Source organism: Meles meles, chromosome 10 (genome assembly GCF_922984935.1).
Source record: "Meles meles chromosome 10, mMelMel3.1 paternal haplotype, whole genome shotgun sequence".
Taxonomy (NCBI): Eukaryota; Metazoa; Chordata; class Mammalia; order Carnivora; family Mustelidae; genus Meles; species Meles meles.
In genome coordinates this window covers 32,848,228-33,097,619 of record NC_060075.1, presented here as the reverse complement: position 1 = coordinate 33,097,619, position 249,392 = coordinate 32,848,228, and the positions used below count along the sequence as shown (strand labels likewise).

The following is a 249,392-nucleotide window of genomic DNA, read 5'->3' as shown; positions in this document are numbered from 1 at the left end:
CCCCCACTTATGTTTTTCTCTCTCTCTCAAATAAATAAATAAAAGCAAAAAAATAAAATTGAGCATTTAAATATATCTTCATTTCCTTTCTTACCAATGGTCTCTGAGGTACCATATTTTATAAGAGCTAGTTCCATTCGTTGCTTGAAATTTGGCACATTTTTATGGCTCTATTTACATAAACTATTACCCTAAGTAATTGTAAATTCTCTGCAGAAAGTGAATTGTACACTTTGTTGCTATTTTTTGAAAGAAATTAAAAACTCACTAATACCATTTATGTCAAGTAGTTTTTTGGTTGGAGTTCATCTTTTATTTTGTTTCTTGTAATCAAATTAATTTTCTTCCTTACTAATTTCTTTCTATTCTAATAGGCAACATTGATTTTTAAAATTTCTACAAAGTTTTGTAAACAAACAAAATAGATCATTGTATCCCTTTAGTAGATTTCTTGTTAGCATATCACCATATCAAACAGCTTTCCTCTTTCAGTGTTGCGAGTTTATGGAAGATGTCAATTTAACTTTGGAAAATTGATTTATGCAGTCATTGCTGCCATAGAATGCACGTAAAACAGTTGCTGTGAACTTGCAAAAAGAGACCTCTGGCATATATCATTTTTATTTTTTAAAAAATTTGTATTTATTTATATGTGTACAGTAATTAAAGCTAACTATAACTTGCATGTCATCAGCTTGAAGCTATGTTTGGAATTATTACATTAACATAGACCAGTAGTGCAGATGGAATTTTTCTGGCCTTTGAGAAAAATTTCAGAAATGTACCTCTGGCAGTTTGTTATTTGGAGAACAAACAGATCTCCAAATGGGGGCCATTTGAATGGTATTTATTACATTTTGGGAGAAAGAATCAGCTGTCTCCTTGCTCACACCTGGCTTTATGGCCATTGTTTTTCTTATCTTCTTATACATATCCAGATTGTATAATATCTAGATTGGCCAGCCTATATGAGTTATTAATATGTAATGAGCTAAAGAATAGATCTTTTAAGGCTCCACAGATTTATGCTGAGTGTTATCAGCAAGATAAACGGAAAGCAACAACACAAAGAAGAAAAGGCATATTTAAGGTGGAATTGGAGTTACTATTGAGCACCTACAATGTGTGGGACATTTAAATTTTATTTAATGCTCTTTTATTTAAGTCAGGAAATCACCCTGAAAATTATGTGTCAGCCCTATTTTGCTTGAGAAAACTGAAAATGAGAAAGTTTAAATACCTTGATTAGAATCTCTAAGCCTGAGATGTGGATTTGAATCTGGTCTCTTTTGCTCCACAGTTGTTCAAATATTGCCTGACACCAAGATAGGCTTTGAGAGGGGCATATGACTGGCTCAGTGGATAGAACATGTAGCCCTGGATCTTGGGGTCATCAGTTCAAGCCCATTTTGGGCCTAGAGTTTTAAAAAATATGCTTTGAGAAACACAAGGAAGGAGAATTTCATTTTATACTGTAAATGTATTTCCTATGAAATATCATTTGCCAGGTAGAGTCATTTTATCAAATTCTCCATTTTTAAGAAGCTAAGGTGGACTATTATTTGCTGGGCAAAGGTACACAGAAAAGCCCTGTTTAATGCATTTATGTTTTGATGGGAGTTGCCTACAAAGTCAGACTGCAGCACCCACCCCTTAGCATGGTGAAGAATACAATAGTGGAACACACCTGGACCCGGGGAGCATGGAGGTGGAAAGGCTAAGGACAAAAATAGGCTAGTTAAAGGAGAATCCCAAACTTGAGCATGAGTTAGCACCAGGGATAAAAGACAGTGTACTGCATTTAATCCCGTGGGCACAACACAACCAAAGGCAAGTGCAGGCGAAAGATGACCCTCAACAGTGGAACAAAGCACAGCTGTGACTTCTAAGCTGTGGCTTCTAATCTAACGGGGAGCAGGAGCCAGGCCAGAAAAGAGAAGATGAGGAACAACCCCACAGGGTCCTTCCACTTTTAATCCCCTGCTGCACATGTCACTGCTGCTGCTTGTCACTCTCGTGACCTCATTTTACCACTCTTCCCTTACATTCCTCTCCTTGCTTTCCCTTGAACACACCAGATTCTCTGCTGACTTTTCTTTGCTGTAGCTGTTCCTCTGTCCAAAATGCTCCCCCAATACATCTATTAAACAACTAAACTAAGCCTATCACCTCCGTTATGTCTTTGCTCAAATCTTACCCTCTTCTGAAGGCCAATCATGACCAACCTGTATGTATATATTATATATACTATATATATAGTATATATATATATATACATGTATATATATTATGTATATGTATATATATATACATGTATATATATTATATACATGTATATATTATATATACATGTGTATATATGATGGGGAGAAGTGACATTAATATTGTATTTATTCATTTTAGGTAATGATTTGATGTATGTATATATAAAGAAATGATGACCACAGTAACTTTAGTTAACATGCATCATAACACATAGTTATAAAATTTTCCTATGATGAGAACTTTGAAGATCTACTCTTTTAGCAACTTTCAATTATATAATATAGCATTGTGAATGATAGTCACTATGCTGTACATTACCTGACCACTTTATTTAATACTTCAACTCCTTCATGCCTTATTTTACTCTATTTTTAATTCCATAGTATTTACCACCTTCTAACATACTGTAGGATATTATTTGTTTGTTTATTATATTTATCCCCTGCTAGGTTATATGCTATAGCAGGCATCTGTGTTTTATTCCTGATGTATCTTTCTACCCTAGAATAGTGCTCCAGGTGAGCCAACTGAACTTGATGTCAATCACAAATGTCACCTGTCAGCCTGTATCTATAAGTAAGGCAAACATCCCCAACATTAATAGAAATGACAGTTCTAGTCCCTAGGGATCCATTACTATTCTTCTTTATCTGACTCCATCACCATCCCCTTGCTGGTGTACGACCTGAGTCTTGTGTTGGGTGCAAACTCCTCCCCCAACAGTGTGTCATATGTCTTAACAAATACGTTTGGTCAGCTATGACGTGGGTTCAAACATTTTCTCTTTTCTTCCTGTTCTAGTTCCCTTTTGCTGGGTGTTATGACTTCTGCTGGTTATTCCACATCTTCTGGGCAAGGCTGTTGCTCTCATGTAAATCATAGCACTTCCCCTGCCATCGTGGCTCCATTGAGTGTTACCACTGAGTTGCTGGGGACTTTGTGGTTATGCAGATGTCTGTGAAAACAGGCAAGATATCTTTATTGTGTAAGCTTTGCAGGAGGGCAACCCCAAAATATTTCCTTACTTGTAGAACGTAGCTAAGCAGCAAGTCCTATTAAGAGAAATCCAATAGATTTCTATTCTGTTCTTTCAATCACTTCTGCTTTCTAACTCCTTAAAAATTTTTAAAGTATCTGATTAGCACTAGCCCAAATGCTAGGATTGCATTTTTTTTTTTAAATTCTCAAAACAATCTCAAGAGACAAATGTTATTTTCCAGTTTTATACATAAAGAAGCCAAGGTCAGAGAACGATTGTTGAATGGCTAGCAGCTATGTGGTGGGATTCAAAGCCAGATTAGTTGGATCCTGTAGTAGATGCTGATCCTGCAACCTGATCCGCTTTACTCTGCTGACCCTCCCATCCTCCAGCAGATATGACTCAATGGATTGCTCTCTCCCAGGAGACTATGATTCCTCCTGCTCCTACCAGTAGATGTTGACCAATGGCTGAATTACAAAGAGGGTTACAAAGGGCTAAACACTTGCATCAGGTAAGCTGAATTCTGTGGTGTAATTTATGGTCCAGAGGTTCCTGTGGGATCAAACTGAAATTAGTCTCTATCTCAGACACATTCTTGCTTCCTTCAACCTATTCTGTTTCTTTCACTTTTGAGAGGACACCCAGTGAAACCCATCTTAGAGTCTTCTAAGGAACCTAACCTAGGACAGACTCGTAATCCATTTTCTTTCTTTCTCTTTTAAAAGATTTATTATTTGAGAAAGAAAGAAAGAAGAGCGAGTGGGGGATGGGAGCATGGGGGAAGTAGAGGGACAAGCAGAAAAAAGAGCCTTACACAGGGCTTGGTCTCAGGACCCTGAGAGCAGGACCCTGAGATCGGGACCTAAGCAGAAACCAAGAGCCAGATGCTTAATTAACTACACCTACACCATCCAGGCACCCCTCTTAATCCTGTTTTCTGACCACCATAATACACCGCCTTCCCCGCGCCCCCCCCACCAAGAGAGTTTTACTCAGTTCTCTCTTTCCTTAGAATAAATTCTCTCTCAGAAGTTTATGTAAATGGATAAGGCAATAGATTGAATGCCTGTGGTGAATACATCTTATGGTCAAGCTCAGTTGCTCTTATATTCTGTCCTTTATATTGAGGGTAGTTTAGAGCCAAACGTAGATTCATTTCTGTAATCAGGCGTGTGAGCTGCTGGCCCAAGGATATCCAGTGGAGGGGCGCCTGGGTGGCTCAGTGGATTAAGCCGCTGCCTTCGGCTCAGGTCATGATCTCAGGGTTCTGGGATCAAGCCCCGCATCGGGCTCTCTGCTCTGCAGGGAGCCTGCTTCCTCCTCTCTCTCTGCCTGCCTCTCTGCCTACTTGTGATCTCTCTGTCTGTCAAATAAATAAATAAAATCTTTAAAAAAAAAAAGGATATCCAGTGGAAATTTCAGAATATATTCCTCTGAGTAGAATTAGGTTTAATATTTTGCATTTTTTTTCTGTTAATGAAAATTATATCCGTGAAAACAAAATTGGAATACTTTCTGATAGCAGAAAACTAGGTTCTGTGGAAGAGAATGTATTTTCTCTATTTTGAGTGTTGTGGGGGTTTTGCCTCTTCAGCTGCCTATTAAGTATTAGGTGGAATATATAGTTTTTGAGAAACAAGTAGGATTTTAAAATGTATATGGAATAATAAGTATATATTAAAACATGTCAGATTAGGAACTGGAAATACTAAAGATTAAGAAAAAAAAAATTTGGCCAGGTGCTATTCATGAAGGACTTTGTATTTTCAAGCACGCATTAATGTAACTACCATTGGTGACTAAAATGTATATCTTATCATTACAAACAAATTCTGTGTAATCGATCCACGCAAAGCATTCCTTTGGAGGCCCTTTTTGATTACAGATTGCTTGCTTTTACTTCAAGGTCAGGGAAGCTGGTAGAATTTGTAAAGAATGGTATAATTGTTGAACATTTAAGCAAACACAGTCTATTGGGGGATGAACACAATGATTTACGTAAGGGAAAATCATGCCACCCAATCAGGGTTAGTTCAGTGAAGTGATAAATAGCTATCTGAAAAAAAAGGAACAAGTAGATGTAACTTATTAACATTAGAAAAAATGCCTTTGATGAACTCTTCCTTCTCCCTGCTGTGTCCCACCGATTCCTCACACACATCCCAAAACACATAAACACATACCCATCCACACCAGAACCTATTTTTTTTTAAATTTTTAATTTATTTATTTTTTTCAGCGTAACAGTATTCATTGTTTTTGCACAACAGCCAGTGCTCCATGCAATACATGCCCTCCCTATACCCACCACCTGGTCCCCCAACCTCCCACCCCCGACCCTTCAAAACCCTCAGGTTGTTTTTCAGAGTCCATAGTCTCTTATGAGAACCTATTTCTTAATATAGACTGTGGGGTTGGAGGAAAACTTTGTTTAATTAGGAAATGACTTAGAAATCAGTAACAAGAGTTGGTACGGTAACTTATTTAAAAAGAAAGTTTGGGAGCACCTGGCTGGCCCAGTTGGTGGAGCACGTGACTCTTGATCTCAGGGTTATGAGTTTGAGCCCCATTTTGGGCATAGAGATTACTTAAATAAAAAGGAAAAATTTGGTAGCTGGCTTTCTTATAAGAAGTGCTGATGTTAGTGTTAAAAATTTATAAATCAGGTAGTTACACTAAATCACCAAGTTCATAATCACATAACAAGTGCTTTATATGGAAGTGATAAAAATTAACAAAGTGGTTTTTAAAAATCTGAAATGCTTGAAGACAGAAAAAAGATAGTTAAACTTTTGTATGGCTAAGTATAAGATAAGGTGTATGTCTAAGAAATTACTCGAATTCTCATTGCGGGGACATGATCTTATGAGAGTCAGTGTAGACCTTTCCTAGAGATTTTGGGAAGGTAATAATGTTAGTTTAAACATTTTTAAAATTTAAACATTTAAAAAATTTTGTTTATTTAATAGTTTTATTGTGGTAAAATATATTTAACATAATGTTTACCATTTTAACCATTTTAATGGTGTAATTAAGTAGCATTAAGTACTTCACCATGTTGTGCAACCATCACATAATTTTTTCTATATCCCTAATTTTATCATTCCAAACAGAAACTCTATACCTATTAAATAATAATTCCCTATTTCCCTTTACCCTTGGCTGCTGGTAACTTCTATTCTACTTTCTGTGTCTATGAATTTGCCTATTTTAGATAACCTCCTGTAAGTGGAATCATATAATAGTTGTCCTTTTGTGACTAGCTTGTTTCACTTAGCATGTTTTCAAAGTTCATCCATGATACAGCATGTATCAGAACTTCATTCCTTTTTATAGCTGGGTAATATTCCATTGTATATACTTTTTTTTTTTTTAAGAAAGTATGTGCTATCAGCTATGTACTATGTTAAATATTTTATGGACAATATCTTATTTAATCCTCACAACAAACAGGTAGTACTATTATTAATTATGGATGAGAACACTAGGGCCTACTAAGTTTAAATGACATGTTCTAGTTAGTGGTAGAGATGGAATTTGAACTAGATCTGTCTTTAGGGTCCAATCAATTAAGCAGTACAATATACTACTATTTTACTATTATGTTCTCTCTTGAAATATTCATATAGTTTTGATAAGTGAATTTCAGGAAATACACAGAGCTTTAGGAGAATGTATAGAAAATGACATTTTAGAATAAAGAATTGGAGGATATTTGCTCTCCCCGATTCCAAACAATTAACAAATAGAGGACTTTTCTTCTGAGTAGATGAAGGTAGAAAGGGAAAGGACTGGAGTTAAAATCTGAAGGCTCTCCTCAGGACAAATAGAATCTTATTTGACAGATCCTGGAATATTAGAAATAGAGATTTTCATCACTTAAAAATTTTCAAAGTAAAAAGTTAAGATGAAGAGAATTACCATACTATTTTAAAAGTGGAGGTCACAGAGACTGTATGTATAAATAGTAGCAAATACAAATTTACATAGGTTTATGTGTTCTATTAAGAGAAAAATAAAGATGTTATGGGAGTTCTACCCTAACTTCATTCAAGTGGTGGCACAGAGGGCATCATGTGCTGTAGCCACTCTTAAAGCCAGGTGTATTGACTTAAGGGTTACGTGTTAGGACATCCACTCTAAGCAAACCATTCCTCAGTCTGTAGTTTAAGTAACAAGGAGAATGTACAATCTCATTTCATTACGAGGCCAGTCAAACATAAAATTAGTACAAATGTAGCTTTCCCTTCTTTGGCCTTCCAGCCTGGGGTCTTATTTATTTATTTATTTGTTTGTTTGTTTATTTATTTATTTATTTTTCATGAGACTTCACAGAGCCAGCCTAATGTTTTCATCCCTGTGATAGCCTTTCCACTATTTGAAGACAACAGCAGGTCTCTTTCTAGCCCTGTGTTCCCCAGTTCAAGATGATGGATTAGCAGGCAGGACTTGAGAAGCCAAGATGGCAAAGAAATAAGCCTGGGTTTTTGCTGTGAAGATCCTTGTACATATCTAACAGGTTACAAAAGCTTTTAACTCTTAAGTAAAAGATTAAGAAATTGGACTTCATCAAAATTAAGTACTTCTTTCACCAAATGATACCAGTAAGAGAGTGAAAAGTCAACCCACTCAGGGGAAGAGAATAATTGTGATATATCTGCTGAAAGACTTCTACCAGAATAAATGGAGAACTCCTAAAAATCAGTGAGAGAGAGGGAACACATAATCTAATGGGAAAATGATCAGGTAAACTGAATAAGTATTTCATGAATGAACACATTGAATTGTCCTAAAAATGTGCTCAAAATCATCAATTATCAGAAAATGCAACTTAACTACTGCTTACTCACCAAAATGACTCAAGTTAAAAAAGAGAAAAGAAAAAAAAAAAAACTCTGGTAATGCTCAGTATTGTGTTGGATGTGGAATGACTTGTGCTGCCACATGCTGTAAATTAAGAATGGGGACTAGCACTTCAGAAAACAATTCCAGTTTCTACTAAAACTGAACATAGGCAAAACCTATGAACCTGATTTTCTACTCCTCCTAGATATTCCAAAAATAAATGCAAAAACTGCAAACAATCCAAATGTTCATTAGGAATAGAATGGATATATTTATTAATATATACATACAATGGGACACTATGTAGCAATGAAAATGGACAAACTACTTTTACATACAACGGTATGGATTAATCCCACAAACATAATTTGCATGAATGAAGCCACATACTAAGGAGATCATACTGTAGAGTTCCATTTATGTGATGTTCAGGCCAAACAAACCTGTTGTGATAGGAATCTGAGTAGCAGTTTCTTTGGAGAGGAGGTAAGATTGAGAGGAGGTAGGAGGGAGGCCTTTGTTTCTGGGTCACTCTATTTCTTGATCTGGTGGTCATTACTAGTATTCACTTTGTAAAAAGTCACTAAGTTGTCATATATGGATTGAGTGATTTTCTATGTGTATATTAAATTTCAAAAAAAAAGAAATGGGTCTAAAAATGTCAGTTCCCTAAAATGCAGGGCTAACTGTGATTAAAGAGTCCATATTTTCATAGTAAGCACAACCATAAAGATACTGAAATTTAAGCTGCACCCAAAAAATTAAAGTTTGTATAAAGTTTCTAACTGAGAGAACATCATTTTTAATCCTCCTTCCCCAGGAATTTTATGGTTCATCCCTTTTAGAGAATGAGAGCTGGGCAATTAATGAGCCAATCACAAATGCAAATTTGCATTATTCTGAGGTTTTCTAATATATGTGAAGTGTTCAGTGTAGATCTAGCCCACACAAAGTGTTCAGTGAAGGCTCTTGTTAACTTTGTTTGGCACTGCATCACACTGTAAACTTATTTTGAGTTTCCTAATCACAGAAACATCAAAGTCTCCACAAGTGGAAGTACTGGGAACAGGAAGCTCGTGCAAAATTTCAGATTATCCATAGGAGTTCCTGTTTTATTTTGTCCTGGTAGAATCTTCAACGTCCAGACTATTGAGATCTTTATAGTTTGGAATTCACTGAGCTTCATTCTCAGCATCGGTCCTCAAGAAGAACTAAAGATAAAGCCCTGCAGACCATCCTTATCAATCATCATTGTGGCCCATAGTGACCAGCAATCAGACCCTTTTGGATATGGTCATTCAGTCCTTTACAAATACCACTGGTGGGACTCTCAGTCAGTCCATGTTAACTTGGTCAGCAAGGATGTGAAGATAAAAATGACACAAGTACTCTTCCATTCTGACATTTTCAGATGTTTGTATTCTTACTGTAACACAGTTGTTTATCTGAGCTATGTTAAATAGTGAAAATATGTCCAAGTTACAAACATTATTTTTTTAATACTTCAATCTTAACTCACATGTGGGCGGTGAGATATGATGACAAATTAATCTGGCTTTATGAAAAATATTAGAACACTATTCATTTCTTGTTATAAAATGTGATTTTTCACTATGGGTGAAGCTTCCTTACTTTTCACTTTTCTCTCTTTTGCCAGCAGAGGGCAGGCGAGGAAGAGAGAAGAAAATAAAAGCATCTCTAACTGGATTCCAGCTAAACATGCCTCTGAAATATTTACAAAGCAGGTTATTTTGTTCTCTCTTTAATTATTCTATTTTGAAACAATTTAAGTAGAAATTATAATTTTTTTTAAAGATTTTATTTACTTGACAGACAGAGGTCACAAGTAGGCAGAGAGGCAGGCAGAGAGAGAGAGGAGGAAGCAGGCTGTCTGCAGAGCAGAGAGCCCGATGCGGGGCTCGATCCCAGAACCCTGGGATCATGACCTGAACCAAAGGCAGAGGCTTTAACCCACCAAGCCACCCAGGCGCCCCAGTAGAAATTATAATTTTTAACAGATACATCTGGCCTAGTGAATTTCAGATGAAATTAATTCTTTGAATTTTTAGTCGTTTATGAATCAGTGATTATATTGAAAGTAAGAATATTCTTCATATTTTGAGGTCATAGGTCCAAAGGTTCGTCTCTTAGTTTGGGTAATGCTGATTATCTAGACTCCTTTTGCATTGGTTTTCTAATTCAGTTATGGATATGTTTGTGTGCTTATTTTGCGTATGTATGTTAATACAGCCATTTGGTCATTACTTCAATAAGCAGAGTTGTTAAGGATTTTTACAGTTTTATTGTTTATAGTTTACAGTTTTATAGTTTACAGTTTTAGTGATCAAATGATGAGTCTATATAATTGAAGGAGACCCAAGTACAGTACTGTACCCCACAGGAATGTTTAAATAAAGTTTTATTAGGTATATTAAGATGTTTTCTCTTGCAACTTTAAATTTGTTTAATCAATAATAAAACATGCTTTTCAAAACACTAGGTGGTATGATATACTATGTAATTCAGCAGCTCAAGACAACTTGCATGTAACCTTTGTTGAATTAGAAGTCAAGCATTGGCTTGGATTTTTTACTTCTCCGCTTGCTTGAATAATTCCTTTGTTCTTAATGTATGTATAGGAGCAGAGAGAAACTCAATAGTTTCTCTCATGGGGAGGATACATCTTCATACTGCTTATTCCATGTACCGGGAATTCCTTCTTACCTCTCCTTATTATGAACCTCATCTGTAAGAATCTTTTTTTGACCTGTCAAAATTATATGCAGTGCTCAGAACACTGCTGGTACATAGTGAGTGCTTTATAAGCATTAGCTATTATTACACAGGCACCTACTTATCTTAACTTTAATCTGTTTATTAAATTAGCCTGCGGGATCATGTGAAAAATTGAGAAAAGTTGAAAAAAATGGATCCTTCTGTAAAGGCAAAAACCTAAAAAATAATCTCATTCTCAGAAGTCCTAATTCCATTCTTCATTTATTCAGTGGGGAAAAACCTTGACTTGAGTGACTCTGAACACCTAACTCTATTGAGCAAGTGAAAGCAATAATGTTTGTCATTTAGTTGTCTTAGCCTGACTGCTTCCTGGTATTGTGAATTGGTGTTGAATTTCCTGACTATGTGTGATGAATATGTTATGGGATAAGATCTGGTTGTTTTAAAAGAACTAAGCTGGATGAGGAAGAAAAGCTACACTTTTGAGGAGGAGCCCCCCCCCCCCCCCCGGTCTTAATAAGGAGTATTTCAAAACAATGAATAAAAAGGGGTTGCTTTTGATTATCCCTCCAAGGTAAGCTTAAAGCTTGGGAAGCAGGTGGCAGGAGAATACAAGGCAGGGGGCTTCAGGACTAAGGAAAAAGGAAAGTCTTCCAGATGGCAGAGTGAAGAGCCCTCAAGCTTAGGGCTGCTATGGCCTCCTCACTGGTTCCCAATGTCATCTCTTCCTGCTCAATCAGGCCACTGTGTATATGTATTCCTGTTTAATCTTCCTGAAGTACAGTGCACTGACTGATGTTACTTCCTTGCTCACAACCCCATACTGCCTTCTTTTTGCCAATGATAGTAGGAGGGGGACCCTGTCATTTGTGATTCTGAACTGCCTGGTTCCAATCTGATTTCCTGTGTTCATGTCCTTCTCTACTTTTCATACATCAACCCAACAGTGTTGTTCTAAATATGTCTCTCTACTGGCATCTTTCTCACCCATTTCTTGCTGTCAGTGGCTCCTTGTCTTTCAAGATTCATCTTCAATGACATGTCCTCTTGAAGACACTCTAATTCTTACCTGGAAATGACCTTTGGTGCCATTGAGTCTATTTACATTTGTAGAATGACTCTTATCTTATCCTATCATCTATATGAGGTATTTTCATTTTTATTTCTTTTTTTTTTTCTGCTGACAATAAGCTCTTTGAAAGCAGAGACTGTGTTTTGTCCCCACAGTTCACACGATTTCCTGCAGAGCCTGTCAGATATTCAGAAAAGTCAGGGGCATTTGTGGAGGCTTTTTTTTTTTTTTTTTGAGGTCCTCAATATATTAAAAACTGAAGAAAATGGCAGGGTGACAAAATTGTGGTCTATTTTAAATGTTGTATTAGACAAATGGATGCAATTAAAACACATATATTCAAACAACAATCCCCAAAGGAATTGTGGTGTTAGTAAGACAATCATAAGATTTCTAAAAAACTGAACTCATAGTATACTTAAGTTCAACACAAGTTCAACGTTGACTGGTGACTGTTCTTTCTGTCTTGTCAGCATATGTGTGGAACTGTGTATCACTTGAGGCCTGGGCCTAAGGATCCTCTTTCTGTGTGAGAGGCCCTAACACATGCTGGGCACCTGATATATATTAACTGAAGTGAGTTAAACTTAATTATATGACCAAAAGGTACTCTATATAAATATAATGCATTAATTCCTATTTTTTAATTTGGTCAGAATATTATTCAAAAATAAGATTGAAAGTTAATATTAACCTCCAATTTAATGTCTATAATTTAACTTCTACTTGTTTTACACTTGTCAGATCAAAGCACTAGACACCAGGGAGGAGAAAATGTACTCATTCTTACTGACTGACTGACTGCGTATTTCCCTGTACTATGTATGAGACACATAATGAGAATTGTGTTCTCTGTGACTCTTCTGAATGACTAACAAGGACTTGATGAGAATCAGCATAATTTGTTTCTGGAAACTAGGCTAAGGATGAAAAATAATAAAATTCCTAAAATACTTGGAATTCATTGCCGCAGGGATCAAAGTTGGTATCAATACTAAATAATTCTCTGCTATTAGTATAGCTTAAATTTACCTGGTTTAGAGGTATTCCCACTGAGGTACATAAATATACGAATTGGTATCTCTGTGATCCTCGTAATATAGTGCATAGAAATTAGGCATTCCTAAAAGCATGGACTCGTTACTAGAATTACCGTTGTTTACTTTTTGAAATGTATCTACTTACTTAGGTATTCATTTCTGATCTCATTTTCTTAGACTAGTTAGTAGAATGATGTGTTTTAGGCCCTTCTTTGCTATATAAATATAAACCCAATCTTTTCTATAAAATTATTTTATAATGAAAAGGAGAAGAAGAAGAAATAAAGAGGACCCAGTTACTTGTGATAATTCAACAGTAAGAAAGAAAATTTGGTTATTTAAATATCAGGTATCAACCTTTTCTCCTATTCCCATACACCTGAGGGATTTGACATATTCCTATAATATCAGTTGTTCAAGGAACAGGGGCAGAGATGGATCAGGAACCAAGGAGTAGTGAAGTTAGAATTAATTAATTTATACAATATAAGTGATTCTGAAGTCTCCCCCATAAGAATCATTCCTAAGTGATAATAAAATGCATGAAAACTTGGAAGATAAGATTATTTGTCAAGTTTACTCATTACCTGAAATACATTAATTTATTTACTCTTATTTAAACTTTATTATACATTACAAACATTTAAAAAATCTGTAATATCACTAAAGGTTTTTCAGTGACTGGAAGGAAAATGCTATGTGAATAACACATACCCTATGTCTTTCATAGTCTCATTTTTTTTAACCTATAAATTTTTAAATTTATCATGAGTCAAATGCATTTTGTTAGGGGCGCTTGGGTGGCTCAGTTCACTAAGTAGCTGTGTTTGGCTCAGGTCATGATTCCAGGGTTCTGGGATCATATCCTGCATTGGGCTCCCTGCTCAGTGGGGAGGCTGCTTCTCCCTCTTCCTGCCATTCCCTTGCTTGTGTGCTCTCTCTCTCTCCCCTCTATCAAAGAAATAAAATCTTTTTTTTTTCAAAAGGCAATTTGTTAACCTACAATTTGTTTTTAAGTGTGGCACATGAAAATGTTTAAAATAAAATGCAGTATAACTTAAGAAAACTATTAATATGCAAATTTTATCAATCTAGAATTTTACAGAAAAAAATAAAGATAGTTTTATAAAACCTGAGGACAAAACAGTTTGCATATGCAGAAATATGCCTGAGTGGTTCTCATAATGACTTAATGACATTTTCTAGTTAAGTAGAAAGTACATATACATGGCTAACAGGTATTTGAAATTATGTGTCTGTATGTGTGCAAAACTCTTAATTATATAGCTGTGAAATATGCAAGGCAATCTCAACCATTCCAAAGATTATAAAAAGAATTTTAAATTTCTTATTTTAAAAAACTGTAAACTTAAATATTTCTTTGCAATGTTACAAAACAAAACCCTGTCCATGTCCTTATACACATATAACATGTCCTTATATACATGTATACATATATATATACATATATCCATGCTAAAGTGCAAAAAACTGCCATTATTCTGCATACATATAATTCAGGCTTTACCCTTTCTGTCATTTACATATCCTACAACACTGGTTTGAGCTCTGGCCCAAATTTCTGTATAGGAGATGCACCATCAAGCAGGAAGTGTAAGAAGAGGGTATTTTCCTTAATTCTCTTTACTTCCCCTTTGTTCTGTAGCATGGACCTCTTGGGACTCAAGGAAACAACCACACAGAATTCTTTTTTGCTAAATGCCAAAAATCTGTGTGATGTTGGGCCAGTTGAATTTTCTAGTTTAAATTATTTCACTGGTATTACACAGTAAAAACTTAAAAATTCTTTTCTCAGTTAAGATCTCTTGTTAAAAATATAATGGAAATTAATACAACTTCCTATTCTCAATGATTTTGCTTCACTGAATGACATTTTACCCCACAACAATGTAGTGAAGGAGAATGGTCTTGGGATTGGCTAGATCTAATCCAGGACAACCTGTACTCAATGATAAGTATGTTAAAGATTCTTTTGAAACTTCTTTTCTTCAAGAGTAAAATTGTATAATAATAATTATCTTATAATAATAATTATAATAATACTGAGAGAGTTAAATGAGGAAAACACATAAAAGGTATAGCACTTTAGAGACTCCATACTAATTAATTTCCTGCATTTAGTTAATCCTGGGTATACAAGTGGGTTTGATTCAGTTGGGAAAACAAGCCAGATACAATCAAGGGAGGAACAAAGATGAATGTGCCTCAATGTCTTCTAATATTAGTGGTTCCACAAAGAAAAATATTGTGTTTTTGAAAGAGGTGTTACTACACATTTTTCAATGGAGATGTCAAACCTATGGCTGAACAACTATTTCCAGAATACTTTTTTTGAGGTAAATGTGATAGCTCTTTTTCAATTCATAGTGATCCATGTAAACATTTAAAGATTAAAATCAGGGACACCTCGATGGCTCAGTTGGTTAAGCATCTGCATTTGGCTCAGGTCATGATCTCAAAGTCCTGGGAGTGAGTCCCACATCAGGCTCCTTGCTCAGCAGGAAGCCTGCTCCCCTCTCTGACTCTGCTCTCCCTGCTTGTGCTTTCTCTCTCTGACAAATAAATAAGTAAACTCTTTAAAAAAAATAAAAATAAAGCTAAAAATCAGTAACAATAACTATAGTATAGGAATGAGAGAACAGAGTGAGTAGAAAGGTGGAAAGGGAATTACACAGATTGAATACAATTATTTAAGTAAAATATTCAAAGAAAATATTTAGAGAAATTAAAGACTAGACGCTTGAAGGTGCATGTTTTAATCCATTTTATTTTTTAAGAATCCAAAAATTTTTTATGCAGTACTTGGGAGTAAAAAGGTGTTATCACCCTGTGGCCAAATTCACTTTTATTTTTAAGTCATACAACTTTTATAGTGAGTAGGTAATACTACCTTGAAACTTTGGCATGATTGATGAATTCCATCTTCTTAAAAGTAGCTATAGATTATTGAATAATTGCAGACCAATTTGATGGTCTTGAGTTGACAAGGGAACACGAGGATTTTATTTTTCTTGTGAACTTTCATGGGATCAAGAAATTTAGTAAGGTTTTATTTAGTTTTGATTTATTTTAAAGAAGTGTTCATTGACTCTTGTTTTTTACATGAATTATTTCCCACTGGGGATAGGAAGTTTTTTTAAGGTCAAAGAGGAACTAAATTTGAAACCAGTTTTCCAGACCTATGAGGTTTTATGTTCTAAGACCCAGATCCTATTGTCACCCCTTCAAAAGAAATAATTAATTGAGAATTATAAATGTGAAGAGTATTAACTTTGAAAATGCTAAATATGAGATAAGAGGATCTGACTAGGCTTGAGATATTATTATTAAATATTATTTTCTTAAAGATTCATTTATTTATTTTAGAGAGAGAAAGAGCAAGTGAGTGCAAGTGGGAGCAGGGGTAGAGGGAGAGAACCTTCAAGCAGATTCCCCATTGAGCACGAAGCCTGAAGTGGGGCTTGATCTCAGGACCCGTGAGATTATGATTGAGCCAAAACCAAAACTTGGGTACTTAACTGACTGAGCCACCCAGGCGTCCCTATTAAATATTACTCATGTTCAAATTGTTAATAATTTGTTGTTACATGGAAAATGTGCCACATAAAAAACATTTTCCTTAGCTTTTAAATAAAAATTTTAATTTTTATATCAAAACAGTTTTAGGGTGTCTGGGTGGCTCAGTCATTAAGCGGCTGCCTTTGGCTCAGGTCTTGATTCCAGGGTCCTGGGATTGAACCCCGCATCGGGCTCCCTGCTCAGCGGGAAGCCTGCTTCTCTCTCTCCCACTCTCCCTGCTTGTATGCCCTCTCTTTCTGTCAAATAAATAAATAAACTCTTTAAAAAAAAACAGTTTTAGATTTATGGAAAAATATGAGGGTACTACAGAGAAGTCCTGTATACCCCACACTCAGTTTTTAATATTATTGACATCCCACATAAGTATGGCACATTTGTCAAAATTAATGAACAAATATAGATACATTATTATTAACTGAGTTCCATGCTTTATTCAGATTTTCCCAGTTTTTACCTAATGATCGTTTTCTGCTCCAAGTTCCCATCCAGGATAACACACTAGATTTACTTCTCTTGTCTCTTTAGGCTCCTCTTGGCTGTTACAGCTTCTTAGATTTTCCTTATTTTTGATGACTTTCAGAGTTTGGGATTTGTCCCCCTCCCCACTCCCATGATTAAACCAGGGTTATGGATTTTTTGGGAGGAGGACCACAAAGGGAAAGTACCATTTTCATCCCATAATATCAAGGGTATGTACTATCAACATGACCTGTCACTGCTGATGTTGATCTTGATCATCTGAGATAGTGTTTGTCAGGTTTCTTCATTGTAAAGTTACTCTCTCTCCCCTCAAATACTTCTTTGGAAAGAAGTCATCATGTACCGTCCACACTTAAAAGGAGTAAAGAGTTGAGCTCCACTTCCTTGCGAGTATAGTATCTTCATAAATTATCTGGAATTCTTCTGTATAGGAAATTTATCCATTCTCCCCTATTAATTTATTCAATTATTTATTTATGTCAGCATGGACTTGTGGACATTTATTTTATCCTTGGGTTATAATTCAGTTGGTTTATAATTATTTCATTGGCAGATTGTTCTAACTTTTACCATTGGGGGAGGCTTTTACACCTGACTCTTGTGTCCCTTTAAAATACACATCATTGTGATTTTTGTTGTTACTATTTATTTGCTTGTTTTTTTAAAAGCACTTCCTAGCACTACAGGTTGCTCCACACTCATCTTGTGCATTTCCTGCCTTGGTCCTAAAAGGAATTCTGGTTTTCTTATTAAGGAATAGTATTACAAATCAAGATCTGGGTGCTAGGGTGTGTTGGTTGCTACTGAGCTGACAGAGCAAGAAAATATATACATGTATACTCACTTTGTGCATACACACATCTCTAAATATTTCTGTATGTAAACATCTGTATCTTTATTAAGCTAAATGTGAGTTTGTACTGCTGTCTCTAATTCTAATTCATTACCAGACAGATCATTCTAACCTCCTCCCCTTGCTTATCTGTAACTTCCCACTCAAACAGTGGGAAACCTGACTTCCATCATCCACTCTCTGTTTATTTAATTTTTCATTTCCATTATACGTGCATGGTGTTTTCAGAATTGCTCATCGGTACCCCATGGGATACAATTTCATCAGCCAGAGGTGTGCTTCATGTTGGCCCTTCTACTGTTAGCATTTCCAAAGTTACTTAGTACACAGCCTTTTCCTCCCACTCTTTCCAGTGACATTGTTTCATATATTCGTAATACATTTAGATTTCTCGTCACATTCTACATTCCATCCTGGAATTCCTCCCCATCCCACATCTCCTAAATGATTTTTAAAAAATTCATATACTGAATAGTTTCATTGTCCTAAAAATATTCCTTGTGCTTTACCTATTGTTAACCTTAAAAAATAAAACTGTCAGTTATTTTACCAGTAAAAAGGGTTCCTCCAGGAATAATAGAGAATTGCAACTCAGGACATGTAGACTATGGAAAAACAAAAAGCAAGTCTGGAGTCCTCTTTTATAGAGGAAAGGCTGGGTGTTGGGGAGGAACAGGGGTTGGTTGGGAGGGGCTGTTATAAAGAAAAAGCCCATTGGAGTAAACTGGGAGTTCTAAGTTTAGTGGCTTTTCATTGACTGTGTTTTGATATTCTCTCATTGGCTGGTCTGTTTCTGGACAAGGAGAAAGTATTTCTTCTTCCTGATGGGATATAGACTTCTTTCTGTGAGGAATGCAGGTTAGGTGCCTTCCTGTTTATATCTGCAATTACGGAGGAGTCTTAGGGCATGAGAGTTCCCCTGATCACCAGCTCCACTTTAAGTGAAGTTTCATTTTATTAATTTTCACACTATTTAACCCTTACCTTCCTCATCCCAAACTCCTGGCAACCGTTGATTTGTTACCATCTCTATATAGCTGTGCTTTTTCCAAGATATGTGTAATTGAAATTATACAATATGTAGGCTTTTCATTAGCAATATGCATTTATGTTCATTCATGTCTTTTCGTAGCTTAATAGTTCATTCCTTTTTGGAGTGCCTGAGTGACTCAGTCTGTTGAGCTTCAGACTCTTAATTCTGGCTCAGGTCATGAACTCACTAAGATTGGACAATTGTGGGGCTTTGCACTCAGCGGGGAGTCTGCCAGAGACTCTCTCTCCCTCCTTCCCTCTGCTCCTCTCCCTGCTTCTGCGTGCTCTCACTCTCTCTAAAATAAATAAATAAATCTTTAAAAAAAATTTGTTCATTCCTTTTCATTACTGAGTAGTATTCCATTTTGTAGAGGTACCCCAGTTTATCTATTCACTGATTGAAGTATACCTTGTTTACTTACAGGTTTTGGCAATTGTGTATAAAACTATAAACATTTGCATGGAGATTTTTGTGTAGACTGAAGTTCTCTAATCAGTTGGGTAAATATCTCAAAGTGTGATTACTAGATTATACAGTAAGACTATATTTAACTTTGTAAGACACTGCCAAACTGCATTCCAAAGTAGCTATACCATTTACACCAGCAATCCTCCCCAGTGACTGGAATTGTCAGTTTTTTGGGTTTTAGCCATTCTAAAGGGTGAGCAGTGGTATCTTATGGTTGTTTTCATTTATAATTCCCTGATGACAAGTGAAGATGAGCATCTTCTCATAGGCTTATTGGCTATCTGTATATCTTCTTTGGTGTAGTATCTGTTCAGATGTTTGGCTTATTTTTTAAATTGGGTTATTTCCTTATTGTTGAGTTTTATTTTCCTTTTTTTTTTTTTTTTTGAAGGACTAAATAAAAACTGAAATTGGTTGAGGAGATGTGCATTTCAAAAGTCATAAAAAAATTATCCCATACATGTTTCCTTCTTTCTTGTTATAAAAAATCATGGAAGGGGGGTGTCTGGGTGGTTCAGTGAGTTAAGCCTCTGCCTTCGACTCAGGTCATGATCCCAGGGTTCTGGGATCGAGCCCCGCATCGGGCTCTCTGCTCAGCAGCGAGCCTGCTTCCCTTCCTCTCTCTCTACCTGCCTCTCTACCTACTTGTGATCTCTATCTGATGAATAAATAAAATCTTTAAAAAAAAAATCATGGAAGGACAAGTTTAGCTTTTAGTAAATCACTAATGTGAGGGTGTGATGTTTGAAACACACACACAGACACACACAGTATTATTGAGCACTTATTCTATGTCAGGCAATGCATTAAATTGTTTTCCTTATAGGAACTCATTTAATTCTCATAACAACCCTATGTAATGGAAACTCTTGTTTCCCCCATATTACAAATGAAGAAATCTTAGCTTCCAGCGGAAGAGCTCTGATTCCCTGTGCCATGCTATCTGAGAGAAAATAAATTTTAAAATGAGATAATCTAAGGTTTGTTCTCTTACACAGTCAAATGAAAGTATATTTTAAAATTAAGTCTGAGTGAACATAGAAAGAGATTCCATTAAAATATGGAAAAAATTCCATATTTTAAAAATAGTCCATTTTTAAAAAATTATTCAGATTGTTACAAGCCTCAGATTGGTTCAGGTTTGTGTGAGCATCCATTCAGGAGATTGAATAGAGGTTTACACTTTCTCTCAGATCTTTAAATCTAAATTTACTTTGCAATTTTTTTTTTAATCCTCACTTTCTTGAAAGCAAACAAGATACAATGTTAATCATCAAATAGGCTGGTCTTCCCTACCTGATAATTTCCAAGACTCATTAGCTTTATTATTTAATAGGTATTAACAAAAGGAATTCCTAAAGACAAGTAGAATCATAACCAAAGTTGGTCTTCAAAGTGACAATAGCACATTTGCAGCTGGGGGCTGGCTTGGAGCCTGGCAAGGAGCCTGTAGCATGGGACTGTGTGTTCCACCCAGCCTGGCTGTCCTCCAGGGAGCTGTCAGTTGCCGGGTTCCCACAGTGCCAAGCACTAGCAGGTGCAGAAATGTTCAAGGTTTCTGTTCCCTAGTAGTGTTGAGGGCATGCAGGTTGTCTGACAGTTAACAAGACAAGTACCCTGTGGGCCCTGAGGGGCATGAGGAGTGGAGCTCCTGCTTTATTTTGGGGGATTGATGTTGGCATTGACAGGTGTGTGAGAATCCACTACTGCTCCTCACAGGCTTCTGAGAGGAGTGAAGAGTTTGCACAGTCTTCTGGAGAAACAGAGGACTGGGACATTCCCATTTTGGAGGCTTTTAGTGTTTGTTTGTTTTAAGGAAGAAATTGCCAAGATAGAATTTTTAAAATTGTGTTTTATTTTATATTTTTGTGTTTTAAAAATTAATGCTCCTAACATGCTAAAAATAAAATGTAGTGTACTGTGCACTTACACAGATATGTAAAGATACATAAAACTCCTAGGATTTATCAGAATATTATCTTCTAATGAACTGCTGGTGGTGGGAGCAGATTATGGATCAAATGTTAAAAGTTACTTGAAGCAAGGATGTTTTTTCTACTCCTCATAGGGTATCTTTGTGACTAGATGTAATGATCTCTGAGATGATTTTGTTTTCAGTCCCCAAACCAGGAATGGGGAAAGAATGCAGGCCTGCCTTTGGAGTTAAAAGAAAGGGAGGTGAAAGAGATTTAGGGAGTTACTGTAGATTTTGCAGGGCCAACAATAATCCAGAATAAATGAAAGAAACATTGATGCTGGTCATTTCCTCTGGGCTCAGGCAACTAATGCTTTGCTTTGTCAGTTTGAGTAGCAATTTAAGATCCAAGAAGCCCTTTGAATGTTGTAACAGAATTCTGTCTATTCATTTTTCCCCTTTCCTGGCAAAAAGCTGGAACACTATAGGCTTTCCAAAAATATTTGTGGAATGGAATGAGAAAGCCACTTTATTTCTCAGGATGCATTCCTTTTGCTTGTTCTGCAGAAATACTTGAAATGTTTAGAAATTTATGGCATGAAATGATTATGACATCTGTCCCTCCAATGCTCATGCCAACATATACATGCAACTTGTATGTCTCTTTTCACCTACTTTTTGGGATACAAGTAAGGTCACATGGTTTTTTAACTTTTAAATGTTGAAGTTAGCAAGAAGCCTGGAAATTTTTTCGTAAGTTGGACTTCCGAAGTTTCTTCAGTAGTTTTAAAAGCTTACCCAGCATCCCATGCTGGGTACGTAAAGGCAGACTTCCAGTTTCCTCAGCTAAGTGGCGCATCTCCCACCAAACAGTAAGCATTGGCATTAAACTACTTCTCTCATGGTGTGTCATGTCTTCTTTGGGCACCCTTGGCATGCATATCTGAACAATTCAGTCAGGATCATCTCCACTCACGAAATAATTTCTAACTATGCTTAATCTCAAAAGAAAAGAAGAAGAAAAGGTTTTCTTCAGTCCTTCCTACCCTGTGGATCCCTACCTACTTTACATTCCTATAACGAATAGTTGTCTTAGTGGATTCTGAAGAAAAGAAGAAAAAAAAAAAGGAAAAAACAAAACAAACTCCTTTGTGATAAATACTTGTTTTCAGCTAAACAGAGAAGCAAATGGGCAAACTGTAAAAGGCAGCTCCTCTTAAAACAATCCTATATGGTCCAGTTATACACCCAGCGTGGTGATCACGTGCCCAGCTTTGGAGCTTCATTCAAATTCTGGCTCTATTTCTTGAACTGATGCTTGGCATTTAAGCTTCTGTATCTCAATTTCTTCTTCTGTGAAATGGAATGAGAGTGATAATCAAATATGCCAACTTTTCCTGAGGTATGCAATACAATTTATGCAACAAGCTGGTATATAAAACCTGTATTTTTTTCTTGCAAAAACAGGATCATGCTAAGCTTGATTTGCTATCATAAAAGTTTACCATTTTTATATTTTTAGGTAAAACCTTGTGACTGTCACATTTGTTTAGAGGAAAGCTATGACACATATTCATCAATTTGATTTTCTTTAGTTAGCATGATATGCTTTGTTCCAAAAATGATTTAGACAGTTTTCATACCTATCTTTACATATAATTTTTTGCACATGTAAATAAGAGTTCCAAAGTCTTTTGCCATAGTTCATCAGTGCTGCCTCTTAACAGCCTTTGAAATGAAGACATTCCAGTCACTCTGGGAGATGTGGAGATGTGGGCAGTAGAGGCCAATGAGCTGTAGTCACAGAACCAGGAATTGGTTGTCCTTCTGGTCATATGGATTCATCACCATGGTTTCACCCATTGTATTGAACTGGAAGATCAATAAATGACCAGCATAGTGTCCTAAAAGAGTAAGATCTCACAGATTCTGTCTATGTAGGGTAAGTTAAATCAAAGCAGAACCTGGGGGCTTTCAAGTTACAGTTTCCTGGGCTGAACAAGAACTCCCGTGAATAATTGACTTCCTGTTGTATCCTTGACGTTCATCAGTACAAGAAATGACTGTGAAACAAATGATTCTGAAAAAAAAAATTATAGCTAAAAATGCTATTTCTGATATCAGTCAGTGACAATTCTACAAGCTTTCAGGGGCAACTCTTCCAAACTGGGTTGAAGGGAGGATGGTTTTTCTTTCCAGGTGAACTTGAGCAATAACTTCTACCAAATACTAGACAACAGGAATAATACAACATGTTAGGGTTTGAGGGTCAAGACATTCATAATTACTTCTGGTTCCTAGGTGCATTAACAGTCTCCCACTGAGTCTCTCTTATTCTTTATTTCACATATTTCTTTATTTATATGTTATTATTATAAATTATCTACTTGGGGTAAAATAGTTATAACTAACTACCTGCTGTACTCCAATGCCTTTCCAAATGTGACTCTTTTATGTAGCATATAAGTTAGTATAGAATTCACCTGAAGAAATAAACTATCACTTTTCTTCCCAGAGTCTATATATATAAGACCACAGTTTCAATGCTGTAGATTGCACCTGGCTTTCAGCCTGATATTGCTAGCGAAAATTTAATCTGGTGTTATAAATTCTCTTGTTTCTAAAAAAGCTTCAACAGGAAAGTGAAAAGAAAACCAGCATAAATATGAAACATTTCATCAACAGCAGTTTTAGAAAACCCCAGAATTATTAGCTTTTATACTCATGACAAAGCTGTATCACTGAAAATATTGTTCATAATCATTCCAGTTTATTAATAGCACTAATAAGTTCTCATTTTGTACAGATTGAGGATCATTAAGATTTCCTTTATGAGGAAGAGCCTTTAATTTACAGAAGACCCATCAGGGTACCAAATTCTATCTGGACACCGTAGTTAACAATATAACACTGGTGATGAGCTGAAAATTTAAGGAACTGAAAAACAGAGGTTTCAAATGTCATTTCAGTGCAAAGGTGTGAGGACTTTCACCATACAAAAATCTAGTTCTGCCTCTAAATGTAAATTACCATATAGTTGGGAAAGTACCTAAATCTCCCCCTTTTCATTTTTCTAAATACAAGCAAATAACCTCAGAGGGAATGAGAGAATCCAATGTTCCTGAGAATTCTGATAGCCTTAGGGAGTTCAGTTTTCTGTAGCATTTTCTTTTGCAATGCTATACTGATTTCTGATTTATCACCAATGATATATAACAACAATTTCTAAAATTCATTGAGTGCTTATTCAGTTTGAAACACTTTATGTCTGTTACATGCATCATATTTAAGTAATTTCATCCAGTGATTCTAAACAAAGAGCAGTTTTGCCCTTGCCACCTTCCAGCGGATTTGGCAATCTCTGGAGACAGTTTTGGTTTTCACAACTTGGGTGGTGGTGGGAGGCTAGTTCTACTGGTGTTCAGCGGGTAGAAGTTAGAGCTGCTGCTAAACATTCTATACTGCACAGGACAGTCCACCACATCAGTGAATTACCTAGCCCCAAATGTCAGTAGTGCCAAGGTAGAAAGAACCTGACTTAATCCATTCAACAACCTGGTGAGGTGGGTATTTTTATCATTTTTGTTATTAAAATATACTTGACATGTAACATTGTGTAATTGTAAGGAGTACGAAATATTAATAACACACATATTGTAAGATGAGTGCCACTGTCACGATAATTAGCGCCTCTATCACCTTACCTAATTATTCTTTCTAGTAATTGGAATAGTTACATTCTAGTCTCTTAGCAAGTTTGATGATTATAGTACAATATTGTTGTCTGGATTCACTGTGCTGTGCATGAGGTAGGTATGATTAACCTCGTTTTCAGGGAAGAGAACTGACACGGGAAATGTGACCATATAGCCAAATAAATAGTGGGCCAGGATTGAAAATTTAGCTATTTTCTCAAAGCTCAAGCTCTTTCAATTATGCTGTGCTACTATCTTCAGAGAATTTTAATAATCCCTGGTAGAGTCTGAGTTTTGAAGAGTGGAGAGATTCTGCCATATTCTGTGTACGTGCCTTAGCAGTGAGCTCTTGCCTGCCAAAAGATTGGTGGTAATCATTCATCTCTTGAGCACCTTCAGATTTCCCCTTGAGGGTAATATTTCAACTCTTAGTTCAGAAAGTCCAAGAGAAAATTGTTAATTGATTGCATAGACTGTATAACTAAACAAAAGATGAGTAAAAGGAAAACAGAAGACACAGTTCCTGTCTCCAAGGAGGTTGTGGGGCAAAAAGGGTTAAGTGTGTGTATATAAATAAAAGTATGTGTTATGCGTATCTATAAACATATATAATTGTCAGATCAAACATAGTGGTGAAAGCAGTAAAAGTAAATGATCATCTGGCCTCCTCATGTGCCAGGAACCTCTATCTGGGTCTGAAATGTCTTTGTAAGCCTATATAATGTGTCTTTACATATTCTTGGTCATCATTGCAGCACACTGAAGAGCCTTCGCTGCCCTTGCCCTTCCCTCTTAGATGAGTTTATAAGCAGAACCAGCCTATGAAGGTGAAGCTAACAAGGCCTTGCCTTTCTCTTTTTTTATGAGCTTTTCTTCCTGATGGGGGCGACTTTTCCCTTCCTCGTTTTACTTGGCCTGTTTCAGTGTACTCAAGGCCACTACTTACTTATCACAATTAAAGCCCATTCTCAGAGAGTGTTCTCTGAGGAACACTCTCAAATGAAATGGAACCTAATGGATAGTAAAGTATAGTGAAGTTTTGCTCTGGTGATATCTAATGACGGGACTTGAGCCATCATCTGGCAGAGTAACCTATGACAGGAAGGTTATCTCATAAGCTTTCATATATCGAGATCATTTGTAGGAAGCATATGACACATTGCTGAACACATAGTAGGTACTAAATAAATGTTGGCTTCCTTTTTTCATCTTTTTTAATTAATTAATTTACAAATATTTAATTTATTTATTAGAGAGGGAGAGAGCACAAGTGGGGGTGGGGCTGGGGGAGGGAGAGGGGCAGAAGGAGAGGGAAAAGCAGCTCCTGGCTGAGCCAGGAGCACAACAAGAGGGCTTGATCACCAGTTCCAGGGATCATGAACTGAGCCTGAGCAGAAGGCAGATGCTTAACCAACTGAGCCACCTAGGCATCCCTTATTAACTCATTTTTTTAAAGTCATTTCCATACCCAGCCTGGGGCTCAAACTCACAACCCTGAGATCAAGAGTGACATGCTCCTTCTACTGAGCAAACCAGGCACCCCTCTTTCTTCCTTTTAACATACCTTTAAAATGATGCCACACAATTTGTACACCACTGTTCATAGCAGTGTTAGTCAGGAGAGCTAAAACCCAAGTGTCCACCAGTGGATGAATTGATAAACAAAATGTGATATATACATACAATGAAATATTGTTTAGCCTGAACAAGGAAAGAAATTCCACAATATGCTACAACATGATTAAATCTTGAGGATATTATGCTAAGTGAAATAAGCCAGTCATAGAAAGACAAATACTGTCTGATTCTACTTCTATGAGGGTACATAGAGAAGTCAAAATCATAAAGAAGAAAGTATAATGTGGTTGCCAGGGGTTAGGGGGAGGGGAGAATGGGGAGTTACTGTGTAACAGGTATAGTGTTTCAGTTTTTCAAGATAAAAGGGTTGTAGGGATGGATGGTAGTGTTGGTTGCACAAAAATGTGAGGGTATTACCACTGAATTGTACATTTAAAAAATGGTTTTAGATGGTAAATTGATATTATGTATATGCATTTTACCACAATAAAAAATGCTATACAAACGGCCACCTAATCTTTTTAAGATTTTTAAAGTAATCTCGGTACCCACTATGGGCCTTGAACTTAGAACCCCGAAGATCAAGAGTTGCATGCCACCATGTAACCAATTGGCCAACCAGGCAGGCACCCCTAGTCCCTCTAATCTTCTAAATTGAATATCAGTTCTGCTTACAACAATAGGAAATTCTGTCAGGGAAGTATGTGTAGTGGGTAAAAGCTTGGCTCTGGCGACAGAATGTTTAGGTTCAAGTCTGTTTTCTCTGTTATATACTGTGGAACTTGCTTGGGAAAATTGCTAGCCTTTTTGTACCTTAGTTTATTCACCTGTAATGTGTGGATAGTGAAGAAGATACCTATCCCATGAGAGTGTTATAAAGATTAAAAAAGGCAAAGCATGTCATGTATTTGACACAACAGTTGGCATATATACAATAAGTGCTTAACAAATACAAGCTATTATAATAAAATTTTATGAGTTGATATTTAGGCAGCTTGGAGGGAAGAGCATCACAGTTTCTTACTACCTCTTTCCATTCTCATCTTTGATTTCTTTCCTATTCCTGACACCTCAAAGCCACATTTAGGATTTCAGTTATGACCTGCAGCCATGTTTGAGCACTTTCCTGGAGCATAAGTCTGCATTCCCTCAGTAGGTATGTACCTATATGCAATTTAGAGTATCATGTCTCAGTTCATTTGTTCATATCTACTAACAGTGTTAATGTTCTGAATAATAGTGGCATCCTACTTATGCCCAGAACAAATTTGGGGTGTAATCTTTTATGATAAAAATCTGGGGTCTTCCTATATGCATGCATGTGTACATGCTTAAAATAGAATATCATAATTAAATGTCTTTTATTAAAAATATAAAGCTTCAATAGCTACTTCGTTTGTAGATTTTTTTTTTTAAGATTTTATTTATTTATTTGACAGACAGAGATCACAAGTAGGCAGAGAGGCAGGGAGAGAGAGGGCGGTGGGGGGGTAGCAGGCTCCCTGCTGAGCAGAGAGCCCAATGCAGGGCTCAATCCCAGGACCCTGAGACCATGACTGGAGCCGAAGGCAGAGGCCTTAACCCACTGAGCCACCCAAGCGCCCCGGTTTGTAGATTTTTGCTTTCTTATCTCAGTCCTGAACAGGTCTAGCAGTTATGATTTCATGAAACCAATATGAGGAGAAAAACTGGGTGGGTGTGTAAGTTATAGTATATATCAATATAGGAGGGATGATTTGATTAGAACCAATGTTATACTCTGGTAGGAGTCCTGGTTTGGAATGAGACCAAGTTTGAATCTTATCTCTACCATTGCAGACATTTACCTAAGTGCCCTTATCTGTTTCCTTAACGAAAAATTGGGGAAAATAACACCTGTTTACATGGTTGTTTTAAGGTTTACATGGGATGGTGCCTAGCAAATAGTAAGAACTCAAGAAATAGTCACTGTTTTATTTATTCTTTCCAGAGGAAGGTGATGGGTTAACATACTTGGGGTCGTTTCAAACCATACCACTTGGTCAGCTTCTGTGTTCTTTGGACATAATTGTTAATCCCTTTATTATCACTTGCTCTTTGGTAACAAAGAGGAACTGATTGCTAATTCATTTCAAAATGTGTGTACTATATTTGATGGGTCACACTAGCAGTTATAAAGCAAACAATAGAGTGGGGGTGGGGAAGTGGATGGAGTGAGTTCAATCACATACCTGGGAAAAGTCAATAACAAAGACTGAGTGAAAGAACCTTGATTTGTATGTCAAACTGGAGAGAGGAAAACATGGGTACAGGATTTGAAGCAAGGATCATGAATTAGAAATGCTGAAGTTCTTTCTTGGTATCTCACTCCATGCATTTTGGTTTATATCTTTGCTCTATTTTCTCTACTGTTAAAGTTTAGCATAACGGAATTTCAATGTTTATACAACCTAGATTAAGACGGAAAAAAAAGGTAGCATTGAAATTGAAAGTGTAGCTATAAAAACTTGCTGAATATGTTTATTAATTTAAATGTGTATTCCTATTACTGTGAAATGCACCTTTTATTTGTACTGTATTTGGGTGACCACAAATCAACAATATGGCAATTTACAAATAAACACCCTTTCCTTATTTGTAGTTTCCTTAATTGTAGGCAGTTATCAGACCAAAATTGTTACTTTCATTTGAATTTTAAAATTTAAATTCAATGTACCCTTGTTTTTACACAACAGGATTCAGGGTTGGGGTTAACACGCTACCTTCCCTTCAAAGACTGGATTCCTTTCGGTGTATTAGTCAAGATGTTTTGCTGACCGAGACTAGGAAATCTATAGGAGGGCGGGTTAGTTTACACACTGTCGATTTGTCATCTTAGTCGCTAACACACACAAAAGCCTTCCTTTAGAACTTAAGCCGGGCTGAAAATTTAAAACAATGAACAAATCCTGAGCGCGTACAGGACAAAGCGATTACCATCTTATAGGATTTCCCCCCATGAGTGCGTCTCCCAAGGGTTTGAGCGAGCACAGCTCACCTAAGCCTGAAACTAACAAGGCTTGGTTCTTCCCTCCGACACTCGAAGGAAGCGCTAAGGTGAACACAGCAGACGCTGCCGCCGAACTTTTCTGGTCTCTAAGGCTGCATTTTGTTACAGCAGAGACATATTTTCGTTCCCCCTTCAGAATGCACCTTGCAAAAACGGAACGCGAGCCTGGCTAGGCTCTCGGAAGAAGCGAGAGGAAGAAGGCTCAGAAGTTGGCTGCCGCGTGCCTTGCGTCCCCCCGAACCTGGCGCGGAGGAGGATCCAGGAGGCTGCCCCTGGGCTGGTTTTTGCTCCCGCTGAGTGTCGGAGACAGGACCCAGGGAGTGGCCGCGACTGTCCCCCACCTGCAGGCTGGGTAGGGGCTCGACGGTAGGGACACGGGCTTGGAAGTGAACGCGCATGAGGGAGGAAGGCTGGGAGTCAGAATGGGAAAAGGGAGACGCAGAGCAGCCAGGGAGCGAGGAGAGAAGGAGCGGTCAGGGTGCGCAGAGGGTGGAGAAAGCCGCTAGGGCAAATTGGGGGCTGGACCAGGCAGCGCCCAGCTTTTAACCTGGGCAGTGGAGGCGGGGGAAGGAGCTAAAGGGAAGGGGAGGTGTGTGAGGTAGGAGTGGGGTGGGGGTTGGAAGCAAATGACATCACAGCAGGTCAGAGAAAAAGGGGCGAGCAGCCTGTGCCAGAGGAGTAAGGTGTTTGGCATTAAGAGCTGAAGTCCAGCCTGCCCCGGCAGGGACCCCGACACCCACAAAGACCATGCAGAGGTCGCCTCTGGAGAAGGCCAGCGTCCTCTCCAAACTTTTTTTCAGGTGAGGGGGTGTCCTGCCGAGTTTTGGAAGGACACGTGCCCACGAAAGAAGAGGGCATGTGTGTATGTATGGGTTGGGTTTTGGGGAAAGAGTAATAGTTTTTCTTTCTTTTTTTTTTAAAGATGCGCTATCATTCATTGTTATGGGAGAGAATGTGGGTTTTGTGAACAAAATAGGAAACGTGAAAGAGATTAAAGAATAAAGGGAAGCCAGTTGTTTGGATAGAGAGCTTTAGCTTAACTTTGAAGTCTGAACTACTTGGAACTGAAAGTTGCACTTTGAAGACCCAAATCTGCTACTGTGCAAGGGTTTTCTTTAAATTTTCTAAGAAATTAGTGAATGAAAACCTTGTTGATAAAAAATACTTCAATTTGGTCTCTTATTGTCACCACTCAGTGCCTTGGAAACTTAGATGTCTTTGGCATCCTATTCCAAGTGCCATATTTGCATGTAGTAGGTGCTCAGAAAACACTTTTTTGGGGGGAGATATGTGACGTGGGTAAGATGACCTTAAAGTTCTTATTGGTATGATACTGAGTAAATCTAAGAAGTATTTGCCACCATTCCATTATTTTTTTTAAGGATGAAAGCAAATCCTTTGAAATATCTTTTTAAATAAAAACAAATTCTACAAGTTAATTTTTTTTTTTTTTTTTTTTTTTAAAGAGAAGGGAAGGAGCAGAGGGAAAGGGAAAATCCCAAGCAGGGCAACACTCCCAGACCCTGGGCTCCATCCCAGACCCTGAGATCATGACCTGAGCTGGAATCAAGAGTCCAGTGCTCAACCAAATGAGCCACCCAGGCACCCCTGCAAGTTACACATTTAAGCGTGGGGTGGGTGGGCGGGGGCTTGGAGGGTGGGGGGTGGAGTGGGGAGTGGGTGGGAGATCAGAATGATCATGGAAATGTGAAGACATAGGACAGGATACTGAAGTTATGCACAATTGACATGTAATAAATTTTACTCTTATCCTACTTTGCATGTGATGAGTCATAAAAGCTTGGAACTTCATCTAATGATGTTTTTAAAAATGCAGTCTAAATTCAGAGTCTTAGGCAAAGTGTAATTAGATGTAGCACTTTAAATTTGAGGTGTTCTTTGGATACTGTATCTACTTTGTTCCTGTTACATTATGTGAATGAATGAATAGGTATAGCTCTGTCATGGAATATTACTTGACTCATGATTATCCAGTCAATCAGCATACTTTGTATCAGAAAAGCCAAATATAAATATGCCCATATGTGTGTGGGGGGGGAGGGACTCTCTTATCTATATTTTATTCTCTGCATGTGCAGTAAGTGTGGAACTCAGGTGCGAAGGAATGACTCCTGACCACTGATCATCCCTGTGGATAAGAGAAGGACTTTACTCTTTAGAATTACCTTTAGTATTTATGTTTTCAGCACCTTTTGTTACCCCATCTATAAAAGTTGGATTATCTGTCCATTTATTTTCCTACTATTTACAAAATCAGAATGCTAATTGTCATAAATTGTAGACTTTTTAGCAGAGCACATTGAGGAACATTAAGTGCCCATCAGTCTAAAATGCAGTTTTCAGAAAAATGAATATCCTCGGGCCTACTTCTAAGTGTTAAGGAACTTTTAATTAATACATTGTTGATTTAAATTATATCACTGTTAATCTATCAAAATATTTTTTAGCAGATCACCTCATATATTTTAGGATAGTTTAAAAAAATGCCTTGAGGTTGATTTATTAAAAAAAAGTATTATAATCACTACTGAGTTTGTTAAGAGCATACTCATTCTCATTCTCCAAACTATTTCATAATAAATTGTTCTAAGAAGAGGTGTATTTTTTAAAAGTTAAGTTTCTACTATTTATGGGAACTGACAATCACCTAAAATAGCAGTGATTATAAACTTTCTACTTGGTTTTAATTCTAAAAGGGTAAAAAATTTATTTTCTGCATAGGGTCAGAAATTTACTTTCTGCATTGACCACTACTGCTCTGGGGTCAGGGGTTTTACCTTTGCATTCAGACTGTTTGATTTAGGTTGTTTAGATTTAGCTGTGTGACCTGAGGCAAGTCCCTTAACATCTCTGTATTTGTGTGACTTGACCTTTAAAACTTGAGACTAATAGGACCTAAGGCCTAGGGGGTAATCTGTTGAGAAAAATGCATGTAAAGTGGTTAGCCCAGTAAATGTTAGCTAGTTTTATTATAATATTTTTACATTCATTATAATACCAAGTACTTTGTTTATATAAGATCCTCAATTCATCTTTGTTGAATATAATTTTGTGCCTATCAGCCTGCAAGAAAAGGCCTGGATGATAATTTAGGTAATATCTCAACTAGAATGGCAGGTTAACTACTTTAGAATTTAACTTTATGAATATGATCCATTCAGTTTCAGAGTCAGCAAAGAGTAAAGCTATTATGGTCTGGGATATAAATTATATTAAATCCTTCATTGTTCAGGTTTTATTATTAGAAAAGCTAGTAAAGTTTGGGATAATTTTAAGTAGTGCTTTCTTAATTTTGCATGGGTTTCACATCAAGTACAAAATTTGAAAGACATCTGAAGTCTTGAATACCTTGAATTGTAGTCATGGCATCTATACCAGGAGTCTAGATCAATGCTTGAAGAATTGTCAGAGCCCCACAGAATCCAAGTGCCACAGAGTCTTGTAAAACTGGATGGGGTTCCTGATAAACTCCACAGAGAAATGTCAAATAAGATCAAAGAGTAAATACAGTAATATTAGGATCTAAGGCCAAGAATTACATGTCACAGTTTAATAATAGAATCATTTAAGACACTTTAATAAGTACTAAATAATTTAAGATACTTTTTTTTTTTTAAAGATTTTATTTATTTATTTGACAGACAGAGATCACAAGTAGGCAGAGAGGCAGGCAGAGAGAGAGAGAGAGAGGAGGAAGCAGACTCCCTGCTGAGCAGAGAGCCCGATGTGGGGCTCGATCCCAGGACCTGGAATCATGACCTGAGCTGAAGGCAGAGGCTTTAACCCACTGAGCCACCCAGGCGTCCCTTTAAGATACTTTTAAAAAAGATTTTACTTATTTATTTGTCAGAGAGAGAGAAAGAGAACACAAACAGGGGGAACTGGAAGGGCAGGTGGTGGGAGAAGCAGGCTCCCCACTGAGTAAGGAGCCCAACCCCGGACTTGATCCCAGGATCCTGGGATCATGACCTGAGCCGAAGGCAGCTGCTTAAATGACTGAGGCACCCAGATGTCCCTAAGATACTTTCATAACTACTAAACACAAAGTAATGAGAGGTTTTTAAACAAACTAGAATTTATGTATTGGAATGGGTATGGTGAATCAAAATAGCTATCAATGAAAACTAAACTCTCATTCTAAACATTCTGCTTTGGATCAAAATAGTTCAGATTCTTTTTATGAAATTACCTTTAAAAATAGTATGTAAGTTTCTTCTCATGGGTATAGAGTGGGTCCATTACTTTTTAGCCATTATTTTTAGTTGTAGCTTGCATTGGATTATTAATCCTATTACTCAGACTGGAACTTGCCCTAAAATGACTTATGGCTGTGTCTTGAAATCAAATCCACACTGATAGTATAAAGATTCTTCATCTGAATTTGCTTTGTTAAAGCCAAGTGCTACTTAAGTTTAGGTATTTTTCACTCAAAAAAAATGTATTGCAAACTTTAGACATTTCCTAATGAAGAGAAACATAAGTGCTTTTTTTTTTTTTTAAATATAAGTGCTTTGAGCAACAGAAGCATACTTGCAATCAGTTTATAATGAAAACCATGAAGATCACAGTTCTGAAGGGGACCATACTTGTTTGATTATATAAATTACGGCATATTGTAAAAAAATATAGTGATTTCGTATTTACATTTCACTACTTGTTGGTAAGGCATGAGGAAATCTAAAATCACAGCAGAATCATAAACATTTTTGCAGTTTGTTGGCAGGCATTTGTAGAACCACTACAGAGAAAGACGAGTTGGCCATTCAAACAAGGGTCTAGTCTTATCCTGATCAATACACATGCATTATCTCAGGTTTGTCTCTCAGACAAAGCTGAGCCTCTGCAGATCAAAAGACATAGATGCATGAAACAAAAGGCCAACATGAGACACACAATTCTTCTTGAGATGTCCAGCTGCCAAGGAGGCCTGAATACCATGAGTCCATCTAGTCAGTCCGTGCACAGATGTCTTCCAGTGAGGATGACCCAGGGTTTCCTTATGCTCTCTTGGCTTTGTCTCCCAGAGGAATTGAAGGAGACCACTTTTGGAACAGACACCTCTTTCTGTTGGACGGTGTTGTCTGAAACTGTCAAATGTTGACTCCCTACATCAGTCCCTGACTATCCCTTTCTATCCATCCACCTTTTGCTGATCATCTATGATACAGTTCAGATTTTTCAACCTGGGATGTGTCAATCTTGATTGATTTAACTTTCTGAATTCTAAAATTATCTCTTTCGTGTAATATGACTGAAACTGAAGTTATGTATATATATTAATATGTAAAATATATGTATATATAATTAAATTCCTTTTAGTTAATTTTGCTTGTTTAAAAAAATTCCTCCCTTTTTTTTTTTAAAGATTTTGTTTATTTATTTGACAGAGATCATAAGTAGACAGAGAGACAGGCAGAGAGAGGGGGAAGCAGGCTCTCTGCTGAGCAGAGAGCCCTATGGGGGGCTCGATCACAGGACCCCGAGATCATGACCCAGCTGAAAGCAGAGGCTCAACACACTGAGCCACCCAGGTGCCCCTCCTCCTTGGTTTTGAAGTGTATTTCAGTGGTTCAAATTATTACTTACTTGACAGTCCAGGAGTATTCTTATACACTTAAAAATGCATAGAAAGGGTGCCTGGGTGGCTAAGTGGGTTAAGCCTCTACCTTCAGCTCAGGTCATGATCTCAGGGTCCTGAGATCGGGCCCCACATCCAGCTCTCTGCTCAGTGGGGAGCCTGCTTCCTCCTCTCTCTCTGTCTGCCTCTCTGTCTATACTTGTGATCCTCCTCTCTGTCAAATAAACAAATAAAATATTTAAAAAAACAAAACAACAGCAAAAAAAAAAAAAACACATAGCAGATGGTTTAGCTTTTTTTTTTTTTTTAAATATTTTATTTATCTATTTGACAGAGAGAGAGTTAACAAGTAGGCAGAGAAGCAGGCAAAGAGAGGGGGAAGCAGGGTCCCTGCTAAGCAGAGAGCCTGATGTGGGGCTCGATCCCAGGATCCTGAGATATTGACCTGAGCCGAAGGCAGAGGCTTAACCCACTGAGCCATCCAGGTGCCCCATCAATATTTTATGTTTGATGTGACAAATAAAATATACCTTGGAGCCAACTGATACACTAGGGAAATCACGGTTTTCCAGTTTTCTGTTTGTGTTTTGTGGGAGGAAGAAGGACTTAGTATGATAATATTCAATGCATAAATGTTCAAACTTGTTTAAAAGGCCCTTAAAGGAGCACCACTATAAGATATATTATTATTGTTAGTGTTGTTTCACAGCAACCTGTAATTTCAGTGTGATACAGTTACAATATAAGTATAGGATTGCGAAACCATCAGGAAAGGGTGTTAACCATTTAGCATGCAGCTATATGTTGTTTGTTAAATTTTTAAAAACACCTCTGACTCAGCAGCAATTTTGGCAATTTTGATTCCACGGATTCCTGACGCATCTGTGTAAAGCACGTCCCTGGAACCAAATCCCGGAGCTGTAATGAGGTCAAGAGGGGAAAACATGTTACAGTGGAGGTCTGGTTGTGGACCCTGCCTGAAGGTGTATTGTATCCAAAACGTTAAGTACTTTATCGCCAGAGCAAAACATTACCATTTCTCAGAGGCTTCTCACCAGCTCTGGAAGAATTTACCTGGTAGTTGTTTGAGAGGGAAATTAGCATTACAAAGTGGCTTAACTATTGAGTTTTGTGTCAGCCGGGAACTTAGGCTTCTTTTAGCAAGGAACCTGTAAAAATTCAATTAGATTGCTCTCTGTAGAGAATGAATTTATTTCTTATAGAGCTCTGAAAGATCTGGCTTTTGCAGCTGTTTCCAAGTGGCAATGCTTGTCAAGGTTGCTATTCTCTTTGCAGCTCCATTAGCTTATTACTGTCTTTTAACATCAATGATGATTTTCTAACATAAAGCCCTGGACGTCAGGACCTTCTATGACTCGTTTAATGTAGTATTCAGACCACAGCATGTGATGGTTTAGTAAGTATTTCTTTGTGATAATGGTGATTCCATGGTGATCAAACTGAGAGGCTTATAGGTACTGTACATTCAACAGTTTTGTAATGCACCACTGTTCTGATAAAAAGGGGTCAATGCAAGTAGGGCCATGGACAGATTTTTTATTGCCCAGAACAATTATTCTGTCAAATGTTTCTTGTGTCCCTTTATGGCCAGGTCTTAGCCTTTCTGGGGGAAGACTGCTTGGTTGTTTCTTGCTTATGGGATAAGGAAATGATTTAAAGGTTTCTGCTAAGTTCTTATTGTTAGGATTCTCAGCCCTGAAACTGGGCTTTACTCTGGTATAATCAGAGAAATCTCCCAGAGATTGCTACAAGGAGCTGAATCAGAGCATTACTTTCTTTGTAGGTTCATTCATTCACCACCTTCTGTATGCGATGCAGGGCGTTAATAGAGTTGAGATGGACAAGAAAGAAATTGGTGTTGCCTTAGTGGAATGAATTCTCTGAAACCCAGAGTCACAGAGGCTTGTAAAAACACTCCGCGGTGCATCCAATCCAATCTAAGGCTGGTTAAGAAAGGTTTGCTGGAGAAGTGACTCCTGAGTTGACACCTAAAGGAGATTGTCCAGAGAGGGCAGGGATGCGTTAGGAAAAATGTAAACATGGAAGCAGCCGACTTTGTATAGGACTGTCAGCAAGAGGGAGCATGACACCTTCAAAGAATTCAGAGACTTTCCCTGTGACTGGTGCATAGGATATGAGACAGATTTGTGGGAGATACATGTGAAATTCTAGCCAGGGCCTGATTAAAAGGGACTTGGTGAGTTTCGTTTGGGCTTTATCATATTAGAAATGAAAAGCCATGGATTTCAAGAAGAGTGATATGACCAGTTCAAAGCTGTTGCAGTTTTGCCAAGGAAATAGGGGGCTGTAGGGATAGAAAGACGAATTTGAAAGACATTGTAGGGGCGGGGGTGCACATGGCTGGCTCAGTTAATTAGAGCATGTGACTCTTGATTTTAGGGTCATGATTTCTAGCCCCATATTGGGTGTAGAGATTACTTAAAAGTAAAAAATCTTAGGAAAAAAAAAGAAAAAGAAACATTTGGGAGCGGGAGTAGGCTTGGCAATAGATTAGATGCGGAAAGTGAACGCTAGAGAAGCATCAAGGATAATGTCTAGATGTGCTGTCTTGGGTAATGGGGGGATGAAATGTGCTGGGTGAGGAGATTGGGAGAAGGCTTGGGGGTGGGGGATGGAGGCCTAGTGGACCCTCAGCTTCCTTTTAAACTTAAAAAAGAAAATGATGTATATGGCTCAAGGCCAGTTAATAAGGCTATTTGAAAATATAGTAAAGTGATTTCCAGCTTGAGGTAAAAGAAATTAAGAAGTCCGAAGTGACAGGATTATAAATACATTCCTTGTGCTGTTCAGTAAAGTCCAGGACAGTGTCCAGGGAAGGATTTAGAGTGGCTCCTTGTTTGGCTTTATTGTGCTATAGAGTCACCTTGAGAGTGTCAGGAGTCAGCAGCTGTGTTCTAGGGATGGCAGGAGGTAAGGTTTACTTAGATATTCTACCTTCCCCCCTCCAAACTCCAGGTGGGGTCTGAAGTGCCTCCATCTCACTGAAAGTTCACTTCTTTCAGTGGTTTTTACATATTTGATTTCTAAGATCATAGACATTCAGGGAGGTATGAAAATCGGCTGGGGCTGCAGGTCCTGTCTGCAGTGACTGAGTAAATAAAAGCACAGCTACTAGCATGAAATATTTTGTGTTTGTGTTAACAAAAGATTCTCATTACTCTGGAAAAGATCATGTATCATTGTTTCGTGTTCAAACTTTGAGCCTGTTAAAATACACAGAGCTTTCTTAACACTGCCTACTGAGCTTCTACCCAATGTCACCCCCTCACTCCCTCCTCTCCCCCAAATGCCTAGTGATTTTCTTGAAGTTCTTAATTTGAAAGAGAGACCCACAAATTTCATCTTGTACCAGTCAGGTCAGTATGTGAAAATGAAGCTGAAAAGGCAGAATCCCAGATGTCTGACAGCTGTGTTTAGAAGAAGTTCAAGGCCAGAGTTTTGAGGCCAGTGTTGGTTGTGGGAGCAACAAAAGAATAATCTCCTACTAGTGGGGGATTTACCAGTCCTACTTCTAGAGGAAGCATCTTGGAGAAACTATATAGGAAGCTCTCTCCACATCTTGTTTATTTTAAACATCCTTGTGAACTCTGGAAAACAGAGCTAACAAAGCTTCACTTTCTCAACCCAGGTTCATTGTTATACTTTATTATTTATTTATTTAAAGTAGGTTCTATGCCTAATGCGGAGGCCAATGCAGGGCCCAATGCAGGCCTTGAACTCACAATCCTGAGATGGAGACCTGGGCCAAAATAAAGAGTTGGATACTTAACCAACTAAGCCACCCAGGAGCCCCAAGTTCATTGCTATTCTTTAGATTAGAGTTTGGCAAACTTTTCCTGTAAAGGTCCAGATAGTAAATATTTTCAATGCTGTGGGCCATGTGGTTTCTGCCATTGTGGAAAAGCAGCCAGAGACAATATTCAAACAAGTGGGCATGGCTATGTTCCAATAAAACTTCATTTATGGGCACTGAAATTTGAATTTCATGTAGTTTTCTTCCTTTCTTATTTTTTTTTTTTAAAGATTTTATTTATTTATTTGTCAGGGAGAGAGAAAGAGAGAGAGAGAGAGCACGCATGCACAAGCAGGTAGAGTGGCAGGCAGAGGTAGAGAGAGAAACAGGCTCCTGTCAAGCAAGGAGTCCGATGTGGGGCTTGATTCCTGGACCCTGGCATCATGACCCGAGCCCAAGGCAGCGACTTAACCAAATGAGCCACCCAGGTGTCCCTCATTGTTTTCACCTATAGTTTTCAACAGTTAGACATTAGGTATTTACATATTCAGTCACAATATATTCTTTTTTAAAAAAGTCTATTGTAAAAAGCTTCAAAATGTACAGCTTTAAAATTACTTAAAGATCTAGAAAAAGTTTCTAAGGCTTGTATATAATTCACATTATTGTTATTCAGTAATTTAATAATTTTAAAAGGAAGTAAAACACACAAATTTTAAAAGTGAAGCAAAATGGACTTTTCCGAAGAAGAAAATAGTAACTTAACAGCTATTAATTTCTCAGAATAGTTTTTTCTCTTGGGAAACTGTTGACCATTTCTTCTTGACTTCCTGTTTGCCTGAGCACCTTTTGATGTGTCCTTCAAGGCACAAGCTCTTATCCATTTTTTTGGTACTAGGCATCTGTCTGACTCCTTGACCTAATAGGCCCTTAACGATATACTTGTTGAATTGAATAAAACTTGATTAATTCAGTTTATGGATATACTTCTAAAATTTAATTTTTGATGGAAACGTAAAAATTTACTCGTACACATGGACATTAAACTTTGATATTCTGAAGATAAAATGTCTAATTTTGAATAAAAATATTAGTTGTTTTTACCAAATCCATGTGTTCTGAAGTATTACATGAAATAGGAAAATCAGTTTCCTTTGTTTTCTTGTGTAATGTATGGCACTTCATAGGAAAATTCCAGCTTAGTAAGCTATCATTTTTCTTCAGAAGATCGATGATGACCAACTTTGCTATAGATAGACTTTTCCCCTGAAGTATTTTATTCTTCAGATCTCATGTTAGTCTTCAGTGTGTCTGACAGTTTAATTTTAAATCAGGTTATTAAAATGATTATTTCCAAAATGTCTTCCTAAATGTATGTACCACCATTTAGTCTTTTAAAAAGAAGACCTTTAATTCATTTTAGTCTTGGACCTCTGAATACATTTTTCAACAGAATAATAAGCAGGCTAATGAATATTTGTTACCAAAAGCACTTCTTTCAACTCAAAGATAGGGTTAACTTCTAAAAACTCCTATTAGCTTCTTTCCTACCCCTTTCATCTGATATTTAATAGGGTTACTCTATTTTATCCAGAAAAGTCAATGTATAGCTGGTATATATGCTCTGTGAATGAAAGTACACAACACAAATAAATCCCCCATGGGTTAATTTGATTCTGGAGTCAACTGGGACCAACATCATTAAAACAATTAGACATTAGGTATTTACGTAAATCAGTTGACTGAGAGCATAAAATATAAAAAGAGAGAGAGAGGCAAACCAAGAAACAGACTCTTCACTATTGAGGATAAACTGATGGTTACCCAAGGGGAGATGGGTGAAGGGAGGGGTTAGAAAGGTGATGGGGAGGACGCTTGTGATGAACACTGGGTATTGTATGTAAGTGATGAATCACTGTATTGTACATCTGAAATGAATATTTACACAGTATGTTAACCACCTGGATTTTAAATAAAAACTTTAAAAAGTATGTATATGTCTATAATGAGGTCCAAAATTGTATTCACATATTGAAGAGTTTATAAACTGATGAAATTAAAGCTCAGAAGTAGCTTTAATCAGAACTAAGTTTTATGTAGTGGAATTTTATTAGGAAGACAATCACTATAAAATGAACTAATTAATGTAAAAGTAATAACTTTGAAATGCCTATGTGATTGTCAAGTCATTCATCCTTAAACACATACATGCATTTATTTAACATAAATATTGAGTGTCTAGTATGTTCCAGGAATATAGTACTTTGAATTAGAACACATCAAAACTTATTATACATGTTAATTATTCTTCTTTTATGTTTGTATTTTTTATATAAAAATATAGAATTTTTATATAAAATTCTATATATAAAACATAAAAAAGAATTTTTATGTTTATATTTTTAATGATTCAATTGTTTCCCCTTTGGAGCACAGGAGTCATCATCTATACATCTTTCCCTTGCCCCATTTAATGAAGGAAACTTAAATATTTTATTGATTTATAAAATTGACTGAATAAAGATCGTCTCACATAATAAAATTAACTTGAAGTCAACAGTACAATTTCTTGACAACAAAAATTGATGCATTTTTTAAATTAAAAAAAATTTCCTATGAAATAGAAACGTAAGGTGATTACATTTAGAAATGTATATTGGAATTTTTTTTTAAAGATTTTATTTGATAGAGTGAGATAGCACAAGGAAGGGAAACAGCAGAGGGAGAGAGAGAAGGTGGTGCTTGATGCGGGGCTCGGGGCTCAGGGTTTGCAGGACCCTGGGATCAGGACCTGAGCCAAAGGTAGATGCTTAAGTGACTGAGCCACCCCAGGTGCCCCTATATGTCAGATTTAATCCTTGAACAGAGTGTTTGGATCCCTTGAGGTATTAACTTGGTAATTTGGCAGTCTTTTGAACTCATGTAAACTTTTGCTGATTCAGTTGTTTTGTTTTGTTTTTTAAATTTTATTTATTTATTAGAGGGAGAAAGAGAGAGAATGTGTGCATGCACAGATGGGCACATGCATGCAGGTTTGGGGGTGGGAGTGGAGGGTGGGGTGGAGCAGAGGGGAAGGGAGTGGGAAAAGGAGAGAATACCAAGCAGACTATGCAATGAGCACATAACCCAATGTGGAGCTCAGTTTCAGAATGCTGACATCACAACCTGAGCAAAACCAAGAGTCAGAGGACGCTTAGCTGACCGAGCCATCCAGGTGCCCCTGATTCAATTGTTTTTGCTGCTGTTAAAGGTAGCAGCACAACTAATGGCTTTCCCAAGTCACACTCTGTCATGCTAGCCTCAATTACGGCAGGACAGAGTCAAATTCTGGGATTAGGAGATATGTATAAGTTATTATGAAAAAAACAATGAGCATTAAATCTGCTGCTTCTGGAAATTTGATCAAAGTTTAGTTATTCTGTTGAAAGGGAAATCTAACTATCTAACTAGAAACAAGATAAAGAAATTCTTTTTTTTTTTTAAGATTTTATTTATTTATTTGACAGACAGAGATCACAAGTAGGCAGAGGCAGGCGGCGGGGGGGGGGGGGAAGCAGGCTCCCCGCTGAGCAGAGAGCCCGATGTGGGGCTCGATGTGAGGCTCGATCCCAGGACCCTGAGATCATGACCTGAGCTGAAGGCAGAGGCTTAACCCACTGATCCACCCAGGCGCCCCCAAGATAAAGAAATTCTTAAGGTGAATACATGTGCTCTGAAAATTAGGAGCCTCTTCATAATTAACAATATTTGTATAGCTTTAGGGAAGTGCTTATCAGACTGCCCTGCCAAATACCTGCTTTAAAAAATATTGACATATTATTAATGGATTATTAATTAAATAAATTATCAATTTCTCTGTCAAATAAATAAATAAAAAAAAAATCTTAAAAAAAAAAAAAAGTAAACTTAAATTAAGATAGAAATACCACATCAAATACGCAGATTCCTAGATCTCACTCTGTCCTTACTAAGTCATAAAATCTGGGAGAGGGCAACCACATTTTTCTCAACATTCCAGGTGATTCTTCTTGTCTACTAAAATCTGGAACCCTTAGGTCAGTCTTAAGAAACTATATTTAAATGGCCTGACTAGGGGTGCCTGGGTGGCTCAGTGGGTTAAAGCCTCTGCCTTCGGCTCAGGTCATGATCCCACGGTCCTGGGATCGAGCCCCGCATCGAGCCCCGCATCGAGCCCCGCATCGAGCCCTGCATGGGGCTCTCTGCTTGGCAGGGAGCCTGCTTCCCTTCCTTTCTCTCTGTCTGCCTCTCTGCCTACTTGTGATCTCTGTCTGTCAAAGAAATAAAATCTTAAAAAAAATAAAATAAAATAAATGGCCCGACTACTGCTTCTCAACCTTAGTAAAAGATTGGAAAACTATAGATTTGAGGACAAACAACAGGATTCCACCACATAATCATAAAATGAGGGATATGGAGGTGATTCCATCTTCTCCCAGCTCCAAGAAACTTCTCTTTCCCAACATTCCTCTTTTCCAACCTTAGTGTCCAAGGAAAGAGGATTTTGAATTTATTGACATTTTTTCAGTAAATTAACAACAGAAACATAGATTAGTTTAATGTGCCACAGAATTCAAAATTTCCTCTCGCATAGTTAATGAGAGATCTGTACTTTGGTCTCCCACTACCTCCTAACATATTTCTAAGCACTTTCAATGTACCAGGGATTGTCTATAATATCTCGGTGAATTCTTCAATTCCAAAATGATTCTACATCTAAGAAATATGTGGTTTAGAAAGATTATGAAAAGTTTATACAAGGTCACCCAGCTAATTACTGTGAAGTCAAGATGTGTATTTATATTGGTCTAAATCCAGAGCTCTGCTCTTAACCAGTACAACACACTATCCAAAAGCCTAGAATGGAGTTGGTGAATTTAATAATTTCACTTCATTCTTATATAGATTTTCTTAATTTTCTTGCCTCTAAAATTTATTATTTTTGATAGAAGCATTACAAATAATGTAATTTAAATAAGGCATTAGACTCTATTCTTCTTGGAAGTGCCAGAAACATGCCTTCCCACTATGTCCATGTGACAAGCTGCTTGGAGTTGGGGTTTGGGGGATGAAGATGAGAGGGTGGGGAGGAGTGAAAGGGCATTGTCTTATCTTGGGTTAATGGTGTCTTTAAAATTCTAAAGGTCCCATTGGAGAATGAAAGATGTGATCAGGCAAAAAGCGTGCCACTAACCAACCATTATCACATGGGAACACCTCAGTTGTACAAAACCAGACTGCACTTCTTATCCTGATTTGTCCCATCCAGGTACTAGCCATCACCCTTCATTGGTTTTGTTTTCCAAATCCACCTTCCTGTCATTTTCCACTTCATCACACCTGATGCTCCAGGCTGCCTGGCGAATTTTGCATCCACTCTTCACTTAACAACTTCAGCCCTCATCTGCATCCCCGGTTCAGTCACTTCAGTGTTCCCCTCCTTGGGGTCCAGCTGTGATCACCAAGTCCTAGATGTTCATCATTTTTGTCTTCTGTTTCTGTGTACTCTTATTCTGTTTCTTTGGATTGAAGGAAGAGGCAGAGATACCTGTCAGATGGTTCTTCAACTTGATGTTTGACACTTTGTTTTAAGTAGGTCTCAGATTTTCCTACTTGTGGTGGTTTTCACAATTTTTTAAAAAAACAATAGGTTCATAAATGAATCCCAGCTTACAAATGGAATCTCCCGTGAAACTGCAATATATACAAATAAAAGTGACAATGTAAGACAACAACTCTTCCATAAACAAAAGATACAGTTATTTTCTTGCTCCCAAATAAAGGTTGAAATGATTATATAACATTTATGCATTATTTTCTTGGTCCCATATGTTTGCCTTATGCACAATGTTTCTGAAATTGAGATGCCTCTTAAAACTGATGTCAAAGGAAACTTGTCAGCTATCAGGCCCAGGAAGGAATTATAATATGGAAACTTAGCAATATATTGAAGGTATATTCCTGTGGCCTCAGTTGAATTATTTGTACTAGTTGTACCTCACAAGGTTGACTTTTAACTTAGATTTAGTTTCTTGATTGCATTTTCTTGAGAAAGATTACTCTGTGGTTTAGTTTTGAAAGGAACAGTTAATATTTAGTGTGAAGTTTGTCAGCCCAGACTCTATAATTAAAGTTAAAGTTGCCCAACCTCAGCACTTCACTGTGCCTCAAAATTATCTTGCCTGTCCTACAGGAGGCTCTGTTATGATTTTAGCTTGTCACTGTAACCCTCTTCATAGCTGTGAGTAGCCAAGAGTGAGTCAAAAGAATATTTTTGACCTGAATGTGAAGAAGCCTTAGAATAAAACTTAGATTATGATAATAAAGAGAAAAGGATAGGTAATTGCCTGAGTAAGTGTATAATGTTGAAAATTTCTTTTAAAAAGGATTTTTAATGTAGTAATTCTTTTTGGAAAGGCTAGTACTAAATTGATGGTGAGTTTTATAATCAATGTCACTGTATCGTGGTGTAAACATGATAAAGTATTGTAAAACCATGATGATACCTGATGTGGTTTATTAGTATTCCCTGGAGATTGCACAATTCTGTTAGTGCTTGTGTGAGCAGGAATGCAGAGATATGGTGGGCTGTTAACTGAGCTTGGCCCACGTGCATCCATAGTGACACGCTCACTTCTGAAGTGTAAAAATAACCAATGCACATATTTTAAAATGTGTGCAAAGAGATGTCAGGGGAACCCTTCCTCCAGAGTGGACACTGAATGAGTTGGCCTGACTGTCCAGGAACACATTTGGATGAATCTAGTAGGCTAAAATTTTCATATAATACATACAAAAAAATACATATATGAAATACATATATGTATGTCATAAATACATATATGTATTTTCATATAATACATACAAGTGTGATGTTTTTAATTCCTATTTTTAAAATAGTTAAACATGCTTAAAAACATTGACACCTCAAATCAAAAGTTGGTGAGCTCCTTGAAGTATTTCTGGGGAATACCAGATGGTGGGGTGCACAAGTTGAAGATCACAGAGCTAGTCTTCCCTCCCATAATTGTTGTTTTTGACCTTCTCTTGAGTTTCTTAGTTCACCCACTCCATACTCTGAGAAAATAATCTCACATTCTACTTTGTGTCTAACCCTTATTGTCAACTCCTAGGTGGCAATATATAGTGGAAGAAGATGTACTTTGGAATCAGACAAACCTGGCTGGAATCCTTAATTTGTGACTTATTAACAGTGTGATCTTGGGCAATTTACTTATCTTCCAATGATGATATTATGCTCGTCAGTACAATCACTTGTCCTCATTTAACACAGCTCAGCATTCATATGATATCTGACATTCATTGAGTGTTTACTGTGTGTATTAGTCAGGGTCAGAGATGTCAGAGAAACAGACCAATAGGATATACATACATATATATATATATGATTTATTCTAAGAATTGGCTTATCTGATTATGAAGACTGGCAAGAGCAAAATCTGCAGGGTGGGCTCTTAGACTAGAGACCCAGGGGAACTGATGTTCCCAGGTTATTCTGAAGGCAGTACATGGGGCAATTCTCTCTGGCTTTGGGTGGCCAGCCTTTTGTTCTGTTCAGGCCTTCAACTGACTATATGAGACCCACCAACATTCTAGAGGGCAATCTGCTTTACCCAGAGTTCACAATTTAAATATAAATCTCACTCAAAAACACTCTTTAAGTTAACACATGAAATTAAGTACTGTCCATATATTAAATGACAGCGAGTAATGCCAGCCAGTATACTTTAATAAATGCTAAAGACTGCCATCAGCACGATTATTATAGTTAATCCTTATTCATCTTCATTGCCAGGCTTTAAGAAAATACCTTTCTTCTCTAAGTTTAACCCTTCTCTTTTGTGAACAAGGCCCAGTGAATTCTCTAAATTATGGAGGTTGCATTCTCCCAAATGCTCCTGCTTGATTCCACATCTGCACCCTGTACTTTGCCATTGGCTTTTATCTCCAACTTTTTTTTTTCATTTTTCGTTTTTTTTTAAAGATTTTATTTATTTGACAGAGAGAGGAAGCCATGACAAGTAGACAGAGACACAGGCAGAGGGAGAGGGGGAAGCAGGCTCCCTGCCAAGCAGAGAGCCTGATGCGGGACTCAATCCCAGCACCCCAGGATCACCACCTGAGCTGAAGGCAGAGGCTTTTTTTTTTTTTTTATTTGACACACAGAGATCACAAGTAGGCAGAGAGGCAGGCAGAAAGAGAGAGAGAGGAGGAAGCAGGCTCCCTGCCAAGCAGAGAGCCTGATGAGGGGCTCCATCCCAGGACCCTTAAGTTAAGTGGGTTAAGGCAGAGGCTTAACCCACTGAGCCACCCAGGCGCCCCTTATCTCCAACTTTTAACCTTATCTTAAAACCTCAGAGTATCCCCTTTGTTCATTTGTCCCTTTGCATGGGCTGTCCTAACATGGAGTTTTTCTGTTGCTGGTGGCCAGGATATTCGTTTGCTAGAGCTGCTACAAGGCACTAAAAACTGGGCGGTTTAAACCACAGACATTTATTGTCTTACAATTCTAAATTTGAAAAGTCCAAGATCAAGTTGTCAGCAAGTTTGGTTTCTTCTGAGGCTCTGAAGGGGAATCTGTGCAGTGCTTCTCCCCGAGCTTCTGGTGATTGACTGGCACTTTTGGCATTCTCTAACTTGAAGAGGCCTCACTTTGACCTGTGCCCTCATCTTCATGTGACATTCTATTGGTGTCTCTGTCTCTGTGTTCAAATCTCCTTTTTAAAAATAAGGGCACCAGTTGTATTGGGTCAGGGCCCACTCTGCATGAACTCATTTTAACATGCTCACCTCTGTAAAGAACCTGTCACCAAATAAAGCCACATTTTGAGATATTGAGAGGTAGGATTCCACCATATCTTTTTTGGGGGAATACAGTTCAATTCCCAGTAGTAACAGTGGTCAGAACAGAATGAAATAGAGAAACAATTTGAAACTATAAAATGTAATGCACATAAGGAGTTACACTTGTTTATGAATCTTTTAAAAAGTTATATGTATTTCATCTTTCATGTACAGAAATGACATGGAGATAATGGAGAAGATGACATGATTGTCAAGGAGAGTAGAATAAAAGGGACCATTTCCTCCTAGTAGAGTGAAGAATTACTTTCCATTTATGAAACTTTGGTATATCTCCAATAAGAATAAACAGAATGAAGGTCAGATATTTGGAAGAAAGTTTGGTAATGAAGGGTGTTATATGAAAATATTTTTTTGAGTAGAATTAAATAATTTGGGCTAGAATTTTTAAGATTATTGGCTTAGGTTATGACTCAGAAATCTTTTTCAAGAATGGTCACTAAGCCAGCCCTAACATTTGAGTGTGTGTCATATGAGGATATAGACCCCTTGACATTTGCATTGCATTTACCATAGACTTTAAAAATGTGTTGACTTTGTTTTTGGCTTTTAATTCATTTTTTAAAATTTGTTCTTGTTTTGTTTGTTTGTTTCTTGTTTTAAGATTTTATTTATTTATTTGACAGACAGATCACAAGTAGGCAGAGAGTCAGGCAGAGAGAGGAGGGGAAGCAGGCTCCCCACCGAATGGAGAGCTTGATGTGGGGCTTGATCCCAGGACTCTGAAATCATGACCTAAGCCAAAGGCAGAGGCTTAACCCACTGAGACACCCAGGAACCCCCTTTTAATACATTTGGATAGATGTATTGGCTGAACAGCACTTATTTGCAGTCATATCAGTGTCCTCAGATGGGCTATAAACATCCCATCTTTGAGTAATTAGTTAATACATTAACTTATTCTAGTTGTTGTTGTCCTAAACACTGAAGAAGAAAATGGAGATATAAAGATTTATATGACACTTACATTGTTCAAGAAGTCTGTCTTATAAGGAAAATAAACTAGCAAACACAGTATAATGTAACGTTAATTTAACAGTTTTGAAAATAATTATTGAAAGTTATGCACTGTATGATAGGTGGAGGGGATACAGCAGGAAAAGAAAAAAATCTATAAGGTCTTTGTCCTCATGTTGCTGACAGTGCAGTGTGTTTGGAGACAGGGGATTTTAGACAGGTAAACAGACAATTTGTGGTTATGGCTCAGGTGGAGGAAGTACAGGCGAGAATAGAGCACACAGGAAGAAACTTAAACCTGGATTGCAGAGAGGCTTATGCATACATAATTTATATGAGACTATTTCAGTGCATTTGAATTTTCTTGGAAATAGAGGTCCAATTTTCTTTCAAGGAATTTATTAATTTTTCTTCAGGGTAAGCTGGCACCTAGGTTGGTATTGGTATAAAACCAGAAAATGCCCTGTTAGGTGATGAGAGTAGGAGAATCCCTGCAGAGTTCAAAAGGAAGAGAATCTGGTTCGGTATTTCCTTGAAAGTTCATTTTCCTAAAGTGCATATGGAAGCAAGAGATCATGACATTTTAAGATCACAGTAATTCCTAAATGCCTGTAAAATGAGTTTCACTAAACTATCATGATTTGTTATGATTTGTGTTTTCAGTGACCTGACTGGAAAGGTGATCGTTTTGAACTCTTAACTTGCTTATTAGGATCAGTTAATAATTCAGGCATCTATTATTGTGTATTTTACTATTGGGAGAGAAAAGCTACTCAGGGTGTTTATCAACCTTTATTTACCTATATGTTTCTTATATGATAAAAGATGTAAATATTAAGCGAAGGGGATTTAAAGTAAGACTCTTACAGTAGAGTTTTATTTCCTTGGTCAGCCTTCAACCACTGGCTGTCTCCATGTCTTGCCTCTGTCAGGCTCCTTTATTTCTGGGATTCACAGTGAAGCAAGGGTGAGGGTATAGCCACCTCGCCTCCTCCCTGAACCTCTCAGGAGTTTGATTGTCAGTGTCTTCTACCTGCCTCCCCGCAGGAATATCAAGGCTCTAAGAAAATGAGAAATAGCATTAGCATTGCTCCACAACCTTAGGAACGGGATGTAAAATTTAAATCTTGAGTTATGCAATGTGTCACCAAAGGGAGAAGACATAGAGAGGCTACTAAATTTACCTTTCAGTGCTATAATTTGCAATAATATTTGAAATAGCAATAGAAGCATAATATGGGTTAAAATGCCACTGATAACCAAATTCCACATATAGTTTGAAGATGGGAAATCATCTGAAGCTGGGAAGTCTGAATCCATTGCCATGGTCCTCTTTGAATCATTCTGAGAAGTAATCATGAGTAACAGAGAGCAGATGGCATAAATAAATTAAGGTGGAGACAGAGGCTTTAACCCACTGAGCCACCCAGGCGCCCTGCATCTTGCTTTTTAAAGCAGGCTGTCCTACAGTCAGGACTCTATCTGGCCTGGAGACCTCATCTGAGGGAGAAATCTGGCAAGATGCTTTACTCAGAATTTAGACTTTACCATCAAAATATTCCAAGAGACATGGTATCAAGGCAATGAGGTTTTTAAAAGCTGTGATTGGTTGGGGAGGCTCGGGTCATGATCCCAGGGTCCTGGGATTGAGCCCCACATCAGGCTCTCTGCTCTGTGGGGAGCCTGCTTCCTCCTCTCTCTCTGCCTGCCTCTCTGCCTAGTTGTGATTTCTCTCTGTCAAATAAATAAAATATTAAAAAAAAAAAAAAAGCAAGATGCAGGGGTGCTTGGGTGGCTCAGTGGGGTAAGCCTCTGCCTTCAGCTCAGGTCATGATCTCAGGGTCTTGGGACTGAGCCTTGCATCCGGCTTTCGGCTCAGCAGGGAACCTGCATCCGCCCCGCCCCCCCAATCTTCCTACTTGTGATTTGTCAAATAAAATCTTAAAAAATAAATAAATAAATAAATAAATAAATAAATTAAGGTGAAGAAAAGGTTAAGATAAATGAGAAAAAAATCTAAAATGTGACTGACCATATCTGGCTAGATGATTTCAAGCAGAACCTTCAAGACCAACTGTATCATGACTGAATTTAAAAAATCACCAACCTTGTTTTTCTGCCGCAGCATATATCAGTGTTACCATGGGAGTATTATTTCTTAAGGGAGTATTATTTCCAAGGTGGCCTCTAACCTCCATTTTATCATTTCATCTTTCAAGCAAAATAAACAAATGAGTGAACATCAGAATAAACTGTGTTGGGTTGGAATCACACTGTATTTTTATTGTATTTTTTATTTTATTTTATTTTTTATTTCGGGGATAAGTTTTGTCAAGGCAGTGAGTAGAAAGTCTATTTCAGAGAGGATTGAATAAGTAGTGATACTTGTTGTACAGAGAGATATCATTAAGTGATTTAGATGTTAAAGGTCATGAGGGTTAGCTTCTGCTTTGCCTGTGGTGGCTCATACCAAATACACCTCAGAGCTTCTCAGAGAATTACTGTCCCCAGGAGAGGCGTATCATCTCCACACTGTGAGAAACATTTTAACAGAGAAAAATCAAGTACCTTTGATTCCAGATGTTGTTAACTCTAGAATGAAAACCAGGCCTTAGAAAGGATGTGGATATTTTATTGCTGAAGAATGAATGCAGGAGTCCATCAGAGACTGTTTACTTTGGGTTGCAGTCATGGGGTCCAACCAAACAAAGAGCTTCCATAAAGGATTCAGGGTTTTAGAAAAAGGGAGGGAATACCAGGTAAATGGGATAGTTATAAAATAAATACCAGCAAAGTTAAATCAATATATCATATGGTTGATGTCCTTAATATATCATTCCTGTGAGGTAGGTTTTGTTCCTACCTCAGAGAGAAGAAGAAACAGAACTTGTTTTCTTTCTTTGCCTCTCAGCTCGCACTGAGCATGCTTGGAACCATTGCCCCACTTTGTTCTCCGGAATGCAGTTGTCTAAAATAACAGTAAAAGTGGTGAGGTTCTGACAGTAACACAGGTTTCTCTCTGTAAGCTTTTACAAATGCCAGCCAGTAACCCAGTGACATTTCTACCGTAAAATCTTAAGGCCAATCCATTTCCCTGCTTCCTTATTTTCTTGGTTTCAAATATATTTTTTATTGCCAATGGAAATAAAACCCAGAAATTAGAGAGCGATGGTGTTACTTGTCTTTCTTAGTTGGTAAAGAGTTCCTAAAAGTGAACTTATATAGGATGTAGCAGTTTTAGCGGGTAGTTAATCATCCTATCTTTCTGGCAGTTGTTCCAGCTATGAAAAATTATGTGGCTTTTATTGGTGGCTTCCTGCCCAGATAGAATAAAAAGCAAACAGAAATCATGGAATACCACTTGGAGGCTGCTTTTCAAAAATACATGGGCATAGGCTATAAATCACAATGCTTTGTTTCTTCTCTGTTATCTTTCAAGATGGATGGGAATTTTTGTACCATTGCTTATTGTCTCACTTGCTTGAGTTCCTGAAATCTAGTGAATGAGGAGGTTGAGCTGGTACAAACGGTTTTTCGTCAGTGGTACCCATTCCTCGGTTTCTTTACATTATTATCACTATGGTCACTTTTTCTGTATTATAGTAGTTTAAGCTATGAAGCACCTTGCTTCTGGGAGTGGGCAGGAAATAAACTATTTGTACAGCTTACGATGAGTGTCAGCAATCCTTAGATCTGTTTACAGAAAGGGTGTTAATCACTTGCAGTACCTGCCCATGCACTAACCTGTTTGAGTGGGCTTAGAGTGTCAAAGTCACCTAATAAGAATTTGCCTTTTGCGAGTTCTAAGGTTGAAAAATAAAATGTGGTAAAACTTTCCAAAATCGACACTGACAGTCAATTCTGTATGCTATTTGTCTTTTTTTTTTTTAATTAATTAATTTATTTTTATTTGCTTATTTACAGCATAACAGTGTTCATTGTTTTGGCATCACACCCAGTGCTCCATGCAGTATGTGCCCTCCCTATTACCCACCACCTGGTTCCTCAACCTCCCACCCCACCCCATCCCCCCCCCCCCCCCCCCGCCGCCCCTTCATAACCCTCTGGTTGTTTTTCAGAGTCCATAGTCTCTCACGGTTCATCTCCCCTTCCAGTTTCCCTCAACTCCCGCTCCTCTCCATCTCCCCATGTCCTCCATGTTATTTGTTATGCTCCACAAATAAGTGAGACCATATGATACTTGACTCTCTCTGCTTGACTTATTTCGCTCAACATAATTTCTTCCAGTCCTGTCCATGTTGCTACAAAAGTTGGGTATTCGTCCTTTCTGATGGAGGCATAATACTCCATTGTGTATATGGACCACATCTTCCTTATCCATTCGTCCGTTGAAGGGCATCTTGGTTCTTTCCACAGTTTGGCGACCGTAGCCATTGCTGCAATAAACATTGGGGTACAAATGGCCCTTCTTTTCACTACATCTGTATCTTTGGGGTAAATACCCAGCAGTGCAATTGCAGGGTCATAGGGAAGCTCTATTTTTAATTTCTTCAGGAATCTCCACACTGTTCTCCAAAGTGGCTGCACTAACTTGCATTCCCACCAACAGTGTAAGAGGGTTCCCCTTTCTCCACATCCTCTCCAGCACACGTTGATTCCTGTCTTGCTAATTTTGGCCATTCTAACTGGTGTTAGGTGGTATCTCAATGTTGTTTTAATTTGAATCTCCCTGATGGCTAGTGATGATGAACATTTTTTCATGTGTCTGATAGCCATTTGTATGTCTTCGTTGGAGAAGTGTCTGTTCATATCTTCTGCCCATTTTTTGATATGATTATCTGTTTTGTGTGTGTTGAGTTTGAGAAGTTCTTTGTAGATCCTGGATATCAACCTTTTGTCTGTACTGTCATTTGCAAATATCTTCTCCCATTCCGTGGGTTGCCTCTTTGTTTTGTTGACTGTTTCCTTTGCTGTGCAGAAGCTTTTGATCTTGATGAAGTCCCAAAAGTTCATTTTTGCTTTTGTTTCCTTGGCCTTTGGAGACATATCTTGAAAGAAGTTGCTGTGGCTGATATTGAAGAAGTTACTGCCTATGTTCTCCTCTAGGATTCTGATAGATTCCTGTCTCACGTTGAGGTCTTTTATCCATTTCGAGTTTATCTTTGTGAACGGTGTAAGAGAATGGTCGAGTTTCATTCTTCTACATATCGCTGTCCAGTTTTCCCAGCACCATTTATTGAAGAGACTGTCTTTTTTCCATTGAGACCCATTTTGAACCTAAGGATACACCCAGACTGAAAGTGAAGGGATGGAGAAGCATCTTTCATGCCAATGGGCCTCAAAAGAAGGCCGGAGTAGCGATTCTCATATCAGATAAATTAGATTTTAAACTAAAGACTGTAGTCAGAGATACAGAAGGACACTACATAATTCTTAAAGGTACTATCCGCCAAGACGATCTAACAATTGTGAATATCTATGCCCCCAATATGGGAGCACCCAATTACGTAAGAAAACTATTAATCAAGATAAAGAGTCATATTGATATGAATACAATAATAGTAGGAGATCTTAATACGCCTCTCTCAGAAATAGACAGATCATCGAAGCAGAAAATTAATAAAGAAATAAGAGCATTGAATGAAACATTGGACCAGATGGACCTCATAGACATATACAGAACATTCCACCCTAAAACAACAGAATACTCATTCTTCTCAAGTGCACATGGAACCTTCTCCAGAATAGACCACATACTGGGTCACAAAGCAGGACTCAACCGATACCAAAAGACTGACATTATTCCCTGCATATTCTCCGATCACAATGCTTTGAAACTGGAGCTCAATCACAAGGAAAAGTTCAGAAGGAACTCAAACACCTGGAAGCTAAAGACCACCTTGCTTAAGAATGCTTGGATCAACCAGGAGATCAAAGATGAACTTAAACAATTCATGGAAACCAATGAGAATGAAGACACCTCGGTCCAAAACCTATGGGATACAGCAAAGGCGGTTCTAAGGGGGAAATACATAGCCATCCAAGCCTCCCTCAAAAACATTGAAAAATCCAGAATACACCAGCTGTCTCTACACCTTAAAGAACTGGAGAATCAACAACAAATCAAACCAACTCCACATGCAAGAAGGGAAATAATCAAGATTAGAGCAGAGATCAATGAGGTAGAAACGAGAGATACAGTAGAACGTATCAATGAAACTAGAAGCTGGTTTTTTGAAAGAATCAGTAAGATCGATAAACCATTGGCCACACTAATCCAAAAGAAAAGAGAGAAAGCCCAAATTAATAAAATTATGAAAAAAAAATAAAATTATGAATGAAAAGGGAGAGATCACAACTAACACCAAGGAAATAGAAACAATCATCAGAAATTATTACCAACAGTTATATGCCAATAAGCTAAGCAACCTAGATGAAATGGATGCATTCCTGGAAAGCTACAAACTCCCAAAATTGAACCAGGAAGAAATTGACAACCTGAATAGACCGATATCTAGTAATGAGATTGAAGCAGTGATCAAAAACCTTCCAAAAAACAAGAGCCCAGGACCTGACGGATTCCCTGGGGAATTCTACCAAACTTTCAAAGAAGAAATAACACCAATTCTCCTGAAGCTGTTCCAAAAAATTGAAGCAGAAGGAAAACTTCCAGACTCTTTTTATGAAGCCAGCATTACCCTGATCCCCAAACCAGGCAAAGACCCTACCAAAAAGGAGAATTTCAGACCAATATCACTGATGAATATGGATGCCAAGATTCTCAACAAGATCCTAGCAAACAGGATCCAGCAGCACATTAAAAAGATTATCCACCATGACCAGGTGGGATTCATCCCTGGGTTGCAAGGTTGGTTCAACATTCGCAAATCAATCAGTGTGATAGAACACATCAATAAGAGAAGAGAGAAGAACCACATGGTCCTCTCAATTGATGCAGAAAAAGCGTTTGACAAAATCCAGCATCCGTTCCTGATGAAAACGCTTCAAAGTATAGGGATAGAGGGAACATTCCTGAACTTCATAAAATCTATCTATGAAAGACCCAGAGCAAATATCATCCTCAATGGGAAAAAGCTTGCAGCCTTCCCGTTGAGATCAGGAACACGACAAGGATACCCACTCTCACCACTCTTGTTCAACATAGTATTAGAAGTTCTAGCAACGGCAATCAGACAACAAAGAGAAATAAAAGGTATCCAAATTGGCAAGGAAGAAGTCAAACTCTCTCTCTTCGCAGATGACATGATTCTTTATATGGAAAACCCCAAAGACTCCACCCCCAAACTACTAGAACTCATACAGCAATTCAGTAACGTGCAGGATACAAAGTCAATGTACAGAAATCAGTGGCTTTCTTATACACTAACAATGAAAATACAGAAAGGGAAATTAGAGAATCGATTCCATTTACTATAGCACCAAGAACCATAAGATACCTGGGCATAAACCTAACCAAAGAAGTAAAGGACCTGTACTCGAGGAACTACAGAACACTCATGAAAGAAATTGAAGAAGACACAAAAAGATGGAAGACTGTTCCATGCTCTTGGATTGGAAGAATAAACATTGTTAAAATGTCTATACTGCCTAGAGCAATCTATACTTTTAATGCCATTCCGATCAAAATTCCACCGATATTTTTCAAAGAGCTGGAGCAAATAATCCTAAAATTTGTATGGAGTCAGAAGAGACCCCGAATTGCTAAGGAAATGTTGAAAAACAAAAACAAAACTGGTGGCATCACGTTACCCGATTTCAAGCTTTACTACAAAGCTGTGATCACCAAGACAGCGTGGTACTGGCATAAAAACAGACACATAGACCAGTGGAACAGAGTGGAGAGCCCAGATATGGACCCTCAACTCTATGGTCAAATAATCTTCGACAAAACAGGAAAAAATATTCAATGGAAAAAAGACTGTCTTTTTTTTTTTTAAGATTTTTTTTTATTTTATTATTTATTTGACAGACAGAGATCACAAGTAGGCAGAGAGGCGGGCAGAGAGAGAGGAAGGGAAGCAGGCTCCCCGCTGAGCAGAGAACCCAATGCGGGGCTCGATCCCAGGACCCTGAGATCATGACCTGAGCTGAAGGCAGAGGCTTTAACCCACTGAGCCACCCAGGTGCCCCGCTATTTGTCTTAATACCAGCTTTATTGAGATATAATTCACATGGCAAACCATTTACCCATTTTAAAATACTCAATTCCATGGTTTTGGCAGATAGTGAAACTATCTCTATCAGTTTTAGAATGCTTTCAGGGCCTGGGTGGCTCAGTTGGTCAAGCATCTGCCTTTGGCTTGGGTCACAGTCTCAGGGTCCTGGGATTGAGTCCCTCATCGGGGGCTCTGTTCGGTGGGGAGTCAGCTTCTTCCTCTCATCCTCTGTCTGTGCTCTCCCTCTTTCTCAAATAAGTAATAAAGTCTTTAAAAAAAATTTTTTTTAGAATACTTTCATGACTCCATATCTGTAAGCAGGCATTCCCTATCCTCTACCCCATCCTAGACAGCTGCTGATTTGCTTTCTATCTCTGTAGACTGATGATTCTGGGCATTTCATATGCATGAACCATGCACTTTTTATGACTGACTTCTTTCACTTAGTGTGATGTTCTCAAGATACACCCAATGCTGTACTATGTGTCAGTACATCATTCTTTTTTTATCACTGAGTAATATTCTATTTGTAGGAATACCCATTTATCCATTCAGCAGTTGATATCTGGATTATTTCTACTTTTTTGCTTATTACAAAAAATGCTGCTGTGAGCATTCGTGTTCAAGTTTTGGCACAGACATCTGTTTTCATCTCTCTTGGGCATGTACCAGCAACTAGAATTGCTGGATCATAGGGAAACTTTATGTTTCATATTTTGAGGACATGCCTCAAAGGCCATTTTAAAGTTATTTTTGCAAAGTGCTTACATCATTTTACATTCCCACCACAGAAGATGAAGGTTCTAGTTTTTCCACGTCTTTTTGGACACTTATTATTACCTCTTTTTTATAATAACCATCCGAGCTGGTTTAAGATGGTATCTCATTGTGGTTTTGATTTACATGTCCCCAATGGCTAATGAGTTTTTGAATATCCTTTCGTTTGCATTTTTGGGAGAAATATCTGTTCAGATCCTTTGCCCCCGACTAAATTGAGTTGTCTTATTATTATGAGAGCCCTTAAATACTCGAGATATAACTCTTTATCACATGTATGATTTGCAAAAATTTTCTCCCATTCTTTGGGTTATTTTCCCACTTTCTTGACAGTGTCCTTTAAAGCATAAAAGTGTTTAATTTTTATGATGTCATTTATCTATTTTTTTCTACTGTTGCTTGTGCTTTTGGTGTTATATCTAAGTATATGCTTTTTAAAAAATTGGTGCTAATATGGCACATTTGATACAAGATACACTTTGTATCACAGTCTTATTTTTTAATTCTAACTCTGCTGTGGGCAAATTATTTAAGCTCCCTCAGGCTCAGTTACTTATCTGTCAGAGGGAGATACTGTTAGGACTTATGAATTGTTGTGGAGGGACTTATTAATTGTTGTGGAGAAATCCCTAGCATTTTTCAGGGCTGTGGTAAAACTCTATTAATGTTAGCTGTTAGTAATAATAAACTCTAGCGCTCTGAGAATTAAACTGAAGCCAAGCATTTTCTTACATGAAGAATTGCTTACAAAGGTACATTTGTACTGCTTTACAGACAACATTGCATTTGGCCTCCTTGAAAACCAGGTAAAGTAATCATAGTAGTTGTTCTTTCCATCAGGAGCTGCAGCTGAGAGATCCAGAACATTTTCCAAGATCATGTGACTAAAAAATGCTAGAGACAGGGTCAGAACCTGGAGTGGTCTTTTTTTCTTAAAATCACAAATTCAGTTTCTTCAGTAACAGATTTATAGTAGGAGTCAAGTGACTGGTATTTTGTAGTCTTCATGTTGAGGTAGTACCTCAGACAATTGTATCAGGGGAAAAAAGTTATTTTGTGAGAAATTAGCACTGATAGTGAACATTATGTAAGAATCATGGAGTTAGAACACCTTGACTAGAGGGGAGCCTGGGTGGCTCAGTCAGTTAAGAGTCTGCCTTCGGCTCAGGCTGTGATCACGGGGTCCTGGGATTGAGCCCTGCTATTAGACTACCTGCTCAGTGGGTATCCGACTACCTGCTTCTCTCTCTGACTCCCCTGCCTGTGCTTACTTTCTCTCTCTCAAATAAATAAAAATTAAAAGCAAACAAACACATTTTACTAGAAAGTTTATGTTGGATAGCCATTACAAGTAATGGATTATAACTATATGTTTCTTCTTTAATTAAAGTAATGGATTATAACTATATGTTTCTTCTTTAATTAAAAAGAACTTCCTTATTTCCAAAGTTACACATGCTTATAGTTAAACACTGGAGAATATAGATAACCAAAAAAGAAAATATCCTTTCAGACATTTCCTTATATGCATACATTCCTAATATATTTAGAAGCATCTTATAAAATGGGCAGATAGATTTTTCTATTTAATGTTTGGATTCTTTAGGCATGAAGTTAAGTTAGTTTATATTAGGATGTCTGTATGGCTATAAATTCTGGACTTCCAGAAGATTTTCAGATTTGGTCCATTGTCTTTTTTTAAGCAGCAATTAATTATATTTCCAGACTGTCTGAAATTCATTGACTACACTTACTATACTTTTCACTCATCTAGAGAAAGAAAAAGAACTTAATACAGTTTTCCTGATAAAATTAGATCCTCATAAATAATTAACTCTCAAATGCAAAAATGGCTGATCTTTAGCAAAGCATGTTCTTCCTAAAGGTTTTTGAGCTGCTCAAGTTACTATTACTTATAAATTCACCATTTTATGGATAAGCAGCAAACACTGCTTAAACATGTCCAGAATCAGAGACTGACTCCCTGACCTGACCTGCACCCCAGAGCTTTAACTTTGGGGTGCCCCCTTGAAGCCTTCAAGATTTACAAAGGACTTTTGACAGCCAAATATCACTACTATCTCAAGCGTTATTTTCACTAAAATTCACTGAGAATAATACATCTGACTATGAGATAATGTTGAATCTAAGTTGATAAAACAACTGTGACATTTGAAGTATTATTTCTTTCTTTTCTTTTTTTTTTTTTTTTTAAGATTTCACTTATTTATTTGACAGAGAGAGACAGCGAGAGAGGGAACACAAGCAGGGCAGAAGGAGAGGGAGAAGCAGACTCTCGCTGAGCAGGGAGCCCAGTGCAGGGCTGATCCTAGGACCCCAGGACCACGACCTGAGCCAAAGGCAGACACTAACACCTGAGCCACCCAGGCGCCTCTGAAGTATTATTTCTATGACTTTTTTCTTTAAATCCTTATAAAAATGAGAATGACTTCTGGTCTCAAATCAATTCTTCCCATCATAGCCATTTATCAAAAAACAAAAACAAAGGAACAAAAGAAGCAACTATCCCTCCCCCACAAAAAACCAAAGCAAAATGATAGTGCTTTGCTGCAGAAATTTGAGATTTATTATTACAGTGTGTTCAAGTGAATCCCCATCTTCCGTCTGCATTGAATTTAGCATTCCTTTCAGTTAGGGCTATTCAGATTATTTGAGCTAGTTCAAACTCATGGTAAATAAGTCAGATGATGAGAAAATCTCTGGTATATTTAAATTTGTCTACACAAAATATTTTAGAGTAATTTCTACTTAATTCCTCAAGTATTAATTATTTCATGCAAAAAGGAAAAAGGCTATTAGTCTTTGAGTATATCGATTTGTCAGTATTTGCAAGAAGTGTCATGGAACCAGTGTTTGTTGAATTTGCTCTTTTATTTCATTTGGCCAGTTAAAATGTAAAGTGAAATACTGTGGAAACATGATGGTTTTATAGAGACAAAATCATTTTGAGCTGAAAAGGTCTAACACCTGACCTTAATCTTAAATTCTAGCACATGAAGATGTCAGATGTCTCTGTTGGATTAATAAAGCCAAATGTCAAGTGGAAAAATGATTATGAGCTCTAAATACGTGGTTTTAGGGAGATAGGTTTTGTGAAAACCAAGGCTTTAATAGTGGCTATGATTGAAAAATTATTTTCATTTTAAGAAATTACAAGTCACTCTAGGGGCACCTGGGTAGCTCAGTTGTTAAGTGTCTGCCTTTGGCTCAGATCATGATTCCAGGTCCTGGGATCAAGCCCCACATCTGGCTCCCTGCCCAGCGGGAAGCCTGCCTCTCCTCCCACTCCTCCTGCTTGTGTTCCCTCTCTCGCTGTCTCTCTCTCTCTGTCAAATAAATAAATAAAATCTTAAAAAAAGAGAAATTATAAGTCACTCTGTGCAAAAATTGGAAGTATTATCCTAAGAAATGAAATAAAAAAAAATTTCTTCTATGTGTGTTTTTTAAAAATGAAGTGATAATATCTTTCCTCAATAGAACCTGAAGCCTCATAGAGTTAAGTGCATAGAACAGTGTATCCTGGGTACTAGGGCCCCCCCTTTTTTTTTTTTCAAAATTACTTTCACACTTTTAAGTTATAAAGAACTGTATACCTTAGGGATATCTGTTACCCCATATGTAAATATTAGCTAGTTTTGTTAGAAATAGCCAGAATTTTGGAAACTGACACAATTTCTAAGACCATTTTTAAGCCCATTGTCACTATATACTAACGGATTATGAATGAAGAAGGATAAAATTAATTAGCGATGAGAGGAAAAGATGGTGGGAGCAAATTTGAAGAAGAGAAGGAACAGGGTTTATTGCTTTTGGTTATTCCAGGCATATCTGCTTTGCTTCATGAACCACCTGACGTTCATTGATTCCCAAAGAAAGAAATATGGAAGTAGCAATCCTGACCAGGCATTCCGAAATTCTATCCAAGTATGTTTAACCTACTCTGGATTATTCAAAAGGACTGGCGGCTGGAGTTTTACAGTGACTAATATTTCATAAAGTGTCTAAAGGTGTAGATATCTGGGGAATTTTTTGTTTTGTCTTTGTTTTTTATTTCTAAGATTGGCTTGAGGGAGGCATGGAGAACTCATTGGAGCAGAAATTTCATTCATTGTTTTCAGTTTAACCTAACAGGATACATTTTTGTTTTCTCTAGGGTAAGTCTGGAGATTGCTAGGCAGCCTGAAGTCAATTGATTTTAGTTCTCATAATTCACTTTAAGCCAAGTTTCTATTTCAGAATACAAATATGGGTTTACCGTGGTAAACCTATCAGGAAACACCAAATTTTATTAATAATTGTAAATGGCTAACTTGGGTTTTAATACTACTGAATATGTTTGGTTTGATGATGCTGGGCTATGGAACTCTGATAATCAAACCTAGATATCAAAGTGTGATATACATATTAAAATGGGCACAAATTATACAGGAAGCTTTTTATAGATGCAGCCAACAAATTGTATTACTTTAAAATGAGCTTGAAACTCATTCATGGGAATGATCATCACATCTTAGATATGGACCAAAAGATGTGTGTTTATATATTTTCTAAAGAGATGAAAAGATTTATTTTTTAATTTCCTGCTCATGTCTTATGGTATTTGGAATTTATAGATAGTAAAATTCTGTTTACTTGTAAATTTGGTATATTTCAATAATCTCAAACATACTGAACATGCAATATTTGTTAATAGATGGAGTATATTTTTCTTTTTACTAGATCCTTTAGATCCCTTCCTTTCTGTCTTCAATGCCATTACCCTTGTCTCAAGTCTTTCAACTATCTGGTAGTCATGATCTTCTGCCGTTGGCCTTTTCTGGCTGAGCAGATTGTTAAATTTTCAGGAAGTCTGTGAGCTCATTGTTAAGTACAACAAATATTAAACATTAGGTGATATAAACTTACACTTAAACTATATTAAAACAAATGTAATAAAAACTCAAAAATTGTTACTGCTTAATTTGATATTTTACTATTATCTATGCCATTGAGGTTATTTACCTTCACTGTAGCTGAAAGGTGAACTTAACTATATTATAATATGCAACTGTGTATCTCTTCCAAACTTTATGTTCAATGACTTCACATTTGGTAGTTTGAAATTGGTCACAGTGGGAGTATTTACACCACAGAAATTGGGAAATGACTTAAGTCCCTTTTTTTTCTCTTGGAGAAGGCCTGGTTGAAGATTTGCCTGAGTACCGCCCCACTCCCTGCAGTCTGCCAGCTTTTAGTCTTCCTGTGTCTAGGCTCTTTATCTCTTTGGAGATTGTTTTGTCTTATCCATACTAGTTAGAAACAATATACTTAAAAATAACTGAAAGAAAAGAACCGGGGTATCCTGTCTCATTATTGACCATACTAGCTTCACTAGTTTCCATCATAAATTGTTCTTTATTAGAGGTATAGAGGGCAAGTGTATTGTAGCTGCTGTGGAATGAGGAGACAGAACGTAAAGTCATGATCCCCACCCTCAAGTAATGATTCAGGAGTGATAATTAGGTTAACAAACCAGTACAAACTATTCATTAATCCTTCAGCTATAGTCAGTTCATTTAATAAATAACTTGTTGCTGAGGACCATGTACTACAAGAACAACATTGTGTAAGGATATTGATTGAGGGTCCATTCTGTCATCATTCGTAGATCACTTTATATTTAAAATGATAGAGACTGGACTTCAGCCCTTATAAACTCCTAGTATCTTGTTATTTGGGGCAGTTTTTTTTTTTTTTTTTTTTTTTTTTTACAAAAAAGGATTATTTATTTGAGAAAGAGTTCAGTGGGGAGGGGTGCAGGGAGAGGGAGAGTGAAACTCAAACAGATTCCATGCTGAGTGCAGCACCTGATTCGGGGCTTGATCTCAGGACCATGAGAACAGACCTGAGCCAAAACCAAGAGTCAGATGCTTAACCAACTGAGCCACCCAGGTGTCCCTGGGGTAGTGTTTATTTGTTTGTTTGTAAGACTACTTTTAATATAGAATGTGTAGTGGCTTGTTTTTTCCTCTGGGAAGGAGTCTACTATCATTCTGATACTTTCTCTCAGTCCCATTAGTTCAGAGGTATTGGTGTTTTATACAGATGTGTCCTATAAGAGATGACACACTGGTATTTTTTATACGTTGGATTGTGTATTCTCATATTTATGCATAAACCATTTCCCATCTGGCAGAAGATTTAAAACAGTGTCAAATTCCAAGTCTATATTGGAGACCAAATCAAGTGAATATTTACATCTATCCCATCTCTTTGTTTTAGCTGGACCAGACCAATTTTGACGAAAGGATATAGACAGCGCCTAGAATTATCAGACATATACCAGATCCCTTCTGCTGATTCTGCTGACAATCTGTCTGAAAAATTGGAAAGGTATGTTCATGCACAATGTTCATTAGTTGAAGGGAGGAATTAACACTGTTAATTATTGATATTATTAATACTCTAGATGATGGAGCACTAACTTATTAGATGGCTTAAATCTCAAAATGGTGTCTTCAAAATAGGAGCATCTTAATTTCTTGCTGAAGTGTTGATCAATTAAAAATTAAACAATGAAAGTTTGAAGGATTAACCATTTTCCTGGTAAATGACTTTTTCTCTGAAATAATTCTGAGAAGTTACTTGTCTTTAAAGCACATGAATGGATATTGTAAAGACTGAAGTAGCATCTTTATGAAGCAAATTGTGTATGTTTGCCTCCAAAATCATAATCTGTGAATATGAATACATATACTTGCAAATCTTAAGGTAATGGCTATTGGATATAAACAAATATAATATTTCATATTTTTGAGTACATATTAAATGATAGGTATAGTATTTCCTCTCAGCTCTTGGAAGAAAGCATTGCTGTCTCCTTCTTGCAGAGAGCAAACTGAGACTCAGAAAGGTGATGAAATTTTCCATCTAAGCCTGACAGTGCCACGATTCTAACACAGATCTGCACTTATCTCCTCCTCAGATTCGGTGCTTCCCATTGTAGACAGGTTCTCAGAGTTCCCTTTTCTAGGTATTGGTTAGAAGCCTTTTGATTGCCAGTGATAGAATCCAATAACTAGCTTAAGTAAATAGAAGGAATTTGTTGGCTCTAAAGCCTACCTGTGTGAGGGGCGTAGGCAGAGAACTGGCCTTAGAGACTCAGTGGAACCAGAGATTCTGATGCCACTTGGTGGCATTTGCTTGTGTGGGTTTATTCTTTCGGATTCCTCTGTGCAGTGGATCCTTACAACTCTGCTCATTTCTCTACAAACCACAGGGAAAAGAGACCTTTCTCCTTGGCCAAATGGGAAAAATCCCAGAGACTCTAGGGTCACACACTCACTCCTTAGACCAAAGGGGGGGGGGGGAAGAAACAAAAGAAAAAGAAAAAGTAGCTACTAAATGACCCAAAATTAAAACAAAAAAAAAGTTAAGACTTGTAATTTGTTTACCTTATTTTCAGTCAACTCATTTTCCTTTAAAAAATATTTTCAAGGCAAAGTAAGACATTCAGTCTTATTTTTCTTGATTTTATTCAAAGAATTAGGCTAGTGGGAATAATAGATTCATATTTCCAAGATTAAGGACCAATTTCTGTTATCGAGGACTTAGTGTGTGGAAATGCCATGAAAGGAAGGATATGTTGGTTGGTTTGGTTTGGTTGGGTTTAGAATAGGGTCTGGCATATAGTAGATGTTCAATAAATATTTGTTGACTGAATGATAATTGAATGTGAAATGACTAGCATTATGTAAAGCCTGTAATATTGTTACAGAGATAAGATATATAAATATAATACATTGTAGGTATATCAGCAAGTTCACAATAAAACAGTAGATATTGAATACCTAAGTTCTGAATGGATGCTGAGGAAAAGTTTAATCAGAGAAGGGGTAGGTTAATAAAAGACTGTGTACTCCAGATAAACTTTTATTTATGGCCAAATAAAAGATACCTGGATTTGTAGGATAATCTGGCCTAAGACTTTTTTCTCCTGTTTTTATTATATCTCCCATATCTATTCAATTAAAAATATACCTATTTTTATAATTCAACCATGCTGTGCCAGCATAAGTCCGTAAGTTCTGTCTTTCTTACTTTTGTCTTTATTTTGTATCTGTTTTAACCCTATGCACTTCTTTTCTTCAATTATTTTTATTATAATAAAAATTAAAAAAATAAAATTATTATTTAGAATTTATTGAAACATTTTGGAAGACTGACATACCATTTCTAGTACTTTGTACCTCTGCATCCTTAGAAGTGACCCTTGCCTCCCATATCATAACTGCCTTGGGGGGACAAAGGTCCTTGGTAGTCACCACATTGTTGAGGCCCACTGGCCCATTGCGCTCTGTTTGTGTTATTAAACACTTTACATCACCCCTTCCTGCAATCTGCTCATCTGTTCCATGAAAAGCTACAAAACTGCTAAGTATAGAGCTTCTTCCTTTGTAATTTAACTCTCAGTGTTTGGGATTCTTACTGGGTCCCTCACGGTGCTGCTGAAACCACATCAATTCCTCTTCCCTGCTCATTCCCTCTCTCAAGCTATCCATTGTTCAAATCCTACCCATTAAAATAAATTCTCCCACCTGGTCTTTCCCTCAGGTTGCTGCCTCAATCTTTATTTTTCCCCCTTGTTTCATAGCTATTATTTCTCTGCTCTCCTGATCTCTCCACTTCTTCACCTTTCCTTTATACCTCAGTTCCTAGAAATATGGTTTCCATGTCTTCTGTATTGCTAAAATGAAATTGACCAGGGTCACCCGAGGTCCCTTAATGTCAAATAAATTGGCCTCTTTCCTACGTGACATGAGTTGACTACTTCTTCCCACATTGAAGCCATTTCTTTGGTGTATGTACCACCTCTCTTTCCTGACTTTCTCATATGACTCATTCTTCCTTTAAAAGAGAGGTTGAATCTGACTCTATACTTAGCTACTTACCCTGTTGTGAGTCATTGAATGATATGGATGGGAACAAGTCCTGTGTATTAGTAAAAGAGTGAAGAGGTAGATAGATGGGAGAGGCTGATTAGGCATTGTAGACAGTAAGCTTCTTGGGGCAGCCAGAGTCCATGCACAGAGACAGCCATGTTGTCGTCACATCCCACTTATGTGTTCTTCCTTTGGTGTAAGTTAAAACCACTTCTGATAATCATAGAGGAATAGTGATGGACATAGCTCTTAATGAAATGCAAAACCTTCACTTGTTATTCACTTGAAAATTTCGCCCGTGAAATTTTCATCTCTGTACAGTTTAGTAATGAAGGCTAGGATAACATTTAGAGATATATTTTAACCATTTGGGAAGAGAAAGAGCTTTCATTAACAGAACTGGCTATAATGTAAATATAATTCATTGATGAACTTTCAGTTGTTTTTTTTTTTAACTTTCAGTTTTTAAAAGAAAACTTATTTGATACTACAATTCTTTCAGACTATGTGGTATCTTTTCCTACTGGAAATTCTGTTCTAAATTCTAATTTCTAAAGACTTTTACTCTAATAAATGACTTTAATAGTTGAAAATGAAGTTTGACAGTATTTGTTTCATACTCCTACATTTAATAACAGCCATTTAGACAAGTTTTTCTAATGTTAAATAACAGAAAAATCTACCTGGCTTTTTACGTTGAAGTTTTTTTTTTTTTTTTTTTTTTTGGCTGTTAAATTTTGTAAAATCTACTAAAGTTCTAAACAAGTACAAATCAAAAGGTAAGGGGGAAAAGGTTAAATTTTTGCTTATTTTTCACTTTGTCCCAAGCACAGTAATGTATATTTGTAAGAGTCGTACTTTGTTTGCCCACCTATTGCATTACTCTTAAGCAAGAATCTTCTTTTAATACATAAAATCTGACCTTGTCATGGAGTCAACTCCCTGAAAATTGATATATGGAGAAACATCAAATTCTGCAAGATACCTGACTGACTGTTGGTGTTGGAAGGTCTCCACAAGGTGTTTTTGTCTCTCCAGTCACTTGGGTTAATCTCCTTGGATGTTTTTCTGAGACTAAAACTATGTTAAGGGAAATAGAACAACTCAAATATTTGTACATGCAACTTAGTGGTCCTGTTTTTCATTCTTTTGCAGAGAATGGGACAGAGAACTGGCATCAAAGAAAAACCCCAAACTCATTAATGCCCTTCGGCGATGCTTTTTCTGGAGATTTATGTTCTATGGAATCATATTATATTTAGGGGTAAGGATCTCATTTGTAAATTTATTATGGATAAAGTTTATTCATTATTGTATTCATTATTCATTATTATGATTTTATTCATAATAATGTATTCATTATTATGATTTTATTCATAATAATGTATTCATTATTATGATTTTATTAATCTAAAGGACTTATATTCATTTTTTAAAAAAAATTTATTTATTTGATAGAGATCACAGTAGGCAGAGAGGCAGGCGGCGGGGGAGGGGAAGCAGGCACCCCGCTGAGCAGAGAACCCGATGTGGGGCTGGATCCCAGGACCCTGGGATCATGACCCGAGCCAAAAGCAGAGGCTAAACCCACTGAGCCACCCAGGACTTGTATTCACTTTTATGACAAGGATAACCTCATGTTCAGCTAAAAGGACTAATTCAACTCCAAATACAAAGAAACCACTAAAACTCTAGTAAAGACAAGTAAAAATGCCCTAAGGTGTCCTGGAATGCAGGTGGCAATCTACTTTAAAGTAGGTAAATAAATAAATAAACAAATAATGGTTTCAGTAAAATAAATTTTTTTGAAGAGGTTTATTTTCTGTTATGATCCCAAATCATGTTATCTTACTAGAATGTCAAATTGCTAGTGCTTTTATTTTTCTGTATTTGACAGTAGAATTTTAAGATAAAATATTAAGAGAAGAATGAAGTCAAGTTTAGCCAGTTATCTATATGAATATCTGTAATATTTTGAAATCATATCTGCATACTGAGTTTTAAGGGAAAATAGCAAAAATTTAAAATTTGGCAGTGAGGTGCTACTGCAATATGTTTTCTCAGTCTTCTATGTCTCCATCAGTGAGAAGAGAGTTCTGTGCCTGAAAGCCCCAGGCTTTCTGGTGTTTAAATGCAGTCTGGGATGTTTCCCAGCGTCTGTTAAATTTGACTTGGATCTATTATTTTTTATATCACCAGAGCATCAATTCACATCGTTAGTTATAACCTATAAAGGGCAATGATGGATTGAAAACTGGTTTAGTCTTTAAGTAAAGGCTGTGTATAATATTTGCATTGGTAAAAGTACCATCTGGATTCACAAGTATTCATATTGGTCTTCATGCATTGGAGAATTAGAAGTGCCATCAAGTCTCCCAAAAAGATGTCATTCCAGTTATATGTTTTTAAGAATTTGTAGTTTTGTATATAACAAGAAAAATGCATTTAAAAATTTATCCCAACAAAGATGATCACATTTAGGTCCAGAATGTTCTGTAATGCTCCTGAAAATCACCTGGAAACATCCTTCTGGCTTTTGAAATTATCTGTCATCCATCCATCCATCCATCCACCCTCCCACCCACCCCCACCCACCCACATCTACGTACAACTACCTACCTACCTACCTATATATCTATCTTTCTTCCTCTCTATTCCTATAGAAACCTGCAACAGTTTGGTGGTGAAAATATTTTGTTTGTAAATATGAGTAAGGTAGCTCAAGAACTAATTATCTTTTAAGACGTCTTAGAGGTGATTTTTCTCTGTGAGAGCACTCAGAACTTTGGGAAATAGTTTTATCTACAGCATCTGGCTCTATTTGACTTAATTAAAAAATCTTTTATTGTTGTTTTAATGATTACACTGTATACATTTGAGTCAGTGTATGGCAATACAATTCACTCTGGTCATACATAAGAATGTAACATTCTCAATAAGTTATTGTTGGATTGATGTGAATAACACTTCCAACAATTGTTATGTCATAACTGAGACGGTGGTGGGACTGACAGTTCTCAGTCATGGTCTCCATCACGAGCTACTTCCACTGATTAACATAAGCACTACCGAATAGAAGCAGGAAGAGAGGCCTCATGATCAAGCACCTTTTATGCCTGGCTTCTGAAATAATTTATCCAGCAGCATCAAAGATTCATGCAATCAAAAACACTCAGTAAATGTGAAAGTTAAGATAATACATGAGCATACTTATCGATTTTTTTTGTCATGTGTACAAAACCACGATGAATACAGTTTAATATTTATTGAGTTTAATGTTTATTGTACCTAATCTATTCCAAGTTCAGCATTAAGCCCTTTATGCAGATTGTTTTATTTAATTCTTCTAGTAACTCCATAGAACAGATATTATTATCCCTATTATTATCCTTGATATACAGAAAAGGAAATTGAAACTCAGGGAAATTATGAAACTTCCCAGAGTCACACATATGGTAAATTTGAGTGATAAGTCTCTTTAGCTGCAAAGTCTATGAACCTTCTGCAATAGCAGATTATAATTGTGATATCATTATATTTGTAATGATTATATTTAGCTACTCAACAGAATGGTGTCTCTGGTAACCAGTTTTTGGTCTGCTGAGTTTTCTTTGCATCTTCTCAGGAGACCCAGGTTAACAGAAGCTGAAAGATTGAGGATTCTTCCAGGGTCCTCTTGGGAGCAAATCTGCAGAAAGTTCACAGTAGGAAATAGGATGGGGACTAAAGAGAATCTTCTCCCTTGCTTATGCTCCAGAAGGAACTGTGTGAAATCCACCCAAGGACCAGTAGTGCTAGGGTCAAACTTATAAACAAAATTAAGGGAGAATGGAGTGGGTATGGAGAAGGACTCATTCTTAAACTTCTCAAGTCTTCAACATATCCCAGCAAAAGGATTCTGAAAGCTTTTCCCGTGGGTGGTGTTGGGGGATGAGGCACTCTCCAGCTACCCTGAGCTCTGGGTTATAGGTCTGGAACCATCCACATGTTTGAAAGACCATAGTTTACTTCTGCTAGCTCACCTTCTATTGATAACCAACAGAATATTGGTGAGAAGAGAGGTGGATGGGAAAAGCAGCTGAAACAAGTATGGTGGGCATGGAGAGGAAAATTTACATTGGTCATGGTACAGGTGTGGCGAGACTGGAGATTTCTCACCCTCATCCCAGAGAAAAGGCCTCACTGAGTCTGTGAAGTTTCAAGTAGTGAAAATCTTGAACACTTAAGTCTTAAAGAATTTATATAACCATGTGGTCAATAAGACCAATGGAGCTTTTCAGGGTGCCTCATCTCAGGACTCCATACTTTTTGTTACTTCCAGGAGTAAAGAAAGGGAGAAAATGTCTTTTTAAACAACTTACACCAATGCTTTAGTATTAATGGTATTCTCTTTGACCATTCCTTTTTTTCTTCTCTGTGTATATCATCTTGATAATTGTTTAAAGTCCATGAGATAACCAAAGATTCTTGAAATTGCTGTAACACCACTCTTGGTAAAAGGTGGACATGCTTTCAAAATGTCCTATACATCCTTAGTCCCTCTGAATAAGGGCAGTTGTGATGTAAGGAGCACTTGGTTGGTTTCAGGACTGAGAGAAAAAATACTATGAAATTTGCTCTCAACTGTGAAAGGTTAAAAAACAAAAAGGAAATGCCATCATAAAGGAGCTTGTCTCTTTGTAAGAGTGGGTATAATTTTAAATCATATTAGCTATGGCCTCTCTTCATTAGCTCTGTGCTTGTTTTTTTTCTCCATCTGACTCAGCAGCCAGATAAAACATCTTTCACATTTAAGACTCATAGCATAGAAGAGAAATTAGGAGACTGGCTCTTGAAAAGCTGAGCATGAGAAGTCAATTAAGGATCTTGAGAGGCAAGCCAAGTGCAGGGAGTTCTGTAAGCAGATTACTGAGAGAAGATGGTTATTCTTTCTTGGGTCCTAGGCAGCTCTGGGCATATTTCCATTATCAAGATGAGACGCATGTCAGGGCAGTTTGGGTCAAACTCCTTTTACTCATTAAACCCCAAGAAGGTTAAGGACGTAAAGGAGAAGGTCTAGTACTAAAATGACTAGAGTTCTCAAGTCCGCGGTCTATATTGCAGAAGATCTTTGTCCCTTATGGTTTGACAAAGACATTGAATGGGGATTTGAATACAAGCCTACTGATAAGGAAAGGAGAGTGTTTGGGGAATTCTGCACACAGACCCCGGTTTAGGCTTTGACTTATGTCCCTTTCACATGATTGTCTACTTAAGGACAGCTATCTCCAGCAAATCTCCTTCTTGTAGATGCCTACTAGGTAGGACCCCTTTCTCATCTTCCTTCCCATCCCTACCTCTCCCCATCTGTAGCTCCCTCTCTAATCCCAGCAGTGACTTGCCTGCCATATTCCTTAAACTGGCCCTATATCCTATTTCTACTCCCTACTAGAACCCCATCTCTAAATCACACTTCCTTGTGCTCTCTACCTGAATGAAGACAATCTACACTTTCTCTCAGTTCCTGTGATAAGAAGAGTTTGAAGTTCTTGGGGTTTGGATTTCTTTGAAATATAAGGAATTTTTATATCACTCTTTAAAGTATCCAGCAGTGCCACCCCAGATAATATGATTTAATTCATTTGGGCCCTGGGATACTAGTATCCTTGTCAAGGTCCCCTGGTGATTCTGATTCAGGTAGACAAGCACCATTATCACTGAATGCATCTGACTTTTGCTTGAATCTAAGGGAGGCTTTGGGTGGCCCACTTTGAGATAACTTTTTAGGGTTAGTTTGATTTTTTTCTTAATGATAATATGGAAAAATTTAAAAACATATAAAAATGAATATTAACTCTTAATGACAGAAGAGCAATGCTTCTCAAACTTTAATATACATATTAAAGATTTATCTTTTTATTTGAGGGGGAGGGAGAGAGAGAGAACAGGAGTGAGGGCCAGAGGGAGAGGGAGAGAGAATCTCAGGCATACTCTATACTGAGCATGGAGCCTTGACATGGAGCTCAGTCTCATGACACTGAGATCAGGACCTGAGCCGAAACCAAGAGTTGGGGTCTTAACCAACTGTGGCACCACAGCATCCCACCTTGAAGCTGGGAATCCAATACCATGTCCAGTAGAATACCGTATCTAAGACAAAGTGCATCTCCTGTTCATTCCTGTAGAATTTTGGAACAAAATTGAATTGTAAATTAGGAATTTTTTGTGATCATATTTTTTTAAACTTACGCTGATTATGAGGGCATCCAGGCCTCCCTTTCCTGGTGGGAGTATGCTGCATTTTTTAGCTCTTATAGTTAACCACTATCCAATAGTGACTAGTGAATAAGATATGTTGAAATAAAATAATATATATGGGATGCACTCAAGTATGTATTTTCTTTCAAAAGAGGGATTTTTTTTCCCCCTTAACTCCTCTTGGGTGTGCTCGTGTCTTGTTGCCACAAGTTTGTTTTACGATCTTAGGACAAATCCAAGGACTTGCCTGGATCTCAGTTTCCTTGACTATATGGTGAAAAGGGCTGTAGTAAAGTGTATAACTTCTGTGATCTCTTCAACCTTTTAAATTATGTGTCCATGCTATGGGTTCTAGAGAAGTGGCATTTATCTTAAATCACAGTGATCTAAACTTATAACATGATTTGCTGAATGGATGTTGAACTAATCATAATCCTTGCATTAATGGTCAGTTGAGAGAGAAACAGTTCATGTTATAACTTTTCCATTTCAATTTATGGTTATGAATAAGAGGAAGGCTTTGGAATCAAATGGTTAGTTCAAAGCCTAGCTTTACCACTTGGTAGCTGTGTGACACTGGGTGAGTTTTTCAAGCTTGAATAGATTGCAGTACATAGCAAGTGCTTTGTAAATGATAGCTATTACTAAATAGAATATATACCTACCTGCATGGATACTCATGTCATTTGCATTTCCCTCTAAATGCTGCAAGCAATCTTAAAGCACCCATATGATGTTTATAAGGCACAGAAATATGTTTTGCTAATGTTTAAAAATGATAGCTATATTCTAAGCTTTATTTCAGAAATTAAAATTAATATTTTAATGCATCTTCCATTATTGCATTTTCTGGCTTAAACCTATTATCCCTACTATTCAACAAATCCAAAAACTTTTTCCTATAAAATATGAAGAATATAGCTTAGCTTTCTAGTGAGGATGTTGCTGAAAAGTTAAAGAATCAATAAACCCTAAAAGGAAAATAGCAAAAGCAAAACATTTTGTGTTAAGCATTGAATCTAAAAACACGATTCAGGGGTGCCTGGGTGGCTCAGTGGGTTGAAGCCTCTGCCTTCAGCTCAGGTCATGATCCCAGGGGCCTGGGATCGAGCCCCGCATCAGGCTTTCTGCTCCATGGAGAGCCTGCTTCCTCCTCTCTCTCTGTCTGCCTCCCTGCATACTTGTGATCTCTGGCTGCCAAATAAATACATAAAAATAAAAAAAAATCTTTAAAAACACGATTCAGAGGTAGACAGAATCTTAATATTTTTTGAGATTCTAGTCTTGGTATGGTATACAGTTTTATAAAAACTACAAACAATTGAGGCAGGGAATAGGTGTTATTTTCTATGCCAAATATGGACAAATTCTTCCTTTAGCACTTAGTATAAAGCCAAAAATTACCATCAGACTCTAGTGTATCAAGATAAACAAAAACTTGACACTCTTGTTTATCGTGTCAAAAGCAAAATCTGAAGCATTTGCTTTGGTATATAAGCCAGTGCTCTTTGTATCTAATGAAAACATATAGGCGTATACCTGCATGTGTGTTTACTTTCTTTTATTTTTTTTTTCAAAGATTTTATTTATTTATTTGACAGAGAGAGATCACAAGTAGGCAGAGAGGCAGGCAGAGAGAGTGAGAGGGAAGCAGGCTCCCTTCAGAGCAGAGAGCTGGACTTGGGACTTGATCCCAGAACCCTGAGATCATTACCCGAGCGGAAGGCAGCGGCCTAAACCACTGAGCCACCCAGGCACCCCTGTTTACTTTCTTTTAGAAATGTTTTTGTGTGCATGTTTTCTTTTTACCATTTATTATCAGTAAGTTATGTGCAATTTTCTTTCCAAAATTTTATTATTCTTTTAAGTACTTTTTATGATTATGAAAGCAATGAGATAATTACTGATAGATTTATGTCTATCCATTTTTTTTCCCATGGGAATATATACTTAATAAAGGGAGGGCGATCATTGCTTTATATAATATGTTATAAATCTGCTTCTCTTCTTAATGTGTTTCCTGTCATTAGCTGCTTTTCTACCTAGTCACCTTAATGTTTAATGGCTCATGTGGCTGTGCCATAATTTATCAGTTCCCCATTGTTAAATATTTATATTGCCTCTAATTTTTCATAATTAAAAACAGTCCTTCAGGGGGACTGGGTGGCTCAGTGGGTTAAGCCTCTGCCTTTGGCTCAGGTCATGATCTCAGGGTCCTCTGCTCAGCAGGGAGCCTGCTTCCTCCTCTCTCTCTCTGCCTACCTCTCCACCTACTTGTGATAGCTCTCTGTCAAATAAATAAATAAAATAAAATCTTTAAAAAGAACAAAAAACAAAACAGTCCTTCAATACACATCCCTTTAAAACCTAATTTTAGCAGATTTGCAGATTTTCAAATTGCAAATCAAAAGATATACTAATTTACTTTCTTGCTATTAAAGTGTGCAAATTCAGTCCTCACCAATAGTAGGTATTATCAGTTAAAAAATATTTCTAAATTGATCAGTGAGAAAGAGTATGTTATTATTTTTACTTGCATGATTTTTGGTGTCCAGTGAGTTTAAACAGTTTTCATATATCAAGCATTTGTATTTCTTTTTGTACACACAACTGACATTTTGTGTTTTTTGTCTATTTTAGTACTTGTCTTTTTCTTTTTGACATATGAGAAACTAATTTCCCCAGCCTACCATTTGTTTCTAGTAAGTTTTTACCTTTTATCTTAACAATTAGAAGATTTGGTTTTTAAAAATTTGCTCCCAAATCTATAAACTTTTTCCTTTGTTCTCTGCTTTTGTCATCAGATGTTTTTAAAAGTCCTTCCTACCCAAATATTTATGTTTCTACATGTAAATATCTAATCCATTTGGGATTTATTTTGGTGTATGTTTGAGATAGAAATCTAATTTAAAAAATGAGTGTCCAGTTTCTTCATCATTTATTGCATAATCTAGACCTTCTCCACTGAATTAAAATGCCATATCCTATGTAAAATTTTTACATGTACTTGGACCTGTTCACAGATAAATCTCTCTATTTCTTTGTCATGACACGTTTTGTAACAGCTGTATAATATAACTTCATATGCAGTAGTGTAAACCCTTTCACATTTTTCTTATTCCTCAAATGTTTTGTTTTTTTTTTTAAGATTTTATTTATTTGACAGAGAAAGAGAGATCACAAGTAGGCAGAGAGGCAGGCAGAGAGACAGGAGGAAGTAGGCTCCCTGCTGAGCAGAGACCCCCATGCGGGGCTCGATCCCAGGACCCTGAGAACAGGACCTGAGCTGAAGGCAGAGGCTTAACACACTGAGCCACCCAGGCACCCCTCCTCTTTTTGATTAGTTTCTCATTTTTTCAAATGGAATTTGGAATCCCTTTTCCATTGATTCAACAAATAATCACTGAGTGGATATTTTGTGTTAGATTTTATGCATCATGTTGAGATTGTTGTAGAAACCAAAACAAACTGTCCCTACTAGTTTGGTGCTCAAATTTCAGTTCCAAAGAATCTACTTGAAATTCTGGTGAAGACTGTGTTAGTCTTACAAATTAACTTGGATGAGAATGGAATTTTCATCGTGTTCAGTTTTTCTTTGTGGATAATTTTTAAGTCCTTCAGATTTTTATTTAAGACTTTATGTCTTAGTAATGTTTGGAAAATACATTTAAGATATATATATATATTTGTATATATATACGCATATATATATTTGGTATTTATAATGTCTCTTATTAAATTATATCAATTGTTATATTAATGAGATCCTTATTTAATATTATGCTTGGTATAAAGGAACTTATTTTCTTAGTATAATTATTTTTTTAAACTTCTACCCATTATACTCTTGATTCACATAAATTTGTTGTATGGATAGTCATATTCTATGTTGATAATAATAATTTTCACTTTTTAAAAAGATTTTATTTATTTATGTGAGAGAGAGCATGAGAGGGGAGAAGGTCAGAGGGAGAAACAGACTCACCATGGAGCTGGAAGCTTGATGCGGGACTCGAACCTGGTACTCAAGGATCATGACCTGAGCCGAAGGCAGTCACTCAACTGAACTGAGCCACCCAGGCGCTCTAATTTTCACTTCTTTATGATAATCATACATCGATCATTTCTCTTGAGTTGTATCAGCTAAAAGTTCTGGAAAAATGTTTAATTGTTCTAATAACCAGTATTTCTATTGTTTGTGTTTGCCTAAACCTAAAGGTAATGCTTCTAGAGTTTTATTACTTACTTTATTAGTATTATTTAATTAGGTGCTGATTGTTGTCTTGAGGGAGAATTTCTTTCTTATGTTAATGTAACACTTTTATATTCAAGTGTATTTAGAATGTATCAATGCCAGTTTTGATTGACTCTTTACAGTTGTTTCTTGAGATAATCATAGATTCCTCTATAGTCTATTAGTACTCTATTAATTTCTCAATATTGAGAAATCTTAACTTCTTAATATTTCTCAAATAATTTCTAGTATTGCTGAGATAGACATAAAATATATTTAAAACAAGTTGAGATGATGATGATGATGATGGTGATGATTTTGCTGACCACACACCATAGAAAATCATGTAACTTTAGAAGTTCTTCAACTAATTGTGTACCTTTATCAGAAGAAACAACTGTGCTTTGGACTTAGAAATGTATTTTTTAAAGTAGCCTTGTAATTGCAAGCCTGAACAAAGTTTCTCTTTTCACCTGAATTTTCTTTCATGATCTGAGTATCAGACAGACTTCCCTTTTTCTAGAAGCATCTGGCCCTGTCCAAGGTATGCGGGTAGAACAGAATAATGAAAGGATTTAGACTCATCTATAGTGATTTGAGCTTTGGTATGGAGGATCCTTATGGAAGACCAGATATGGCTCCCAGCAGGTCTTTTCAGTCTTCTTAAATTTTCTCTGGGAGGCTGATCTGAATTGAGACTCAAGATTATTCCCACCAGGAAAGCAATCACTTGTGTATCTAACTTGACTCTCTCTACCCAAATAGTCTTCTGAACTCACACTGTTCTGACCTGCATCCCCCTGAGTAGATGCTGCCTATGGCGGTGGCAAGATACGGACCAGCAAAATTGCCAAAGGAATCTCTAGCCTCTGTCAGGTGACTCCTCAGACTCAGATCATATAAACAGAGATGTTAGCACTGGAGGGGACCTTCAAGATCACCTTGCCCCCACTTGGTTTATCAGTGGGGAAAATGTCCAGAGAAAGGAAGAGATTAAGGTGACATAGATAGTATAGGTAATATAGATAGGAACTTGGGTTTCATGACTCTGAATTTCACTGTTGCAGTAGCTTAAAAATAGATATGCAGGCTTCTATTATCTAAGTGAAACATTAAGTGAATTTCATCTTGGTTTGTGTCATAAAATATGTAATAAATATGTAATAATAAAAACAATAAACACGTAATAAACAATATAATGAAATGTAATCAAATTTTCAAATAAATTTATGTTAGTCCTTACGACATTTGAGGTTCAGTCGGCTTCCACTATTCTATTTGGTGGCAAATTGGGAAATTTCTTTAGTCCCAGAATAGTCCAAACCACGAAGTATATGAAGCTTTCACATTTCAAGAATAGAGGACTTTGTTATTCCTAGTCGTTTATAGGGATGATTTTTGTAAAAGACTCTGTTTCAGAGATCAAGCTTGTTACCATCGTTTTCCTTCTTTAAAAAAAAAAAAATCAGATGTTATCTGTAAGTGGTTCCATTGTAAATACTAGAGAACATGCTGCTTCAAACAGATTAGGGAAAATACTATTGAGGGGAGGGTTGGAGTGCTGACTTTGTCCTTGAATGTTGACAGTTCCATGTTGTGGTGAGATTTATGTTGGTTTGCTATTTGCAGATGATCCTATAATATTGACATTTTTCTCTACCAAAAATAAACTACATTTTTTTCTATGAATATGAACCCTCCCAGAGTAGCACTACTGATGTCTTTGTGGAATAGCCATTACTGTTCAAAGAGATTATGTCATCTTTTGGTTGAGGCAAGATGAAACTAATTCAGTACTGACATAGTAAAATAGATGCCTGAATCAGATTAAGACATATTTTGCTTATTTTGTTAAAAACTGCAGCTGAATAACCACTTACCAAGTAGGTCTGTTGTGAAAGAGATGGCAGGTTATGGGAAAAATATACTGGCTAGACAGTGGCAGGGAGTGTAGTTCAAATTACTCAAGAGGAAGAACACTTAGGTACAACTGTACATTTCTAATTCTAAAAACTCTGTGTACAGCTCAACTGCCCAAATATCTCATGTGTGTCATGATAATCAACTGAAAATATTTCATAAACCCTGCTTTGTAGCTACAGTAGTGCTATGTAGATTGTTATTATGTAGGTCATTAGTAATGAACACACCATTCCAGAAACCACAGCTTTGCTCTATGGTTACTATTCACTTTTCAGTCAAAATACCCTATATGTTAACTCATCTCCAAATGACTTTTGCTGGAACCAAAAATCTAACCTTATTTCAAAACATAAAGATATTGAAAGTAATGTCAAGTGTTTTACATACCGTGTGGCCCTCTGTGTAGTCCCGTTTTAGGTCCTCCTCTAAAAATGAGAATCCTTGTGTTGAAATTATGGGGCCATTTGATGAAAGGGAAATGAAATCTAATTTCTTTGTTTTTCCTGTTTTCAGGAGGTCACCAAATCGGTCCAGCCTCTGTTATTGGGAAGAATCATAGCTTCCTACGATCCAGATAACAAGGAAGAACGCTCTATCGCGATTTACCTAGCTATAGGTTTATGCCTTCTCTTTGTCATGAGGACGCTGCTCCTGCACCCAGCCATTTTTGGCCTTCATCGTATTGGAATGCAGATGAGGATAGCTATGTTTAGCTTGATTTATAAGAAGGTAATGCTTTCTTGCACAGTCTCCGTGGTTTAAATGTCTTAAACATCATGTTGATATACATATGGGATAAACACAAGTCAGTTTTGTATGCTTGTGAAGTAAATGGCAGCAGTAATTAATGTTTCTACTTGGTAATTAATTCAGTTCATTTCAGCTAATAATTATTGATCATCTTCTATAAACTGCCTGTATTATGGATTTCATTTTTTAAAACTAGTCATGTCATCATTTTTTGGAATTTTTGGCTCCCCATTAAAATAATACTTACTGTCTGCATTAAAGTTGTTGACAAAATATTATCTTGTGGTAAAATGCCATGTATCATTATGTTCGATAATGAGTATAGTATGCAGTTGTTAGTGATAATCCAAGCACTAACAGTATCTACCTTAATTAGTTGTGATACTCATCCACTATTTTATTTTGAGTTAGATTTTTGTCATCCTGTGAGTTCTGAAAATTAAAAATTTTTGCAACAACACATGCATGGCAACCCTAAGATCTTTTTCTGCTTTTCTGTATGCATTTTCCAGTCAGAAGGCCAAGTTGCTGAAGGTTGAATTAGGTGAATACAGATTAAGACCTACCTATCTTACAAAAACAATTTAAGATCATTTCAGTGACATGTGTTTTCTAGACTATGTGTGACTGCTTGGCTCTACCAAGTCATTATAGAAAGCTCTTTTGGTTGAATCATTTGAATATTGCTTTACCCTTCTTTTCTTTTTCTTCCCCCCAATGTGAAAACTTTATATACTTGGCTTATAAGGGACACTGATCTGAAATTACCTAGCAAATAACCCATAACACTTCCATAATATAAATGCAAGGTCAAGTGTACTGTAAAACCTTGATAGTCATACTTTATTGTTCAAAACAGCCTTTTATGGAGGCATAAGAAAAAAAATGGAGTCCACAGTTTAATCAGATCACCTCAGCTACAATCTCCTCAGTTCACAAGTACCAGGAAAACATATGTAATATATCAACAAAAATTTTATTTTGATCCAGAAATTTTAGGTAAGTGAATAAATTATCAGGTATTACTTGGGAGGTAGAATTGCATGCATGAATATTAAAAGTAGTTCAATTCAGTCTAAAAAATATTTATAAAAAGTGCTTATTATCATCATAATAAGTGATAGCTAATGACGTACATTACAAGCTTCTAAGTGAGCTAGGTGTATTATTTCATTTATTTCCTCCAAAACTCTCTATGGTAGGAACTATTATCCCTGTTTTATGCATAAAATATTTTAAGAAACCAAGACCTAAAAAGTATAGAGAATTGTGAAAAAACTTCAAAATTTCTGAAATGGGTAAATCATAGTCCTTGATGTGGAGGATTTTCCAAATATTAGAGTGGAAAAGCACTGGAATAATATAAAAGGCAAATTGTGTTATATAGGAGGAGAGAGGTATAAAGTACTCTGGGCTAATGGGGAGGAGAGATCAAAGAAGGAGCAGGTTAGTTTGTAAATAAGTCCATATATAACACTGAGCACAAATACAGCCAATATATGTGCTTTCAGATCCAGAACACATTCAGGAAAGATTTGAAGTTATTTTATCTGTCCTTTTTTCTATGTTATTACCTGGTTTATTTACCCCTCTGGGCACATTTATTGGCCTGCCTTGGCATCATCACCAGAAAATGCAGTTGAATCTTCATGTGGCTGTGGTTGGGTCCCTAAAGTGAGCCTAAAGTTAACTGGTTCCATATCTGACCAGCTCCATCCACATGGCAGGCAGCTACTAACTCTAATAGTATCCCAGATTTTGTCCCACAATGCTGTTTTGCTTTGTTCTAAAGTCTGCAGCTATGATACATTCAAAATTATATTTTAAATAATGAAACTAAATATATAAATGTCAAATCACTATGTTGTACACCTGAAACTAAGACCAGATTGTATGTCAACTATACCTCAATTAAAAATTAAGAAATACAAGAAAATAATGAATCTAAATACAAACTAAATTATCTTTACCTGTGAATTTACCTGTGACCAGAAGATAGAGATAATTAAATGAACAAATATTTACTGAAGTGCTTACTCTGCACATAGCTCCCTGGTAAGCCCTCTGGAGAACTCAAAATCACCTGAGACAGACAGTCTGTTACTGAATCATGTGTAATCCAGCTCTATGGAAATTTCCCTGTCATCTGTTCTAATAGTGTTTTGAAATTAACTGCTTTGATTCCTTCATCTGTGCTTATCTAAATGCTAGTCACTATTCCACACCTATCTTAAATTCTACCTCCTCAATAAAATCCAGATTTTCATAACTAGATATGTGGACCTTCTCTTAACCACCCTATTAATATATACTCATTTATATAAGTTTATGTATATAAATATAAATTAACTCATTCATTGTATCATATATGTGTACTAGGTTACCTTGAGGCAACTATTCATATCTTTGTCTTCTCTTTGTCATGATCACCTAACTTCCCATTTTCCCTTTAGACTTTAAAGCTGTCAAGCCGTGTTCTGGATAAAATAAGTATTGGACAACTTGTTAGTCTCCTTTCCAACAACCTGAACAAATTTGATGAAGTACGTACCTACTGATTTAATCTTTTCTGCATTATTGTTATAACTCATACAAGCCCAAGGGTTTTCCGGGTCAGTTAACAGTGATAATGGGGTTAAGTTATACACACCCCTACCTTGCCTATTTCTGCCCTCGATGGTTGTATAGCAGAGCACCATTCTGGGGTTTCATAGTACCACCCAGTGCAAAGACATCTTAGCTCACTGTGTATTTAATGAAGTTTTTCAAAATTCAAGTTTTATCAGATCTTTCCTTTTAATACTTTAAGTTTCCTTTTAATACTTTAAATCAGTTATTTACTTTGGCCGAATATGATACTCTGAACAATTCTTATTCAGTGCTCTCTTATTACACAAATAAATGCAAGGTCTTCGAGGACAGACCGTGTAGTGTATTTTATTTAATTAATTAATTAATTAATTTATTTTTATTTATTTATTTAGTGTATTTATTTATTTATTCTCGGTATTTAACAGGTTGTTAAACCCACAGCAGGCACTAAATAAGTTACTATTAAATTAAGCATGCATTTATTCTTAATATTTTGTCAGGTGATAGAGTTGATATACTGAGAGCCTTTGGAAACCCCTTTACTCTTGCGTGTTTACACCATGGCTCTTGCATTAGTCAAATAGAAGTAATGGGGAGGGCACGTTTTGCATGGAGCACTGGGTGTTGTGAAAAAAGAATGAATACTGTTACGCTGAAAAAATAAATAAAATGGAAAAAAAAAAAAAAAAAAAAGTAAGTTATGAAAAATAAATCCCTGACATGCTACTTAAGATAGTTCATCTTAAGCCCATTTAAAAATACACTGAAAAATGCAATGACTCGAAATTTGTTCCTTGGGAAATCCTAGTCTATTTGTAGAATGTTTAAGCACGTTGCTGTGTGCTCCATGGAATGAATGCCTTGATGTTAGCATTTTGAGAACCATGATGTGTTTGATTGTCTAAGTTCTCTGTGCTCACTTTCATCTAGGCTTGTTTGTCTGTCCATCACTGGTTTTCACTGTGATTTTATTTTCCAGGGACTTGCATTGGCACATTTTGTGTGGATTGCTCCTTTACAAGTGACGCTCTTGATGGGGCTGCTCTGGGATTTGTTACAAGCCTCCGCCTTCTGTGGTCTTGCTTTCCTCATAGTCCTCGCCCTTTTTCAAGCCGGGTTGGGGAGAATGATGATGAAGTACAGGTAGCAGCACTCTAGTTATATAGCTTGGAAGGGTTTTAAATTAGATTTTCACAAAGTCTATTGTAGTAAATCCAGGACCACTCTATTTACTGAACCAGGATCTACTTACTGGGTGTCACTGAAAAAGAATTATTTTAATGGTGTATATAATACTCCCTATATCAACAGGGCATTTTTTTGGTTTATCAGCCTGTAGAATTTCTTTTTGAATATGTGAAGATTCAGTTCATTTGTATTGATCATAAGGGTTAGGTAGAAGGGATAATGCGTGTATGTGTATGGGAGGGAATGCATATATTTTGGATGGAGTTTCATAAGTTTTTCTTACTCTGGTTCATGGATCATCACACCAGAACCTTAGTTACTTTTTATTACAGAATGAATCAGTGATACCAGTCCCAGTGTATGATAGAGGACTTCTAGAGTATGTCAGCTAGAAGATGATAGAATGTATACAAATTTTGGAGTCTGTTAGCTCTTGGCTTGAATTCCAAGTCACTTTGCCTCACTGAGTCTCTGGTTTTTCATCTTTAAAATGGAGATAACCACTTTTTGTGGAGCACCATGAAGTGTCCTATACTGGGGCAGTCTATGGAATGTGTCTAATAGTGTCTGGTACATAAAGGGCATTTACTAAAAGATAACTATTATTTTTGTTACCATCTATCGGATAGTAAAATAAATGTCCACCTGTTTAGTAAGTGTGGCCTCTTAAAAAAACTTTTGTAGTTCTTAGTGACAATTTGACTTGGTTTTACTAAGTATTTGATTGATTTACAGAGATCAGAGAGCTGGAAAGATCAACGAAAGACTCGTGATCACCTCAGAAATGATTGAAAATATCCAATCTGTTAAGGCATATTGCTGGGAGGAAGCAATGGAAAAAATGATTGAAAGCATAAGACAGTAAGTCCTTCTTATAATTTCAATATCATTAACCAGTTAATGTTTAATATTTTAAAAATGAGTATATCACCGTGGACTTACTTCCAGTTCATATTTGAAGTTTCTATCAATTGTTTTAAGTTATATCAATATTCATGCATCACTATTAAGTGGCATAAAGTCACTTTCATGGGCTGTACTTTCATGTAGTTGGTAAAGTGTGTTATTTTTCATTACAAGGATATTTATGCCTTATAGAAAAATCTCCTATATGTGTTTCTAGCTGTTTATTATACTTGCTTGACTAAAATAATGATCACGATGCTGGAGGGTGAATGAAACCTTAAATGAACTACCAGAGTCATAACTGTATAATTCTGAACCAAATAAGCAGTTTTCTGTTACTCCATTTCACTTAACTTCCGTTACGGCTCATGAAAAATGAAACCCTTCTCTTCGGTTAAAATACCATGTCATTGGGGCACCTGGGTGGCTCAGTCGGTTAAGCCTCTGCTTTCAGCTCAGGTCATGATCCCAGGGTCCTGGGATCGAGTCCCACATCGGGCTCCCTGCTCAGCAGAGAGCCTGCTTCTCCCTCTGCCTGCCACTCTGCCTACTTGTGCTCTCTATCTCTCTGTCAAATGAATAAATAAAATCTTAAAAAAAAAAAAAAAAAAAGAAGTAGAAGCCTCAGATAGGAGTTCCCATCACAGTCATGGGCTCAGTGTCCTTACTCGCAGGAATCTGATCAGAGTTTTCCCTAAAAGTAACTGGTTGGGTTGTTTGTTAAAAAAAAAAAAAAAAATCATATCATTGTTCTTCTTTAACCTAAGAGTAACAGTGCAGGTAATATCCATAAACTGTGTTTCTAAAAACCTCGTTATAGAGAGGTCAGCTGAAGCAATGAAAGCCATCACCTGAGATAGAATCAGTAACTTGGCAGCTGTCTCTAGTCTTGTTTCACCTCAGATATCCTCTCTTTCACGATCAGTAAAGATTATATCCAGCAAAAAGTACGGCCCAGATTGAGATATGATTCCTGACAGTCTGGGACACAATATAAATTAGGACATTTCTGCAGCCGTGAGACCATTTTTTCTTCAGTCAACGTCCACGTTCTACAAACTGCAGTCGAAAAGGATTCTAGGAGACTGAGTGATAGACGTACTACTGTTGAAGACCGATAATTTCAGGTCCTATAGCACATGAGAGTTTCACAGGGAAAAAGTGTACAAGCAGAGTACCTCTTGGATGGTGTGAATATGGTTATGAGGAATTGGGGCTGCTGATTCTGGTAGACAGTGCTAACTGAGCTGCAGGTGTGTGATTGGAACAACAAAAGAAATGCTGAAATATTAAGTCCTTTGCCATGTAAATAGAAGGAGTGAAAGAGTAAATATTTCCCAAACATCATTGGTCACCTGTTTTTATTATGCCTTTTAAGACAAATCCAGGAAAGGAATTGTATTTTCTTTCCAGAAACATCCTTAAAGATCTTAGGGAATTGTTTAGTCAGTAAGCACAGGCATACCAAGAAAGGGATGAGGAGTTGATCACAAGATCTGGTTGTCTCGGACCTGAAGTTAAACTCCTGGTCATTCTAGGTGCTGACTTTTCTTGACTTTGGTTTTTATTTTTCTTCCTCAAAAGATGAAATTCATCCTTTCTATTTCGTATTTCTGTCTGACCAATTCTAATACCAAATGGTTGGTTGTAACGTGTATAATCTAATTCCTTAATCTGGCATGAAATTGTTACCCAAAAAGGCTGGGAAGTGCTGACATAAATATGGGAAAGCAAGAGTTGTTTCTACTCAAAAAAATAAAATGTGATATTCTGGAAGAAATTGCCAGGATATGCTTCAAAGGGGTGATTACCTCAGGCCCAGGCCTATTGAACTGGGCAGAGACTGTGTAAAACTCCCTGGCAATCTGCTCCTTTACTGCTCTTCTGTAATAAAGTCACTTTCAAGTTCTTTTTTTTTAAAATAAGAAACTGATAAAATATTTTTATGACTCATAAAGTACAAGTGATTTTATTATGGAGAATACTGCTTTCTACAAATGTGTTCCCTATAAATGTTCTTGAGTCCATTATTCTTTTCTTGTCATACCACTTCTTCCATTTTCCTCAATGGTTTCTAACACATTTCAACAACAATTCTCACAAATTTGTGAACATTTTGGTGAACAGGGTTTTCTAGCATTTTATTAACATCAGCCTAGTCAATATTATTCTTTTTTTTTTTTTTTTCTGTTGAAGATTAAGGATTCTAAGCATAGATTCTTAGTGCCAGGCCCTCTGCTGTGCTCTCATTTATCGTGGCAATGACTCTCCCTGAGAGATGGTGTGTTTCTCTTCTACACATGTGGATGTATGTAAGATGGCGTAGCTATCACTGGCAGAACCAGGAGTCAAACCCCAATGAAATTCCAAAATCCCAGTCTGCCTTCAGTTCCAAATGATTGAAATAAGTAAGCCTTAGACCACGTTAGAATGTGAATCACTGTCTAGGTTGGGCACATGGAACTTAATTTTCTTTATCAGAATGCTTAGGATTAGACTTTTTTTCAGCCTAAAAAAAGAAAAAAGAAAAAAAAAATTTTTCCCCCTGAATTCTACCACTTGAGAATGAGCACATCTCTGAATTTTACAAATGTGTGAAACTAGCCCCCAGATGCCAGGCACAGTTCTTGTGTTGCTCCTTCACCACAGAACCCTCTGTTTCTCTGTTCCTGGCTGCCTTTCCCCCAGCAAGAGCCGAAGAGGAGGATCACAACTGACTTTAATTTTTCTGGTCCTGGCAGAGTGGGGTGGAGGTTGAAGGCAGCTTTGTTCTCTTATTACCAGCATCGGCACTCCCTGTTTTCTGTCTGCTAGAGTACTGAATCCTCTTTGATATGTGTTAGAAAAAAAAAAAATGTTCACATTTGCAGTTCAGACTAGAAGGCCAGAAGTAAAAATGATTGTTGCAGGGGCACCTGGTTGCTCAGTCGGTGGAGTGTGCAATTCTTGATGCTGGGGTTGTGGGTTTGAACGCCAGGATGAGTGTAGAGATTATTTAGAAATCAAATCTTTAGAAAGATGATTTTTGCAAGTAATTATACTAAAGTGAGAGACAGAGAGGATAGAGTAGCTATTCTTTTCTAACTTTTCAAAAGCTACCTGCAACAGAATCGCTTGGGTTCTAGTTTAAAACATGGATTCTGGAAGCCTATTGAAGACTCAGTATCTCTCAGTGGTGGGCCTGAGGCTGTATTTTAACAAGTCTCTCAGGTGATTTTTCACCCATGCTAAGGTTTGAGAAACCATACCTTTGTTGCTTAGATGTTGTTTTCAGTGTTCCCCAAAGCCAAGCTAGAATTTCTAAAATGTTAAGAATCCATTAGGAAATCACAAAGGAAAAAACCACATTTTCCTTTATAACTCTTACAATGTTGTCCTCATTTCCACACTTAATTGCTTGAAACACCAACCAACAAATAAAAAATTGGAATCAAAGTCTTACTAATCTGATGAACTAATAATGAAGTGATTAAAGATATTAACATATTGTTATCATAACAATAGAAATAATAATTGAGATTATGAATTATAATTTAAAAATAATATTTACAGCTATGATGTCCAAGACACTGGTGCATTCATTACCATCCCTCTCTCAGAGAAGGTAACTGAGGCCCAGGGAGATTAAATAACTTGCCCAAAATCACACAGCTCATATAGGGTGGTGCTAGGATCAGAACGCAGACAGAAAGCCTTGAGAGCCTCTGGTTAGGTTTTTACATTCCAAGATGCCTGGTATTTGTAAAGTTAATAAGAATCCCAAATTTTATATATTTTTTTTTATAGAACAGAACTGAAACTGACCCGGAAGGCAGCCTATGTGAGATACTTCAATAGCTCAGCCTTCTTCTTCTCAGGGTTCTTTGTGGTGTTTTTATCTGTGCTTCCCTATGCACTGATCAAAACAATCGGCCTCCGAAAAATATTCACAACCATCTCATTCTGCATCGTTTTGCGCATGGCAGTCACTCGGCAATTCCCCTGGGCTGTACAAACATGGTATGACTCTCTTGGAGCAATAAACAAAATACAGGTAATGTACTTAACTGGGCATCGTATGCAATGATTTTAGAACGGTTTTGAACTTTTATAGCAAGCAAACTCTCTGGAAATGAAGTCTTGGTCTTGGGCTGGTTTGATGCACAGGATTTCCTATCTTGGTATCTATGTGTGGTCTAATGAGCCCTTGTGATGAAGCCCAGTGAAATAAATGAAGGCCTGTGAGATTCTCTTAAATCAAAGAAGTTGAAGAAAATACTGTTTCTGTATCCTGGAGAATTTTATTTAAGTAATCAACCAATAGATCAGTTCTAATGAACTTGTCGAATGTGCAAAGAATTGACCAGGAAGTTATAAAATATTCCAGCTAAAACTGAGAATATTCACCTTAAACTTCTAAAAAAATTTCCAACATACTTTCCAGAATGTAAGATAGATGAGAGTGGCATTTTATGTCACACGCTGGCAATGCTGATGTAGCTGGTAGCTTGGAAGAGAAGTTCTAAAACCTTCAGGTGATTATACCCAGTATATGTAAAGCTAATTGAATCACCAGCATGAATTTCTGTGTGGTTATAATTTTTATAATTAATGTGCAGATCAAAAATATATTATTATACTTTTTTGATATTCATTTAAATATTTAACCAGAAAAAAAATCACTGTGATAGAAGGAAAAATGAGGGTGCACCATGAGCCACTTTTAGGTCATTCTGCCATTATGTAATCTTGGCCAGACTTTGCCAGTGGTTGCCCATAGACCTAATTTTGGCCTTGAAACTGTTTCTACTTGATCTTTAAATTAAAGACAAACAAACAACTCATTTGCATTAGTTGCGAGCATTTAAAAGGTGGGGGATGTTACATATACAATAAATCGTATCTTCAGCCTCTTTTGAAGAATTGGAATATGTAGCAACTGGGTCCTCTTTCCTTATAAGCTGTGGCGACTCCTCCCTCAAAGGGGGACTGCCCTCTCCAGTTCTACACAATCTCTACTCAGGCACCCTCCTTAAGTTTATCTTCTTGAAAATATGTGAGTTTGAGATCTCTGGGTTAGACTAATTGGAGAATGTAGCTCAGAACCATAGCAGCTCTTGGACTAATCTTATTTCGTCTGTTAACCCTTCTCAACTGAGAGAGAGAGAGAAGAGAGAACATGAACATACATACAGACTCAAAGAGAGAACATCGCAAAGACAGGGAGAGTCAGTGAACAGGAACACTGGCAAAGAAACAAAACTGGGAGAAGAGAGAAACCAAAATAGAGATAGTGAGTAAGAGAAGACTAGAGGAGAAAAAGCAAAAGTGAGGCAAGGAGCAGGCTGTCCTCTATACCTGCTGCGGTGAGGACTTCAGGATATAGGCACTTAATTCCTCCTGATGCTCCCACCCTTCCTCATAGAATCCTCCCAATGTCTAATAAAGCCCTTCTTTTAGAGTCAAGGTTCTGATGCTTTAAAATCAGTTATATCAGATCTTCATACGTTTACGTAACCCAGAGAAATGATGCTATCGATGTTTCTAATAAGGAGGGTGCTGCAGATGTGAAAACATTAGCTTTCTGTCTGTCCTAATGTTGAATTGAGGTACATTGGTGGGTAACTCAGGGAGGCCTTATAAATTTATCACCCAGGTTCATATGTAAGAATAGAAGGAAGAATCAGTTGTGTGTTACAATCTAATAATGTATAAAACCAGTTTTATAAAATAGCACACGTTTGAAAAGCGACTTTCAAATGTGATAAATCCAAGTGCTTGGCAAATTAACTTTAGAACATTGTGAACAATTATTTTATTAAGAAGTAACTTCTAATATATTCAATAATCTCCATAAAATCCAAATACAGGGTACAGAACCATCAGAGTATAAAATAGGTATAATAATGCAGTAATGCTATTCTAATTCTACAATATGTTTTTGCCTTCTTTTGTAAACAGGATTTCTTACAAAAGCAAGAGTATAAGACGTTGGAATATAACTTAACAACTACAGAAGTAGTGATGGAGAATGTAACAGCCTTCTGGGAGGAGGTCAGAATTCTTTGTTTAATTGTTTGCTCTAAATACTTCAGCGTTTTCTCCTTTGTGAACCTGGTTTTCATCCTAATAGACAAGAAAGTTAGAATGATAATTGAACTGGTAGCTCCGGGAGGGGAGCTGCAACACTTACTCGATCAATTACAATTGATAGGTTTGGAGCTCGGAAAGAGCAAGGGCGTGAATTCTAGCTCTGCCATTTCTTCTGTGTGTAATCAAGATCAAATTACTTGTGGAGAACTTGGTTCCCCAGCCATAAAATGAAATATTAATATTTCCCTTGCAACCAGTGCCTGGTTTCTTGCAAGTTTGTTATGAAGCATGAAGCGTGAAGTGCTTGGCAGAGTACCATGCACATAATAGTTCCTCAGGAAATGCTCCCTTCTGTGATGTCATGTTCCTGTCCAGTGTGTTTGCAACATAGTGGTCTACATAAAGATGTAGGAAAGACACATGCCTGTGTTCTTTTCTATTTTTACTTATTTCCATTCCCTCTTAAAAATTCTCTTGTATATCTCCAAGTCAGAAAAATATTATCAGGGATATTCAGACTCTCAGGAAGCAATATTTGATGATTGAGAACACCTATTGAGTTCCTATTATCATTTATATCTGTGGAGTAAAGATAGACGTTATGAAACCACTGTCCTATTTCTACATTTTCTAAAATATCTGAAACTGGTTTTATTTATATAAGCAACTTGATAGCCAGGACTACACTTCACTTCATTTTTGAAGATACAGGTTAGAGAATAATTCTTTATCTGCCTAGCAAAATTGTTTGTGGGAAAGTGTCATGTCAGAAAGGGATCAGATTGATTTTACTTCTTTGTTTTTAGGAGTTTCAAAGGCCCTTCTAGGCATGAGGGGAAAATAAGAAGTTTAACATTTTCCCTCCTAATTTCAGACAAAATTGTTTCCCTGCTTGCTGTGAAAATCTTTCATTTCCCCCTTCTTTCATCATGTAAAATAGGTGGCATGTTTGAAACCTTACTCTGTGCCAGGGCCTAGGATAAGTGCTTTAAACGTGTTGTCTCATTTAATTCACTTAACATTCCTGTGACCTAAGTAATTTACTGATAACAAAATGGAAGCTAAGAAAACTTAAGGGTCCTGCTTCAGCTCACACACCTGTCAGAAACTGAAGCCAGAATTTGGACCGAGAAGTCATAGTCTACAAGCCATTCACCCGACTGTTGCCTCCCATCTGGCTACATCCCCATCCTTCAGTCTTTATCATCTGTCAAACTCCGGATACTTCTTGATCACATTTGCTCAGGATAGTGGTGCTTGTTTGCAAATGTTACACTCTGAAATCTTGTTCCCAGCCCAGAATTTCCTAACCGTTCAGCTCTGTTTCTAAATCCCACCTATACTGTAGTCTTTCAGGTTCAAGGTTTCTAGTTTCTTCAGTGCTCCCTTTGGACCCTGCCTGTTTGAACATCTGCTTATTCCAAGACCAGTCATTTCAGTTCTTCTACAATTCTCTCAATTCCCCTTTCCTTCTACTGAATCCTGTGCTGCAAAACATTACTTTATGGACCTTGGTGAATTAGGTGTTGGGAAAAATAATACACCTCAGTCATTTGTAAGCTTTACACTGCTCTAGTTTCAACCTCAGTGGGGCCTGTAAACCTTCTTGGGAAATCTTTTCATTTGTCTTTAGTTAATTTTCTTTACCATTTCCCCAGAAACTATTCCAGATTTTTACCACTTTCCTGAGTCCTTACTTCTCTCTTGATCTGCATGGCCTTTCCTCCTACAAAACAGAAAGAAAGGAGAAGCCATTATCATGTATGAATGCTTCTAGCTTCCTGTTCACCTTCGGAATTACGTGTTCCTCTTTCCTTCATATCTAAGAGAAAGATGGATGTTTCCTCCTGTCCTTGACTGAACTATTATGACCTTTCTTCATCTTCTTAGAACAGAAGGCCAGCAGTCCTTTCTCTAGAAGCTTCAATAACTCCTCTCAACTGACTCCTTTTCCCATTCAACTATTTTCAGTTAAAAAAAAAAAAAAAGTCTTCTCTTGTTTTTGCCCACCCAGCTTCATCCTCCAAACCTTATCCCTCTCTCTGTCCCTGTGTTATCACACCTGTTGTCATTTCCTCATCTTTCATAGGTTGCTCCCTACTGCAGTCTGGATTCTGCACTCGCCAACCCAACAAAACAGTTCCTTTCTTCTTGAATTGATGACTTAGCTTTAGTGTAACCACTCTTTCCATATTATTTTATCCTCAGATCACAACTCTTCCCTGCTGCTTCCATGGTGATGGGCACTGGGTCCCACTTGAGTTTTCTTTTAGTTCTAGGTGACTTCAAGCTCAGGGCCAACTGACATCAATGTGCTGATGGTCTTGAAGGCAAATTTATGGCCCTAGCTTCTTTCATGACTTCTTATATGTATTTCTAAATTTCCTGCGTGCTCCTCAAACACTTTACATTCACCACTCACCAAGCTTCACACACCTGCCTCTTCCAGTGTATTTGCTATTTCCTTTGCTGGCATCACCATTCACCCAGTTACCCAAGGGAAAAATCCTTGGTGAATTATATATGATTCCATACTCAGTCCAAACCTGGCAATGGGTAGAATTACTATTTACTTACTAGGAAGCTGAAAGTTAGTTTAAACTCTGGAACAAAGATAACTAATTAGGGGAGAACTAAAAGGTCAGCCTGTTTCTCTGACTCCAAAACACTTTGCCACTCACCATACTACTCTAAACAAAACAGAGTGACTGTTGCCTTACCGTATATTGCTTTCACATGTAGATGATCTCATTTGATACCCTCAGCAACACCAGAGACTGAAGTTCAGTATGTTACAATGACTTGTTATCCATTAGCCAGATACATGAAAAGATGTCACAAGAATAGGGTAAAAACAAAGGATATCATAAGCATTTCATGTACAGCTAAGGGGACATGTAACCATGGAAACTCTTCAGTCTCATTAGGGAGCAAATAAATAAAAGTGAGATCAATAGTGAGATTCCATTTTCACCTATAAAACCACACAAAAAAAGTTAAAACATGTCTAAATCCAAAATCAGTGTTATGAAAGTAAGCACTCCCGTACAATTATTGATGAAAGGAAATTTAGAACTACAATTGAAAAGACTTGGATTTTCACATATCTTTTGCTCTGGAAACTCCACTTGTGGGAATTTATACCAAAAAATATGTGCTCCCCAATTTATAGCAAAGTACATGCAAATAGTTTATCCATACTCTTGGATACTACCTTACAACTAAAAATTAAATTAAACTTAATATTTAATGGTATATGAAAATATAGATGATTTATTATAAGTCAGAAAAAGTGGGTCACCACCTTATTTTTTCTCAATGTTGTAGAAAAATTATGTATATTTTATTGAAATATAGTTGACATATTAGTTTCAGGTGTACAACATAGTGATTCAACAATTATGTACATTACAAAATGCTCCCCATGCTAAGTTTAATAACCATCTGTCACCATACAAAGTTATTACAATAATATTGACTGCATTTGCTTCCCTGTACCCTTCATCCCTGGTTATATGTATATATTTATATATAAAATCATATATATTTATATATATAGGTAAGAAAGTGGAGGGATTTCTTTCTTCTAATATTTTTTATTCATTCATTTGAGAGAGACAGAATTAGCAAGAACACAAGCGGGGGGAGAGGCAGAGGGACTGCTGAGCAGGGATGCTGATGCGGGGCTTGATCCCAAGACCCTGGGATTATGACTTGAGCTGAAGGCAGATGCCTAACCAACTGAGACACCCAGGGGTCCTGAGAAAGTGGAGGATTTCAGTTGAAAGGTTAAGTATGGTTTCTTCACAGTGGTAGTGCTGCAAATGATTTCTATTTGTTCTGCTTTTCTGTATTTTCCAATTGTCTTGAAATAAGCATCTTACTACTGTAATCAGAAACAAAGATTATTAGCTACAAAAGCCTCCCTTGGTCCAAGTGCTTATTGGTTAAAAGTCCCACTTTCAATGGACTGCATTGCCTTCAACAGACTGCATTACCCTTCTTACCAAGGACACCTTTTGTCATTTTGTCACATACATCTGACCTGGCCACTTACCATTTCCGAGACATATTCTGTTTTTGTTTTGTTTTGTTTTGTTTTAAATTTAGATATTCTGTTTTTTAATCCTGAACCATTGTATATGCAGATCTGTCTTTCCGGAGCACCTATAGCATTTGTTGGTCTTGTGAGATACCACTTCTCTCCCTCCTCACTCAGCCTGCATGTCATTTACTTGGTCAAGTTCCAAGCTGAGTTGCTTTCCTCCCTCCATAATGTACTCCGATAAAATTTGGTATGATTTTCAGTTCTAGCACTAAGCGTGTTTCAGTATTAATATCTACTCATGGTTATTCTCCCATGTGGGATTTTTGAAGTGGTCTTTATTTTTTTTTCTTAAGATTTTATTTATTTAGGGGTGCCTGGGTGGCTCAGTGGGTTAAGCCTCTGCCTTCGGCTCAGGTCATGGTCTCAAGGTCCTGGGATCAAGCCCCGCATCAGGCTTTCTGCTCGACAGGGAGCCTGCTTCCCACTCTCCCACCCTCCCCACCCTCTCTCTGCCTGCCTCTCTGCCTACTGGTGATCTCTGTCAAATAAAAAATAAAACAAAAAAGAAAAAAGATTTTATTTATTTATCTGACAGAGATCACCATAGACAGAGAGGCAGGCAGAAAGAGAGAGGGGGAAGCAGGTTCCCCAATGAACAGAGAGCCCGATGCGTGTCTTGATCCCAGAACCCTGAGATCATGACCTAAGCCGAAGCAGAGGCTTAACCCACTGAGCCACACAGGCGCCCCTGAAGTGGTCTTTAATACAGAGGTGATGTTCAATAAATATCTGTGAGGTAAATAAATAAATAAGGGAGTGGTCTCTGGTTGGCTCCTTTGGTTGAGCATCTGACTCTTGGTTTTGGCTCAGGTCATGATCATAGGGTCCTGAGATTGAGCCCCGGGTCAGACTCTATGCTCAATGGGGAGTCTGCTTGAGATTTTCTCTCCTTCTCCCTCTGCCCCTTCCTCTGCTCACACTCTCTGTTTCTAAAATAAATAAATAAATCTTAAAAAAAATTTAATAACAAAATAACAAATGCCTTTGTCCCATTTTAAAAAGACTTTTTATTGTCTGCTTCTTAAAAGCTTTGCTTTTAGTTGTTTGATGACTAAGGGGGATGTTAGTTGTCCATATCATGAGAACTCAAAGCAGTGGTCTCCAAACTTCATGGCTTATGTATGACCTAAAGGAATTTTGGAATACTATGACACATAATCTCTGACACATTGTGAAGTTGACATAAATTCTTATGTAGTTTTAAGTGGTGGCAAGACATTTAATTCCTGTTTATTATATATTGTCTAAGCATGTTAAATGGATTTTTGTCAAAACTTTGGCATTATAGTTTGAGTGCATTTAGTTTATGGAAAATAAATCAATTTATGAAGTCAGTTCTCATTGTTAAACCTTCAGCTTGCTTTTGTCAGAAAAATTATCATAACCTTACAATGCAAATAATTAATATGTACCAACTAAATTTATTAAATTATTAAAAATTAAGTAAGTTATTAAAGAATTAGTTAATTAAAATGCCTTATGCTGCCACTCATTTCTACAATCTTATTCTAATCTTAGTAAGACCCATAGGTTGCCTTCAGGTGAAATGAGATATTTCCTCCTTCAGTATTTCTGGCTTTGCTTCTGTGGGACCCTCTTTCATGAAAAAATTATTCTTCTCTGGTCCATTTCTGTGTGTCCTAGACGATTTTATACTCCGGGAAGGAGAGCACAATAAGACTTAGGACTGAGGACAAACTCCTCTTCTGTGTTAAGTGAGACAAGTACGATTGTGAGCCGGGAAGTGGGAAAGAAGAAATGATAAACAGCAAGCAGATTTCAGGCAGATTGATTTTAGGAAGGAGTATATTTGGAACCTGAGGATGTGGAATCGATTTCCTTAAGACTGTGCATGAGGTTCCTCCTGATCAGTCTTTGGGGCTGGTTACTCTGGATTGAAGACTGCTCCTCTAAAGCTTCCCATGGGGCAATAGAGAAGCAGGGCACTTTCAAAAGGGAATTCCTTCTTCCCACTATTCTCCTATAAGGGAATTCATCTGAATTATCTGGCAATCTCATCACATTTATATTTAATTATTACTTAAATGCTTTAGGCTTCTTAGAAGAAGGTGCCAGCGGCATGTTAGAATAGAGGTCAGATTGGGTTGTAATTCACTCTGGCCAATTTAGTCATTTCATCTCTGAGTCACAAGGTCTATTGCTTTGAAAGAGGTGGATTGGAAAATCTACCTCTGATATTATTATTGTGCTGAGGATTAGATAACATTTATTTGCTCATCCTATAGGAGAAGGTACACATTTTCTTCAATATTAAATAAAGTTTAATTAAGGGGTGAGTGACAATCTAGGATATTGAGGTTATGTTTCTATTAAATGCTTTATTAAAATTTTCAGTGTTTCGTATCATGTGCTCTAGAACTCATGTATATAATTACATGCTATAGTGTGGATCAGATTCCATGTGCTAATACATGAATCAAATACCTATTGCTTCACAAATACCTGTTGATAATACCTGAAAAACTTACCTTTGTATTTTCTATTTTTTTTTTCAGGGATTTGGGGAATTACTTGAGAAAGCAAAACAAAACAGTAATGACAGAAAAATTTCCAATGCTGACAACAGCCTCTTCTTCAGCAATTTCTCACTTCTCGGTGCTCCTGTCCTGAAAGACATCAGTTTCAAGATAGAAAGAGGACAGTTGTTGGCAGTTGCTGGATCTACTGGAGCAGGCAAGGTAATGTCTCCTATTTCTCATCATTGAGAACTTAATTTGGCACACATTTCTTTCTTTTCCTAGTTTGTAGTGTAAGAGGATCTATTGGAGAAATTGTAACATCGGTAGTAGGAGAATTCTTGGATAGAGTGTCCCTTGTAATATAAATTATTCCACTGATAATATCTCTAGTCTTTTTGTTCCCTTCGTATTACTTCCAGTGACTTTTTCTTCTGCATCTTTATGTGGTACATGGCACACAACACAGTGGTTTTTTTTTCTACATGTTGATATTTATATTTATTAAAAATGTTTTTGTTTTTTAAATTGGAACATAGTTGGCACCCAGCGTTACCTTAATTTCAGATGTACAATACAACAATTGAACACGTGTGTACATTACACTGTGCTCACAAATGTAGCTATCATCTGTCACCACACAAAGCTATGATAATATCATTGGATCTATTCCCTGTGCTGTATCACACATCCATGTGACTTCTTCATCCCATAACTGGAAGCCTGTATCTCCCACTCATCTTCACTCATTTTGCCCATCTCTCCATAACCTCTTCCCCTGGCAAACATCAGTTTGTTTTCTGTATTTACAGGCATTTTGAATTTTTGTTTGTTTATTCTTTCTTTTGTTTTTTGGAGTTCACATATAAGTCAACACAGTGTCTTACACATGGTGGACATTCAGGAACTTTATTGAATAAACGAACTATTCATTTTTACCCATCTTTGGCATAGACATTTTTTCAGAGCTGGTCCAGGAAAATCATGGCATAGATTTTTACCTCAGAACCACATAGGCAGAAGGTCCTTATTTTGTTGATTTAGGATTTTAGGGAATGGGCTCAGACTTGCTTAGGATTTATTATGAGGAAAAATTACTGACTAGGAAGCTTTTTGAAAGAAATACATAGGAATGTTAGTTTATTCATTGCTGGTCAGCTTCCCAGTCCCAGTCAGCTTCCCAGTCCCTACCCCTATCCCAACTTATATAAGTCAAGAATATTTAGAGATATGCCTGACAAAAATTAATAGGTTAAAAAGCAAAAATAGCTAAAAGGTTAAACTCAAGGATGAAAGGGAAGGAAGGGAAGAAGGAAGGGAAGAAAAAAGGAAGGAAGGAGCACTAAAGCTTTAAGATAAAAATGTATACGAAAGTAGAAATTAAGAAACATTTTTGAAAGAAAGAATATGGGAAGAATGATATATTTGGAGAATTTAATGTGAAACTTGGGAAACAAAATGCTGCAGAAAATATCTAGTTGTTAAATTTGGTGTCCACAATGCTACTAATGCAATTTGGTTGTATCTCTCTCCAGTTATGTTTTTTACATGTGAAACAGGCCTTTTATTTTATTTATTTAGAAATAGGCCTTTTTTTTCCATTTTATTTATTTTTTTCAGCGTAACAGTATTCATTGTTTTTGCACAACACCCAGTGCTCCATGCAAAACGTGCCCTCCCTATTACCCACCACCTGTTCCCCCAACCTTCCACCCCTGACCCTTCAAAACCCTCAGGTTGTTTTTCAGAGTCCATAGTCTCTTATGGTTCGCCTCCCCTCCCCAATGTCCATAGCCCCCTCCCCCTCTCCCAATCCCACCTCCCCCCAGCAACCCCCAGTTTGTTTTGTGAGATTAAGAGTCAGTTATGGTTTGTCTCCCTCCCAATCCCATCTTGTTTCATTTATTCTTCTCCTATCCCCCTAACCCCCCATGTTGCTTCTCCATGTCCTCATATCAGGGAGATCATATGATAGTTGTCTTTCTCCGATTGACTTATTTCACTAAGCATGATACGCTCTAGTTCCATCCACGTCGTCGCAAATGGCAAGATTTCATTTCTTTTGATGGCTGCATAGTATTCCATTGTGTATATATACCACATCTTCTTTATCCATTCATCTGTTGATGGACATCTAGGTTCTTTCCATAGTTTGGCTATTGTAGACATTGCTGCTATAAACATTCGGGTACACGTACCCCTTCGGATCACTACGTTTGTATCTTTAGGGTAAATACCCAGTAGTGCAATTGCTGGGTCATAGGGTAGTTCTATTTTCAACATTTTGAGGAACCTCCATGCTGTTTTCCAGAGTGGTTGCACCAGCTTGCATTCCCACCAACAGTGGAGGAGGGTTCCCCTTTCTTGGCATCCTCACCAGCATCTGTCATTTCCTGACTTGTTAATTTTAGCCATTCTGACTGGTGTGAGGTGATATCTCATTGTGGTTTTGATTTGTATTTCCCTGATGCCGAGTGACAGAGAGAAATAGGCCTTTTAAATAAAGTAGTTGTAGTTGTATATTTTCTTCTTAGGAGAACTTGTTCCTCCTTTTAAGTATTATTTTTCGTTCTATTTCTTATATAGTATTAGTAGTATTTTTGCTATTAAAATAAAAAGATAACCATAGGAGGAGCTATTCATCAGCAAAATATCAATGATCTAAACAGGAATGTTTGCTGCTGAGAGGTAATTGCATTTCATTAATTTTTAAAATTCTGTTTATATGCTTAAAGTTACTTCTTTGAAAGGTATACAAAAATAGATTTGGACTCACAAATTATAAGACTTACCAACAATTAAATTTCAAGCAATTCTATTAAAAATTGATGAGCAGATAATTGCTGGCTGGAGTTGTATATTGCATCTTCTGAGAAATAACTCTGAAGACCGAGTCCAAGGAAGTGCCTTTGGGATAAGTTTGAGGGTTTGGCAGCTCAGTCCAGGAGGGAGGCTTTTCATAGTATTAGGAATGAAGTATTTTATAATCTACCAGACAGAAGATCTAGCTAACATATAAGATTGAATAATTGCAAATATTAGCATTTGAAGTCAAGTCCCATCTCACCTAGTTTGATATATCAAGAGCCCTCAAGATAACTGAATAATTCTTCTACTTGTGTGACTTAACCTAGTATGTTTGCTGAGATTTTATAGCATAAAGGTATTCATCACAACATTGCTTGAATAAAAAAAATTGGAGGGACCACTAAATATCTACTATTAAGGAATCGATTAGACAAATTGTAGTGATAGAATGACATGTTATTTAGTAAGTAAAAAGGATGTTTAAAATGGTTGTGAAGGATACGTATTTATATATTGTTAAGAAAGAACAAGTTATAAAATATTATATACATAATGATTTGTTTTTTTTTTCCCCAAAGATTTTATTTATTTATTTGACAGAGAGAGAGATCACAAGTAGGCAGAGAGGCAGGTAGAGAGAGAGGAGGAAGCAGGCTCCCTGCGGAGCAGAGAGCCCAATGTGGGGCTCGATCCCAGGACCCTGAGATCATGACCTGAGCCAAAGGCAGAGGATTAATCCACTGAGCCACCCAGGCACCCCATAATGATTTGTGTTTTTAAAAGCATGTATATATGTATACGTGTGTCTGGAAGGACATTTATGGATCAAGTGGCTATCTCTGAGATTTTGGGTATATTTTGATGAGATCGGGCATGTTCAGGGTGGTATGGCTGTAGACAATTTCGAGTATGTTTTGTATCTCTAGATTTTCCAAAGTTACAACAATTTATATCTATATTAATATATATTATTTTCTTTAAACACTAAGGTCAGGTTTAATTTTATCGCTCTTTCCTGTTACAATTATCTAGACTCTAAGGGAACCATGTCTTTTTTACTCTGTATTCCAAGGAGTATCTTAGTGCTTGATACAAATTTATTTAATTGAACAGTCTTTGGGAAAACAGATTTTTTGTTCTAATCCACATTAAGTGTCTTTTATCTGTGAAACCTCTGTGAATTGTTGTAATTAAGCAAAATTGGCATAAGAGTCTGCGGTACTGGGTACCCTTGACTAAAGACTGACTTTTGGCATCTCCTCCAGGGTGGAGGGATTTTCATTTCTTCTGTTGTCCCCACCATAGCTGAAGGGGTTCTGCGACCTTGGTGACAACCCCTGACACCACATAGATTTGGTCATCCATCCTGACCTTAGCCCAGTACTAAATTTTAGATTGATTTTATAATAATTGAGCAGCAGATGTGTAGAAGAAGCTATTTCGCTCCTACTTCTGTCATTTAAGATAAAATACAAATGTCTGTGAAGTTTTATCAGCATTTTGGGGAACTGATATATATATGTATCTCTGAAATCTATATATCTATCCCCTACGTGTTTTATCAACATTTTACATATATATATATACACACACATATATATATATATATTCAGTAATGGTTTCACTTAATATCCTGTCTCTCAAAATACCAAAATATTGGTAAATAATTTTTATATCTCATATATAATATAGTTATTTTAGTATTTGTATTATATAAATAAACATTAACATTAATATGTAATATATAAATATATAATGTAAATATTATATGCATTTAACATAGTAAGATCCTTTCCATTGTTTGGATTTATAAAGCTCATCTATAGTAAGATATTGTTTCTAAAAATATTTAAAAATAACTATTTTTTCTAGCTTTAATTTTTATACAAAAGGATTTTACATAGAAATAAAATATTTTAGATTTTTCTTCATATAATAAAAATTACAAAATATACTGAAATCTATAACATAAAGAGGTTTGTTACTTAATCCTGCCTTCTTCCTAATGTATTTTATGTGATATTATTATTTATTAAACTTTAGTTGACAATTAAAAACTTTAGAAAATTAGGGGCACCTGGGTAGCTCAGTGGGTTAAAGCCTCTGCCTCTGGCTCAGGTCGTGATCTCAGGGTCCTGTGATCCAGCCCAGCATGGGGCTCTCTGCTCAGCAGGGAGCCTGCTTCCTCCTCTCTCTCTCTCTCTCTGCCTGCCTCTCTGCCTACTTGTGATCTCTGTCTGTCAAATAAATAAAAAGAATCTTTAAGAAAAAAAAAAATTTTAGAAAATTAAAAGATATAAGAAGTTGAAAATTTTCCCTTTCAGTCTGTTTCCGCTCAATTTTTCCACTTTCCACCATTCTCTCCCCCAACCCAGGTAGCCGGTTTTAATATTTTGAATATATATATAAATAACTGTACAGGTGGATGTTATATGATGTAATGAGTCATCAATTGATATTGGGTAGTTTCCAGAGTTTTGCTAACCCAAAATGACACTGAATATCCTTGCATGCATGTCATTTAGCACATCTGCAAGTGTATCAGTAGGATAGCTTCCTTGAAATGGTAAAGCATTTGTTTATTCATTGAGCTTCTATCCCTGAAGATTGCACTAATCTATGCGTGTACCATATGATCTATATAAAAGTGTGGATTTCATCATAGCATCACCAGCAGATGATATTATCTAATTTTTAATCCTTTTCCAGTCTTACTATAGGGGTGAGTGGCATATCCATGTATTTTTAATTTGGGTTTCTTTCTCTTTTTTTTTAAAATTTGGGTTTCTCTTATTATGAATAAAGTACAATATCTTTTCATATGTTTAAAGACCTCCTCTATTTTCATTTTTGGTGAAATAACTATTCACATACTTGGTACAATTTTTAATGGATTTGCGTTCTTTTTCCTTATGATTTTAGAATCACTTCTTTAGAGAGAAATTATTCTTTCGTGTGTTCTAAGTTGTAAAGTTTTACTTCAATTTTACACTCTTTTCCTTTAGCTTTCCATGCATAGTTTTTTTTTAAAATGAGGCTTTAATTTATCTTTTATTTCGTGACTTCTGGATTTTGAGCTATAGGAAGGCTTTCTTACTCCATAGTGGTTTTTTTTTCCCCTTTAGGCATCCCCCAGTGTTTTCTTTAAGGACTTTAAGGTCTTATTTTTGTACTTTTTCTTTGACCTGTTTGGAATTTATCATGAATATAGTATGAAGTATAAACCCAATTTTTTTGTTAGCCCTCCGGATGACAGTCCAGCGTCCAACACTGTTTATTGAATAATCCATCTTTCCCCACTGATTTTAGATGCCACCTTTATTGAATACTAATTCTTTTGTGCATTTGGATCTGGTTTGTAGTTTTATTTCTGTTCCATTGGTTTGTTTCTTATGATCATAATTCATTTTTTAAGTTATTGAGCCCTTATAATTTAATATAATGTGTCATATTCTTAACTTATATCATTTAACAAATTTATTGAGTCTCTACTTTGTGCCAAGTATTATTCTAGGCCCTTAAGATATAGTAGTGAACAAAACCTACAACATGTTCTCATCCTCATCTAAGGAGCTCACATTTTATGAGAGACAAACAAACAAACAAAAAATGAGTATATGTAATATCACCTGATGGAAATTGCTATAAAGATAAAGCAGAGAAAAGAAGATTGGTGATAGGGGTACAATTTTAAATAGGGGAGATAGAGAAAGCCTCACTGAAAGGTAACATTTGAGCAGAGACTTGAGGGAGGTGAGGGTGTGGATTAACTGCAGAAGAGTCTTGCAGAGAGAAGGTGGAGAAAGCCTTGAAATAGAACTTAGCCTGTATGGTTCACAGAAGAGCAGGGAGGTCAGTGAGGTTGGCACAGTCAGCCACAGGGGGTAGAGCCATCAGAGGAGTAATGTAGGCTAGACCAGTACTTGGGCTTTTCTAAAAGAGCCTGAAGGGCCTTACAAAGGGGCTTGTAAAGAGTAAGGCTTTTCCTTCTGAGGAAATGAGAGTCCATTAGAAGGTTTTAAGAGGAGAGTAATATGATTGGAGTTACGTTTTGATGGGGCCGCTTTGAAAATAGGTTTTAGAGAGACAAAGGGGAGCTTTGAAGCAGTTGGGAGTCTTTGGGCTAATTGGGCAGGAGATGATGTTGGCTTAATCCAGGTAGTGATGGGGTAGTAGTCAGATTCAGGACATGTTTCTTTCTTTCTTTCTTTTTTAATATTTTCTTTATTCATCTGACAGACTGAGATCACAAGTAGGCAGAGAGGCAGGCAGAGAGAGAGGAGGAAGCAGGCTCCATGCAGAAGCCCGATGTGGGGCTAAATCCCAGGACCCTGGGGTCATGACCTGAACTGAGCCACAGACAGAGGCTTTAACCCACTGAGCCACCCAGGCACCCCTCAGGACATGTTTCTAAGAAAGATACCACAGAATTAGATTGAAGGTGGCATCTGAAAAAAATGGAGATCAAGGATAAGTCCAAGGGCTAACTGGAAGCTTGAAGGTACAATTACCTGAGAAGATTATGGGAGAAACTTATGCATTAAGTTTATAATGCATATTCAACATCCAAGTTGAGAGTTAGTTGGATATACAGGTCTGATTTCAAGGGAATGGGGTCTGGCAGTGTAACAACTTGAGGTCAGATGAGATTCCGAAGGACAGAATATGGATAAAAAGGGAAAGGGGTCCAGGTGTGAGCCCAAGGACCTTTCAACTTTTAGAGGTGCGGGAGGTGTTTTGTCATAGAGATTATATTTATAATAACTTTATGTTAAATCTTCGGGGTTTTCTTTCCTTGATTCCCTAATGTGAGCTCTGATAAAATCAATGTTTTTTCTTTCTCTGCTGCCTCCTTTTCTACACCATTTTAGTCAGTTGTGTTATCTTTCTTTCTTTCTTTCTTTTTTAAAGATTTTATTTATTTATTTGACAGAGATCACAAGTAGGCAGAGAAGCAGGCAGGGGTGGGGGGAAGCAGGCTCCCTCCTGAGCAGGGAGCCAGATCCCAGGACCCTGAGATCATTATCTGAGCCAAAGGCAGAGGCTTAACCCACTGAACCCATTGAACCACAAGATAACCCTTGTGTTATCTTTCTTAACGCATTATCTTTGTTTTGTTAAATATGCTTATGCTTCTCTTACCCACAGTGTTACCTGTTACGTTTAAGTGGTATCCTTTGACTTCCAGCTTTTCTTGATAAGGCAATCAGCAAATTTCCTTTATACTCTCTTTCCTTTGTTTTGTTTGTATTTTACTTAAAACTTTTCCTATTGTCAGGGCATATAACATATTTAAATTATCTTCTTCAACTCTAATTCCCACATTAGTTTAAATTTTAGTTCACAGCCTTTTATATAAAGTCTTTGCTCACTGATAGTCCTTTTGGTGAAGCTTCTTCAGTCATTTCTTGGATGATTTTATCCTTGCTTCTTCAAGAAGGGCTCATGGAAACAATATTATCTTTTTTTTTTTTTACTAATCTCTTCTTTGTTAGATGAAGATAAAAATGAATCTACACTGTTGGTTTAAATAAATGGACAGAATTTATTTAAGTTGTGATTAAATAAATGAATGCAGTTAAATCACAAAGAACAGCCACCCAGCATAGACCGAGTATCAACAAATATTAGCTGGTATTTATCTTTCCCTGATGTACTCCAAACCCATCCCAACGATCTGAATCAGTGGCCTATGAACCGCTACTACAACACTTACCACACTCCACTGTAATTGTCTCTTTTATTCCGCTTTGTATCCTTTGTGCATAGTAGCATATCTAGAATAGGAAGTGCTTAATAAGTTTTGAATGAAATGAATTAATCTGGAATCCTTTAAAATCAGAACAGATATATCTGCTTAGGATAATAGTTGGAGGCAGGTAGATTCTGAGAATGATTTGATCAAATGACTTAATTTAATAACCATGGTTTTTGTTTCCAGACTTCACTTCTAATGATGATTATGGGAGAGTTGGAGCCTTCAGAGGGCAAAATTAAGCACAGTGGAAGAATTTCATTCTGCTCTCAGTTTTCCTGGATCATGCCTGGCACCATCAAAGAAAACATCATCTTTGGTGTTTCCTATGATGAATATAGATATAGGAGTGTCATCAAAGCATGCCAACTAGAGGAGGTAAGTAACTGTGTGACATAATTCTGACTATGCATATGAAATCTTTAAACTACTTAAGATGTATAATTAGTTCCCTATTCAATCAGTCAGTCTACATATATTAACCGAGTTTCCAACATGGGCAGTCCACTAGGTGGACTTGAATAAATAACTTTATAACGATGATGACATGCATTTGCTTCTGTAGATATATCAAAACCACAAAACTGCCTGCATCCCTCTTCCCCCGATTAAAGCTCTCCAAGACCAAATTCCTGAGATTGGTGCACAAGGCCCCCAGGCCCTGGTCCAACAGGTTCATTCCTCTTTCCACACTCAGTGCCCCCAAGTTATATTCTGGTTCTATCAAGACATGGTTCCCTGCACTAACCAACTGGTTTCACATCCTGTGTTTCTGCTCAGTTCCTTTTGTCCAGAATACCCTTCGCACTTTTACTCACCCCTCAAGTTGTCCACGTTTAGAGAAAGCCTTTCCTGAACTGCTGAGGCAACCCGAAAGCCCTCAACTGGGCTTCCACAGTGCCCTATGAATACCTTTATTCCAATACTTGCTATCTCTTCCTTATGTTTTCCCCCAACCAGCCCATAAGTTATTTGAGGGAAGGGATAATAATGTTTTCATTTTGTACCTGCCCTGACCCCACCACAGTGAACAGTGTCTGGTACAGAGTTGTGTTTTGGGGTGTGAAAGGCACATAGAAACTAGAATCACCGTCCAACCCCATTGCCATTTCTAGAGCATGGAAACAATGTGCCCGGACTTCAAACTGTCCAGTGCCATCTGGTTTCTTTGACAGGATATTCCAACTTCTGTTGTTTGGGTCAGGAAGAACAACTACCATATTTACAGGTAACCACTTTTATCATTTTTCTTATAACCACTTTTGCCATCATTGAAATTCACATTGATGACTTTTTATAGCCATCTTAATTATACCAAGTTCCATCTTATTTCCATAGTAGTCACTCTCTAATAAGAACTAACTCTAAGAACGCATTTATCTTACATCACGTTCTCTAGCAGTATTCGCCACCTCAAAAGAAAGTAGAAAGGAGCTAATATTTATAGAATAGCTAATTTACACCAGACACTATGTTACATACCCTATATTCATCCCATTAAATTTTCTCAATAATCCAGTTACCATTTATTCATCAATCTCCCACTTCTTCGGACTAACCTAAACTTCTCTCTACTTTATTGGCAGCTCTAATGTTCTTAATCAAAAAAATTCCTCCAAAGCCATCAATTTCACCCTTTTGTCACATTGAAATTTCACAGTGAATCATTCTATTAGAGGACATTAACCTTGTACCACCTTTGTAGGTTATTCTTTACATCAGGCAGACGGAGATCTATTCTTATGCTCCCTCTTTTCACTCCTACAGAAATCACTCTCTCATTTTCTATTAGAGCACCAACTACATTCCTTATTAATATGTTTCTTTCCCCTACTGGTCCATGAACCTCTCAAGTATAAGGATCTTATTCTATTCATATTTTTACGAAATGCAGCAAGCCTCAAATGTTTTCAAAATGAAGACTTCTTAACTTTTTCTAGGTTAAAAGTTTATCTGGGCACAAAAGGCCATATACTGAATGTTTGCATTTGTGTTAAAAGTCCACAACAGGAAAATTTTAGAGATAGAATGTAGATTAGTGGTTGTTTAGAGCCAGGTATACGTGTTGGGGGGCAAGGTAGGTATGAAGAAATGGTATGAAGAAATGGAAACTGATTGTTAATGACACTACTTTTAGAGGAATTAAAGATGTGATGGCCTTTCCTTTGGATGGAAATAGTACATAAATATGAATATACTAAAAAAAACTAACTTATACACATTAAAAATAATTTTGAGGTGGGTCATAGAATGAGAAAAAAGAATATGCTCTTTTTCCTCTTATCCTCTTTCATTATTTTTTAACAGCTTTATTATGATATAATTCACATACCATACAACAGTTCACTGAAACCCAGATCACTATAACATGAACCTTTAGAAAATGGACTGCGTATTTTTCAGCTTGGGTTTTCCCACACTTAGCACAATGTTCATGTTAGTAAATGCTCATTTCATGAATGAGGGACACACAGCTCTGAATTTATTATTAGTAGTACAGCTATGGTCTATTTGGGTTAAATATACTTTTATTTGTTGGAATCAGATCACCATTTATAAAATTATTTCTATGAGGAAAGATATATTCAAAGCAAATAATAATAATAATAATAATAATAATAATAATAATAAAGCTCGCCACAAACCTTCCAACACCTTTCAACCGAGTTTCCAACATGGGCAAAGTACTCTAAGTAAATCCACTAATAAAATATATATGTCTAATAAATATATGACCACTAATAAAATATATGACCCCTGCTCTAGGGGACTTACAAAAACATAGAGAAGATACAATTTATTTTTAAAATGATGGGCTGATTTGGTTACAATAAAACCTCTTTATGAAATGGAGAGAATTTTATTGACTCATTCGTTAGACATGTGTCCCAATGGACACTTATATGCTTGCATTTTTTAAAAGATACTTCAAAATTACTTGAGAGGATTTTAATAATTTTAAATAACAACCGTAGCCTAGCAGAATGAGCAGTGACCTGCCAGTAGAGAATCAGAGATAAAACTGTGATTATATTTTATCCAAAACAAATCTGGGTGTTTTTAGAGACCACAGATATTTGTCTAGGTGGGGACTGGGATGTAGGAGTGGTAGTGCCTTGCAAGATAAATCATAAGCTTTATTTGTTAGTTGAAAGGTGTTCCTCACCTTTCAAGAAGAGGCCAGTGTGGGCCTTCCCAAGGGAGGATTTTCTTTTTTATTTTATTTTATTTTATTTTTAAGATTTTATTTATTTATTTGACAGACAGAGATCACAAATAGGCAGAGAGGCAGGCAGAGAGAGGAGGAAGCAGGTTCCCCGCGGAGCAGAGAGCCTGATGCGGGGCTCGATCCCAGGACCCTGGGATCATGACCTGAGCCGAAGGCAGACGCTTTAACCCACTGAGTCACCCAGGCACCCCAGATTTTCTTTTTTAAATGTGGAGGAGTTTGGAGCTAAGGACCATGAAACACCCGCAGTGTCCCCAAGGAGAAACAGCTTGTGCTCGCCACAGTCGCCCTCGCCAAGTCCCCTGCAGGGCCCCCGGCCCTCAGTACAAACAGTTGTGAGTCCATCTGTTTTCATTTTGACTGACAGCATTGATCTGTTTCTGAATGTGCTCCAGCCAGACTTGGAACTGGAGATGAGAACGGGATATTTTCTTCCTCATTTTTGTGTTTTTGTTCAGCTCTAATATCTACAGAGCACTTGCGTATGTAGTGATGCCTGCCGTCATAGGAGCAGGCAGGTAGGGGTAAATTGGCGTGGATAGGAAACAGCACGCACAACATATTTCACATAGTTTTCTGATTTCAGTCTGCTGAAAATGCTTCCCTCAGAGGGATAGCTTAAAGCCTTTATCAAAGGGAAGGGCCCGGAGACAGCTCTGTGCTGATAGAATGACTCGTAGTGTGCAGACCCCAGGGAGCAAGTCACGTGTGGATCCTTAGCCTTCAGCCCTTCTCCTTTACGAACGTCTCCATATCTTGCTTTACGTTTCCTACTTTGGATCTAGATGATGGTACCACGGATTCCTAGACAAATGTAGAGGTGTTTGTTTTCTTAGGTGTTTTTTGTTTGTTTGTTTTTGTTTTTTTTGTTTTTTAAGATACCATTTTATATCCCAGTGCCCATCAACTTATTCTCTTCTTTCCATGTAACCAGACTACTCCTGAGGGTCCTCCTAAATATTTGTACACTTTTGTAACCAGCCCTGGAGATTTTTGCTAGCTTAAAAAAGATGACTCTGTTTAACTGAGCCCTTGTTAACTTACTTACCTCTTAAGGAGATTGTAACCCTGTTTAGTTATTAGAAGAGGGACAGACTTCACTGTTCTCTTGTCTTTCTTTATTTTCAGGTTATTGGTTTTTTTCACACTTCACCAGTACCTTACCCTACCATAGAACCCCACAGCTGACAGCAAGAGAATTCTAGGCAGGCTGGTGTTTGGGTAATGGGTAGTTGGACTGACTATATTCAGTGACTCACTCTCTTGTAAAAGTACCTGGGTTTGGCTTTTATGATAATGTATGGTAGGGCGTGGGATATGAGAAGAAGCTGGGGACTTAGGATATATAATCGGTTTTCACAGAGTTGTTGAGATCGTTTTGTAACCACAAAATGGTCTTCATTAAGTATTCATCTTGGCAACCATTACATATGCATTGTAATAAAAATATTTACTATGTATGTTGCAGAATTAAAATCTGCTTGTGTTTTCTTTACCACCACTGCTTGGCAGTTTTCATCTTTACGTCACTAGAAGAAAGCAAATTAGGAGGAAAATTGGCAAGAAGTTGCTAAAGAAAAAAAAAACTTGGGAGGGAAATTGGCAAGAAATATGAAAAACTTGGGAGGGAAGTAAGCAAAGAAATGAGTTAATGACTGTTCTGGAGAATAAATTCCATCATGCAGATACTGCAAGTCTAATTAAATTTGAATTTGACCTCTGGATATCCAGATCTGGCCAAAACTAACCTGTGTGAACAGAGGCTTAACCTTTGGATGGTCAGTCCACCACTATAGTAGAATTCACGAGCGTTCATTTGAGAAATGTGTAAATAAAAAGGGGCCATAGGAATTAACATCTGCATTCAGTAGCAGCCAAGAAATAATGGAGACGTAAAACAGATATTTGAAACACATTGAACTATGTCCCCTAAACCAGAATAAACCATACTTAATGACTGTACCTTGAACCACCTGTAATTTTCTCCTAATAGGCAATTAAGTTGGAAAGCACAGCCATTTATTTACTGTAATATGAAGCAAGTACATTTATTTTATAGAATCACTGAGCCAGAACGTAACAGAAATGCCATAGCACTTCCTGAACTGAACTGTTATTTCACTTCATTTGAGCCCTGGAACTTAAAAAAATAAACTCCAGCTAACATCTGTCAAGAGAGTACATGTTGGCATTGCTGTGCTAAGCACTTTGCACACATTGGTTCATCGAATTCTCACTTTCTTGTTATCTAGTGACAGCTTTGCTTAGAGTTTACTGTCAGAGAGAAACTATGCTGAATTCTTAAAGTGTGAACCTGATTTTAGGAATTGAAATTACAAATTATGGAATTAATTATTAGCTTAACAAATGAGAGTTTTACATCTCTAAAACCAAAATAGCCATAAGACTGCTGGTCTCAGTAAGATTTGGACAAGTCAACGGAACAGTACTATAAAAATTTAATTATAATGGTCTGGGACCAGGCTATCTCGGGAATAAATAATGTTATGAAGTTATTCAAGGTAAGGTTTTGTATTAAAAGACAAAACAAAAAAAATCATGACATTTTCCAAAGGTAAAAACCATGATGTATCATCATGTCTATGCTCAAGATTTCATCCCTCCTGAAGAACGGGGATTCTGAGCCATGCACTCTCAGAATTATTTTCTTTGTAGCAGTGGCTAACAAAACAAGATCAAGGGAAGATTTTACACTTTTATTTCATACCTTAGAACTCAGTGATGTTCATAAAGGTCTTTGTAGGAAAGGAAAGTTGTTTTTTCTAGAAATTCTGAGTGTAAGTGTTCCCTTATCAAAACAGCCCTCGAAATGGCAATTGTATTACCACTAGTATCTTTCAGAATGAAGTCTATAATACCTAATTTTTATTCAGAAGGTTTAGCTAGGCTTGATTCAAATTTTCTAAATTAAAAAGTTGACTTCAGCAAATATTTGAGTTCCTCTCATGGACGGTGTAACATTTTAGGCACCCTGGATGCTGCCTTTAATTATAACAAGGGTCCCTGTCTGCAATTAATTTTTGGCTTATAGATATTTGAGGGGAAAGATATATATATATTCATTTAGTAAATATTTGTAAGTGCAAACATTGAACTAAGGACTCTGCCAAACTCTGCAAATTATTAATGAACAAGACACAATCCCTGTCCTTAAGGGGGTTTTATTCTAGTGGAGATGGACAAGTAAAAACCAGAGGAGTTTGATAAATTCTGTGATATTGATTAATATAGTGTCCTTTAATGAGTAGAAGGAAGTAACATTTAATCTGATCTTAGAAGTTCAGGCAAGGCTTCCCTGGAGGACATCTCAGGTGAGAGATGATGATAATGAGAGATGAGAGATGATGGATGAGCAGGAGTCATTTGAGTGAAGAAGAACAACGAGAACATTCCAGAAAAAGAACAGAATGTACCGAGAACCCAGAGGGAGCACTCTATATTTGAGGAGCTGTAGTCAGTTCTGTGTGGCCAGAGTGTATAATGAAATGGGCTTGGAGCCAGGAGAGAACATTGCACTTTTGCAGTAGCTCTAGACAGGGCAGCAAGCCTGGGGTCTGGAAAGACAGGGGTATGTCATGATAGCTGGACTGGGAGAGGCCAGTCAGATCATGGTTTCTATCCTTCCATTTGCCAGCAATTTAAAAAAAGCCAAAAGAGGCAGAAAGACAAAGTCACCCATTTCACTTTGTGTTTCATATAAACCCAGTTGGTGAAATCCACTTCTCATACAGCCTTCTAGCTGCAGAGGAGTGAGAGAAATGTGGTGGTAATTGGTAGGAACACAGGGAAGTACCCTGGGAGGAGAGCAAATGGGTCTCTAGCATCCTCCACTGTGGCGTTCCTTTATTGGAGGAAGTGCCATAATAAAAACAATATTTTAGGAAGATTCATCTAACATAATATGCAAATTGGAGGGGGATAGTGGAAATGTTGTGGTTAGAAGTTAATGAAATATTAGCATTCCAATTTTAAAGAAAAGGAAGTAAAATTTTTAAGGGACTTGTTGAGGATCCATAATTGATGGGACCAGCAAGAGAATCCAAGTCTTCTGACTCAATTTTTTTCTGTACTCTACTAGGGTTATTTCTTATTAGAAAAGAAACTCTAGATTAGACTCTAATGACTTACCCATTGAATATTGCTGGCTTTAAGTTAGAACTTTAGTCTAGTTAATCTCACTGTGATGTTAACAGTATCATTAAACCATTAAGACTATAAATCTGCCAATTATAAAGGGAAGTTATGATAGCAAAGTCTTGTGACCTAATGGCATTGAGAATTCCATGACATAGTTGTGAAAACTATTTGCAGCTCCTAAATAAGCATATCTTGGAAAAACCAATTTTACCACACACTTGAAATTTAAATAAGTCAGGACATTTCTTCCCAGATCCTCTTCCAAATTATTTTCTCCTTTTCCTCTGCCCTTGAGGCAGAATCTCTTCTTCAAGCCTCATAACCTCAAATTTAAAATATGGAAGTCCAGGGGCGCCTGGGTGGCTCAGTCGTTAAGCATCTGCCTTTGGCTCAGGTTGTGATTCCAGGGTCCTGGGATCAAGCTCCTTATCAGACTCCCTGGTTGGCAGGAAGCTTGTTTCTCCCACTCCCCCTGCTTGTGTTCCCTCTCTCACTGTGTCTCTCTCTGTCAAATAAATGAATAAAATCTTAAAAATAAATAAAGACAGGTCCAAGTAGGAGGGCAGTCTGTAGAGGGCAAGAAGCCTGCTTGGAGCGACTTGGGCAGCGAGGCTCCAATGTCAGGTCTTGAGGGAACAAGGATCATGGTGGAATTACTTCAGAGGACATGAGTGAGTACATTTTAAAGCCTGGCAGCTAAGGAACTGAATTCCAAAGCTGACTTAGGCACTGAGGAGCTGGGAGCTGAGTTAGAAGTCCGGAGCAGGAGCAACTGCAGGATAACATAGCAATGTGGCGGCAGAGTACTGGGAGAGAAGTGTTTTATCGGGCATTGGATTTGTCCCAGAATCTTGGGTGGGTAGACCTAGAAGAGATAGTGAAGGAATTAACAGCTCCCTAAATGCCAATTCTTAGACCAACTGAATCAAAATCATCTAGGAAGCTTTTAAAACCTGGATTTTTAAATGTCATTTCAGAGAATCTGAGATCTGGAGTCCAGAAGTTAAATGAATCTAATGTAGAGCCAGAATAGGAGAAATAAGATACTTTAAGTATCTTTTCTAACTTTACTTCCTTGTGAGCATTTACTCAAGGACACTTTAAATCATTGCATTCCAGTTCTTCCTTTAAAAATGCTTATGTTATCTTCAAGTATAAATACAGACCTACATACATACAGAAATAAACACTAAAGAGGCATAGAGGTATTAACAGAATTACGTATATACTCACAAGTTCATACATAAAACCATATATACGTATGTATATCCCTGAATGTTAAGCAATAGTTTAATATTTGTTACAGGACTGTAACATCCATTATATAAAAGAACTAGCTTTTTGTATTTTTGTTGTCTGCAATAAAAATTATATTGGAATTTGAGTTTTCTGCTATAGATTTGGTCCATATCAAATCTCAATGAAAGAAGAGCTTTTATTTTTCAAGTTGATAAAAGGTTCTCACTCCTTATGCTTTCTAGCAAGGATTAATCTTTAGCCAGTGTTTCTGTGTACAGTTACTTGTAATCAAGTTTGACTTAGGTCAACAAATTATCTTTCCTAATAAGCAGAACTCCGGGTTTTGTTTTGTTTTTTTTAAAGATTTTATTTATTCACCTGAGACACAGAGAGAGAGAGAGAGAGAGATAGCAACAGAGCACACGTGGGGAGGAGTAGAAGCAGGCTCCTGGCTGAGCAGGGAGCCCAATGCGGGACTTGATCCCAGAACCCTGGGATCATGCCTGACCTGAAGGCAGACTCTTAACCAGCCTGAGCCACCCAGGCATCCCTGAACTCCAGGTTTTAATTTATGAATTCATTCATGTGTATTTACTGCTATAGGAGTTAAGTTCTGTTGATAAATCATAAGAGCTTCTGAGCACTCTCAAGATAACATCCATGTTTACAAAAGCTCTGTGCACAAATGGTTAAAATTCATTTTTTCACTCTCTTTCTAGAACACTTTAGCTTTCTCCATTCTCTCCTTCCCTTCCTCTGTTCTCCTACCCCTTCATCTGTTCCCCAACACTTTTTTTCATCTCCCTCCTTGCTCATTTTCCTTATGTATAAAGCATAAGAGCTTAGTAATTATTAACCATTAATAAAATTGGCACTGTCTAGTGATTTATTCTTAAAATCATGTTTTATTGCATATTATTACCTCTAAAGTTCATGTTCCCTCAACCCAAGTTTCACACCCCCTCCCTTACCACAAGCAGCTATGTTGTCAAGGTTGTTCTAAAGAGTGATAAGGTAGCCATAAAACAAGTTTTATGATATTTTCCTATCTACAAAGTCACAGGAAGCTCAAATGTACTCAGCAAATATTGCAAAATTGCAAAGAACCATTAGATGTAACACTCCACCCTTTTCTTAAAGCTCTCCCTCTCTTTAATGTAGACACCTTGTATCATTCCTTTGTCCAATGTTCAAGTCAGTTAGTGAGCTTTATATTAACAATTCCTCTTTAACAAATTCTGGTTTGTCTGGCTCAGTTAAATAATATTAGGGTGGTGTTTAGGTGCATTTTTAAAAGTAAAATGATAAACATTTGTGTGAAAAGTGCATGTATCACATTGAGTATACTATATATTTCTTAATAATAATCTTTATTGCATACTTATTATACTATTACTTTGACCTTCTCTCATGCTCTTTATCTAGGTATTTTCAAGTGTTTTACAATCTCAAACAGACCTAATATATGCACAGAATCCTTTGAAGTTGGCATTTGCCTTTCTGACTAGCATGTTGTAAAGGAAGTTAGTCAAAAGAGTAAGGATCTGTTTGAGCAGGTAGAATAACTACAAGACGGAAATCCCTGCGCTTTTCTCTAATTCATCTGAGTGAAAATAGGCATAAAATTTTGAACAAGCTCCCAGGTGATTCTGAAATAATTGGCTGACATACTTCACTTTGAGAACCAATGATCCACATATTTGATTTTATCTGTAGATAAGCTGTGCTGAGAAAATTATTAAGAAATGAAATGGTGGTGTAGCAGAGCTTCAGAAAAAGGGTTTCCAGTGTCTCCTTCAACAAGAAAGTTTAGCACAATGTTTAAAAGTTTATATTTGATTATGTTATGGCTTAGGTTTTTTATTTAAAAATCTCAGTAGTCAGTTTTTACATAAGAAGTCACATCGTGCCCAGCATCTTAATGGCACTGAATGACTTCCTCCAATATTTTTTATGGATAGCTCCTGAGGAACTCAAATTGTGTGCTGGTGAAGAGAAAAACCATTTGTTTCTGTGCACAGAGTCTTCTCTAACCAACCCATGTCCTTACAGTGCTTGTCAAACTCATAACAGTACCAGGCGGTACAATTTTTTTTTTTAAGTTTATAATTTTCACATAGAAGAAAATATGTTGTGGAGACTGAAACTACCACCCTTAAGATAAATATATTATCAGATTTGAGTGCCCTTAGTAATCAGCAAAGATAAATGTTTAACAATGTATACAAAACAGTGTGTTTTATGTTTAACCAAATAGAAAAAGCCAAACACTAATAAAGAAATCTACAAATGAACAATAAACTAGGCAATCAGGGCAAGTACTCACATTAGCAACAGGATATTGGTATTACTAATTTGATCTTAAAATAATGAGCTTATTCACAATTCTATTCAATGTATCCTTACTGTTTTGTTTCCTTTCAATCTCAACTGTTGCCTATGACTTAACATTCTTTGAAAAACTTACCTAATTATCCACACTTATACATTTCTTTTCATAAAGGGCTTCATTCTAGAAAAAAGAGGCCAAATATGCTGGCTCAGAACCTCAAATCTTTTCAGATGTGGGAATCTTTTATTTTCATGCTTTTTGAAAAATAGTCTATATCACTAGTATCCGTTCTGGATAGGAAATAACCATATGACAACATCCCTGTTTTCTAAGTGCCTTAGGGGCCTGGACAAACTCTAGGTAGAACTTCCTAACAAATCTTTCCACCACCATTTTCCCATAAAACCCCAAGCTTCAGGCAGTCACTATGATGAATGTGATATATACTTTTCCAATCAGTTTAATGGAATGTACACCTATGTATACATGTACTTATCAATAAAAATATTTAAATTCTGTTTGGGTAGCTTAAGAATTTATGTAAGTGGTGGACTTTCCACACATCATTCTCAACTTGCTCTCTTTGTTCCTGTTACCTTTTTGAGGTCTAGCCATGCTACTTATATGTAGAAATTTTTTTCATTCTTCTACTCCTATGCCACATTTTATTTACTCATTCTGCTACTGATGAACATTTAGATTTTTCCAAGATTTTACACAATACTGCAGTGAAAATCTTTGAATATTTCTTCTTGCACATCTGCAAGAATTTCTCTGGAGTAGATATCTAGCAATTTAATTTAGGTGTTTTTGTGTACATAGACACATTCTGAATTTTACTAGATACTGCTAAGTGGTACTTTAAAGTAGTTATACCAATTTATACTACTACCAGTCATTTTTGAGTGTTCCCATTGATTCACATCTTTGAAAGCTCTCATTATTGGTATTTTTTTAAATTTTTATTTTTTAAAAAGATTTTTATTTATTTGGCAGAGAGAGAGAGAGATCACAAGCAGGCAGAGAGGCAGGCAGAGAGAGGGGGGAAGCAGGCTCTCTGATTAGCAGAGAGCCCGATGTGGGGCTTGATCCCAGGACCCTGAGATGATGACCTGAGCTAAAGGCAGAGGCTTAACCCACTGAGCCACCCAAGCAACCCAATACTTTATTTTTTTCTGAAGATTTTATTTATTTGACTCACAGAGAAAGAGAGAGCACAAGTAGGCAGAGTGGCAGGCAGAGGGAGAGGGAGAAGCAGAATCCCTGCTGAGCAGAAGCCTGATGCGGGGCTCCATCCCAGGACCCTGGGATCATGACCTGAGCCAAAGGCAGATGCTTAACTGACTGAGCCACCTAGAGGTCCTCTCTCTCTCTCTCTCTTTTCTCCCCCCTGATTTGTAGTTCATTGATTACTGGTGAGATTTTACATATTTTCATATTTGTTTACCATTCCTTTTCATATCCTTTGCCAATTTGGGGGTGGGTGTCAGGTATTGTGGTAGTTATGAGATACGCCTTATGGACCACTACAGTGAAATTGAACAATGGCCCCAGTTGCTAGACATGAAATCCTTCACACATAGAGTGTGTTGAGATTTCTTCCATAGGCAGCTTCCTGTGGATCGTGAATATGGCAGGATACTAAAGCAGGTTTGTGTTTAGAGGATGTGGGACCTAGTTATTAACTGGTTTTGGCTCAGAGACTCCCAGATGGCTTTCCAAGAGTTGGTTAGATTTAGACAGTGGTCTTGGGTTCTTCCACCCAACCTCCGTCCTTCTCACCTTCACTTGGGGGCTGGACTTTCATCTAGGTCTGACATATCTCCCAGCCTTCCCTGCTCCCTTCTCTGTTTACTTATACATCAATATTTTCCCCTAATCAGATCATTACATGTTTAATTCTGTCTTAGCTAAAGAGAAGTGATCTTCAAAATTACTTGGAGGGGTTCTAAACTAATAGGAAATTGAATATGTCTTAAGTGTTAGACAAAATTTTTTATCTTCCAGCAATGCTTTCCTCAACAGCCTTTTAATGGTGTGTAAAATGCCATTTTTTTAAAGTATAGTACATCTAACCAGGGGTTATCACAGCTGCTACCCAAAATTAAAAACCTAAAAAAATATATCTATTAAGAATAAATAAATAAATTAATTAATTAAAACCTAAAAACCTTTCTTCACTCAGAGAAACTGGGTAATTTACTAACAAGTGATCAAAATTTATTTCAAAGGACAAAAGGACTTGAATAGACATATTACCATTGTAAAGCTGGTTCAAACAACACTGCCATTAGATGATTTTAAAATTGAATTTTATCTTACCCTTAAGTAACATATATTTCCTACATTATTTAAACTATGCCAAACCAGAGAAATGGAAAACTCTTCAACTAGTTTTCTTTTTTTTTTTAAATTGAAATGTAGTATACATACAATAGTATATTAGTTTCTGGTATACAATATATTGATTCAACACTTATACATATTATGAAGAGATCACCATGATAAATCTAGCTACCATCTGTCCCCATACAATGTCGTCACATACTGTTAACTTTATTCCCTATGCTGTACATTATATCCTTGTGCCTTACAGTTTATACCTTTCATTCCCCTTCCCCTATTTTGCCCATCCTCCATCCCTTTCCCCTCTAGAAACCATCCATTTGTTCTTTATGAATCTGTTTCTGTTTTGTTCGTTCATTTGGCTTTATTTATTTATTTGATTCCATATATAAATGAGATCATCACATGCTTGCCTTTCTCTGCCTGACTTATTTCATTTTTTGTATTCCTGCCAACAGTGCACAAGGGTTCCCTTTTCTCCCATTTTCCTAGAGCCAGGATAGTCTTAGTACAAAAATCTGTAAATTAATATAAAAATAAAACTATAGCTAACCATAATAATGATATAGATATTCAAATAAAATGTTATCAGATAAAATATTAACAAATAGATTCCAGCATGGTATAAGAAGTGATAAAATATGGCCAAGAAAGATTTATAATAGGAATGAAAGAGTGCTTGTATTGCAATAGAATGAAATTTGTAAATACAGTATAATTTGTTATATTGATAAGGAGGAAAACCATATAGCAGGGTCAGTAGATGCTAAAAGTGTACAAAAAATTCAGCAGTCATTTATATTTATAATAAAAATTTTAAAGTAAAAATAGAAGTAGAAGGAAACTTTAAATACAGTAACTTTTTTAACCCACCATCCCCAAGTAGACATGATTTTAAATGTTGAAAAATTGTCATTTGTCTTAAAATAGGGACAATATTAAATGTTTGTGAAGAGATTGTTTATACAAAAAAAACCCCAAAAAACAAAACAAACCCAAAGAAGTTCTAGCAAAGAACAAACAAACAGAAAACATAAGTCCGTTAGAATTATTAAGGGGGCACCTGGGTGGCTCAGTGGGTTAAGCCTCTGCCTTCGGCTTGGGTCAGGATCCCAGGGTCCTGGGATTGAGCCCCACATCCCCTCTCTGCCTGCCTCTCTGCCTACTTGTGATCTCTCTCTCTCTGTCAAATAAATAATTTTTTAAAAATCTGTAAGAATTATTAAGGGAGTACAATAACATGGCTAGATAGTAGATAAGCATGCAATAATAACTAACTTTTTGTTAAGCTAGCCATGGTCATCAAGAAATAAAAATGAAAAGCTATTCAATTCACAATATAGAAAAAAATATAATACCGAGGAGTACTGGTAGGAATGTAAATCAGTGTAGCCACTGTGGGAAACTTTAATTAAAATAATTAAAAATTTTACTACCATATGACCTAGCAATTGCACTTCTGGGTATTTAACCAAAAGAAGCAAAATCACTATCTTTTTTTTTTTTTTTTAATTTTTTTTATTTGACAGAGAGAAATCACAACTAGGCAGAGAGAGAGGAGGAAGCAGGCTCCCCGTGGAGCAGAGAGCCTGATGCGGGCTCGATCCCAGGACCCTGGGATCATGACCTGAGCTGAAGGCAGAGGCTTTAACCCACTGAGCCACCCAGGCACCCCGCAAAATCACTATCTTGAAAAAAAATACCTGTATTCCTGTGTCCATTCCAGCATTATGTAGAATAGCCAACACATAGAAACAGCATAAGTACCCATTGACAGATGAGTAGATAAAGAAGATATTTTCTTCTCTGCCTCTCTACACATACATACAATGGAATATTATCCAACATTAAAAAAATGAAATCTTTCTGTTTGTGACAACATGAATAGACCTAGAAGATATTATGCTAAGTAAAATAAATCAGACAGAAAAAGACAAATACTGTATGATCTCACTTACACATGAAATCTTAAAAAACTGGAACTCATAGATATAGCAAACAGATAGGTGGTTTCCAGAAACAGGAGTGGGATTGGGGGTGTGAGAGAGGATGAAATAGATGAAGGTGATCAAAAAGCACAGACTTCCAGTTTTAAGGAAATTAAGTCCTGGGGATAGAGTGTGTACACTAAGGTGAACATAGTTAATAATACTGTAGTATATTTTGGAGGATTACTAAGAGAGCAAATCTTGTAAGTTCTTTTCACAAGAAAAATAAATTTATAACTGTGTGTGGTGATAGATGTTAATTAAATTTATTGTGTGACTCATTTTACAAGATGTACATATAACAAACATGTTGTACACCTGAAATTAATATAATTTTATATGTCAGTTATATCTCAATTTAAAAATATTAGGGATGGGGTGCCTGGGTGGCTTAGTCAGTTAAGGGTCCAACTCTAGGTTTTGGCTCAGGTCATGATCTCAGGGTTGTGAGATTGAGTCCCCCATCAGGCTCTATGCTGGCTGTGGACCCTGATTAAGATTCCCTCTTTCTCTCTCCTTCTGCCCTTCCCCACTGTGCACACATGTGTATGCTCTCTCACTCTCTCACTCTAAAACAAACAAATAAATAAAATAATAAAAATAAATAAATAAATTAGGCGTAAATCTAACAGGAAGTATATAGGACATATATGAAGAACTGTAAACTCTACTGAAGGATCTAAAACAGGATCTGCCTTGGTTTGAATCCTAGCTCCAAACTAGCTGTGCTATTTTGGAATGATACTTATCTTTTCTAACTTTCAATTTCTTCACATTTAAAATAAGGATAAGGCTGTTTTGAACATTTAAAAAGTTAATACATGTAAAGTACTTAAAATGGTATGTGACATACAGTAAGCCCTCAGTATACATTAGATAACATTACTATTACTTTTGCTGTTGCTGATATTGTTATTATATAGAAGACTAAATGAACAAAAAGAGCCGTAAGATTTATAAGAGTTGTGCTCTGTCAGGTATTAAATTATACTTAATGCCTGTAAAAGATCAAAACCAAAAGCCCAGCAGAGTATTAGTATAGGAATAGGAAATGGATCAGAGAAATAAGACAGAGAGCCCAGAAATAGATCTTAGAAAATATGAGAATTTTATATATAGTAGATGATATATAAATTCAGAGGAACATTATTTAATAAACTGTGTCTCCTATCCAACTAAAAGGAAAGAAGCTTAGATTCTTAAATCACTGTATAAACAAAAATTGTATCTTGAATATCTTTTTTAAATTTTATAAGAATAATAAACATTTTAAGAGAAAATTTAGGATATTACATGAACAACCTGAAAGTGGAGTAGTACTTTTTAACCAATATAGGAATTCCAGATCGATATATTGACTTCATGAAAATGAAAATTTTGCAGATCACATGGTATAAACAGAGTGAAAACAAATAGCAGAAAAAATTGTTAATATCTATAACACACAAAGACAAGTGAAAGAAATTTGGCCAGAATAGCCTCTTATTTATTATCTTAATAAAATAAAATTAATGTAATAAAATTGCATCTGTGCTCTTTGGACATTTAAATTCAGTAGGGAAAGTGAAAATGTTCATTCATGATCTTCTATTTTTTTCTTATTTTCCCCTTCAATTTTCTTGCCTCTTTTATTCTGCCAGTATCTTCTTGTTTTTTACTAAGGACATCTACTTCTGACACTATTCCTTTCCCATTTTCTTTCTTTACTCTGTACACTCTTCTTCATTTCCTTTTTCTTATATGCACACCTTTCTTTTTTGCTTCATGTTTAGTTACCCACCCTTCCTTCATTCTCTCTTTCTCTCTTCTTACATTCCACAAATCATTATTAAATGTTTGTACTGGGCTAGGATTTTGTATCCTCTAAATTTGTAATCTATTCCCTAAGTGTAACTATGTCATAATCATATTATCAGCATAACTACTGGTATTTCTAAATTTTAAAATATTAAAAGCTTTTAACTAGTGTAGTGTTGAATTCAAATCTTGGGAAATGAAAACTCCAATAATTCCAGCACCGTCTGGCTTTTTAACAGTGTGTTAGAAAATTTGCCTCCTTTATAAAAGCCTGCACTCAATATATTCACCTAAGGCAACCTCTTCTTTATTTTTTTTTCATTGTGAAAGATTTATTTTTAAAAAGAGAATGGGATTTGGGGAAGTAAATGTGGCATAGGAGAAAAATAAACATGTGAGCTTTCTTGTTAGTTGCTCTCAACCAAGTACAGAGAATGTGGTTCAACCAACAGCTCAGTAGAAACCTAAGGACTGAGGTGTTCCTAGAGGTGTTTCTTCAGTGAGGTTACAGATTTTAGACTCTGGAGTGTGGAATTCAACTGTAGTCCTTGTATTTGGATAGACTCCTGCATATGTGCTTTGGCTCATGAGTTGAAAAAAAAAATGATTTAATTCAGTAGAAGGAAATGAAACACTTGGTTTGGTACATCTCAGCCACCAAGGTCTTCCTCACCTGCAGGGCTTCTGGCTGTCGGTGACGTCTTCTTGTGATCATTCTTCAATGCCTGCGTGGCCAGCTCTGCTGAGTTCTACTGTGTCTCCTCCAGTATGTTAGCATTTTTTATCTCTGGCCTCTGGTCCCCCTATGTCAGGAGTATTGACTTTAACAGTGCGTTAGGGGCAGTGGCTACCATGGTTCTAGCCTCCCAGAGCTGCCATATAGTTTTTAATATAAATGAATATTTGTTCATTTACCTGCTTTGTGAGTTTAGAGTTTTGTTTAGGAACTTCTAGTTAATTTTCATAAGGTAGACAACAGAAACCAATGAATTATAGAAGTAACCATTTTGACAATTTAAATATTGATAATGGTGGTGGTAGGTCAAGGAGAGATGGTGGATTGCTTCTGGATTGTGAAAGGAAAAGGAGAAAGGTTTTTTGTTTGTTTGTTTGTTTGTTTAGTAGAGGGAGAGAGAAGAAGGCGGTAACAAAAGAGAAGAGTAGATGTTTGGGCTTGAGTGGAGCACAGGGGGAGCAACTTTTTTTTTTTAACTAAAGGAAAAGTTCTACCTAACTCCTTCTTCATGTCTTAGGAGAACCTCATCTCTTCCAGAATGCCTTCTTGAATTTTCTATTATAGGATACTTCTGTTGTCTACAATTAATTTGCCACTTAGTTGTGTACTGTTTTGTAACTTATCTTAAAAGAATTAATTAAGTCATTGGGATGTTATTTAGCATTCTCCAGGACTATGGCTTGTCTTCCAATTTAGACTTAACAATGAGTGGGAGTCAAGGACTATTTTTTATAAATTCTAAACTTCTTTTATAATGCCTGGCATGGATATTGCACGGAGAAATTCACTAACTGGGAATAAGGATGTTATGACCCATGTGGACAGTGATGACAAGAGAGGCAGAGATGATGACAGAAGACTTTGGATTGAGGTGCTAAGGATGGTGGGGAAGAAGACTGGTAGGTGGGCAAGAGATGTATGGAAAGGAATTGCCAGTATCCTTGGCCACCCCTCAGTATGCTTAGGTACTATAGGGGATGTGAATAGTATTTTTAGTTTTTCTTGTTAGGAGTTTTATTCATGTTTGGAGATTTCCTTTTAAAAGAGTGAGTTTAATTTGGAAGGTAATGGCATTTTAGCACGTTAGCAGTATTTGAATTTGTGTAATAGACTTGTGGATAATATACACACATTTACATATGCATACATGTACATTTAGCTTGCCTTTTGGTTTTTCCATATCTTATTTCATGGCCATGAAGGACATTCTAAAAACTGAAGAAAAATTTATTTCTAAAATTTCAGCCACATTCTGCCCAGTTGAAGTGGATTTGAAATAATTGAGATGTGGTGTTTTAAGTTTCGGCTGTGGTTAGAGCAACAGTCTGATATATGACTGTATTTGAAGGAAAATGTACCTTTCAAGTTCAGAAACACACTAACAATTCCTCTCTAACTTTCTGTTTTTGATAATAGGACATCTCCAAGTTTGCAGAGAAGGACAATATCGTCCTTGGAGAAGGTGGAATCACATTGAGTGGAGGGCAGCGAGCAAGAATTTCCCTAGCAAGGTGAATATCCCATTATTGGTTCAGCGAGCATTTGTTGTAAATATCATGCATGTAAAAATTATAGGCATTTCTCTGTTTTTTATACTCTGTTTCTGAAACTGAAAAATGCCTCGGGTTTTATGATTAGCAGGTTAAGAATCACCTTTAGGAACTATAGATAATGGATTAGTATTCATATTTGATAAAGGTGATGGCTTTTTCAAATTGCATGCTCTTTGGCATCTCTACATTTATTTGCCTTATGGCATGATTTAGTACAAGTAGAAAACTCTGAGATTCTGCATAGCACAAGGGGAAAAGTGTGCTTTTGCTAAGTCTGTCACAGGACTTCTCATTTACCCCCACCCCACAAGGCACTCACCTGCTTTAAGCTTCTGTTTCTACTTCTTATTTTATATAAACATACATTTTTTTTTTGGCAAATGATGTCACTTGGTTTCAAGTCTGTAATCTTTAAGGAAAAATAAATAGGGTAAGCACATCTAACATTGTGGGGGACAGTGAAGTCCCTTGGTAGAGACAGTCTTGGTCTCTGCATTTTGAGCTGTCAAAGAGAAGCACATAAAGTTAATTTGTGTCAAGAAGAAAGCTTTGTGGTTAAACTGTAACTTTCAGTTTAAAAATTATTGGTAATATGAGAAGTCAAATATTCCTCCAGTTTTATTTGAATAGAATTCTTCTCACTGTGTTGCAAGGTTGTTAACAAGAAATCACATTGACTTATTGATATGTTGGCTCCTTTCTCCTACTTTCTCCTGCTTTCAAAGGCTGGAACAGTAAACCCACTGAGCACCTGCAATTGCCTGGTATTATTCTAGGTGGACTGTGTGTGTGTATGTATGTATGTGTAATTTTACTTAACGCTCATATTTCCCTGCAAAGAACGAATTGTTCTCCCCACTCTGTGGAAGAGATCATCAGATAATTGAGGCTATTAGAGTTTCACTTGCCAAAAACTATACCAGGAAATCGTAGAGTCACAGTTTGAACCAAATCCTCTTGACTCTCGACATTAAACCATGACTTGATTTTGAGATTACTTGTGAAGTCATAAATCACTAGATATGGATAATTCACAGACAATATAATAACTTCTAAATAGTTAGAAATTGATTAATCTGGGAGCCAAAGGAAAACTTACGTTAAGCATTCCATTTCAAATTTAAGATATGTTATATGGCTTCTTGACATTTAACACAGAATTGAGTTTGTATCAATAAAAGTTTAAAATTTGGTTTTATTGTAAGATACACACAATTTGAGGTACTACTGAAAGTAATTATTCTTATTCTGATTGGAATGTGTCATATGTTGTCCACTTTTAGATGGTGAATGTATTATTTCCATTTGTTGAGAAACTGTGGTCATAAGTATGAAGGGGAGAGAGAAAAACTGAGTAGTGGAGAGGAAAGACCTTGAGGGTACATTTTGATAGGGGTCTTTTATCTAGCTCTTGCATGTTATCTTCAAAAATAATTTACACTGCAAAATTCTTTTAGATTTCACTGCCTTTTTGCCATTTCTGATTTTTAAAAATTACTTCTCTTAGTTACAAGCCGATTGAATACAATTTTTGTAGAAAGTACCTAGAATTATATGTAAACACTGAATCCTATGTGTGGGATGGGGTAATGTCACTAACAACCCACACCTGAAAAATTTAAATGTTATGAAGATTTAGTCTCATTTCCATTAATACGGGACTATACCTTCATTTTATTACTGTTCTAAGATCAGTTTGATGAAGATTTTACTTCCTTGTAATTTTTTTTAACTTAAAAAGTAAAACTGATATGGGTGTACATTTTTGTTGTGAATTATTTATCCTTCACTTGTTTGGAATTCCTACAAATATGGTGCAGAGATTGAAATTCAATGGAACAAAATACGATAGTAATATTACAGCTGTAAGAATTTTTGGGTAGGAGTCAAATTTACCTCTACTTCGGTGCTGCTATTTCGTTGTGGTCTCTGACATTTTACAGCATTAGAACAGTGTATCTTCTTCTTTGCTTTCCCACCAACATGCAAGATTTTGAGGACAGGGACTATGTGATTTTTACTATCGTATTCCCAGCACATAGCATGGTGCTTAGCTCTAAACAGATACTATTATTAAAAATATTCTTTTTTTAAGGTAATGTTTTAAATTGTGTGGTATGATGAGATTCAGTTTAACTTCTGCTAGTTTATGCCACTTAATTTAGCAAAGCCACTTCAGTCGTTCTTGGGATATTGTAAAAAAACCACAAAAATCATTTGTGAATTACCTTTTTGATTCTGACTTAGAACTGTCTGTACCAAATAACAGGAAATATTTTAATAATCTAATTTCATATCAATTTTCTTTTTAGAGCAGTATATAAAGATGCTGATTTATACCTATTAGACTCTCCTTTTGGATACTTGGATGTTTTAACAGAAAAAGAAATATTTGAAAGGTATGTTCTTTGAATAACTTATAATGCTCATGCTAAAAGACAAGAAGGAACAACTATACCATCAGAGACTGCATTTTACTCTTGAGAGTCATGGCCACCATTGTGACTCATTGTGGCAGAAAGACTCATAGTACTTACTCAAATCCGATCTTCCCTTTATAGTCAAAATTCAAGATCACTAACCTTTTCTGACCACCTCATGGTAAACCAGTTTCTTCCATTGCTATTGTTACAACAATCATTATCTATGTAATTTTTGCATTATTATTACCTTATGGCATCTGTTATTTTAATCGGTTATTGTACTTAACGTTTTTACTTTTCTGTGTTAGTGTTTTACTCTATCTTCTCCTTAAATAGGATATTTCTTAAGAAACTAAACAAGCCGAATGTTTTAATGCAGGTGACTGCTCAGACTCTTTATCTACCTTGATACCTCCTACAGAATTTCTTCCTTAGTCACATGAAACTAGGGACTTAACTTTTCATGGGAGCTCCCACTGGGGTTCAACATATGTAAAATTTCTAAGAGGAGCAGTTTGTTATATGACTTGATTTCAGCTTCAAAATGATTTCATGAACTCTAAAGTAGTTTATTAAGAGAATTATTACAATACTCTTCTGAAATAAGTATTTTAAGCAATAAGGATATAGAGGTGTGTGTATGTATAAAATGGTTTGATTACCCCTAGAACATATTTCCTGGAATTTAAATTTAATACCTAAGATTTTACAATCTTATGAATGTGATAAATAACTTCTTACTAATATAAACTTTGTTAGCTATATTAGTATGTTAAAGTATAATCTCGTATAACTTCTTTCTTTCTTTCTTTCTTTCTTTCAAGATTTTATTTATTTTGTTTATTATTTTATTTGAGAGAAGCTGGGATGAGCATGGGGAAGAGGGGCAGGAAGAGGAGGAGTAGCAGATTCCCCACTGAGCAGGGAGCCCAAAACAGGGCTAGATCCCAGGACCCTGAGATCGTCACCTGATCTGAAGGCAGATCAAGTCTGACTGAGTGACCCAGGGGCCTCTGGAATGATGCCTCTTTCTATACAATATATGATGTCTTTTTTTTTTTTTTTAAGATTTTATTTATTTATTTGACAGAGAGAGAGATCACAAACAGGCAGAGAGGCAGGCAGAGAGAGAGGAGGAAGCAGGCTCCCCGCGGAGCAGAGAGCCCGATGCAGGGCTTGATCCCAGGACCCTGAGATCATGACCTGAGCCGAAGGCAGCGGCTTAATCTACACTGAGCCACCCAGGCACCCCAATATATGATGTCTTAATGTCAAAACAAAAAGAAACTGGTCTCCTTAGATGGTTCTAGTCAGGATTTACTTTTAAACTAAAAGGAAATTTTGTTGGAGGATGGTCAAATTTATTATTCAATTCTCAGGTTTATTATTATTTTTTAATAAATCAGATTTGTCTTGATATTATCTCTTGAGAACTAAATTTGTAGCCAACTTAAAATGTAAAAGGCAATTAATAGAAAATGTAAAGAATGTTAAAGCTCTGACATCTTAAAGGACACAGAAATATAGACCCCCAGGGATCTTTAAAGGTTATCTAACAGTTCTCTTATTTTATAGATGAACAAACCAAGACACAGAGGATAACCAATTTGCTCAAATCCAACATTTATCTAATATCAGATTTTAATTTCACTCTAGATCTGTTAAACACTCAACTTTAGGGTATAGTATACTGTAATAGTGCAGTTATAATATAGTTCATGCTATACTAATTCAAGAGGTACCAAATTAATTGCTATTATTTACTTTTAGAATTATTTTAAGTATAATAATGACTTTGTATGAGAGCCGTTTTACACAAAAATACATTAATAAAATGTTAGAATGCAATACAAAGACTTGTAATAAAGTATTTATATAATTGATATCTTGTTTATATCTTTTTATATTCTTAAAGCTGTGTCTGTAAATTGATGGCTAACAAAACTAGGATTTTGGTCACTTCTAAAATGGAACATTTAAAGAAAGCTGACAAAATATTAATTTTACATGAAGGTAGCTGCTATTTTTATGGGACATTTTCCGAATTACAAAATCTACGGCCCGACTTCAGCTCAAAGCTCATGGGATATGATTCTTTTGACCAGTTTAGTGCAGAAAGAAGAAATTCAATCATAACTGAGACTTTACGGCGTTTTTCATTAGAAGGAGATGCAGCTGTCTCCTGGAATGAAACAAAAAAGCAATCTTTTAAACAGACTGGAGAGTTTGGTGAAAAAAGAAAGAACTCTATTCTTAATCCAATGAATTCTATCAGAAAATTTTCAGTTATACAGAAGACTCCATTACAAATGAATGGCATTGAAGAAGATTCCAATGAGCCCTTAGAGAGAAGACTGTCCTTGGTTCCTGATGGTGCTGAGCAAGGAGAGGCCATCCTGCCTCGAAGCAACATGATCAACACTGGCCCCACGTTGCAGAGACAACGAAGACAGTCTGTTCTGAATCTGATGACGTGCTCCCCAGGGAACCAAGGTCAAAGCTTTCACGGAAGGACAGCCTCATCCACACGTAAAATGTCGCTGGCCCCTCAGGCAAACTTAACTGAAATGGATATATATTCAAGACGATTATCTCGAGATAGTGGCTTGGAAATCAGTGAGGAAATTAATGAGGAAGATTTAAAGGTATGTGTAAATGATCAGTGGTTTTGTATTTATCACTGAGTGCAACTGAGTGAAATACAGTATATAAATGTATATAAAATGATATAAAATGATATAAAACTTACTCAAATTATGGGCTGAAGATGAGGATTATTTTAAGAGTCAGAAAGTCCGGAGTTCACGAATTATGTAAGCAACTTCAAAATGTACAAGAATAAGCTATTTCCTTTGGCAACGGATATATCTCTTCCCGTAAAATTTATTGAAAGGGCTAGTGTTGGATTCTTGAGTAGGGCAGTGATAATAATTATTATAAATTTAGTAAATTATAAATTATTATAAATCTGCTTTGTTACCACCTTAAAACCTCTGTGGAAAGAAGTAGAGTATAAATAAATACATAAACAAATAGCAGCTTCAGTTATTTAGAGGCCAAGGAGTATTTGGTATGGAGGTAACCTGTGTAAGGTATATAAGCATCTAGTCTCTCAGTTATACATTTGTGTGGGCTTCTTTTTATCTTTTAAATTTGCTTTCTAAGGTGGCTCTCTGAACAGGTTTCTCTTAAAGAGTTATATGAAACTCGATGTATGTTAGTGCCAACCTTCAGATATAAAGTCTTCTATATTAAGTTTTGAAGAATAAAATGCTTTTTGTCTTCAAATAGGAGGCAACATAAAAGGGGAAGGTTTTTCTTTATTATGGTTTTTGTTTTTTGTTGTTGTTGTTGTTGGTTTTGTTTTTGTTTTTGCTAGAAAATTTCCTCAAGTGCCTTGCATGAATTGGGCAGCATTGTAATAAATTGACCTGTTTTAAAGGCATAGATCATTTAAGAGTAGTATGACCTTTGGCAAGGCACAAATCATTTGACATCTTTGGACCCAAATTTCCTGCTCTGTAAAATGAGAGAACAGAGCAGATGATTTCTAAAATGCATGATTTCAGTGTTTCTACAATTTTACAAAGAGTTCCTAAGGGATGGTTTATCTGTATGGTTTTAATTTCAATCTGAATGAAATCTCTCAAACCAGAACCATGAATTTCATTGTAAAGAATTATCTCTTTAACTGATAACAGTATTTACTGATTGCTTCTGTGCCAGGCAGTGTAGATTTAGTCCTCACCACTATCCCAGGAAGTATGTATCCTTATCCTTGTTTACAGATACAAAAAACTAAAGTTTGGAGAAGTCCAGCTACCTAAATTCAGGCAGCTCCTAGGAAGTTAGTGGTGGAGTTCGGATTCAAATCCAGGCTTGTTCACTTGTAGAAATTTTTACTTCGAATCAGTGTGCTGTTTTCCAATTTCACAGAACCTCTCTGAGTTTCTGAGGCTGCTTTTATGAATTTTGTTGACTTCGTAAGAAAACAAAAGTATCTTTTCCCTTGGGAATATCTGGGCTTGCTCTTTTTCAGATTTTGGAAACACATCTACCAAAGAACAGATTAAAAACTTCAGGGAAATATGCTGAAGATTAGAATTATGTAACTTAAGTCATATCTGGAAAGAGAGATAATCCAAGCTCCTGAGGAACATACAGACATCAGCTGGCCTTCACTTCTCTAGGCAGACCTCTGTAGCCAGCAAAATTCCAAACTATATTTGTCCACAGAGCCCTGAAGAAATGGGTTAAATCAAGGAGAGTTCTAGGCAACTTCAGCTTGATGGTACTATTTATTTGATAAAAGGTGTGATGTTGCTATTAAACATTAAAATGGCAAAAATTGTCCAAAATCAGTACAGTTGTATCATCAATGACTTACTTCCAGAATTTTGAAAAATTCCAGCATTTCTCATTTTTCAAAAAGTTGTGTTCTTCTAGTGGACATTATAGTGGCTATAGAGTGACATCACACAGGTCATTCCTAATGGTTCATATTTAATGAAACTCATTAGCTTCAAATACCAGTGTTCCTTTATTTCCACACATTCATTCTAAATAAAACCACAATGGTGGTGTGAAACTCTGTTTTCTCCCTGTAATAACCATGATTCTCTTTGTTAGGAGTGCTTTTTTGACGATGTTGAAAGCATACCACCAGTGACTACATGGAACACATACCTTCGATATGTTACTATCCATAAGAACTTAGTTTTTGTGCTAATTTGGTGCTTAGTTATTTTTCTGGCTGAGGTAAGAATTTTCTGTTGTAAAATATTACTGTGATTTAAAGTTACATTAAGAAGAGATTGGAAGGATATATACATATATATGCATATATAATGTGTACCTATCTACACATAGATATAATTATATCTGTGTATTCATAATTTTACATTATAAATGATATGTATAGTTTCATATAGTTGTTCTGTGCTATTTCACTGTTTCATATATAGCATAAAAAATATATTTAAATCGTCTAGTTGAAGAGCTTTTAGTAGAGAGGTTCAAAACCTCTAAGTAGAATGCCTTCCTATGGATTGAAATTAAAGTGAAAATTATTCTTTACTCAATTTTAAGTTCACTTGACTATACATATTGCATTATTGAATATGCAAGTAAGGAATCACCATCTTTAAATGGCTATCTTCACAAATTGAAATAAATATGTATTAATGGCTTAGTAACCATTTTAAGTAATCCTTTCAGAGAACCACATCATCTCCTTGCTTATAGAATTTGTCTGTCTTTGGTGCCACCATCTTGGTCTCTTTGTTACACCCCTGCTGTCTGTTGCATCACCAGATTAAAACAACAAGGGAGGGAAGTGCCGAGAGCATAGTAGGGGCTGCAACTGCAGCACACAACCATGTAAGAGGTTCTTGAAGCTGGATGGTGGCTGAGGCTTCTCTCTAGATGAGGAGAAGCCATCAAAATGCCAGAAGGAGCCTGGCAGAGAATGTCTGTGGGTGAAATGGCTTGGAGGCTGAATGGAGAGCATTTGCCCTCCAGTTGTTTGAGGGGCCAAGGGAAACGTGGCACCAGCCAAGGACTTGCTGTGAAGGAAGTTGGGATCAGTTTTGCTAAATCTTTTTGTTTATTGAGATAAGATAGAAATCCAGATTTTTTTTTTTCTGTGAAGTCTTCCCATTTTTTAAATGTAGATAGTTGATTAAATAAAAACAAGCAAATGAGCGCTAAATGAGTTCAACAAACACACATGTGGGTTGGATTCAGCCTGTGAATGACTAGTTGCCCTAGATATTTTTCCCAGGGGACACCGCTGGATGCGCCCTAATATACAACCTAAATCTATGAAGTCCCATACTGCCTTCAGGGAAGAAATGACCTAGGTGAAGAATTGCCTCTCCTGAGACAGTGTAAATGTATATGTAACCGAAAACAAATCTTATAGCTACAGGTGTTTTCCTATTGTTGGGATCTTTCTAACCTCAGTAATGAGGTCCACATAGAATATCAACACTTCTCCCTGATCAACTAAATATCAAAAGATATATATATAGCAAAAAGTTGTAGATACTTTTTTTTACTGATAAACCATCAGTTTCCATTTATTCCTTGAGTTCTGGTGATATCTCTTCTGTTGTAAATTAAGACACCAGAACGAGGTTTGCTGTGAGTTGTTGTGTAGTACAGTACCAACTGTGGTATTGCATGCACTTGGCCGTGACCTTAGTCTGTCTTGTTAACACTATGAAATGGAGCAAGGTAGTTAATCACTCTGAGCATATCCTCATCTACAAAATGGAGATTTTCCTAGGTCATGTTTGTGAGTTAAGACACATCATGGCTGTAAAGCACTTAATATAGGGCTTGGCACATGTTGAGCAATGCTGGTTGCTGCTCTCAATGACATCCTTAATGTCATACCATTATTACAAAGCTCAAGATAGTCTGAGGTGGGGAAGTCCATAACTGAGATATAATGAAAGTTTCAATAATCCCTTTTATACTTTAATAAAAATATGGGGTTGGGTAATTTGATATTCTCACATGAGTCAAAAATTGCTTTGAAATGTATTTTAAATTTACCTCATTAATCTCTGCTAGTCATGCCAAATGACTAGCACTAATGTGAATGAAACCTAGTCTTGTGTCACATTTAATCTCAAACCAGCCCTTTGTAACTGTTAATGATTTAAATCTCTGCACTGAAAGGTCACATTTCTTGATTGTCCCCAATTTATAGAGTTACGAAAGAAAAAATGGTCCTCTCTGAATATGGTGATGATTTATGTTAATTTACAGGATCTTTGTCCTATCTAGCTCTGTAGAGTTGAACTTATGCTCCTTTCAAAATGGTGTATAATTAATTAACTAATTATTGATTGAGCATTGTGCTGCTGTACTTGCATACAATATTACTAGCTCATTTAATCATGAAGACAGTGGCCCTTTGTCTTTAAGTTAGAAACTAAATTACAAGAGAGAATGTAAATGATTAGTGGAGCCCTCCCAGTTATTGCCAGAAAAAAATGTCTTTTTAATGGACAAAAGACATTGATAATGCCATTTTCTAGGCAAGAAATGATATACTATGGTGAGGTTTTTTGGCCAATATCCTGGGGGCATTGCCAATAAAGTGGCTGTGAAAATTTTGATTAACAAACCTTGGTGATGGTAGACAAACAACAATTGTTTTAATGATTGCACAGCTATATAGCTAAAGACTGATGTTCACAATTATGTCACCTTCTTTGAGTCAAAATTTACATGGTTCTTCTTTTAGATTAAACTTCTCTCTTAATACCAGTGTGTCCCTTTCTCATTACCATTGACATATCTCTTCAGTATGCATCATGGTGATGGTACTAACCCCAGAAGAGAACTTAGTTCTTTAAAACCTTGTTTAGAGCCTCACACTCATCATGATCAGAAAACGTGAAGAAAGGTTAAGATACATTTCTTCCTTGATGACAGTAATTTATCCATTTTTAGTTTTCATAGATACCATACTTCAATTTAGATTTTATGATTTTATAGAGTTGGTTCCAAATGTTTCCCTTTCTTATTTCTTCAAAGCATGAAACTGAAAAAAATTAGTTTGATTTATGCAGTTTGTTATCACATATCATTAATGTGTTATTTTGATAAGGGAGTCAGTCTACCTTTATATTTTTATATGATTTTTTTCTACTGCAAAGCAATATTTTCTGTAAGTTCTTTGATATTAGCACCAAGGGCATAGGCTATAAAATTTCTTTCTTTTTTAAAGATTTTATTTATTTACTTGAGAGACAAAGAGGCAGAGAGAGGGAGGAGTGGGGGTAGGGCAGTGGGAGACTGAGAGAGGGAGAAACAGACTGCCCGATGAGCAAGGAGCCCGACGTGGGGCTGAATCCCTGGACCCTGGGATCATGACCTGGATAGTAGGCAACCACTTAACTAACTGAGCCACCAAGGTACCCCAGGCTATAAGATTTCTTTCATGTTGGGCTTTCTAGTGCTTTTGCTTGACAGTATTCACTGACTAGGTAGAGAAATACAAAGAGTAGGAGACAGTTTCCTGCTTCATCTTACAATATCCAGAGGGTATTGTTGACTGGAGTATCTTAAGATCCTAAGCTTAGTATTTTCATTCTGTAATTTTTTTTCTTTTAAGATTTTATTTATTTATTTGACAGAGATCACAAGTAAGCAAAGAGGCAGGCAGAGGCAGAGAGCTAAGCAGGCCCCCCGCTGAGCAGAGAGCCCAATGCTGGGCTCGATCCCAGGACACAGGGATCATGACCTGAGCTGAAGGCAGAGGCTTTACCCCACTGAGCCACCCAGGTGCCCCTTCATTCTGTAATTTTTAAGAAATGTGCCAGAGTACTGCTGTATCCTATTCTTTTATGATTTATCTTCTCTTTGTTAAGAAGGAAGCCCTGAGTAGCCTTATATTACTAGTAAAATAGAAATGTAATATACTCCCATAGTACTTCTGCTATAACTGAATAATAGTAATCCTTTTTTTTTTTTTTTAAGATTTTATCCATTTATTTGACAGAGAGAAATCACAAGAGAGGCAGGCAGAGAGAGAGGAAGGGAAGCAGGCTCTCTGCTGAGCAGAGAGCCCGATGTGGGACTCGATCCCAGGATCCTGAGATCATGACCTGAGCCGAAGGCAGCGGCTTAACCCACTGAGCCACCCAGGCGCCCCCAATAGTAATCCTTTTAATGCAGCTTTACTTAGCATAGATCTATGTTTTGGGGCATGATTTGAAAAGGTGTCACTTTGCTACTACTGCCTGCCATTCATGCAGCCATTTACTCCTTCAACGCATATTTCTTTCAATGTGTTATACAATTCTGTGTTTATAGTGTGTGCTGTGTGGATAGTGAACAAAATAGAACTCATGGGTGGAATGCACTAATGTACTGATGTGCATTATGTTAGCTGAACACTTATAATGCTGTGCTCCTTTGGTAACAACTCAGAATAACAGTTGTACTTTAATAGGTATTCATTTACGTACAGATCTCATTGTGTGATTTAGGAGTAGATCTGAATCCTGTGTATATAAAAACTTGTAGAATAAATTGGTTTGGATTCTTTAACTTTACCCTATATTACATGACTTGTAATCTGCTTTTTCAAATGTGTGGGTTTTTTTTTTTAAAGATTTATTTATTTATTTCAGAGAGAGAGAAAGAGCATTGTTGGGGGCAAAGGGAAATGGAGAGAGGGAATCTCAAGCAGACTCCCCACTGAGCACAGAGCCTGAGGCAGACTCAGTCCCACAACCCTGAGATCATGACTAGTTAGATGTTCAACTAGCTGAGCCACCCAGGGGTCCCAATACTGACTACTTGTTTTTCATCTTGGGGTCATTTGCACAGTTCATGAATCATCATCTTGATAACCCATGAAGCAGTCCTCAGAGATGCCATCATCAGATTTTGAGTGCAGAGATGCCATCATCGGATTATTACATGGATATGTAATAAATACTGCCTACAGCCCTATAATTATTATAATCTATACATGCATTGTCTAGTGCAGTTGCCACCAGCAATATATAAATTTTAAATGAAATTAAGTAAAATAAAATGAAATTTAAAATTCAGTTTCTCGGTCACATATACTAGCCACATTTCCAGTGATCAAGTGTCCCATGTGATAAGTGGCAACAAAATTGAACAATGCAGATATGGTAGAAATCATTGTAGAAATTTCTTTTGGACATTGCTGATTTAGCCTGTACTGTTTTCTAAGTGATATGGATTGAAGTTTAAATCCCTTAAAAAAAATAATAAAGGCATTTTGCTTTTCCTTTTTATCGACCCAGGACTCTCACTCTATCATAAGCTGCATGAACTTTGAAACATTTTGAAATGAAACGATAGAACTTGCTTATTCAATTGTTTCTATTATGCCCCAAATATTTGTACTTATATCATTATATCAAGTCCTTGGAAGTGTTTTTGTTTCAGTCGACAAAAGTAGTTTGGGGTGGAAGTTCTGTGTCTCTGTCTACTAGTGGTCTCTATTCACAACAGCCAGGAAATAACTTTATATTATGTTGACTAGACCAGTTCTTTGGAAAACTGCTTTGTTTATTGTTCATCACTAAATATTATAAAGTGTTTGTTTCTGGGATTTATTCTTATCCCAAGAATGTTGGCAATGCCAGAAATATTGACACTCCTTTAATTGGAACAAAGAGGGGCTATAATAACCAAAGAGTGACTCAGAAGGATACCCTTACCTAGGTTCTTGAGTGATTTTATTAGTCTTGGGAAACAGGAAAGCATTTGTACTGGAAAACAGACTTTTGAAATAGCCAGATTATTGCCTTTTTTCTTGTCAATTTGAATTAATTTAAATTTCAAGGAAAAAGGAATTATTTTTTTCTCTTCTTTACTAATGCAGTGCATGGACACTATATGTACAATGAAAAAAGTAAGAAAGTAAGAATGGTAACATTAGATTTTTCATTATTATACTCCTGATAATATGAATTAAACTACAACTTATACACCTCTTTTTTTTTTTTTTGAGGATTTTATTTATTTATTTGAGAGAGAGATAGAGGTAGTGACAGAGATAATGAAAGAGAGAGCATGAGTTGGGAGGAGAGAGAGAGGGAGCTGGATGTGGGGGCTGGATCCCAGGACCCTGGGATCATGACTTGAGCCAAAGGCAGATGCTTAACTGACTGTGCCACCCAGGCATCCTATACACCTCTTTAAAATATAGAACTTTATAGCATAATTTCTTAGTTAATCCCAAATGTTCTCTATACATTTTTATATAGTACTGTTAGATACTTTGAGTATGAAAGAACACTTGAAACTTCTTATACCAAGTATATTTGTTTCTTCTCTATTAATTTTTATGTAGTATTAATTTTCAGATAATTTTACTCACAGTTTCTTGGTTTTTTGCTACGAGGTCTTTGGTAAAGTTAGTTTTGGGAGAATTGTATAATCATAGTCATTTCTAGTATCACAATTGTGACGACATTAACAGAAAACTGTCCAGAGGGTTTAGGAGAATAGAATAGCAAATTGAAATAGAACTGCGTGCAGATCTCTTAAATATTGAAGAAACTAAAAAGATCACAGTCGTTAAAAAAATTTTATTTTTTCAGTTATGGTATAGAATATTTATTCCTTAGACAAAAGCTTCCACCTTGGGAAAGTCTCAGTAGTACTAGTTAGTGTATATTTTCACCTAAAGTGGATGTTTTGTCTTTATAACAAACCAAATTTATAATAAACTGAATTTTCATACTGTTGAGACTTTTTTTTTGGATGAATGATCTTTTTAAATTTTAATTTGTTTGTTTTTAAGTTTTTATCTTAATCATCCAGTGTTCATCACAAGTGCACTCCTTAATTCCCATCACCTGTTTCATCCATCCCCCCATCCGCCTCCCCTCTGGTAACTGTTAGTTTGTTCTCTGTAGTTAAGAGTCTGTTTCTTGGTTTGTTTCTCTCCTTTTTTCCCATTTGCTCATTTGTTTTGCTCCTTAAATTCCACAAATGAGTGAAATTCTATGGTATTTGTCTTTCTCGACTAACTTCACTTAGCATTATACTCTCTGGGTCTCTCCACGTCATTGTAAATGGCAAGATTTCATTCTTTTTCATGACTAAATAATATTCCGTGTGTGTGTGTGTGTGTGTGTGTGTGTGTGTGTGTGTGTGTGTGTACACACCACATCTTTATCCATTCATCAGTCAGTGGATACTTGAGCAGTTTCCATATCTTGGCCATTATATATAACACTGCTCTATATCAGTGTTTTTGTATTCTTTGGGTAAATATCCAGTAGGGCAATCGATGGATTGTAGGGTAGTTCTATTTTTAACTTTTTCAGGAACCTCTATACTCTTTCCCACAATGGTTGTTAGCATTCCCAGTTTGCATTCCCACCAACAGTGCAGGAGGCTTCCTTTTTCTCCACATCCTTGCCAACACCTGTTATTTCTTGTGTTATTGATTTAAGCCATTCTGATGGGTGTGAGGTAATATCTCATTGTGGTTTTGATTTACATTTCCCTGATGATAAGTGATGATGAACATCTTTTCATGTGTCTGTTGGCCACCTGGATGTCTGTTCATATCTTCTGACGATTTTTAAATGGGATTTTTTGTTCTAGGGATGTTGAGTTTTATAAGTTCTTGAAATATTTTAGATGCACTGTTGAGGCTTTAATTAATTTTCATAAATGTTTATATATTTTCCAATAATTAATTGGTTTCATAAGAATTAGTCCCTCATCCTTTGCAATAAATGAAATTATTTATGACAATTAACTAAATAAATGATCTGCCAGTAGGTTATTAGTCTCTTTATAAGGAACAAAGTTTATTACTTAAATAATTTAACTATAATCTTAGCTCCTCTGTGAGATTCCATGAATAGTTCATGTTGAATGATGGAGAGAAAAGGCAAAGTATTTAATACAGTAAAATTTGAATTCTATTAACTTAACATGTTATCACCACAAATAATAATTTCTAGAACAATTATTCCAGCTGCTAGACCCAGGAAAGCAAAGCAAAGGAAAAGGAAATTGTATGTATTTTGCTCTTGGTGGTGGTGGCATTAGAGGTGGGTACGGGAGGAATAGATAGAGACGCTGGAAGAAAATCAAGTGTGTATTGTTTTATTCCAGGTGGCTATTTCTTTGGTTGTGTTGTGGCTACTTAAAAAGTGAGTATTCCATGTCTTATTGCAGATTATATTTTGGTTCTATTGATTATATGGGTCTTATTAAATATTGTAATATCCATGGTACTTCATTTCCCCATAGTATTATAAAAATGGAAAATTAAGTTCTTTTGTTTAAAATTGTGAGCATATGCAGTTTTGGCAACTATTTGCCAGTTCCCAAAGGATTTAGCTATGTTTAGCTTCCATAAAATGCAATAGAGATTTTGAAAGGAGCATTTTACATTTAGTATTTTCTCAGACTGATTAGTAATGGTCAATTTCATGTTTCAGTGGTGAAAAAATGTACTCTACTTCATTGCAATAGTAAGTCCTTGAGATCAAAGGCATAACGCATGCTAATGAAATATGTGTGTTTCTTCAGACTCAAGTTCAGTTTTATCTACGTGTATTGGAAATTCAGTGGGTGAGTTTGGATGCCAAGTAATGATTTCTTTTTGCTTTGCAGAACAGCTTCTCAAGACAAAGGGAATAGTACTCAGAGCATAAATAGCAGTTACGCAGTGATCTTCACCAGTACCAGCGCGTATTATGTTTTTTATATTTATGTGGGAGTAGCAGACACTTTGCTTGCACTGGGATTCTTCAGAGGTTTACCACTGGTGCATACTCTAATCACAGTATCAAAAATTTTACACCACAAAATGTTACATGCTGTTCTTCAAGCACCTATGTCAACCCTCAACGCATTGAAAGCAGGTATTTGACTAGGTATACAAAATAATACTGCTGATCCACAATCAAAAGGTCCTATGATTTCATTGGTTTTCTAGCAGCAACATTGACTTTTGATGGAAGCATCTTCCTTCTGACTGGCACGCACATTTCTTAGATGATGTAGGCTCTCAGACATTGTGGCTCCTTGTGTTTCTGTCTTAGCTAAACTTGTTGCTTATGGGAGTGTAGCAACAGAAACAGGCCTTCTGGGTTAGTTGTCCTTCTCGATTCAGATATTTGGTCTAGCCCATTTTCAGGTATCTTGTTGTCAATGTATAGTATTATTTAAAAAGATTTGAAGTGACCAAGGAAAATATAAAATTATTTTACTAATGAAGCCTTTTGATGAGGTAGAATAATCTAGTTTCATGTAACTGTTAAAAGATGATCAACTAAATTTGCTCTAAGGTTTTGTTTTTTCTTTCTTTCTTTCTTTTGGTGGAAGTGGAAGAATAAATCCCGAACATATTTTTAAAGCATTTTTTGACACCACTATAGAGGTTGGTAAAAGGGCAAAAACTTGCCCTGTAAGATAAATAAGGTCTGAGGATCTTATCTATAATATGTTGACTATAATTGAAAACAGTATGTAATATAACAGAAATTTACTAAGAGAGTAAAACTTAAATGTTCTTACCAAAAAAAAAAAAAAAAAAGCAAATATGAGAGATTATGGGGAACTTACTTTGGGTGGCATGAAATATTAAATTAAGAATTTTGGACTTTGTCATACAGTTAATGAGGAGGGGTTAGATGATAAGATTAAATATCACTTTCTTTGTACTGTATGATGTTTTATCTAATTGTGTCTTTGACTGCACCTAGACAATGAATTCCTTAAGGGTAAGGAGCATGGCTTATTCACCTGTTATCTACATGACTAGCATATGCCTCAGTGCCTAGCATTATGCCTGGCACATAGTACACACTACATATATATTTTTTGTTCATTGAAGGGAAACACTATCAGATTTATAAATATGAGTCTGAAATTCAGAAGACAGGCTGAAGCTTAGATTGCCAGTAAAGAGGGTGGAAAGAGAGAACATGACAAAGAAGGTCCACATAACAGGCAGGCAGAAATTAAGAGTAACCATGGGTTCTGCTTAGGTATGTCAGAAAGGTGTAGAAGTCAGAGGAGAGGGAGAGCCACACATTATGGAATAGAAATGTACGGGAATCGTGATAGCATATCTAGTAAATTTTCATTAAATTCAAGCTTGCAAGTGTGAGATGGTAGTTGTAGGATGAATCTTACTTCAGTTTGCATTTTATGAAGTTTTAAAAGTAGGAGACCGTAAGTTGAGCGCAGTTGCTTTGTACAACACTAAACTTTTCTGATTTCTTACTTATCTTATTATATGCTAATCCTTATTTGAGTTCTGAATGCTTCTGCTGTGATCCAGATTGATCAAATATTGATTTGTCTTTTCAAGATTACTGATTTTTTTTTGAGGAATTTATCTTCCTTTATATTATAGGTGGGATTCTTAATAGATTCTCCAAAGACATAGCAATTTTGGATGATCTTCTGCCCCTTACCATATTTGACTTCGTCCAGGTATGTAAAAATAAGAATTACTAAGTGCCTTTACATTTGTCATACTTTTAAAAACAATTAGAAAAAGAGGTAAATTAAGTTTTGCTTATTTTTCTTTTGAGAGTTGAAATCCTATTGTGTTAATTTTGTCAATATCAAAAGTCTTCAAAATAGGCATAAATTTAGTAAATTCAGTGATAAGTCAAAACTGTTTACTGGACCCAAACCTAAGGCAATTCCACATTTAGATATAATAGCCGTGTGCTTGGGAATGGTTTGAAAGATATAACAGACCATCTTTCCCTAAATCACTGTCTACAAAGTATGACATTCTTGACATTGGCATTACTGTTTCATGGAAGTCACTTGTCTCCAAGGGGCCCATGTTAAAAAGGAAGAGCTATTCCTTGATGGGCTACAGTTTCAGCCAATCTTATCCAGTAATAATGGATAATGACCCAGACTGGCTAGCCAGCATCCTCACAGTAAGGACCATAATACGGGGACAGAAGAACAGATACATTTCCAAGCATATGAGAGGGGAAAAAGCCCTAGTGAGGACTGTCCCTGGGTGACAGATCTGAAGAGGCTGCCAGGGCTGCCTGGCTCTGAGCATGTATCCCTGGGGTGTGATGATTGGCTGAAAGTGAGAATGAGAAGAAAAGGAAAACATGGAGATGAAGGTGACCTAGGGGATGTGTATTAGGACTCCATGAGTGGCAGGACTTAAGGAATGTTGTGAGTTAATGACCTTGGCTCTTGGATCAGGTTTGAAAACAGCTTCCTGTGTGGCTTAGGTCAAGCAAATACACAGTCTCCGTGATCTCCTTGGAGAGACAGCTGGAACATTGCAGCCCATCTTAGGATGAGTCATTCTCTCCTCCCCCTCCCCCATGATAATACTTTATAGAGAAGACCTGTAAAACAAAATAAGGGCTACCACATTTGTGTGTATACACAACTGACATTGGCAGGTGCAGAAAAAACAGATTGTCAGTTTGCCTCATCTGCGATGATTGGCACAATTAAACATATTAACTGTTCCACATGAGCATTTTGGATTTCCTTCAGTTTCTCTGTTTAAAGATATAACTCAGTAATTGCTGCTGGAATTCTTTAACCGATGCTTTGGGGCCATACATTTGAAGGAGCATGTTCCATGTCTTTCTTTAAATGCAGTTTATTTGTTCCTCATTCTAGGAGTGTAACGGACTGGTCCCAAATATAGTAGTATTAAATTAGGTACAAACTGGAGCATGGACATCTTGACATGATTGCAAAAGGATTCACTAATTGGTCCTTGATAATTTTTTTTTATTCTAGTAGTTTATTATTTTCTGAATCAGTGTGAAGCTTGCTTCAGAAATCCTGTGGTACAAAAAAAATTTTTAGTCTCTATTTTATAAATTAACACTTTATAGAAACATGGCAGTGGGTGTGAAATCCTTTCTGTTTAAGGCAATGTGAGTAGTTTTTCTTCAACTTCTAATGTTTTTTCGATCCATTTGTTGTGGTTTCACAAGTAATTTGGAAGGGCTCTTTTATTTATTTAATTTCCCTATTTTATTTATAAGAGGGCCTCACGTTAAGCATATTATATAATAACCAAATGGTAGGAAAATCTGGTTAGTTTTGATTTTATTTTAAAATCAGTCATTAGGGGTACCTGGGTGGCTCAGTCGGTTAAGTGTCTGCCTTCAGCTCAGGTCATGATCCTGGGGTCCTTGGATCAAGTCCCTGCATCAGGCTTCTCGCTTAGTGGCGAGCCAGCTTCTCCCCCTCCTTTGCCTCTCTCCCTGCTTGTGCTCACTCACTCTCTGTCAAATAAGTAAATAAAATCTTAAAAAAAAAATCAGTCATTCATCACAGTTTTATTATAAAAAACTTGTCTAGATTGTGAGCTTCTCTAGTTATACTTGTGTTCATATTAAAGACATTTATTCAATTCAGAACATTCCAGGAACAGATTTTTGCCCAGAATAAGGCATACCTTTAAAAATTTAATTTCTGTTTGCTACTTTTTTCCAACATTTAATGTTCTAGTAAATTTTCTTTCTGGATTGGAACATTGTATAGTTGAAATGGAAGGTCTGGATGCTATTTCTAACCCATAAAATAAGGTAGCTAAATCTGATGATGATCTCTTTCAGTACTCAACTTCTTCACCTCACATTGGCATACTGGAAGTTGCTCATATTGACACATGTGCTCAGACCATCCTTAGGCACTGAGGTCAGAAGCTAATAATTTTAGCAGTGTGTGCAAAACTAAAGGCACTGGTTTAATATAGTTGATATTCTTGTTACACAAAGAAACCTTAAATCCTGCCCTAGTTTTGAATTCAGAGTGGGTAAGAAACAAGTCATTTTAGACCAGGTATATTTGTGAGACAGAGAAAAACCATGTCTTAACATCTTACTTATCTCCATGTTTGGGTGAATGATTTTTTTTTATGAAGTAGAAGCTGATGTATTTTAAAATGCCCAAATCTTCTCTTTTCAGCCTTAAAACATTTAGGTCTTTAGATTTCTTCTCTTTTATCCAAATATATGATTCCACAGAGTCCTACTACGGTGATTTCTTCTGTGTCTTTCTCATCTTCCCTCCATCATTCATTCTATTAATCCCATTAATACCTTATTTATAAATTCACTTATGGATTAAATTTCAAACCTGGTATTCATTTCCTTGTTTTAAATAGGTATTTATTTATATATCTCTATTCATTCATTAACTTACTGCAGATTTCAGAGTGATCCTTCACTCTTATCCACTCTAGTTTCCCAAGCAGTGGTAGGTGTCCTTCAGTGACAGGAATGCTTTTGAGCTGGTTTCAGGGGGTGAAAATGTGCTGCCTAATTCCTGGGACCACGAATGGATGGTGCCTTGCAGGCTTTACTGTCTGTTAAAAAAAATTTTTTTTTTCCTGAAGAAGTTTAGGATTTGAGTAAGGATGATTAGGAATTAGAATTCTGTGTTCATATTTTCATCTTGTCTTGAATGCCTTCTATTTATTTTGTTGTCCTCTCATGAATACACCTGTCTAAAATGATTGGGTTCATATCCACTGTGAATTAAAAACTAGAACAGAATTTAAGGTGTCTTTGGTAATGAGAATATCAAATATATTACACCAGTGCCTTTAGTTAAGCCCCAGTGCTGAATTATTAGCTTCTGACCTCAGTTCCTAAGTATGGCCTCTTATGGAGCGAATAGAATTGTTTTTCTCAATGTTTAGACTTCTTTTTCTCTTATGTCTCAGTTTGAGCTATGATCAGGATGATTCTAATTGCTGGAAATTTATATTGTGAGTGTTTCATAATTTCCACTTGTACCCACCTTTCTTGTTTTTCTCTATGACATCTTGGGTAGTCTGTCTACCCAGTTCTACCTATTCTATTGTAACATAGTTGCATTTTCAGTCCTAAGAATCTCTAGCATATCAGCAATCATGAAAACAGAACCATCACTTTCTATAACTAATATTATAATCCAACAGTACCAAATTGGAATTATATGGTAAAAATGGCACAAGACAAACGAGCACAGTGCTGTTCACAACTGTCAACAGCAAATGAAGGATCCTGATCCTAATGGAGTTGTTGAATGTTTCTATTATGCCAGTGCAAGAACTTTTGTCTTTTAGACATACTGGTACTTAATGTGATGGTCCATTTTAATTAAATCATATTCCCTAGTTAATTGTGCTTGGAACTTAATTTTTCTCCCCACCCTGCAAAGATCCTATTTCTGGAAAATAAATGTCTTTGGTTAAAAAACTGTGGTTTGTCATTGATGAAGTCTTGTCAGTAAGACAAGTAAGTAAGTTGGGTCTTTGGGGCCTTTTCATTGTACTGGTGGCATTCGTAGGGCAAGAATGGAATAGGGAAGACTGTCCTTAGATTACTGAGTCATCATGTGTACTTGGGCCAGTGACTGGCACAGTAAAGATTTATCTGAATATTTGTTGATGAGTGAGGGGCTGGTATGGCAGAATTGATTAGAGACATAGAGGCATTTTCCCTAGAAAGGTATCATTGAGAGATCATCTGAAGTTTTAGATGAAAATAACAACCCACTCAAAAAAGATTTATGCTGCTGTTAGCTATACCCTTATCCCCACTGACATCTTCCAAAATGTTCTGCATTTCACTGCATCAGCTAGAAATATGCATGTGTCACCCATGGAAATAGGTAGAGAACTAGCTCACTGATTATCGTATGGATGTCCTAATAAGTTTATTTTTTAAATTTAAAAAATTTTTTTAAAGATTTCATCTTTATTTGACAGACAGAGATTATAAGTAGGCAGAGAAGCAGGAGAGAGAGAGGAGGAAGCAGGCTCCTTGCTAAGCAGAGAGCCAGATGTGGGACTCGATCCCAGGACCCTGGGATCTGACCTGAGCCGAAGGCAGAGGCTTTAACCCACTGAGCCACCCAGGCGCCTCTAGGTTTATTTTTTTTTAACTTTTGTTGTGACATTACTTTGTTTGTGTTTTATTCACATGGGCTATTGTGGAGCAAATGTTAGCAGACTATTTTTTCTTTTTAAAGTGTATGGACTTAAAAAAAAAAGTGTATGGACTTAGTGTCATGTGGAAATACGAGAATATAAGCTTTTCACTTGATTCGGAAGAACACCAATATGGTTAGCTTGTTTTTGAGACTGCCAAGGGCTCCAGTGTTTTGGTGGATAATGTAAAGAGATATCTCTGATGGGTTTGACTAAAGCTCAAAGTTCATTTTGATGACATATAAAAGTAAGTCAGCCATATCCCAAAATCTTTTTTTGAGTCTTTAGGTCATCTCTAATTATTTTGAGGAGTGGGAATAGAAGTGTTGAGGAGGGGAGTAAACTGCATTAAATATTATTTTTAAAAACCTTAAACATGAGTCAACTGTGTTTGGAAAAACTAAGTAGCTTGTTTAAATGACAAAGCCTTCACTTAAACCAGATCTTTCTGACTCAAAAAGCTCCCAGATGAATGCCTGATTTTCAGAAGTTGTCTGAACAAATCAATCTTAAAATTTCACATTTATGCCAAAACTATTTCAAAATTAAAAAATATTATTGTAAAAGAAGACCAGGCTAGAAAAAAAATAATATTCACCTATGATTATTTATCATACAACATTTTAAGGCATATGGGAAATGAGAATATTCTGATAGCCAAGAACACCGTGTTTTCAAAACTTCAGAATGCTATTCTAAGCAACCTGACAATATTTTGAATTTTGATAGAATTTAGGAAAAACACTATGTGCACATGACTGTCTTCCTACTAGGAAGTTAGCTGCCTCTTGTTAAGAATGGAACAGAGTGAGGCACCTGGGTGGCTCACCGTTTAAGAGGCTGCGTTTGGCTCAGGTCATGATCCCAGGGTCTTGGGATCGATCCCTGGGATTGAGCCCCATGTAGGGCTCCCAGCTCCACTGGGAAGCCTGCTTCTTCCTCTCCCACTTCACTTGCTTGTGTTCCCTCTCTTGCTGTTTCTCTATCAAATGAATAAATAAAATCTTAAAAAAAAAAAAACTGGAACAGAGTGTGAAAAGGGTCTTTAGAAAGACATCTCTGACATACCCTTGTGTGCTTTGCAACATGAAAACATTTACTCACCCAAGTGCTTTCTCTGATCCTGCAGTTGTTACTAATTGTGATTGGAGCTGTGACAGTAGTTTCGGCTTTGCAACCCTACATCTTCCTTGCAACAGTGCCCGTCATAGCAGCTTTCATTATACTGAGGGCCTACTTCCTCCACACCTCACAGCAACTCAAGCAACTGGAATCTGAAGGTATGAAGCTGCATATACAATGCTCACCATGGAAAAGGACCACAAAGGCTATTTGTGATTCTCGATCATTCACCTATTTTTCTCACTTTTTCCCCTGCTTTTAAACTCTTGCATTATGTAACAATAAGAAGGTGTATGCAAAAGGACACAGTATAGATTGTGTTTGTTAATGACCATGGGACTTCATTTTGGTTTTAAAACAAGTGTGTGGACTTATGAGGGCTGGCGTATAAGATATTCATACATAATATACATAATTATATAAATTAAATTTTAAAATGATAGTGCTACTATTACTAAAGTTTTGTCTGGGTCCCCAAACAACACTGGGTAAAATTTTTCAGATACCCTTTCTTTTCCCCTGGGGGCTACCTTTTTGTGTGCCCCCCTGAGCACTATTTGAGCTGTTTGGGAAGCCCCTTTTTTAGTAATAGCATTGCTGCTGGTGTATTTTCAGAAAACCAGTGTGTTTCTACTGAGATTATTATCTCATTGAATTCACATAAACTTAAATAAATTGTCTTAAAAAATTTTTTCTCGGGGCACCTGGGTGGCTCAATGGTTTAAGCCTCTTCCTTCGGTTCAGGTCGTGGTCTCGGGGTCCTGGGATCGAGCCCCGCATCGGGCTCTCTGCTCGGTGAGGAGCCTGTTTCTCCCTCTCTCTCTGCCTGCCTCTCTGCCTGCTTGTGATCTCTCTCTCTGTCAAATAAATAAATAAAATATTAAAAAAAAATTTTTTTTCTCTCAGCAGTGATTAATTTAGAATAAATTTAGAATAATAATAATAATTTAGAATAAATCAATCATTAAAACTTAGGATTAGCTAGGGTAGCCAAGAAATATAAATAAAATATGGTATTGATTTTATAATAAGCTCCCATCCATGGTGGCCAAGTAACAAAGGAGTCTAATTCATTTAAGATTAAAAAAAGACAACTATTCAAAGTGTGGCACCAGTATTAAAAACATCTAATCAATGATATTTGGTGAAAGATTACTCTTTCTTAAGCTAATCTTTTTCAGGTACCTGGTAGTAAGAATTTGCATTATGTTGCTACATCATTTGCATTATTTTCTATGGGACTATTTCGCAGGCAGGAGTCCAATTTTCACTCATCTTGTCACAAGCTTGAAAGGATTATGGACGCTTCGGGCCTTTGGACGTCAGCCTTACTTCGAAACTCTATTTCACAAGGCTCTGAACTTACATACCGCCAACTGGTTCTTGTACCTGTCCACACTGCGCTGGTTCCAAATGAGAATGGAAATTATTTTTGTCATATTCTTCATTGCTGTTACCTTCATTTCCATTTTAACAACAGGTAATATGAACTTGTTAACTATCGAATTGACCATTTAATTTAAAACTTTGTCAACCCCAAAATGCTACATTCTCATTGGTTGAACATTTTAGATACCTTTAAATAGATTTTGGAGGGAGTTTATTAATCTGAAAATTCATTTATTGTGGGACAAATAATTTCTTTGAATGAGAGCTCTATTATTTCAGCTTTACAGTTTGAAAACAGACACAGAGTGTCAGATAACAAATCTGTGATTGAAAGAAAAAAATTCTCTTTTGACTCTCATATTGGTAAAGAATCCTGGTGTCAAAAATTATGGATTTCATTTACTCAAGTGCTCTCTGAATGGGGGAAAGAAACATCCCTATTTATACACATATGCACACAAAATGCCCCCACCCTAGTAAATTTGTTTCTTTTTACTACCAGTTGTGCAATTCACTATCCTAATGTGAATTTTACATGATGAAAAACTACCACAGAAGTGAATAACTTAGATAGAAGTACTATATTTTTTTTTCTTTTAAGATTTTTATTTATTTATGACAGAGAGAAAAGCACGGGGGAGCTGGAGAGGGAGAAGCAGACTCCCCGCCGAGCAGGGAGACTGATGCAGGGCTCCATCCCGGGAGGGTGGGATCATGACCCTGCTGAAGGCAGACGCTTAAAGACTGAGCCACCCAGGTGCCCAGAAGTACCATATTCTTAAAAAATAATGTCTTGAATTTTAAGATCTTGAATTTTAAGATCTTTGGGTGAAATACACAGAACTTTTCACCATAAGTACAATGAAACTCTGTATGAACAAATGAGTTCTTCTAAATTAAGAAGCTGAATTAACTGAGCTAGAAGTGTTGAAATAGCTTATACATGCGACAGTGGACAGATTTAGAGCACCTGCCAAATCTGAGGGATCGTTCAGTTGTTAGAAATAGAATCCTTCTCCAACAGAAGGCAGCACAGGCTGGAATCACAGGAGGGTCCCATGAAGCTCAGGGCAGGAGCATGCTGGGTCTCCAGAGGGAACAGAGGAGACGTCCTCATCTCTTGTGGCTGGATGCTGCCTGAGTGTAGTCCTCTGTGGCTACTTCCTGTATTCTATCTCTCTCTCTCATGACTGGTTTTCTGGGTGAACCAGAGCCACAGTGACTGCCTATGGCCCCTTGAGTTAACAGCAGCGTTCCTTTGACCAGGTACAGAGTACTGGAAAGAACAGAAAACAGGCTCACCTTGACTGCTGCGAGAGGAGTGGGTTCCCCACATCCATCATTCTCTCAACTCGCAGTGGGAAATGACTCTCTGTGACGAATATAAGTGAGCAGGCAAATGGTCTAAAATCCTTAGTACTATAGTCAATTATCTTCTTAGGCTCAGAAGTTTAAAATTTTTCCTTTAAGTTATTTGAAACAAGATCAAAGAGGGCTGAATGGATGAAGATTTGTTAACAGTGTGTCATGTGCTGTAAAATCGTGGTTAAGGATCTGATTAAGTCCTGATATACTAGGGTGGTAGTCAAAGCATTGACAGATCACTTTAGCTCAGGACCCGTCAGTCAAACCTGATTCTCAGCCAGAGTGAATATTAGCTACCTGATGAATACCAATCCTGCTTCTCTTAGTCTTCAGCTATGATAACTTGTACATACTAGTTAGCTTCTCTAAGGCCCTCATTTTCCTCATATTGTAAATACACATGGTAACAGTACCTATCTATTGTATAGTTTGGGTGAGTATTAAATGAGATAATTTGTGTAAAACACTTGGTATAGTGCTGGTTCCTACTAAATACCCATAAATATTATATTATTTATTCTTGTTATTATTAAAATTTTATCTTACTCTCATCTTAACCTTCAGAATGAGTAATACACCGGGGTTCTGATAAATCTTACCTATTTGGAATAAATGATTTAGTATTAAAAGCACATGTCTACTGTCTATGGTTTTTCTTCTGTCAAAGGAAAGGTGGAAGAAAAAATTTCAATTAATAATAATAGGACAAATTACTTCCCCCAATTTTAGAACCCAGTAATGATCTTATCCTATAGTACACTTACCAGGACTGACTCTCAATGGAGACTTGATAACCTAAAGTTTTAAAAACTTTTATTTTAGAAAATTTTTATAGTCATAAATTAGTGGTTCTCTCCAGCCCCATACATAGAAGCTATGTGTCCTAATTAAACACTTAAGTATTATTCATCCTGGGCAAATTGGTCATTTTTTTTTAATATAAAAGGCAATTTTCTCCCTTTCTCAATGGGACCCATGAGTTTTGACTTCCTCATGAAATCCTAAGTCCACTTTGTACCCCAAAGTATCTGATTAGTAGAGAAAGTTCTCCTCACAAAGGCAGGAGACATATCTAATCATCTAAAGGATGCTGCTCAAACCTTTCTCCTGCTTTTGACTTTTTTTTAAAGACTTTATTTGAGAGAGAGAGAAAGAGAGAGAGAGCATGAGGTGGGGAGAGTCAGAGGGAGAAGCAAACTCCCCATTGAGCAGGGAGCCCAATGCGGGACCCAGTCCTGGGACTCCAGGATCATGACCTGAGCTGAAGGCAGTCACTTAACCAACTGAGCCACACAGGTGCCCTCGTGCTTTTGACTTCTTTGTGGAGAACCTCATCTAGACATAGAAGTTTTTTGTCATTGCCCATTGTAGATTTGAAGTTATTATTACTTACAGAGTAGTAGTAGAAGAGATGACCATGGTATTAACCTGACACCAGCAGCCCCTTCAATATCTGACACATTTTTTTTAAAGGGCAACTCTTTCCTAATAGTCACTCTTTAATTTAAAACATTGGTTTACTACTTAAATATATGCAAAATATTATTACTAGTGGTAGATACTGTGGTGAACTGAGATGAAAAATGGTTAAAATTAGCACAAAATTGGAATGTAACTTTAATATGATGCATGCCCTAGGAGCAGCATAAGGAGGTTCACAGCAGAGAGAAATAACATAAAGCCTGTTTATATTTTTTTCCCCACCTATAGGTGAAGGAGAAGGATCAGCTGGTATTATTCTAACCTTAGCCATGAATATCATGGGTACATTGCAATGGGCTGTAAACTCCAGCATCGATGTGGACAGCTTGGTAAGTAATTATTATTTTTTAACTTTTATGAAAAAAATTGGACAAACCAAAAAGCATAGGTAATGACATAAGGGAGGACTACATATCCAACACCCAGCTTAAGGTATAAAGCATCACAGAAGAATCAAAGACCACTATGTATCTCACTTTAGACCTATATCTCTTCCTTTCTCCACATAGATAGCCACAGTCAAGATCTTGTGCTGCAGTGAAAAACCCTTGGCAGGAATGGCTATACTGGGTTATAGAATTCACCCACATTCAGCTTTACCAGATGGTGCCCAGTTATTCTCAAATATCTTGTATAAATTTATACTCCCATCAAGAGAGTTTAAGAATTCTCATTGGTCCACAGTTTCAGCAGGTTGTCAGACCTTTTAGTTTTGGCAATCGGATGGATGTGAAGTGACTACTAAAGAGATAGGACTGCTTAATACGTATTTATTGGCTTATGGGCTTCCTCTTCTGTTAATTACTTGTTTCTGTCAATTGCCTATTTTTATAGTAGGCTGAATTTTTTCTTAATTGATTCATGAAAGTTTATGAATTCTGGGTTGTCGATTCTGTATATTTTAAACATGGTCCTCTAGTCAGTGGCTTAGCTTACAGTATTTTTGATGAAAAGAAGCTTCTAAGTTTAATGAAGTTAATTTCATTAATGTTACCCTTTATTTTTCGGTATCTTGTTTAAGAAACCCTTCCCTGTCTTGGGTTTTCCAGTTTATCAGCATTATCTTTTTTGTAGTATTCTTTTTTTATTTCTAAGTTTTTAAATTTCCAGTGTTTAGTGATATTTCCTTTCTCATTCCTAAAGTGTTTCTTTTTTTTTTCTTTCTTTTTTTTAAGATTTTATTTATTTATTTGACAGAGATCACAAGTAGGCAGAGAGGCAGGCAGAGAGAGAGGAGGAAGCAGGCTCCCTGCTGAGCAGAGAGCCAGATGCGGGGCTGGATCCCAGGTCCTGGGATCATGACCTGAGCCAAAGGCAGAGGCTTTAACCCACTGAGCCACCCAGGTGCCCCTTTTTTTCCTTTTTTTAAAAGATTTTATTTATTTATTTATTTGACAGAGAGCGATCACAAGCAAACAGAAAGGCCAGCAGAGAGAGAGGGGGAAGCAGGCCCCCTGCCAAGCAGAGAGCCCAATGTGGGCTTCATCCCAGGACCCTGAGATCATGACCTGAGCCGATGGCAGAGGCTTAACCCACTGAGCCACCCAGGCGCCCCTAGAGTTTTTCTTTTTGCTTTCTCTCTCTCTCTCTCTTTGGGCCAATATCCCCACACATTTATATGCTTTATTAGTGGTTACAAAGACCATGTTTTGGTTTTATTGTTTCTCTTGTCTTGGGTCTCTGGAATGCAGAGCCTGCAGTAGTATAACTGAGTGAATACTGTGTCAGGGGCACAAATCCCATGGCAGCAAGAATGAGAGGTAAAAGGAAGAAGGACAGATTTCCCACTGTTAGTTAAAAAAATACATGATTTTCAAGAGTAGTTCATTGTCAACTTTGATTACTCTGCCGGGAATAGCGTACTTAAAAATCAGTCATTCATTTATGCGTTTGCAGAGGGGCTAGAGAGCCAAGTTGAAAATGACCATACATATAACACCATCATTACACTTTTTGCCTAGATTCCTTCTCCAGTCTCCTAATATGTCCCATGTTCCCAGAATGCACATGTTCATTCAGCTGTGAAAATTTTATAACCAATTCCTATCAGAAGAAATATCATCATGGGATGCCTGAGTGGCTCAGTCAGTTAAGTGGCAGACTCTTGATTTTGACTCAGGTCATGATCTCAGGGTCACGAGATGGAGCCCAGCATTGGGCTCTGCCCTCAGGGAGGAGTCTGCTTGTCACTCTCCCTGCCCCTCCTACTGTTCTCATGCTGTCATTCTTTCTCTCAAATAAATAAATAAAGATCTTTTTTTAAAAAAGAACAAATAGCATCCTAAAACAATATCTCTGGGGAAAAAACAAAACTTTTCATGCCTTCTGCCTGCCCATGTATCTAATATTTTATTTAAGCAAAGCATTTTATTAATTCATTGAAATGTAATTTAACCCTAACACGATTTATAGTAAGATTTCTCTCTTTTCCTTGAACGTTATTTTTTGGGGGTTTGGCTAGCTTTTTCTGTGACTCCATCTATTTCCTCACTTAACTCTTAACACTTTTAAAGTTGAGTCTCATATTCTTAGAAATATTTCTGTTGAGGTGCTTTTGAGGGGCTCAGTCATTAAGCATCTCCCTTTGGCTCTGGTCATGATCCCCGGGTCTTGGGCTCGGGGAGTCTGCTTCTCCCCTCTCCCTTTGCCTGCCATTCTCACTACTTGTGCTCATTCTCTCTGTGAGAGTGAGTATAAATAAAAGTGAGAGTAAATAAAATTAAAAAAAAAAAAGAAATATTCCTGTTAGAAAATAGCAGGAGAGGAGTAAATCAGTATTGTACTTGCATTTATTTTTTTGTTCAAATTTTCTACAACTTTGACTTTACAATTAAAATCCTCATGTACTTCACTTCTTTATCTAAAATATCTCTTCACCTTGTATATGCACAGTTCCTTTGCTAATTTTCTTGGTTTATGAAACAACCTGTATACATTTGATGTTGAAACCTTCGTCTAGTACATTTCTATTCTGCATGTCCAATCTCCATTAAAGTTTAGTGTAAAAAATAGTTTGTTTAAGGTATGTTGACTTCTCTATTTTCTTGCATGGGCATTCCTGAGCTTTGTAACCCTGTGCTTTGACATTGTGTCTTTGATCTTATGGCATGAAAGAATTTTGCAAAGAACTATTATATTATAATACAGCCTATGAAAAGTATCAATATTTGCATTTGATCTCATTTTAAAAAGTCATGTTCTTTTGTTTAAATATCAAAGTGTTCATGTTAGTTTTCATTTCCCTGCCAAATATATAAGCGGTCTTTCCTGGGCCCCTGTGGACATTCATCTAGGTATTAATATTAATTCCCTTTTTTACCTCTACCCCTACTAAAGTTGTACAGTAATCTTGTTGTTTTCACCTGGCATATGTTGTGGGTAGGAGGGGAGATAGCTGTGCCCTCAAATTCTACATCTATGTGACGTTAACACTGAAGGTCCTTGTGACCTCTGAAGGAGAAATTCGCTGTGTTCTCATGTTACATTACTGAATGTCTTACTGAATTTAGATCTGAGTTTAAATGCAGTAAAGAGGGTGTTTTGTATGATATGGACTTCTAGTTTTCCAGTGCAGGGCTACTCTGAAAAAACAAAACAAACAAACAAAAAAACTATCTTTAGACTTAGAAAGATTATTTCATTTACCTCTCTAGCCTAGTTTAGACACGGGCACAGAATCAAACATAAACAGAACCATGAAGTTATAAAAAAATGGCAGAATGTCTTTTCTTTTACTGCTCATCAGTTGCTTACACCCAGGTGCCTGGCTTTTATTAGCTTTCAGCCAGTAAGGGTAATATTTGGATGATAACACTTCCTCATTGTTACTTCTTGTCACTTTGTAACTGACTGCACATCTCAGTTATCAGCACTCAAAGCTGACCAAAAACCCTTTGATTTCATATTCCTAATAAATTCTTCATTATATTCCCTAAGATAATTCTTTCCCACCTTCTTATCTTTTCTCGGGAGCTCTGGTACTTCTACCCCCTGCACTCTCAGCCAATGACCTTGCTACATACTTCATAGAAAAAACCAGATGCAACCAACAAGAATTTCCTTATTTCTTCTACCAGTTGCACCAGCCTATTCACCTCTACTCATACGCCCTACCTTCCCTCTGTGTCTTTATTCTTACTTAGAGGCCAGTAATATGCAATTAACTGCTCTTTGTGGGACCTCTGTCCCCATCATAAAACTACCTTCCCTTGATGTACAACTTACACCTCTTTTCTTTGATCTATTTATAGCACAACTTATTGAAAGAGGGCTTGTCTCCATTTCCTCCTTCCCATTCTTGCCACAGCCTAATTCACTTTGTTTGCATTGGCCCCATGACTCATGGCCAACATTTTGCCAGATCCAATGTCCTTGTCTCCCTTACCCTCTCAGCAGTACTTACTCCATAGATAAATCCTTCTTCCGGTGATACTTTCTTCTCTCACCACCATGATGTTCCTCCTGCCAGTCTCTGCTACCTCTTGGGTTCCTCTTTACTTCTCTTTGCTGGCCCCTCCTCTTCTTACAGGTCTCTGAACATTAGCTATATTTTAGCCCTCTTCTATCTATCTTCTCTCTAGCTGCTGCCATCTAACTCTGTGCTATAGAAACCATCTCTCAATCACTCATTCATATCTCTAGTCTAAACCAGACTCTCTGAAGATACACTACAACTTGATGCCTCTCTGTTTAGAAAGCACAGTGATAAGAATGTCTTCCAGTAAACTTGACATTTTGGGGCCTAAGTTCTTTTCTAGAATCTCCTCAAAATACAACATGTGGTATCATGAGACCATTAAAAGGTAACAAAACTTCTGTTCTACCTAAAGAAAAATCATCTGAACATTGTCACATTATGAATGATACAGATTAGTAGGCTGTGAGTCACCCAGAAATTTAAAAAAAATTGTAAAATTTCCAGAGAGTCAAGTTTAATAATTCCCACTGTAAACGCCCCCATTATAGGGAATTTCCAGTTATTTCAATTGATATCATATTTTAAATACTGTTATTTCAAATTCACTCTTCATTTATGTATATAAATGTGTATATGTGTATATGTCTGTCTATTTATTTGATTTGTGTGGTTTTTTGGTTTTGTTTTTTTCTTTGTAACATCATCTGTATTTTCTTTTTAATTTGTTTATTTTCAGCGTAACAGTGTTCATTGTTTTTGCACCACACCCAGTGCTCCATGCAGTACGTGCCCTCCCTATTACCCACCACCTGGTTCCTCAACCTCCCACCCCCCTGCTCTTGTTGTTTTTCAGAGTCCATAGTCTCTCATGGTTCATTTCCCCTTCCAGTTTCCCTCAACCCCCTCTCCTCTCCATCTCCCCATGTCCTCCGTGTTCTTTATTATACTCCACAAGTAAGTGAGACCATATGATACTTGACTCTCTCTGCTTGTGATTTTTGTGTTTTATACCATTCTGTAGATGGGGTGAAAAAGAAGTATTAATTCTTTTTAACTCCATACTCAAGTACTAAATGAATTACATTTGTTACTGCTAAAGCTACTGTTTTAAATTTTTGTATTTTTTTTAAAGCAGATTTTATTTATTCATTTGAGAGAGAGTGAACAAGAGAGAGAGAAGGAGAACAAGCCAGGGGAGGGGCGGAGTTAGAGGAAGAAGCAGACTCCCCTCAGGGCAGGGAGCCCAATGTGGGGCTCCATCCCAGGACTCCGAGATCATGACCTGATCTGAAGGCAGATGCTTAACTGACTGAGCCACCCAGGAGACCCAGTTTTTTATATTCTTAACAAATCTGTGTACTAATTTATTTTCTTTGGACTCACAAGATACCTGCCATTTTTAGTACCTTAAAGTGTCTTTTTGTCCTATTTTTAGCTTGTACGCAATTACATATCTTAAACAGGCAATGTATATACCTATATTTCTGAATCCATGAATGAATGATAATTAAATAAGAGTTAGAATGGGTGCAGCAGTGATGTTTCAAACTTAGCAACATCAGGCCATCTGGTGACTGGTGGATTACCCACACTCAAAATCGGTTTGAATGAGGCAGTTGACAATTCATGTATTTTTCAGGACTGTCTACCACTTAGCACAACTAAAAGATATGAGCATGTGAATAGTATCCTGCTTCCTTAATTCTCTAACTAAAGCAGCAGATAAGACATGCCTATTGTACTATGTGTTCCTAATAAGACAAGGGGAAGGAAACCACCAGGATGAGAGGGAAGACTGTGTATCTGCAGGGCTCACATTTAGATTCCAGTTAATGAGGCTCGAGAAAGTTCTTGCAAGAGTGATGCAATCTGAGAAGAGTTTTGTGTCAATAGAGACTCCCTCTGTTTTCTCCTTTATCCTTTTATCACCTCCGTTTTTTTTTTTGTTTTTTTTTTTGATTCCAGTAAAGAACAAGTGACTGATGGTACAGTAACCAAAAAGAGAACAAAAAAGGGGAACCTGGCTTCTCTTCGTTGCGCCCGATGCCCAATTCTCTAGTATTGAATCCAGTTTTGCTCCAAGAATTTGAGGAGAGGATTCAGTTCTCCTCTTTCCCCCTTCCTTCAGTGGTCTGTTGATCATATCTTTCTTTGTTTTTCTGTCCTCATGAGGCTTTGTAGCATGTTTTCCATTCATGACATCTGCCCAAGACTTCTTTTCCTCCAAACATGTCCTTTCTGTCCTACAGGGTGGCTCTTCTACTCTGCATTCCACTCTTGCTTTATCACCAAGATGTGTGGTCTTTGGCAAGTCATCACCCCCCACCGAGGGCTTCACATTTCTCTCTGTAAAAGGAAACAGTTTGGTTACAAATCTTTTTTAAGGTCCATGTTAGCTCTGACATTCTCTTCTGAATCCAGTCTTTCATATGAAAGTTTTCAAGTCTTGATTGGCATAGATGTAGGCATTATTCCAGATATCCACAGGAATTAGACTTATCTGCCACTGTCCTTCACCCTAAACTCCACAGATTAAGTCATTTACCACTGCAGTTGTTGGAGCAGAACAAGGAATTGAACCAGTGTGTTATTAGAGCCAACAGAGAAAGTGCCATTGAGATGCTCTAGAGTCTTGAATTTGTAGGGGAGCCTTATGAGAGCCATAAAGGATTGCTGGAGTGTTGGAAAGTTGAGAAAATTTGTTGAGTTTTGTGACTGTCACTTTAACTTCCTGGGTTTAGTTTTTTCATTTGTACCAAGAATGAATGGATTAGATCAGAAGTTCTCAACCTCAACAGCACATGAGGAAACTTTACAACAATATAGATTACTTGGGGTCCTGTAAGATCAATTACATCATTTCTCCTGGTCAGGGGCAGGGTGACTGGGGATGATGTCTATATTTTTTAAAGTGTTCCAGGTGATTCCAGTGTGTATCTAGATTTGTGAATCACTGGAGTAGATACTCTCTAACATTCATTTTAGCTCTGACTTTTTGTGTGTGTCATAAGAGGAGGTCAGCAAACATTTTCTATAAAGGATTGGATAGTTACTATTTTCAGTTTTGTGAGCTATATGGTCTCTATGGTAACTCCTCAACTCAACCTTTGTAGGGCAAAGCTGATATAAACAATTGGATGTAGCTGGATTTGACTATTGGGCCATAGTTTTGCTGATCTCTGGTCTATGGAATAGAATTTAGTTTGGAATTGATGGACCACCAGCAAATCATTTTTGCCTTATATATTAACTAATATATCTATAATAGGATAAAAAAGGATGATGCTTAGTAACAGTACTTTGGGGAAGCCAAAATATTTCAAAATTAAGATGTTTAGAGAAAATCTCATTAAAATTGTATAAACCTTGAAAAAATATTTTGATATGATATTTTAGACCCCTCTTCCTGAGATTTTCTTTGAAATACTTTTAATGGATACCACATGGACTCAATTTTATTCATCAAGTACTTGCTGATGTCCTGTCATTGCTTTTAAAAAATAGTAATACCAGACAGAGTGTAAGTTCAAGCTTGAGTAGTAGATTCAGTAAGTGATCTGATATTTTTCAAATTAAAAGGTAAATTTAAGAGTGTTTCCTGCCTATTGGAACACTTAGTACCATGATTACTGACATTGTTAATTACCGAAAATAGACACCAACATATTTGATACCTCTGTGTTTCTTAGGTTATTCCTTTTGTCATTAGCTGTGATAGATTTTCTTTCTCTTATTTTAAGAACACCATTTCTATTACTTCTTGCGGTCAGAAAAAGTAACATCGATTTGCCATGTGATTTGCCACAGGTTGGCAGTAAACAGTTTGTGTAGCTAGCAGGCTACAATAATTTACAAAGACTTAGAGTGTATAGTATACTATAAGTAGCTCATTTATGCTGTTAATAATTTATAACAATGCAATCCTTGACTGACTTTTTAAATGTCTAGGAGCATAAGTGATAGACACAGAAGGATAGACTAAAGTTTCAGGAATATGTTTTAGGCAGAGAAAATGTTTACATGGTAACCATTATCTCATAAGTCTATGTGCATGGCCTAAAGATTGTGCTAATGACTGTAATGTGGCTTTGGGTCACAGGCTGTGTTAGTGAGTCCTGAAAAACATTTCGTTTGGACCTAGCAGGAAGGATCTACAAGGTAAAACCTCCCTTTTGTATACTTCATGGTTCGAAAATATCTCTTGTAAAATGTGTGAAGTTCTTCACCTTGTATCAGTTTTGTCGATGATTCTCCTCACATTTATTTCTTGTGATTCTCCTATAAAAACCAGTTATGAAATCTCTGTAAGTGTTGCCCACCAGACGTCGGGCTTAGGAAATATATTTTTTATTATCATGGCTCTTCTGGTATTAAGCATATAGTTTTGATATCCATGCATAATTTTGATGCCCTGTTTTCTACACAATCCAAAGGATAAAAGGAAATAGAGCAAATATTTTTGTAGAGGAGGGGAGTCTGGCTTTCTGACTTATTCCAGAAAAGGTCTTTAAGAATTTTCTTCCCTCATTGTCAACAGAGAGGGAAAAGGAAAGTCAGGAATCACTTTTTTTTCCCCCCACTGAACACATCACTTATAAAATAAGGTTGTCATAAGGCTGTGGAGCTTTCTTTTCATTAACCATCACATTGCCTAAAGACTTTGTTCTTCTGATGCTTAGATTAGAAACTTGAGAAGTTATTATAAAGATAATGAGATTCAGTGTTAAAGATTGATTTGGGAGAAGTTTTGGAGCATAGTAAATTTAAATAACAGAGCCAGAAATTAATTAACTAGTTAATTAATTTTATTATTTTTTTAAGCAAAACCAGAAATTTAAAGCAGCCATTTCTCAAGTAAAAATCCCACCTCATTTTGGCTAAACTTTAATTTTATAGAAGTCTGTACAGATGATCTCAGGTTTTCCTCTTCACATGAAGAACATGTTGAGCATTTCAGCGCCTGAGTCCCATTTTGCCTTCATCCTTTGTTTCTGAAAATCTGAGACAAATGCTCCTACCTAAACTGGTAATGACTGCTTTGAGACTTTTCCTGTCAGGGATCCAGGCAGACCTGTTCCTCATTCCTCCTCAGGAACACCCTTCACTGCCCAGGAAGAGGCAGCTTGTCCACAGACTGCAGTCACTGAGAATTACCAAATCTGAATTTCCGTCCAGTGACACAGTGGTTTTTACATATCACCTGACAGTGTTAACAGACATTCTAAATTAGAAAAAAGATTAAGTTAAAATAAAAGGCTCAATTGAAAACAACTAGATGAGACTAAAAATAGTTTGGTATGCTGCCATTTCCTTCAAATCCAAATAGCAACGTCTGTTTTCAGACTGAGAAGCTGAGAGGTACAATGGCAGCCTCCATTGCCTGCTGAGGGACTCAGCACTGTCATTCACCCTGCCCAGATATTGCTTTCTGCAGATGAGGTAGAACAATGGGGTCACTCATCTTTAACAAAGATTTATTGAGGGACCGCTTGGTGCTAAACCCTAGATGGGGAGGATACAACAAGGAATGCTTTGAATAAGGTTACTGTAATAGGCAGTGTGGGCTCAACCAGAAGCCTGTGGAGGATCAGCTTCAGATCCTCTCTCTTGGATGGACACCTTCTGAGGCTCCATACTTAATTAGAAATGCATAATTTTGATGCTTTCACATAAGAAGAAACCCTTCAATTATTTAAGCTTTAGTTTCCACCAAACTGGCGTCCATCCCTGGTCAGCCATGAATCTTTGGCTATGAAATCAAGTGTGTAAGAAGTATGACTCTCCTTTTGCTGTAATTGAATTTATTTTCTGCTTGAATACATGTGCTGCGGAGTGCAAGAAGCAATCTCAACATGTTTAGAAATTCTGCTGGAAGTGAATCTAAATTCTGAATGGTGTTTACAGAATGCCAGTGCACTGGGGGAGGGAGCACCTGGCCTGAGGTTTCCCCTTGTCTGTGCTGTCTCTGAGGCACTGGCATTGCTCTTTGACCTAGAGGTGTACAGTCCATGGAGACTGTATCTTTTTCTGAGAGACTGCATGTTTTTCTGATCCTGATTGTGAGCCCTGCTTTGATGAGTTCTTTCTAACTTCTCCCATGACCAAAGCATGGAAGACCCTGAGGGACCAAAGGATTGGGATTTGGCTTCCATCTAGTACCACTCTGGAAATAAAGGGAAGTCTAAAACTGTCTGGATCTAGACATGCCAAGCACCCATGTCCACTCTACTGCTTCCATGCTATTCCACATACTGGATGTTTCTCTAAGGCATGCCTCATTCCTGGGCTTCACCTTGATATTAAGGCATGGGCCTCCTATGTCCAAAAATCCCCCAAATCTACTCAAGGATAGAACTAGAGTTTGGTTGCAAGTCAGGACTCCTTTTTAAAGGAATTGGTACCTAAGTCCTCTTGTTGCCCCATTCATGAGTCAGATTGTGGGGTGAAGAGAGGAGCTGTTTCTCATTCATCATAAATTCATCTATTGCTACTGTTTTTGCATCAACACTGCTTTGAGTCTTTCAAGCTTTGATTTTTGAAACTTAATAGCCATTATTCAGGTGGCTCAAAATTTTCAAACTATCCATCACTAGTTCCAAAAGCCAATTTTTGAAACTTGAAGGACCAAAATTAATTTTTTCCACTCTGGTTCTGTTGTGACTTCTCCTTTAAAAAACAGTGGAAGTAGAAGGTGCCAGTTAGAGAACCTGTGAGGGACAAGGAATTAGTAACTTATAATAATATCTGGCCACATCATCTATTCAGTAACAGCATTTCAGTGGTTGCAAAACTTGCCATAATGCAGGTGTCTGCACTAGCCACCTTTCTGTCTCATCAGAAAATGTCCTAACCCGCTGAACTGAACGGATGTTTGCTTACATGCTATGGATCAGTGCCCATTGTTAAGACGAAGTTGTTCTTGGTCAGGGATATTTGACTATGCTGTGGGTAACTAGAACAGTCTGTCTTGGGGTCACTTTAAGCAACTAGACTGTATGGAAGATGATGAGTTGAAAGTTTCATTTTCTAATTTTTTTTAAGAAGATTTTTTTTTTTTTTTAATTTGAGAGAGAATAAGAAAGAGAGAGAACTTGAGAAGAGGGAGGGTCAGAGGGAGAAGCAGACTCACTGCCAAGCAGGGAGCCTGATGCGGGATTCGATCCCGGTACTACGGGATCATGACCTGAGCCAAAGACAGTCACTTAACCAACTGAGCCACCCAAGTGCCCCATTTTCTAAATTTGATAGGTACGTTCCATTTACTAATTTGACATTATAAGTTCTAGGTTCACCCTCAATGGTAAGCCTCACTAATGGAGTACATAATTTGCTATATACTCTTTACAACTCCTTATGCAAAAAAAAAAAAAAAAAAAAAAAATTGTATACATTTCAGTGCTGTCAAAATAATGGTTTTAAATTTCATTTTCTAATAGTACTACATAAAATTCTGAGTAGTTTAGATAGCAATATTTAAGTGTTTTGCTTACTGTTTAGAAGTATTAAAATACAAAGGTTTTTTTAATATGGTGTCTTTCCTGATGTGCTAAAGCATTTAACAAAGACTAGTTTAGAATTCTTCACAGCATTGACATGCAGAAATATCAACAGACTTACTTTATTTCATAAAATTAAGCTTCATTTTTGCATTTCTCTCAATCATTTCAAGAGTGTAATATTCTTATGCAGGAAAAATGCAATAAAATATTTTAAATGCATTTTGTTTTTAGATTTTATTTATTTATTTGACAGAGAGAGAGAGAGAGGGCACGCGCGCGCGCACACGAGCACTGGCAGGGAGGAGTGGCAGGCAGAGGGACAGGGAGAAACAGACTCCCCGCTGGGCAAGAAGCCCAATGACGGGCTTAATCCATGGGGTCATGACCAGAGCTGAAGGCAGACGCTTTAATTGACTGAGCCACCCAGGAGCCCCAAGAGGGTTGAATTCTTGACCAAGGAAAGCCAGAATCAGTAATTACTTTAAAGACAAAAAAAAAAAAAGGCAATAAATTTCCTTCCAGTAAGCTAGTAATTCCTGGGCAGGGCTGAGCCATTGAGGATTATATCTATTAAAATTAAATTAAATATCTATTAAATATCTATTAATATCTATTAAATATTAAAAATGAGAATTGAGTGAATTCAAAGTCTTCAACTCTTTCTTGTTGTTCATTTACTGATTCATATATATGTAATCATTCACAGATTCATTTGTTTATTCTTTTGTGGATTTTTCAAATATTTATTAAGGTGCCATTATTTGTAAGTCTATTTTTAAAATTATATTCAAAATTCCAATAAATCATAACTAGCCAGAGGAACATGTTCTTGTTAAAGAATTTAAGCACCTTTGAGAAATAGTTGAGTTCTTTTATTTCTGTATACAATCAAGATATACTTTGTTAATGTTACATGAATAGATTTATAGAGCAACCATGTATTTAATTTCAAATACAACTTTTATATGCAGTGACATTTTACAGTGTCAGCAACGGAAATTGATCTGTAAGTAATTTATATAAAAAATGTAATTATTTGGGGCGCCTGGGTGGCTCAGTGGATTAAGCCGCTGCCTTCGGCTCAGGTCATGATCTCAGGGTCCTCGGATCGAGCCCTGCATCGGGCTCTCTGCTCTGCAGGGAGCCTGCTTCCTCCTCTCTCTCTGCCTGCCTCTCTACCTACTTGTGATCTCTCTCTGTGTCAAATAAATAAATAAATAATCTTTAAAAAAAAATGTAATTATTTAACTACAGATATAGGACAATGACTTAAATTTGTTTTAAGATTATTGTGAAGTCAGGGGCACCTGGGTGGCTCAGTGGGTTAAAGCCTCTGCCTTAGACTCAGGTCATGATTCCAGGGTCCTGGGATCGAGTTCCGCATCGGACTCTCTGCTCAGCAGGGAGCCTGCTTCCTCCTCTCTCTCTCTCTCTCTCTCTCTGCCTGACTCTTTGCCTACTTGTGATCTCTGTCAAATAAATAAATAAAATCTTAAAAAAAAAAAGATTATTGTGAAGTCATTCAAAATTTACTAAGCATCACTTGCCACCCAGCTGACATACTGAATTCTAGACAGTTTTTCAGGCAGTTTGAGAGAAAGGTGAAAATCTTCAGTAGTGGTTTTGAGACATGGGGCGTTTTATTATAATATACCACTTGTATAACAATGTGCAGTGTTGCTCATAGTTGAAGAAAAAATTTCCCCTTGACATCATCTATCCCTTTGAGTATAATTTGGCCATTTATGTGTGGCTTTCATAACTGAATTAAATGATCACAAAAATAAACAGGTCTATACAGAGCCCATTTATATAAATCCTTGTTAATTCTCTTTGGTTAAGCTTTTAATTATATCCAGTTATTTCCTGTTAGTTCATTGAAAAACCTCCTGATAAATAACCAGGTGACGATGAGCACCGTCACATCTTACATGTGATTTTGTAAGGAATCATCACACTAATTACGACATTGCCTACAGTTATTAAACAGACAAACATAAAATACTGTTATTTCATTTCAGATGCGATCTGTAAGCAGAGTCTTCAAGTTTATTGACATGCCAGCAGAAGAAAGTAAACCACCCGCCAAGTCATCCAAACCATCCAAGGATGTCCAGCTCTCAAAAGTTTTGATTACTGAGAATCATCATGTGAGAGAAGATGACATCTGGCCCTCAGGGGGCCAAATGACTGTCAAAGACCTCACTGCAAAGTATATAGATGGTGGGAATGCCATATTAGAGAACATTTCCTTCTCAATAAGTCCTGGCCAGAGGGTGAGATTTAAATATTCCTTGCTTTGTTTGACCTGTGCTTAGTGAGTAAATCTCAGGAGCCTCAAGCAATGTGTTGGTAAAATCCATTGGTAACCTTATTATTGTAGACTAAGGCCAATACTGAATATACATATTTCAGGTTATTAATTATGAAGCCATTATTTTTTCTTTTTTTTTTTTTTAAAGATTTTATTTATTTATTCGACAGAGAGAGATCACAAGTAGGCAGAGAGGCAGGCAGAGAGAGTGAGAGGGAAGCAGGCTCCCTGCGGAGCAGAGAGCCCGATGCGGGACTCAATCCCAGGACCCTGAGATCATGACCTGAGCCGAAGGCAGCGGCTTAACCCACTGAGCCACCCAGGCGCCCGAAGCCATTATTTTTTCATATGCTATTTAGTTTGCCGAGGCCAGAAACGATATAGTTGGTTCATTTTAAATGAGGTTCTACTTGTAGAATATCTAATCAATTACTAGGTTATTAACTAAAAGAAGCTGTTGAAGAAGCCAAAATTATCACATGTTCTAAAGTTTGCATCTTGAAACTGTTTTCCATTTCGGGTAAGAGAAATATTTTGTTGTTGATGCTATCTAATTTCTTCATGAATTTTACCTGACACTCTCAAAAAAGTGGTACTTTTCTTCTTAGTTTTGCTCAGTTTGTTTATTTGGAATTCTAATCAAGGTAGGGATTATTTAGATTTTTTTCCCCAGTAATTTACCAAGCAAGAGTTATTTACAAAGCAACAATTTTATTGTTTAATAAGCAAAAATAACCATGTACTATTTTGAAGAAGTCCTCATAGATCTCAGCCCTGGGCTGAATACATGGATTCAGATATACCAATTCTGGAACTGATTCTTGGAGAAAGGGGCAGTTATTCTCGTATTTCATGTTCTAGAAATGTGATGTTGTATTTTATATTTTAAATTATTTCCAATTATAATTTACATTTCAAATCTCTTATTTTGGGCTGTTCCATAAATCTAGATAGGATTATTATATTCTTTTGATTATTTTTAAAAACTGAGAAGAATACAATAGAGCCACATCTTATGAAAACTGAATTTTAAAACTTTCTCTCTTGGTGGAATATTTCAAATAGAGATTTTTTTTTTTTACCATTGAAATAATGGTAAGTAAGCTTTGTTAGGCCACCATTGCTGTCACCAACATAGATTATTATCACTTACTTTGGTACATTGGTTTAGGGATATTTCATAATTTGATGCATTGGAAAAAATTCTATTAAAGAAAATATAGGATGAGCAAGTATGTTTCTGTATACGATGATAAATGGCTTAAAATGGCACAGCAGAAATTTTGGCTGTCCTTTTTAATCTTATCATTAGGATAAATAAATTCACATACTACTAAAATTACCTCTTTATTTTATTTTTGCTCATCAAGAATGGGATTTTTTTTCCTTTTTTTGAGAGAAAATAGTTTTTTTAAGTTTTTATTTTTATTCCAGTTATTTAACAGACAGTGTTATATTAGTTTCAGGTGTATAATATAGTGATGCAACAGTTCCATACAACACCTGGTGTTCATCACAAGTGCCCTCCTTAATCTCCATCACCTGTTTAGCCCATCCCCCAGCCCACCTCTTCTCTGGTAACCATCATTTTGCTCTCTATGGTTAAGAGTCTGTTTCTTAATTTCTGTCTCTCTTTCTCTCTTTTTTCCTCTTTGCTCATGTCTTTTGTTTCTTAAATTCCATGTATGAGTGAAATAATATGGTATTTGTCTTTCTATGACTTACTTTGTTTAGTGTAATACTCTCTAGATCCATCTGTTATTAACCTGAGGGTTTTGAAGGGTCAGGGGTGGGAGGTTGGGGGAAAAGGTGGTGGGTAATGGGGAGGGCACGTTTTGCATGGAGCACTGGGTGTTGTGCAAAAAGAATGAATACTGTTACACTGAAAAAAATAAATAAAATGAAAAATAAAATAACTCCAAAAAAAAATAATATTTCATTTTTTTTCATGGTTAGAAAAATATTCTATTCCATTGCACTACTGGGTATTTACCCTAAAAATACAAATGTAGTGATCCAAAGGGACACGTGCACCCAAATGTTTATAGCAGCAATGTCCACAGCAGCCAAACTATGGAAAGAGACTAGGTGCCTATCAACAGACGAATGGATAAAGAAGATGTGGTATGTGTACACACACACACACACACACACACACACACACACATACACACACACACACACAGGAATATTATGCAGCCATCAAAAAACCTGAAATCTTGCCATTTGCAATGATGTGGATGTAACTAGAGGGTATTAGGCTAAGTGAAACAAGTTAATCAGAGAAAGAAAATTATCATATGATCTCAATGATATGAGGAATTGAAGAAACAAGACAGAGGATCATAGGAAAAGGGAGGGAAAAATGAAACAATATGAAACCAGAAAGGGAGGCAAACCGTAAGAGACTCTTAATCTCAGGAAACAAACTGAGGGTTGTTGGAGGGGAGAGGGTGGAAAGGATGGGGTGGCTGGGTGATGGATATTGGGGAGGGTATGTGCTATGGTGAGTGCTTTTAATTGTGTAAGATTTGATGAGTCACAGACCTGTACTCCTGAAACAAATAATACATTATATGTTAATAAAAAAAATATTCCATTACATGGGTAAATAGATAACATCTTCTTTATCCATTCGTCAATCAGTGGACACTTGGTCTGCTTCCATATCTTGGCTATTATAGATACTCCTGCTGTAAAAAGAAGCATACATGTATCCCTTTGATTAGTGCTTTTGTGTTCTTTGGGTAAACACCTGGTAGTGTGATTGCCAGGTTATAGAAGAGTTCTATTTTTTAATTTTTTGAGGAATCTCCATACTGTTTTCCACAGTGGCTCTATCAATTGACATTCCCACCAACAGTGAGAAACAGTGCATTATCTGTATTTCTGTGGTGTTGGTTGTTTTTTCTCCTCTCTAATTTGTGATTTTAGTGAGAAAACAGTTTTAAATCTGGATAAATAGATTGAGGTTGTACTTATACTAGAATGAGGTTGTTTGTATCGTTCAAGTTATGCTTTAGAACTATGTAAAATTAATTATTTGCCTTTGTTTTTTCCTTGCATTGAGGAAACAATGAATTAAATATTCTCTTTTGCTTTGCACATAAGTGAATGCCACAGGAAGCTGAGAATGTCCTTGAGACCACCATGATAGATTCCAGGTGATGTCAAGTTACAAACAATAGCAGCAAATAGGTTGTTATAAACCAGAGTGAGAAGCCTTGGTAAATTATTTCCTTTCCCTCCTCTTGACACCCTCCCAACCCTTTGCTTTAGTGATGCTCAGTTGCCCACTAAATTAAATTCAACCAAGTCCTAGTGGAGTGACAGAATTCGCAGAGTCCTCATTTCTATAGGTAGTTTCCTTGATGTAAAAGTAATAATGAGAGCTACTATAAAGTGAGGAAGAAGCAGAAAAAAAAAATGAGGAAGAAGCAGTATGCTTAGGCATTTCATGTTCTCTGAACCTTTATATATAGAAAATGGGCCATGTGTGTTCAGTAACTATTCTTTGCAAGGAATGGTAGTTTCTTTTGGAGGAATTGAAGATTACTTACATAAGGCTACAGATCTTGCCATCTAAAGAGGGAAACTAAAGTTTACCAAGTGCTTATCATGTCCTAGGCACTGTTTAAATACATTTATTTGCTATCACATTTGATTTTATTTTAATTCCAAAGGTAGATATTATTACCCCTTTTGTGCAGTGGAAGAAACTCAATTTCACTTGAGTGAGTGAGTTAGCAGGGATCTTAAACCCAAATCTGTCTGAACTTAAAGTTCTTTTTCACCTGCTTCCCTTAAAAGTAGAAAAAGAATGTGCCAAAGGAGAGAGGGAGAAAGAGAGAGAAAAGAGGTATCTGTCCCAGAGGATGGTCATCTAAGAGGGGGAATGTAAGATCCAGTAAGAACTGAGGCAGGCCACTGTGAAGTTAGCAAAGCTTAAATTTCAGAGGAGTTTATTTGCCTGAGCCCCTTCAAGGCCCTGTACTAAATTTTTTATTTATAATTTTGAAAATCTTTATTCTTGGAAATCTTTATTCTTGGAAATCTTTATTCTTGGAAAATCTTTATTCTTGAAAATATTTATTCTTTGTTATATCCTTGAGTAAAATATATATAGGTGGGGCGCCTGGGTGGCTCAGTGGGTTAAAGCCTCTGCCTTCAGCTCAGGTCATGATCTGAGGGTCCTGGGATAGAGACCTGCATTGGGCTCTCTGCTCAGCAGGGAGCCTGCTTCTTTTCTCTCTCTCTGCCTGCCTCTCTGCCTACTTGTGATCTCTCTCTCTATCAAATAAATAAATAAAATATTAAAAAATATATATATAGATAGATAAAATTCTAAGGTCAGGAGGAAGTAATTAGTATCAGTTGGCTATTCATGGAATTGGGCTATTCGTGGAAAGTTTTCTATAGGAAGTGGCATTTAGAGGGAGACTTTGAAACTTAAACTGTGTATTTGAACAGGCAAAGGTGAGTGAAAAAGAGTGCTATAGGCAGAAGGAATAATACAAGCCATGGGGCACATGCAGAAAACAGTGACTGGTTATCAAACTATTGGGGGATTTATAAAGGATAAAACAAAAGACAAGTTTAAAGCAAGATGATGGAAATTATGAATCTTGGGAGTTGAAGTAATAAAGGAAGTTGAAGACTAAAAATCCTACCCAGTTTAGCTACTAAGTGGTTTTTGGTCATCTTCAAGAGAGTAGTGGTTCTCAAAGTGTGGTTCTCTGGACTAGGATCATCTACATCACTGGAAAACTTGTGAGAAATGTAAATTCTTGAGTCCCACTCAACTCTACTGCATAAAAACTCTAAGTATAAGGCCAGTGATCTGTATCACTGATACATGCTCTTCCAAGAATGAGATCATCATTAGGTGTAGAGAAATGAGGGTACAAGTCCAACTGCAAAGGGTTAGGGAATGGGTGAGTACTGAAATGAGGAGTTATGTAGAACACCAACGTTGGTGGTGGGAAAGCAATTGGCTTTTCTATATTAACCATGTATCCTATAACCTTGCTATAAATAATCACTTATTAGTTACAGGAGTTTTATTGATGATTCTTCTAAATTTTCTACATATATAATAATGTCATCTGTGAACAAAGACAGTTTTATTTCTTTCTTCCCAATCTGGAGGCTTTTATTCCTTTTCTGGTCTTAATGCATTAACGAATTTCCAGTATAATATGGAAAATGAGTTATGGGAAAGGACATACTTGCCTTGTACCTGACCTTAGCAGGAAGTCTTTGAGTTTCTCACCCTTACATATAATGTTTACTATAGGGTTATTATAGATGTCTTTAACAAGGTAAGGAAATTTCCCTCTGTTCCTTATTTGCCGAGAGTTTTTATCAGGAATCAGCACTGGATCTTGTCAAATGAATTCTGTATCTACTGTTACAATCATGTGGTTTTTTTCTTAGTTTAGCTCACTGATAGAATGGATTATATTAACTCATTTATAAATTTTGAACAAACTTTGTGTATCTGGAATTAATCTGACTTGGTTATGGTATATATAATCTCTTTATACATTGTTGGATTTGATTTGCCAATACTTTGTTGAAGATTTTTGATTCTATGTTCATGAGAAATTTGGTCTCTAATGACTTTGCCTAGTTTTGGTATTCTGTTAATGTCGTCCTCATAGAATAGTTCGGAAGTATTCCCTCTGCTTCTATCTCCTGGAAGAAGTAGAGGATTGGTAGAATTTCTACTTTAAATATTTGGTAGAATTCACCAGCAAATCTATCTGGACCAGGAAATTTCTGAATTGGAAGGTTGTTAATTATTGATACAATTTCTTTAAAGGATATATGCCTACTTTAGATCATCCATTTCTTCTTGGATGATCTTTGGAAGATTGTATCTTTTGAGGAATTGGTTCATTCCATTGGTGGGCATATAGTTATTTATGGTCTTCCTTTATTATTCTCTTACCATGAGATATGTAGTGATGTCCCCTCTTGCAATTCTAATATTAGTTATTTGTGTCACCTGTCATTTTCTTAGCCTGGCTAGAAGCTTTGCATTTTATGAATCTTTTCTAAGAATCAGCCTTCATTGATCTTCTCTACTGATTTACTATTTTCAATTAGGTGATTCTGCTCTAATTTTTATTATTTCTCTTCTGCTTCCTTTCAATTTAATTTACTCTGTTTCTAGTTTCCTATGGTAGAAACTTAGACTATTAATTTTAGATATGTTTTCTTTTCTAATGTATGCATTTAATACTATAAATTTCCCTCTGTACCACTTTCACTGCATGCCACAGGATGGTTAGTGTGAGCTGGAGTTGGGTATTTTCATTCCCTAGATCAGTTGGGTTCTAATAAAAACCCCAGTAGGTTACAGTCTTATAAAATAATTTTTCTTGAGGGAGACCTTGTGAAAAGCAGAATTCTTTAATGCTCTGGAGTATTGCAAAATTGTTGCTTTCTCCCTCCTCCTGCTGGATGCATCAAGGGATTTTTCTGTTTTTCACTTTGGGGCTACTGGAGGTAATACTTACAAAAGTCTGGGGGTCCCTCTGCAAATGGCCTCCCCCAGACTTTTTTACTCTCAGACTTGTCCACATTTAGCCTCCAAAATTTGTCAGTTACAGTTTAGGATTTTTTTTACCCTGATTCTGTTTTCTGCAAGGGTTTCTGATCATCGTTTCTTCTCTAGTAATTTGTGATTCTCTGTATTTGTCTGTCTCTTCATTTATAGTGGTTGTGGTTCTGGATCTTTACTTTCTAACGATGTTAGAAGACTTTTGATTTTCAGTTTGCTCAACTTTTTACTTGTTAGGACAGAGTGAATATATTCAAGTTCCTCATATTTTGGACCTGAAACCAGAAGTCCTGTTTTTCATCTTTTCATCTCTTGGCATAGCACATTGCCTAGCTTACTATATGTTTAAGTAAGAGTGAGTGAATAACTTATACCTACTTCTAGGTCATAGGATTGTTTAGTGTAGGAATTGATAGTCAAAATATTATTCTGAGCAGCTTTCTTAAGATTGTTATTTCTACTGCCTTGCCCTTGGAACCTATAACAGCATCTATAACAAAATGCCCCAAACATACTTCTTGCATGCTAAATTAAGAAGAAGACTCAAATTCAGTATTTTTATTTTTTAAATAATTTCATTATTTTGATTATTCAAAATCCTACAAGATCAGCTGTGGTCTAATTCATTTGAAAAAAAAAATTAAAAGGATCTAAGGGGACATTTCTTGTTTATTTTTTAATGGATTTCAGCATTCTAAGCTAGATGGTATGCTTGAGTCCATCTGGGCTGCTGTAACAAGATATCATAGACTAGGGTAGGCTTATAAACAACAGAAATTTATTTCTCACAATTATGGAGTCTGGGAAGTCCAAAATCATGGGGCCAGCAGATTCATTGTCTGGTAAGAACCCACTTCCTCATAGATGTTTGTCTTGTCATTGTATCTTCGCTTGGTCAGAGGTGAAGGAGCTTTCTCGGGTTTCTTTGTAAAGGCATTAATGTCATTCATGAGGATTCCACTCTTATGACCTCTTCACCTCCCAAAGGCCAACATATGAATTTGGGGGAGACACAAATACTCAACTCATTATATAGTGAAAGATTTAAAAAATCTGTATTTTATGCAGAATGGTTATTCAGTCTTTATATGAAAAGAGTTTGTAACAATTATTTTAGGGAAGTGGTGTCTCGTTATCTTCTTTGCTCTTAATTTAGGCCTTTACTTCCTTAGAATCTGTATTTTAAATTTTATTTTCAGTTCATGAGAAATAGAGCAAGATTTTCACAACTTTTACTTTTTAAAAAACCTGTTTATTCTTTTTAATCTCAAATAGCTGTTTTCTTAAAATCTTTTGATTTTTTTTTGTCTGAATTTTAATATCCACATTACCTTCCCCCAACAGAATATCTCTTCCTTTTTCCATTTTTTTTCCTCTCAAAACGCAGACTGGGATTCTAATTTGGAGCCATGTCCTTCATGAGAAATGTGAACTTATCAAAATGCCTTAGGTGATAAGTTGTGTCTATCACAGTCCTGGACAGTCCTCTGATTAAATAGATACTTAATAGTACTTCAAGGTTTATTCTTTTGAGTGAGTTTACCTGCCTTCTTTATTTGTAGTCTTTTCAAAATCCTGATGCCAGAAGCAATTCAAACAGTATCAAAGGTTCAGATCATAGCAGCATATACACTTACATGTCTGTTTGATTTGTTAAATACACATAGTATCCTATCTTGATAAAAATTGTTATTTAGTAGCTGGATCTTATTCAGTAATTTATCTTGGAGTTATGAGGAGCATATTCTCAAGAACTTGTTAAGAATTATGATTCATTGGGGCACCTGGGTGGCTCAGTAGGTTAAAGCCTCTGCCTTCGGCTTGGGTCGTGATCCCTGGGTCCTGGGATCGAGCCCCACATTGGGCTCTCTGCTCTGCAGGGAGCTTGTTTCCTCTTTTCTCTTTCTCTCTCTCTCTCTCTCCCTCCCTCCCCTTCTCTGCCTACTTGTGATCTCTGTCTGTCAAATAAATAAATAAAATCCTTTTAAAAAGTATGATTCATTAATAATAAATATATAAAAGGTAAAGTTATTATCACTGGAGATCTAAATTTCATTTTATTTGGTAGCTTGATTTCTGGAGACCATAGAAGATGAAAAATAATTATAGTAGGTTTTAGTCTGTTGCAATACTAAAATCATGAATCAGGTGCTCTGAAAAGAATGTACTGAGACTGTTCTATTCATGGTACAATGCAATTACAGCCAGCACCAAATTCAACACTGTTTAGCTGTCCACATAATATTTTGATTTATCTTGATCCAAAATTCTCAGAAAGGAAGTTCACTGAAGTTACTAGAAATCACTGACTTGGAATTAGGATATACCTTAAAAGCTCATTTGTGGGAAGTACTCTGGCCTTATTCAACATCACTGAGAAGCCTAGACAAACAAATCCCGGAAAAGAATTATGTGCCAATTATATAAACAAGAAGACTTTGTTAGGTATGAACAAGTAAGATTCCTTGCTGTTAAAAATTGTCAGACACAATGCAATATCAGCAGTTCAATAATATAGAAGAACCAGAGAATAGCTACATAACTTTAAAGCTAAACAAAAGATTTACAAATTGCCTCTCAATCTAGTCTTATACCAACATAAAAACTGAGTTCTCTAAAACTTTCCATATTTGCTTCTTGAAAGGGAACATGGTCATTTATCCTAGTTATTAGAACCCTGGCTAATGATACAGAGGTCTGGACCTCAGGGTACTTCTTATAAAAAATTTGTGACATGACTTTATTATTTTTTATCTGTTTTTTAAAGTTTCTGTTTAAATTCCAGTTAGTTAGCATACAGTGTAATATTAGTTTCAGGTGCACATACAGTGATTCTATACTTCCGCACAATACCCAGTGCTCATCACAAATGCCCTCCTAATCACATCACCTTAATTTTACCCATTTCCCATCCCCCCCCCACTCTGGTAACCATCGGTTTGTTCTTTATATTTAAGAGTCTATTTCTTGGTTTGCCCCTCTCTCTTTTTTTTCCACTTTGCTCATTTGTTTTGTTTCTTAAATTCCACATATGAATGAAATCATGTGCTATTTATGCTTGTCTGACTAACTTATTTCACTTAGCATAGGAGCACCTGAATGGCTCAGGCAGTTAAGATTCTGACGCTGGTTTTGGCTCAGGTCATGATCTCAGGATTGTGAGATCAAGCTCTGTATCGGACTCTACACTCAGTGAGATTCTCTCTTTCCCTTTCCCTCTGCTCCTCCCCTGCTCATGCTCTCTCTTTCTCTCTCTCTAAAAAAACAGGAGAGAGAGAGAGAAAATGAAATACTTTCTAGCTCTATTCATGTTGATGAAAACAGCAAGGTTTCTTTTTTATGGTTGTGTAGTAGTCCATTGTAGGTACATACCACATCTTTATCCATTCATCAGTCAATGGACACTTAGGCTGTTTCCATAATTTGGCTATTGTAGATAATGCTGCTATAACATTGGGGTGCATGTATCCCTTTGAATTGGTATTTTTGTATTGTTGGTAAATACCTAGTAGTGCAATGGCTGGATTATAGGGTAGCTCTATTTTTAACTTTTTGAGAGACAACCATACTGTTTTCCAGGGTGGCTACACCAGCTTGCATTCCCAGTTTTAGTACATGTGCTGCCAAAGCGAGCACCCAGCTTACATAACCACCAGTAGTGCAGGCGGTATCTTTTTTCTCCACATCCTTGCCAATACCTTTTGTTTTTTGTGTTGTTGATTTTAGCCATTCTGACAGATGTGAGGTGACATCTCATTGTAGTTTTGATTTGTATTTTCCTGCTGACCAGTGATATTGAGCATCTTTTCATGTGTCTATTGGCCATCTGGATGTCTTCTTTGGAGAAATGTCTATTCTTGCCTTCCGCCCATTTTTTAATTGATTATTCACTTGGGGGTATTGAGCTTTGTTAAGTTCTTTATAGATTTTAGATACTAACCCTTTATCAGATACATCCTTTACAAATATCTTCTCCCATTCTGTCAGTTGCCTTTTTAGTTTTATTGATTTTTATTTTGATGTAGTCCAAATAGTTTATTTTTGCTTTTGTTTCCCTTGCCTCAGGAGTCATATCTAGAAAGAAGTTGCTACAGGTGATGTCAAAGGATTTACTGCCTATGCTCTCTTCTAAGATTTTTATGGGTCAGATCTCACATGTAGGTCTTTAATCCATTTTGAATTTACTTTTGTGTATGGTGTAAGAAAGTGGTTCTGTTTCATTCTTCTGCATGTTGCCTTCCACTTTTCTCAGCACCATTTGTTGAACAGTCTGGTTTTTTTGTTTTTGTTTTTGTTTTTTTACCATTGGATATTCTTTCCTACTTTGCTGAAGATTAACTAACCACATGGTTGTAGGTCCATTTCTGAGTTTTCTATTCTGTTCCATTGATCTATGTGTTTGTTTCTGTGCCAGTACTATACTGTCTTGATGATTACAACTTTGTAATAGAGCTTGAAGTCTGGAATTGTGGTGCCTCCAGCTTTGCTTTTCTTTTTCAAGGCTGCTTTAGCTATTAAGGGTTTTTGTGGTTCCATACAAGTTTTAGGATTGTTTGTTCTAACTCTGTAAAAAAAAAAATGCTATTGGTATTTTGATAGGGATTGTGTTAAAAGTGTAGATTTCTCTAGGTAGTATAGACATTTTAACAGTATTTTTTTCTTCCAATCCATGAGCATGGGATGTCTTTCAGTTTCTTTGTGTCATCTTCTCTTTCTTTCTTCAGTGTTATGTAGTTTTCAGAGCAGAGGTTTTTCACCTCTTTGGTTAGATTTATTCCTAGGTATCTTATTATTTTTGGTACAGTTGTAAGTGGTATTGTTTCCTTAATTTCTCTTCCTGCTGTTTCATTTTTGGTATATAGAAATGCGGCAGATTTTTGTACATTTGTTTTTTATCCTGTAGCTGAACTGAATTCGTGTTTCAGTTCTAGCAATTTAGCAAATAGTCTTGCAGGTTTTCTATTTGGAGTATTATGTCATCTGCAAATACTGGAAGTTTTACTGCTTCCTTACCAGTCTGGATGCCTTTTATTTCTTTGTGTTGTCTGATTAAATTTGTGATATGACTTTAAAGCAAAATCACTTCCTCTTATTGAACTTTCCATCTCCCATACCTCACCTACACAAGGCATATTCAGATTGCTTATAAAAGCTTTACTGTTGTGATTGAAAAATCATGGCATATGATGAATATATTTGTATAGCATGGGCTGATTAAAAAATGGAGGGATGCATATTAAATTTCACAAGATTTTTAAATAAAAGTTGATTTGGTATTTGACCAAAATTAACTAAATTCATTTGTTTGTTAGATCAACTAAATAGGTTTATTCATTCATCTGTCTTCTCTCCCTCTCCCTTTTCCTCTCTTTCTTCCTTCTTTCCATCAGTCCCTTCTCCCACCCATCCATCCGTCTAATCCATATTCCATTTGTCCATTCATTCATCCTTCCATCTACCTGACCCTCAGTCAATCCAAACAACCATTTATTGAGTACTTCATGTGCACCCACTATGGCGGGTGCTGAGAATTCAGTGGGAAACAATGTAGACCACTCTGTCCTTATTGAGGTTAAATCCTTAGGACTAACACAAGGAATAATCAAGAAAAAGTAAATACAGTAATCACTGCTTCTGATTAATTGTGTGAATAACGTCAAAAGGGTGTTGTGTATAACCTTTGGCTTATCTGATTTTCCCAGAGAATAAGCATTTATAAAAGTCTCATTATAGAGCTCTTATGAACAAGACATGGTACCATTATTGTTTGCCAACTTATCCCAAAAGCCTAGTTTATTACCAGATTCATAACAAGTATCCAATAAACTATTATTATCATGGGTTGTTGGAAGCTGTAAAGCTTTCATTGTGGTCCGTGAACTTGTTCTGGTTTATAACCTGTTAGTGATCTCTGATAAGTGTAAGAACTGAGAGTAAGCATGTTGAATTCATTTTTATTATCTTTTATTTTAAAGTACTGATATGCAGTGGATCAGAAACTAAAATAACCAAAGCAAAATGAAACTCCTTTGCCACAGATAGTGTAAAAGCATTACTCTAAAAGACCACTGGCTCAGCTCTCCTGTAAAAAAAATCTAAATGATAAAAGAGAAATAGAAGTCATGTAAGGGGAAGGAAGTAAACATTTATTCCGTGCTACTAAATGTTGGGCCATATTTCAGTGTTCAGTTAATTACTGCTAAAATGTTCTGCCCACTCAAAGCATCTTTGTCCAAGTGCTGGATGTGAACCCACATGGAATACAGAGGTGGGGCCCCTGTGGGCTCCCTGTAGCACCTGCTCTCCCCTTGTAACGCATGGCATTGTCCCTTCCATTCTGTGTTCTTAACAGTCTTTTGGTAACAAGAAGAGTTTTTTGTTTTTTTTTTTTCTTTTCCTTAATATCTCTTTTGTTTCTCCAAGTTCTCTTCCTTCCAGGCAGGGTAGATGTAAGAATTTGATTTGACAACTGTCCAGGTACTTATCCACCAAATGGCAAGGCTTGGCCTGCCTTCTCTGGGAACACAGAACTCACTGAAGATTTTCTTGTTTATTGTCAGGCCTAAACTGGTGCTTAATTTATTATGGACAGTATCTGAATGTTAGAACTCTTTCATATTCATTAATTTTCAAGCTCATATTCATGTTAGGAACTAGATCAAGCTATATAGGTTCGTGCTTTTGGTTTAAGGCCGTCCTTAGAAATGATATGCATTGAGACAATGTATCTTTGTTTTCCTTGATGCAAAATGGGTATTTTTAACCTATATGCCATTAGTAAAGGTCAGCAATAAATGAAGTCTCCAGAGTTAAGAGTCCAGTTCCTTATGACCACTTTCCGTATTCCTCTCCAGGGTTGCTTTGCCCCAGGTCACTACTGGACAGAATTGGGAGTGTTACAGAAAGGTTTGAGTGACTAAGTTGAAATCTTCCCCTGGTGACATTAAAAACAAAAACACAGTTCCAATGTTTTTTAGTGAATTAATACCAGATTACATTTCTTGCATGGTATCTGTATGTCACAGGAGTAATTCTGTCACTCTTATTTTCTAGGTGGGCCTCTTGGGAAGAACTGGATCAGGGAAAAGTACTTTGTTATCTGCTTTTTTGAGACTGCTGAACACTGAGGGAGAAATCCAAATAGATGGTGTATCTTGGGATTCAATAACTTTGCAAGAGTGGAGAAAAGCCTTTGGAGTGATCCCACAGGTAAATCACAAAGACTTAGTTTAAAAAAAAAGAAGAAGAAGAAGAAGAAGACTGTATATTCTATCTCTAAAAGTTTGGAACTCTCTGCCATACAGTGATTGAACTATTAATAGTTTTGACAGCCTTTCCCAGAAGACACAATCCACATGGAAGCATGGCTCTTTTGTTTTTAATCAGTGTTTTCTCCCCCCTTCAGTGGCCTGAGCTCCAACTTAGCAATCCCAGCAGGTTGAGAAATGCTTTGCAAGGTGTAAATGATGCTGCTGAAATAAGAAACACTTGGAAGCACAAAATAGTGGAATTGAAAATAGAAAGTATAATGATTGTTTTTTGCTCTTTGGATAAAATGAAGCATGTCAGATTAATCTGTAGCTTTTTTTTTTTTTTTTTTAATGTCACTCTTTGATTCCGGTCACAAAGGATCGCTAGCTTCCCTGGCTTAGTAGCATTCTCTCTGTGTCACTGCAGAGGAGGATTTCTTATATATGAGAGAAATAGCAGTTTCAGTTTAAAATGATCTCAGTGGAAACCAAGGAATGTCATTACTAGAGCCAAATCTGAAAGGCACGTGTTGTATTCCTACTGACGCTTGCTTCTCTGTGGGCATAGACCCTGCTTTAGTAACCACATTGTTCCCTTTGTACTGATGGGCCAAGTCCATTCCACCAGCACTTTTTAATAATTCTCTACATTTAACACAAAATTCTAATGCCAGGAACATCTCCAGATAGATGGACTATAAATCTATTCTGAGAAAAAAGTTTGTATTTCTTGACAGATTACCTTAGTGGAGCATTTGCTTTTTTTTTTTTTTTACCTAATGAGGCACTAAATATTGTAGCTGCTAGATTGATGCTTTTAATTTTTTTGTCTAGACTTTGCCATATTGCCAGAAGCTTAATCCTGGTCAAACTTTTGAAAAACAGTATTGTTTTTCAGAAAGAAAAAAAGGATTGTCAGATGGTCTAAAGATAAAGAAACACTGGGAATACAAGTATCCCAAGGAGATAGCCTTAGGCAAGATAACAATGTTGAAGAACACAGAATAGAGTCTGGTTGTCCGGTTGTCCAAGACGCGTTGCTCTTCATTTGACTCTAAGTTTCCCAGTTCCATTTTTAACAGCAGTAATGAAGCTTTCGGTTTTATTGTTGTTTTGTCGTTCTTGTTATTCAGAGATCTATGTATTAGTATAAATACTGCTCTAAAAAATATTAAATATTACTGGGGATCCTTTAGTTTATCTGCCGTGTGATAGATTTTTTTTTTAATTATGAGTTTTATTTAAGAAATCTAAGTATACAAGACCTAAAGGAAAACTGAATGAACCAGTTATGAAAATTCTTTATCTCCTCTTTCTGCTGAAGTGAATCTTCCAAACTTGCTTTTATTTCATTTTCCTTCTCTGGGGTTCAAGCTTTATAAAATTATACAAACTAAACAAGAAATACTTTGCGATATGCCTTCAAAAATGCGTGATCAAGCTAATACTGGTGCATCTCATTCTACATTTTTATGACCCAGGCCTCTGCGACTGTCTCCTAGTATCACAGGGATAGCTGAAGACAGAGTGTCCTACTTTTTCTACAGTGGGCTTGAAAACATTAAGTGAATGACTGAGAAAGAGAGAAGGGAAACTCCTCATGTCTTTTTAATATCCTAACTAGGAGATGCTTTTATTTTCCTAACTTTCCTTTAGAAGTTCAAATTAAGTGATCTTTTTTCTTCTTTGCCTGGAGTTTGATCTTAAAAAAAAAAAAAGAAGAAGAAAAGGAAGAAAGGGTAAAAAAAAATCCAAGAAGGGGCGCCTGGGTGGCTCAGTGGGTTAAAGCCTCTGCCTTTCACTCAGGTCATGATCCCAGGGTCCTGGGATCGAGCCCCGCATCGGGCTCTCTGCTTGGCAGGGAGCCTGCTTCCTCCTCCTCTCTCTGACTGCCTCTCTCCCTACTTGTGATCTCTATCTGTCAAATAAATAAATAAAATCTTAAAAAAAAAAATCCAAGAAGAACTGTTATTGTTTGCTTTTCCATCTTGCTTCCTTCCCTCTTGCTGACCTTGCAAGGGCATCTCTGACATGGAAACATCAGATACCTCTGGGTCAAATAGTCACTTGTTTTGAGACACATTAAACAGGAACAAAATTCAGACAAAATTTTTTTTCTCTCCCTCATAGTGATTCTGAGAAATCAGCTGTGGAATCACAAGATGTCATTAGTTTTGGCAAATTCTTGCTTTGCGTGTGTGCGTTTGTGTTTGTGTGCACGTGCTATAGCTAAAAAGCAATGTTGGAGAACGCACCAGCCTAGAGGAAAGGGTACTGTGTATGTTTCAAGGTGGGGCCTTCTTTAATTTGGCTCACTTCACTTGTGAGCTCTGTCTGATGGCATGAGGGAGGAGGAGGCAGTGTGCCCTCTAGTCAGAGCTCCATTGCCTTAGGCAATTTGAATATCAAGACTTGAAATTGTTTATTAGCCTTGAACTTTGTGGAGTACTTTATTCTTGAAAGACAAGAAAATGATTTTTAAACATACTTGTAAAACTTCAATTAGGACTTTGAAAGGCTGCAAGCTGTTTCAAGTAAATGATCAGTTAGACCTGCAATGAGACCTTATGACCTGAAAATAATCCATGCCCACATACGACGGTCTGCCACAGAGTTAGAACGTCTTTTGCTGCGAAGGGTATCCGGGCCAAAACATGTATCTCTAGATTTGAGAAATGGGATTGGGAGTGCAGCAGTTCCTATTCAGCGTAATAACAATTAATAATCAAATAATGAGTTGTAAAACTCCTATAAGCTTAAAATTATAACATACTATAACTCTATATGCTATAGTTCACATAACTCTATAGTTATGTGAAAGATATTGAGGTCCGAATCCTACCTACGAGCCTCCAATGAGAAGTTAAAAATTGAAATCAGAGACGAAAAGAAGAAACTAAAGTGAAAAACCAAAGATAGTTAATTAGATATAGTTATGAGTTAAGGAGGGCATCTGTTCAGGGGGTGCTATGGGTACTTCTGAGGCGGAGGACAGCCAGAAGCCCTGTTGTTGCTGCTTCCAACAACTCACTTTCGCTGTATCCTTCCTTCTTTTCTCCACCCACTGCTAGGAACAAATGAGATACAGGCAGTTTCACAGAGAAGGTGGTAGTTAAGGTGGGTCATAATGGGCCATAACGTTTGCAGGTTTTAGAAAGGTTGGGGGCAAGGTGTGGTGGAAAGGATATTCCAGGATCCCAAACAGATAGGGATTTTATGAACAAGTACAGAGAAGGGAATTAGAAAGAGTTGGGGTACAAAAGGCAGGGGAGGCCACTTGTTAGGGAGTGTTAAGGGAGAGGGAAAGACTTGGTAAGTACTGACAGGGGCCTGTGAGGAAGGAATGGACTCTTCCTGAGCCAGGAAGTGCAGGGTGAAGGGGTGGCCGAAGTGCCTGCTACAGTAGTGTGTAGAAAACCAGCTCCTGAGAAGGAGCTTGAGAGGCAGGGCAATGGGCTGAGAAACTCTCCAGCTGTGATGTGGTGAGATCTTGGACTATAGCAAAGACCATGGTGGGGGTGGGGTGCCAAAGTCAAAGGAAAAGAGAAGTAGTGTTTGGCTGGCTCAGTGGGTAGTGCAGTGGGGGGTCTTTATCTCAGAGTGGTGAGTTTGAGCCCCATGTTGCAGGTGGAGTTTGCTTAGGAAAAAAAGGGAGAAGAGAAAAATAACTAGTATGGATAGTAGTATGACACAACTTTATTTCTGAGCTGAAAAACTCGAAAATTTTCACAATTTAGTCAGATCTGGAAATCATTTTTTTAAATGCTATCTCTAAAAAATGTATACGGGAAAGTTGTAGAATAAAAGGTTGTGACACATTAAATGACTTTACAGGAACCAAATATTTGAACATCCAACATGCAGTCATTTACATATAAATAAATATGTACCTTAACATTATAAAATTAGTCTCTACCAAACCTGAAACATTTCTAATATTATTCACCTTGTTCTCATTAATAGATATTCGTAAAAGCCAAACAACTTATTTTTAGACATTCTATAATGCAACTATAGAATCTTGATTTGTTCAAATTGAATAGATTTTTGTTGTATAGATTCAACTTACAATAAAATTTTGCAGACATTGCGAGAAGGTAAGCTCATAGCCACTCTGCTGCTTATAAGCATTGGGGCCACATTTTAATAGAGATTTACATGATATATGCATATATATATTTCCCTTCTCACCAAAGCAAAATATTCCTCCCGCTAATTTAATTTATGCTGTATTCAATCACCATGGAAGCCAAATTGCTTTTTGTTTCATTTGACATCCAAGGCTAAAGCCTACTGCCTGCTGTAGTGGGATATGAGCCCCTTTGAGGTATGTGAGCACCCCACGTATGCCTGGCGGACTCCATGGAGTTGAGGAGTGGAGGAATCAGCTTCAGGAAAGAGATTAGTCAGCCAGTGAACAATGGTGCTCTCTTCATTCTTCCTGGAGTCCCAAGAATTGCTCTTTGTGCCATACATCCATGACATTAAATAAATATCAAATATTTGCACATCCTCATTTTCCTATTGGTGAGTAGGTTCTTAAAAGAGAGGATCATTGTGATTTTTCGTTTCAGCTGTATTTTTTTGCTGTCTAATCCATCTGACTGTATCACCTTGGCCAAGCCACATAACTTCTCAGGGCCTTGACTGTTTCATTTGTAAACCTGGGGAAAGGACGTAGGTCACCTGCAAGGACCTCTCGGCTTTAGAGATGCCTTTGTGGAAACTTCATACAGTTTAGAAAACAGAACTAAGACATTGGCTGGCACCTCCAAAAGGAAGAGATGCTATTTATAAGACAGGAATGAAATGTGTAGTTAATTGTATGAAATTTAATTCTAACTGAACCGGTCCATTCAGTTCATTTTTAAAAAATTAAAATGAAAGCATTACTTTAATGCTAGACAATAAACTATAAACAAAAGACCTACAGAATTTCTGGGTAGTCTCAAATCCACTACATCTAAGACTTTTGGATGTCCAGTTTCCACATCTTTCTTCCTTCACAATTTTGAATGTGTATCTATTTTAAATAAAATGAATGTATAACATACTGACAACCACTTGGTAAGTCTTTTGTATAAATGATTAAGCTGTCACGAGATAAAGTTAGGTATACCGTTTCCAACAATGACAGAAAAATCAAAGTTTTAATGGGTAGTTACTATTATTCTTTTAAAGACTGGCCATGGGAAGAATGTACAGGCTGAGATTCGTAAACAGGATGAAGGAATGTATAAAGAAACTGAGGAAGTGAAAGAAAGCCATGTGGCTGGGTGAAAAGGGGAGAGGACAGAGCAGGGTGCTGAATGAGCCAGAAGTAGTAGAAGGGGCTAAATCATGTAAGGTCTGCAGGCCATCTGAAGGATTTTACATTTTGCATTGAGTATAATGGGAAACCAAAGGTTAATGATAATCCAATTTAGATGTGTAGCAATTGCTTTGGTTGCTAAATAAAAATAGACTGGAAGGGAGGCAAGAGAGAAAAGGAAGAAATCAATTAGAAGGTTCTTGCAGTGTTCCAGAGCACAATATTGGTGTTTTGAACTCTTTAGTGGCAGTAGGGATGGAGAAATAACTGGATTTGAGATGTATTTGAGGGGAAAATCCACAGGACTGATGACTGATTCCATTTGGGAGGACCAGGGAGAAAGAAGTCACAGATGACCCCAAAGTTTCTGGATTGAGGAAGTGAAGTTGCCATACACTTATCAAAATGGGAAAGCCTATAGGTAGAGTAGGTTTGAGAAGAAAGGTGCCATTTCTCCCATTTGACAGTGGGAACACAGAGGCTCAAAGAGCATGGGTTCCTGTTTGTAGAGTTGCATTGTTACAGCATCTTTGTAAGTCACATTACCTTTAATCACTTCTGTGGTGGCTTTGTTGTCGTGATACCTTTGGCCTCCAACCATAGCCCTCCAGAATAATGACATTATTCCATTTGGCCAAATTAAAATCTCCTGGTGTTCTGTTCCACTGGATGTGTAAATATCCTTGAAGGTTACAAAGACATTGTAACCTGTATAAAAACCCTTCAACTCTGGTTCTGGCTAGGTAGAGGAAGCAAGCCTCTTCCTTCAAGGTGCAGGAACTGAGCCTGTTGCCAGGGAATGGCTAGTGATACTGACACAAGGCTATGCTGCTGAGCAATGATCGGCTCTTTATGGACCCATTGGGCTGCTTCTGCCAAACCTTTAATCATTCCCGAGTCCCAGATCAGGAATAAAAACTGATCTGGGTAGGACTTGAGACGTTACTTTGTGGTAATAGGGAGCACATATTTGGAAACAAATACCCTTGGGTTTGAATTCTAACTCTATGATCTACTAGCTAAGTGATGTCGGAAAAGTCTCTTAAGTCTCCCAGCTTCAATTTCTTTGTGGGCCATAAAGGGTTTATTTTGTGAGGCTGATTGGAAGATGAAAAGAGATAATGCATGTTAAGAACCTTACCTAGCCTACAGCAAATCTGTCATAAAACGAAGCTCTGTATTCTCTCTGCTTGGTTCCCAATGGAGATGGCTTTTCCAAAGCGTGTCATGCATTGTCTGATATTTGGTAAACCTCACAATGGTTATTTCCTGTCTTTCTCAGTAATGCAAGAAACCTTTTATATAAAGAACCATAATATTTAAGAAAATGTAAAAAACAATAAAAAGCAAAATTCCCTTGGTAAGCCTTTGAACTTTAGGTACTAAATAAACCCCATTGCTTAAATAATGAATTGACTCGAGTTTTCAGAGCCACTTCTTATTTTATTCTTCATTTATCAGAATTCCCTGATAATGCTCTTTGTTTGCTCTCCTTAGCTTATTTGGACATAATTTAATTTCCTGGGAAACTAGGAGGAAGACGCACAAATATATCCATTGTCTTATGAGTTATATATTCATCCCTTATATCCACTTCTATAAAGCAGTATAAGTGCCCCCAAAGGAAGCTGGGTTTTTTTTGTTTGTTTGTTTTGGTTTTTTTTTTTTTTTTTTTTTTTTTTTCTAAGAGAGAGCAAATGTAGGAGCACAAGCAGGTAGTGGAATGGAGTGGAGGGCTAGGGAGAAGGAGAGAGAATCTTAAGAGGCTCCATGCTCATGACCCTGAGTTCATGACCTGAGCCAAAACCAAGAGTCAGACACTTAACCATTAACCCAGGTGCCCCAGGAAGATGATTTTGACGCAGGTTAAGAAATACCAGCATCAGTCTTCTTGTTCTTTCTCCAGATGGTTCCTGAGATGTTTGGTGCAGTGTTGTTCTTTAAACCTTAAACTGGGAACTGGAGAATGAGGTCTTTAATGTGACCGTCTTTGAACTTGACTGCCATGGTGAGGATACTCTTGTTCTATCCAAGAGGCACAGATACCCACCTGTCTTGTGCAGTTCCTTTCAGATGAATTGGATGCTGAGCTTTCTCTCTCAGTATACGGCAACTTATGGAAACGAAGACTTAAAAAAGTGTATTTCTTAATTCTCTACTGGATATTAATCAAAGGCAAAAGAAAAAAGGCAAAGAAAATATTATTCTGCGTGTTAACATCAAAGTATTTTTTGGTTCACCCGTACGCACAAAAAGAGGACTAAATATTAGTATTGTGACAGCAGCACTTCTCAGTGAGAGGGTGATTTTCTTTTAAAACATTTTCTTTAGCCCCCAGGCAGCCCTGAGTAGACAGTGATATGTCAAGGAGAGTGGCTCAGGGGGGTAATTGTGCATTTCTCCTGGCAGGACAATAGATGGTCATTTTGTCCACTCAGCAGGTTCCACCTCATCTGGTTCATGCTCTCACTTAGACAAAGACTCGACTTCCATTTTTGCACTGATTCCTAAGTTGTGGCTTTCTCTTGGTTGTACAAGTCAAGGTGTGCCTTGGTTTACAGACCAGATGAACATGTGTGCTTAAAGAAAGTGTCTGTACATTCAAACAATCTCAAAATCCTTTAGGAAGCTAGATTTATCAAAGGAATCCAAGGAACATATGTGAACAAGATAGTAAATTGTTCTAACATATTATAACTCATAAACATAATTTTTTGATTGCTCAATTTTCTACTATATTTGCTCTTGATAGGGAAAAGTGCTAGGAATAAAATAAAATTTTAATTTCCCACAGCTTACAACTGTTTCCTTACCCTAAGGACATTGGGATGAGATAAGTGTTTGTTAGGGGCTTCTAATGTAGCTGTAATGTTTTATTTCTTTAAAGAAGACACAAAGCATCTATGATAAAATTCTAAAACTTAAGAAAACAAGGAGTGCCTAGGTGGTATAGTCACTTAAGCATCTGACTCTTGGTTTTGGCTCAGGTCATGATCTCAGGGTCCTGAAATCGAGCCCCATGTTGGGCTCTGTGCTCAGCATGGAGTCTGCTTTGGACTCTCTCCCTCTGCTCCTCCTCTCTGCATGCTCTCTCTCTCCTTCAAGTAAATAAGTAAATCTTAAAAATAAAATTTAAGAAAACTAGATGGTAAGTACATGGACATTTGATTTTAAAGTATTTTTTTCTGCTTCAAGTATTTTGCAATAAAATAGTGGAAACATACAAAGATGTTTAGGTTATTCATACTTTCCTCTTTTGTTTCTTTATTGCTCTAGAAAGTATTTATATTCTCTGGAACATTTAGAAAAAACTTGGATCCCTACGGACAGTGGAATGAACAAGAAATATGGAAGGTTGCAGATGAGGTAAGGATGCTTACTAAAATAATTTTGAAAGAGGTAGCTCATACACATGCAGGAGAGGTTGTCATAGCTAAGATAGTTTTACATGCTAACCTTTAGGCCTGTAGGTATGTGTATAACTTTCGAGTGGAGAACACTAATATACCTGGAGACCCCAGTACTTTGCACTAGGCCTCCCTCTTCCTCTGTGGTGAGTCCCCCACTCTCAGGCCCCAGAGGTAGCACTGCATTGGCCTGCTTCCCTACCAGTGTACATCAGTGAGACAACAGACTGGGAAAGACCCAGGCACCCTACAGGGTACCAGGATTATTTCGGATTCTAAGTATCGTCTCTCCACATCTTCTCATCCCCCCTTTTCTGGTTCTGAAGCTTTCCTAGCACTAGGAGAGGCCTTGGCCTAACATGATGTACTTCTCTAGGAAGTATGAGTTCAAAAATGACACTCCTTCTAGAGCACCTGCAAATGGCCGCAGCCTTCTCTGGAAGTCACCAGGAGTCAGTTGCTTTAAGGGGATGTGGCTATGAGTCTTTCTAGGCAAAAAGCCACATGACCTAGTTGTGGGGTGTACCATTCCTTGAGGTCAGTAGGGCCATATTAGGAATATATGGATTAAAATGGAATTGAAATTCCTAAATAATAAATCCCCCATATTTACCCAATAGGTGGTTATAAACATAAACTGTTCTATTTCATTAAGCTTGAGGCTTACATCCAAAGCCCTGGTTGGTGGCAGACTGTAATTATGAGCCTTAAGAATGCTGAAATTCAAAGGTCTTCTTAGAGAACAACTTTATTTCACTATTTCCCATAGTTTTGGTCTTTTTTTTTTTTTCCCTTTTTATTTATTTTTTCAGCGTAACAGTATTCATTCTTTTTGCACAACACCCAGTGCTCCATGCAAAACGTGCCCTCCCCATCACCCACCACCTGTTCCCCCAACCTCCCACCCCTGACCCTTCAAAACCCTCAGGTTGTTTTTCAGAGTCCATAGTCTCTTATGGTTCGCCTCCCCTCCCCAATGTCCATAGCCCGCTCCCCCTCTCCCAATCAGTTTTGGTCTTTATTGTAGCCCAATTATGTTTATCCCAAATGTTCTTCCCTTTCGTGCCTCCCTTTGGACTGGATCTTGCCAGGAGCTTTGACAGCCTTGTGTGTTAAACACTTACCCACTGAGTGCCCAACCTTAATGTGCCCCTCATAAAATACAGTTAGATTAACTATTTTTATTATCAAAGTTTCCTTATTACCCAACAAACAGGGGTTTTAAAGAAAACATTAACTAAATTGCAAGTGGCTCATATGAAGATCTTTTGATGTGACTTCAGAGAATGAGCTATAGGAACACGATGTGGTGGGACAGAAACCAGGAAAGAAGACATTAGACTTTATAAAATCCGCAACTGTTGCCAAGTCACAGTAAAATTTACAGGAATCAGGATCATAAAAATAATCTAAAATTTTAGAAGACATGGTTAAAATTTTAAACATCACTATAGTCCGTAAATTTCACCTGTCTGTATTTTCATTTGATCAACCCTTATTTAAGTCTTTTTTACTGATTTTAAAAAATCTTTTGCTACTCATAAACCAAGATAATGCTGTCCTTACCTTCATGTCATGTGCTTTGAATACTAATGATAACTTTCTATTGAGGAGGCCCAAAGATAGCATACAAATAAGCAAGAGTTCAGAGGAGCTGAGAAGCAGAAAATCGTTGGTTTAAAAGTTACAAGTCCTGGGCTTTTGTCCACGTGGTTGATCATATAATTTATCCAAACAGGAACATTTTGGGGTGTGTCAGTTTCTAAACTGGACAGGATACTGGGACAAAAAGCATAAACCAGTACTGTCTGGGGCAAACCAGGACACATGGCATCTCATCTAGTCTTCGCTGTGACCTTGCTGTGACTTTTTTCAATACAGGAAAATGAACTGAGTAACAGCAGGTTAGCTAAACACCTGAATCTTATCTCAACAGCCCCTCCTTCATGATTCCGCTTTCCACCAAATGAAAATCACAAGTACATGTGATGACAACACCAGGCCAAGAAACACTTTAAAGATTTTATTTATTTATTTGACAGACAGATTTCAAGTAGGCAGAGAGGCAGGCAGAGAGAGAGAGAGGAGGAAGCAGGCTCCCTGCTGAGCAGAGAACCCGATGCGGGGCTCGATCCCAGGACCCCGGGATCATGACCTGAGCCGAAGGCAGAGGCTTTAACCCACTGAGCCACCCAGGCACCCCCAAGAAACACTTTAATCCTACCTTGCACTTGGCCCCATACTCCAGTGTGAAACTCTATTCTTGCTGATCTGAACGAGATTTTGTGAAGCCATGAGAATCATGCCTTGTTACTAGTTCTAAGGCTTAGAAGCAAAGCTGGCATAAATAGCTTCCTTACTCTTTGTGCCCTAGGCCCACACGTTCATCCTGGCACACTGAGCCTCAGCGTTCTGTGGATGCATTTAAAGCAAGTGCAAAGGAGGGCAAAAGGGTTTCTGAGACCTCACACTGAGATGTTCTAACTTTCCCATCCCCGAATGCCTCAGAGCCAGATAGCTTCTCCACAAGCACTGAGTTTATCAGCTGTGTAGACCAAAGAGAATTTCAAGAGACCAAATCCTAAGAGGAAAAAAAAAAATTAGACCCCTAACATAATTGATAGAGTTGCTGTAACTTTTCTGACTTACACATATAATGGGCAAGAACAGTGCCTGGCGAATAATAGGTGTTAGGTGACTGTTAGCTATCTGATCCTGTTTTCATCTGATTTTCACCTGGCCGTCTCTTAAAGGCTGGTGTTTTCCCTTATAGTAAGTCCTATTTTACTCCTTCTTCCTGGGACATTTCATGCAACTTCTTGGCTCTATACCACGATGCTGTGACTCCCACATCTGCCTATCAGCTCCTTACCTGACATCTCAGAGTGGACAAGCACCTTGTTTCCATAGTCACTTTTTCAGCCCCAGTGCACACAGCCATCCTGTCTTAACTAATTCTAGCAAATAGCATCAGCACCTCCCAGGTGCCCAAAGCCAAGACCTGGGACTTATCCTTAACTCCCGATTTCTTCACCTCTCTCCACCTGTCAAGTCCTGTTAATGCCATCTCCTGCAAATATCTAGAATGTTTCCATTCCCATCTGATACCACTACTAACTCTTAAGTGGATGTTTGAAACAGCCTCCTAGCTGGTTTTCCTCTCATTGGCTTCCTACAATTCAGTCTGCTCTTTGTAGCTCTGGTGATCTTTCTTAACCCTATCCGATTGCTTGTTTCTCCCCTTTGTGGAGAGAAACAAGGTTCTTTGTGGTCCTTTAAATGAAGTCCACCCTACTTGAGGTGGCTTCCAAGGTCCATCATGATTTGATCTTTGCTTGCCTCTCTAAACTCATGCCCCAACCTCCCCCTACTTACCATGATCCAGTTCCTCTAAAGTACCGTATGCTCTCTGACCTCTGGATGCTTTTCTCGTGCTGTTCTCTGCACCTGGAAACCCTGCCAGCCCTTCACACCTGCTTCTCCTCATCATTCAAATCTCTTCTTACATATTCCTTCTTCCAGCGCCCTGCCCTGACTCTGCAGTCCTGAGGAGGAGCCGCTCCTCACTGTGCCCTGTACCCTCAGCTCTTTCATAGCATTCTTTCCATGGGATAGAGTCACCTCTTAACATGTCCATGTTCCCCATTGGATTGTAAGTCCCTTGAGGACAGGGATTACTGTCCCATTCGCTGCAGTATTTCCAGTACCTACAGTAGTGTTGGAATGTGGATGGAGGTCAGTAAATATTGGTTGATTGAACAAATACATAAATGGCTTAATTCAGTTCTTATTTTTTTAATTCAGTTTTTAAATGAATGATTTGATTCATTTGTTTATTCACAACTGATTCACCTGTGATATATCACAAAGACAACCTTGTGATTGGTATACGGCAGATGTTGCCATTAGCAATGAGCATTCTGAGCCTTGAGAAGTTTGAGGGGTTTGGTGGATGCGGGAACAGCTCTCTCTGCCTGCTTGAACTTCAGGTTCACAGGCTCTTAGCGAAGTGAGCTTTCTTAGTGCATGGTCAGAGCAGCACATCTGTTAGTTTTAGAATGAAAGCTTTTTTTGGTAATTGTTTGCTTTCTCGATACCTTTAACAGAGTTCTCTTCCTAACACATTGATAGTCAGGTAAGTTATTTTAAAGAGCAAGCTAAGTAGGAGACACAGTGGCCTTTTTTTTTTTTTTTCCATTTTATTTATTTTTTCAGCATAACAGTATTCATTGTTTTTGCACAACACCCAGTGCTCCATGCAAAACGTGCCCTCCCCATTACCCACCACCTGTTCCCCCAACCTCCCACCCCTGACCCTTCAAAACCCTCAGGTTGTTTTCCAGAGTCCATAGTCTCTTATGGTTCGCCTCCCCTTCCAAATTTTTTTTTTCCCATTTTATTTATGCAGCCATCAAAAGAAATGAAATCATGCCATTTGCGACGACGTGGATGGAACTAGAGCGTATCATGCTTAGTGAAATAAGTCAATTGGAGAAAGACAACTATCATATGATCTCCCTGATATGAGGACATGGAGAAGCAACATGGGGGGGTAGGGGGATAGGAGAAGAATAAATGAAACAAGATGGGATTGGGAGGGAGACAAACCATAAATGACTCTTAATCTCACAAAACAAACTGGGGGTTGCTGGGGGGAGGTGGGATTGGGAGAGGGGGAGGGGGCTATGGACATTGGGGAGGGTAAGTGCTATCGTGAGTGCTGTGAAGTGTGTAAACCTGGCGATTCACAGACCTGTACCCCTGGGGATAAAAATACATTATATGTTTATTAAAAAAAAAAAATTTGGAAGGGGAGGCGAACCATAAGAGACTATGGACTCTGAAAAAACCTGAGGGTTTTGAAGGGTCAGGGGTGGGAGGTTGGGGGAACAGGTGGTGGGTAATGGGGAGGGCACGTTTTGCATGGAGCACTGGGTGTTGTGCAAAAAAGAATGAATACTGTTACGCTGAAAACACAGTGGCCTTTTAACTTGAAAATCTGCCTTGGAAAACCTGCAGAGCAACAAAAGGAGTGCCTAAAGGTGTTGAGAGTGTCTATTTTTATAGCTGTCTGCTAATGGACTGTTCAGTCCAACCACAATTCACTTTTTTGTTTTCTTTCCCCATGTTTTCTTGTCACAAGAGCAAACTCTTGCTCCATAATAACATTCCAGAGTGTGGCAATAGCAGAGTCAACATTTTGAAGAAAATGTCTGATCCTTTACAGACCGTAGTACATTTTTTTTAGTTTGATATGTCACAAAACAAAATTTTTTCCTTGTAAATACAGGATTTATTAGCTCAATGGGTTAAACTGGCAAATTCTTTTCTTATAAAGTTTTTATTTCCAAAAACTGTTGATGCTTTTATTTACTTTCCAGGCCAAGTTAGGATAAAACTAATTAGAAATGTTTGGATTCTAGCAAATTTTAATTTACCTTTGCTTAGACAGAGATACGCTAAAATTTATATTTATTTTAAACCTACTGAAAAAAATTTGTGATATATATCAATGACATTATATCAGGAATATGTATGGATATGTTGTGTACATGTTAACATATAAAGAATTCTGCTACTAAATTAGATTATCTCTATGGCAATTAACATTTTCAATCTTTTTTTTTTTCCTCACAGCACTTTGAACAGTAATTTCTCACATATTATTTTTTTCCCTACCTGGACCGTGAATTTCTTCAAGGAAGGGCCTAGCATTATTCATCTTTGAATCCCCGAGTCTGCCATTGTACCTAGAATTAATAAACCCTCCTTAAGAGCCTATTAAAGAATGCATGACTCAATAGTCATTTACATTCAAATAATCTTCAGGCTAATTAAAGCCATTCTTACCAGCACATAAAATTGGTTACACCTAGAGTATAACTTTGTATCTTTTCAAAAACAATTATTAGTCTGTCTTGCTTCCCATTTTCTCTCCAAAACCTACCATAATATCTGGTGGAAAATAGGTAATTGATAAATTTGTCAAATGTGCACTTACTTCAAAACTTAAAAGTTTTACTAACTCATGTTGATCTTTCTCTAGTGAATGTGATTCAAAAATTTTTTTTACTCTACTTAATAGTAAAACAGTGAGATAGGAATGTTGCAAAATCGACTCTAGATTGTTATGTCTCACTGTCATTTATTTTCATAATTTTGTTCTCCAAATACTGACGGTGATATATATTTAAGTATTGAATTATTTGCCTAAGAAATACTTTCATTTGGGAAAATAAACACATAAAATATAAGATAGTAAGAGGGCTTGGGAAAAGACTATAAGATTAATATGGATCTTGGGGGAGAATACTGTATATGCAACCACATTTTCACCAATACCTCAACCTCGTTACTAGAGGTATGATATAAATTAATAATGTTGCAGTACTTCCTGCTAATGCACCTCCCAAGGCAACTTATGAAGGCAAAATCTTGCAAATCTTGTCTTACCAGGGTAGTGTTTCAGGACCAGGCCCCTGCCCTTGGGATTTCCCAAGTTGTACTAGTAGTTAGGGTGGATTAGGTACTTACCATGTGCAGCACTGTGTGGCAATCTCTTTCCAGAAATTATCTCGCTTAATCTATGCTATAGTCCTTTGAAGTCCATACTAGTATTTTCCCCATTTTTTCCAAGCGAGGTAAATGAGACTTACAGTAACACACCTGATACCATCAGCAAATGAGTGAAGTGCAGATGCAAAGCTACTTCAATCTGTAACCAATACTCTTATTTTTTAACTGAAGTATAATTGATGTATAACACTGTATTAGTTTCAAGTGTACAACATAATCATTTGATAATTGTATAGTGTGAAAAGATCACCATAACCCTTGTTAACATCCATCTAGTCTGTACTTTTCCATAGTTAATTTTGACTTAAAATTATATTAAAAATTCTTACTAGTGTTAAGGAACTTCTAATTTTATACTTCTATTTTTAAGAGATTTTATAGAGTTTCGAAGATGAGATAAAGAGGCCCCTGGGTGGCTCAGTGGGTTAAGGCCTCTGCCTTCGGCTCAGGTCATGGTCCTGGGGTCCTGGGATCGAGCCCCACATGGGGCTCTCTGCTCAGCAGGTCTCTCTCTGCCTGCTTTTCTGCCTACTTGTGACCTCTGTCTGTCAAATAAATAAATAAAATCTTAAAAAAAAAATGAGAAAAAGAGAGCACACAGGGGAAGTGGCTTGTCTTAGACTTCATTCTATATTGACAGAACAAAATCAGCCCTTGTTCACTTAGCAGGTATCATTCCTAAGTTTGGATTCATTTTTATGTTCATCAAAACCATGTTTGGAGTTTTTTGGGGCCATCAGTCTAGGGTCTCAGTACATACTTCTTGAACAAATTAATGTTGAAGCTGACAGTGCACCCAGTATTGGCATGAGGGACATAGAGCTAAAGAACATATGTTTTTACTCTCAGGAATCAGTCTAGCAGGGAAAACTTACACAGATACTACCGTGACTACGTGCCTGACTGCCCTAGAGGATGATCAGGGATATTTAAAAGGGTATGTTGCAGTGTACAGGGGACTACAAGCTGTTTCCTGCTGCTGGAAGCAAGGGTGGAGGGGACTTGATTCTGGATGCCATTTATGTCATGTGAGAGAGCTTGGTTTTTATTCTGTCAGGAAGAGGTTTCAAACAGAGAAATGAGGTGGTCAACTCTGTATTTTAGAAGGATCCCTGGAGTGTTTTTATGGTCAATTGACAGATGGACCCCTTGGGATAATGATGGCACCAAAATGGGGCTAGCCAGGTGAAGGATTTAAGAAGTATTCGGAATATGGCCGGGACTAGAGATAAAGATTTGAAAAATCATTAGCTTATCAGTGGTTATTGATACCCTAAAAATGAGTGAGTTCTCAGAAGGAGAATTTGGACTGTTAGGGGTGAGAAAGACTAATATTCAAGAGACAGGAAGAGGGAGAGGTTCCCACACATGATAATAAGTGGCTTCTTATTGTGTGGCTTATCATAAGCCAAGGAATATATGTGGCTTATCATAAGCCAAGGAATGTATGTTTTTTTGATCCCTACTTGGAGCACCTGGCACAGAATAGGCACTCACTGAAAATTTCCTGAATGAAATACGAAACTGAACCCAGTCATAGGTTTATCTTTTAGAGCTGCCATGACTATATATAGACTTCAGTTCCGTCAAACCCAAAGAGCAAGACTGGTGGGTCGTTGATATAAAATCGAAACTTTTGACCTCTCAAGTGTCTTTAACCTTCTGGTATCTAAATTGCCCTTCTAAGCATACTGTTTTCCCTCTTTCTTTTCTGCAGGTTGGACTCAGATCTGTGATAGAGCAGTTTCCTGGGAAGCTTGATTTTGTCCTGGTGGATGGGGGTTGCGTCCTAAGCCATGGCCACAAGCAGTTGATGTGCTTGGCCAGATCTGTTCTCAGTAAGGCAAAGATCTTGCTGCTTGATGAACCCAGTGCTCATTTGGATCCAATGTGAGTTTCAGAATTCCTGCTATTGAATACCATGATGGGAGCAGAATCTTTTTTTTAAATATTTTATTTATTTATTTATTTGAGAGAGAGAGACAGTGAAGGAGAACATGAGAGAGGAGAAGCAGACTCCCCGTGGAGCTGGGAGCCCGATGTGGGACTTGATCCTGGTACTCCGGGATCATGACCTGAGCCAAAGGCAGTTGCTTAATCAACTGAGCCACACAGGTGCCCCTGGGAGCAGAATCTTTGATGCTTACCTCATATTGACACAAATTCTCATTAGGTGGTCATGTCTGCAAGGGGAGGCCACCCCTCCCCCCCAGGATATGAAATGATTGCCCAGTAGAAAAGTCACTATTTGACATGAGCACAAGTGCTTATTTCCTGGTATAAGCACCCTGTGTTCTCTTCTGTGTGTAATTTTTGGAATTTCATACAAATTTACCCCCTTGTCAATGCATGAGGAAATACTTAGTTACATGGGCAAATCTGATTCTTAGGATTTTCCTTTCTATGCTATTTATACAATAAGAAATTTTTATAGCACAAAAAGAACCACTCATGATTCTACATGATAATAAAATGTATTGACTTGTGAAATTTTCTTCAAAGTATCTGTCCTGTTTGTCTTTGGAAACTTAGGATCTACCCCATGGTTGAAAAGCTGATTGTGGTTGACTCTATATCAGGACTATGTTAATAGAATTATTTAAAGAAAGAGAAGTAATTTAAAGAACCAAATCAATAGGAAAATAAGTACACCATCAAAGGTAAGGGTAGATTATTGAGAATCTATGATGTTACTGTGGTATTTTCTTTCTTTTCTAGAACATATCAAATCATTCGAAGAACCCTAAAACAAGCATTTGCAGATTGCACAGTAATCCTCTCTGAACACAGGATAGAAGCTATGTTGGAATGTCAGCGATTTTTGGTGAGTTTATAATTTGCTTAAGATCTCATTTCTCCTTTAATTCTTGTTAACCACATCTTACACAGGAGTTCCTGCAAATCACAACACAACAATGTACGGGTTATTCCTTTAAATAAGTATCACACAGCCACCCACCTCTGCTCAAAAGAGCTGCACAAGTTTGAGCTCTGAGGTGAGTTTGGAATCCAGTAAATCTAAAATAGCAGCATATTATTAAGTTACATTAATAAATTGAAACATCTATACATTTGAATCCTTTATTTGGGGATCAAGTCATGATAAAGTCTACGTCCTGATGCTTTTTAATAACTGAGTCTCCCGTGGATGGGGTCCAGCACAGGCCTGTATTGTCTTGCAATCCGATGTGTGGTTTTAATGCAATAGTTTGAAAGACTCATTTCATTCTTTTGGTCATTGTTTGGAGCTCAGGTTAAGTGCCTCTCCCAATCACCCTCTTACCATGCTTTCAAAACTGTCACAGACTCTTTAATGTGATGTTTACGTATTCCCTCAGGTTTAGTCACAAGGAAGTTCTGGGGATGTTGTAGCTCGTCCTTTCTATTAAGGCTTCTGAGGCTCCTGGAGGTAAATGCTTTTCCTACTGAAGAATTGTTATTACCAATAAGCATCCAGTGACAAATCAGAGGGCCAGCCCATAGCCTCTTGCCTCTTGCCTCTTGGCCAGGTTCAAGAGATTGGGTAAAGCCCCTCTATCATCTGGCCTTGGGTTTCCCCCACTTGAACGTGTCAGGGAGGCCTGTTAAACTCAGGCACATCATAACCCACTTGGGATTGCTAAGCTTCAATCCCCCTGTTGGAGAGGCTCAACTCTTTCTCATGCTATGGATTTACATTCATTTTTAAGGTCATAAATGAGGATCTGTCAGAGATTGTTCTGGCTTACCAAACAATGTTAGTTCTTTTAAAGTTCTCTGAAGAAGCACATTGTTCAGTCCTATACCAGTTAAAAACCAACCAAACAAAACTCTTCCAGCTGCTAAGTAGACAATTATAGCTAATTTCACAAATGGAGAAGCTCCAGAAGCAAGAGGACTCCCCAGGGAAATGAGATCTCTGACTATCCAGCCTGCCAGCCTGTGGACACTTGTTTGCTTTTTGGCTTTTATCTTCCTTTGAGCCTCTGCCACTTTCTGTCCTTGCTCTGGTCCACCCTGCCTTCTGCCCAAGACCTCACTAATGGCCACTTCCCTAGGTCATAGAGGAAAACAAGGTGCGGCAGTATGATTCCCTCCAGAAGCTGCTGAGCGAGAAGAGCCTCTTCCGGCAGGCCATCAGCCCCTTGGACAGGCTGAGGTTCTTCCCGCACCGGAACTCGAGCAAGCAAAAGTCTCGCTCTCAAATTGCTGCTCTGAAGGAGGAGACGGAAGAAGAGGTGCAAGAAACAAGGCTTTAGAGAGCACTCCTTATACTGGCATGGGATGGCCACTCATGAAATTGGAGGAGAACCCAGTTTCTGCCCCTTTTTTCTGCCACAAGGATGAGTAATGTTTATTTTTAAAAGGAAAAATTTTGAGAAGAGGAATTAAGGACGCTCAGATGGGTCTGGATAAGTGGCTTTCTGGCAGAGGTCAAATTGTGTGAAAGGTACTTCAAAGCCTTGAAGATTTACCACTCGCGTTTGCAAGCCAGATCTTCCTGAGAACTTTTTCCCCTTGGTAGTAATTGGAAGGGTGGCTATCCCTGTCAGCCAGTGTAATTGTTCAACTTACTGTTTAGTGAGACTTGCTAATTTGTGTTATTGGAGGAGAACTGTAATCATACTACTTCGAGATAGGATTAAGTAAAGATGATTGGAAACTTTAGTGGTTTATATAAGTTTATATCACTTTGCCTCTACTCTCCCCAGATACTTAAAAATACAACTCTGTTGTCTCTTAGGTATTCGGACTGTTCTATTTCAAAGGAAGTATTAGAGTACTGCAAAAGTCACAAGTCAGCTCGTCAAAATATATACCGTGTAACAGCTAGGTATCAGGAGAAAGAACTTCCTGATCTGGAAAATCCGTGTTAATACCACTCACTGCTTTACCAAAAAACCAAATAATTCAGGCAATTAGTATACATCCCTTACCCAGGAAGAGGGCTGTTACAGTCCCATGTGGGGGACAGGATAATTCCCTTGATGCAGAAGTTGACATGACTTTCCCCAGTTTCCAGAAAGTAACAGGCTCATAAGACCTTTGAACAGAAGGATAGCTAGAAAAAAATGCTTTAATGAAAATTGGCACAGGAAATCCTTCTTGCCCCCAGAAACTCTGGGAAGGGTATGTAAGCATATAGGCTGCGGACACTGCAGGTAGATGTGCATGAAATCCAAAGATGTAGGGTACGTATAGGGTAATGTTAATGCAGTTTCAGGCTAACTCTAGGCCTTTCCTCCTAGTGTAGACTGAGTGGGACAGATAATGGGAGACACAGGGAAGAGTCAATCAATTCCTTTTATATGCTTCTGTTTTATAAGTTTGTCATGCAAGTAAAATTTTCTCTAGGAAATATTTATTTTAATATTTCAAACTCATAAATGGCTGTATTTTAAGATGATTCTATTATGAATTATATTTGTATTAAAAGAATTTTATATGTGAAATGTTGGTTTTTTATGGCACTAGCTCTTTTTATGATATGTTAAAACTGAAGGAAAAAAACTGGGGGAGCTATTGACCAGAAGTTACAAATTACCTTGATGATGTGGAGAGAAGCATGGGGGCTCACAAAGATTTGCACCTCTGTATGATTCCCTGCCAGCACACAGGTTCCTCTTGGAAAATGGTACCATGAAATCTGACCTCTCCTATCAAGGACACACACCTTCCCAACTCCAAACTAACTGTTAATATTACATTCTATTTATTACTGTAAGAAAATATCATGTGCCAATAAAATCCCTATATTTGTGTGAAACTTAGCTGTCTTCAGATGTGTTCATTACTCATGTCTCATTGATCTCTTACTTCAGTCTCTAAGGATCATGGAACACAAAGCACACATCATTTCTTTAAATACAGCTTCTTAAAATCCCACATAAATTTAAGATGCTCTTAAAAATGATTTCTTTTTAAAAATTGTGGTAAAATACACATAACTTAACATTTATCATTTTTGAGTGTACCATTCAGTGGCCTTATGTACAATCCCATTATGATGCAGTCATCATAACCATCCCTCCACAGAACCTTTTCCATCTTGCAAAACTGAAACTATGAAGCCATTTGACAAAAACTTGTATTCTTCCCTTCTCCCAGTCCCAAGCAGCCTTTGTCTCTATGACTGTGACAACTAAGTACCTCGTGAGTGAAATCATAGAGTATTTGTTCTTTTGCAACTGGCTTATTTCACTTAGTGTGTCTTCACAATTCATCATCTTACAGTAATGTCAGAGTTTCCTTACTTTCTAAAGCTGAGTATTACATTATATGGACATACCACATTGTATTTATTCATTTGTCCACTTCGGTTGCTTCCACATTTGACTGTGTTGAATAATGTTTTTATGAACAGTGTTGTACAAATATCTTGTTGTGTTCCCCACTTTCATGACTTAGGATGCTTTTGAGGGTATTTGTGTTTTAAAGGTGAGGCTAATAGAACAAAAAGGTTGTATATTCTGCGATTGTCCGTTAATTTATTTGAATGCCTTTTCAAATAGTGGTAGCTATCTGATGGGTCTCGATGAGCAATTCTCATCAAGGGAAATAGTATTTCTAGAAGCTGAGTGGTTTTTCTTTGTTTAAATCCTTATGTTTAATAGGTGAGTGTTCTTTGGTCTCCCTTTCTTCCTTGCAGAGTTTCTTCATGTAAGTTGCAGGCCCATGGTGTGGTAGATAGAAAGTAGACCCCTACTACGTCCTCCAACCATGTCTTTCCTTATTTGGAGAGGTTTGTTTTCACACATGACCCCAAGAGGTCAGTCTCAGAGCATGCACTATTTTAATTTTTTTTTAAACTAATGTACCTTATATTTTAGGGCAGTTTTTAGTTCACAATAAAATTGAGCAGAAAGTACAGTCCAAATAAACTCCTTGTACTCCCATACATATAGCCTCCTCCACTGTCAACGTTCCACACCAGAGTAGTACCTTTTTTATAATCAGCATATCATTATCACCCAAACTCCATGATTTACATGAAGTTTCACCTTTGGTAAACCCTTAGTCATCTGCTCCTTCTTCCTACTCCCAGGCAACAACTGACCTTGTTACTGTTTCCATAGTTTTGCCTTTTCTAAATGCCACATTGTTAGAATCATAGAGTATGTAATCTTTTCAGATTGGCTGTTCTTACTTAGTAATAAGCATTTAAATTTTCTCTTAAAGACATGGAGCCATGTATTTTCATGGCTTGATATTTTATTTCATTTTAGGGCAGAATAATATTCCATTATCTGGATTTACCTACTGACGGACATCTTGATCGCCTCCACGCTTTGGCAATTATGAATGAGGCTGCTATAAACATCCTTGTACAGGTCTTTGGGTAAATACCAGGGATCTTATGGGAGTATGTTTAGTTTTATAAGAAACCATCAAGCTGTCTTACAGAATAGCTGTCTTTTTTGCATTTCCACCAGCAGTGAAGGAGAGTTCCTGTTTCTCTGAAAGCTTCCAGGCACTTTGCGTTGTCAGTGTTTGGGAATTTGGCCATTCTAGTATAGATGTTTTGGGAGGAAGCAGGCTCCCCACTAAGCAGAGAGCCCGATGTGGGGCTCGATATCAGGACCCTGAGATCATGACCTGAGCCGAGGGCAGAGGCTTTAACCCACTGAGCCACCCAGGTGCCCCTCTAGTACAGATGTTTAATGGTGTCTCATTGTTGCTTTAATTTGCATTTCCCTGATGATACATGCTAATAAATGTCTTTCCATATACTAATTTTCCATTTGTCTATCTTCTTTGGTGGGATGTCTGTTCAGGTCTTCTGTGCGTCTTGTAATTAGGCTGTTAGTTTTCTTATGGGTTCTTAAGAGTTTGAAGAGTTCTTTGTGTATTTTGGATACTAGTCCTTTTTCAGATATGTCTTTTTTGCAAATATTTTCTCCTAGTCTGTGGCTTGTCTTTTTATTCTCTTGACATTTTCTTTTGCAGAGCAGAAGGTTTAAATTTAAATGAAGTCCACCTTATCAGTTTTTCTTTCACTGATTGTACCTTTGGTGTTGTATCTAAAAAGTTGACATCATACCCGAGGTCATCTAGGTTTTTTACTATGTTATCTTCTACAAGTTTTACAGTTCTGTGTTTTACATTTAAATCTGTGATCCATTTTGAGTTAATTTTTGTAAAGAATATGTCTGTGTCTAGATTCATTTTTTTAGCATTAAGATGTCCAGGTGTTCCAGCACCATTTGTTGAAAAAATCTTATCTTTTCTCCATTGTATTGCCTTTCCTCATAGTCACAGGTAAGTTGATTTTATTTTATGTGGGTCTAGCTTTGGGCGCTCTCCTCTGTTCCACAGAACTACTTGTTTTTTTCTTTTGCCATACTATACTCTTGATACTGTAGCTTTATAGAATATCTTGAAATTGGGTAGTATCAGTTCTTGGACTTTATTCTTCTTCATTATTGAGTTAGATATTCTCTGTCTTTATTTTTTCTGTATAAACTTTAGAATCATTTTGCTGATATCCACAAAATAACTTGCTGGGATTTTGACTGGGATTACGTTGAAACTATAAATCAAGTTGGGAAGAATAATATCTTGACAATATGGAGTCTTCCTGCCCATGAACATCGATCTTTCCCTATTTAATTCTTTTAAGATTTTGTTCATTAAAGTTTTTATCAAAGTTTATTATAGTTTTCTTCATATATTGATTTTATATATATTTTGGTAGATTTGTAATTATTTCATTTTGGGAGGGCTACTAATGTAACTGGTGATGTGTTTTTAATTTCTAATTCCACTTGCTTATTGCTAGAAATAGGAAAGTGATTGAGTTTTGATATTAACCTTGTATCCTGCATCCTTGCTATAATCACTTATTAGTTTCAAGAGGGTTTTTTTTTTTTAATTCTTTTGAATTTTCTACATATATGATCATGTCATCTATGAGGAAAGACAGTTTAATTTCTTCCTTTCCAATCTGCAAATCTTCTTTAATTTTTTAAACTTTTTTTTTTTTTTAAGATTTATGTATTTGAGAGAGAATGTGAGCCAGCTTGGAATGGGGAGGGGCAGAAGGAGAGAGAGAATCTCAGGCAGACTCCCCACCAAGTATAGAGTCTGATATGGAGCTCAATCTCACAACTCTGAGATCATGACCTGAGCTGAAATCAAGGTTGGACTCTTAACCATCTGAGCCACTCAGGCATTCCAATCTGTATACCTTCTATTTCCAATTTTTTTCTTGTTCCATAGCTGGGACTTCCAGAGGATGCTGAAAGCAATGGTGAGAGGGGACATCTTTGACTTGTTTTTATCTTGCGGTGAAAGAGCTAAGTTTCTCACCATTAAGTATGTTGGCTGTAGGGTTTTTGTAGATGTTCGTTATCAAGTTGAGACATTCCCCTCTATTCTTACATTCCTGAGGGTTTTTATCAAGAATTGGTATTGGATTTTGTCAATGTGTTTTCTGTATCTATGGATATAATCGTGATTTTTTCTTATTTAGTCTGAAACTATGGTAGGTTACATTAATTTATTTTCTTTAGAACAAAAAAGATGTACTCTTTCTCTAAAATAAGTAAATATAAGGAGTGGGAGGGGCAGAAGGAAAGGGAGAGGCAGTCTCAAGCAGACTCCTCACTGAGTATGGAGCCCAATACGGAACTCGATCTCATGACCCCAAGATCGCAACCTGAGCTGAAAGCAAGAGTTGGACTTAACTAACTAAGCCACCCAGGCACCCTGATTACATTAATTGATTATCAAATGCTGAATCAGCCTTGTGTACCTAGGATAAATCCCACTTGGTCATGGTGTGTAATTCTTTTTATACATTATTGGATTAGACTTACTGATATTTTATTGAGCCTTTTGCATCTATGTTTATGAGAGATAATGATCTCTTTTCTTTGTTCATTGAAGTATTAGGGTAATGCTGGTTTCAAGGAATGACTTAGAAAGTATCACCTCTGTTTCTATCTCCTGAATGAAATTGTAGAAAATTGATAGAATTTCATCCTTAAATGTTTGGTAGAATTCATCAGTGAACTCATCTAGGCCTGGTGCTTTTTGTTTCAGAAAGTAATTAATTACTGGGGCACCTGGGTGTCTCCGTTGGCTGAGCATCTGACTCTCGATTTCAGCTCAGGTCATGATCTCAGGGTCCTGGGATCAAGCCCTGTGTCAGGCTCGGCAATCAGTGCAGAGTCTGCTTGAGGATTCTTTCTCTGTCCCTCCACCCCTCCCCCCATTCAAACACACTCTCTCACTCTCTAAAATAAATAATACATAAATCTTAATAAAAGAAAGTTGCTATTGTTTTAATTTCTTTAATTGGCTTATTCAGATTGACTCTTCTTCTTGTGTTTTAGCAGATTATATCTTTCAAGGAATTGGTCCATTTCATGTAGGTTATCAAATGTATGGGCATAGAGTTTTCCATAATATTATTTTATTATCCTTTTAATGTCCAGTAATGATTTCCCCTCTTCCATTTCTGATATTAGTGATTTTTGTCCTCTCTGTTATTTTCTAAGTTAGCTAGGTTAGTGGCTCATCTATTTTATTGATCTTTACAAAGAACCAGGTTTTTTTTTTTGTTTTATTGGTTTACTTTATTGATCTCCTATTTTCAATTTCATTAATCAGTTTTAATTTTAATTATTTTCTTTCTTCTACCTAATTTACATTTAATATGCTTTCCTTTTTTAATTTTCTAAGGTGGAAGCTTAGATAAATAAGTTTAGATCTTTCTTCTTCTCTCATATATTCATTCAATGTAGTAAATTTTCACCTAAGCACTACTTTTGCTTCATGCCACAAGTTTTGAGCAGTTGTTTTTTATGTTTATGTAGTTCAAGTTTTTTTTCATCTATGTTAAGATTTCTTCTTTGATTCATATGTTATTTAGAAATGTAATGCTTTACCTCCAAGCATTCTGGAATTTTTCAGCTTTTTGGGTTGATTTCTAGTTTAATTCCATTGTAGTTTGACAACATGTAATTTCTTTTCTTTTAAATTTGTTAAGGTATTTTATGGCCCGGAATGTGATCTCACTTAGTGAATGTTCCATGTGAGGTTGAGAAGAGTTTGTATTTTGTTATTGTTGGATGAAGTAGTCTGTGGATGTCAATTGTGTCCCGTTGATTAATGGTACTATTAATTTCTACTCTGTCCATACTGATTTTCTGTCTGCTGAATCTGTTATTTGCTTTGGAGTAGTAGTAAAGTCTCCAACTGTAATAGTAGATTCATCTATTTCAGTTTCTCTTTAAGTTCCATCAGTTTTTGCTTCATATATTTTTATGTGCTGCTGCTATTAGGCACATGTGCATTAATGAGTATCATGTTACCCTGCTATAACTTTCTTCATGCTTTTATTTTTCATCTATGCTTCTTAATATTACAAATAGGTTTCTTGTAGATAACATATAACTGGGTCTTATTTTTTTATTCCCTCTGACAACTTCTATCTTTTAATCAGTGATTCTAGACTATTGAAATGTATAATGATTATTGATACAGTTCAATTAATAGCTACTGTATTTTTTATTATTTTCTATTGGGTATTTTTGACATTCTCACTTTTTCTCCCCTTTGGGGCTTTGAGGATTTTATATTATTCCATTTTCTCTCCTTTCTTAGCATATCAATTGTATTTTTTGTGTGTGTTTTTTTAGTGGTCACCCTGAAATTTGCAATATATGTTTACAATTGATCTAAGTCTCCTTTAGTGCATTGGTAATATAGGCAGCTCAGAATCACAAAATATTCCTAATTCCTTTCTCTTGTTCCCTGTATCATTGCTATCATTAATTACATTTTATTTAAACATAATCATATTTATATATATATATATATAGTATATGTGACCAAATACATTGTTGTTACTATTTATTGAACAGCCTATGATTTTATTTATTCATTTATTTATTTTTTGAGAGAGAGAGCAAGAGTGTGAACAGGTGGAGGGGCAGAGGGAGAGGAAGAAAGAGAATCCCAAGCAGGCTCCATGACCAGCCTGGAGCCCGACATGAGGCTCAATCTCAGGACCATGTGATCATGACCCAAGCTGAAATCAAATCAGATGCTTAACTGAATGAGCCACCCAGGTGCCCCCAGAATGTAATTTTTGGATCAATTAAGAACAAGAAAAAAAGCTCTCCTTTTCTCTACCATTGCAGCTTTTATAGTTGACTATTCCTCACCATGTCTTCTCCCAGGATTTTCAAGATCAAGCGATTCCTGGGCAAGAAACGAGAGGAGAAGTATCCCATTCCCCAGTGGATTTGGATGAAAACTGGTACTAAAATCAAGTACAACTCCAACAAGAGACATTAGAGAAGAATCAAGAACCTGGCTCTATAAGGAATCACACATGAGATGGTATAAGTATTTATACTGCATGAAGGTCACTTGCTTGTATCATATCACTCTGTAGATATCACTATACTTGAACAATAGAGATGTTTTATCAGGAAAATGATTTTCTGTTACTTTGTTTCTGTACCAGTTAAGTTGGTTCAGTAATAAATATGTGAGACCTTTCATTTAGGAAAAAAAAAAGTGAGAAAAGAAAAAAGTTTTTTGTTTTTGTTTTTTTTTTTTACCTTCACTTATTCATTCTCTGATGTAGATCTGAGTTTCTGGCCTAAATAATTTTCCTTTCTCTGAAGAATTTCTTTTAACATTTCTTTTAAGTTATGTTTACTGGCTACAAATTCTCCCAATTTTTGTTTGTTTGTGACTGTCTTTATTTCTCCTTTACTTGTGTAGGATAATTTTTGCAAAGTACAGAATTCTAGGTTGTGGTTTTGTTTTGTTTTGTTTTGTTTTCCACTCTCAGTGCTTTAAATATTCCATTCCACTCTTCTTGCCTGCATGGTTTCTGAGGAGTAATCATACATAATTTTAATTTGTTTCTCCTCATAGATAAGGTATTTAAGTATTTTTTTTCTCTGGCTTCTTTCAAGTTTTTTTTTTTTTAATTGATTTTCCGCACTTTAAATATGCCTAGGTTTGGGAAGGACTTTTTTGGCATTTATCCTATTTGGTGTTCATTGAGCTTCCTGGACCTGTAGTTTAGGTTTTGACATGAATTTGGGAAGCTCTCAGTCATTATTGTCTTAGATATTTATTTTGTTTCTTTCTCTCTTCTTCTGTAGTCCAGTTACAGGTGTATTATACTTTTTCTAGTTATTCACAGTTCTTGGATATTCTGGGTTATATTTTTCCAGCCTGTTTTTTTTTTTTCCTGTGCTTTTCAGTTTGGAGATTTTTCTCTTTTTATGTCTTCAAACTCAGGGATTCAGCCATGTTCCACCTACACACGAGTCCATCAAAGACATTCTTCATTTCTGTTACAGTGTTTTTGATCTTCAGCATTTCTTTCTGATTCCATCAAAATTTCCATCTCTCTGCTTACATTATCTACCTGTTCTATCTTGTCTACTTTTTTATTAGCACCCTTAGGATATTAATCATAGTTTTTATGCATTTCTCGTCTGATAATTTCAACATTTCTGTCATATCTTCCTCTAGTCCTGATGCTTATTTGAGCTCTTTAAACTGTGTTTTTTGCCTTTGAGTGTGCCTTGTAATATTTCTTCAAAGTCATACATGATATTGTAGGGAAAAGGAGCTTTGGTAAAGAGATCTTTAATTGTATAGTGATAATGTCTGGGAGGAGGCAACCATTCGGCAGTCCTCTAATTAGGTCCTAGTCTTTTGGTAAGCCTGTCTTTAGTCTGTGGATTTTACTAGTGTTTCTTAGCTTCTTTTTCTCCTCTTTTAAGTGGAGTAGGATGGTTAGAATAGACTGGAATCGGTTATTTCTTTTACCTAGGTAGGTTAGGCTCTGATAAAATAGTTTCTCCTGAGGTTAGGGCTTGGTAAGAAAAACAGAGTGTTCTGTGTGTGTGTGTGTGTGTGTGTGTGTGTGTTCCAATAGTTAGTTTTACCTTCACTCTGCTGGAAGCAACAGATGTGAGGGTGTGAGTACCTGTTTGAGGTCCTAGAGGTAAAACATGGACATGTATGTCCCTCTCCTCCGAAGACTGGAGACCGAAGACTGGGTCTCCTTAGAATTTTCATCTCTCAGGCTTGTCCACACTGAGCCTCTAACAAGTCATTGGTTATAGTTTAGGTTTTCCTAACCCAGTACTGGTTCCAGAGCTTTCTGCTTGGTGGTTTCTACTCAGGTAAGTGTCTGTATCCGACTCTCTTGTTTCTCCACCTGTGGGGTCAGCGGTTTGCCCTGTGACCTTACTTCTCTGACATATCTAAGAAGAGTTACTGTTTTTTTTGAATTTGCTCAACTTTTTACTTGTTGTCAGGTTGACTGGAGTCATGACTTCTAAGATTTGTACATGCCAGATTTGAAAGCAGGAGTCTTTGTAGTTCATTTTGATTTAAAAAAATATATATAGCTTTCCAGGTAGAAGGAGTCAAATGCAAACAATATGTGACAAAAGAATAGCTACTTTAAGAAGAAAAGTACTGAAACAAGATGGAAAGTCAATATTGGTCACCCAAGCTCCATTGCTCGAACTAACAGTTGGCCCTTCTTTATATCAGAAAATTTCCCCCTTCCCTTTAACGTTTAAAAAAAAATAAGCTATTTTGGTGACAGCTTCCTACTTTTAAATAATTGTTTCTGTATTCAGGTTGTGAGTTGGGTTTCCCATTTCTCAGCCTATGCCTAATCCCATCTGACACACACTGTTTTCATTTATTTCTTAGCCCTTTTAGTTTGTTCATCCTCTTTATGAGAAAAAAAAAAAGTTAAAACAAATACATTTCCTTCCAGTAACCAGGGATCTTCTGGAGCTGGGAAATTGTTACATATTAGAGTGAAAGGTTAGTAAAACCCCCAATGTAAATATTTTAGTAGCTTGCTAAATAAAGAACCTCAAATACTATGTGGAAGACAATTTAGAATGAGGCTTAAAGGGCTCAATATAAAAACCTGCTTGGCCTGTTAAAACAGGTGTGGACAATCAATTCCTTATTAAAAAACCCCTTTGAACCTTTATAAATTCAAGACAAATACATTAGGGCATGAGAACTCCAAAACAATAGGTTGGGAATTACAAGCTGTCTCCAATGTGTAGACCCAAAGAAACCCAAGTCATCATTTGTCATTTGAAAGGGAATTGGGGCAGGGGGGGGCGCCTGGGTGGCTCAGTGGGTTAAAGCCTCTGCCTTTGGATCCGGTCATGATCCCAGGGTCCTGGGATTGAGTCCTGCATCGGGCTCTCTGCTCAGCAGGGAGCCTGCTTCCTCCTCTCTCTCTGCCTACCTCTCTGCCTACTTGTGATCTCTGTCTGTCAAATAAATAAATAAAATCTTTAAAAAAAAAAAAAAGAAAGGGAATTGGGGGAATTAGTGTCTATGTACTTTCTCAGAGAAGGGAGAATTCTTGGCAGAATTTTAAGGTTTAGCCTTAATTCATTATGATAAGAATGCTCACTTCTTTTTTAATAACTCAGTTTTCTCTAGTTGTAGAATGTAGTGTCTTGGAAAAGGTGGTCGAAATTTTTTGTTTAAGTGAATATGCTAATGCTGGCCTTTAATTTCAATTAGCAAAATGAATTAATGCAACAATAATACTGAATAGTAACTTGGATAAAAAGACACAATTTATGTCTTCCATTCTTCAAAGTATGGAATCTTCCAAAAATTTGGAATCTTCAGAACTGCCAAAAATCAAATTACAGAATGACCTTTAAGAACTGCCCCCTTGTGGATATTTGGTTCTATTTTTCATATAATTGATTTCCCCAAAAAACACATATGCCAGCTACTAAATTGAGCACAGAGAGTCACACATCAACTTAAATGAACCTCCAAGGCATTTTCTCCTTAAACCATTGTGAATATTAGAAATTAAGTTAAAAGTTTTGCTGTATAAACAACTCTTTAGCTCACCTGGACTTTGATGGAATAATAGCAATGATCTTTAATTATCAGGAATGACAAATATGCTGATAAATGGAACTAAAACTGAATTGTATTCTGTTTGGCAAGTATTGGCACAAATGCTTAAAAAAATAAAGAAAGGTACCTTGCAATTAACTCCTATGAAATGAAATTTATAATTTAACAAAAATTTTAATATAAAAAATAAGTTTTCCTGTTTTCTTTTAAAAAAGAAAGTTTAATACACAGGACAGAATAGTGGTTACCAAGGGCTTGTATATAATCCCAGACATTTTATAACTTCAGCTGCATATATCTTTAAAAGACAAGGACTTTTTCTCTTATTCTATCCCCCCTTTTTGTAACATATCCACAATGCCATTGCCACAACCAAAAAAAGTCCTTAATATCCTCAAATATCCACTCAATATACAAGTGTCATTGTCTCATTTTTTCAAATATAGATGGTCTTTGTTTTGCATAGTAGTATAGAACTATAAAAGTGACCATGCAAAGATAAAACAAATAATTGAAGAGAAAAATTATAATTGTTCCATGACCTTTAAAAATATTAAACAATTAAACATTTAAAACTCCCTTACTGTTGGTTAAACATATGGAAGAAAATGAAAAATCTAGTGTTACTAATATTTATTTACTACACTATAATTTAAAACATTAGGAACATTGGGAATTAAAGTGTTTTATTTCTTGGTAAAATACTTACCAAGAAGAGTTTGAGCAGTACTTGCCTTTTGGTCGAGAGACAATGTGAAGACAGAATCTCTTCTATGTCTTGGCAACTCCATCCTAAGTTTGGATTGCCTTCCAACATTTTATCCTTTGGGCCTCCAAAGTTATGAAATATCTCCAAGATGTCACTTTCTCTGGGACATCTTTGTCTTTTTGTCGCAACCACTTCCCTCGTTTATGTCCCTATGTTTGCCTTCACTAAGTTCTTCTGGCTGTGTATCTGCCGTCTCTTGAATGGCTGCAGTAGCAGCGTGTCCTTGGTCTGCTCTTTCTTCTGTGACTCGATTGAATCTCATTTCTGTCATTATTGCTTTCTACCTCTGCTGCATTTTCATCTTTTTTGGCCAGTTGTCTCTTTTGATTCTCCATTTTTGTAAAGTATCATGTAGGTTAATCACTGTGAGACAAGGAGGCCACATAACCACACTCTCCACACACCTTGTTGTTTGTTAGTGTGCTGAGTAACAATTGCACAGTGACCGATCACCCACAGACTGTGAAAAAAATGTTATGATTGGTCACTGAGCATGATGCAGATCTGTTATGTAGGTAGTGATTTGTGGACTGAAAAGCTAGTAGTGACGTTTACACTTTCTGCGGTAATTCACTGTTGATAATACTGTGGAAACTGAAATTTGAACCAACAGTACAAAACACAGACTGCCTATAGTTTGTTTGAATCAAGATCCAGTTAAGGTTTACCTGTTGTGATTGATTCATATATCTCTTAAGCCCTTTATAGAATATCCCTATATTTTCTTCTCTCTCTCTCTCTTTTTTTTTCCCATGCAACTTAACTGGTTGAAGAACGGGATTGTTTATCCTTTGCAGTTTTCCAGTCTGGGTTATACTATTTTCATCTCCGTAGTCTTGTTTAACAAGTTACTATCTTCCTTCCTATAAATTGGCAGTTAGATCCAGAAGCTTCTTCTTGGCTTCTAAATCTTTTTTGATACACCCTAATAGGTTTTGATAGTTTCCTTGCATTTTGGTATATGAAGATATTCTAAGCTGACTCAGCTTACTTGCAAACATGGAATTAATCATTCCTTCAAGGAACTGTTGTTCCTTTCAGTGGGAAATGGTGTTTGAAGACCAAAATTTGGTCACTAGAGTTGCTAAATTGGATTGGTCCTTGAATTAGTCTTTCCAATGGATTGACCTAAGAAATAAACAAAAAATATAACAGACTTGAAGTGAGCCAAGAAATATATCTCCATATATTTCTATTTTTATTTTTATACCTTTACCTATTTTTATATTTTCTATCCTGAAAATACATCATAAGTTTATACTATTACTTCCAGTTCAAATTCTGTACTTCAGGGTTTTTGCTACCCTCTTCTATTATCTATATGTATTTTCTTTCTTCCATGCCAAGAGTCTTGGGTCTCAACAACACCTACAATGATAAGAATTAGGATATTGTATTATTTTCCACTTGGCCTATCCCATTCCAGCTTCAAAATAACAGTACAACACAACACCAACAATGTGATTACTGAAGAATATTTAATTTCCTTTTTCTTATTTTCCCTCAAGTTGTTTTCATCTTTAGGGTATATTCCACCAGAGAGATGCAGGAATATTACTGTGCTTTAAAATCACTTGGAAAAATCCCTCTATGTGATTAAACTGCAACTGGAGACATATTTAGATTTATTATTATTATTATTATTTTCTTAGCTCTTTCCCGCGATTCTCTCTGCTAAATTAACTGGCCCAGGAGTTTAGCTTGTTGTGCTTGTTGTTCTGATGTTCTGAGAGCCAACTCTCAATTACTTACTGCCTAAATCTCCATTGTTTCCAAGAGTGTCTTCAGGCTTGAGCTTCTCTTACTCTGTCCCAAATAAAGTCAGTTTTGCGGGGGGAGAGTTCTCTGTCCTTATGTTGTGGCTTTCCACCTAGACAAAATCTGGGAGTCAGATTTTCTGCTCCAGAGCTGGGGGCAAATATAGTTTCTATTTCTCTTGGAGCTACACCCTAGTTTTATAGCAAAGTTTTGGGTAGGGGTGGTAGATTCTGGTCTTCTAAGCTTGCATCTCCTGGTATAGAACTTTCAGCTATGAATGAGCTGGAGTGATGGCAGTATTTTTGGCCTGCCATATCTGGGATGATCCTCTGTCCTACAATGGGGACTTGGTGGAGGAAGGGAGCCCATGACCTCCCCATTGCACTCATCTGGAGTAGCCTTTGCAACACAGAGCTGTGGGATAGAGGAATGAGAACTGTTGTTGATCTGCACCCCTAGGGAGACAGTATGGTCCGACTATGACCTTTGGGGAGAGGGAACCCCGCAGTTGTCTTGGCAGTGGCAGGTAGAGTAGAGCTTCTGTCAAAGCTAGGGGAGGCAAGAGGGAGTAAATTGTGGCTGAAGTGCCATAGACTTCTGTTGTTCTGCTAACAGTTACATATTTTCTTGCATAAGTGTTTCTTCATTTGCTGTGTGCCATTAGGACAATTCCAGAGAGTTTAAATTGTTGTTTGATAATTTCTACCAGTAATGTTTGTGTGTGTGTGTGTGTGTGTGTGTGTGTGTGTGTGTGTTTCCCCCACTGGGGAGCATGTCTGCAGAGCTCCTCATTTGGGTGTTCCAGAAGTTGTCCTCCAGCTTAATACTAATTCCTGTGGTTTTCAATTTTTTCTGATCTTTCACCTCCTGGGTAACCCCTTGAACCAGCTCTTTAAACACACACACACACAACTATGTGCCAGTTGCATTTTATATATAATTCTCATTTTTTTTCTTACATAATCTAAGGAGGTTCTTTCATTCTGAGGCTCAGAGAGGTTGCAGGTCTTTCCAGAAATCACATCTCACTCCTGAATTTTGAACCACTGGAAAATTTAGATTCATTTCTAATCAGAGGAAAGTCATCTGAGTGTGCCACATGGAGAGTCAGAGAATCATTTCCTAGTTATGCTTTCATCATTAGAGAGCCTACTGGCTCTTTTCTACCCTCCAACAGTCTTAAACTGCAGAAAATCTCAGAAAAACAGAAGGCTCATAGCAGGATCAAGCTCATGTTTTCAAGCACTATCAAGATTCAGCATTATGGCTCTGTCATCTATTTTTAATAGTCCTTGCTAATGTCTGAGTGCTTCTTTTTAACATATTCCAAAGTCTATAAAGTTGTAATAACAAAGGGTTTGAATTAACTGTATCAGTAGTTTCTCAGTCTGTTTAGTGGGATGTTTTAGGTTACTAGTTGTAGTAACCTCAGAGCCTATAATATGCAGAGGTTCATTTTTGACTTTATAAGAGTGGAATATCGTATGCAATGTTCCCTAGTATATTTGAGCGTGCAACCCTTTTTCCATGTTCCACTTACATCCTGTGTTTGGGGAAGGTTGGCCTAGAACATTTATTCAGCAAGGAAAGGACATGGGAAATCCTTACTACTAGCTGAAAAATAATTGCTTATCAACAGTGTTTCCATCTGTTATCCTTTAGGGTCGGTTTAGGGAAGATAATACCTGATTTTTGTTTCTTAAAGGTAGAGTTCTTGGACAAACTGCTAGTAGCTGCTAGGGTCGTGAGGGCACATCCAGTTTCCCACAGAAACCTAATCTGCATTCCCACTTGGAGAACTCTGGAATAATCCCATAGACTAACTGCCAATCCTTGGAAGGAATTCAGGAAAACACGTAGGGACAGGTGGTTAATCTTGCTATGGCAACACACTTGTATTCTCCAGTGCCCAGCATGGTGCCTTGTGAATCATAGGAGTTTAATAAACATTTGTATAAATACTTTAAATAAATACGAAATCAACACAATTCAGAGTCAAGATTTCTAAAAAAGGAAAATTAGCTGTGTCCTCACTACTGGGGAGGAGACTTATTTTGAGGAAAGGGTGAGTGAAAGAGCCTCAGTTGTGGGATCTCTAGGAGCAGGTGCAGGAAATGCTGTCCCACTAAGAATTCCTAAACTCAGTCCCTGGAAAGATACTGAAGTTACTCCACAGAAATATTAACCTGAAAGAACTAGACTAGTGATTCTAGAGGGTGATTCTGGGGCCTGTAGCATCTTAACATTCCCTATGAGCTTAGAAACTCATAGAAACCCTCCCCCAACCTATTGAATTAGAGTCACTGGGATTTGCCCAGGAAACTGTTTCAACAAACCCTCCAGGTGATTATTATTCACATTCAAGTTTTAAAAAGGCACTGATCTAGACAATCCTTTTGAAGTCAAAGTGCTTCCTATGGACTGAACATTTGTGTTTTTCCACCCCAAATTCATATGTTGAAGCCCTAACACCAAGCTGATGCTATCGGGAGGTAGAGCCTTTAAGAGGAAATTACGTGATGAGGGTGGAGCCTTCACAATGAAATTCGTGCCCTTATAAGAGATCCCAGAATGCTCTCTGGCCCTTTTCCTCGAGGATGCACCAAGATGAAGGTTGGTGGGAAGCAGGAAGCCAGCTCTCTCTCGCCAGACACCAGATTTGCCAGCACCTTGACCTCAGACTTCCAACCTCCAGAAATGTGAGAAATAATTCTGTTGTTTAGGCCACCCCGTCAGTGGTATTTTGTTATGCAGCCTGAGCTAAGATTGAGATAATCATCAGAGCAATCCTTGTGAAAACCTCGAGAACTTGAGAAGGCAGGAGACAAGGCCCCAGGTCAAACCAATTAAAGTGAATCTTGGGAGCATAGGGTTAGGTTATTTATGTTTAAAATGCTCTCCAGGTAATGCTAACGTGCATCCAGCTAAGAATCTTTGACCATGTAGAGTGGACTTTCAAAGTGGGTTTATGGAGTCGTGATGCTCAGGAAACCAGTGGAGCCCAGCAGCAGTTTGTCCAGAGAGACTGAGGCTTGTCAACCAGGGATAAGTACAGTAAACTGGTACCTGGCACCTGAGGATACTTTTTAAATTTTTTTATTTATTTTTAATTTTTTTTTATTTTTTAAAGATTTTATTTATTTATTTGACAGACAGAGATCACAAGCAGGCAGAGAGACTGGCAGAGAGAGGAGGGGAAGCCGCCTCCCTACTGAGCAGAGAGCCCCATGCACTCAGGACCCTGGGATCATGACCTGAGTGGAAGGCAGAGGCTTTAACCCACTGAGCCACCCAGGCGCCCCGGGTACTTTTTTTTTAATAAAATTTTTTTTCTCTTTTTTTTTTTTTTTTAAATATTTTTTAGAGAAAGGCATGGGTGGGAAGGGCAGAGGGAGATTCCATCTTAAGCAGGCTCCATGTCCAGCACGGAGCCCAATGTGGGGCTTGATCTCATGACCCTGAGATCATGACCTGAGCCAAAATCAAGAGTCAGATGCTTAACTGACTGAACCACCCATGTACCCCACCTGAGGGTACGTCAGAAGCATTTATTAAAAAATTGGTGATGACATCCAGTGAAAATTCTTAACCAGATACTCAACAGATTGAGGGCCATCTCATGTGTTCTAGGTACTAGGGATACAGCAGCAAACAAAAAGGCAGTTTTCAGTCTTGTGGAGTTTATATTCCAGTGAGCAGACACAGAAAATACGTGGTTACACTTTGTAATATAGCAGATGGTAATTAAGGAGAAAAATAAGAAATTTAGAGGGATAATTTTATATTCCATAGTCAGAAAAGCCCTCATCAGTAAGGTGGCGATATTTTAAAGATTATTTATTTGACAGAGAGCGCACACACAAGCAGGGAGAGCGGCAGAGGGAGAAGCAGGTTCCCCGCTGAGTGGGGAGACAAATGAGGGGCTGGATTCCAGGACCCTGGAATCATGACCTGAGCCAAAGTCAGCACTTAATGACTGAGCCACCTAGGGGGCCCAGTAAGATGACAGTTAAGCAGAGACCTGAAGGAAGTGAAGAAGTAACTTATGTTGGTATGGTGGAGAAAAGTATTTGCTGCAGATGGAAGAACAAAAGCAAGGACAGAATCACCGTCAGTACACTGGAGGTACAGGACAGAGGCACTGTGTCCAGTTTGTAAAGGAAAATAGAATCAGGAATGAAGAATGGTGGAGGGTTGGGGGCAGATGATATGGGTTTCTATAGGAACACTGGCTTTTACTCCAAGTGATAAGAGAAAAGATTGGACTGTTTTGAGTGAGAAATAAAGTGATTGGAGTTATATTTTACAGGGTCACTCTGCAGCCATGTTGAGACTAGGCTGAAAGACATAGAGGGTAAATGCAGAGACCAGTTAGGAATATCTCCATTTACAGTGGATTTCATGAATCTTAAGGGAGAATGGTAAAGATGACTGTTTTTTAACCATTTTCAGCTATACATATGTAGTCATGCAATAGGTAGAGACCTAGATTTAACTAGGTTTGGGGTTATGTCAAGCAATACATTGGGAAGAGAAATGGGGTGAAGGAGTTGAGAAGAATACAAAGGGAAAACGACATTTTGGAATCCGGTAATGTAAACTAAGTGAGGAGAGAAATTAGGACACAGAATGGGTGTGGTATATTGAAAAGGTAGGTGGTTCAAAGGACTGTGAATTTTGTGGGGTCTCAATGTTTTTGTAGTTGGGATACCACAGAGAAGAAGTTGGTTGGAGAATAGAATACTTGAAATATGGTGAGATGCAGAGATTGGTAATGATAAAGCCAAGGTACTGCACGGGAGTATATAGTTGAGTAGGGTAGAGGAAGAGGTTGCCAAAGAGAGATGCCAGGGTATCAGAAATAATTTATCTTAATATTAAAATCACCAAATATGATACCAGATAAGGGTAATGGTAAACCTGGAGATAAAAACCTTCAACAAATGAGGGAGAGTAACCCTAAAGACATAACTACTACAGAAAGAACTGGTGTAATGTGGTGGTAGAGTCAGTTGTCAGAACTTCAGGGAAGGGCATTTGCGGAGGAGGGAGGTACAATGTGTGGATGGGACAGTGAGGGTCAAAGAGGAAATCATCCTCTACCTCCAGATCTGGTGGTACAAGATGTGTGAAAAAGAAAACATTCCACTTGAATGGGCCCCAGAAAAAAATAGTGTGCTCAGAAGGAGCCAGGTTTTCATTAAAACAATGTGATGAAAGAAACAGTTGGCCAGATGTGAGGCCTGTGATTCCAAAGAGTAACAATGGGAGAATTTGAGAGAGTTTGGGAGATCTGAGAGATGGGACCGAATGGGGGGGTTGGTATGTGGAGTCCCAGGGGATGAGAACTCAGGTGATGAGGTGGTGGGTTTCTTGCTACTGTTACTGCTGCTTTTATGGTTATGGGTGAACAATAATTCCAGATAGTTCAGTTTTCTACCTGTGCATCTATACACTATCTAACATCACTTTTCAGAGAAACTTTAAAAAAAAAAAAATAGAAAATCTTTTTCGTAATCTAGCTGGGAAAACTGCTTTGCCTTTCCTTAACACTTTCTTGAAATTTTCCTTAAGATTATCAATTCCAGAAATAAAAAATGAGCAAGAGAATCTTGTCTAATCCCCTGCCTTCAAATAATTCATTCTAGACAAGTGATTATCCATTTTCTTCAAGACTTTCTCTTTAAAGACTCTTTGAGTCCCCTTTGATTTGAACATTGACCTAAATCTTAACCCTGGTTCCATCTTAATCTTACATATCCGGATATGAGCCTTTGCTGTAGAGGTGAGGATATATATGAGTACATGTGTGTGGTTGTTGGAGTGGAAGTGGTGGCATCCTGAATGCTCTTTAGACCAGATCTTTATGCATCTCTGTGGTGCTTCTATTTCCTATAGACTTTGGAACTTTTGTTGTGACTCATTTTGGTTAGTACTCTCTTCAAAAACACTGTGTACTGAAGGACAGTTAGAAAATCCTAGGAATCAGTCCAAGTTCTAATTGAGATTCAATTCCCCACCCTCACAACCTTTTATTAGGCAACCTTTATGAGCAGTTGTTTTCCAAGTTACCAGATTACTCATTTTAGAGTTCAAGTACCCAGAAACTTCCCACTTCCATGCCCACAATAAGAGGCAAACAACAGATGTTACAATAAAGTCAGTCAGTAGCTAGGATAAGGGCTGGCATGTGGGGTGGTCCTATCTTTGTTGTGATCTTACAGGGAAGGGGGGGAAACCAGCTTTCTAGGAGGCAGTTGAGTAACCCCAAAGGGACATCCCATCTCATATCTTGGCAGTTGTATTAGTTTGGCTCTTAAAGGTCACAAGAAGTTCTATACACATCATCTTAGTGATGGGATTTTATTGTCCATCTATGTGAGAACATGGGATAGGATGGGAAATTTCTCAACAGCTTTACAGTTCCTCTTGATCTCAGGGTTTCAGAGCTGAGATGATGATGATACACAACCTATTTCTTAACCTATAATCAAAGGGCAGGGAAGTAATGTGTTTTCTGTTTGTTCGCTTCACACAACGGAGTGATTGAATCAGCTTTTGCCTGCTGACTGTGGGGCTACCCAACTATAATTGGGTCCCCACAATTCACCTCGTTAGTGGTCAGCTTCTCTAGCATCAGAGATTTTTAATCTGTGGCATTGGGTATCCATGAACCTCCCCAACCCCTAGAATTATATGCCTGAATGTGGGGCTGTCCATATGTCATTTTCTTAGAAGAGGATTCAGTCCCATTTCCAAAGAGGCCTTAATCCTTCAGTTGACTGGGACTAGTATACCAGATTTGCATGTTAATCATGGCCCATGACAGAGTAGGCAGGCATGAGTTTGTCCAAATCACTACCCTCAAAGGGGATTCTTGTTCCTCCAGGAACTGGAGGCTTCAGAGTCTCTTCTATAGCTGGTCACATAGTAATGTATTATGTGAGGCAGTTTTCTCAGTTCCTCAAACTGATTTCTTATACCTCCTTCTGGTCCTTCCATGAGTCACAGAGATTTCCCCATCTGTCTGGAGGTGCTCATATACAGCCCCCTGACCTAGAGACAGAATGCAGAAAGTTTTTCCTGTGTGGTTCTAAGGTTAAATCAATCCCATTCAAGCTGTTCAAGTAGACTCTGCTTTATGACCTTAATGCCAGGTTCCAGAGTTCCGCCTGGTTCTGTTTATCTCCTAAGTGATTGAAGTTGAGTAAGTAAAAGGTATTCCAGGATTTTCACTTATTAGAATGTAGATGGTTTAAACATCAGGCTCCCACACTCCAGTAGCAAAGATTCTACAACTGCATATACAAAAGAATTCCAGGCAACCCCAAAGGTTCTTCTGGTTCATGCCTTTGTGCAGAGGTAAATTTTTAACTACCTCCAACAGAGTTTTCAGTATTAGGAGGGTTGACTCAGACCTGATCAATAACAGCATAAAAAAAAAAAAAAAGAACAAAAAACAAACAGCAAGTCTCAGAAGAAAGTCTAAATGGTGGAATGGGTGACATGAATTTGTGTTGTTGTTTTTAGTCGTTCTAAGTCAAATTCACTTCCCTCTTAATATAATCCACCCACCCCTTTCATGATTGTAGGTCTGCCCCGGCTTCAGACTGAAGAATTTAGAGAAAATGGGAAGGACCTTGAATACTCTTTGGCTTTAGAGCAATGCAACATGTGGTTGAAATTCAACCTGGTATCATTAACTCTGTAAGTGACTTAGCCAGTAGCACCAACCAAAGCTAGGAAATAAAATTTATTTCAACAGAGTTTTCAGTTCACTGACAGTGAAATGGTTTAGAAATATGATAGTGTGAATATATCATAAGCATCTTATAATTTTTAAAGACAACTCTGTTGAGAACAGACATGATCACTATTCTGTTAAACTCCATTGGCGTCAAGGGTTATTTCGAATTTTTGTAGAAACTTTCTCATGGTGAAGACTGATGTAATTTATAAGAAATACATTTATCCTTTGGAAAAGCTAAACTCTTTTTAAAAAGGGAATGAGGGGGCGCCTGGGTGGCTCAGTTGGTTATGCAACTGCCTTCAGCTTAGGTCATGATCATGGAGTCTCAGGGTCAAGTCCTGTATGGGGGTCCCAGCTTCATGGGGAGTCTGCTTCTCCCTCTGACCTTCTCCCCTCTCATGCTCTCTCTTTGTCTCTCAAATAAATAAAATCTTAAAAATAAAAAGAATGAGAACTCATTTCAATCAAAAGAGCATTTAGGGCTTTCATTTGTATTTTCCACATTTGTTTTTGGAGGATTGTTTATAAATACCAAGTCTTTACAATATTCTATCCTTTAGGGTGAAAAAAGACCAGTATTTCATTAACATGCTCTATACAAATCTTGAATACTGTTCCCATATAAATATGTAATAGCCTCCAGAAAAGGCATATAAAGCATGCTGGTTACATTTTACTTTGCTCTTTAGATTTGGAAGGGGCTGGAACAAAATTTAAATTGGAACAAGTAGAGACAATACCCTTATGAAAGAAGACAGATTAACACAACTGGGTGGCGTTATGTTTATCCTCTCAGCATTTTTTAAAAATGTTTTTGGCTATCTTCTAACCTTGCCTTTTACACTGTGGTTCATTTGGTTTTCAGAGGGCTTAGTTCTTTTCATTTCATTTGAACAGACATCCTGTTTGTTGGAAGAAGTTCCATTAAATTATCTTGTCAGCTCCCACCAAACTTTCTTTTCATGGCTCTTGCTGTCTAGGTTATAAAAACCCATGGCAAACACAAGAGGCCCCAAAGGAATGTGTGCTGGATCTTCTGGAAACATTATTGCTGCAGATCCTGTAAGATCTTTGCCTCTGGAACAGTAGTGGAGAGAAGGTAGGTCGGCCTGCATAAAAATTTCTCCTAATGGAAGGGATTTTTGTTGAGATTAGCCATGGAAGCAGTGGAGACTCAGGCACTGACTGATACCAAGGTGAGGGGTTGGGCGAGTGTTACTAATAAGTGTGAAATAAACAACTCTCCTGTAGGTATTTCTTGGATGATTTCCATCTAGTGCTGTTGAGTACATTCTCCCAGAGTCCAAAAGTTTCCTCCTTTCTCCCTCAAAGACAAATGAGTTAATGATTTCAAGATTTTTGCTATGAAGACAAAAAAAATATAAACAGCTATGCCAACCATATGTTACTTCAGTGACAAGTTTTCTCTCCCCTCATGAGCAGTTATGGCCCATGGGACTGCCTTAGGTTAGCATAGGTGACTGCACGTCTGAAACGATCCGCTCTCCCTAGGCAGGCTGCTATCTCTGGAATGCAGCCTCTGTGGGCAGTGAGATTTCTTCAGGCTTGCCTTAGGTTGGAAAAGAGATGAAAGAAAATAATCTATTTTCTTGCGCTTTTAAAACCAAAGGGTGGTGTTAATCAATACAGTAAGCAGACAATTTATATTTAAAACAAAGTGATATGCAAGTTAGATTTTAAAAATATAAAGAAATATCATCTAGGTTTGAGTGATTTTTTTTTTAAAGATTTTATTTATTTATTTGACAGAGAGAGATCACAAGCAGACAGAGAGGCAGGCAGAGAGAGAGAGAGAGGGAAGCAGGCTCGCCGCTGAGCAGAGAGCCCGATGCGGGACTCGATCCCAGGACCCTGAGATCACGACCCGACCCGAAGGCAGCGGCTTAACCCACTGAGCCACCCAGGCGCCCGAGTGATTTATTTTTTTATTGACGTATAGTTGACCCACTATAAGGTAACATAATTAGTACATTGTTACATTAGATTCAGGGGTACAACATAGTGTCTCAACAACTCCATACACAATGCTTTGCTTACGGTGGTACAATACCATTGGCTATATTCCCTAAGCGGTACGTTTTCTACCCATGACTTATTCATTCCACAACTGAAAGCCTGTATCTGCCACTCCCTCCACCCATTGTGCCCATTCCCTGCCCTTTAACAATCCTAGTTCTCTGTATTTAAGGGTCTATTTCTCCTTTCAGTTTGTTCATTGGTTTTGTTTCTTAGATTCCATATATTAGTGAAATCATACGGTATTTGTTTTTCTCTGACATCTTTCACTTAGTTTAATTACCTGTGGGCACATCCATATTGTCTCAAATGACAAGATGGCATTCTTTTTTATGGTTGAAAGGTAGTCCTTTTCAGGTGTCTCTAATTTGCTGTTTTTTGAATACAGGCTTTAGGGTGGAGTAGTGCCAGAGCCAAGATTAGGGTTAGTGTTAGTGCCCGGGACTGGAGGGTCTTTTTTTTTGGAGGGTCTTATCTACCCCCAGTGTGAGACTTCCGTTCAGGGATGAGTTGAAGACAAGGCTTAGGGTTAGGATGAGGTTCACTTTAGGGTTTGTATTCAGGGAGGCACTAAATATGCAAGTTGGTTTAGGTTTTCATTCAGATTACTTCTGATATAACCCAATTCCGATCTTCCAAATGACAAGATTTCCTTATGCTGCTGGTTGAATTTTCTGATGTTGGTCAGGTGTGCCAAATCCCTTGTTTTTCAGAAGTAGGCTTTAGGTCTGGGTAGTGTTAGAGCCATGACTTAGACTTAGGACTACAGTCCTGGATCTTGAAGGGTCCTATCTGCTCACAGTTTGGAGACCTCCCCAGAGGCCTGAGTGCCGTGCAAGGGATAGGCGGTGGTTCGGCTTAGGGATTGTGTTCATGGGACTCAATATGTGAGGACTGAATATGTGAGTTGGCTTAGGTTTTCTTTCAGATTTCTCCTGTACTAGACTGATTCAGGTCTTCTAAGTGGCATGATTTCCTTCTGTGTTACTGGGTGAGTCTTTTGGTGTTGGTCAGTGTCCCAGATCACTTGCTTTCTAGATCAAGTATTTGGTCTTGATGGTGGCAGAACCAAGTCTAGGGTTAAGGGTAAGGCTCAGGAGCTTGGAGAGTGTTATCTGCTTGCAGTCTTCCCCTGTGGACTGATTTGAGGGTGAGGGTCAGGCTTAGGTTTTGTGTTCAGGTAGGGCCTCAATGTATAAATAGACTTATTTTTTTTTTTCATTCAGATTCCTCCTGTGTTAGCTCCTTTCTGCTCTTCAAAATGGCTTAATTTCCTCCAGTGTTGCTGGCTGCGTCTTCTGATGTTGTTCAAGTGTCTGAAATCCCTTGGTTTTCAGACAGACGTTTTGGGCCATGGTAGTGCCATGATTTAATCAATTCTAAGTTTAGGGCCCAGGAGCTTGGAGGGTCCTATCTGCTGACAATATGGAGACCTCCATGGAGGCCTGATTCAAAGACTAGGGTTAGGGTGAAAGTCAGGCTTAAGGGTTTGTGTTCAGGGGGCGTGAATATGTATGTTGGTGTAGGTTTTCATTCAGATTATTCCTGCACTAGCCCCATTTTGGTCTTCCAAATGGCAAGATTTCCTTCTGTGTTGCTGCCTGAGACTTTCGTTGTTGGTCAGGTGTCCAAAATCCCTTCATTGTCAGACCAGTGCTTAGAGCTTTATTTAGGAGGGCCAGAAACAAATCTGGGGTTAGTGTTAGGGCCCAGGAACTTTGTGGGTCTTATCTGCTAGCACAGTGGAGACCTCTCTGGAGGGTTGAGTTATGGAAATACACCAGAGTCAGGTTTTGCAGAAACCTAACTTATATACTTATGTAATGTATATATATTTGTGTTTAAGTGGTTATTCATGTACATACATATTATGTATATATATATATATTTATATACATATATATACACACAGATTCATACACACACATGCACACATGTAATACACACACACACCCTCACATATTTTTTATTCATTCATCTATCAGTAGACACTTAGTTGCCTCTTTATTCTATGTCTTGACTACTGTAAACAATGGTATAATAAATACAGAGGGGCAATTATTTTTTGAAATTAGTGTTTTTTGTTTCTTTGGATAAATACCCAGTGATGGGATTACTAGATCATATGGTATTTGTATTTTTAATTTTTTGTGGAATCTTCATAGTGTTTTCCACACTGGCTTTACCAGTTTATATTCACACCAACAGTGCACAAAGATTCCTTTTTCTCCACATCTTTACCAACACTTTTATTTTTTGTCATTCAGATTCTAGCCAATTGGACAGCTGTAAGGTGATATTTCATTGTAGTTTTGATTTGCATTTCCGTGATCATTAGTGATGTTGAGTGTCATTTCCAATGTTCCTTGGTCATCTCTATGTCTTACTTAGAGAAATGTCTATTTGGGTGGTCTGCCCATTTTAAATGGGATTCTTTTGTTGGTGTCATGTTGTATGAATTTTTTAGATACTTTGGACATTAACCCCTTATCAGATATATCATTTGCAAATATCTTTTCCCATTTAGTGGATTGCCTTTTTGTTTTGTTGATGGTTTTATTCACTGAACAAAAGTTTTTCATTTTGGTGTAGTCCTAGTAGCTTAATTTTGCTTTTGTTTCCCTTGCCTGAGGAGACATATCCAGAAATATGTTGCCAAGGCTAATATCAAAGGAATTACTGCCTTTCTTTTCTTCTAAGACTTCCATGGTTTCAGGTCTCCTATTTAGGTACTTAATCCATCTTGAGTTTATTTTTGTGTATGTTGTAAGAAAGTGGCCCAGTTTCATTCTTTTACATGTAGCTGTCCAATTTTTCCAGCACTATTTATGAAGAGACTGTCTTTTCCTCATGTATATTCTTGCTCCCTTTGACCAAATTAATCTAACTCACCAAATAAGCATGGGTTCGTTTCTGGGCTCTCACTTCCATTGATCAATGTGTCTGTTTTTGTGGCAGGACCATACAATTTTGATTACTACAGCTTTACAGTATATCTTGAAATCTGGGATTCTGTTACCTTGAGCTTTGTTCTTTTTTCTCAAGATACTTTGGCTATTCAGGGTCTTTTGTGGTTCTATGGAAATGTTGGTATATTTGTTCCAGTTCTGTGAAAAATGCTATTGGTATTTTGATAGGGATTGGATTGCATTGAATGTGTTGATTGTTTTGGAATGTGTTGATTCTTTTTTTTTTTTTACTGGTGAAGTCTTTTTAAAAAAAAGGTTTTTTGGTTTTTTTTTTACCACTTTATTTATTTTTTCAGCGTAACAGTATTCATTGTTTTTGCACAGCACCCAGTGCTCCATGCAAAACGTGCCCTCCCTATTACCCACCACCTGTTCCCCCAACCTCCCACCCCTGACCCTTCAAAACCCTCAGGTTGTTTTTCAGAGTCCATAGTCTCTTATGGTTCGCCTTCCCTTCCAATTTTTTTTTTTTTAATAAACATATAATGTATTTTTATCCCCAGGGGTACAGGTCTGTGAATCGCCAGGTTTACACACTTCACAGCATTCACGATAGCACATACCCTCCCCAATGTCCATAACCCCCTCCCCCTCTCCCAATCCCACCTCCCCCCAGCAACCCCCAGTTTGTTTTGTGAGATTAAGAGTCATTTATGGTTTGTCTCCCTCCCAATCCCATCTTGTTTCATTTATTCTTCAAGGAATGTGTTGATTCTATAGAAATTTCAGTAGTATTAATTATTCCAACCCATGTGCATAGAATATCTTTCCATTTATTTGTGCCATCTTCAGTTTCTTTCATCAGTGTTTCACAGTTTAGTTTCTTTCATCAGTGTTTTACAGTTTTCAGAGTACAGGTCTTTCACCTCCTTGGCAAAGTTTATTCTTAGGTATTTTATTCTTTTTGGTGCAATTGTAAGTTAGATTTGATTTAAACATTTTCATTTATAAAATTAAGGATCATTGAGTTTTGCTAATTTGACATGGAATGGTAAAAGGTTAAAGTCCCCCACTCTGCATCGGGGGACTTATTTAGTAATGTTATAGACACTGGAAAAATCTTCCCTTTGGACTCAATGTGAATGTTATTCCTCTCACCGAAAGGAGCAAAGAAGATAGTCCTCTGTCTAAAATTCCAGGCAGAATGCATGAAGTTGAACCTTCTGAAATTGCTGATATTGACCATTTTTGCCTAATAAAATAAGTACTTTCACATCATGAAACACAATAGGATCAGCAGCTCCCTCCATAAAGTAGATCGTGTGTGGCCTATTTCATTTTTTCCTCCCTCCCATGCTTGAGTAGAAATCCTCAGTAAGGCCACTTGTTCTGCCTCTAGAATGCACAAGGAATTGTTTCCTTTTCTCTCATCCTTCTGCAGTATCACAAAATATCTTGGAGTGTCCCATGAAACCTCAACATTATGCCTGCTCTTTCCTGAGACCCAGCCATCTCCATCCCAAGTAATTAAGCCTCACATGTTTACTGGGGCAGAGGGAGGATGTGGGTAGAGGAGGGAGTGTTTTTCTCTTCATGTCTAAAATTATTTTCCCATAGGGTAGGTTTAGTTATTCTCAATTCTTTATATTTCCAAATTTCTTGGGTTAAGGAACTCCTTTAGGTATTGTTAGTGAGATTATATATATGTGTGTGTGTGTGTGTGTGTGTGTGTGTATACACACACAACCTCAACTGATCATTTCAGTTAGGATTGTGTTACCCAAAAAGTATAAGCCAAATAAATACCATTCCTTACCTAATGCTGTGGTTTAAAGAGTATTTTACCTATCTAGGTGTGTTACATGTTATGCATATGTAAATATTGGCTTTCCTAGAGGCTGTCTCAGGATATATTCTTATGAATCAACTAATTCTATGTTCTTGGCTTTCTGTCAGTAAAGGTAATAGCAGTGTATGCTTGTTCACTTCACCTGCTGTTAAACTGAGCACTTATTCTCTGGCATGGGAATAGGACTTCTAATTCCTTTTTTTTTTAAATTTATTTTTTTATTTTTTTATAAACATATACTGTATTTTTATCCCCAGGGGTACAGGTCTGTGAATCACCAGGTTTACACACTTCACAGCACTCACCATAGCACATACCCTCCCCAATAAGACTTCTAATTTCTTTAAGCAAATGTCTAACAGCCCAGGCCAGATCATGGTTAGTTTCTCTCCTTAAACAATCTTTTTGCTTATAGAATCTCCGGTATTTAAAATAGACAAAATTTCAGAGATCACTTTTGAACTCTTTTCATCATATTTTTAATTTTGACACCATCATGTTGATTTTGATTAATATTTTTTTAAAAGAGAGAAGTGGTATGTTATGTTTACTCAGGATGCTGTAACAACATATCACAAAATGAGTATGTTAAAACAACAGAAAGTTCCACTCTCATAGTACTAAAAGTTCTAGATATCAAAAAGCATGCTGTTGATAAGGCTGTGCTCTCTCTGAAGGCTCTAGGGGAGGATCCTCCTGACTTCTTCCTAGTTTTTGGTAGATGCCAACAATCCATGGCATTCCCTGGCTTGTATATGCATCACTCCAGTCTTTGCCTCTGTCATCACGTGGCATTCTCTTTTGTGTCTCTCTGTGTTCTTATTTCCTCTTATAAAGACACCAGTCACTGGCTTAGGGCCCACTTTCATCTTCAATGTAATGTGATTACATCTGCAAAAACCTTATTTCCAAGTAGGGTAAGATGGGATTTTGTAGCAGAGCCAGTGGTAGTCAGATAGTAAAAGTGCTGTGAGGCAAACAGAGCATAATGGAGAGGAGGCATGGGAAGGAAGGTAATTATTTGGGTAGCCAAGAGCTAGAGAAGGCATCCCCAAGAAGGTGTCACTTTAGCTCAAACACAAATGAAAAGAAGTGGTCAGCCTTGTAAGATCTGGGGGAAAGTGGACGGAACAGAAATCGGAAAGCCCTAAACTTGATGTGTCAGGGGAAAGAAAGGAGAGCTAGAACCTAGAAGATTCCAGCCTAAAAAGTCAGAAGATAGCCACAGGGAACGAGGGAAAAGAGGCAGGCGGGGCAGCTTCAGGTGAGCCTCTGTGGGCCCGGTCTTGGTTTTTCTGCACGTCCTCAGAACACCAGAAGGAACAGAAGCTCTATGGCTGCCTACAAGGAGCCAAAAACTCCACCCATGCCCACGGAGTCACTATTAGTGGTATGTGGGCTCCCACTGCATTGTAAGGTATAATATTCTTCAATTAAGAGGGAGTGACTGCTTTCTAAGATACCTTTCTTTCATTCAAGGTTGGCCCTCCTCAAAGTGTTAGAATTCATAATTTTTTTTTTAGTAGGCTCCACACCCAATGTGGGGCTTAAATGTGTGATCCTGAAATCAAGAGTCACATGCTTTACTGAAAAAGCCAGCCAGACACCTTTCACAGCAGAAAGAGCAGAACTTTGTGATTAGTAATACCTGGATTGTAATTCCAGCCTTGCCTCTTCCTGGTATATTAAGCTCTCTGTGGGTTTGGCAACTAATTTAATACATGATCTTCATTTTCCTCAAATGCAAAAACGTAGTACCCACTAGGATTATGGTATTCATTAAGTCAGATGAAATGTTCACAGGACCTTTGATGATGTAGAAGGTCAGAACATGATATTATCCACTGTGTAAAGAAAAAGTTAGGGGGAACCTGGTTGGCTCAGTCAGTTAAGCTTTGGCCTTTGGCTCAGGACATGATTCTTGGGTCCTGGGATCGAGCCTCCCCCTGCTGTACTCCCTTATTCTCTCATTCTCTCTCAAAATGAAATCTTAAAAAAAAGAAAAGTTTGGAAAGTTCTTTTGCTAAGGATCAGTGAACTTAGTCTGTTTTTCTTCATGGCTGACCAAAATGTTGTTCTTTAAAAAGTCCTAATTCTAGAGTCTGCTAAGAGGCCACTCTACAATATGATTTGACAGACATATAAAAACTGAATTTGTAATAACTTCAGCATGTTCTCCAATACCTCAGTGAAATCATTATCATGTTTGGCCAGATAGCATATAATTCTCTGAGATATGTTGTGTCAGGTTTAGGGTACCCAGAGCTCCCTCCCAGCACAAGGATTTCCTTGCAACCAATGATGTTGCACAGATGTTCATGGATTTTAAGAGAATGACTGCCCCAGATGGCTTCTCAGACTTGGTGGTAGCAGGGTGGGCTGTCATCTAGGAAGGATTTATTCCTTTCAGTGACAAGCGGAGGAGAGTAAGTTGCCTTCTGCTCTCTTTATACAGATGCTGCGCTGTCTGTGCAGATGGTATTTGAGATTAAGCCCAGTGCTCAGAGATGCATGGAGTGAGGAGAGGGGGCTTTTTCTGAAAGATGTCTCTGTGTCCCATTATGGTGGAGCAGCGCTTGCTGAAACACCTGGCCTCCCTTATATTTACTTTGCCACCGTTGAGTCATCGTCATGTAGCATGAGGTGCTCTGCACTAATAAACCAGAATCCTGGGTCTTGGTTTCCCTTTTGCCGCAGATTTGCTAACTGACCTTGAGTTAATCAATCTGGGTCGAAACTATCCATCTGTAAATTGGTTTCCCTTTTGCCGCAGATTTGCTAACTGGTCTTGAGTTAATCAATCTGGGTCGAAACTATCCATCTGTAAAGTATCCATCTGTAAGAACACTATTTCCATTTCTGTCTAAAGGCAGATAACTAAACAGATAGTTCTTTTTATTTTTAAGTCTTATTATGCCCTACTTTATTTTTCCGCTTGTCTTTTGTCCTCTTCTTTCTGGTTTTCCTGTCTATCAGAGACACTCCAGGCGTGATACGCAAAATTGAGCTGTAGAGACCTAAGCTCTGCGTTTTATGGTAGAAACCACCACCCATAAAGTTTCCACCTAGAGAGAAGAAATAAGGGTGATGGGCAGGTTTTTTCTTTATGCTTCTGACAACCAAGATAAGGAAGTAAGGATATGAGCTCCTGAAGGGAAAGGTGAAGGGATAGGTTGTGACGTGGACATGTCAAGTCGGAGGCAATTATCTGACGTCTATTTCACAGTCAGCTAGGTCTAGGTATGTCCAACCCGCCATACAGACACATCATTTGGTAAACCTCAGCATATATGTTGTTAAAATAACCGAAGTAACTGAGATTCTCTGAGGAAAAATGCACAGAGCAGAAGAACAAGTGCAAAAGCTGTGGTGTGGGGACTTTGGAGGCGAACAGCTAGAAGAGTCAGTGAAGGAGGCTGAGAGGCTGCCACCGGGGAGTAGAAAGAAGACTAAGCTTGATGACCTGGGGACCATGGGAGGAGAAAGTCTTCATCTTGAAGGAGGGGTGAGGCAAGTGTAGTCAATGGTGACACATACAACATAGAAATATATTAATTTCAAACTTAAAAACTGTCTATTGGTTCTGGGAATTAGAAAGTCATTGGTGATTTAAGGAAGAGCAGTTTCACTAACTGAGCACATTTTAGTTGATTAAAGAATAAAGGAGCAAAGGAAAAGGCTGGATGAGAAGACATGGAAAGAGATGTCATTCGGTAGAAGGTGATCCTTTTTATTTTTTCATGGGGGCTTTTTGAGCTCACATGCAGGCTTCAGGGAAAGAACTACAATGAGGGAAAATAAAAGGTACCCAGTAGATCTGAAGGAGCTAGGTCTTGGGATAATCATACAGGTGAGAGAGAAAACTTCATTCGTGATAGAAGTATCTTAGGGTTCTCTGGGAAGACACGAAGATGTGTTTAGATGTGTAAGACATTTATTGGGGAAAGATGAGGAAGAGGGAACAAGAGAAATTGGGGAGATCCTTCTACCCAGTGGAGGTCTACAACTATGAAGGAAAGGGACACTGGGAGATTAGGCGGGAAGCATCTCAGGTATAACTCCGTCCCAAGGAAGTTCTGGCTAGGCCCATGGAATGCCAAGGTCTACAACTGAAAAAGTCCCATGTCTCAGGGGCTGGGCCTGTCAGCATCCCTTCCATGTTCACTCATGCTGGGGGTATCATGAGGAAAGTCTGGCCTCAAAACAAATGCAGCAGGAGACCCCCGAGGGACAGCAGCTGGAGTCATCAACATTTACGCCTGCACATCAGGAAATCTGGATGGTGCCTTTTCATGGGAAAGCTTTGCTGTAATGTTTTGGATATTTGTATGTCAAGAAATAAGAATAGGAGGATAAGGGAATTCCCAGCTGGTAGCCTCATTTGTTATTTATTTATTTACTTACCTATTTTTTATTAACAGATAATGTATTACTTGTTTCAGGGATACAGGTCTGTGACTCTCAGTCTTACACAATTCATAGCACTCACGGTAACATACCCTCCCCAATGTCCATCACCCAGCCACCTATCCCACCCACCTCTTCCACTCCAGCAACCCTAAGTTTGTTTCCTGAGATTGAATCTCTTATGATTTATCTCCCTCTCTGGTTTCATCTTGTTTCATTTTTCCTTTCTTCCCCTATGATCCTCTGCCTTGTTTCTCAAATTTCACATACCAGTGAGATCATATGATAATTGTCTTTCTCTGAGTGACTTATTTCACTTAGCATAATACCCTCTAGCATCCATGTCGTTGCAAGTGACAAGATTTCATTTTTTGATGGCTACATAATATTCCTCTTTGTGTGCGTATGTGTGTACATATTCATATATATACCACATCTTCTTTATCCATTCATCTGTCGATGGACATCTAGGCTCTTTCCATAGTTTGGCTATTGTGGACATTGCTCCTATAAACAATGGGGTGCAGGTGCCCCTTTGGATCACTACATTTGTATCTTTGGGGTAAATAAAAGTAGTGCAATTGCTGGGTCATAGGGTAGCTCTATTTTCAACTTTTTGAGGAACCTCCGTACTCTTTTCCAGAGTGACTGTACCAGCTTGCATTCCCACAGTGGCCTCATTTATCTTTGGAAGAGGAAGCATAATGCTTTAGTCTGGCTAGAAAGAGAAAAAAGGTAACAGTATTGGGGAAGGTACTTGCATGATGAAGTTTTTGAAGAACAGAAAATGAAATAAAAAGATTTTGTCCTCCTCAAGATCTCTTTGAGCCTAGACACTGACTGGACTGGACTGTGATGGATGGGAGTGGCACTACCAAGGCAAGGGATATAGTAAGAATAAAGAAAATAGATTGTACAACTGTTTCCTTTCCTTTTACAGGCACCCCTGTTTCCAAGGCTGCCTCAGTTTTGTAATTCTTAAGTTATTCCTCATTTAATTAAATGCAAAATATATACGGATTTATTGAGCACTTACTATGTATAAAGTACAGAAGGAGATATAAATATGGGTTTCTGCCCTCAAAGAGTGTGTAACTTAATAACAACAATACCTTGGACACAAGGCAGATGATAATAAACAGTAGAAGAGAGGCACAAATAAAGCCTGTGGGACTTTAGAAGAGCACATGAGTGGGTGATGGGATAGGAGGGTGGAGGTGGCTTTGTATAGATAGCTTTAGGTTGGGACTTGTGGAGTGAGTATAACTGTGACAAGTTTGTTATTTTCAGTGTTTAAGACAGTACTGGGCACCAACCCTTTTTCTCCCCGTTCTTAGTCTTCCTACTTAGGGCCTTGAATTGGGCTGGATAGTGACCACCTCATGCTTAGATTGCTAATCAGCTGCAGAGTCCCTCTTTAAATCTACTGTCTCTTATGCTCAGTTTCAAACACAACTGGGTAAGTTATGTTATTCATATAATCCAGAAGTTTTTTAATGGGTGCTACTGCATTTTACACTTCTTTGTACATTTGCAAGTTTTGCAAAATTTGCACAATGTCTTACTGCACTAGAGTGTGTCCCTCTACAAGACGGTGATAACCTGTGGGCAGGAAATGACACATGTTTGGTACCTAGTATTGTCCTGCTATGTTATCTAATTTATCTTAAGCAGTAAGCAAGCTAATTCTCAATGTTGATTCTTGGCTTAGTTAGTTCAGGATGCTATACCAAAATACTAAAATCTGGGTGGTTTATAACAACAGAAAAGTATTTCTCACAGTTCTGGAAGCTGGGAAGTTCAAGAAGATCAAGGCACCAGCAAGATCAGTGTCTGGTGGTGCCTGTTTCCTGGTTCATTGACAACTATGTTTTCCTGTGTCTTCCCATGGCAGAAGGGGCTCCTATAAGGGCACTAAGCCCATTCATGAGGGCTCTATCCACCTGACCTAATCATCTCCCTCCTTAATATCACCTCAGTGGGAATTATGTTTTAACATATGAATTTTAGGGAGGTGCTCACTTCGGCAGGACATATACTTAAAAAAAAAGCGAATTTTGGGGAGACACAAACATTCATTCTATGGCATTTCTTCACTTGGATAGTTTTAATGGTTTCCAGTAGGTAGAGATTCCCACTAATATGCTATTAGTATTATATATATATACACATATATATATATATATATATATATGTGTATATATATATAATAATATATGGAATTATCGGAATGAAGTTTTCACCTCTCTGTGATAAAACTATTATGAGTTTCTCTTTTGCCTTTTAAGCAACTTGGAGTAAGAGCTACTAGAAATATAGTAAGGATAACATCGTGTGCTAGGGTCTCCATCTTATGATGTAAAAACAGCCACTCTTTCTGGGAAATGTACTTACTGTAGAGTCTGGAGGTTATTCAGTACTATCGCTAAGTTCTTCAGATGAAGCTTAATACAGTCCATCAACTAGCCATACCTAGACTCATTATCTTCATTGTTAATGTTGCACAGTAGACTCAAGTCAAGAGATCTCCTTTAAGACTCTTCACTCACTCAGAGGTATCAATAAATAGTCATGAATGAATAAAAATCACAGAAACTTTGTCCAACATGGTAAGCCCCTCCAAGAGACCTTTCAGATGTTTACTCACATAACCAATGCTTTGATGTTTCATAATTAGCGATTTTACATACTTTCTGAAGGTTGACATTTTATTCTCCATTTAAAGGTAAACACTGAGAACAAAGACTTCAGCTCCAATTTCTGCCTGTTACATTGCTACCATTGGTCTATCAAAGTTCCTTTTCTTCGGAGGAAAAGACCTCTTTTAGGAAACTTTGTCAAGGTCAACAGAACACAGAGTGGATTTTATTTAATAATCCTTTTGTATCAACAGTATTTACTTTTAGGATTATTGAGTTATATTTTTCCTCCCAGACAGCAATTTGGGTTGTTGCCCCTTGGGAAACAAAGGGGGGGGTGTTGTGGTTTGGTGTTGTGTTAACGTCAGAGAAGAGGCTATTTAATTTAATTTAATATCATAAATTTAATATCATAAAGAAAAGGAAAATGTAAATGGTTAGTACCTCAGGGCAGATAAAGATGGGCTCCCCAATGAATGAGTGAGGTTTATTCTTCTCTCTCAGGTGTGGTAGAAACTTCCATGTGAGATAATTCTCTAACCCATATGAAATCTTTTTTTAATTCTCCATGTATCTAACTTGAAGCTTTTCCTTTGCACTTTATTTTATTCTCTGAGGGCGGGGAGGTAAGCTACCTCTCCTTTGATTTAAGGTTCTCACATTTTGCATGTATAACTCACTGTCTGGTCTGCACACAGAGGCCATTCAGAGCTCCATTTCAAGAAATGATTGCATCTCTGATCCAATAATCCTCTAGAACCAGAATTTGGCAATCCTTCTCAAGATCTGTTTTCCACACAGTGCTTACAACCATCATTTTCATTAGGTAAGTGCCAGGTGGATAAACCTGGCCAAACACTTTTCATGCTACCTTGGCAAGAAAACATCTAAGACATGAAGAATTCATTGACCCACAGTTGTTGTAAGTTTGCATAATATTCAGCCACCTCTCAAGTTTGCTTTTTTGACTGCTAGGTCACCTGTGACATTGAGCTGAGAGCCTACCTTTAGGCTTTCTTGTCCTCACCTATAAAATGTGATAGAATTACTTGTTCAGTGTCTCAAAATGACTTGTGTGTAGACCACCGAAATATATTGGCTGCCTCATGTCCATATTCAGCCCTTAACTTCCTCATAATCTTCTTCCTCTCCCCTTCCTTTCTGACTTACTCAGAGTTCCCAGGGCTAGGCTTAGGAATCTGCCAAAGGACATCACATAAAGCTAATGAAACTTCAGTTCATGGACTGTATCATGTATCAACCATTTCCAAACCTCCATACATTCTCAGAGGTTGCAGGATAAGATAGTAGTGAAGCATGTTAGAAATACAGGGCACTTCACTTGAAACCTTGATGGTCCTGGACCAGTCCTACCTCTTTGACTCTAGAATTTGATCCTGGTAGACCTCAGTCAGCATCAAATCCTCTTTTGCCCCAGGGAGAAGAACCTGAATGAATCACTGCTTTTCTCTCCAATCCAGACCGTTATGACTTAGCCTGCATGGCTATCTGTTCCATCTTGTCCACAGCCAGAAATAGTACCATAGCATTACCAATAGAGCTAAAAAAAATTCTTGTCCATACTGCAAAAATTAGAATGAGTTTTGAGTGGCTTTGATAGAATCAAAACTGAATTGTCTATTTTTTCTGTAAAAATTTCATAATATCATTGTCCTATAAAAAGGAAAATAGTTGTGTGCAGTCTGTGAAGATAGTACAATCCTCAGATTGCAGCTTTTTGGTAGCTTTCTTAGAATCTAGAATGTTCTGTGAAGAGATTTGTGAAGGTTTCTTAAACTATTCTCTGGCTCAGATTTCCTCCTGTTTCAGTTCCTTGGTGAGGATAAACAGACACTGGGGTCCTGTTCTCTGTGCTCAAATTGACCTAGTACCCATAACTAATCACACTAATTCCTTCAAAATTAAGGCAGAACAAAGTACAATTTTCTAAAACTTTATATCAATATATCAAAGCATGCAGTGGAAAAGGAAAAGATAAATGCATTATATTAGAGAATGTCTTTGCAGGTTTTAGATGGGCTTTCTTTCCTTTTCACAAAATTTGATCATTCATGGCACTGTATCATAGAAAGTGTATTAGTGGGGATTTCCAATTGTGAGAGACAGAAATTTGACTTACTCTGGTTTAAGCTAAAAAGGGGAATTGATTTACTCATGTGAGCTCAGTGTGGCTTGCCCCTTGATGTGGCAAGCTAGCTGCAGCAACTCCAGGCTTACAGTCTATTCTCTCAACATCGTTGGTAGTGGAATGAATGACTACTGGAACCTGAAACATGATCCTAGAATTGAGTATGTCTGGCCCTGATTGCCTGAACTAAATCATAGGCCAGCTCTTGAAACTGGGGAGGGAGTCAGCTCTGCTTGGTCCAGTGTCTGAGAAGAAAACGACTTGTTTCCCAAGAAAAATCAGGGTGCATTACCAGAAGAAGTGATTATGATGATGGATTTGGGGAAGGTAAAAATAAAGGATCTTGATTAAAGAGTGCTGCAGCATGAGTCATAAAATCCAGACTATAGTCTGATTGGCTACTAAATACTTTTATTACCTTGAACAGTCATTAACCCTGTAGGCTTTGGTTCCCAGTTCTGTAAAATCACAGACTTACATAAAAAAGTCCCCACAGTTCTCTGTTCATGTAAAGTTCTAACTCACTGATGAATTTGCTAGATACTTTGGTATTAAAAACATAACTAACCTGATTTTCTTTGATAAAATTAATACAATGACTTTCATGGGATATATATTTATTTTTTAAATTTTAAATTCCATTAACCAACATATAGTACATCATTAGTTTCAGATGTACAGTTCAATAATTCATCAGTTGTCTATAACACCCAGTACACATCACCTCATGTGCCCTCCTAATGTCTATCATATAATTACTCCATCCCCCTAGCCACCTTCCCTCCAGCAACCCTCAGTTTATTTCCTATGTATGAGAATCTCTCGTGTTTTGTATCCCTTTCTGATTTCTTCCCATTTAGTTTTCCTGCCCTTCCCATACAATTCTCTGCACTGTTTCTTATACTCCACATTTGAGTAAAACCATATGATAATTGCCTTTCTCTGATTGAGTTATTTTGTTCAGCATAATACCCTCCAGTTCTATCCACATCAGTGTAAATGGTAAGCATTCATCCTTTCTGATGGCTGAGTAATATTCCATTGTATATACGAACCACATCTTCTTTATCCATCCGTTGGTGGACATCTCGATTCTTTCCCCAGTTTGGCTATTGTAGACATTGCTGCTATAAACATTGGGGTGCAGATGCCCCTTCTGCCCATTACATTTGTATCTTTGGCGTAAACACGTAGTAGTGTGGTTGCTGAGTCATAGAGTAACTCTATTCTCAACTTTTTGAGGAACCTCCATACTGTTTTCCAGAGTGGCTGCACCAGCCTGGATTCCCACCAATAGTGTAAGAGGGTTTCCCTTTCTCTGCATCCACACCAACATTTGTTATTTTCTGACTTGGTATTTTAGCCTTTCTGACTGGTGTGATGTTGTATAGCAATATACCTTATATTGAATGTAGTTCTGTCTAGAGTTGTGATGTCGTGTGCTGTCTTTGAAAATGTGTGCTGACCATAATGTGCAAGGTCTCTGACTCATTTTTTAACTCTCCAGTCTGATTAGAGAAAGTTAAACCCTTTTTTTTTAGAAGAAGGCATGCTGGATATTATTTTTGTATCTTCTTTATTTTTATATCTACTCTTGGGGTTTACTTAGAGCACCAATGAAGTCTTGAAGTAGCAGGGATCAATTAGAAAAAAAAGATAGAATCAGGTTGTGAGCATAATCGACCCTTTTAATATGCTACTTAATAAAGGGGGAAATGGTTATCATTATAAGGTAAGAATTACAGAATTGAGCTGGAGAAAAGATTAAATCCAAAAGAAAAGTCTTAAGATATTTGATTAGTGCCATGACTAGCACTCAGTGCGGACAGCTGGCCTAGCTCATGCCATGATTAAGAGAAGCCGGGAAAGACCTCAGTAAGGAAGGGAATAATTCCTTATGTTTGAGTATGGCACATGAATTTTCTCAACTAGAGATTCTTGCTTTGGGTGTTAAAAGCCTTTTATTCTTATAAGTTTTCAATCTAAATGCAAATATGGGAGTGGTCCACAGATTATTGAGACTTAAAAATCAAGACTGAAAAAAATATGACTGTTTTAGAAGTTCCATCAAAACTTGTATGCCTCATTGGTCTGTGATACTGGCAATGTACATATTGGCCTCTGACTTTGGTATAGAAGAATCACTCATCTGGAGTTTCAAAGCGATACCTTTTTAATTTACTGTAGGTTCTTTATCAGCTTAGACAAGAATGACAGGTACTATGGTAGGTGGACATTTTTCAGAATCCAAAGGTACCATTCACATGAAATTCAGTATAAGCAGTGTCTTCTAAAGCAGAAGTCTCTATCTCTTTAAAGACAGGTCCTGGTTAGACTCTACAAGATAGAAGTTGCCTTCACAAGGAAGAACGTGTCTTGATTTGAAATAAAAAAACAGGCATTCCATCTCAGTTCTACCCAAAGTACCATATGCTTCCATGAATCTGGACCTCATCTTTGAAAAGTCTGAAGTGGTTATGAAATAGATCTGTCAAGGAAGGCATGAGAAAGAACAAAATAATAATTCATCTTGGTAATGCAAATGCTCTAATGAATAAGAGAGTTGGGAGCTTAACAAGGTATAGGCTTAAATTGGAATACATATAAACAAGATTTCCATGACTGACATAACTGCCCAGTAGTGGACACTGTATAAAATGTTAGTTGGTATGGTGGTCCTCTTTAAAGTACATTGGGGTATGGCGCACCTGGGTGGTTCAGTGGGTTAAAGCTTCTGCCTTTGGCTCAGGTCATGATCTCAGGGTCCTGGGATCAAGCCCTGAATCGGACTCTCTGCTCAGCAGGGAGCCTGCTTCTGCCTGCCTCTCTGCCTACTTGCAATCTCTCTCAAATAAATAAATAAAATCTTTAAAAAAATAAAATAAAGTACATTGGGGTAAATATTAGGTTTAAAGGTAAAGGTACTTAATGTGTAAGTGTTCACAAAATTAAGTGAGGTATAAGTTAGTATTTAACCCTTCAAAAGAAGAAAAAGAAGGTGATGATGTCATTACTCCATAAAAGAAACTGTAACCCTTCACCTAAAATTTGGTTCAGATATCAAAACTGATTATTTTGCATGGACACACACACACCCAAGAAGGTATGAAAAAGTTTATTACTCCTATAATAAGGTTTTCTAGGGAAAGCAAGCCAGGCACCAAAGCAAGTCCAAAGGTGGATTGGAAGTACGGAGGATTTCTAAGGTAAATTCCCCCCTAATCCATGATTTCTTTTAGTAGTTATATACTTTTAGCTCTTACATTTAGGTCTTTAATTCATTTGAGTTGATTTTTACATATAATGTAAAAGTTGAAGTTTTTCTTTATTCTTTTACATCTGAGAGTGTGATTGTTTCATGCCATTTGTTGTAAAGATTCCCGTCCCCATTTCCCCATTGTGGGTAGGTCTATTCCAGACTCGCTATTTCCAGGATCTGTATATCCAACCTTATACCAGTACTACTTATTCTCAATTAGTGTTACTTTGTAGTAAGTCTTGAATTCTGTTAGTGCAAATCCTACAACTTTACTATTCTTTTCAAAATTAATTTGGCTGTTTCATGTCCTTTATATTTCCATATAAGTTTAGATTTCAGTTTGTCAACTAATTTTGATGACTCTTGCTCTGAATCTATGGGTCATTTTGAGGAGAAAAAGACTAATTCTTATATTCCCTTATAGGTATATACCACATTTCCTTCATCCATTTACCCATTAATGAACTCTTAGGTTGTTTTAATGTCTTGGTTATTATAAATAATGCTGCAGTGAACATAAGGATTCAGATATCTTTATATATTTTGAGTTTGTGATTTCTTTTCCTTTGGATAAATACCCAGAAGTGGGATTGCTGGATCATATAATTCTATCTTGAATTTTTTTGAGGAAACTCTGTAAGTTTTTCCACAGTGCTGCCATCAATTCATATTCCCACCAACAGTACTTGAGGGTTTCCTTTCTCCACGTCCTTCTCAAAACTCATTATTTATTTTTTTTAATAGCCATTCTATTTGTTATTTATTTGCATTTCCCTGATGATTAGTGATGTTGAGCATACTTTTCATGTTCTTGTAGGTCTTTGGGAAAAGTTCTATTCACATTCTCTGCTCATTTTTAAAATGAGATTGTTTTCATGAGTTCTTCATATATTTTAAATATGACCCCTTATTAAATAGATGATCTGCAAATATTTTCTCCATTCCCTAGGTTGCCTTTTCATTTTGTTGTTGGTTACCTTTGCTGCACAAAAGCTTTTTAGTGTGATATAGGCCCACTTGTTTTTTTTTGTTTGTTTTGTTTTGTTTTTACTTTTGTTGCCTTTAGTGTCAAATCCAAAAAAGTCGCTGCCAAGTTCTATATCAAGAAGCTTACATCCTATATTTTCTCCTAGGAGTTTTGTGGTTTCAGGTCTTACCTTTAGGTCTTTAATATATTGGAGTTAATTTTTGTGAGTGGTATGGATAGTGGTGCAGTTCCATTCTTTTGCATGTGGCTGTTCAGTTTTCTAAGCATCATCTATTGAAGTGACCATCCGTTCCCATTGAACCTTCTTGACTGTTTATCATAAATTAATTGACCATATATGTACAGGTTTATTTCTGGACACTGTTCTGTTCTATTGATACGTGGGTCTGTTTCTATGTCAGTACCATGCTTTTTGATTAGTATGGCTTTATAATATAGTTTGAAATCAGGGAAAATGATGCCTCTAGCTTTGTGTGGTTTTGTTTGTTCATTTGTTTTTTTGTTTTTGTTTTTGTTTTTGTTTTGTCCTCAGGATTGCTGGCTATTTGGGGTCTTTTGTGGTTTCATACAAATAGGAGGGTTGTTCATTGTATGTCTGTAAAAAAAAAAAATTCCACTAGAAATTTGATAAGGATTGCATTGAATCTGTATTGCTAAAATTAATAGGGACATTTGACAGTATAAGTTCTTCTAGTCCATGAACACAATCACAATATCTTTCCATTTATTTTTGCCATCTTTAATTTCTTTCATCAATGTCTTACAGTTTTCAGTGTGCCAAGTATACCAAGTCTTTCACCTCCTTGGTAAATTTATTCCAAGGTATTTTATTCTTTTTGATGCAAATATAAATGAGATTGGTTTTTTAATTGCTCCTTCTGATAGTTTGTTATTTGTGTATAGACACACCTGATTTTTGTATATTTATTTTATGTCCTTCAACTTTACTGAATTTGTTGTTTTAACAGTTTTTTGGTGGAGTCCTAAGGGGTTTTTATATTGTATCATGTCACGTAACTAGTGACAATTTTACTTCTTCCTTTATAATTTGGATGGTTTTTATTCCTTTCTCTTGCCTAATTGCCCTCGCTGGGATGTCTGATACTATATTGAATAAAAGTGGAGAAAGTGGGCTTCCTTGCCTTGTATTTGATCTTCGATGTAAAGCTTTCAGTTGGTGTGGACTTGTCACTTATGGTTTTTATTAATATTGAGGTATGTTCCCTCTATATGCTGATTGTTGTGAGGTTTTTTTTGCATGAAGGAATGTTAAGTTTTATCAAATGCTTTTTCTGGTGTACTGAGATCATCATAGGATTTTTCCAGTTTTATTGAGAAATAACTGTACATCACTGTACAAGTTTGAAGCACACAACCTTGCTGGACACACCCTTTAAGTATGACACAATGTCCTTCCTCATCTCTTATTATAGTCTTTGACTTAAAATCTAATTGATCTGATATAAGGTTTGCCACCCCAGCTTTCCTTTGATGTCCATTAGCATGGTAAATTGTTTTCCACCCCCTCACTTTAAATCTGGAGGTGTCTTTGGGTCTTATAGACAGCATATTGATGGGTTTTGTTTTTTTATCCATTCTGATGCCCTGTGTCTTTTGTTTGAGGCATTTAGCCCATTTACAATCAGGGTAACTATTGAGAGATATGAATTTAGTGCCATTGTATTGCCTGTAAGGTGACTATTACTGCATATTGTCTCTGTTCCTTTCTGATCTACTACTTTTAGGGTCTCTCTTTGCTTAGAGGACCCCTTTCAATATTTCCTGTACAGCTCATCTGGTGTTTGCAAATTCTTTTTTTTTTTTTTAAAGATTTTATTTATTTGACAGACTGAGATCACAAGTACACAGAGAGGCAGGCAGAGAGAGAGGAAGGGAAGCAGGCTCCCTGCTGAGCAGAGAGCCCGATGTAGGGCTCGATCCCAGGACCCTGGGATCATGACCTGAGCCGAAGGCAGAGGCTTTAACCCACTGAGCCACCCAGGCGCCCCTGCAAATTCTTTTAGTTTTTGTTTATCCTGGAAGCTTTTTCTCTCTCCTTCTATTTTCAATGATAGCCTAGCTGGATATAGTATTCTTGGCTGCATGTTTTTCTCATTTAGTGCTCTGAATATATCATGTCAGTTATTTCTGGCCTGCCAGGTATCTGTGGATAAGTCCACTGCCAATCTAATATTTTTACCATTGTATGTTACAGACATCTTGTTCCAGGCTGCTTTCAGGATTTTCTCTTTGTCGCTAAGACTTGTAAATTTTACTATTAGGTGACGGGGTGTGGACCTATTCTTATTGATTTTGAGGGGGTTTCTTTGCGCCTCCTAGATTTGGATGTTTGTTTCCTTTGCCATATTAGGGAAATTCTCTACAATAATTATCTCCAATATACCTTCTGCTCCCCTCTCTCTTTCTTCTTCTGGAATCCCAATTATTCAGATGTTGTTTCGTCTTATGGTATCACTTATCTCTTGAATTCTCCCCTCACGGTTCAGTAGTTGTTTGTCTCTCTTTTGCTCAGCTTCTTTATTCTGTCATTTGGTGTTCTATGTCACTAATTCTTTCATCTGGCTCATTTACCCTAGCGGTAAGAGCTAGGATAAATTTTTGATTGCACCTCATTGATAGCTTTTTTGATTTCAACTTCGTTAGATTTTAGTTCTTTTATTTCTCCAGAAAGGGCTTTTATTTCTCTGGACAGGGTTTCTCTAATATCTTCCATGCCTTTTTTGAGCCCGGCTAGCACCTTGAGAATCATCATTCTGAACTCTAGATCTGACACATTACCAGTGTCTGTACTGATTAGGTCCCTAGCCTTTGGTACAGCCTCTTGTTCTTTTTTTGTGGTGAGTTTTTCCACCTTGTCATTTTATCCAGATAAGAGTATATGCAGGACAATGAATACTGTTATGCTGAAAATAAATTAAATAAATAAATAAATAAATAAATAAAAATAAAAGTGAAGGAAGAGAAAAAAAAAAGAGTATATGCAGGGGCAAATAAAATACTAAAAGAGTGGCAAAGATCCCAGGAAAATGTGCTTTAACCAAATCAGAAGAGACCCCAAATCGTGGTGGGGGAGAAAGGGGGTAAAAAGAAGTTCAGAAAAAAAAATAAAAAAATAAAACATAAAGAAAAATATAAAAAAGAATATAGACTTTAGACTGGTGACTAGAACAGGGTCACCCACTTAATTTTGGGAGTATTTTGGTCTCTTAGAAGAAACTATCTCCCAAAATTTTAAAGAATGAAAAACATATATAAGGGTAAACACAATGAAGGGATGGAATATGACTATAAGGATGAAAAAAAAATTTTTTTTAATTTCTAAAAAAGGAGTTGATAAGATAAGTTGGTTGGGAGAATAAAGAAAAAGGAAGTGGAGAGAATTTGCTCAGGCTGGAGATTGGAACAAGCCCGGTGCTAGATTTAGGGTGTATTTTGATCTATTAGAAGAAGTTGTACCCCAAATTTTTTAGAAGAAAATTCCCCATGTGTATACAAAAAATAAAGTTAGATACAATGAAGGATAAAATATGACTATAATAATGAAGCTTCAAAAAAGATTTTTTTTAATGAATGGTATTATTAAGATAAACTAGTTAAAAAGCATTAAAAGAGGAAAGGGTAAAAGTTAAAAAAAATTAGAAGAAAAAATTAAATTAAAAAAATTAATTAACTTTGCAAGACTAAAGAATCATGGGGAGAAAGCCATGAATTCCATGCTTTGCTTTCTCCTCCTCTGGAATTCTGCTATTCTCCTTGGTAAGTGAACTTGGTCCTGGCTGGATTTCTTGTTGATCTTCTGGGGGAGAGGCCTGTTGTAGTGATTCTCAGGTGTCTTTGGCTGATGCAGAATTGCATGCCCTTACCACGGGCCAGGATAAGTAATCCTCTCAGGTTGGCTTTCGGGAGCTTTTGTTCCCTGAACGCTTTCCGTGGGGTTCTGGAGGACGGGAATGAAAATGACGGCCTCCCAATCTCTGGCCCAGAGGAGACTAGATCTCAAGGCCCCACTCCTCAGTGCGCCCTCAGAGAAAAGCGCTCAATCACTCCCATCTCCCTGGCCTCCGGCTGCACTCCGAGCTCACCCAGCCTGTGACCAAGCGTCTCTGTCTATGGCACACAGCTCCACCTGGAGTCTCTGAACCCCGCAGATCCCTGAGCTCTTCCAGGGGTGTCTCCCCGGATCTTGTGGGGTCCCCACTCACGGAGCAGTGGCCTGTGCCACAGATTACGGTTCAAGGTAATCCCGAGTTGAGAGCTCACTCCTTGGCTCCATCTCTAGCCAGCTTCCCTGCTCTAATAGCTGCAAGCTCTGTGACACTCAGACACCCCCGATCCTTCTGTGACCCCGCGGGACCTGAGGCCATGCTGTCCCCGCCTGGGCTTCACCCTGGTTTAGCCTCTGGAGTGATGTCCCTCAGTGGAGCAGACTTTTAAAAGTTCTGATTTTGTGTTCCATTTCTCCTCTGCTTGCTGGGAGCTGGCCCCCCCCCCCCACCCATGGCCTATCTTCCTGTTGCTTTGGACTCACTTCTCCGCCAGTCCTACCTTCCAGAAAGTGTTCGATTTTCTGTTTCTAGAATTGTTGCTCTTCTTCTGTTCAATCTCCTGTTGGATTTGTAGGTGTTCAGAATGGATTGATAAGCTATTTAGCTCATCTCCTGCTACCCGATGTCATCTCAGCCTGCTACTTCTCCGCCATCTTTACTCCTCCCACCGAAGCACACAACCTGATGGTTTGGTTTACATGTATTGTGAAATGATTACAACAATAGGTTCAGCTCCTCTCTTTTCTCATATAGATATAAGAAATAGAAAAGATAGAAAAAGGTGAAAAAAAAATTTTTGTGATGAGAACTCTCCAGACTTTCTCTCTCTCTCTCCCTCTCTCTCTCTCTTTAAGATTTTATTTATTTATTTGAAAAGGAGAGAGAGAGAGCGTGAGACAGAAGTGAGAAGCACACTTCCCGCTGAGCAGGGAGCCCGATGGGACTTGATCCCGGGACTCCAGGATCAGCCAAAGGCAGTTGCTTAACCAAATGAGTGACCTAGGTGCCCCCAGACTTATTCTCTTGAAACCTTTCTTATATGTCATACAGCAAGCCCTGCTGTACTCAACATGTTCTACATTACATCCTTACTACTTATTTATCTCATAACTAGAAGATTATACCTTTTTCCTTTACTTTGTTAATGTAGTGTATTACATCAATTTAGCACATTTGGGGTCATCCTGGAATCACTGGAATAAATCCCACTTGATCATGGTATGTGATCCCTTAATGCATTATTGAATTTGATTTGCTAAAATATTTGGTTGAGGATTTTGCATCTGTGTTTATGAGGAATATTGGCCTATTCTTTCTTGTAGTGTCTTTGTCTATTTTTTGGTATTAGAGTCATGCTGGCCTTATAAAATGAGTTTGGAGGTATTCCTTCCTTTTCTGTTTTTTGAAAGCATTTGGGAAGGATTGGTATTCCATAAAAATGTGATAGAATTCCCCCAATGAAGCTGTCTGGTCATAGACTTTGTGTTGAGAGGTTTTTAGTTACTGATTCAGTTTCCTTACTAGTAATCAATCTGCTTAGATTTTCTTCTCTTGAATGATTCAGTCTCAGTTTATCTTTCTAAAATTTATTTCTTATAGATTTTCTTACTCATTAGTGCATAATTGTTCATAGTAGTATCATGATTTCTTGTATTTTTGTGGTATCAGTTGTAATGTCTTGTTTTCCATTTCTGGTTGTATTTATTAGAGTCCTCTGCTCTTTTTGGCAAGTCTAGCTAAAAGTGTGTCTGTTTTGTTTATCTTTTCAAAAAACCAGCTCTTAGTTCTGTTGATCTTTTCTATTCTCTTTTTAGTCTCTCTATATATTTCAGTAATTTCCTCTCTGATCTTTGCTATTTTCCATTTATCTTTTTTTAAAGATTTTATTTATTTATTTGAGAGAGAGAGAGAGACCAAGAGCACAAGCAGAGGGGAGGTGCAGAGGGTTAAGGAGAAACAAGCTCCCTGTTAAGTGCAGAGGCCATCCCAGGACCCTGACATCAAGGACTGAGCCGAAGACAGATGCTTAACAGACTGAGCCTCCCAAGCACTCCCCAACATCATGAGCTAATTACAGCCACGGAGAGATTTCACTCCACTATTACACTATGTAGTCTGTTATTTTGGCTTACATAAAAAATACTGACAACACTCAGTGGAATGGATGCATACATAGCTAGTGGGAATGTAAAACTGCACAGAATTTCTGTAAAAAAGTTTGGTATATGTTTTGTTTTGTTTTTGTAGACAGCTGTATTGAGGGACGCCTGGGTGGCTCAGTTGGTTAAACAGCTGCCTTCAGCTCAGGTCATAGTCCCAGGGTCCTGGGATCGAGTCCCGCATCGAGCTTCTTGCTCAGCAGGGAGGCTGCTTCCCTCACTGCCTCTGCCTGCCTCCCTGCCTGCTTGTGTGCGCTCGCTCTCTCTCCCTCTCACTCTCTCTCTCTCTCACAAATGAATAAATAAATAAAATATTTATTCATTCAGAGGTTTTTATAATATGCACAGGATTGTGTAATTATCACCACAATCTAATTTAGGAACATCTTCATCACCCCAAAAGAAACTCCATATCCATTAGCTATCCTTCCTTGTCTCTCCACTCTTATCCCAGGTCTACCCAACTAATTTACTTTCCTTCTATAGATTTGCTTGTTCTAGACATTTTATATAAATAAAACTGTATAACATGCAGACTTTTCTGTCTGGCTTTTCTAACTGATTTCAAGAATCATCCACTTAGCATATCAATTGTTCATCACTTTTTATTGCAAAGTAATACTTCATTGTATGGATAAACCACATTTTATCTACCCATTCAGTTGATAGACATTTGAGTTGAATCCACTTTTTGGCTACTATGAATAATGCTGTTAAGAATATTCATATATCAGTTTTTGTTAAACATATATGTTTTTATTTCTCTTAGATATATATCTGGGAGTGGAAATGACATCATATAACTGTTATATTAACATATGTTAATTAACATAATTAGTTAATTGAGTTAACTAATTAAGTTAATTAATATATGTTATGTTAACAAACTATGTTTAACATGTTTAAGAACTGTCGTAATATTTCCCAAAGCAGCAGTACCATTTTGCATTCTTAGCAGCAATGTGTAAGAGTTTTGATTTCTCCACATCCTCATCAGTACTTGATAATGTAGTTTTTTGTTTGTTTTTATTGACATATAATGTATTACTTACTTCAGGGGTACAGGTCTGTGAAT

The 249,392-nt window shown here is 37.2% G+C and overlaps 1 protein-coding gene across 1 annotated transcript; it reads left to right on the top strand.

Annotated features, from left to right (window-relative positions):
- The first annotated feature begins 30,223 nt into the window (after positions 1–30,223).
- CFTR (CF transmembrane conductance regulator) lies at positions 30,224–201,441 on the top strand. Its single transcript, XM_046021027.1, has 27 exons — positions 30,224–30,390; positions 64,020–64,130; positions 67,835–67,943; positions 79,587–79,802; positions 82,277–82,366; positions 83,395–83,558; positions 84,339–84,464; positions 88,296–88,542; positions 90,450–90,542; positions 97,206–97,388; positions 105,916–106,107; positions 124,971–125,065; positions 127,420–127,506; positions 129,446–130,175; positions 132,160–132,288; positions 140,170–140,207; positions 140,674–140,924; positions 142,424–142,503; positions 148,125–148,275; positions 149,370–149,597; positions 152,582–152,682; positions 166,291–166,545; positions 180,205–180,360; positions 188,989–189,078; positions 197,413–197,585; positions 198,414–198,519; positions 199,733–201,441. Exons 1-27 carry the CDS (start codon positions 30,338–30,340, stop codon positions 199,931–199,933), a joined length of 4,455 nt encoding a protein of 1,484 aa, XP_045876983.1. The 5' UTR covers positions 30,224–30,337; the 3' UTR covers positions 199,934–201,441.
- The last annotated feature ends 47,951 nt before the right edge of the window (positions 201,442–249,392 follow it).

What these genes read in the sequence shown, in the direction of transcription:
- CFTR (XM_046021027.1), top strand. Translation starts at nt 30,338, where the DNA reads ATGCAGAGGTCGCCTCTGGAGAAGGCCAGCGTCCTCTCCAAACTTTTT. An exon ending in GAATCATATTATATTTAGGG is followed by an intron (nt 67,944 to 79,586) that starts GTAAGGATCTCA and finishes TCCTGTTTTCAG; the next exon opens with GAGGTCACCAAATCGGTCCA. An exon ending in CATTTCCATTTTAACAACAG is followed by an intron (nt 149,598 to 152,581) that starts GTAATATGAACT and finishes CCCCACCTATAG; the next exon opens with GTGAAGGAGAAGGATCAGCT.